General features: G+C 39.7%; 1 protein-coding gene, 1 long non-coding RNA gene and 1 pseudogene across 2 annotated transcripts; 2 read left to right on the top strand and 1 right to left on the bottom strand.

The window, feature by feature from the left end:
• Positions 1-27,488: 27,488 nt before the first annotated feature.
• Positions 27,489-217,210, bottom strand: LOC134225220 (5-hydroxytryptamine receptor-like). Its single transcript, XM_062705098.1, has 6 exons — positions 216,758-217,210; positions 206,378-207,261; positions 152,049-152,292; positions 96,726-97,023; positions 87,381-87,416; positions 27,489-28,256 (listed from the first exon to the last, which is right to left on the bottom strand). Exons 2-6 carry the CDS (start codon positions 207,135-207,137, stop codon positions 27,561-27,563), a joined length of 2,034 nt encoding a protein of 677 aa, XP_062561082.1. The 5' UTR covers positions 207,138-207,261; positions 216,758-217,210; the 3' UTR covers positions 27,489-27,560.
• LOC134220716 (uncharacterized) lies at positions 180,648-182,739 on the top strand. The gene is made up of 4 exons (XR_009982020.1): positions 180,648-180,796; positions 182,129-182,263; positions 182,349-182,451; positions 182,536-182,739. It is a non-coding gene; the product is annotated as an uncharacterized LOC134220716 (long non-coding RNA).
• Positions 217,211-218,804: 1,594 nt separating the features above from the next.
• LOC134220717 (uncharacterized) lies at positions 218,805-226,180 on the top strand (annotated as a pseudogene).
• The last annotated feature ends 62,178 nt before the right edge of the window (positions 226,181-288,358 follow it).

Below are 288,358 nucleotides of genomic sequence, written 5' to 3' on the forward strand. Positions count from 1 at the left end.
AGGACTCCTGAAGGAACTCCCGCAGAAATTCCTGGAGAAACTTCCGCATGAATTCCTGCAGGAACTTCCACAGGAATTCCTGAAAAAACTTCCGCAGAAATTGCCGGAAGTACTTCCGGAGGAATTCTTGGAAGAACTATCGGAGGAATCACAGGAAACCCTCAAGGAACTTCCGCAAGGATTCCTGGAGAAAATTCCGCATAAATTACTAGAAGAACTTCTTGAGGAATTCTTGGAAGATCTACCGGAGGATTTCCTGGAGGAACGTCCAGAGAAACTTCTGGACCAATTCCTGGAGGAACTTCGGGAGGAATTCCTTGACGAATTTTCGCAGGAATTTATGGAGGAACTTCCGCAGATATTCCTGGAAAAAAATCCGAAGGAATTCATGGAGGACCTCCCGTAGCAATTCCTGGAGGAACTTCCTGAAGAATTCGTGAGAGAACTTCCTCAAAAAACCTGGAGGAACTTCCGGAGCAATTCCTGGAGGAAATTCTGGAGTAATTCCTGAAGGACTTTCTGGAGCAATTTCTGGAGGAACTTCTGGTGCAATTCCTAGTGGAACTTCGGAGGAAATCCTGGAGATACTTAGGGAGTAATTCCTCGAGGAACTTCCGAAGGAATTTCTGGAGGAAGCAGAAATTCTCGGAGGAACTTCTGCAGGAATTCCTTGAGGAACTTTCACGAGATTTCATCGAGGAACTTCCTCTGGAATTCCTGGAGGATCTCACGAAGGAACTTCTGAAGGAACTTCTGGAGGAACTTCTGGAGGAACTTCTGGAGAAATTCCTAGAGGAACATCCTGAAAAGTTCCCGAGCGATCTTCCCGAGCAATCCCTGGAAGAAGTTCAGCAGGAATTCCTGAAGAAACTTCCGCAGAAATTTTTGGATGAACTTTCTGACGAATTCTTTGAGGACCTACCGGAGAAATTCCTGGAGGATCTTCCACTGGAACTCCTGGAGGATATTCCACAGGATTTCCTTGAGGAACTTCTGGAAGAACAGACTGAAGAATTCCTAGAGGAGCTTCCTGGAAAATTCCTGAGCGAACTTCCGGAGAAATTCCTGGAGGAACTTCGAAAGAAGTTTTTGAGAGCCTGGAGGATCTTCCGTAGGAATTCTTGGAGTAACTTCCGCACGAACTCCTGGAGGATCTTTTGTAGGAACTTCCAAAGAAACTTCTGCAGGAACACACGGAGTAATTCCATGAGGAACTTCCTGAAAAATTCCTAAGCGAATTTCCGTAGCAACTCCTGCAAGAACTTCCACAGGAATCGCTGGAGGAAATTCCACAGGAATTCTTCAAGGAACTTCCGCAGGAATTTCTGGAGGACTTGCCACAGGAATTTCTGGAGGAACTTCTTTGAGGATCTACCGGAGAAATTCCTGGAGGAACTTCCGGAGGAATTCCTGGAGGAACTTCCGGAGGAATTCCTGGAGGAACTTCCGGAGGAATTCCTGGAGGAACTTCCGGAGGAATTCCTGGAGGAACTTTCGGAGGAATTCCTGGAGGAACTTCCGGAGGAATTCCTGGAGGAACTTACGGAGGAATTCCTGGAGGAACTTCTGGAGGAATTCCTGGAGGAACTTTCGGAGGAATTCCTGGAGGAACTTTCGGAGGAATTCCTGGAGGAACTTCCGGAGGAATTCCTGGAGGAACTTCCGGAGGAATTCCTGGAGGAACTTCCGGAGGAATTCCTGGAGGAACTTCTGGAGGAATTCCTGGAGGAACTTTCGGAGGAATTCCTGGAGGAACTTTCGGAGGAATTCCTGGAGGAACTTCCGGAGGAATTCCTGGAGGAACTTCCGAAGGAATTCCTGGAGGAACTTCCGGAGGGATTCCTGGAGGAACTTCCGACGGAATTCCTGGAGGAACTTCCGACGGAATTCCTGGAGGAACTTCCGACGGAATTCCTGGAGGAACTTCCGGAGGAATTCCTGGAGGAACTTCCGAAGGAATTCCTGGGGGAACTTCCGAAGGAATTCCTGGGGGAACTTCCGAAGGAATTCCTGGAGGAACTTCCGAAGGAATTCCTGGAGGAACTTCCGAAGGAATTCCTGGGGGAACTTCCGAAGGAATTCCTGGTGGAAGGAAGGAATTTCCGGAGGAATCCGAAGGAATTTCCGGAGGAATTCCTGCAGAAACTGACGTAGGAACTTTCGGAAGAATTCCAGAAGTAAGGTTTCGAAGGTTTCCCTGGATTGCTGGAGGAACTTCCGGAGGAATTTCTGGAGGAACTTCCGCAGGAATTTCTGGAGGGACTTCTGGAGGAATTCCTGGAAGAACTTCCGAAGGAATTCCTGGAGATGTTCCTGAGAAATTCCTGAAGGAGTTCCTGAGGAATTCCTGGAGGGAATTTCTGAGGAATTCCTGGAGGAAATTCCTGGGGAATTCCTGGAGGAACTTCCTGAGGAATTCCTGGAGGAACTTCCTGAGGAATTCCTGGACTAACTTCCTTAAGAATTACTGCAGGAATTGCTGGAGGAACACCCGAAGAAATTCTTGGAGGAACTCCTGATATTTGCAAAGAAGTATCTGGAGGAATTCCAAGACAATTTCCAAACGATTTCCTAGAGAAACTTCCTGAAGTTTGTTGGAAACTTCCTGAGCTTCTGGAGCAACTCCTGGAGGAACTCTTGATATTTGCAAAGAAGTATCTGGAGGAATTTCAAGACAATTTCCAAACGATTTCCTAGAGAAACTTCCTGAAATTTGTTTGGAAAATCTTCTAAAGAAATTTTTGGAGGAACTTTCTAAGCAATTTCCGTAGGACTTCCTGAAAAAACTTTCAAATGAATTCCCCCGCCTCTATTGCCGATAACCAACAGCGTGACGCCGCCACGTCAACGACGATAAAATATAATGCATAAATAATAATAAAATATATAGTGAATTAAATGAATTGAATAAAATATCTTCTTCTTATTGGCATTACATCCCCACACTGGGACAGAGCCGCCTCGCAGCTTAGTGTTCATCAAGCTTCGACATTTATTGACTACGGGTTTCTAAGCCAGGTTACCATTTTTGCATGAGGCTAGCATGATGATAATTTAATACCCAGGGAAGTCGAGACTATTTCCAATCCGAAAATTGCCTAGACCGGCACCGGGAATCGATCCCAGCCACCCTCAGCATGGTCTTTCTTTGTAGCCGCACGTCTTACCGCACGGCTAAGGAGGGCTCCCAATAAATAAGGTTGTCAATCCACTAATATAATATATATACTTATAAAAAAAATAGAAATTTAACTTTAAAATTGAATATTAATAATTAAAAATTAAAAATGATTAATTAAAAATTTAAAAAAAAGTATGTAAAATTTTAAGTTAAAAGTTCAAGTTTTTGTGGATACAATAAAATACGTTTTGAATAAATAAAATTCGAAATTGTTGCACCTGAAAATGTATTTTCGAACATGAGAGAAAAATATCCGAATACCCCTAACCCCGCTGCCGAAAGCGGGATTCATCCTGACCTCTTTTTACGTCGTTTTTCAGTTACATCGCAAATATTACGTCGCAAATGAATTACACGGCTTTAATTTGAAAACGAATTATCAAGTACGTCAACTTTTGGTTACGTCAACCTAATGTAATATAACATTATATTTACGACGGCGATGATGTGCATCAAATCTGATGTGATATTACTTTTTATTTTTTACTGTGTAAAGTGTATTGTGTGATGGTTATTAGAGTGGGGCATCGTGGTCATTTTTTTCAAATCAATGGTTTTTCGAAACCATTCGGGGTCTCAAACAACTGTGCAGAATTTGGTCCCGATTGATTGCTTCCTCGCTTTCTTGCTTTTTCGCATTGCGTTTGAAAATTGTATGGAAATCACAATCGACTCTCTACATCTCGATGTTTTGTATCTCGATATCTCTTTCTCTGTCCCTTCAATCTACATATATTTCGGCACTAATATTTCAAAAGGGCGTAACTACTTTTGTAAACAAAAACTTCTCACGTCGCTGGTGGGGTAATTTGATCCCACCCACGCAATCCAATGCCACTGATGGAAGCATCGAATCCTCTTCCTTCATTTCATGGTGCTGGATTGCATGGGTGAGCATACATTAGACTACTAGAGACGTGAGAAGCTCTTGTATACAAAAGCAGTTTCGCACTTTTGAAATGTTGTGCCGACTTGTGCTTTCAACATCTTGATAACCTCCCTATCTCAATATCTCATTGTCTCGATGTGTTCTGGTCATATTTTGTTCAGGATTCTCTCTTCCTTTGTCGAAATATTAAAATTTTTAGGCTACTAGACCATGTTTGGGTAATAAAAAAGCCATAAAAAAATGACATTTATTTTGTTGTCGTTTTTCATAGCAATGAGCATTTTTCAACCTAGTCATTTCAATGCTTCTGCCATTCCTCGATCTCTCTTTTTATCGAATCAATATCAAGATGTGGAGAGCCGACTATAGTATGGGAAAACGTACATTTTTTCATTCTTCCTCCTAGAGATTTCAATATGCAAAAAAATCGTTTATTCTGCCAGCACTGTCGAACTATGTGGACCACTAATTCAACTGAGTGTTATTTTTTAAATTTTGATCCAATAGGAAAACAAAAATCCGGACAAGAAGAAAAAAAAAGGTTTTGCCCTCTAACTACCATAGGCTCGGTATTGTTGGCAGAAACATTGATTTCTTGCACATGGTTTAAACCATTCATCTTAGAAGTGTTATAACATGTTTTGTAGACGTGCCAGCAACGTACCTTCTTCAGCAAAGTCTTTCGGTATCCTAAATGTTGAAAAGTACCTACGATTTCTATCACTAAACATCATATAATTATAAAACGCGATGCGAAAAGCGGGGACGCAACCATTCAAGCCCATCTTTTGCATAGTTGATTGGGGTCCCAAAACGGGTAAGAAAAACCTTGATTGGATGAAGTTTGCGTTTTTCCATACAACTGCCCTCATTCTAATAGTTAACAAAAATACTAAATATTGCTTAGAATGTATAGTGTTACAACTGTTTTCCAAGATTATCATATAATGGGTCTCCAGTTAGCCTTGCGAGCAATAGCATCCAATTGTCAATCCGGAGCTGGCGAGCTCGATCCTCGAACCGGTCTAGGATGTTTTCGGGTGGGAAACTGATAACTGAGGGAATGCTTATAGAATTTGGAATTTGACTATCGAAGAATTATAAAAACGGTCGTCAAATTGGATTTGTGTGAAATTCTAAAATACGTCAAAATCTAAACTGCCGTACAAATCTCTTCTATTGTTTTGGTGTATGCAAGGATTGCATCGTCGTACGAGAGGGATGAACCTCTCACAATCATAGCAAACCATGAAAAATGTTTATCGCAACCTGATTCAAGTGCAAAAAACTGAATATAAGAAACTGCCCCAACCAACTAGCTGTAATAAAACGCTTCGTTTTCGCCCAATTTCTATTAGGGGCTGGCAATAAACTACGTAGATTCAAATTTTACATTTCTAGCTCCCCTCCCCCCTGGTAGACTTTTCCGAAATAGCTCCTCCCCCCATGAAGTCGACGTAGACTTTTACAAATTTTGCAAAATATCACGTTACGTTAATAATATGGATATCAATCATTAGTTAAATAAATCAGTAATTAACATCCATTGCTGTAGGGAAACATTGTGTGTGTGTGTCTTCAATCTAACCCCCACTGTCCGGCAGTGGTATTATGGCACCCTACTGTCATCGTCTATCTATCCAATGGGAAAAAATGGTGGCTATCATCTCTGGGGTTAGCGCGCGGTGGGCCCCACTGACAATTCAAAATTAGTAAACAAAAACATCATTTCAGGACTAATTTTCTGTGATGGAATAATTATTGTTAAGGGATTTGAATGATTTTATTACTATTATCGTTATATACCACCTATTCCGTGCCGTGAAAAATGTGTTCGATTTTCAATTTAATTGTAATAAGACCGTCATTCAACACAACACGGTTAGTACGGTGCAAAACAAATTTGAATATTTGGTAACAATATTGTATCAGAAAATAACGCCCACAGCAAAAAAATAACGTGAATTTTATGCTGGAGCCAGAAGTATAGATGGTGTCATCCGGCTGTATTATGGAAGAAAGCTGTATTTAATAAAGTCAGCTTTAGCCCGGGAGTTAGAAGTGTCAACTAGTGTCCACGAAAAAATCACTACTCTTCCAGCGCTATTCCGAGCAATTCTTTATTGATCCATATTTTCCTGGTATTATCATACATTCATACATATTTTCACCAAATACATCTCCGTATGCAAACTACACAAACGATTTCGCACGCTCAAATAAGAATACACTTTAGTAACAGTCACCAACTCGTAAATCATACACTTCTGATAATTTAAACTTTTTCCTTCTAGTACAGCCGAATCTATTTCTTGCGAAACCGAACAAAAACCGTGACAGCAAATTTAAAAGCAACCGTCCGCGCGCATGGCTTGCTGCGATCTACCATTGCTGTATGGAAACATTGCATCAATAATAAAAATTCAAACAGAGCAATATCCAGCAGAACGAAAGTCAATTTAAAACAAAATCAAATTGAGTCCACGAATGCTGAAACCAGATCTCTAAGTCAACCAATGGAATATCCGGTTGAATCGATTCCAGTGGAAATTTAGATGAACTTCTCATAAAAATTTCGGATAATTTTTCACGAAAGCTGCAAATTATGTTTTGTAGAAATTCTTAACTGTTATCTTTGTAAATTCCAAACTCCATTGATAATTCCAAAGAATTTACATTTGCAATATAGCCAAAAAATTTTGATGAAATTACAAAAATATTCGTGCGGAAATTTTGAAAAGTTTCTCAAAGAAATTCCGAACAATTTTCTATGAAGATTCAAAAGAGTTTCCATTGGAAACTCCAAAGATTTTTTTTAAGTTCCAAAAGCTTCAAAATAATTTCCGGTGAAAATTATAAAAAAAATCTTATGCAATTTCCAAAGAAGTACCTGTGAAAAGTCCATAGAGTTCACCATGGAATCTTTAGAGAATTTTGCCGGTTTCGTTGCTGTATTGCGTGGGGCTTTTAAAGTCTTGCAAACATTTAGGAAAAAAACATAAAAATGAACACAACAAAAATTCTGACGTCAATCCACGCCATCATTGCTGGCTACAATGGCTTTCGGTGTGAAGCCTAAAATGCAGTCACCTCCATTACTTTTTATCTCTCCAAAAAAAATTAATTAAAAGTCTACGTAGGCCCATGGCATACCACCCCCTCTTTTCGTAGACAAACGTTGACTTTTATAAAACCCCTCCCCCACTTACGAGTCTACGTTGTTTATGGACAGCCCGCTAGTTGACACAACTCGCCAGCGAGGCACCAATATCTCGGCATGAGTCGCCAAGGGCGCGACGCTTTACCCGCGTTATCTGTGAAGCTCCATTATTGCAGGAGATCAAAGCAGCCGTTCGAAGCATGAAATCCAACAAGGCTCCTGGGGTCGATCGCATTTCAGCAGAGATCCTCAAAGCTGATCCCATGCTATCTGCGCAAATGTTGCATCAACTATTCTGCAATATCTGAGAAACTGCAACTTTTCCTACTGGCTGGATGCAGGGCGTCTAAGTGAAGGTCCTAAAAAAAGACGATTTAATGGTGTCCGACAATTGGCGTGGCATCATGAACTTTGTTCTCGAAGTTCTGTACAAAGTTATCCGAGATCGGATACATGAGAAAATAGGCATAACGAACGAATTTCACGAATTGCTCTATTGATATTCATTGACTACAAAACGCTTTCGATTGTCTTAAACATGAAAATATGTGTGGCGCCCTCAGATGCAAGGGAGTACCGGACAAAAGATCGTCGACCTTATCGAAGCGCAGTACACCCGATTCTGTTTTTACACGGATTTTATTTTACAAGGTCGTGTAAAAAAAAAATCCCATACAAATTTTTTGCAATGATTCGGCTACATTTTGCATGATTCGTCGAGAAATCATAAAACTTTTACGTGCAAAGTGCTGTATAACGGAGCTTTGTCTGTCACCCACCCGGGTGGTGGCTGGAGTGAGGCAAGGATGTATTCTATCTCCGTTAAGGTTCCTCATCGTAGTCGACGAGATCATAGTGGGTGCGATTGATCGTGTTCCGTGGGCAGCTCTGGCAGCCTATTGCTATGGAGCACACAAATGACTTTGATTTGGCTGATGATATTGATCTACTAGCACAACGGCGAACGACTTGCGACTGAACGACCTTGCCGAATGCTCCTTTACCGGGTCTCACCATCAATGTCAAACAGTTCAAATCGTTCCTCCTGCCCAGTTCGATCGTCAAATCAGATCTCGATTCACTAAATCCAATCCTATATAGCAAAAATCTTTCAAATTGTTACTCCAATTCGACCAGAGGGGCCCTCCTTAGTCGTGCGGTAAGACGCGCGGCTACAAAGCAAGACCATGCTGAGGGTGGCTGGGTTCGATTCCCGGTGCCAGTCTAGGCAATTTTCGGATTGGAAATTGTCTCGACTTCCCTGGGCATAAAAGTATCATCGTGTTAACCTCATGATATACGAAAGCAAAAATGGCAACTTGGCTTGGAAACCTCGCAGTTATTTAATAACTGTGAAAGTGCTTAATGAACACTAAGCTGCGAGGTGGCTCTGTCCCAGTGTGGGGATGTAATGGCAATAAGAAGAAGAATTCGACCAGGTTGTGGGGACATCACGGCCAAACGGTGCTATAGAAAGCCGAAATTTATCTAATTAGAGCCACAACCGAAATCGTCTTTCGTCGCGATTATCAGCTCCGAAAAGAACTGATTTTCGTCGATTGTGAAAAATGATGTTCAACTGTTCAGTCATGGAGCGGGAATCCACGATCGCATTTGCATTTTCCTGAGACACAATTTTCCTCATTTTTTACTGATGTTCCACTCCAAATTCAACGACTCCCATTTATCGATTTTTACATTATCTTGTGTTACCATTGATTCATTCTTCAAATTTTATTCGAATTTGATTCGCATGCATGGATTGGCGTTGATTGAATCAATAATCAGTCAATATGAGTAGATGGTTGAGTTCAGTGTAGGAATCGTACATAGAAGTGACGTTACGTGAAGTTTCAAAATAGTTTAAACATATTTTATATGAAAATTTAACAAATTTGCAGTGAAAATTGAGAAGAGTTTCCCAAACTTTATGGAAAGAATTTTCCGTGTATGCATAAAAGAATTTTCCATGGAAATATAAATGATCTAATTGTGGTAAATAGAACCACGTCTTAAGAAAATAAAAAAGTCGAGATAAATGTGAAGAAATGGATGAATATCCCATTTTTAATGGATAATGTTATGATGGCGATTGTAAACAGTTAGTCTAGGAGAAGACTACGGAACAGACAAAATTCGGAGGAAAAAGCGCCAACGAATACATCGAGACCGTGAAGAGACGAACAGGGGCCTGTAGCATAATCGAAATTTTACTAACAATATTAGTAGAGTAGCTTGTAACTTGTAGTTTTCTGTTGCATAACAATTCTACAAGTATTAATTTACAAGTCTAATATTACAAGTAAAGCGCACTAATAATATTAGCAGAATTTACAAGTAACTGTTGCATAAAGAAAATACAAGTACAAATTATTAGCGTTGGCTTGTAGTTTCTTTTACAAGTATGAATGGTTCTGTAATTTAATTTACAAGTAGCTTTTATTTTAATATTTCAGCTGTGCAAATTAAATATACATCGTTTTATTGTTTTTAACGACTTAACAAAGAAAGAAACTTTTAATCAAAGCGGTTCACATTACCATACGGTGAAATACTATGCACTAAGAATAAATTTCTCGTTCCAATACAAAACTGAGAATTATGAATTTTTTTTGGATAACTCTGATGGAGGAACCACAAATGCTGACATCAAGTATTCAAATGGTGCGGCATCAACTACTCAAAAGTGGGTTGTTTTCGCTTAAAACCGTACTTTGGCCCAATAAAACAAATTTGTGTAAAAGGACTCTTCTAACACGTAATTTACCAATCCACGTAAAAACATATTACCCAAAGCAGTTTAGTAACTTTAGTTTACCTTAAGTTGATTTTATTTAACTCGAATGTGGGTTGTTGTACTTAACAATCTTGGGATTTGCCATGCATGTCCTATCATGGAAGTAGACATGTGCGCCGAAGTATTTGTGAACGGCGGCGGCGTAAGGCCATTTTTACACCGGCGGCGGCGTGAATCGGCGTGAAGAATTTCGAGCTGAGAAAAAAAGTTTCACGCAGCAAGGCATATGATGCTTTTTATTATTTTTTTTGTACCTACAATTATACTAGCTACAGTCATACTGATGGGGTGAACATCCTAAAAGGTGTAGCTTGTATGCCCACAGCAAAAGTGTACATTACATCTTCCACTAGGTCATTGCCGCATCACAGCACATAAGTTCATTGGAAAGTAATTTGGATACAAATCCAGAAATTCGTTTGGAAATTCCTCAAGATATTCCTCAGAAAATTCGAAAAAGGAATTCTAAGCCTAATTAAGATGTTCCCTAATGAATTCCTTCAGAACTTCTTCTAAGAAGGGAATGAAAATTTATTTGGGTATTTCTTCGTAAATTCGTTCCGAAATTTCTTCAAAAGTTCCTTCAGGAATTTCCTTGGAAATTACTTTAGGGATTGCTTCGGAAATTCGGAAAAAGACTCCGTACTTTAGGGAATTTCTTTAGAAATTCATTGGTATTTTTTTAGTAGTTCCTTTGAAAATTCCTTTAAGAATTCCTACAATCGGAAATCCCTTTTGGAAAAAAAACCTTTGAAATCAGACTTAGGATTTTTTTCTTAGAAATTCCTTCAGGAATTTGTTTTTGGAATTTCTTATAAAAATTCTTCCAGTAATTCCTCAACAATTTCTTTTGAAACTCTAGGAAGATATTTTTGGTATTCTCTCGAAATTTCCCTCAGGAATTTATTTAGAACTTTCTCTAGGATTTTTTTCTCCAAATTTCCTTTATGAATTCCTTCGGATATTCCTCCTGAAATTCCTTTAGCAACTTTTCCAAAAATTCCTGTAGATCTCCGACAATTTCTTTTAAAATTCCTCTAAGAACTCTTTCGGGAATCTCTTCTGAAATTCTTTTGGAAAATCTTCGGTAATTTTGTTTGTAAATTCATTCATTTTTTAAAAATATTTGTTAACGTGCTATTTTTTTAAATTTAAAATAAGTTTAACACTCAAATTCCCTCAGGAGTTTCGTCGAAAGTTCCTTTAAAATTCCTCCATATTATGATTCGTTCCGGAGATATTCCTGCAGAAATTTTGTATAGTTTACTGAAGGAATTTTCTAAGGACTTTCTGGAGGATGTTCCAAAGGAGTTTCTGAAAAACTAATAAAAGGCCTTTCCGGAAGGTTTTCTGACGGAATCCCTGGATGCATATAAATTCCTGTGGTTTTTCAAAAGAGATTCAATTCTTGAAGGAATAACTAAGAGATTTTCGAACAGAATTTTAAATGAAGGATTTTTTAGTGAATGTTGCAAACAAATAGCTATTGAAATTTAAATAGAAATTCCTATATTTCTCTAAGAATTTCTTCGAAAATCTGGACAGTAGTGAAACAAACTCAGTTTTGACTCTATAATCAAGACTACATGCCAAGAAAAACTCCCAAAATATCGAGAATGTGGATATTCAGATATGCTCAAGAATTTCTTGGGAATTTACTGCAGGAGTTCCATCGAAAATTTCTACAGATTTTCTCGAAAATACCTTAAATAATTCCCTAGAAAATATATTCAGGAATTATTTCGGTAAGACATCAAGAAACTTATTCTAATATACCTTCAAAAATTCTGTCAGGAATTTCATCGGGAATTTCTTCAAAAAACGTCCACACATGAAACCAGCTTTTTCTTTGAAATTTCCCTTAGGAATTGCTTCGGAACTTCTTAGGACCTTATCTTAAGGAATTCTTCTGGAAATTCTTATAAAAATTCTTCTAAGATTGATTTTGACAATTCCATCAGGAATTCCTTCAAAAATTCTTTTTGGAATTGGAAATAAAAATGTCTACCCATGTAGATGGGTACACTCCCCACAGTTGTAATGGATTTGACGCGCCCTTCCTCAAAGAAGCTACCCCTCGAAAAGCTCAAAAAGGATTGCGAATTTATTTATTAGTCTGTTGGATTACACTGTTGAAAGGAGATCCCGCGGGCTTCGCGTCAGTGTCTCTGCTTATGGGTCTGCCGCCTCCGTTTTTTACCCTTCATACATACTGGAAGCAGAATGGTCTTTAAATTCGAGTGTAATATTGGGTGGAGCCGTATGCAGAGCAAGACTCAAGCCAGAATGATGGATAACTGTACATACACACATACTTTTCATTAATAAAGTTAAAAAAACACAATTCCTCTGAAACTTTTCCAGGTATTCCATAAGACATTCCATTCCCCCGGAAATTCATCTAGTAATTCTTTCGGAATTTCCTCCGCCATTTCCTTCCAAAATTCTAGGACGAATTTTTAGATATCAGATATAATTTCCAAAGGAATTACCGACATTCTTAAATTCCTTCAAGTTTTTTTTTTGACATTCCTCCAAGAATTCCTTCTGAATTTTCTCTAGGGATTCTTTCAGAAAATCATCCAAAAATTAAAAATTAATAAATTACTACTAAAAGATAGATCCAGAAATTCCTCAAGACTCTAAGTAATTTCTTCAGGTTCATTCCTTCAGAACTTTCTTCAGGACTTCCTTCGGAAAAGATTTCAAGGAAACCCAGAAATTTATTTGGGTATTGTTTATCAAATAAAGTATTGCGTATTTATTTATTAGTCTGTTGTATTACACTGTTGAAAGGAGATTCTCTCTATCTTCGCGTAAGTGTCTCTACTCTGCCTAGGATATTCGTCTAGTATTTCTTTCGGAATTTTCTCCGCTATTTGCTTCCATTCTAGGACGAAATTTCGGATATCTCCGTACGAATTCCAAGAGAACTCCTAAAGAAATTGCCGACATTCTTAAATTCTTTAAGAATTTTGTTGGACATTCCTCCAATAATTCCTTCAAAATTTCCTCCAGACAATCATCCACGGGGATAAATCCAAAAATTCCTCAAAATTTTAAGAATTTTCTTCAATTATTCCTTCAGAACTTCCTCCAGGATGTCCTTCGGACATTATTTCGGGAAAACCAAGTAATTTCTTTGGGATTTTTTTATAAAAATAAATTAAACCCGTTTTTTAGAACAATTCTGGCAATTTAAGTAAAAGGAGGAGTGAAGGATCTTAAGGTAGAGGTAGGAAGTGAAAATCCTACCAGACTGGGAATCCAAATTCAACTTTCAACACTATGACTTGTAGCCGCAAATATAAGCACTAGACCAATTAAAATATGTAACATTCAAATCTTTAAAAAGATGATGAACCACCCAAAGCGACCAGAATGAGGTTATTCCACGTGAAGTTACATATGAGATTAGAAGTTCATCGCTACGCTCGTTGATTTGTAGGTCTGTTGCCAAGAAGTTCTTGGATGACCTAGTATTTAACACGCCAATGCCGGTAAAAGTGACAGAGATAAAAACAAATCTGCTAAAGGTATAACAGGGCTATTTAATCAATGCCTGATAGGTTACCTGCCTTGGCCCGGTAGATGCAAACGCACTACATACTGTGATTTTTGTGTTGGCCAATCATCGGCGTCAAATACGAAATTCGGCGGCGTGGAGCCAATCGGCGTATGGCGCGCCGCCGACACCTTGACCGGCGTCGGCGTATGTCAATAAGTGTCGGCGGCGGCGGCGCACAGGTCTACATGGAAGGAAAAACTACTTAAATTTTAAATAAAATTGGAAGCGAATTTATCATCAGTAAGTATTTTGAACTTAAATTTTGAGATGATTTATCTGTTAAGAAATCGCCTGTATTCCATAATAATTTCAATTATTGGACTAAAGTCCAGCAAAACACGTAAATTGAGATCCGCTTCAGGAACACGCGTCTAACTAGTATAGCGAAAATAGATTTTTCATGGAAGATACGTTCGAGTAAAGTTTGTACTTTATATCAAGCACTTTTTTATGACAGAAATTTAAATCATTAATTTTTAGACATAGATTTAATTCGACTCACATTAAAACCCATGTCAATCCCAAAATCCCCTTATAAAAACCACGTAAAAATCACTCCAGTGTGCTAAGGGGCGATTCAAATATGACGTCCACTACTTTTTTAGATTTCTAGACCCCCTCCCCCCTCTGTCACGCTTTTTTTGTATACCTAGTACATGTAGTGTCACAAAATCTTAGACCCCCTCCCCACCTAAAACCTGTGACATCATTGTTGACCCCCAATACTTTTTCTTTGTAAAAACTGCCAATACCACGAAACCGGATTGAGCCACGGAATCAATAAATTAAAGAGAAAAGGATAATAAATTCGTGTTCCGTGTATACCTATCCCACACCGAAAAAATTCTTTATATTGAATATATTTGTCGCACACATAATTTTTTGCAATTTGGCGACCCAAATATATGCAATTTGTACCCACACATAAATTCAATAACTGCATATTAGAGACCACACATACATTTTATTTGATTATAGATTGTATTTGTACTTCGCGTGGAGAGTGGTTATGTGTGCACTAATTAGAATCATGAATTAAATTAATGGATTTTTGCCAATAAAAATGTGTGGAATTTTTGTAGTGCAGTATTCTATGCCCAAACTTGCAAAAAAACATAAACAAATCATTTATCGCCGCATTGACAGTGAACTGTCGGATGAATTTTGACAGGTAAATGAACCTGACAGACTTGTAATTTCCAGCCCCCTGAAACGGCTGTCATCTGCATACAATATGATTGAAGCCGAAAATTTGGTGCTAAACTTGGTGCTAGCTGTCAAGGTGTGGCTTTAAGCACGGAACACAGTGACGCATGCGACAATATCGCTCGAGAAGAAATTTAATTCGAATAAAAAAAACCCTGATTAATCCACCTAGCGGTAATGGTGCCTTTCTCGTGCATTATAAAAATAATATTTTGGCCATTACTCTTGAGCCCATAGTCCGATCTGCCCAATTTTCAATAGGAAGCAATGGTAGAGTATCTTGCGTCGAATGCAATTTGTTGCGAGTAAATCGACTAAGGATCTGTGCCTGAAAAATGAGTGACATTTTTTTACTCAATTTTTCTATAAAAAAGTGGTATTTTGGCCATAACTTCCGAGCCCATAGTCCGATCTGACCAATTTTCAATAGGAAACAATGGCAGAGTGTCCTGCGTCGAATGCAACTTGTTGCGAGTAAATCGGTTAAAGATAAGTGCCTGAAAAATGAGTGACATTTTTTTAGGTGGGTGCGCACAGACACACATACACACACACACACACACACATACACACAGACATCACCTCAATTCGTCGAGCTGAGTCGATCGGTATATAACACTATGGGTCTCCGGGCCTTCTATAAAAAGTTTGTTTTTGGAGCGATCATATAGCCTTTACGTATACTTAGTATACGAGAAAGGCAAAAAAGAAACAGTTGTTTAAAAACCGCTAAAATATGTTTTATTAATGTATTGCAATTATCTCTATAGCTGATTCGTTAATTTCAGATACATATATTTCGTTATAGTGCAAAAGTTATCAGCACTGTATTTGTCACAATAACAAATACCAAATTATTAATAATAACAAATGTGTCAAGTCTGCCTGATACCCATGTCGATATCTTAACGGTTTGATAGATGTCTGAAGGAATTTGACAAATATTTGGCATTGTGATAGAGAGTGGGCCTTTAATTTCTAATGCATCGTTCTGTTAAAAAAAAAACAAATTTTTGCAAGTAGAAAAAATAAGACTGCAAACCAATTAACTGATTGATCAGCAGTGATTTATTTTTTCTCCATATTTAAGAACACTATTCTCGTTGGAATCTGAAGCAAAATTAAAAAAAAACACTGGTATCTCCAGCAGTTTTCTGTTCATGTTTAAATTTTGTTTAAATAAATAAAATAATTATTTATTTTGTTGCTCAGATATGCGGCGTAATTGCAAAGTGCATAGATCCAAATTCCGTAGTTAAAATAACGCGTTCAATCGCCAAAACATACAAATCTGCAGAAAATAGAACAAAGCTGTGCAATTTGAATCTGAACTTAAATTAATCTAAGGCAGCTGCTGGGAGAATGCATGTTTCAGATTCATATTAAAATTTAATGCAGCAGAACAATTTGAATCACTACTAATCTGATTTAATTCTTAGCTTACTTAGGATTCTTAAGATTAACTCATGATCGACAAAAATTCAAATGTTACACATTTGCGACATGAGCAGCATGGTTAGGCTTCTCGTCAGCTAAAAGAACTTTTTTCCGGTGCATGATCATTGGCAGCTCGATAGTTATTATTTTTAGTCTCTTGACTTTTACGCTAAGTCCATTATGCTTCAAAAAACTATTATTCTGTCAACACACAAATGGTCCAGTTTAAAGCAAAATTTTATCCACAATGCGGCATCCACTTCCAGTTGGATCAGATCAAACGTAAAGAAAAAAGGTTCCAATAGTGTTTCATAAAACACCTGTCGGTGACACGTACAATGACTAAGTAGAATAATTTATCTTAGTTTCGACGCCTACATTGTAGTGAGCTCAAGTTTGTAACCAAAGAGTTAATGCGTCAAGATCAAATAGATGAATTAAGTTCGTCAACTGAAAAGTAGTTGCTGTCTCATATCTCATAGAGGCAGTTCAATAATTATCGTATAACCCTGCTTGCAGGGCAAGATTACTTTTGATAGATTTACGTTTTAATGGTTTTGGGAGGTGCACCAGCCTTTTTTTAAGACTGGGTATTTTTTAAATCTTCGAACTGGCACTTTCAAGTTTAGGGTAAATGTTGCATTTTGGATCCCTAGAGGAAGTGCTATATCCGCTTATATCTTTCAAATGAGACGTGTGATACAGGCTAAAATCACATAATTTCATAGATGAAAGTCTTATTTATGAAAAGGAAGTTTGAAATGGGCATCGGATGTTTCCCAGTAAACCACATATCGTATAATAAACAGCAAATAAAGTCGTATTTACGTCCATCAAAAATCTGAATCGCATTGTATATCGAACACTGTCAGATTATTGTCGAAGGATGTTGTATTGAATGCATCTTATACGATAATGTTTACCGTAGTGAAAATCATTTGTAATTGTGTGAATAAAAACTCGTAATGACTCGTACTCCTTGCACTATCCTATATCAGTGCGAATGAATGTCTATGTGATTCGTAATACAGTCGAAACCAATTCAGTCCAAATGGCTTGTAGAAGTTTCAAGCAGTTGTGATGATATAAATTGTGTAGCTTATGTTGGACAAAAATCCGAAGTACTTCAAGATGTGCAGTATGGTGCAGTGGTATAGTATCCGCCTGCAAATCCTAAGATCGCATATTCGAGAGTTGGTGTTGGTAAGATTTTTTTTTCATATTTTTATGTATAATCGTAATACTGTTCTTATGATGTCGGAAAAAATCGTATAATAGAACTCGTATGTAGCTATATCGCCTCCACTTTGGTATGTATATAGCCAATCTGTGCATTATATACGATTAAGTTGGTTCTTATATAATAAGCTATATCAAGAGATATAGGTACCAAAATGTTGACTGGGTTATAAATCGCTGAGATTTTTAACTATCTGAAATGAAAATATTCTTCGTTTTGGAAAGTGCAACACATTTTGGACACCTCCCTTTTAGTCTGTTCAAAAATGAATTTTCAATTTTCACAGGTCATTTGAGCTAAAGCAAAGTCTTATCTTTCGATTGACATGCATCAATGAGAAGATTGCAGCGATTTAAATTTGCAATTTCAGCATGAACTGATTGTGTTCGTTCTGAGATATTCAATGATGTATGCTTTGAAGCGTAATGCATTGTAACGCTTGCCTTTTTGAAAAAATAGATTTCATCAACATTTCATCCGAATATCGTTTTTTTTCGCACATGAAACTAGTTAAACACATTCGCAGCAATCTCATTTGCATAAATACCATGTGGGTTTCAGCAGCGGCATTGAATTTAGTTCAGATATCAATAAAATGTCAACAGGAGGGTCAAAAATATGTAGGGGTCCAAATCAAGTTGGTTACCCTAATTTTTCGTTAAATAAGACGGACCTCAATGTTTGTTTTCATTCTGATTCTGATAAACTTATTTCTCGAAGGACCTTAGCCGGCAGTGTAAACTACTGTGAAACAATATTAAATTTCCGGTTCAGGCATCCCTAAATTGTCAAAATCGAATGATAATTGTGGTCATCTACAGCATCTTACGAGCGCTAACGGCCGCTTATTTTAAGCTCTGTCTGGAATGTCTAGAAGTAGTTTGATTTAAAACGGAAAGCAGTACGGGGGTCGACTTTTCGCATACTGTGTATCAAGTGTGATATCATAAAATAAAATTTGAATTCGAAAAATAGCGTTTATTATGCAGTAGAAGGAGTCCAGCCCGTACTGCTAACCGTTTTTAATCAAATTGCTCCTAAAATTTTTGAGAAGAGTTTTAAAAAACTTCCCGTATGTTTCCTCGTGCAATTTTTTCAAATATTATCCTTAGACTTCTTCTTCTTCATGCAACCTTTATTCGCCAATAATGATAAATTCCTGAGGATGATGATGATCGCTACGATGGCAAACGACACAAGATAAACTTCAAATAGATTGCACCTTACCAGAACATGTTAAATGGTGGCGGCTATCGAAATTAATTTATTGTTTTTTTTCGGCTTATTTTGACGATAATTATATTGTGCCAGCTATTACCGCACGTAAAATGCTGGATAAATGACGAAAAAAGAAAAATATAACTTGAAATTTAAATTTTCACGATCGAAAATCGTTTTGCGATACATAATTAAATACCCGCGCGAAATGTACGGTACAATATGAACGGAGCTTTAAACTTCAAGAACAGCACTAGCGCCACACCAACAAACGGTGGCTTCAAGAACTAGTGCTTGTTTCACGGGGTTGGTAATTTCAACCTCACTAATAATACAAGTACTAATATTATTAGTTGGCGAATCACTTTTATGCAACACAAATTACAAGTACTTGTAATTTTTCGACTTGTAACTTGTAACTTGTAACTAATATTATTAGTCTGATTATGCTACAGGGCCCAGACTGTACCGAAAATTTATGAGAAATGAAATCGTTCAAGCAAGTGCCACGTGCCACAGCATGGCACGTATGGGGACATAAGCGGGAGCCTTCTTATGGACAAGCGTGAAGTGTTCAAGAGGTGGCGTCATCATTACGAAGAGCATCTGAATGGCATACATTTTTAGCACGTGCGCATGACATACATTTTTTAGCCCCGGATCTTATCAGCAAATGCAGGAAGAGATTGGCTGGCTGAAAAACAGCAAAGCCACTGGGGTTGATCAACTATCTATCGAAAAAGCTGGCTGGGTTCGATTTCCGTGCCGGTCTAGGCAATTTTCGGATTGGAATTTGTCTCGACCTCCCATGCTCAGGGTGGCTGGGTTCGATTCCCGGTGCCAGTCTAGGCAATTTTCGGATTGGAAGTTGTCTCGACTTCCCTGGGCATAAAAGTATCATCGTGTTAGCCGCATGATATGCGAATGCAGAAATGGTAACATGGATTAGAAACCTCGCAGTTAATAACTTGCGGCAATGTCATAGTGGGAGATGTAATGCCAGTAAGAAGAAGAAGAACAAGAATCAGTCATGGAAATTGTGAAGAAATTACTCTGAGAATTGGAGTTATGTTTTGTTGATAGTTCGGAAGATTTGTTTCCTGCAATCGAAAAGAGTTTCCCATGGACATTTACACAAATTTAATGTTTTAAGAATTGGGTCTTGCCCAGGCATGAGAAACAAGTTCACGCCACGTGCTTTCACAGTTGAAAAGACGTTACGTGGGCATAGAGCCTTAATCGGCAGGTAACTATTAATGTGAAAAGTCGTTGGTTCTAGAATAAAATCTTTTCGTTTAACCACGTGGTGAAGTTAAAATACCTTAAATTGTGTTTCAAAGGAAGGTTAAAAATTGATAAACCGGGAGACAAAACTTAGTCGATAAAAAGAAAAGTAGGAAGAAAAGGTAGAGAGTTGTCTCCGGTTGTAGGTCGGCCTCGGCTGTGGATCACCCTGCATAACTTTTAATATTTGTCAGATACGGCAAATCAGCACAGCAAATCGGTTTGCCAGCATATGTACACGTAATAAGAGCCAATACCGTAGGGTGCATACGTAGACGAAACGTGAAAATTGGCTTACTTTTCAAAGTTTTATCATTTTCCATGTACGATCAATCGAACCAAAACATTGAAGAGAGGTGAGTGTAATTCTGTGTCATTTCGTATTATAAATAATGGGATTCGACTTTATAGTCTATGTTGTTCAAACTGTTCAACAACTGTACTGTATTTCTTACCTCTGTCGTTTCCATGCCATCTTACTTGAGCACTCTGTCTTGTCAATTGAGAATTTCTATTCAGATTATTGATATCCGGATCATCCGGTCTGTATTGAACTCAACATTGGTATACACCCCAACCAGCACAATAACCACTTCTTCTTCTCTCATTCAAACCGGAACTTGGCCTGCTTTTCAATGTTTTATTAGCATTTCCACAGTTATTAATTGAATGCTTTCTATGCCCCCCGCCGTATGTATCTTGTGTGGCATTTACAATGGATATACTATGCCCACGAAGTCAAGAATGTTTCCCACTCGAAAACATCCTGTACCAAACCGAGAATCGAACTCGCCATCTCCGGATTGACAATTCTACTCCTTTGCACTCAAGGCTAACTGGAAACCCAATAACACACATGATGCTAATTACCATAAACATGAGATGTCCGAGGTCCTCCAAAATGATCTTGAGATATGATCAAGATATCTACCATTGTGCAAAGACCAAGTCGTGTCGGACAAAGTTTTTTTTTGTATCTTTATTAAGGAGACTTTCAGCCCTAGGCTGGCTCGTCTTCACCGGACAAAGTTTGTTTTAATGCAGAGGCGGGATTTTTTTTTTGGTTGTGGCGTAGAACCACCGCGTTCACGGACCTGGATGTAGACGCTTGTGAAAGTAATGAGTTGAAATTCTCTCGTCTCGAAGAACCTGCTGGGATGTTTAGCACTGAATCGTTCAAGACTTGGTTGATCGGGAAGATCGCATCTTCTGAACTTCAGGCCGTTTTAAAGACCCTGAAATAGTTCACGTGAATTCTGAACACGATAACTTTATGCCGATAACTTATCACATTGTTATTATTGGATACACATCTCAACCAAGGACATTCTATTTCTTAACGTATTTTATAATACATTCGAGGATGGGTCTGGGTTATTTGACACAAAGTCATTTGGCATAACGCCATTTAACATAAGTTTATTTGGCAGAAAGGTCATTTGCTAAATTAATGATTTCGTGTGTGTTACTTCTACGTGAAGTTAAACGATTTACAATGATATGGAAATGCTAATATCATCTTCCAAACTTGGACGTACATGTTCATGATAGCATTAGAGGCGAAAGTATAGAATTGATAGTTCCGTTAGGATACGGCAGGCATGAAGAATGTTTTTATAGAAGTCGATTTGAAAGCGAGCGGAGGGCAATATTTGTGATGGCATATATCGCACGACCTTCCTTCTGCCAAGCTCCCGTATGAAGGGGGAGGGAAGAATATCAGTGTGGAAGCTGATATATCTCCACTGGCAAAAGGAAGGTGGTTTGACTTGCTCATATGCCATCGCGTGCGGAAGGATTTGCTATCGACGAGTACTGTCTCCAAATTTCTAATATGACATCAGCATTTAGTCGAATAGGATTTTTATTGCACAGTTCAGTTCTGTTTCTATACTTTCGCCTCTAATGCTATCATGAACATGTACGTCCAAGTTTGGAAGATGATATTAGCATTTCCATATCATTGTAAAAGGTCATTTGGCTTAACGGATATTTGGCATAATGGCATATTTGGCGGAGAGAAGAGAAGAAGAAGAACTCTGTTTTTTAAAAGAGGGAATTAAATTCTTCACGCCTACATCCAAAGGACGAATCACAGACGCCATTGTTTTATTGAGCATGATGACCGTGCATTTCGTAGTTGGATCTCCGTTATTAAAGAAAACACTCACAATTGCACAGGAAACCAAAGTTTGGAGCATGGTATTTGCTTTCCAACCTCAATGTGCACAGTTTGAGAGATCTAGTATTTTGAATGATCAATAACGGCGCTGGCCACGTTCTCATGGTCTATCAGGGATGGGAAGGAATTGATTATGCAGTCGTTTACCCGCTGCAAGCCGAGAAAACATTTGAATTGCCATACGATTTCATGCGGAATTTTTATATAACTCTTTGGTTCTTCGGCAGATTTTCGTCTTGGTTAACGGGTTGCTAATAGGAATGTAAGTATAGTGTATTTAAATTGGATGCCAAAACAAGCTTTAGTTTATTTCAAATTCTAACAGTTTACTGCTAGAATTAGTAAAGTTGTAGCTGTCCAGATGGAAGCGGTATGAAGTCCATTTCCAGTTTTAGCGATTGCTAGCACTTGAGAAACATGGAAAGATACATAGTAGAAGAACGGCACGGGCCTGAAATTGAAACCATGACCTCCTGCATATGAAGCAGAAGCGGCAGCCATATGACATACCTTATTCTGGGAGCACAATTTTTGAAAACGGAACCAAATCTACCTTTGCATTATTCTGGGTAAACGCCTTCTTTTAAAGAAGGAATCACATCCGCCATTGCCTTAATCCGAGCAGCACCTACTTTTGAAGAGGGAACTTCATCCATCATTGCGTTAATCCGGGTAAGCGCCTACTTTTAAAGAAAGAATCAAATCTACCATGCTCTTAATCCGAGTGCCTACTTTGAAGAAGTCAGGGCAAGCGCCTACTTTTAAAGGCGGTATCCCACCCACCAACGCCTTAATCAGGGCAAGCGCCTACTTTTAAAGAATTGATTACATAAGCCATTGCCTTAATCCAAGCAGCGCCTACTTTTAAAGAAGTGACTTCATCCATCATTGCCTTAATCAGGGAAAGTGCCTACTTTTAAAGAAGGGATCACATTCACTATTGTCTTAATCCGGGCAAACGCTCACTTTCAAAAGATGGAATCATGTGCACCATTGCCATACTCCGAGTAAACGCCTATCTTAAAAGAAGGAATCACACTCACCATTGCCTTAATCCGACCAAACGCCTACTGCTATAAAAGTGATCACATCCTTCTTCTTTTTTTCTTCTTCATCGATGGCTCTACATTCCAACTGGAACTTGGCCTGGTTTTCAACTTAGTATTCTATTAGCATTTCCTCAGTTATTAATTGAAAGCCTCTCTATGCCCGCCATTGCATGAGTATGTATCTTGTTTGGCAAGTACAATGGATACAATATCCCCAGGGTGTCGAGAATGTTTCCAACCCGAAAACATCCTAGACCGGACGAAGAATCGAACTCGCCATTTCCGGATTGGCAATCCTACGGCTTTGCTCGCAAGGCTACTGGAGACACCATCCACCATTGGATTAATCCGGAAAAGCGTTTACTTTACAAGAAGGAATTACACCCTTCATTATCTTAATCGCAGTTAACAACTGTGGAAGTGCCTAATGAACACTAAGCTGCAAGGCGGCAATTGTGCTATACGCAATTAACTATTTCTTACACATCATTAGATTTTCATAGAAAACTTTTACATTCAATATGACACACTAGACCCAAGTAACAAATGACGATTTCCAGACCATCTCACTCAGTAACATTTCAAAACCTTTCAAGTGTAAACATCATTACCAGAAGAGTGCATAATTTATTGCAATGACTCTATTCCAAACCATTTCCCACAGCAAAGCAATGAATACGTAACCCGTGTCTTTCAACACCACTTAAACCGTACCAACTCAGTTTCCCGTGTTGACATTACTCAACGATTTTACTTTCCGTTCTAGTTCTCACATAGCGAGCAATGCTATACCCAATGACCCACAATACACACATTCTTTGATTCTCACGTTCTGATTGACTTAACCCAAAACATATGGTAACTCACCATATCCGCTCTCACATTCTATACTTTCTCTTACTATCACACCCGCTCTCACATTCTATAACTTGTCTCACTCTCACATACTGATCGAACTTAACCGACACTAACGAACCAATTAGGAGACTGCATAATTAATGGTTGCAAAAGTAACGCCCCGACGCCTAGCCAACAGAATTAGTCTTTAGAAATTAAGCATTGATAAAAACTACAGACAGAGATCGAAATAGAGGGATTCATTCGTCAGACTTCAGACAGTTATCATTATTGTCATCCGAAATCCCCCTTGGAAAAAGGATCCCCGAGGAAGGATCTTTTACAATGTTCCAGTGCGAATGAAATACCAATTAAAAAGAAGATTGCTTAATAGGCTCTTGACTGTTTCAATCTTTTCAATAAATTTTCGGCTTTCAGTCTTTACCGGCAATTAAAACGACATGTTTCTTGTACGCCCTTTGAAACGTCGGGCCTCCGCCCGCCATGCCATTCTAATTGGCAGTAAAGACTGAAAACCGAAAATTTATTAGGAAGAAGATTGTCTTAATATGGTCAAGCGCCTACTTTTAAATAAAGGATCACATCTGCCATTGCCTTATTCCGGGCAAGCGCCTACTATTGAAGAAGCAATCACATCCACTATTGAATTGACTCGAGCATCGGTATCCCTTTTATAGATGAGTTATTTTAAAGAAGAAAATACAATAAAAATTCTTTTCATTGGAAAAACCATGAATCCGATGGAGGGATAACACTGATGATTATTTCATATTCGGGTAATGTATGCTTTCTATGAAGGAATCTGGCGCCTCATTGCGCATCTCCTTCGACAGCTCTTTCGTATGACTTGTTGCATGGTTTGCTCGTTTCGAGTCGAGGTGCGCAATGTCACCCCTGTCTTTTTAATATTATTATCGACCGGTGTTATATTCACCATTCTGGATTCTCCAGTATTACTTAGTCAAGCAACTCATTTAGTGAACTAAAAATGATGACCGTTTTGCCAAATGTCCTCTGTGTTAAATGACATTATGCCAAATGACCCACTCTATTCAAGGATAACGGATCGTCACTAAAAAACGGGAATTTCAATACTTCAATACTTTTCGATGAGAACATCAATGCTTATGTAAATAAATGCTTATAATATTCGGAAAACTGTCGCCAACAAATTTCTACTCCAACATGTTTAGTTGTTTCAAAACAGGAAGGACGTGCGCCGCATTGTACAATTTTTACAAGAGAACAAAGTTCGTGGAAAAGTACACGGTGACCAATTTTTAACGTAAAAATGTTTCGAAAACTGTTGAAGGAGTTTTAGTAGACCGAGCTCCATTAGATTCAAAGGTAATTGGAAGGTCAAAGACACGCAGCAACTCATCAATAGGATCAGAAGCATCATCCGGAAATGGCCACCGTCCAACGATCATCTGATACCTGTAAGATTAAACTACGCCGCACGGCCAACTCTTTACATAACGTAGGGGAGAACGGTCCAAAATGCACCCCTAGGATAAAATGGCCTCACTCATAAAATCACTCATATAATCTATTGTAGTACATTTATGAACGAATATTACTATTAAAATTCATAATTCAAGACAAAATTTTCAAAACGACTTATCTGCTTTTGTAAACAAAGATTCAAACGACGATTTGACGAATCTGATAGCTCTCCCATGCAAACCAACACCATCAATAGGTAGGTGAAGGTTTCCGCTACCTGTTGATGGTGTTGGTTTGCGTGGGCGAGCTATCAGATTCGTCAAATCGTCGTTTGAATCTTTGTTTACAAAAGCAGATAAGTCGTTTTGAAAATTTTGTCTTGAATTAGTTATCCATCATTGAGCTCCATTGGAAAAATTTTGCAAAATCCCTTCATATTCACTCAAATTCACCGATTTGCTATTCTTCCACCATATCCGTAAGATTGTAGTTCAATCCATTACGAAATAACAAACAACCATGCGTTCACCATCATTTTACATGCAATTGAGTCATTTTAGACCACCATTCGGGCGTTTTGCCCCAGGCCTATTTTTAAAACATTTTTTAAATGCGTTAGAAAGTCATGAAAACGTTATTGTTTTGAATGAAGATCATTGTGATATGTAGCTGGGTTTGTAAATTTTGCACCTATACGTTGAAATGGTTGGGTATTTTTGTTTATATGGGCGAAATCATCGAAAAAGCTTAAGGGGTGCATTTTGGACCGTTCTCCCCTATATCAGATTGAACTGTACTTCTTTGTAGTTTTCTTCCAGAGCCATTCTTTTCATTCCCGCTATCTAGTGGCCACCCGTTATATACTCAAGAACAGTTTAGGTGGCTTAGGACATCCGAAAAAATATTTAAACACCTTTTTCTTTCTATACTAATTTTGGCAAAATCCAGCGAAAAAACCCAAATCCGTACGTTGAATCTACGTAAAAAAATCGTCCTGAAATAATTAAACAGAGAAACATGAATACTGCACTCATGTTTCAGCTATCAAGACACTGAAGGTCAAATGTTTATAATGACTGTACCTCAGAAGAAATCATCACCTAACTGACTTGCCGTTTCTAAAGTTTTTAATTTTTTTAATTGTTGATCATTATCGAAGAAAAATAATAGGAAGACCCATTGAAAAGTAACTACATGAAGCATCCGAAACGTCAGTAGCAATTATAAAGTAGGCTTTCATAGGAACCTGTACTTTTGTAAAGGAAAATCATCTGTAGCTTTTTTCTGGAGTGATTGGTCACTCACTATAGAATTTATAAAAGCTTTAATCAGCAAAATTCTTCAATAAGTTTTCAAAATAGATTAATTTCAACCTGTGTCTGTGTCTGTCGAAACCATATCCATGTTTAATTGAATTCATCAGAAGCTGTGGTTAACAAGTGCATGGCAAGTTCCACAAAAAACCTTGCCAAATCTTAATAAAATTTAGGTTTATACAAATTTGGAAGATTTGTCTATTATGTTTCCAATACAGTATCTGTATAAAAAGCTTACATTTGTTGTAATAAAACCTATGCCCAGGTTTTATACAGAATTACATTTTTTTCGTGTATCCTTTGAGAGATTAAATAAATTTTATCCTTGAGCGGCAATAGATTTTCTTTTTTATGATTTTGCCAAAAACTGGAGAGAAGCTCTAGAATAGCAAACGAATTATATATGCAATAACGATGAAAAATAGGAAGGCTGTAAACTACATCCAGCCACGATAGTCGTTGATTTGTTGATAGCTAAAAGGTACAACTGATTCAAAACAGAGTTCAAATTCTGAAACGAAAGTAATTTTATTTGATTCTAATCGCTCCGAAACACATTTCTGCCACGTTTTCTTCCACAACATTCGGATATCTACCGCTAGTTTCGACTATTCGGGGTTCATCTACTCTCCTATCGCTCGTCCTATTTAAGCTACATTATGTTTATTTTTTACCCTAGAGAAAAATTTACATCACAAGTCAGACTTTGCCCTCGTCCCGCCCCGTTCCTTACCTCATGTGCCGCACGCCCATGTGCCGTGTCCGCCTCAGGCTGTGCCGCCGGCCGCACAGTATCCGCTTGAACGCGTGCCGGAACTCCGGGCTGAAGATCGTGTAGATGATCGGATTGAGCGTCGAGTTGAAGTAGCCCAACCACAGGCACACGCTCATCGTCAGCGGGCTGATGTTGCACTCGGTGCACGTTGGCAGTAGGATGGCAATGATGAAGAACGGCAACCAGCAGCACACGAACGCCCCCGTAATGATGGCCAGCGTTTTGGCCGCCTTGCGCTCCCGCTTGGAGTCCGTCGCCGATTGGGACTTTTTCTTCATGATTGACGGCTTGGCGGACGAACTGGACGCCCCGTACGGACCCGAGGGGTACGCGGTGGAGAAGTCCGCCGTCGGTGGGTCCATCTCGATGCGGTCCCGCTCGACGCCGTTCCCGAGGCTGCCCTTCTCCGGGCTGGTGTTCGCCGACGACACGTTCGTGAAGGCCGTCGTCGTTTCGCTGATCGTGGGCAGGGGTCGCCCGATGACGGCCACCACGGCGGCCGCGATGCCTCCGGAGCCGCCGACCACGTTCGCCGTCGGGCCACCGATGGCGTTGTTCGGCTGCGATGCAGTTACCTTCCAGCGGAAACCAATCGATGTTAGTGCCATACATGAAGCTTTTGCCAAGGGTTCAGGATGGGTCTGAGCAGCCTAATGGGGCACGTATACAATATATACGCACTGATAAAGTGGGATGTTCACAGGTGGAGGCATGTATTTGTTGCATTTGTGTTGGTTGGTGCGGTTATGTCAGTGTTGGTGCGACAGAGGAAGCGAACGGGTGAAGGTGAAGCGAGGTGGGACTACAGACTCATGCAAAAAACGTGGCAAGAATTCTTATAAAAACACGGGCAAAGCTTTGTGTATTTGTGTTTAGGAGAGGGAAATTTTAGGAATTTGTTTAGAACATGGGAAAGCTTTTAAACATTTATGGAAATTACGGAAGCCACATGCAAACTCAAGCGATTATATCTACGTCATGCAAAGTTTTTATACCTTGTTTGTCAATATTAGTATTGTGAATGTTGTATTATTTGCGCCGTATCGACTAAAGCTGTAATAGAAGCGTTAAAAATATCGTTGCCTATGAATGCCGTTCGAATGTCGAATTTTTTTTATGCTTTTAAGTTTCTCTTGCCGAGTATTACCCTCGCTCCAATTAAAACATAGAGTTCTACGAAGAAGCCGAGAGCTTCGAAAGGAAGCTTGGTTCTGGTTGATCAATGATGCTGTGCAGCAGAAGCTGGAGAGGAAAACGCTGTAGAAGTACTTTGACAAGATGAACATTGTTGTGTGATAGTGTCAATGGGAGATGGCCGTGTCTGAGCAGGATGTAATCAACTAGAACAGTGGTGCTCAGCACTTTGGGTGTTTTTTTCCTCAATTTGCTTCTCACACAATAAAAATGAGCTTTGACCATACAAACTACCACTTGGTCGTAAGCTTTCAAATATATTTATCTGCTGAGAGTAATAAAACGGATATTGGTCTTAAATTCACTCCGTACGAAACGATCAAAGCAAAACAAAGGTGCGGCCCGCGGGCCGCAGTGTAATTTTACTTTGATCAATTCGTATGGAGTGATTTCAACACCAATATTCTTTTTTATACCATCAGCTGACAGATATATTTGAAAGCTTTCGTCTAAGTACTAACTTGATAGAAGAAAACTCTTTTTCATTTAGTGACAAGCGAATTAAAAGTAAAAACGCCCAAAACGCTAAGCACCACTGAACTAGAAGAAGCAGCTGAAGATGTCGGACAAAACGACTGGAAACAGCCAAAAATAAACAGAAGTTTTCTAACACCCAACGTCCAAAGCAAGCTTATTATTTCTCACGCCTATTATAATTTGTAGATATCTATATTATTTAATATCGTATTGTTCTATTCCGCATAATTTTTTTTTGCAACTGCAATAATCTCGACATTTGAAATTTCTATTAGAATAAGCAAAACCGACACTTAAAAATATCAAATTACCTACATGAGAAGATTAAATTGAATCCAGTGTTGTTTTTCAGGCAGTTCAGTTCTATCACACTTAGATTAAATCGCAGAATTCGGTAAAATTTTACCGAAATCTCAACAGCAGAACTGTTCGGTAAATAATTTTACTGATTTTCGGTTATTTTGACAGTTGAACAATGGAAAAAATTACAAAAAAACTGTAAAATAATTACCGAACAGATCTGCTGTTGAGATTTCGGTAAAATTTACCGAATACTGTAAAATGAGTTAAGTGTGATTGTTTACGCATAAGACACACGAATGGATCGTGTAAACAGCGCAATCGATCGAGTTTCATGTGGAACGGCGGAACATTTTCGAGATCTTAGTGTTTTTGATTTGTTTTGTACGACCGGTGAGCAAATTAATTAGTTTCGTATGGAAGAATATTTCCCATTCCATTGATCGCTTCTTTACCGAAGTGAACGTATATAAAATATCTTTTGTGACTAACACAAAACCTCTTCCGAAGATGAAAGTTGATATGCAGAGGTATACTCGGTCTCTAGTAGCCACGATAGTTCTTTCTTCCTATATTCCCTTCCTTTATGATCGTGAGAACGTAACCGGCACCGTTATTGACTGAACATATATGAGCCTCCGAAACGTGTACATAAACAATGGATAGCTAACCCCAAGCCCATAGCCCCCAAGCAAGCTCTTGTCAGTCACGAAGTAATAACTACGGACATAATGCTCCTGCTCATGATTAGTTGAACCACGAATGGATCGTGTTATATATACGTTTTGCAATAGTATCAGTATTGGAGAAGCAGAAAGCCGCTGCCTGAGAAAAAAAATTAAAAAATCCTGCAGAAAAAAAATTCTTTTGAAAATTTCGAAGAATCTTGAAGAAATTGAAAAAAAAAACGTTGGAAGTTGGAATGTCTCCTGGAAATTAAAAAGTAAAATTCAACGAATCTTGTTGAATCCAAGTTCCTAAATAGAAATTAACCGCAATTCAAACGAGTACTCAAATTAAATCCCAAACGGATTCCAATTGAATTGTAATTCGAAATTGATCTCCTTCGAAAAGAATTACAAACTTTCGGAATCCAGATTGGATTCAATTCGGAATCCAGATTGGATTCCATTCGGAATCCAGATTGGATTCCATTCGGAATACAGATTGGATTCCATTCGGAAACCATTTTGTATTCCATTCTATATCCAATTTGGATTCCATTCGGAATCCAGTTTGGATTCGATTCGGAATCCAGTTTGGATTTCATTCTTCATTCAGAATCCAGTTTGGATTCGATACGGAATCCAGTTTTGATTCGATTCGGAATCCAGTTTGTATTCCATTCGAAAACATTTTGTATTCCATCCGGAATCCAATTTGGATTCCACTCAGAATCCAGTTTGGATTTGATTCGGAATCCAGTTTGGATTCCATTCAGAATCCAATTTATATTCCATTCGGAATCCAGTTTGAATTTCGGAATCAAATTTGGATTCCATTCTAAATCCAATTTGGATTTCATTTGGAATTTGGAGTGTTTGGATTCCATTCGGAATCCAGTTTGGAATCCATTCGGAATCCAGATGGGATTCCATTCGGAATCCAGATGGGATTCCATTCGGAATCCAGTTTGGATTTCATTCGGAATCCAGTTTGGATTCGATTTGGAATCTAGTTTATATTCCATTCGGAAACCATTTTGTATTCCATTCTAAATCCAATTTGGGTTCCATTCGGAATCCAGTTTGGATTCCATTCGGAATTCAGTTTGGATTTCATTCGGAATCCAGTTTGAGTTTTATTCAGAATCTAATTTGGATGCAATCGGATTCCAGTTTGGATTTCATCCGGAATCCAGTTTAGATTCCATTCGGAATTCAGTTTGATTTCGATTCGGAATCCAGTTTGGATTCGATTCGGAATCCAGTTTATATTCCATTCGGAAACAATTTTGTATTCCGTTCGGAAGCCAATTTGGATTCCATTCGGAATCCAATTTGGATTCCATTTGGAATTTGGTTTGGATTTCATTCGAAATCCAGTTTGGATTTCGGAATCAAATTTGGATTCTATTCGGAATCCAGTTTGGATTTCATTCGGAATCCAGTTTGAATTCCATTCGGAATCCAGTTTGGATTCGATTCGGAATCCAGTTCGGATTCGACTCGGAATCCAGTTTGGATTCGATTCGGAATCCAGTTTGGATTGCATTTGAAATCCAGTTTGGATTTCTGAATCGATTTTGTATTCCATTCGGCAATCCAGTTTGGATTCCATTCGGCAATCCAGCTTGGATACCATTCGGAATCCCGTTTGGATTCCATTTGGAATCCGGTTTGGATTCCATTCGGAATCCAGTTTGGATTCCATTCGGAATCCAGATTAGATTCCATTCTAATTCCAGTTAGGATTCTATTCGGAATCCAGTTTGGATTTTATTCGTAATCCAGTTTGGATTCCATTCGGAATTCAGTTTGGATTCCATTCGGAAACCAGTTTGAATTCCATTCGGCAATACAGCTTGGATTCCATTCGGAATCCCTTTTGTATTCCATTCGGAATTCAGTTTGGATTCCATTCGGAATTCAGTGTGGATTCCATTCGGAATTCAGTTTGGATTCCATTCGGCAATCCAGCTTGGATACCATTCGGAATCCCGTTTGGATTCCATTTGGAATCTGGTTTGGATTCCATTCGGGATCCGGTTTGGATTTCATTCGGAATCCAGTTTGGATTCCATTCGGCAATCAAGCTTGAATTCCATTCGGAATCAAGTTTGGATTCCATTCGGAATCCAGTTTGGATTCCATTCGGAATCCAGTTTGGATTCCATTCGGAATCCAGTTTGGATTCCATTCGGAATCCAGTTTGGATTCCATTCGGAATTCAATTTGGATTCCATTCGGAATCCAGTTTGGATTCCATTCGGAATCCAGTTTGGATTCCATTCGGAATCCAGTTTGGATTCCATTCGGAATCCAGTTTGGATTCCATTCGGAATCCAGTTTGGATTCCATTCGGAATCCAGTTTGGATTCCATTCGGAATTCATTTTGGATTTCATTCGGAATTCAGTTTGGATTCCATTCGGAATCCAGTTTGGATTCCATTCGGAATCCAGTTTGGATTCCATTCGGAATCCAGTTTGGATTCCATTCGGAATACAGTTTGGATTCCATTTGGAATCCAGTTTGGATTCCATTCGGAATCCAGTTTGGATTCCATTCGGAATCCAGTTTGGATTCCACTCGGAATCCAGTTTGGATTCCACTCGGAATCCAGTTTGGATTCTATTCGGAATCCAGTTTGGATTCCATTCGGAATCCAGTTTGGATTCCATTCGGAATCCAGTTTGGATTCCATTCATAATTCAGTTTGAATTCCATTCGGAATTCAGTTTGGATTCCGTTCGGAATCCAGTTTGGATTCCATTCGGAATCCAGTTTGGATTCCATTCGGAATCCAGTTTGGATTCCATTCGGAATCCAGTTTGGATTCCATTCGGAATCCAATTTGGATTCCATTCGAAATTTAGTTCGGATTCCATTCGGAATCCAGTTTGGGTTCCATTCGGATTCCGGTTCGGATTCCATTCGGAATCCAGTTTGGATTCCATTCGCAATCCAGTTTGGATTCCATTCGGAATTCAGTTTGGGTTCCATTCGGATTCCGGTTTGGAATCAATTCGGATTCCGGTTTGGATTCCATTTGGGTTCCGGTTTGGATTCTATTCGGAATCCAGTTTGGATTCCATTCGGAATCCAGTTTGGATTCCATTCGGAATCCAGTTTGGATCCCATTCGGAACCCAGTCTGGACTTTCGAAACCAGTTTGGATTCCTTTTGGAATCCAGTTTGGATTCCTTTTGGAATCCAGTTTGGATTCCTTTTGGAGTCCAGTTTGGATTCCTTTTGGATTCCAGTTTGGATTCCATTCGGAATTTAGTTCGGATTCCATTCGGAATCCAGTTTGGATTCCATTCGAAATCCAGATTTGATTTCATTCGGAATCCAGATTGGATTCCATTCGGTTTTCTGAAGAAATTTTAAAGAATATTTTTTAGAAACATTCAATTTAATAAAAAAAAATCAGCATGAAGATTCACGTCGCTACCATACCCTGCTGAAATGGCTCTCGTCGTGACGCCAAAAACGCCACCGAGCAAATTAACAAGTGCTACTGTCGAAGATTCTTCGAAGATTCCGGTTTGGATTCCATTCGGATTCCAGATTGGATTCCATTCGGAAGTCCAGTTTGGATTCCTTTTGGATTCCAGTTTGGATTCCATTCGAAATCTAGTTTGGATTTCATTCGGAATTTAGTTCGGGTTCCATTCGGAATCCATTTTGGATTCCATTCGGAATCTAGTTTGGATTGCATGTGGAATCTTCTTGAGATGCCATTCGGAATCCAGTTTGGATTCCATTCGGAATTCAGTTTGGGTTCCATTCGGATTCCGGTTTGGATTCCATTCGGGTTCCGGTTTGGATTCTATTCGGAATCCAGTTTGGATTCCATTCGGAATCCAGTTTGGATTCCATTCGGAATCCAGTTTGGATTCCATTCGGAATCCAGTTTGGATTCCATTCGGAATCCAGTTTGGATTCCATTCGGAATCCAGTTTGGATTCCTTTTGAAATCCAGTTTGGATTCCATTCGGAATCCAGTTTGGATTCCATCCGGAATCCAGTTTGGATTCCATTCGGAATCCAGTTTGGATTCCATTCGGAATCCAGTTTGGATTCCATTCGGAATCCAGTTTGGATTCCAGTCGGAATCCAGTTTGGATTCCATTCGGAATCCAGTTTGGATTCCATTCGGAATTCAGTTTGGATTCCATTCGGAATCCAGTTTGGATTCCATTCGGAACCAGTTTGTATTCCATTTGGAATCCAGTTTGGATTCCTTTTGGAATCCAGTTTGGATTCCTTTTGGAGTCCAGTTTGGATTCCTTTTGGATTCCAGTTTGGATTCCATTCGAAATCTAGTTTGGATTCCATTCGGAATTTAGTTCGGATTCCATTCGGAATCCAGTTTGGATTCCATTCGAAATCCAGTTTGGATTCCATTCGGAATCCAGATTGGATTCCATTCGGAATCCAGATTTGATTTCATTCGGAATCCAGATTGGATTCCATTCGGTTTTCTGAAGAAATTTTAAAGAATATTTTTTAGAAACGAAATTTTTAATAAAAAAAAATCAGCATGAAGATTCACGTCGCTATCATACCCTGCTGAAATGGCTCTCGTCGTGACGCCAAAAACGCCGCCACCGAGCAAATTAACAAGTGGTACTGTCGAAGATTCTTCGAAAGATTCCGGTTTGGATTTCATTCGGAATCCAGTTTGGATTCCATTCGGAATCCAGTTTGGATTTCATTCGGAATCCAGTTCCATTCGGAATCCAGTTTGGATTTCATTCGGAGTTTGGATTCCATTCGGAATCCAGTTTGGATTCCATTCGGAATCCAGCTTGGATTCCATTCAGAATCCAGTTTGGATTCCATTCGGAATCCAGTTTGGATTCCATTCGGAATCCAGTTGGGATTCCATTCGGAATCCAGTTTGGATTCCATTGGGAATCCAGTTTGGATTCCATTCGGAATCCAGTTTGGAGTCCATTCGAATCCAGTTTGATTCCATTCGGAATCCAGTTTTGATTCCATTCGGAATCCAGTTTGGATTCCATTCGGAATCCAGTTTGGATTCCATTCGGAATCCGGTTTGGATTCCATTCGGAATCCAGTTTGGATTCCATTCGGAATCCAGTTTGGATTCCATTCGGAATCCAGTTTGGATTCCATTCGGAATCCAGTTTGGATTCCATTCGGAATCCAGTTTGGATTCCATTCGGAATCCAGTTTGGATTCCATTCGGAATCCAGTTTGGATTCCATTCGAAATCCAGTTTGGATTCCATTCGGAATCCAGTTTGGATTCCATTCGGAATCCAGTTTGGATTCCATTCGGAACCCAGTTTGGACTTTCGAAACCAGTTTGTATTCCATTTGGAATCCAGTTTGGTTTCCTTTTGGACTTCTTTTGGAGTCCAGTTTGGATTCCTTTTGGATTCCAGTTTGGATTCCATTCGGAATTTAGTTCGGATTCCATTCGGAATCCAGTTTGGATTCCATTCGGAATCCAGTTTGGATTCCATTCGGAATCCAGTTTGGATTCCATTCGGAATCCAGTTTGGATTGCATGTGGAATCTTCTTAGGATGCCATTCGGAATCCAGTTTGGATTCCATTCGGAATCCAGTTTGGATTCCATTCGGAATCCAGTTTGGATTCCACTCGGAATCCAGTTTGGATTCCACTCGGATTTCAGATTGGATTCTATTCGGATTCCAGATTGGATTCCACTCGGAATCCAGTTTGGATGCCACTCGGAATCCAGTTTGGATTCCACTCGGAATCCAGTTTGGATTCCACTCGGAATCCAGTTTGGATTCCACTCGGAATCCAGTTTGGATTCCACTCGGAATTCAGTTTGGATTCCATTCGGATTCCAGATTGGATTCCATTCGGAATCCAGTTTGGATTCCATCCGGAATCCAGTTTGGATTCCATTCGGAATCCAGTTTGGATTCCATTCGGAATCCAGTTTGGATTCCATTCGAAATCCAGTTTGGATTCCATTCGGAATCCAGTTTGGATTCCATTCGGAATTTAGTTTGGATTCCATTCGGAACCCAGTTTGGACTTTCGAAACCAGTTTGTATTCCATTTGGAATCCAGTTTGGTTCCTTTTGGACTTCTTTTGGAGTCCAGTTTGGATTGCTTTTGGATTCCAGTTTGGATTCCATTCGGAATTTAGTTCGGATTCCTTTCGGAATCCAGTTTGGATTCCATTCGGAATCCAGTTTGGATTCCATTCGGAATCCAGTTTGGATTGCATGTGGAATCTTTTTGAGATGCCATTCGGAATCCAGTTTGGATTCCATTCGGAATTCAGTTTGGATTCCTTCCTTCCAGTTTGGATTCCATTCGGAATCCAGTTTGGATTCCATTCGGAATTCAGTTTGGATTCCTTCCTTCCAGTTTGGATTGCATTCGGAATCCAGTTTGGATTCCATCCGGAATCCAGTTTGGATTCCATTCGGAATCCAGTTTGGATTCCATTCGGAATCCAGTTTGGATTCCAGTCGAAATCCAGTTTGGATTCCATTCGGAATCCAGTTTGGATTCCATTCGGAACCCAGTTTGGACTTTCGAAACCAGTTTGTATTCCATTTGGAATCCAGTTTGGATTCCTTTTGGAATCCAGTTTGGATTCCTTTTGGAGTCCAGTTTGGATTCCTTTTGGATTCCAGTTTGGATTCCATTCGAAAACTAGTTTGGATTTCATTCGGAATTTAGTTTGGATTCCATTCGGAATCCAGTTCGGATTCCATTCGAAACCAGTTTGTATTCCATTTGGAATCCAGTTTGGATTCCATTTGGAATCCAGATTGGATTCCATTCGGTTTTCTGAAGAAATTTTAAAAAATATTTTTTAAAAACATTAAATTTAATAAAAAAAATCAGCATGAAGATTCACGTCGCTACCATACCCTGCTGAAATGGCCCTCGTCGTGACGCCAAAAACGCCGCCACCGAGCAAATTAACAAGTGCTACTGTCGAAGATTCTTCGAACGGCGTGTTCATTTGCCCCCAACTGTGACCGATAGAATTGTTTGTTGGATTAACCTAATACGGAGGAACCACTCCAATTATTTCTTGGCCAAACCTCTGGCTGAGGTCGCGAAAAAGCTGAAGGACATGCTGACATCCATATTTTCGACCATGGTTTAATAAACATAGAATTAAAAAAAATATGTCCGATTGAACTTTCTTTGGTACTTTTCAATAAGTCCTTTTTATAAATGCAATGATTATTCATATTATGAAGAATGGATTTATTTATGTGCATCACAAATCTTGTAGTCTTGAGTTGAGGATAAGAATTCTCTGAATTTCGTCATCAATTCGGTAGGAATAATATCGCACCGGAGTACGAGCCACTTGCAACAACATTCTCCATTCGCAGCCGCTACCAAAGACCCAGAAAACGGAACGTCCAGAAAAAGTTTCAAGTAAACATAACACGAAAGTCAATTGGGTAGGTATGTGGTTGGGAAAATAAACATCAGCTATGGGCCACGTGAGCTTTGGTTCCCCCCATTCCAAAGGTGAGCCAAGCGAAAACCGATGTCATGTTGTGGTTTATTTGAACTTTCGGATGAATGTTTTTCTCGAAAATTTGTTGTTTTGATCCCGATGAAATTGGTTTGTATATGTTTTTTTTTTCTCTCTCTCGGTAGAGGGCTCTTCTACGTAGGTTGGCGCGATGTGTTTTCGAGAAATGTTTGATCGATTAACTTCAATGGAGCAGTTTGCTTTTAATAGAAATGGACACGATTCCAAAGTTCTGTTGTGTTTGCGTTTTCAGAGCATCCTTTAGCCAGGCGAAATGGCGTTACTTATAATTTAATTTAAATTTAATAAAGACATTTTCAGCCATCTGAAGCATTATAAGCAAGCAAAAATGAAATAACATTAGATAAAATGATAACGTGCTAACGCTTTCATGGATGCTGAAATAGCTTTCCAACCCCGCCTTCCGTTGATGTGGCCCATTTTCCGTTCCTGCATCTTGATTCCCATCAACAACAAGGAAAGAAAACACTGAACGGGCAAGAACTTTTAAAGCTACATCATCGCATCACAGTCAGAATAACAAACATTTTCGACTCATCCCCATTAATTTGCCCCGCGCGCTTAGCGATTTTGTAAGTGGGGGGAAAATGAACTGACGAAAGTATCTAGCTTCGGGCGGTGGCATTCCCGCATCTACTTCCCGAGGGTGGATGCGAAACGCTGGGCCGCCTAGAAACTGGGAAACGGTAGTGGGTGCCATTTTCCGGACGATTTAGGTTGAATTTCGGGCCGTTCGGTACCGAGAGATGATGACGGTTCCTTGCCAACTTCAAACTGACCAAACCATGATGATGGGACATAAAAATTCATTAGAAATTAACTCCGGTCCTGTGGGGCACTTGATGGGACCATTTCTGGAATTGAGGAGATATTGAAATTGTTTTCCTCCGCACTTCCAGGATGGCCATGGCAGACTGTCCGAGGAAGAGGCACATGTGGCTTAACCCGTTACGACTCAGCAAATAAAATTTCACAACCTGAAGCATTACTGGGGATTACGACTGCGATCAAGTCAGTTGTTCCTTCATTATAGCTTCAAGATTTTGCCATAATCGTTTATGTGGATTATGTGTGGTGGGAAAGTCGTTCAATTTCAGCATCTTTTCGAGAAACCTAAGTTTCATATTAATATTCTTCCTCGAAGGAGTTATCCTATTCTGATTTTATTGCAATTTATTGGAGATTGACCGTGAAATAAACATCAAATGGAACACCGTTTATGTAATTCAGAAAAGATTTGCGGAGATTTTCATAACAATTATCAGAAACTCTTACTCGTAAATCGGAGACAAAGGAAAGTCAATTTCACCACACTGACCCACGGGCTATAAATCTATCTACTCATGACAACTTGTCTAAACAGCAGCGAGTCCTCGACGGTAAAATGAAGTTATCAAATCAAGATGATCGCCTCCAGCAGCGAAGTGTATTCAAGCTTACTAAATTTCAGAGAAATTTTCGCGATTACGACGGCACAAAAGCTATTTACATTGAGTCGACGACATTTTCAGCATCATCAACCGAAAGGATCTACCCAGGATTTTGGAAGCGATAAACAACGTGCATAAGGACATCAAATTTACCTTCGAAGAGGAAAAAGAAGGTAAACTACCTTTCTTGGATCTACTAGTCATCAGGGAAGCAAATACAACATTGAGCCTCGAAATCTACAGGAAGCCCACGAACACCATGAGAGTCATCCCATATACATCGAACCATTCGTACCAACATAAAATGGCAGCATTTCATCACATGATCCACAGGATGCAGACGATACCCCTGAGCGAAGAAGGAAAAACAGAAGGAACTACAATACATCTTGGAAACAGCGAAGATCAACGGATACCAGGAGAGGACTATACGAGCGATCATCAACAAGAAGGAAAGGACCCTACGACGAAATGGACATACAACGCTGACACCGATAGAGGAGCCGCTGAAAAGAGTTTCGGTCCCATATGATAAACACATCACCAACCAGCTACGCCCTCGACTAAGGAAATTCGGCATCGATCTAGTATTCTCCAGTAGAAGCAACCAACTCAAGTCTCTATTGGGTTCAACGAAGGATAAAGTAGAAATGTTGAATAAGGCAGGCGTTTATAAGATAAGTTGTTCCCAATGTGAAAAAATCTATGTAGGCCAAACAAAAGATCATTAGATATAAGGTTCAAGGAACATATGGCGGAAGTAAGTAAAGGCGAAGAGAAAACGATAAGGGATTACATTACGAATTTAGATCTAAGGTAGCAGAGCATGTGTATAAGGAAAATCACCCAATTACGGCATCAAATATTAAAATCTTAAGAAATGTCTCTTCCCATGGAAACTCGATGTAGCTGAGAGTTTGGAAATCCACCGACAGGTACAAACAGCGCTGTTGAATAAGGATCAAGGAAATGGCAGCTCTTGGCTCTTCAAGTTTCTACCTAAACAATAAAGTAATTTACTGTATAGGTAAATAAAGTAGGCAAATAAGATTAGATTAGGTACCTAGCGTAGTATAAATAGTGTAAGTTGCGATTGTTTTCTTCAAGTCGAGTCAAGTACAAGACACTGAAGACGACCACACAGTTGTGGTCGAAATACGTATCTGCAAAGATAACGAAAATTAACTGGTGGAATTAAATGGACAGTACTTAATTCGTCTTAGACGGTTTAATACATTCCACTAAAAGAGCTTAATATATTTTTCTACATTGAGTCGCCAAATTACATTCCAGTCGCTCCGGCCAGGGCCGAGCAGCTTATCCAGTCATCCGCGGTTGTCGGTCAGCGAAGTATCAAAAACATTTTTGCAATGGCAGAGCGGTCTCTCGGCCTATAATAACGGAGATATTTCATCAAAATTCCTCGCTGCTGTTTATTGTTTAAGGATTTCTTTGGGTTGTAAATGAAATATTTTCTCCGCTTTGCAGTGCGATGGTTTTGACCCGCGGGATGAATAAACATCGCAAATTAAAATATCTTCTTCCAAAAGAGCAGTGCTTTGCTGTGGGCACCATTTCAAACGTTTACTAGTCGAAGCTGTAGTACTGCAATGGGAAGCCCTCCTTTTACAAACTTTTGTTTTTATTTATTTAGTCAACTGACGTTATCGAAAATATGTTTCCTCCATGGTCCATCTTTGTATACAAGAGCGGACATTCGGGGGTTCAAGTAATGCTCTTTCTATTTATTGTTTGTTGAATGGAAGAAGGTTAAAAAATTGTTGAAGCTGCTTAAGTTGCCCAAGATCATACCAAGGTTATTTGGTACTTATTTCTCAAGCTAAAGATAAAAGTCCACGTGTTCACTAAAAGCACTTGAAAAATACGATTATCTATGTGAGATTTGGCTAAACCTAGGTAAAATGGTGTCTCAAAAATCCTTTTTGACATTGGAAAACGTCTTACCCGAAGGTACTGCGTGTCAGATCAGAATCTAAAATTGGGGTTCGTCACGAAATCATATAAGATTTTGAATGTTACTAGTCTTTATTTTCCAATGGATTTCAGAGATTTGTATATCAATCGAGTCGGAAACTCTTCAGCAATATGTTAATTTCATAAAAAAATGATTATTTACGATAAACTATTGAAAATTTCAATTCTTGTCCTACCCTTGAACCAACCAATCACGTTCATGCATTCCCAACCCGGACATTTCTGTTCTAGGATCCACGGTGAGGGGTCACGGAAGCAGGTTCGGAGAGCGGACAGAACGATGGCTTGGTAGCGGTCTCAGCATCGATAACGGTGGTTTCTGCATCTGTAGCGGTCCAGCGACAAACTACATGCTAAGCCTCAGCTACTCAAAATTGAGTCGAATTCGACTCATTTTTGTAAAAAACGGGACAACACAAAATTTTGTAAACACTATTTTACTCAATTTTGAGTAAAGCGTTATGAAAGGCATAATAAGTAAATGATGATCAAGGAAATGTGGAATCGATTGGCTTACATTTGACCCAGTGGTTGAGCTAATTTTACTAATTACGTTCTGCAAAAATATTTTTGCATTATTTACGGTGATTTATTTCTTGATCTTGATGATCTTAAAACACGGTTTCCTAGCTTCTTGAAAAAAGGCTTCCTTTCGAGCATTTTGAAAGAAGGCTTCCAAGCCTCTTGAAAGGAGGCTTCCAAGCCACTCAAATGATAAATACCGAGAATCTTGAAGGAAGGTTTCTGAATTTCTTGTAAGAATAATTCCGAGCCTCTTGGAAAAAGGTTTCCACGCCTCTTGAAAGGAGACTTCCGAGGATCTTAAAGGAGGCTTCCGAACCTCTTGAAAGAATAATTATGAACCTCTTGGAAGGAGGCTTCCAGGCTCTGGAAAGAATGATTCCGAGCCTCTTGAAAGAAGGTTTTCATGTCTCTTGAAAGGAGGCTTCCGAACCTCTCGAAAGAATAATTCCGCGCCTCTTTGAAAGAAGGGTTTCACGCCTCTTAAAAGGTGGCTTCCGAACATCTCAAATAAGGCTTCCGAGCCTCTTGAAAGAATAATTCCGATCCTCTTGAAAGAAGGTTTCCACTCCTCTTGAAAGGAGGCTTCCGAGTCTTTTGGAAGGAGGCTTCTGAGCCTCTTGAAAAAAGGCTTCCGAGCCTCTTGAAAGGAGGCTTCCGAGCCTCTTGAAAGGAGGCTTCCAAACCTCTTGAAAAGAGGCTTCCGAGCCTCTTGAAAGGAGGCTTCCGAGCCTCTTGAAAGGAGGCTTCCGAGCCTCTTGAAAGAAGGCTTCCGAGCCTCTTGAAAGGAGGCTTGAGCCTCTTGAAGGAGGCTTCCAGGCCTCTTGAAAGAGGCTTCCAGGCCTCTTGAAAGGAGGCTTCCAGGCCTCTTGAAAGGAGGCTTCGAGCCTCTTGAAGGAGGCTTCCAGGCCTCTTGAAAGGAGGCTTCCGGTGCCTCTTGAAAGGAGGCTTCCGAGCCTCTTGAAAGGAGGCTTCCGAGCCTCTTGAAAGGAGGCTTCCGAGCCTCTTGAAAGGAGGCTTCCAAGCCTCTTGAAAGGAGGCTTCCGAGCCTCTTGAAAGGAGGTTTCCGAGTATTTTGGAAGGAGGCTTCTGAGCCTCTTGGAAAAAGGCTTCCGAGCCTCTTGAAAGGAGGCTTCCAAGCCTCTTGAAAGAATAATTCCGAGCCTCTTGAAAGAAGGTTTTCATGTCTCTTGAAAGGAGGCTTCCGAGCCTCTCGAAAGAATAATTCCGCGCCTCTTTGAAAGAAGGTTTTCACGCCTCTTGAAAGGTGGCTTCCGAGTCTTTTGAAAGGAGGCTTCTGAGCCTCTTGAAAAAAGGCTTCCGAGCCTCTTGAAAGGAGGCTTCCAAACCTCTCGAAAAGAGGCTTCCGAGCCTCTTGAAAGGAGGCTTCCGAGCCTCTTGAAAGGAGGCTTCCGAGCCTCTTGAAAGGAAGCTTCTGAACCTCTTGAAAGGAGGCTTCCGAACCTCTTGAAAGGAGGCTTCCGAACCTCTTGAAAGGAGGCTTCCAAGCCTCTTGAAAGGAGGCTTCCGAGCCTCTTGAAAGGAGGTTTCCGAGTATTTTGGAAAGAGGCTTCCGAGCCTCTTGAAAGGAGGCTTCTGAACCTCTTGAAAGGAGGCTTCCGAACCTCTTGAAAGGAGGCTTCCGAACCTCTTGAAAGGAGGCTTCCGAGCCTCTTGAAAGGAGGCTTCCAAGCCTCTTGAAAGAATAATTCCGAGCCTCTTGAAAGAAGGTTTTCATGTCTCTTGAAAGGAGGCTTCCAAGCCTATTGAAAGAATGATTCCGCGCCTCTTGAAAGAACGTTTTCACGCCTCTTGAAAGGTGGCTTCCGAACATATCAAATAAGGCTTCCGAGCCTCTTAAAAGAATAATTCCGAACCTCTTGAAAGAAGGCTTCCACTTCTCTTCAAAGGAGGCTTCCGAGTCTTTTGGAAGGAGGCTTCTGAGCCTGTAGAAAAAAGGCTTCCGAGCCTCTTGAAAGGAGGCTTCCGAACCTCTTGAAAGGAGGCTTCCGAGCCTCATGAAAGGAGGCTTCCGAGCCTCTTGAAAGGAGGCTTCCGATCCTCTTGAAAGGAGGCTTCTGAACCTCTTGAAAGGAGGCTTCCAAGCCTCTTGAAAGTAGGCTTTCGACCCTCTTGAAAGGAGGTTTCCGAGTATTTTGGAAGGAGGCTTCTGAGCCTCTTGGAAAAAGGCTTCCAAGCCTCTTGAAAGGAGGCTTCCAAGCCTCTTGAAAGAATAATTCCGAGCCTCTTGAAAGAAGGTTTTTATGTCTCTTGAAAGGAGGCTTCCGAGCCTCTTGAAAGGAGGCTTCCAAACCTCTTGAAAAGAGGCTTCCGAGCCTCTTGAAAGGAGGCTTCCGAGCCTCTTGAAAGGAGGCTTCCGAGCCTCTTGAAAGGAGGCTTCCGAGCCTCTTGAAAGGAGGCTTCTGAACCTCTTGAAAGGAGGCTTCCGAGCCTCTTGAAAGGAGGCTTCCAAGCCTCTTGAAAGGAGGCTTCCGAGCCTCTTGAAAGGAGGTTTCCGAGTATTTTGGAAGGAGGCTTCTGAGCCTCTTGGAAAAAGGCTTCCGAGCCTCTTGAAAGGAGGCTTCCAAGCCTCTTGAAAGAATAATTCCGAGCCTCTTGAAAGAAGGTTTTCATGTCTCTTGAAAGGAGGCTTCCGAGCCTCTCGAAAGAATAATTCCGCGCCTCTTTGAAAGAAGGTTTTCACGCCTCTTGAAAGGTGGCTTCCGAACATCTCAAATAAGGCTTCCGAGCCTCTGAAAGAATAATTCCGATCCTCTTGAAAGAAGGTTTCCACTTCTCTTCAAAGGAGGCTTCCGAGTCTTTTGGAAGGAGGCTTCTGAGCCTGTAGAAAAAAGGCTTCCGAGCCTCTTGAAAGGAGGCTTCCGAACCTCTTGAAAGGAGGCTTCCGAGCCTAATGAAAGGAGGCTTCCGAGCCTCTTGAAAGGAGGCTTCCGATCCTCTTGAAAGGAGGCTTCTGAACCTCTTGAAAGGAGGCTTCCAAGCCTCTTGAAAGGAGGCTTTCGACCCTCTTGAAAGGATGCTTCCGAGCCTCTTGAAAGGAGGCTTCCGAGCCTCTTGAAAGGAGGCTTCCGAGCCTCTTGAAAGGAGGCTTCCGAGCCTCTTGAAAGGAGGCTTCCGAGCCTCTTGAAAGGAGGCTTCCGAGCCTCTTGAAAGGAGGCTTTCGAGCCTCTTGAAAGGAGGCTTCCGAGCCTCTTGTCTCTTGAAAGGAGGCTTCCAAACCTCTTGAAAAGAGGCTTCCGAGCCTCTTGCAAGGAGGCTTCCGAGCCTCTTGAAAGGAGGCTTCCGAGCCTCTTGAAAGGAGGCTTCCGAGCCTCTTGAAAGGAGGCTTCCGAGCCTCTTGAAAGGAGGCTTCCAAGCCTCTTGAAAGGAGGCTTCCGAGCCTCTTGAAAGGAGGTTTCCGAGTATTTTGGAAGGAGGCTTCTGAGCCTCTTGGAAAAAGGCTTCCGAGCCTCTTGAAAGGAGGCTTCCAAGCCTCTTGAAAGAATAATTCCGAGCCTCTTGAAAGAAGGTTTCCACGCCTCTTGAAAGGTTGCTTCCGAGTCTTTTGAAAGGAGGCTTCTGAGCCTTTTGAAAAAAGGCTTCCGAGCCTCTTGAAAGGAGGCTTCCAAACCTCTTGAAAAGAGGCTTCCGAGCCTCTTGAAAGGAGGCTTCCGAGCCTCTTGAAAGGAGGCTTCCGAGCCTCTTGAAAGGAGGCTTCCGAGCCTCTTGAAAGGAGGCTTCCGAGCCTCTTGAAAGGAGGCTTCCGAGCCTCTTGAAAGGAGGCTTCCGAGCCTCTTGAAAGGAGGCTTCTGAACCTCTTGAAAGGAGGCTTCCGAGCCTCTTGAAAGGAGGCTTCCAAGCCTCTTGAAAGGAGGCTTCCGAGCCTCTTGAAAGGAGGTTTCCGAGTATTTTGGAAGGAGGCTTCTGAGCCTCTTGGAAAAAGGCTTCCGAGCCTCTTGAAAGGAGGCTTCAAGCCTCTTGAAAGAATAATTCCAGGCCTCTTGAAAGAAGGTTTTCATGTCTCTTGAAAGGAGGCTTCCAATCCTCTTGAAAGAATAATTCGGAGCCTCTTGAAAGAAGGTTTTCACGCCTCTTGAAAGGTGGCTTCCGAACATCTCAAATAAGGCTTCCGAGCCTCGTGAAAGAATAATTCCGAGCCTTTTGAAAGAAGGTTTCCACTTCTCTTCAAAGGAGGCTTCCGAGTCTTTTGGAAGGAGGCTTCTGAGCCTTTAGAAAAAAGGCTTCCGAGCCTCTTGAAAGGAGGCTTCCGAACCTCTTGAAAGGAGGCTTCCGAACCTCTTGAAAGGAGGCTTCCGAGCCTCATGAAAGGAGGCTTCCGAGCCTCTTGAAAGGAGGCTTCCGATCCTCTTGAAAGGAGGCTTCTGAACCTCTTGAAAGGAGGCTTCCAAGCCTCTTGAAAGGAGGCTTTCGACCCTCTTGAAAGGATGCTTCCGAGCCTCTTGAAAGGAGGCTTCCGAGCCTCTTGAAAGGAGGCTTCCGAGCCTCTTGAAAGGAGGCTTCCGAGCCTCTTGAAAGGAGGCTTCCGAGCCTCTTGAAAGGAGGCTTTTGAAAGGAGGCTTCCAGGCCTCTTGAAAGGAGGCTTTCGAGCCTCTTGAAAGGAGGCTTCCGAGCCTCTTGAAAGGAGGCTTCCGAGCCTCTTGAAAGGAGGCTTCCGAGCCTCTTGAAAGGAGGCTTCCAAGCCTCTTGAAAGGAGGCTTCCGAGCCTCTTGAAAGGAGGTTTCCGAGTATTTTGGAAGGAGGCTTCTGGGCCTCTTGGAAAAGGCTTCCTGAGCCTCTTGAAGGAGGCTTCCAAGCCTCTTGAAAGAAGAATTCCGAGCCTCTTGAAAGAAGGCTTTCAAATCTCTTGAAAGCAGGCTTCCTGAGCCTCTCGCAAGAATAATTCCGCGCCTCTTTGAAAGAAGGTTTTCACGCCTCTTGAAAGGTGGCTTCCGAACATCTCAAATAAGGCTTCCGAGCCTCTGAAAGAATAATTCCGATCCTCTTGAAAGAAGGTTTCCACTTCTCTTCAAAGGAGGCTTCCGAGTCTTTTGGAAGGAGGCTTCTGAGCCTGTAGAAAAAAGGCTTCCGAGCCTCTTGAAAGGAGGCTTCCGAACCTCTTGAAAGGAGGCTTCCGAACCTCTTGAAAGGAGGCTTCCGAGCCTCTTGAAAGAAGGCTTCCGAGCCTCTTGAAAGAAGGCTTCCGAGCCTCTTGGAAGGAGGCTTCAGAGCCTCTTGAAAAGAGACTTTCGCGCCTCTTGAAAGGAGGCTTTCGAGCCTCTTAAAAGGATGCTTCCAAGCCTCTTGAAAGGAGGCTTCCGAGCCTCTTGAAAGGAGGCTTCCGAGCCTCTTGAAAGGAGGCTTCCGAGCCTCTTGAAAGGAGGCTTCCGAGCCTCTTGAAAGGAGGCTTTCGAGCCTCTTGAAAGGAGGCTTCCGAGCCTCTTGAAAAGAGGCTTCCGGCCTCTTGAAAGGAGGCTCTGAGGCCTCTTGAAAGGAGGCTTCCGAGCCTCTTGAAAGGAGGCTACCGGGCCTCTTAAAAAAAGGCCTCCAGGCCTCTGAAAAGGCCTATTAAAAGAAGGCTTCAGAGGCCTCTTGAAAGGATGCTTCCGGGCCTCTTGAAAGGAGGCTTCATAGCCTGTTGAAAGTAGGCTTCCGAGCCTCTTGAAAGGATGCTTCCGAGCCTCTTGAAAGGATGCTTCCGAGCCTCTTGAAAGGTTGCTTCCGAGCCACTTGAAAGGGGGGATTTTGAGCCTCTTGAAAGGAGGCTTCCGAGCCTCTTGAAAGGAGGCTTCCGAGCCTCTTGAAAGGAGGCTTCCGAGCCTCTTGAAAGGAGGCTTCCAGGCCTCTTGAAAGGAGGCTTCCGAGCCTCTTGAAAGGAGGCTTCCAAGCCTCTTGAAAGGAGGCTTCCGAGCCTCTTGAAAGGAGGCTTCCGAGCCTCTTGAAAGGAGGCTTCTGAACCTCTTGAAAGGAGGCTTCTGAACCTCTTGAAAGGAGGCTTCCGAGCCTCTTGAAAGGAGGCTTCCAAGCCTCTTGAAAGGAGGCTTCCAAGCCTCTTGAAAGGAGGCTTCCGAGCCTCTTGAAAGGAGGTTTCCGAGTATTTTGGAAGGAGGCTTCTGAGCCTCTTGGAAAAAGGCTTCCGAGCCTCTTGAAAGGAGGCTTCCAAGCCTCTTGAAAGAATAATTCCGAGCCTCTTGTAAGAAGGTTTTCATGTCTCTTGAAAGGAGGCTTCCGAGCCTCTCGAAAGAATAATTCCGCGCCTCTTTGAAAGAAGGTTTTCACGCCTCTTGAAAGGTGGCTTCCGAACATCTCAAATAAGGCTTCCGAGCCTCTGAAAGAATAATTCCGATCCTCCTGAAAGGAGGTTTCCACTTCTCTTGAAAGGAGGCTTCCGAGTCTTTTGGAAGGAGGCTTCTGAGCCTCTTGAAAAAAGGCTTCCGACCCTCTTGAAAGGAGGCTTCCGAGCCTCATGAAACGAGGCTTCCGAGCCTCTTGAAAGGAGGCTTCCGAACCTCTTGAAAGGAGGCTTCTGAACCTCTTGAAAGGAGGCTTCCGAGCCTCTTGAAAGGATGCTTCCGAGCCTCTTGAAAGGAGGCTTCCAAGCCTCTTGAAAGGAGGCTTCCGAGCCTCTTGAAAGGATGCTTCCGAGCCTCTTGAAAGGATGCTTCGAGCCTTTTGAAAGAATCCTTCGAGCCTCTTGAAAGGAGGCTTCCGAGCCTCTTGAAAGGAGGCTTCCGAGCCTCTTGAAAGGAGGCTCCGAGCCCCTCAAAAGGAGGCTTCCTGAGCCTCTTGAGAGGAGGCTTCCGGGCCTCTTGAAAGGAGGCTTCCGAGCCTCTTGAAAGGAGGCTTCCGAGCCTCTTGAAAGGAGGCTTCCGAGCCTCTTGAAAGGAGGCTTCCGAGCCTCTTGAAATGATGCTTCGAGCCTCTTGAAAAAAGGCTTCCAAGTCTCTTGAAAGGAGGCTTCCGAGCCTCTTGAAAGGAGGCTTCCGAGCCTCTTGAAAGGAGGCTTCCGAGCCTCTTGAAAGGAGGCTTCCGAGCCTCTTGAAAGGAGGCTTCCGAGTATTTTGGAAGGAGGCTTCTGAGCCTCTTGAAAAAAGGCTTCCAAGCCTTTTGGAAGGAGGCTTCCGAGCCTCTTGACATGAGGCTTCTGAGCCTCTTGAAAGGAGGCTTCCAAGCCTCTTGAAAGAATAATTCCGAGCCTCTTGTAAGAAGGTTTTCATGTCTCTTGAAAGGAGGCTTCCGAGCCTCTCGAAAGAATAATTCTGCACCACTTTGAAAGAAGGTTTTCACGCCTCTTGAAAGGTGGCTTCCGAACATCTCAAATAAGGCTTCCGAGCCTCTGAAAGAATAATTCCGATCCTCCTGAAATGAGGTTTCCACTTCTCTTGAAAGGAGGCTTCCGAGTCTTTTGGAAGGAGGCTTCTGAGCCTCTTGAAAAAAGGCTTCCCACCCTCTTGAAAGGAGGCTTCCGAGCCTCTTGAAAGGAGGCTTCCTATCCTCTTCAAAGGAGGCTTCTGATCCTCTTGAAAGGAGTCTTCCAAGCCTCTTGAAAGGAGGCTTCCGAGCCTCTTGAAAGGATGCTTCCGAGCCTCTTGAAAGGAGGCTTCTGAGCCTCTTGAAAGGAGGGTTCCGAGATTCTTGAAAGGATGCTTCCGAGCCTCTTGAAAGGATGCTTCCGAGCCTCTTGAAGGAGGCTTCCAGGCCTCTTGAAACGAGGCTTTCGAGCCTCTTGAAGGAGGCTTCCGAGCGTCTTAAAAGGAGGCTTCCGAGCCTCTTGAAAGGAGGCTTCCAAGCCTTTTGAAAGGAGGCTTTCAAGTCTCTTGAAAGGAGGCTTCCGAGCCTCTTGAACGAAGGCTTCCGAGCCTCTTGAAAGGAGGCTTCCGAGCCTCTTGAAAGGAGGCTTCCGAGCCTCTTGAAAGGAGGCTTCCGAGCCTCTTGAAAGGAGGCTTCCGAACATCTCAAATAAGGCTTCCGAGCCTCTGAAAGAATAATTCCGATCCTCCTGAAATGAGGTTTCCACTTCTCTTGAAAGGAGGCTTCCGAGTCTCTTGGAAGGAGGCTTCTGAGCCTCTTGAAAAAAGGCTTCCGACCCTCTTGAAAGGAGGCTTCCGAGCCTCTTGAAAGGAGGCTTCCGATCCTCTTGAAAGGAGGCTTCTGAACCTCTTGAAAGGAGTCTTCCAAGCCTCTTGAAAGGAGGCTTCCGAGCCTCTTGAAAGGATGCTTCCGAGCCTCTTGAAAGGAGGCTTCTGAGCCTCTTGAAAGGAGGGTTCCGAGATTCTTGAAAGGAGGCTTCCGAGCCTCTTGAAAGGAGGCTTCCGAGCCTCTTGAAAGGAGGCTTCCGAGCCTCTTGAAAGGAGGCTTTCGAGCCTCTTGAAAGGAGGCTTTCGAGCCTCTTGAAAGGAGGCTTCCGAGCCTCTTGACAGGAGGCTTCCAAGCCTCTTGAAAGGAGGCTTCCGAGCCTCTTGAAAGGAGGCTTCCGAGCCTCTTGAAAGGAGGCTTCCGAGCCTCTTGAAAGGAGGCTTCCTGGAGCCTCTTGAAGGAGGCTTCCGAGCCTCTTGAAGGAGGCTTCCGAGGCCTCTTGAAGGAGGCTTCCGGGCCTCTTGAAAGGAGGCTTGAGCCTCTTGAAAGGAGGCTTCCAGCCTCTTGAAAGGAGGCTTCCAGGCCTCTTGAAAGGAGGCTCTGAGCCTCTTGAAAGGAGGCTTCGGAGCCTCTTGAAAGAAGGCTTCCAGAACCTCTTGAAAGGGGGCTTCCAGCCTCTTGAAGGAGGCTTCTGAGCCTCTTGAAAGGAGGCTTCCGAGCCTCTTGAAAGGAGGCTTCAGGCCTCTTGAAAGGAGGCTTCTGAGCCTCTTGAAAGGAGGCTTCTGAGCCTCTTGAAAGGAGGCATCCAAGCCTCTTGAAAGGAGCCTTCCAGGCCTCTTGCAAGGAGGCTGCCGGGCCGCTTCCGAGCCTCTTGAAAGGAGGCTTCCGAGCCTCTTGAAAGAAGGCTTCCGAGCCTCTTGAAAGAAGGCTTCCGAGCCTCTTGAAAGGAGGCTTCTGAGCCTCTTGAAAGGAAGCTTCCAAGCCTCTTGAAAAGAAGCTTCCGAGCCTCTTGAAAGGAAGCTTCCGAGCCTCTTGAAAGGAGGCTTCCGAGCCTCTTGAAAGGAGGCTTCCGAGCCTCTTGAAAGGAGGCTTTCAAGCCTCTTGAACGGAGGCTTCCAAGCCTCTTGAAAGGAGGCTTCCGAGCCTCTTGAAAGGAGGCTTCCGAGCCTCTTGAAAGGAGGCTTCCGAGCCTCTTGAAAGGAGGCTTCCGAGCCTCTTGAAAGGAGGCTTCCGAGCCACAAAGGAAGGAGGCTTGGCTTCCGAGCCTCTTGAACGGAGTCTTCCGGGCCTCTTGGAAGGAGGCTTCCAAGTTTCTCTTCTGAGGCTTCTGAGTTTCTTTGAATAATACCGAGCCTTTTGAAAAGAAGTCTCTGAGTTTCTTGAAAGAATAATTCCGAACCTCTTGAAAGAATATTCAAGCCTCTTGAAAGGGGATTTCCACGCCTCTTGAATAGAGGCTTCCGAGCATTCGAAAAGGAGGCTTCCACGAGACGAGCCAGCTTCGGGCTGAAAGTCTCGATAATAAAGACAAAAAAAAAGGTGGCTTGCGAGCCTCTTGAATAGGGTGGCTCAAATTAGTATGGGAAAAACTTTTTTCATTTTTTTGATGGGCCGCCCTCTTATTCGGTTCTTTTTGATGCCCTGATGCTCTAGACGCGGGCAGCAGGGACTATGTTCAAGGGCTTGACGATCCCTCCCCAGGCCATCTGCGAGTTGTGGGGCTTGCCTAGGATGTGGTGGGGTTTGACAGTGGGCCCTGTTAAACCTCTATAAAAAGCTGCATGTATCCGCAAGTAGGCTCCACCAAAGCGACCGTGTGCCGCTCAAAGCGCACAAGCCCAAGTCCTGGTGTTAGGTGGGACGCTAAACAGCCCTGACACGACGGCCTTCCGACGAGACAGGAGGTTTGCGCAGGCCCAATAAGCCGCCTAGAAAACCAATCATTACGAACAATATAAGAGATAATGCGACTCGATATAATCGGCAAAGACCTAGGCGACATGGAATTGCAAGTCGCTAGGTTTCGCAGGTTGCGACAGGATGATCTACGATGAATTACATCCCCGCAACTTCGACGTCGTGGCGCTGCAGGAGATTTGCTGGACAGGACAGAAAGTGTGGAAAAGCGGGCATCGAGCGGCTACCTTCTACCAAAGCTGTGGCACCACCAACGAGCTGGGAACCGGCTTCATAGTGCTGGGTAAGATGCGCCAACGCGTGATTGGGTGGCAGCCAATCAACGCAAGGATGTGCAAGCTGAGGATTAAAGGCCGTTTCTTCAACTATAGCATCATCAACGTGCACTGCCCACACGAAGGGAGACCCGACGACGAGAAAGAAGCGTTCTACGCACAGCTGGAGCAGACATACGATGGATGCCCACTGCGGGACGTTAAAATCGTCATCGGTGACATGAACGCACAGGTAGGAAGGGAGGAAATGTATAGACCGGTCATCGGACCGGATAGTCTGCACACCGTATCGAATGACAACGGCCAACGATGCATAAACTTCGCAGCCTACCGCGGAATGGTAGTCCGAAGCACCTTCTTTCCCCGCAAAAATATCCACAAGGCCACATGGAGATCACCTAACCAAGAAACGGAAAACCAAATCGACCACGTTCTAATTGACGGTAAATTCTTCTCCGACATCACGAACGTCCGCACTTACCGCAGTGCGAATATTGAATCCGACCACTACCTCGTTGCAGTATGCCTGCGCTCAAAACTCTCGACGGTGTACAACACGCGTCGAAGTCGGACGCCGCGGCTTAACATTGGGCGGCTACAAGATGGTAGACTAGCCCAAGAATACGCGCAGCAGCTGGAAGTGGCACTTCCAACGGAAGAGCAGCTAGGCGCAGCGTCTCTTGAAGATGGCTGGAGAGATATTCGATCCGCCATTGGTAGCACCGCAACCGCTGCACTTGGCACGGTGCCCCGGATCAGAGAAACGACTGGTATGACGGCGAATGTGAGCAGTTAGTGGAAGAGAAGAATGCAGCATGGGCGAGATTGCTGCAACACCGCACGAGGGCGAACGAGGCACGATATAAACAGGCGCGGAACAGACAAAACTCGATTTTCCGGAGGAAAAGCGCCAGCAGGAAGATCGAGACCGTGAAGAAACGGAGCAACTGTACCGCGCTAATAACACACGAAAGTTCTATGAGAAGTTAAACCGTTCACGTAAGGGCCACGTGCCACAGCCTGATATGTGTAAGGACATAAACGGGAACCTTCTTACGAACGAGCGGTATGGTGATGGACCTGGGAGAACGCGCGCAGGACATAATTCTACCGGCTCCGGATCTCCAGGAAATCCAGGAGGAGATTGGCCGGCTGAAGAACAACAAAGCCCCTGGGGTTGACCAACTACCAGGAGAGCTATTTAAACACGGTGGTGAGGCACTAGCTAGAGCGCTGCACTGAGTAATTACCAAGATTTGGGAGGAGGAAGTTTTGCCGCAGGAGTGGATGGAAGGTGTCGTGTGTCCCATCTACAAAAAGGGCGATAAGCTGGATTGTAGCAACTACCGCGCAATCACATTGCTGAACGCCGCCTACAAGGTACTCTCTTAAATTTTATGCCGTCGACTGGCACCAACTGCAAGGGAGTTCGTGGGGCAGTACCAGGCGGGTTTTATGGGCGAACGCTCCACCACGGACCAGGTGTTCGCCATTCGCCAAGTACTGCAGAAATGCCGCGAATACAACGTGCCCACACATCATCTATTCATCGACTTCAAAGCCGCATATGATACAATCGATCGGGACCAGCTATGGCAGCTAATGCACGAACACGGTTTTCCGGATAAACTGACACGGTTGATCAAAGCGACGATGGATCGGGTGATGTGCGTAGTTCGAGTTTCAGGGGCATTCTCGAGTCCCTTCGAAACCCGCAGAGGGTTACGGCAAGGTGATGGTCTTTCGTGTTTGCTATTCAACATCGCTTTGGAAGGGGTAATACGAAGAGCAAGGATTAACACGAGTGGTACAATTTTCAATAAGTCCGTCCAGCTATTTGGTTTCGCCGACGACATAGATATTATGGCACGTAACTTTGAGAAGATGGAGGAAGCCTACATCAGACTGAAGAGGGAAGCTAAGCGGATCGGACTAGTCATCAACACGTCGAAGACGAAGTACATGATAGGAAGAGGTTCAAGAGAAGACAATGTGAGCCACCCACCGCGAGTTTGCATCGGTGGTGACGAAATCGAGGTGGTAGAAGAATTTGTGTACTTGGGCTCACTGGTGACTGCCGAAAATGACACCAGCAGAGAAATTCGGAGACGCATAGTGGCTGGAAATCGTACGTACTTTGGACTCCGATCGAATAGAGTTCGCCGCCGTACCAAACTGACAATCTACAAAACGCTAATTAGACCGGTAGTCCTCTACGGACACGAGACCTGGACGATGCTCGTGGAGGACCAACGCGCACTTGGAGTTTTTGAAAGGAAAGTGCTGCGTACCATCTATGGTGGGGTGCAGATGGCGGACGGTACGTGGAGGAAGCGAATGAACCACGAGTTGCATCAGCTGTTGGGAGAACCATCCATCGTTCACACCGCGAAAATCGGAAGACTGCGGTGGGCGGGGCACGTAGCCAGAATGTCGGACAGTAACCCGGTGAAAATGGTTCTCGACAACGATCCGACGGGCACAAGAAGGCGAGGTGCGCAGCGGGCAAGGTGGATCGATCAGGTGGAAGATGACTTGCGAACCCTCCGTAGACTGCGTGGTTGGCGAAGTGTAGCCATGGACCGAGCCGAATGGAGAAGACTCTTATATTTCGTTTCTTTTACCTTTGAAAAGAAATAAATTCACCCCTACAACACTCCAGTAAAATACTAATATCTTTGCCTAATAAACTCGAATCTTCTCGCGGTTTTCAGCATAATATTCTGTATTTAATTCTACAAGAACTGAATGAGTATCATTGTTCTTGATCGTAAATTGTGCCGTCCAACTGCAAATCACTGTTTTTGGATGTTTCTGCATACATTTTTCCATATAAACTTCCAACGAGTTTAGCACCGCCCAAACGTTGACCGATTTGGCTGAAATTTTGTCCAGAGCATCAGGGCAACATTTAGAACCGAATAAGAGGGCGGCCCATCAAAAATTTTAAAAAACTGTTTTTTGAGCCACCCTACTGCAGATGCTTTGAGATACCATCAATTTGTGGGCAATCTTGCTTGCATAGACATATTTGAATTTTCCTGGGGCATTATTCTTCCGTTTGGCAAGGTAAAATTTGTGTCCCGCGAATTGAAAGTCCATTTTAATATTACAGTCGACTCTCCACATCTCGATGTTCTATATCTCGATATCTCTCTCTATGTCGATGGTTTCCTCAGTCCCTTCAATCTACATACATTTGGGCTTTCTACATCTCGATAACCTCCCTGTCTCGATATCTCTCTATCTCGATGGGTTCTGATCATATTTCGTTCAGGATTCACTCTCCTTATGTCGATATGGTCAGATTTTTAGGCTACTAGACCATCTTTGGACAATAACAAACACATCAACAACAGGAAACGACATTTGTTTTGTTGTCGTTTTTCATAGCAACGAACTTTTTTGGATCTAGTACCCATTTCAATTTTCCTTCCATTCCTCGATCTCTCCCTATCTCGATGGTCCCTTCAATATCGAGATGTGGAGAGGTGACTGTAATTTCATCGCCCATCAAAATACATCAATTGTATTTCGTCAGAACTTGCTCGACCAGCATTCTTGCGCGATGTTTGGCAATCAGGTTCTGTTTCAGGGTCCTATTGGGATACTTACTGACATCATACGACTTGAAACCTTCGCGCCGACAGATTATTTGAGCTGTGCTGTACGCCGCTTTTCGCGAAATCACGCAAGGAAATCCCAGAATTGTTCCGAACTACTCCGCAGATTTTCACTTGTAGTTTCTGGACGTATGTTCCACTTCTTCGGTTGTTTTGTTCTACTCGATCCAACAATATTGCTTCCCGATAACCTTTGACAGTTTTTGCAGTCAATTTCGGTAATTTTAGATACTTTGAAATCATTCATCCTGACCATGTTGGATTTCCGACGAGAGTGTGCAAAATTTGTTCCCATCTCTTGCGTTCCATTTTCAATAACTTTGGAAAGTGAGCATCAATACTGATGAAACTTTCACCATAAATTAAACAAACCTTCCGCAACGACGTGATGTATTTTACTTCACGGTACGGCCACCAGAGGCGCTGCAATAATTGGAAAGAAACGGCCAAATACTAAGTGGATCAAGCTTTATTCCTTAATTCCTTAATTCCAATTCCTTAATTGACCTGCATCCGGACACGGCCGGCGCTGGTACTGGTTAATTTTTGGTCACCAGTTCTTACACATTAAAGATGATGTTAGTCCCACATCTTCTATTGGTTCTCGGTGTAATTACAGCTGACCTGGAAATAACGGAGGAGCAACCGTGGGCGGTAAATCATGCTCATTTCTACTTTTTTTGCGTGTTCTAGAAAGTTTTAGATAAAATTAAAATACGCCGTTTGGTGACTATTCCGAAAAGTTGTAACAGTTTTATTGGATTTTTTAGTCATATTTGATTTAAATGCAACTTGACAAAGGGCGAATTTTGACAGTCAATCTCATACGCATTTCAAAGTACAAGTAATGAACTTTAAATTAATATTTGAACTGTAAAGTTGTAAGCGAATCGGAATGTTACATCAAAAACCGTTTCCTACTATGCAAAGCAGAAATCAATCTCCCATCACAAGAAATTGATGAATCAATGCACCATGCGTCTCCATATGCTTGTATGTACATACGTCGAACAAGCACCATATTTGACGCACAAACTTAGCGCACTTTCATATCATATGATTTATAAATTTTAATACTTATTTTCTCTAAAATGCTAAATTGCTAGATCTTCTTTGCATATATGACATAAAAAGCATAATATTGACGAAGAATCAACGTACCCGAATAAAATATATGGATGTCATACTCATAATGCGTCAGTTTTATGCTTTCTTAGCCACAATGCTAAGGATCGAATGATCATTTTTTTGCGCAAAATGACTTTTGTTAGAATCTACCCACAAACAGCTGACCATTATGAGTAAGCTTTCCCTTTTAAGCTTAACATTGAAGCATTCGAACACATTTTTCGTCAAATTAGGCTCACAATGCATCGTAATGTTTCTAATTAATTATATCAGACAAATAGACAGGGCAGTGCTTAGAAACCGTAATAATACTTTTATAAAAAGCAACATGTATTTACTTTTTTTTTTTAAACAAACTCTCTACTTCTTAGAATATTAGTCAACTAAACGTCCAGCCCTTGGTAGTATGCCTCATGCTGCCTTCGATTTTGATGCGTTTTTATTTTCACGTGTTTCTTACACAGTGTTTGGTAATCTTGCAGTTTTTGTATGCTAGTTTTGAGATTCGTGCGAAAATACAGCCCAATTTATTTTCTTTATACGAAATTTCAAAAAGCCAAAAAAAAAACGAACACATTTTCAACGAAGAAGTTTCTAGAAATTGTGAGCCGGTGATTTGCAAAGAATGCGCGCAATGTATTCATACCGATTTGGGGTTGTATGCTATATGTGCTGGACCGTGCGGCAGTGTGTTCCATCTCGCATGTGCTGGTGTTAGTAGGGGAGAACTTCGAGCTCTATCCCGTAGCCTGATGTGGATGTGTAGTCAATGTCTGCTATCATTCAATGACTGGAAAACTGCTTTGAAGAAATCATCTTCATCACCTACACCCGACGATACACGCCTTATGCAGTCCGAAATAGCAGATTTGAGATTGCAAGTATCTTTGATTGCGGACGCTCTACAACGGATCACTCCAATTGATTCACCTGCATCTATTGTGAATTCCCTTCACTCAACTCCAACCGCATATTCCGAGCCAACAAGTGTAACGAACGACAGCTGCGAGAATGATGGAATACAAACTCAACCGCAACAACAGATTCAATCGTCGAGTGACTGTTATTTTTCAATGTTTCTTACACACATAGATAATGCGACAACTGAGAGTGATATAAAGGCTATGGTTAATCGTTGCCTGGGTGTCTGTGAGAGCGATCGCGTTAGAATTGTTAAACTTGTGCCGAAAAATTTAGATTGTAGTTACTTGGATTATATCTCATTCAAAGTAATTTTGAATTGCAAATGGAAAGAAAAAGCTATGAGCGCAGCCACCTGGCCCAGAGATCTCAAATTCCGTGAATTTGTTAGTCGCCGTAACATTATATGGAAACCTTGAAATGTGATCAGTAGTCTGCTGTGATCCGTGTTTCATTGTAATTTAGTTTTGCTGGAATCAATATTTGAGTTGTGTCTGCGTTTGTGAATGGTGTTAATTACTATTAGGCAGTGTTTTTAGGTTTGATTTGGTATTGATGTAGATTTTTTGCCTTTCTTGTAATGTAATTTGGCTGTTTGTTTGTAAAAATGTTATTTGATTCTGATGTGTATGAGATTTGGTCAATAGTTTTAAGATATTCATTAAGACAGAAGATGTCAGATGGATTTAAAAAAATAATAAATAAATAATAAATAAATGTGTTACTTTGTCGATATTCAAGCTACTAGTCGGGCAACCCTAAATAGGAAATCAAACAAAAATATAATAGTTTTGTATAATCTTTATTGAAAAAATGCATATAGACGGGCAGCTCATACTTCTGAGATACATCTGCAGGTCATGTAGCATTTGCATATTGGTAGCTTCATCGTTGTTTCACAAGTTTCATATGTAGGTTGCGTTCTTTCTATTATCCTCAGTTTATAGATTTAAAATTGCACAATTTCCAAAGAAAGTTATGTTTTTATTACGTGAATATATGTTTTGACATGATTCTCATACCTAATTGAGAAGGATTTTGATTGATACGTTGGACAAATAAAAATCTTGTTTTAATCTTTTAAGACTGCGTAGCCAGTTTAAGTTGAAATAACAATAAACAGTCGATCCTTCAATAGTTTTCACTAATATTATCCAATGTGTGGCAACGCGGGCTTTCGAGCTATAAAACCATCCTCAATGATTGGCACTATTAATCAATGTTTTCCAGTAATCTGCAACAGAAGAAACCATTTATGGAGTTTCCGTAATCAGCCACATCAAAACGATTCAACCAGCATCTCAATCCATTGATTGTGCGGTCAAAACTTTGAGAGACTATGGACCATAAAATCGACAAAAAAGAGTCCACAAAAGTTTTATGACACTAACTCGATTCGATTCGATTGTGGAACTGCATTTTACTTTTATGGCTGACCACATTTCCCGCAACGCTAACGAAGGAGGAATAAACGGGACACCATTTTTTTGTTTTCGTTAATTGTGTATAGAAGAGCCATGTTAAACAAATGACAGTTGCCTTAACTGCTTTTTCGAGTTCTTTTTTTTAAAGAAATTATTAGTATTTGGCTTTTTATCGGAGATTGATTAAATTATGATGTGAAGACAGTACTGTCTAGGGCAGTATTGTTTTTGGGAAGATTTTTTGAATAATTCTAATTTTGAACCATCTTGCCATGTTGCAGAATAAAAGCAAATCAGCTTACTCATCAGCAAGTGTTTTACGTGGCACGGTTCGTTTCCCTTGTTCCCTCGTATCAAGCCCAATTAAAGCCATTCAGAAAAAAAGTCTAACCATTTTATTATCGCCGCAGCAGAGCCTTTTTAATTATCCCACCCACCCGGCTATCTGGCCAACAGGGCAAACAAATGCAGCCAAACGAAGTCAACCGGCGAGGCGTAAAACTTGCGACTGTAGCGAATGAATGGTTCCCTGACCCTCGCACCGTATTCCGTCTTGCGAGTTTTTCCCCAGTAGCCCACTTTAGTATACTATGAATAGATACGTTCTCGTCGACCATGGCCCGTCCTCACAGTTGATACTGTGGGGTGGGTGGTGCGCTGAATGTAACCTGGATGAGTGACGTCCAACGGACGCACCACGGCGGAAGAACAGAATGAAAGAACGGTTTTTGCAAAGGTGCTCATGGCGAGGTCGCTATCTCAGAGCCGACGCAAGTGATGGTCGAACGGAAGAGCCGCACCGAACAGGATGTTTCAGTTTCGCAGTACGCTGGCAGCTGGCTGCCGTTCAACAAGACACCGGGTCCTGGCTTTTCTTCTAATGACTATGTAATTAAAGACGTTTCGCAGCCATGCTGGTACGCGCGCTGCCCGCTTGATTGCAGTGAAGCATTAATGTTCATTATTTAGGACGATTCTAGCGGAAAGAATTGGATTCGTAATTCAAATGTGAGACATAATTTTATATAGGTTTAGCTAAATCTCAAATGGATAATCTTTCTCAATGTGCTTTTAGTGAGTTTTAAACATTCATGCTTCATGGCCGTACAGGGCGACTGTACGAATCAACGATGTGTACAAAGCTAGTTTTGTCCGTGTCTGAAAGCTGCAAGACTTTAGCTGGCTTCGATAACTGTAGCAATTCCTTCTTGCAGCAACTTTCCCCCCTCGCGGCTAACGTCATTGTCACACGTAACGAGTGTTTCAAGATATATGAATTTGTCGACAACCTATTGGACCGACCAGCACCGTTTGGACTGCCACGTTCTCTGCCAGCCACCAGGTATTTAGTTTTGACAGAGATTATGATCAGTTCTATTCTTTCAGTCTCCAGTTCAAAAAGCAAGAAAGCCTATTCCATTGCTCTGCGACCTACACCAATGATATCAATGTTATCCGCAAAACCATGGCTCCTTGCAAGGAGCATGAAAGACTTGTTGATGAAAGTTCCATTTCTTCGCACACCAGATCTTCGTTTTGCACCTTCCAGCGCTACGTTGAAAAGCACGTTAGAGAGCGCATCGCCCTGCTTTAATCCATCTAACGTCACGAACGAATCGAATGTTTCACCCGATATTCTGACGCTTGATTTGGACCCATCCAGCGTCGCACGAATCAGCCTAATAAGCTTTGCCGGAAGCCATGTTATAACATTTTATGAGAGATCGTTCGTACGCTGCCTCAAAATCCCTAAACAGATTATGAGTCCGCAAGTTGTATTCCTGCAATTTAACAAGGATTTGTCCCAGACTAAACATCTGGTCCGATATTGATCATCCTTCTCGAAAACCGTTTTGATATTCGCCGACAAAGGTATCCGCAAACGGACGTAGTCTGGTAAACAAAATTCGGGAGATTACTTGTTATATCTCGATAATTAGCACAATCTGTAGTAGAAGAACTTGCCCATAATTCTCAACACGCAGATGCCATCACTTACCGGCCTCCATTTAATGATTCGACGCTGCTGCTTACCAAGCACTACGAAATCAACTCCATGCTCCGCCTTCTCGCCGCCACTGTAGTAGATGTGATACTTGAATGAGCTACCCGAAATTGCAGGGCTGTTACAACAATCGAGGATTTCGTGATTTTCGCGAATTTCGCAGAATTGTCGCAAATTTACCTCCAGTCGCGAAAATCGCGGTTCCGTCAAACATTCTCGCGAAAATCGCGATCTCCCTCAATTTAATTTTAGGATTAATTCAACATTCAACGTCAAGATCCAAACACATGGTATTTGAATAACCTTTCAATAGTCATATGGATGTTGGTTTAAGTGGACACATAGAAAGTCTGTCGAATTGTTAGATCGATCATATTGCATTTCTGGATTACCGAAATGCCGAGTACTATTTATTTTATTGCTTAGAACTTTTGTGCCGCTAATTGCGGAATTACAATTATGATTACTTGCGCTGCATAGAGGGTCGACGATAAAGTCGGATCAAACGCAGTAATATTCACACCTGCAACTGCCGGGACGGAACTGATAGATGATCGAAGCTGTCTTTATTTAGGTGTTTTTAAATTTATAATATTAGGTTCAACACCAATGAGGAAAGGAATTAGAAAGATTAAGCAATTTAAATTAAGAGGAAGGTCGGACCAGAAGGGCCGCCTTGCGAGTCAACCAAGGGCTTCGCCAGTTATTTTGAGTTAAAATTACCACATTGAAATGATTGTTAGGATAACATTTGGTAGAGAAAAAAACACAAAAACACTAATAAAATAGACAAAAATTGCGATGATAGGGTCCCGATGGTCCCGGCTTCTCCCTAAGTATGACTCCTTTTCTAAGGGCGGTAGAAATATAGTTCATCTGCCTCCTCTAGTGTCTCGCAGTAATCTTTTCTTTGCACGCTGTTCTCCGGTGGAATATTAACTTGCCACTGAAGGATTGAGGTCTAGTTTGGGAATGCCACATTTTGACCATCCTGCCAAACAGAAAATCCCTGTGGTTTGTTCGACCTTACTTTTTGTGAGAAAGGATCAGATCACCTTTCAATGCTTGATGCTGCATAGAAATCCAAATATCACCTTTCAATGGTTGGGGCATTCAGAAATCCAAATATCGTTGGCTGAGCGATAGAGAGGTTTATTTTTTGTCGGACCCTCAGTTGCGTCCAGTTTTGTACCATGCTTCTTCTTCTTCTTCTTCTTATTGGCATAACATCCCCACACTGGGACAGAGCCGCCTCGCAGCTTAGTGTTTATTAAGCACTTCCACAGTTATTAACTGCGAGGTTTCTAAGCCAAGTTACCATTTTTGCATTCGTATATCATGAGGCTAACACGATGATACTTTTATGCCCAGGGAAGACGAGACAATTTCCAATCCGAAAATTGCCTAGACCGGCACCGGGAATCGAACCCAGCCACCCTCAGCATGGTCTTGCTTTGTGGCCGCGCGTCTTACCGCACGGCTAAGGAGGGCCCCTGTACCATGGAGGTACCATGCTTAATGACTCCCACTATTGGAGGCATTGTAGGATATACAATGAGCATGAACAATATATTCAAATTCTGAAAAATGATTAATTTTTAAAAACGCAATGTTTGCTTATTCCAAATAACAGTATGAAACGCAAAGTCTGAGCGAATAAGGGTATCTGACGATTATCATCTTTCTCTTGCACGCGCACAGACGGGATAGGGTTTGTTTTCATACGGAAACGCTTCCAAAGCGTTTGATGAAATACTTCTTAAACTCGTTTTGTAACTATAAAAGCTACTTTCAGCTTTACAACAGATCAATTGGCATTTGTGCTTGCTACATTAAGAGTCTTATAAAATACAAACTTTGCAGCTCTGAAAAAAAAAATCAAAACCAAAAAAGTGGGAAAGTGAAGACGAGTAGTAAGAGCTGAATCTTTCATTATTTCAAAAGAAATAGCTCTGAAACATCACCACGCTGCTTGCTTACTCATAATATGCATGTAGACAAATTTTCAGCTTTATTAATCACCTTGATATAGAAATTTTCATTTCCGAAATCGCGAGGTGACAATTTTTTAAGAATGAAAGATAGAAGAAAAAACACGGTGCGTAGACCCGCTCCAGTCACTATAAAAAATACACTTTTCCATTAACAGTGGCACGGAAACATTTATTTATGTGTCCGACTGATAAAGCGCCGTCACCACTAGTGGAGTACTTCATGTTTTACTTACGTGCATCGATGATCAATTTGAATCAAGGATGTTATCGATCACTTAGTAATCCGCCTTCGATCATTTAGTAGTTTGTCAATAACTCATTCCAGGAGCCAAATTTCAAAATGTGTTGTATGGTGGACTTCTAGTGCAAAGGTTTATCTACAACTCTGCCTAACAGTTCGTTGTTTGAATTTCACTAATAACGAAGCTATAGCGCTAGTAGCAGTAACTTGGACTAAATGATTGCATATTTTGTTATCATTTAGTATAAGTATAGTAACTAGCATCGTAACTCCTATAGCAGTGGAATTCGAACATTGACCTGTTCAGGAGAGTTGTAGAAAAACCTTTGCACTAAAAGTCCACCATACAACACATTTTGAAATTTAGCCTCTGGAATGAATTATTGACAAACTACTAAGTGATCGAACGCAGATTACTAAATGATCGATAGCATCCTTGCCCGTAACTTCTATCCATGCCCTCTGTTTTTTTTGTTTGGTAAACTTGAACTATCAAATTTACTCTAGTTATGATCACCATATATGTCGAAAAATGACCATTCAGCATTTGTAACAGTCATTCGAACCTTCATACGTGCCCTATCTAAACATTATGATTTTATGGTTAATTTCATCGAAGCAAAACAATGTGAATAAATAGATGGCGAACAATCATCTCGGATGCCACCGCCATATTTTTTTCACTACAGATTAGGAGAGAATTTGAAATGAAATATCTCTTAGTACTGCATTACATTTATGATTTTATATGACATTTTATAAAAAATCAGCTGCAAATAATAAAACAAATTAATAATATGCAATTAACAGATAAGTGCAAATTTAACATAAATTTATTTTTCGAAAAATATTTTTTAAAACGGGGTTTACTGAGAGCGCATCAGTTATATCGGAGTTTCGCACCATATGACGCAATAAATCTCATTTGGCACCAAAAATTGAAGCACCGCACATCAAATCTGCTTTGAATATTTTTCTCGATGATTATAAATATTTCATTTCAATATTTGATTATGGCATTTCATGGATTCATGTAAAATAAACTTTAATTTATTTTGTTGGGGCTGAACGTATTTCATCATTTCATGTGAATGTTTGCATAAAGCTAGATCTAGAGATCTCCGCAGGCATCAAGATTAAATGGCTTGAAAAGGGTTTTAAATGGTGCCAACTGTCTTTTATAATGGTTTACAAATATATTACGAAAGGTTTTTGGTGCCTGATTCGTATTCATGTTCAGTCATATTCCGATCTTGAAACCCGTCTTGCATTTACCCTTCAAAATCATTTCAAGAGTGGGCCAACTAGGCAGATACTACTCTTCAAGAGGTTGCGGAGTAAGCGATGAAGAATAAAATATCTATGGTTTTATTGTTGTAGGATTTAAATACTCTTGCAGTAAATCATAAATCTAAAAATGTTACTTGGGATAGCATCATTTTCATCCGTTACCACAGATATTGATTTGGGACTAATCACTATCTCATAGATGGAAGCAATGCACTCTCCAATAGTCGAGATCTGTCCTGGCCACGTCCTTGCGAATGCTGAGGAAGAGGAAGGATGGTTAGTTGGACACCTACTTAAGAAAGATGCAGAGAGCTCTACGACCTCTCATAGGTGCCACGGGAGGTATTGGGATTGTGTGGAATGTTATAACAGTAGGAATTGTTTTGGTAGAACGTGAAACACAGAAAGAAATAAGATAGAAATACAAAGTAGGAAAGGGACGAGCCTGGAATTGAACCCACGACCTCCTGCTTATAAGGCAGAAGCAGTAGCCACTAGACCACCGAGCTCGTCCCATTTATTGCAGGATTCATAATTTTGAAGCGCTGCAACATCCACCTTCACCTTCACCAGCTCTCAAGCAAGGAGGGCAACTCGTGCAGGTTCCAACAGGGTCCTAACGTTCCAAGTACCGAGTTTCCAATCAGTTTCCGTTAAACACTGCCGTTTCCAGAAAAAATATTTAAGGCTCTTTTTAGTGGAATGTATTCAACCGTCTAAGATGAGTTAAGTAACTCCATTTAATTCCACCAATTATTTCGATATCTTTGCAGATACGTATTTCGACCACAACTTGACTCGACTTGCCGTTTGTTTTGCCGATTGTTCGCTCCTGTATTTCCGAATACATTTTTCGGGGTTGATTGTTGGTTTTTCGGTATGCCGGCTTACCAGGGCTGCGATACCTTGCCACGTGATGAGGAGGAATAGTTGACATGACATCACATTTCTCGTTTAGCCGCTCGGTACGGGTCAGACGCCCCCCATGAGGAACAGACTCTCATGCAGGTTTGATTGAAGCAGCCTCACATCATCCCTCCCCTCACACCCCGAACTAGGCTAGTGCGCTTTGAGCGGCACACGATCGCTTTAATAGGGTTGCTTTTGCGGGTACATGCAGCTTTTTATAGAAGTTCAAGAGAGTGTACTGTCAAACCCCACCATATCTTGGGCAGACCTCACAGGACGTCTCCTCTCATTCAAGCTGATGTCAGGAGGCCAACAGTGTCCAGGACACACTATCAGCTAAGTACGCAACCCGTAACTGGCGGTTTATTTTCATCGACAGCGTGATAATTGGAACTTGTGAGGACCACGGCTATGTCTGTCGCCCCTTCCCAGATGTCAACTCATCATTTCGCAGCCACAAAGTTTGATAATATTTCAAACAACTACATGGCTGTAGATACATGTCGTATTTATGAATTAATTCAATAAGTCGTGTTTTCTTGGACAGAATTGACTTTTTCAAGCGTGTTCTGCTTCGACCATCAGGACCATCAATGTTGAATTTTTCGATTAAAGGAAGTACAATTCTCCCTATGATCGCTGCCTATGACCGCATATCAGTACCTTTCTTTGCTGGATTTCCTATTCATATGGGACAAACATGCGATTGTGGGTAGTGTACGTTTCAGCAGAATTGAACCGATTCAATTTGTGCCATTTTGTCAAGTTAAATTTATCATTTCTTGATTGAGTTTGCTGTTCATATATAGTTGTCAATGGAAATTGAAATTTTGCAAAAAAAATGGTTTTGGTTTATTGCTTTTTTTAAGGTTTTTTTTTCGCTCATCTTTCAACGTAAGCTTGATGTTTCTTCCTTATGGGTCTGTATTGTCCCTACTATCGGCATTTCCAAAATCGGTCGACTACGGTCTGTAGTTGGAAATTATTACGATCAATTTCTCTTTACAAGGCATGCAATATTGTAAGTTTTCTTGTTTACCTTTATTTTTTGAAGGTTAGAAGCTGCGTTCGATCCATTACTATTAAACTTCTGAAAACAAAGCTCTGTATCGTCAGCTTTTGTATAAAACTTCATCTGTCGTGGTAACTGACAACAACGGGGAAGGACCGTTTGGACGAAAGCCATTCGACCCAGTTCTAGGCCCCAGATGTTTTGGCTGAATATGCCATTTGGCCTAACAAATCATTCGGCCAAAAGTCATTTGGCCAATCGGGTCATTTTACCGAATATAGTCAAACCTTCATGAGTCGATCGAGTTATGGAAATATCGAGTGGAAGAGAAAATCTTTGGAAAGCTGTTTGAAGGGACCATCACAGCGGCTGAGATTTTTTTTTTTAATATGGCCTAATTTGTTTCTATGAGTCGATATCGAGTCATAGAACATTGATTAATGGAGGTTTAACTGTAGGCCATTATGCGGAAAAGTTCATTCCACCGAATGGGTCATTTGGCTAAACTAAGTCATATGGCTGAAAATGTGGTTTGGTCGAATAGGTCATTTGGTCGTTTGGCAGCATAGGCCACTGTAAAAAGTGAGAAGTTTGAAATAGGGCTTTCATTCTGGGAAACGATTTCACGAGAAATCAAATTTCGAGAGAATCCCGTTTACCGGGATTTATGTATTAGTTTCCCGAATATCCCGGGAAATCAATATGCCGAAATACTTTGTAACAATTTGGTAATTTAACTTTCAAAGTAGATTTCGACCCATATTATTAGCTGTTGAAATTATAACTGAAGATACTATAGAGAAATTTTACGATGCAATCTCAATACATGTTGAAGAGAGGCGTTTAATTGGTAGGTCCAAGCGCCAGTAGGTGTTACGAAGTTGAATGAAAAATAAAGCTTCTGTGATGAAATAGCAAGAACTAAATTACTTATTTGTGCAGAGCTACCAATTTTCGCTAAATCGCAGAACTTCAGGCAAAAGTAGTGACCACTTTGCGACGTAGGATTTCATAGTTGACCTAACAACCATTTGCAATTTCTGCGAATTTGACTTACTACGCATTTGCTTGGGTATTTCAATCGCTGGAACATCGACACGTTGCATGTTTCAAGCCTCATTTAAGTGTTTATGGGTTGAAATGTATTAAATTTTCAATGTTTGTGCTCAAATCATCTCGCATACATGCGAAAGTGCAATGGTTGTTACGTCAACTATGTAATCATGGGCAGTTTTGTAGAATGGTCCTATTATTGTCGAAGCCCTTCAATCCGTTTTGATCCAATTCCCGAACAGATTCACATTCCGAAGACTCGTTTATATTTTGAGATCTGTCTGAAATATTTGCTTTGAATATTTCGTAGGAGTTGTCTTGGGAGTGAGCTCTTGATACTACACATCAAATAAAATAAATACTGTCGTCAGACAACAAACAAATTTTCAACAAGAAAAAACAATCAACGTAGGCGCCATCTGAAAAGGCCATCCTTTTTGTTCTGCGTGTTATTGTTGTTATATATATTGCCTTATAAAATTGTCTTGTCGATAGTTTGGCTTTTGGCTTGCTCTGACATTGCATTTTGTAATTATTTAAAAATCGTCGTTTTTTTTTCCAAGAGACTGTTGTTTAAAATGAGTATAAAAATATCTTTGGACAATTGTTTAGGAATCTAACCTCGACCAAACCGCGAGTCTTTCGGTTCCCCAAAAACTAACACTATATAAGGGAACTGTTCCGATCCCAATCTCACTGTACATATATCCATCTCATCGCTAAACAAAGAAATACGGCACCAAATTTGTCGCTTCTTTTTGTCAACATGCGTGCTCACTGCTGAAAAAATCACAAAAATAATAAACAAACCAAATTCCTTTCCATTTCTTTGTTTTTGATGGGATGGAAATAGGAGCTATGAGATGAAGTGGCGAACCGTTCCCCTATAAGAAATTAGAAATGAATTGTTAAACTTGATTTCGGCTCCGTAACGCTTCACGACAATTGAGCCTCCAAAATAAACAAAAGATTGAAAAAAAATTTTTAGGAAGTTACCCAGAAGTAGATTGAATATTTTCTCTACAGCTTGTGTCCTAAATTATCCATCGGTGGATTGATTAAGTTTAGGAATTCTCCATGAGACGTATAGAACATCCGATAAAAATTGTCAGAAAAGTGATGTGAGGAATACTGAATAGATAATATCTAATATTTCTTATGAAATTTATCTTCTTTTGGAAATTTTTAATGATCTCCTCATAGATTTCTTACAGAAACCCCTTAGGAGTATTTGATTTGAACGGAAATATATGGGCCTTGATTATTTAAGGAGTTCTTCCAAAAAAAAAATCTTTCGAGAATTATTTCTTAATGCATTCTTTCAAGATTACCTTCGGGAATCCTGTCAGAAATTCTTTCAATAATTCTTTTTCGAATTCTTGTATGCATTCCTTGGCGATATCTTCCAGAAATTCCTCAGTGACATCTTTCAGGCATATTTCTTTCAAGGAGTTTATTCGTGATGAATTCTTTTGGTAATTTTATTTAGAAATATTTTGGGCATTTTCAAGTTGATCCAGGAGTTAGTATTGAAATTCCTGCAAGAAATCCTCCAGACAACCCCTCTGGAGTACTTTCAGAAGCTCCTTCAGGAATTCCTCCTTAATTTCTTCCAAGCATTCCTCTGGAAGATCCATCAGAAATCCCACCGGAAGATCCTTTAGGAATTCCTCCAGATGATCTTTCAAAAGGAATCGCTCCGGAAGATCCTTCAGGAATTCCTCCGCAAGTTCCTCCGGAAGTTCCTCCAGGAATTCTTCCGGATCTTCCTCCAAAAATTCCTCCGGAAGTGCCTTCAGGAATTCTTCCAAAAGTTCTTTCAGGATTTCCTCCAAAAGTTCCCTCAGGAATTCATTCGGAAGTTTCTCCAGGATTTCCTCCGAGGAATTTTCGATGAAATTTGTGGAGGAACTTCTGGAAGAATTCCTGAAGGAACTTCCGGAGATATTCCTGGAGAAAATTCTGGAGGGATTCTTGGAGTAACTTCCGGAGGAATTCCTCGAGTAACTTCCAATGGAAAATCGGAAGGATTTCTAACGGAGTTTCCTGGGAATTGTAATTTCTGTAGAATTTTTTGAACGAATTCTATGTAGAACCAAAGAAACTTCATTTGGAACTCCTGGGGAATTTCCAAGGTAAATTTTTAGAGGATTTTTTTTGGTGAATTAAGATTTTGGAATTTATTAAAGCTTTCCTTGTTGGACTCTTCAATGACTAGGAAAGAACTCCTAGAGAACTTCCATAATCAATTTTCAGGAGGACTTTTATGACGGCAAATGAGCCTTCCAAATAAACGAAAGATTAAAAAAAAGGACTTTTATGAATGAATTTACGGACGATCTTCAAGGGAAACTGTTTTTGGATCATTATGAGAAGGGGTTGCGAAGATTTTTCAAAAAAAAAACGAAAGGGTCTTTTGGCCGAAAGCCATTTGGCCAAATGCCACTGGGCTGAACAAACCATTTGGCCGAAACCCGTGTGGCCGAAGGTCATTTAGCCGAAAGGGTCATTTGGCCGAAAGGGTCATTTGGCCTAACGGGTCGTTTGGAGGGAAAGGTCATTTGACCGAAAGGGTCATTTGGCCGATAGGGTCAATTTTCCGAAAGGGTTATCCGGCCGAAAGGTTAATTTGGTCGGAAGGGTCGTTTGGCCGAAAGAGTCATTTGGTCGAAAAGGGAATTCTGCCGATTAAAAAGAAAGTGAGAAATTAGGAGTGAGAGAAGAAACGTTTTAATTATTACTCCTCATTTCTCACTTCTCACTGCAAAAAATGAGGAGCACCAAGTGAGTAGTGAGACATCTCACTACTCACTTCGCGCTTCTCACTTTTTGCAGTGAGAAGTGATAAATGAGGAGCGAGAAGTGAGACGTCTCACTTCGCACTTCTCACTGTAAAAAATGAAGAGCGCGAAGTGAGTAGTGAGACGTTTCACTACTCACTTCACACTCCTCATGTTTTGCAGTGAGAAGTGAGAAATAATGAGTGAGTAAAAAGTGAGAATCGCGAAGTGAGTAGTGAGATGTCTCACTATTCACAGTGAGAAGTGAGAAATGAGGAATGAGAATTGAGACGACTCTCTTCTCACTTCTAATTTCTCGCTTTCCAAATGACCTATTCGGCCAAATGTCCTATTCGGCCAAATGACCCTTTCGGCCAAATTACCTTTTCGGTCAAATGACCCTTTCGGCCAAACGACCCTTTCGGTTAAATGACTTTCGGCCTAATGGTCTCTTCGTAAAACAACTTTCGGCCTAATGGTCTACTCGGTAAAACAACTTTCGGTCTATTGGCATTCGGCCAAATTACATTGTTACTCAGGATAGTCACGTAATTAGCATACATCGCACATGGGGCAATGAGGTTGACCTTTTTTCTTACATCTGAAAACATTAGCAAAAACGGCTAGGAATAAGAATATGGAAAATAGCTGGCGAAAATAGAGGCGTAAAAGGCGAGTCTTAGATTACAATAAGGGAAGGATACCACCCCACAGTCGTTTATTTCTGCAATTCACGTGCGTAATTTTTGTTTTTAGAATGAAACCGTTATTGACACCGTGCGAAAACAACATTAACTTTCTTTGCTAAGGCGTTTTGCAAAAATATTTCTATATTCATCAAATAGACAACCTAAAATAGAAAAATGGTTAGTAATATTAATGAAAATGATAAAACATGATTTCTCCTTTGTTGATTTTTTTAATTGAATTTTCTTTTGTTGGTTAAAAATAAACAACTTAATAAATCTCGATGGAAACGAAGAAGATCAAAACTCTACTTTATGGCTTCTTCTTCTTCTTATAGGCATTACATCCCCACACTGGTACAGAGCCGCCTCGCAGCTTAGTGTTCATTAAGCACTTCCACAGTTATTAACTGCGAGGTTTCTAAGCCAGGTTACCATTTTTGCATTCGTATATCATGAGGCTAGCACGATGATACTTTTATGCCCAGGGAAGTCGAGACAATTTCCAATCCGAAAATTGCCTAGACCGGGACCGGGAATCGAACCCAGCCACCCTCAGCATGGTCTTGCTTTGTAGCCGCGCTTCTTACCGCACGGCTAAGGAGGGCCCAACTTTATGGCTACCAAGACATTATTATAAATTGAGTTCACAACAGATGTCAAATTCGGCTCACCCCTTGTTAATTTATAGCTAGCGTAAAAAGCTGGATAGTTTTCACAGTTTTTAACAATTAAATAACGTTTATCCAGTGAGCAACTAATAGATGGATGTTTGAGTTTTCTAAATGTCACTTCGATTTGTCAAAATGGTGCACGTCGGAGCAACCCGGGCGCACACACAACAAGTACACCGGCTTATTTGCTGTGCGCGTATTAGAAAGAGATAAATGAGAAGTAAGAAGTGAGTAGTAAGTCGTCTCACTTCTCACTCATCATTTTTCTCAATTCTTACTTACTTCTCAAATCTCATTGCGAAAAGCGAGAAGTGCGAAGTGAGAAGTGAGGAATGAGGAATGAGAAGTGAGACGTTTTACTTGTAAAAAGTTTAAAAAGTGAGCACAGCGAAAAGTGAGAAGAGCAAAATGAGAAATGAGAGACGAGAAATGATGTGTGAGAAGTGAGAAATAAGACTTCTCCTTCTCACATACAATTCCTCACCTGAAGTGAGAAACGATGAGTGAGAAAGAGACGTCTACTTTCTCACTTTTCATTTCTCCCTTCTCATTTTTCACAGTGCCTCTTTCTGACAAACGACCATTTAGGCCAAACGAATTTTTTGACCATATGACCGGTTCGGCTAAACGACACATTCAGCAATATGACCATTTAGGCCTAATGATTTATTCGTTCAAATGACCTACTCGCTCAAATGACTTTCGGTCAGACGGGTTTCGACCTAATGGTTTATTCTGCCAAATGGCTTTTGGCCAAACGATTTTCCCCCAACTGAAATCTTAAACAAATATCTAATAGATATAGGCTGCTTTTTCTCTAGATACTATTCTTATTTAAACCTTTTTGCCTTTCTCGTATACTAAGTATACGATAAAGGCTATATGATCGCTCCAAAAACAAACTTTTTATAGAAGGCCCGGAGACCCATAGTGTTATATACCGATCGACTCAGCTCGACGAATTGAGGTGATGTCTGTGTGTGTGTGTGTGTGTGTGTGTGTATGTGTGTGTGTCTGTGCGCACCCCACCCAAAAAAAAATGTCACTCATTTTTCAGGTACTTATCCTTAACCGATTTACTCGCAACAAGTTGCATTCGACGCAGGATACTCTACCATTGTTTCCTATTGAAAATTGGTCAGATCGAGCTATGGGCTCGGAAGTTATGGCCAAAATACCACTTTTTTTTATAAAAAAAAGAAGTAAAAAAATGTCACTCATTTTTCAGGCACTTATTCTTAACCGATTTACTCGCAACATGTTGCACTCGACGCAGGATACTCTACCATTGTTTCCTATTGAAAATTGGTCAGATCGGACTATGGGATCGGAAGTTATGGCCAAAATACCACTTTTTTATTGAAAAAATGAGAAAAAAAAATGTCACTCATTTTTCAGGTACTTATCCTTAACCGATTTACTCGCAACATGTTGCACTCGACGCAGAATACTCTCTAATTGTTTCCTATTGAAAATTGGCCAGATCGGACTATGGGCTCAAAAGTAATGGCCAAAATACTATTTTTATAATGCACGAGAAAGGCACCATCACCGCTAGGTGGATTAATCAGGGGTTTTTTTAATATTTTTACGAAATTTTAGGCTTAAATGTAAACAGTCTGCAAAAATATCGCTGTAATAGTAAAAAAGTTGTGATGTAGATTGTGTTACCATTTTAAACTGAAATTTGCGCATACCTTTTGTCCACAACGTGCACTAGCACCGGATTGAGAAATGCCGAAATGTTGTTGCTGTATCCAAATCATACTACTCTACCCACAGGCTCACTGTTTCGTGTTTTTCCTTGCTGGCTACTGCTGTTTCTTCATTACAACCTCTAATCGCTGAAAAATCAACAAGTTCGGCAGTCTGCCAATCTTCCTAATCCTCAAACAAGTGAAGCCACTGAAGTGTGGGTCTTACTCTTCATTATCCAATCAAAAGCCACCAATTCCAAGTCTAGATGTTTACCTTTCGAGTGTGAAATCTCCTGTTAACGACTGGCACCGAACGATGATGATGATGGTGCCAAATTGGTGAGCAAACACGTCGTAATGGTACCTACGTTGATTTTCCAATTTTGATACCACTTTTGTCGCTCCCGTCTTGCATCTCACCTACAGAATTGGTGAGATTCGCTTCCGAAGCAAAGATGTTTTAGAAATGCCGAGCATATTTTGCTTGGGATCTGGTTTCATGCTATTGCGGAACATTGAAAACGATTACTGGCTTTCAACGCATACCTGTGCCAAAATTAGAGAATTTGAATTGAAGTGAACATGATACAGCTATGCATATAGGGGCAGAATAATTGTGTACCGTTCCCAAATAATAGTTCTCCAACAGTGGAAACAACTTGACTGTGCATCCGTGCCTATTTTCGTCGGATATTGATACCCATTAAGATAAACATCCGTTCTATTTACGAGACCGGATGACCCCCGAAAGCCGTGGCTATATGTCGTCGGTTTGGCATCATCGACTGCTGCACAACAAAACAGCAACACATGACATTACTCACATAGTAGTTCATATACCGAAGCCCGACATGCGCAACAGTTTGGTATCGATAGCCCTAACTCCGAACTATCAGTCGGTTCCATCCCAGTTAACATTTTGATACGTATAGCTTTTGATATAAGTTGTCATATACAAGCAAAGAACTTGTATATAATGCACTGAATCACTATATACCTACTAAAGTGGAGGCCATATACGTACTAAACAACAACTTTCTTGAGTTTTCATAAGCATTATTACGATCTAGTAAACATTAAAAAAAAATGTGAACAACTATGTATCGAACATCTGACCTTTGAATCTAGAGGCTAATGCTCTATCGATGTGCTATACAGCAACTCTTGAAAAGCAGCAACTTTTTGACAATCATAATCTAGATGAAACTCTAATGTTGACTACGATATTGCAGTATACGATGTTTATTACATTTATACGATTCGAGAATCATGTTGTTGTACGTACAAATGTAGCTTGAGTCTTATATGGAAACTGTTTGTAATTGTTCCGATAATGTCCATACATAAAACGATTACGCAGCATTCCAAACGATTCTACCGACATATAAACGATGATGAAATGTCAACATCAGTGAAATTTTATTTCGAAGTGTTTACCTCTGAGTTATTTTAATTTGGTTAAAGTTTAGTTGTTTTGATCGATGCTTGGCAGTGGTGCGGAGTGCAAATCGATAGGATTAATGTAATGGAATTAAATAACAGCATCAATTGAATGGAATTCAATCACATCGGATGGAATGAAGTAAGTAGAAATGAAATTTATAATATCGCTGAGATACAGTGGGTTTTGACCAACGCGCTGAAGTGAAAACTATATACGTGCAAAGCACATCCGTATACGATTTTCCTGGCACCACGTATGTGGATATACGATATTTGCGATTCAATCAGATTAATCGGATATTGTTTATATCGTTTTAGGACTTTTTTGAACACAATCGTAAATATTCCATACGCAGGTGTTACATACGATAGTAATCATATTTGGGTTATCTTTATAAGTAAACATATACGAGTGCGATAAAAAACTACAGTATATGCGATCAAATATCTATTAAAATATACGATCAGTGGTTGACTGGGATGGCACCATACACCTCTATACCACTGTCTGAGCTGGCTTCAACAGCAGATATAATAGCTCTATTTACTGCCTCTCCCATCCATATCTATACGGCTGAAAAGAGTTCTCAGAACGGAAATGCTCGATTAGTGTGCCTACCCTACGGGGTGGTACGACACCATTGGACAACAACAACAACAACACCATCAACACCGACTTGATGTATCGAGTTTTGATAAATATAGCCCTCGCAAAGTGGCCATTTATCAACGAATATGCCACTCGGAATAATCCGTCGTCGGGTCTCCGGGCAAAGCAACAGGCGATAAACCGGTCCGCTTTGGTTCCGGGTTTGTCTACAGTGAATGGAAGGATACTTTCTAGGGGGTGGGCGGTAAGGGGGCGTTTGGGGAAGAACGGTATTCTGCAGTGCCATAAATTATGTCCAAATGACAAGGAGTGGCTCGCCTCCATTCAACACAGATGACAAATGCATTTGCCATCCATTATCATGCCCAGGCGGACGGTTACTGCGTTGCGTTCACCGGAAGGGCTAAGGACTTAATTTAATTCGTCGCCCTGGAGAAGCGACAAAAAATAGTTCAGGTAGATATAATCCCAGCTTTTTTCATTAATTTATTATTAGTCTATCGCTGCCAGGCAAGCGGTTGTATGTGAAAGTAATTTCAACAAAACGTGTGCCACCACACAGGGTGGGTGGGAACAGCATTGACGCCCTCCTGCTGTTGATCGAGGAGTCGTTATTATGCCAGTTAGTTCCTTCGACGGCTAGACGTCGATGGTCATTCGTAGCAATGAACTGGCTATGGGATGCTTCTGCCTGCGAATGGGTATATGTTCGAGAGCTCGGAGCTTCTCACCATCCACATAGACACCTGGATACCCGCTGGTACCCCGTGGTGCTAGCCGGGATACGAGCAACCTTAAGGGAAGATCGGGTATCCAAACCCCGGTGGGAACTATTATCGTATGCTGACAGGGAAGAGGGGGTTTGCTTCTCTCCGGAGGTGCAAATCTTATTGAGCGTCTGTTCTCCATGTCAGGATCGGCTCACAACAGCGTCTGTTCTCCATGTTAGGGGCGACTGATCATCGTCCGAGTGCCAGCGAGGGACTCTAAGTGAAACTGTGCACCATGGTCCACCGGGAATAAGGAGGAATGGTCCTCCGGAAATTACACCCGCCTGAAACGTGAAGCAACAAAAGTTGGACTGGTGGTGAATGCGTCAAAGACAAAGTACATGCTTGTGGGCGGAACCGAGCGCGACAGGGCCCGCCTGGGAAGCAGTGCTACGATAGACGGGGATACCTTCGAGGTGGTCGAGGAATTCATCTACCTCGGATCCTTGCTAACGGCTGACAACAACGTTAGTCGTGAAATACGAAGGCGCATCATCTGTGGAAGTCGGGCCTACTACGGGCTCCAGAAGAAACTGCGGTCGAAAAAGATTCGCCACCGCACCAAATGTGTCATGTACAAGACGCTAATAAGACCGGTTGTCCTCTACGGACATGAAACATGGACAATGCTCGAGGAGGACTTGCAAGCACTCGGAGTATTCGAGAGACGGGTGCTTAGGACCATCTTTGGCGGTGTGCAAGAAGACGGTGTGTGGCGGCGAAGAATGAACCATGAGCTCGCCCAACTCTACGGTGAACCCAGTATCCAGAAGGTAGTTAGCCGGAAGGGTACGATGGGCAGGACATGTTGCAAGAATGCCGGACAGCAACCCTGCAAAGATGGTGTTCACTTCCGAACCGGTAGGTACAAAACGGCGTGGAGCGCAGCGTGATGGGCAGACCAGGTGCAAAACGACTTGGCGAGCGTGGGGCGTATCCGAGGTTGGAGAGATGCGGCCTCGAACCGTGCATTGTGGCGTCAAATTGTTGATTCAGTGTTATCTGTTTAGATGTTAACTAAATAAATGAAAAATAAGGTAGCGAACCATTTGGGCAGCAGCCCCTATTCCCGTCAGCAACGTTCATTACTCGAGCGCATTACAACAGAATTACTTGTTGTTTAGTACATGGTTAGTTTCTGTCGGTATCTAGTGACGTACAAACAATCAAACCATTTGGTTGGAACGCGGTCGAGTTATTAACGTTGTGGACGGGAATAGGGGTGCTGCCCAAATGGTCCCGCTCCCTAACTGATATGCTATGTTCATTCACATTCGATTAAAATGGATTGACAGGGCTCGGTGATTTTTCAATGAGTTGAAAAAGTTATTGACGCCCTGTGAGGTGTCTCCGTAGACGGAAATGAACAACCTTACAAAGTCGTAAATTTTATCCATTATTTTTTTGACCAGACGACTGAACCCAGAGCTAAGGGCCAGATTTCAGAATACTGAGTCATTTTTATAGATCCATTTATTGTGCCAGAGGTCGGAATCCAGAGCCAAAGAGCCAGAGGTCCGAGCCCAAAGCAAAAGTTCAAGTGGTTAGAGCCCACAGCACATTTTTGGATCATTTTTTATGCAAATATACACAATGAATATGACACATCAGATCGCGTATTAAAATTATTTTATTTTCCTTCCTCCAAAAAGTTTTTATTATAAAAAAAAAAAAAGTAAAATGAAAACTTTTACTTTGAGGGAAGTAATTTGGTGAGCTGGAAGGACTAGTTTGAGCATAACCACATGTCTGTCTGTCTGAAAAGATTATTTCCATGTTGCTTTTCAAGAGGGTGTAATATGCTTTTATTACATCTTAAGCAGTATCGCGCCGACGGCAGGCAGTTGGTCCTGCGTGTGAATAAACATGGAAATGAGAAAGCAAAGAGAAAGATTGCTACCTACTTGAGGGTAAGCAATCGTACTCTTGGGTTTAGGTTAAGTCATTTTTATAATACTAAAGATCAGACTTATTTAGAAGAATCATAAAAGAGTTCAGATTAATTTATATCAGAGCCACCGCGAACTGGCATCCTTTTTGGGTGTTAGTCCGGCCGCATTTACCACAATTCTTACTTATCACATCTTTTTGTTCACTTCTATGAAATGAGCTAACGAGGAAAGAAGAAGAAAGAAGGAAGAAAGCGGAAGTATATGTAAGTAGATGAAGGAGGGCAGAAAGAAGAAAGAATAAGGGAAAAAGTAGAGGAAAATGAAAAAGACAGAGAGATGAAGGAAGAAGAAAGCTTACTTAGAACTTCTCACGTCTCAATTCTCACTTCTTACTGCTCACTTCTTTGTTTCTCACTCCTTCTACTTACTTCTCCCTTCTCACTATCTTCTTCCCATTTTTCATTTATTGTTTCGAATTTCTCATTTATCACTTTTCGCGTATCACTTCTTACATCTCCCATATCCCTACTCACTACTCACTTGTCACTTAGTACTTTTCACTTCTCGATTCCCACTTCTCATTTCTTATTTTTCGCTCCTCATTTCTTACTTAATTCTTCTAGGGAACATAGTATGCTAGATTCAAGGGACTTTGAATTCCATGGAGTAAGGGAAAATATCGAGTTACAGAACATCGAGATAGGGAGAGTTCACTGTATTTGTGTTTTGTGTTTCAAAACTGATTCCATTTTTCCGTTGTTTTGATTAATCTATTATTTGGCAAGTACACTGAGCCAAAGATTCATCTCTTCAGTGTCTGAGCACTGATTTGCACACGAAAATCATACAGTTTTCGGATGACTCGCTTATGGTTGATTCGTCGTCAAATGACTTGCACCCGTATGAGTGTCATCCGAAAACGAGATGACTAGTTTTTCAGAACCGTATGCAATGCGTTTTAAATCAAGCAGGTTTTCTTTCGAAAAAAAGGTTGCATTCATATACATATAATATCATAATAGAATGAAATTTGGTAGATAATGGAATGGCAATAAAATGATTGTTTCTTTAAAAAAATGAATAAATACTTATTTTGCTTCATTTTATGTTATAGTTTTAATTTCAATTCATATTGACATACTGTAATTATTATTTTGATTTAAAACATCCTTGTCGATATTGCTCTGCGAATTTTCCATCGGAATGTTTCTGACGGATTAATACCGGCACACCCACGGACCTTTCTCGTACTTATGCAGAAGTTTATGGCACAATTCTCGGGCGTGCATTTTGCTAATTTTAACTACTGTTATTCCTATGCAGCTCAAAATTCAGCATCCGAATGATTTATGAAAAACTGTAAAAAACAGACAAAAGAAAGAACTTTAGTATTCTGTTCAATATCCGACTATGTCGATATGGCCTATATATTCAATTTATAGGAAATAAATCATATACTCACCACAATGACGGAAGTAAACGAATTTACATAAACTAAAAACCTTCCACTGTGTACCTTAAAACATTCGTATTAAATTAATACCGCAGAAGAAAACAGATCTGAAGTACGTGGCACGATGAAACTAATAGGAACAACAGAAAATAAAAATGTTCCAGAAAATAACACGAGAACGGCGACAATCTAGTCAATCAGTAGTAGTACGAAAGTGCAAATCAAAATCGAATGATTATCGTTAACGGGTAGAATCATATTAAAAATCATCCGCTTATCGGATGATGTACTGCTGCTATTGAGCAATCCAAATATGAAGTGTATAACAAGTTAATGATGGTACGAAAATCATCTGATATTTAGATGATAGGGGAAGGGGGGGGCAATATGCCCTAGCTAAGCAAACACTGCTCTATTGTCTTATTTGTAACGCTATTCATGGGTATTTTTACATTATGCATCAGTTAAACAAGATAGCTAGTTGATGCTATTCAAAAATTGTCAAAAATCTCAATCATATTGATAATATTCACATTTCAAAAAAGTGGTGATATTCTGTTGCCGGAAAACTCATGAGGCAAAACGCCTTTTAGCTGGCAGCATTCTAGCACAGACAAACAGACATAACACATTGAGCATTTACTCATCAAATTAATCGTCGTTCAAACACTAACGACATCTGTTGATTTCAGTTAGTTGAGCAAATCACGAACCAGATGGCGGTAGTGAGCAAACGTCAAACTCGAGCAAGAACGATGCGGGCACTACGAGTGATCGATTGGCCAACTAATGATTATTTGAATTGATCAGTAAATCAGTGAACGATGGAAATTTGTCGAGTGTTATGTCTGTTTGTCTGTGATTCTAGTATGGATAGTCCGTGGAGACGCAAGTACTTTGTAGGTTATTGCCACTAGGGCGTTTTGCCTCGCCAAAATGTTAGATGTTTCTTCAAAATGTGGAAATTTTCGGTTTTTCCGACCTTCCCATGCACTTTTTTGAAACTTTCTTCGCCTATCCTACATAATTTTAGATCTAGTTTTGTTACGGACATCTTAATGACGGTAAATATGAGGGAATCCACAAAAGGCGTTTTGCATCGGGAGGGCGTTTTGGGGCCTCTTCCTCTACTTTATTCAATCATTCATAGACGTAGCAGTCACTCTTTTCTTTCATATCAAAAGGGGGATATGTTTTATCGTTCGCGATATATTTCGCGATATGTTTCGCGATATATTTCGCGTTTTATTCAGTCGATATAAGGATGGGATTTGGGTTCAGTGTAGTAACGCCGTAGCAACACATAAAGTGGTACCAGTTACTAAAAGACGTACCGTCGTCGGGGGTGACAATGGGTCAAGTGGGGGTGAGAATGGGTCACTGTTTCATCTACTTAGAATGCGTGTAGAATAGATCGAATGTATCTGAGGGCAAGAAAACAAAATTATAAGACACCTTTTTGGACAATTTTGTTATCCGACCTCCAGATTTTCGGTGTGCTCGATGACCCATTCTCACCCCCTTGACCCATTGTCTCCCCCGATGACGATACATACTTAAATAAATCGCCGATATCATAAATCGCCGATATTATAAATCGCCGAATTATTTTGACAGTTGAACAATGGAAAAAATTACAAAAAATCTGTAAAATAATTACCGAACAGATCTGCTGTTGAGATTTCGGTAAAATTTAGCGAATACTGTGAAATAAGTTAAGTGTGATACTAGCATCATGGTGATATAGCAAAAAATGTGGAATATGTACGCAGTTATAGTTTCTGGAATTACACGCTATGGAAATATTATAACCCATATCGGGGAAGGGTCGTTTGGTCGCAATCCCTTTGGCCGAAAGCCATTCGGACGAAAGGCCGAACAAACCATTAGATTGAAACCCATCTGGTCGATTAGGTCATTTGGCCGAATAGGTTGTTTAACCGAATATGTCATTTGGTCGAGTAGATCGTTCGGTAGAAAAGGTCATTTGACCGGATAAGGCAAGTCATGACGAAAATGTTATTTGGCCAAATAGGTCATTTAACGTCTCACTTTTCACTACTCAATCATCGTTTCCACAACTCACGATAAAAGTATAAAACAACGAGATAGAAATGAAGAGTGAGAAGAGATGCTTCTCCCGTTTTACTTCGCTCTTCTTTTCACAGTGAGAAGTGAGAAATGATTATTGAGAAGTGAGAAGTGTTAAAGTTGAGTAAACGTTGGATGTTTCACTTCTCTCTTCGCACTACTGAATTTTCACAGTGAGAAGTGAGAACTGAGAAACGATCAAATACTAATCATTTCCCACTTCGCATTGTGATTAAAAAATTATTAGTAGGAAGCGAAAAGTGAGTCGTGATTAAAAAATGATTAGTAAGAAGTGAGAAGTGAGACGTCCCACTTCTCACTTCGGACTACTCATTTCTCACTTTTTACTGTAAAAAGTGAGAGGTGCGAAGTGAAAAGTGAGACATCTCATTACTCACTCCGCACTTTTTACTTTTCACAGTGAGGAGTGAGAAATGTTTAGTGTGAAGTTAGAAAAAGATGCCTATCTTCTAAAACTCATTTCTCACTTCTCACTGTGAAAAGTGAGGAGTGTGAAGTGAGTAGTGAGACGTCTCATTTCTTATTCCGCTTTTCTTATTAATCACTTTCCGCAGTGAAGAGTGAGAAGTGGAAAGTGAGACGTCTCCCTTCTCACTTCTCGCTCCTCATTTCTTAGTTATTACTTTTTACTGTGAAAAGTGGGAAGAGCGAGGGAAGAATAGAGTTGTCCCTTTTCGCAGTGAGAAATGAGAAATGATGATTGAGAAGTTAGACGTCAAATGACCTATTCGGCCAAACGCCCCTTTCGGCCAAAAGTGGCACTGCCCAAGGGGCACGTAATTCTGAGCTTCCCGCAGTATTCCAAAATGCTTATCGGTTAAGTTTTCTGAAGGATTTTAGTTAAAATTTGATAATAATTCCACACCTGATTCAAACACCATTATAACGAATTTTTTTCAGCAATCCACTTAGGAACTCCCTTAGAAGCTTTCACGTCTTCCTTCCCAGATTTTCCACCAGAAAATCATTTGCCATATACTCCTCCTGATTTTCTCTCTGGAGTTACCCCAGAAATTACACCAAGATGTCCTCATTAATGACATCTAAGTCTTTTCAGAAATTCCCTTGAAATTTCTACAAAGACTAACGCTGAAGCCCTCGATAGCAGCCCTTACACTAACGCCCCGAGAATTCATTCGAAAATTCCTCCAAGAGTTCTCCCGGAAAATTGTTCAGGGATATTTCTCTTCGGGAATTCATTGAGAAATTCGTCTGCAAATTCATCTGGCTTTTTTCTCCAAAAAAATTCTACCGAAATTTTCTTGAAAACCCTTTCGGAATTACCTACGAAAATTCCCCTTGAAATTCCTCTGGAAAATATGTAAGGAATTCTTCCGGAAGATCCTGCCGGAATTCTCAAAATTTTTGTGGGTACTTCCTTTAAATTTTTTTTCAAAAAATCATATAAAAAAAAGACCTTCAGGATTTTCCGAAATAAAATTCCAGGAATTCACAGCAATATCTTAATAACAACCCCGGAAATCAATGAACTGTTCCGGGAAGTTCCTTTTCCAAGTAAGAAGGACTTCTTGTGGGAGTATCCAAGGAGTTCCCAAAGGATCTCCTGGAGAATTTCCTAAAGTAACTCCTCAAGAAATTCGCGATGGAGTTCCTGGTTTTAGACCCAGGATGTTTTTTGGATAAATTTTTGATGGATTTTCCGATGGATTTCCTGGAGAAATTCTCGGAGGAATTCCTAGAAGAGTATCTAAAACAAATTTAGGAGAAAGAGGTAAATAAGATTTTTTTTTCAAATTGATTTCATAAGGAATTTCCAAACAAATTTCAAATAAAGTTACAAAAATTTTCAGACTGAAATATCAAAGAAATTCCCGGCATTCCCGGCACCGGCAATCGAACCTAGCCACCCTCAGCATGATCTTCCTTTGTAGCCGCGCGTCTTACCGCACGGCTAAGGAGGGTCCCTGGAGGGTCCCTAGAGGGCCGATGGGTGGTTACTTTAGATATTTTCCACTGGGTTGGCGTCTTCATCGATTGGGCTGTCGTCGGCAGAAAGTAAACTTTTATGGCAAGATTCTTTGATATTGTTCCTATTAGTAATTGTGAATGAAATCGATACTTTCCGGTCCATCATTTAATATAAAATAATGTTGATCCGAGTTGAATTTTCTTCGAAGTGCAAAACTATATCATTTGGCGACGACTAAAAGTTGCGTTCGGGAACAGAATTACAAGGCCGCGTTGGAGGGAGATGATGCAATAAGTTTGATCGAATAGATGGCATCAATATCAGATCCGAAAATTTTTAAAGTGCAAAGTTAATCATTTGGCGACGACAGAAAGTTGTTCTTCGATAGCAGAATCACAAGTGCGCGTAAAAGGGTGATACTGCAATGAATTTTTATGGATGGAATCACCTAACAGCAACCAAGCTAAATACCACGCCAAACGCCGATGCCACCGAAACAGTCCATTTTGCAATTCCTTTGTTTCTAGAAAATGCTGATCCTGAGAAGAACCAATTGTCTTTCCCTAATGCACCTTTCCAATGACTAACTGCAACCGGGTTTCAGAGCAAACCCGCAAGTTGTTTGAATTTTATGTCTGTGCTTGCGATGCATGTACGTGATTGGTTGGTTTCTTTTCCTGTTCGGGTGTGCCACTGCGACCAGTTATAAGATCTATTGTAGCATTCCCCGTATCCTTAGTGTTTAAGTGCATGTCGAATTACTCCAATATTGAGCAATGGCAATTGGTGGTTTACCTATTTCTAAACTTTTTATCAATTATCGATAATAAATAGTCAAGAATCAGTACTGTCAGATAAATACAAAGAAGCGCTGACTTATCCTTGATCGAATGGTCAACTGGAATTAGAAATCCATCGAGAATCGGTTGAGCAGTGGCGTTGCCAGAAAATTGGTGTGGGGGGGGGGGGTGTCTTGAACAATTTTTCTTTCGAAAAAAAAATTCTTCTAAAAATGTTGTCTCTGGGAAGAGGGGTTATGCCCAAAACCACCCCCGTGGCTACGCCACTGGATTGAGATATTCAAGTTTAGAGTCTATCATATGTTTGTGACGGTCTCCGATTTACGCAATCACAAAGTGAACCCAATATAGAGAAGACAGACGTAGTCCTACGTCAAAAAACAAATTCATTGCCATTCCATTCAGAAAACTCTTCTTAAAGAAAATCCTTCTGAAATCATGCTCAGTTGAAGAGAACATCTTTTTGTAATCTCTTCGCCGATACGCAAATGGGCGCAATCTGCCGCTCCGTCATTAGAACATTTTCCACCGAAGTAGGACCAACTTAGTAGGGGGCGGGGGCAATTGCCGTAGAAAGTCAGATGACTGACCTTCGCTACAGTGTCATCATCGTCGACACGGTGGAAAAAAAAAACAAGCGGCAAACTTTCTGCCGTAAAATCGAGCATCGTACTGCTCGTGCCCCTTCTTGAGATTCCGACCGTGAATCAGACGCAATTATAACTTTATCTTTCTCGGTTGAGAACTTTTCCACTGGGCAACGACTTTGATTGAGCCGCTTGGTTCGGCGTGGAGGGAGAGCAACGGAAGTAATAAAAAATAATTGCACGTCCGTTCAATCAACGGGGGGATAGTTGTCAGCGAAAACGCTCGAACGGAAATGCACGCTGCAGATGGGACTAAGAGGATTAGTCCCGCTGAGAAAGAAGTTAGATTATATGTTCACCAGATACAGTTACATGTCTGCTATGCCCTTGATTAATGTTATGGATATCGGCGAAGACGAAATTGCACATTTTTAATTACTTAACCTAAGAACAATTGCCGTAAATATGCAACCCCGAAACCAAATTGAATCTAAAAAGCGTACTAACCAAAGGAAATTACTTTCCCAGCATTCGCAAATGCAATGAAAGCCACCGAACGAACAAAAGCACAAACAGATGCATCGCTGGTATCATGGCAGCGCAGTCTATGAGGGTGCAAATGCAAAACCGCTAATTTGACCTATTGTCCTACGAAACACTGACTCTGCTTTGGGGCAAGTGAGCAAAACTTTGCGGTCCTACTTCCTATGACCTATTGGATGCGGATCGTGTGAGTTGCAAAAAACAGCCCCACGGGGGGTGCTACACACTCACAAAATGTGTACGTTTCTCATTGCGTTCCCATGCGCTTTGGTGCAGTCCCCGTTGGTGTCTCGGGTGGACTTGATGTGGTGAGGCTTCGGACCGTATCCAAATGGTTCAGACTAGAATTGGTTATGGGGTAGTGCATGCGCGTGACCGTTAGACTGACTCCTGGTTTCCACTTAGTATCCGCTAGTGAAAATTTCTGTATTCAATTAGCTATTTTTAAAATATTAAATATGAAATTGCGAAATGGTCTATGACGAAAATTGTACATGATTCTTAAGAATTTCCATTAAAATGTTTAAAACAAATTCCAAACCTCATTCTTGAAAAGCTTATCAAAAGGTCATATGGAATAGGCGCCATGGAACGAAATGTAATAGAAAAAATATCCAGAGTTTCTAAATAAATTCCATTAGTTACTAATATAATCAATAAGGGCACTATAAGAAATCACGAAGGAAGCAACGAAAATAAAAATCCGAAAACAATTTGAAGGAAATTGAGATTGGAATTTCAAATTGCGAAAACCATTACAAAAATAAATTAAAAATTCTTAGAGAATTCTAGAATATATTTCAAAAAATCTAAGGTAGTCTAAAGCAAGCTCCAGAAGAATTTCACAGATGTTTCAAAGAAAACTCTTTACTGGATTTGAAAACGAAATCGGTTGAAATTTAAAATTGAATTCTTTCGAAAATAACATATTTTTGTGGAGCCAGTCTAGGGTAATGCGCATCCGATGCAACAGTCCCACATTCCGAAGCTTTGACCACGGGTTTGCGGTCGGTGTGACTGCTCGGTGAGACACTCCAGGCTGGTTTGTCAGCAGGGACTGTTGCTGTTGTTGGGTTAGCGGTTGATTGTGAGGTACACAGTGGCTTGTACGCGGACTACCACACAAACGGCTCAGTTGGTTGGGGTGAAATTGCTACGGCCAGGAACTACGCAAGCAAGTGTCGGGTTGCTACATCATTGTGTGGGGGTTTCGGTACGATTGATTGGTTCAGGGTTACACTATCGAACGGAGTCACGGAAACCTCGTTCTGACACAGTTGTCTTTGGGTTATTAAATTAATAAGATATTGAAGTTTCTGAACCAGTCTAACGTAAATCTTCTCCGGTTGATGAACACAATGGTATTTGGTTTATGTGGGTGCGTATATATTGTCAACTTGATAAAGCACAAATGGATTCGTTAATGATATCCGTTGGCTGCCCCCAAATCAAATATAAGAGTGGGATTTGTCTTTTGTGTCCACATGATTCTATTTTCATCAACAATCAACAAAAATGTGGTACACTGAATTGTATAAGCAGTTATTGGGTAATAAAACATAAGCAGGTTTTAATAAAACTGAAAAAAAGGAAATTTAAAAAAGAGCATCTGTGAGATAATTTGGGTCCCAATTGAAAGCAATTGTAACAAAACATAAAAACAGCAACATTCAGAGTAACACAGAACATAAACTGGGAAATCAGGAATTAGAACAGATGTTGAATGTTGGAAAACGAACAGAACTGGACGAGAGTTAGTTAAAATATAACTTGAAAGGAAGCGGGAAATTAATCACCAACTAAAATACTTACTAAAGGTTTTGGTATCAATTGCACTATGGTTTTACCCTGTTTGTTGAACGAAATAATGAAGAAAATTAGAAGAAAAGAAAATGTATAGCATTGTATTATGAGAGTTTCTTAAAATAGCAAGAAGAACGAGAAAACCAGCAAATAGAACGACAATATGATCGTGGTCATATATGTTGGTGCACAACAAGAGGAAGTTCCTTAAGCTAAAGGCGGTTGTCATCAATATTTGTTTTACTATGACGGTGAGACCTGTTCTATCCATTTAGTAAAAAACGTTTTCAACAATAAACGTGCAACAAAAACGAAGGCAACATGTATTGATACTGATTGAGAAGGAAAAATGTGCTGATGGGAAATCGGAAAAATCGAAACATGCATGAAAAGAGAAAAGGGGGATGGACATTTGTTTTATGAGAAATGAGATGAGATGATCGATGTTCCTCGCAAATCTTTACTGTAAAAACTGAGTCAATTTCAACTTTCGATATACTTATATCTGAATAAAATTTATTTTTGTCTAACCTGTGATTCAGTGATTGATTGCATTTAGTCTTTGCAAAGATGTTAATATCTTGAAAGAAACATCCAACTTTATAGTGGAGTCCTTATCTAAATGCCTTCTCGTGTTGAACGACGTCAAATAACGGCGAGATTTAGATAGAATGCATAGCTGGTAGGAACGAAAAATGTTGACTTTGCATTGCCAAGTGCAGTGTTTGTTGTCCGGTACTTCGAATTGAGTTCTTCATGATTATATTCCGCGATACCACGATGGAGTGCGAATTGAGAAGTGAAACGCCTTATTTCTCATTGCTTATTTCACACTGCCCATTACTGACTCATCGCTTTTCGCAGTAAGAGCTGGGAAGAGAGAAATGATGAGTGAGCGTCTCACTTCTTATTTCTCACTTCTCACTGCTCAACAATTGTAATCTTTTCACACATTTTATATTCATTATTGTTCGACCATTCAAGGCCGTATGATCCGTTCGGCTAAATGACATTTTCGGCCTTATGACCTGCTCGGTCAACCGACAACTGTCCCTTTCGGCTTAACGATCATTAGGCCAAAGGGATTTTTCGGCCATTTCACCTGTTCGGCCAAACGATATTTTCGGACATATGACTTGTTTGGCCAACCGATAAATAACCTTATCTGCCAAAGGACCATTTGGCCCAAACTGCTATTTGGCCTAACGACATTTCCGGTCAGCGGGTTCAGCCATACCGTAGAATAGACATGTGCGCTGATTGAATTTTTGCCGGCAGCAGCGTGATAGATCATTTTCAGCCAGCAGCGGCGGCGTGAACTAGTTTCAAGCACCAAAATTTCTCCGGAATATCTTAAGAAGTTCCTCTACGAATTCTTCAGGAAGTTCCTCCACAAGTTCGTTGGCAAGTTCATCAAAAAATTCCTCTGAACATTCGTCAAAATGTTCCTCCGTAAATACCTCTGGGAAGTTCCTCCAGGGATTCTTCTGATAGATACTCCAGTATTTCGTCTAGCAATCCCTCCAGGGATTCCTCCAAAGTTCTGCCAGGAATTCCTCCAAAGTTCCTTCAGTATTTCCTCAGGAAGTTCCTCCACGAATTCCTGCGGAAGATCCTCCAAAAATACATCCAGAAGCTCCTTTAAGAATTCCTGCGGATGTTACTCTAGGAATTCCTACGGAAGTTCCTCTAGCAATTTTTCCGGAAGTTCCTCCAAGAATTGCTCAGGAAATTCCTACAGAATTTCCTTTAGGAATTCCTCCGGAAGTTCCCCAGGGAATTTCTCCAGAAGTTCTTCCACGATTTTTTTCCGGGAGTTCCTCCAGATATTCCTCCGTAAACTCCTCTAGGAAGTCCTCCGGAAGTTCCTCCGGAAGTTCATCCAGGAATTTTTTCCGAAGTTCCTCCAGGAATTTTTCCCGAAGTTCCTCCAGGAATTGTTCCGGAAAGTCCTCCAGGAATTGTTCCGGAAAGTCCTCCAGGAATTGTTCCGGAAGTTCATCCAAGAATTGCTCTGGAAGTTCCTCCAGGAATTCCTCCGGAAGTTCCTCCAGGAATTCCTCCGGAAGTTCCTCAAGGAATTCCTCCGGAAGTTCCTCCAGGAATTCCTCCGGAAGTTCCTCCAGGAATTCCTCCGGAAGCTCCTCCAGGAATTCCTCCGGAAGTTCCTCCAGGAATTCCTCCGGAAGTTCCTCCAGGAATTCCTCCGGAAGTTCCTCCAGGAATTCCTCCGGAAGTTCCTCCAGGAATTCCTCCGGAAGTTCCTCCAGGAATTCCTCCGGAAGTTCCTCCAGGAATTCCTCCGGAAGTTCCTCCAGGAATTCCTCTGGAAGTTCCTCCAGGAATTCCTCCGGAAGTTCCTCCAGTAATTCCTCACGAAGTTCCTCCAGGAATTCCTCCGGAAGTTCCTCCAGGAATTCCTCCGGAAGTTCCTCCAGGAATTCCTCCGGAAGTTCCTCCAGGAATTCCTCCGGAAGTTCCTCCAGGAATTCCTCCGGAAGTTCCTCCAGGAATTCCTCCGGAAGTTCCTCCAGGAATTCCTCCAGAAGTTCCTCCAGGAATTCCTCCGGAAGTTCCTCCAGGAATTCCTCCGGAAGTTCCTCCAGGAATTCCTCCGGAAGTTCCTCCAGGAATTCCTCCGGAAGTTCCTCCAGGAATTCCTCCGGAAGTTCCTCCAGGAATTCCTCCGGAAGTTCCTCCAGGAATTCCTCGGAAGTTCCTCCAGGAATTCCTCCGGAAGTTCCTCCAGGAATTCCTCCGGAAGTTCCTCCAGGAATTCCTCCGGAAGTTCCTCCAGGAATTCCTCCGGAAGTTCCTCCAGGAATTCCTCCGGAAGTTCCTCCAGGAGTTCGTCCGGAAGTTCCTCCGGAAATTCCACCGGAAGTTCCTCCGGAAATTCCACCGGAAGTTCCACCAGGAATTCCTCCGGAAGTTCCTCCAGGAATTCCTCCGGAAGTTCCTCCAGGAATTCCTCCGGAAGTTCCTCCAGGAATTCCACCGGAAGTTCCTCCAGGAATTCCTCCGGAAGTTCCTCCAGGAATTCCTCCGGAAGTTCCTCCAGGAATTCCTCCGGAAGTTCCTCCAGGAATTCCTCCGGAAGTTCCTCCAGGAATTCCTCCGGAAGTTCCTCCAGGAATTCCTCCGGAAGTTCCTCCAGGAATTCCTCCGGAAGTTCCTCCAGGAATTCCTCCGGAAGTTCCTCCAGGAATTCCTCCGGAAGTTCCTCCAGGAATTCCTCCGGAAGTTCCTCCAGGAATTCCTCCGGAAGTTCCTCCAGGAATTCCTCCGGAAGTTCCTCCAGGAATTCCTCCGAAGTTCCTCCAGGAATTCCTCCGGAAGTTCCTCCAGGAATTCCTCCGAAGTTCCTCCAGGAATTCCTCCGGAAGTTCCTCCAGGAATTCCTCCGGAAGTTCCTCCAAGAATTCCTCCGGAAGTTCCTCCAGGAATTCCTCCGGAAGTTCCTCCAGGAATTCCTCCGGAAGTTCCTCCAGGAATTCCTCCGGAAGTTCCTCCAGGAATTCCTCCGGAAGTTCCTCCAGGAATTCCTCCGGAAGTTCCTCCAGGAATTCCTCCGGAAGTTCCTCCAGGAATTCCTCCGGAAGTTCCTCCAGGAATTCCTCCGGAAGTTCCTCCAGGAATTCCTCCGGAAGTTCCTCCAGGAATTCCTCCGGAAGTTCCTCCAGGAATTCCTCCGGAAGTTCCTCCAGGAATTCCTCCGGAAGTTCCTCCAGGAATTCCTCCGGAAGTTTCTCCAGGAATTCCTCCGGAAGTTCCTCCAGGAATTCCTCCGGAAGTTCCTCCAGGAATTCCTCCGGAAGTTCCTCCAGGAATTCCTCCGGAAGTTCCTCCAGGAATTCCTCCGGAAGTTCCTCCAGGAATTCCTCCGGAAGTTCCTCCAGGAATTCCTCCGGAAGTTCCTCCAGGAATTCCTCCGGAAGTTCCTCCAGGAATTCCTCCGGAAGTTCCTCCAGGAATTCCTCCGGAAGTTCCTCCAGGAATTCCTCCGGAAGTTCCTCCAGGAATTCCTCCGGAAGTTCCTCCAGGAATTCCTCCGGAAGTTCCTCCAGGAATTCCTCCGGAAGTTCCTCCAGAAATTCCTCCGGAAGTTCCTCCAGGAATTCCTCCGGAAGTTCCTCCAGAATATTCCTCCAGAAGTTCCTCCAGGAATTGCTCCGGAAGTTCCTCCAGGAATTGCTCCGGAAGTTCCTCCAGGAATTCCTCCGGAAGTTCCTCCAGGAATTCCTCCGGAAGTTCCTCCAGGAATTCCTCCGGAAGTTCCTCCAGGAATTCCTCCGAGATTTCCTCCAGGAATTCCTCCGGAAGTTCCTCCAGGAATTCCTCCGGAAGTTCCTCCAGGAATTCCTCCGGAAGTTCCTCCAGGAATTCCTCCGGAAGTTCCTCCAGGAATTCCTCCGGAAGTTCCTCCAGGAATTCCTCCGGAAGTTCCTCCAGGAATTCCTCCGGAAGTTCCTCCAGGAATTCCTCCGGAAGTTCCTCCAGGAATTCCTCCGGAACTTCCTCCAGGAGTTCCTCCGGAAGTTCCTCCAGGAATTCCTCCGGAAGTTCCTCCAGGAATTCCTCCGGAAGTTCCTCCAGGAATTCCTCCGGAAGTTCCTCCAGGAATTCCTCCGGAAGTTCCTCCAGGAATTCCTCCGGAAGTTCCTCCAGGAATTCCTCCCGAAGTTCCTCCAGGAATTCCTCCGGAAGTTCCTCCAGGAATTCCTCCGAAGTTCCTCCAGGAATTCCTCCGGAAGTTCCTCCAGGAATTCCTCCGGAAGTTCCTCCAGGAATTCCTCCGGAAGTTCCTCCAGGAATTCCTCCGGAAGTTCCTCCAGGAATTCCTCCGGAAGTTCCTCCAGGAATTCCTCTGGAAGTTCCTCCAGGAATTCCTCCGGAAGTTCCTCCAGGAATTCCTCCGGAAGTTCCTCCAGGAATTCCTCCGAAAGTTCCTCCAGGAATTCCTCCGGAAGTTCCTCCAGGAATTCCTCCGGAAGTTCCTCCAGGAATTCCTCCGGAAGTTCCTCCAGGAATTCCTCCGGAAGTTCCTCCAGGAATTCCTCCGGAAGTTCCTCCAGGAATTCCTCCGGAAGTTCCTCCAGGAATTCCTCCGGAAGTTCCTCCAGCAATTCCTCCGGAAGTTCCTCCAGGAATTCCTCCGGAAGTTCCTCCGGAAATTTCTCCTGGAATTCCTCCGGAAGTTCTTCCAGGAATTTCTCCGGAAGTTCCTCCAGGAATTCCTCCGGAAGTTTCTCCGGAAGTTCCTCTGGAAGTTCCTCCGGAAGTTCCTCCGGAAGTTCCTCCAGGAATGCCTCCGGAAGTTCCTTTAGGAATTTCTGCGGAACTTCCTTTAGGAATTCCTCAAGAAGTTTCTTTAGGAATTCCTCCGGAAATTTCTCCACGAATTCTTCCTGAATTTTCTGTAGCAATTCCTCCGAAAGTTCCTCTAGGAATTCCTCCGGTAGTTTCTCCAAGAATTCCTCCGGGAATTCCTAAAAAAATCATCTAAATTCCTGCAGCAATTTCTCAGGAAATTACCTCAAGAATTACTTTTGAAGATCCTCCAGGAATTCTTCAGGAAGTTTCTCCAAGAATTCCTCTAGAAGGTCTTCCGGGAATTCCTTCCGAAGGTCTTCAAGGCATTCCTTCCCCATGTCCTCCAGGAACTCCCCCGGAAAGTTCTCCAGGAATTAGTTTGAAATTTTCATTCAAGAATTCTTCGGCGAGCTTCTCCTAGAATTCCTCGGAAAGTTTTTCCATGAATTCGTCCTGAAATCAAAATTTCTCAGGATTTCCTCCGGGAATTCCTCTGGTGGTTTTTCCAAAAATACTTCAGGAAGGTCTTCAAGGAATTCTTTCTGAAAGCCATCAAGGGATTCATTTTAAAGGTTCTCTAGGGATTCCTTCTAAAGTTCCTCTGTATAGGAAATCCTTCGTAAGTTTCTCCAGGAATAAGTTTGGAATTTTCTCCAGGAATCAGTTTGGAATATTCTCATTCAAATTCCTCCAGGAATTTTTACTTGGATCAGAATCGGATTGAATTTGATGTGGATTGCATTGGATTTGGATTGGATTCGTATTGAGTTGGATATGCATTGAACATGGATTGGATTTGAATTGGATATGGATTTGATTAGGATTCCACATAGATTGGATTTGGATTGAACTTGGATTGGATTAAGATTGAATTTGGATTGGATTCAAATTTGACTCCGGTCCGATTTAGATTGGATTTGAAGTGGATTTTCATTGGGTTGGATTTGAATAAATTTTGGATTTCAAACTAGATTGGGTTTGGATTGTATTTGAATTCTATTTGGATTCGGTTTGAATTGAATTTGGATTGGATTCAAATTGGATGTAATTTTGATTTGGATTGGATTTTAATTGGATTTCACCAAGGTTTCGATTGGATTTTAATTGGATTTGACTTGGATTTGGATTGAATTTGAACTTTGATCAGATTCGGATTTTTTTTAAATTGATTTGGATCAGATTTTGATTTGGTTTGGATAAGATTTGGATTGGATTTGTATAAAATTTGGATTGGATTTCAAATGGATTGGATTTGGATTGAATTTGGATTGGATTTGAATTGTATTTGGATTAGATTTGGATTGAATTTGGATTGAATTTGATTCGAATTTGGATTGGGTTTGGATTGTATTTGGATTGCATTCAGATTGGATTTGAGTTCGATATGAGTTGGAATTCATTTGGATTTGACTTGGACTTGGGTTGAATTGGATTTGAATTGGACTTGGATCAGAATCGGATTGGATTTTATGTGGATTTGCATTGGATTTGGATTGGATTTGTCTTGAATTTAGATTTAGATTGAATTTGGAATGGCTTTGGATTGGATTTGAAATGGATTTGGGTTGGTTTTGGATTGGATTTGGATTGGATTTGGATTGGATTTGGATTGGATTTGGATTGGATTTGGATTGGATTTGGATTGGATTTGGATTGGATTTGGATTGAATTTGGATTGGATTTGGATTGGTTTGGATTTGGATTGGATTTGGATTGGATTTGGATTGGATTTGGATTGGATTTGGATTGGATTTGGATTGGATTTGGATTGGATTTGGATTGGCTTTGGCTTGGATTTTGATTGGATTTGGATTGGATTTGGATTGGATTTGGATTGGATTTGGATTGGATTTGGATTGGATTTGGATTGGATTTGGATTGGATTTGGATTGGATTGGATTTCGATTAGATTTGAATTCAATTTAGAATGGATTTGGATTGTATTCGAATTCGATTTGTATGGGATTTGGATTCGATTAGATTTAGATTGGAATTCGGTTGCATTTGAATTAGATTTTGATTGTATTCCGATTGAATTTAAGTTTGACGTGGATTTGGATTTGGACCAGATTTGGATTGGATTTGAAGTGGATTTGGATTGGATTTGAAACGCACTTGCATTGGATTTAGATTGAATTCGGATTTGATTGGATTTGTATTGAACTTAGATTGGATTTGATTTGAATGTCAAATTAGATTGGATTTGGATTGTCTTTGAATTCGATTGGCATTGGATTCAAATTGGATTTGAGTTGGATTTGGATTTAGATTGGATTTGATTTTGGTTGGATTTGAAATAGGTGAAGATCATATTTGGATTGGATTTGATTGTTTTTATTTAAATTTGGATTGATTTTGCATCGGCTAAGACTTGGATTCAGATTGGATATTGATTGAATATTGATTGAATTTGGATTGATTTTGATTTGGATATAAATTGGCCTGGGTTTGGGATTGTATATGGTTTGAAAACGGATTAGGTTGGATATGGATTTAGATTAGGATTGATGTTGGATTGGATGTGTATCAGATTTCTATTGGATTTGGTCTGGTGATCTAACTTTTTCATGGTTTAAATTGGTTTTTCATAAACTGAGGTTCAAATATTTTTTCATAAACTGAGTCGTATCGTTTTTTTTAATTTAATTTCAATTTAATAAATTTCATAGCTTGAAAATTATTAAACGCTGTTTACAGGAGAGTAGAGGAGAAGAAGAATGTGTTGGATAAGATCAGGTCTATAAAGTATTGGGAAAAATAGTCATTTTACTATTCATTGTGTTACTGTCATTAAGTTAATATCCAATTAGAATATATTCTGTATTAGTGCATCTTCCCCAAGCGATAAAGATTTCGAGATAATCGCATAAGAGCGAAATGAGAATCAGTTTGCTGAGTATTGTTGCGACGAACGGTCTAGACTAGAAATCTCGATCGATTTTTCTATTAACAGGTCTTTTGAAGAGTCCATTCCTTTTGCTAAAAACCGGAAAAAAGCTCTCATAGACTAAAATAATCATTATTGCTCATGATCTGACGCCCAGTATTATTCTGCTGAGGCATTGATTTGTTGCTGTTTTGCTGCGTAGAAGTGAACTATGTAAAAAAAATGACATAAATTGTTTAAGGATTGATTGATTGTCTTCATGAAAAAGACTTGCAGCCCTAGGCTGGCTGATCTTTGGCTGTTTAAGGACATTAGAATTCTTTTAAATTACTGTTCACTAAATGTTTAAGATTCCGAATCAAAATGGCAATTATGCAAATACTTTGCAATTAATGGTGATTATCAAATGTGCGGATTTAAATACAATAATATTTAAGGTTCATCGAAAGAATTTCAGTTTTCCTGCATTTTCATTGCCTGTTGCTACTACCCTATCCTAAACTTTGTTTAGTGAAAATTGAAACAGTAGAAAAAATCATACTCTGTAAGCTTGTACAAAACAAAGTTTGTCACTAAATCATGGTGTAGTTAAGCAACTTTGCTTTCGCCAAGAGTTAAATAAATTTGTCCGATTCGGTGGCAAAAAAGATGACGCAAACTTTTCGATGGGTTATGAATGTGAAGATGAAGGTTATGAGCTCAATATTCGATGAAAAGGCATGCCAGATAGAAAAAGCGGGTCGAAATGGGGATGAGAAAGTAAAGTGGTGTTAAAAGTTTCGCTTGTTGAAGCCGGGTTCCAGTGTGGGATGTGGGATGATGAACCATGACGGGGGCGGTGTGATGGGTGGGTTGGGGCAGAGTAAGGGCTGGTTGTAATCCTGTGAAAACTCTAAAATGAGCATGATGACAAACTCACACACGCACACAGGGGAGGACAAGGGATGTGAACTTCCAAAAGTGAGTTTTACTAAACGAAAACAGCGTTTTATGTCACCGATCCAATTCGATAAGAAAACAGATACAAAAATCGACAACGAGAATTACGAAGAAAACGAACAGACAATTTTGCGTTTTTTTTTTGTTTTTGTTTCTGCGAAAAGACGAAAAAACGGGACTTTGACAGCGATGGATTGGATCGAGGGGGAAATTACCTGCTGCCTTCGCCGTATCCGTTTCCTGGCGGCGAGGAATATTCGCCAGTAGAGGAACAGTATTACCAACAGTGGAACGTAAAAACTGGAAGCCGTTGCAAATATCTGGTAGCCGACGTCCTGGGAGACGATGCACTGCAGGTCCTGGTAGACGCGGGCCTCCCACTCGGGGTCCTTCCAGCCGAGGAGCGGCGCTATCGAAACCAGCACCGACAGCGTCCAGATGACGATGATCATGTAGCCTATCCGTCGGGCTGTCCGCTGGTGGGCGTAGTCGATGTCCGTCACCGCCCAGTACCTGTGGAGGAACGAAAACAAATGTCGAAATAAGTATTACAGATTCCTCTTGGCTAAGAATTTTACTTGGCGATTTAAAACATGTTTTTTGCACATGTTTCAATAATTCATTAAAAAATAACTAGAGTAAACTCTCAAATTGATACAACCCGTAGTTGACAGCACAAGTTTTAATGCCCATCATCTTCCATCAAAAATCAATTTTCAACTTGGAAACTCCTAGCATCAGCATCTGGTCCCTTGCAGGTGGCGGAAAAGCATACTTCGGTAGGTGTGTGTGTGGAAGTTTCTTGTTTCTATCCGGTTGAGCTCAACCCCGTAGAAAGAAGCAGTACCTGGCACGAAAAATTGAATTACTCTCCACCTGACACAAAAAGCTTTTAGAAGAGTGATTAATTTCATTTTGTGTTGCAAGATTTTTAAGCTCTCCAGCCAGACTACCCATATGACAGGGAAAGGGGGAGTTTTGTCGTTTTCTCGACTTCCAGAAACTACGCCAAGTGGAACGCAATGATCTGTAATGGATTATGTCGTCACTTTGGCGTGGGAAAACCGGTAGAGTGGTTGTCAGGATGTAGCGTTTTATTTTATATTTTCTCGCCATTCGCGTGCAATCAAGTTGCACTTTCCATTTGCGACCAGATCAAATAAATGTTCAACAAAATAATGAGCACAGCAAAAATATAACTGCATGAGAACAAGTCAGTTCTTTGGAATAAAGAAAAATAGTGCAATCCAAGTGTTGACGCACATGTTAGCGTTCGAGAAATAATCACTGTCGTGTTCGAGCTTCGCATTATGATTATATTTTGTGATAAATTCCTTATATTGATCATTGTTGGAAGAATGTTCATTGAAAACTTGATAATATGGTACCGTTAAAACTGTAGAAGAATTCTTCTATCGAGAAAGCCTTGAACTTTCAGCGGAAAGTAAAAAAAAAACGGAGTTGTTCAAACAATTTGGGGGGTTAGAAGCAGAGGGGTGTAAATGACAGACACAAAATTAAGTTGATAACAGCAAAAAATACTTTATATCTAGACTTATTTACAATAAATGTGAAAATTCACAGAAAATTAATAATTCTTTGAGCTTTCATGCAATTTGTATGAACGAAAAAATATTGAAAAACTTTGCACCAATTTTACGCAAAACTAAGTCGCTTACACCTTTGTGTTTGATTTCCTCAATTGAAAAAATGCCTTGGTTTTTTTGATTGTTTGTGAAATTTCTTAAGAAATTTCCAAGGGAAGCTTCTGATTTCTATTTTTTTCAGTGCATCCAATGCATCCTACTGAAGATTTAACTAAACATTATTTTCAAACTTTCACAAGAAATCCTTTAGCACAGAAAATACTCTCAAATTTCACATAGGAAAATCTTCTCGTATGGGAATGGAAATTATTTTTATATTTCCATTGGATTTTTTTCATAATTTTCTTTGAAAAAACCTTTTTAATTCCTATTTAAAATTATTTAATCCAAAATTGTCACTTGAGATTTTTCGAAAATTTCTATGGCATTTTTTTATGAGTTAACTCTTAATTTTTGTTGGTAAAAATAAACATAACACATTATGTTATAATCATGTTATGACGATCATGAAATTTTCTTTCCTCGATTTTGACAGAGAATTTATAACAAAATTAGTGCATGTATTGTTATTTGTAACACATATTGGTGTAATTGTGATAAAATTTTGTTTCGACTAATTGGTCTGGTTTTTTTTCGAACATTTTTCTAAGATTCTCAATAGAAGTTTTCAATTCCAAATTTAATATGGAAATATTTTTCAAACATTTTGACATCTGAACTGAACATTTATCCAAAAATGTCGTCTAGTTTGAAGAAGTCATTTAGTCAAGTAAGTCATTCGTCCGAGTAAGCCATATTTAATTTAGGCGAGTATTTTGTGGACAAATTGAATCATTTAGCGAACTGTGCGGATTGCATTATGATAAATAGTAGAAAACGAGAAGTGGATAGTCAGAGAAGACATTCTTTCGAATATAATAAAATAATGCAATAAAGAAAAAAAGGCGAGAGTAAAATTTCTCACGCTTTACTTCTCACCTTAAAACTTTTCACTTTTACAGTGAGAAGTGGAAAGTTAGGTAAATATTAGAAGCGAGAAGTGAGAACTAAGCAGTAAGCAGTAAGTAGTGAATGTAAGTTATCACCGAACCAGGCCACACACCGCAGCAACAGCTGCGCCGGTGCACCAGGGCACCAACGCGCATATTTTCTGCTGACGCCAGGGGTCAGCGCACCGCCGAGTAGACTATGACCGTACTTGACGACAACGACAGCTGACGAGACATATAGCATGTAAGCATTTGTTGTAATATAGGAAATCAATGAAATAGAATCAGTTTAAGTTTGAACTCCATCGGGAGTAGTCGCGTCTTTTTGCCTTTCTCGTATACAAAGTATACGTAAAGGCTATATGATCGCTCCAAAAACAAACTTTTTATAGGAGGCCCTGAGACCCATAGTGACTCAGCTCGACGAATTGAGGTGATGTCTGTGTGTGTGTATGTCTGTGGACAAATAAATCTCACTCATTTTTAAGGTACTTATCCTTAACCGATTTGCTCGCAACAGGTTGCATTCGACGCAGGATTCTGCGTCCCATTGTTTCCTATTGGAAATTGGGCGGTTCGGACTATGGGCTTAGGAGTTGTGGTCAAAATACACTTTCTTACATGAAAATTTCTCACTCAGTTTTTGGCACTTATCCTAAGCCGATTTGCTCTCAACAAATTGCATTCGACGCAGAATCCTGTCTTATTGTTTCCTATTGAAAATCGGACTATGGGCTCAGAAGTTATGGCCAAAATACTTTTTTTTCATATCAAAAATTGCGTAGAAATTACTCACTCGAAAGAAACGAGAAAGGCACCATCACCGCTAGGTGGATTAATCTGTTTTTTTTTTAAAGCATACCGAACGACTTCAGATGTAACTGGCGCCCGAACGCAGAACCCGTCTTCAGCAATAGATAAGGTTTTAGCACCGTAGCCGCCTTGAGCTTCCACCAGAACCTCCATCGACCCATCGACCGACCGATCATCAGGGATCTGCAAGAATTTAACGGTAATCCACGCGACCTTAGTCAGTAAATTCTCGACGTTGAAGATGTTTTAGAACTTTTCGATAATTTGAAGAACTCCTTCCAATACCATCTTTCGATAAAACTCATTAGAAGAAAGATAAAGGGCGAGGCTAACGACGCCCTCATTACAAGCAACACTCCCACGCAATGGGATAGCATCAAGGACGTTTTGAAGTTATACTACGCCAATAAAAGAGATCTCATGACGCTGGACAACCAGTTGAAATCTTTTAGGCGCAACAAGATCAATGGAGAGGTTTCGAAACCGTTCTAATGCGACTGTACAATCAAATCGCATTAGACACTTTCATTCGAGGTCTTGGAGATCCACTCTCCAGATTCTGTAAAAATTTCAGGCCACAAAGCTTGGCGCAAGCATATAGCTATTGTGTAGACTACCTGAATCTTGATGCGCGCAACGCTCCAGTGCCGGTACCTTCTTGGCACCCACTTCCAAGTGCTACTCCCCCACAACCTAAGGCAAATTTCTCAGAAAGACCCCCAGTACCGCCACGCCAACATACAGCGCATAATAACCTTCAAAGAACAGCCCCAACCGCTCCAACTAGAAATTTCACTCAGCAAAACTATACTCCGCGACCTCAACCGAATGTGTTTACCCCAAAAAGAACATTTGTCCCAGCTCAACCTCGCGCCGAGCCAATGGATACGAGTTCCCTTCGCACCCAGTTAGTTAACTACGGAAACCGACCGACAGCACAACGTAGAGGTGCTAGTGACTCTATGAAGGCACATGATCCCCATGCTTAACGTTCCGCACATACTTTGGTAGAATGTCTGAGCCCAGCAGAATACGAAAAATGGTACGACGAGCAACTCGAACTGAGTAAAGAATATTTTAATTATGAAGAGTGCTTAGAGGCATTTGAAAACATTAACCTTAACGATGAACAGGCTGATCCAAATCAAGCTGATCAGCCAATTTTTTTAGAGTACACCGAATGGGTCTCGAAATGGTTCGAGTAAAACCTAAAATTAAATTTCTACCATACATTGAAGTACCCACCTCGAAAGAAACAATTAAATTGCTCATTGACTGCGGTGCGAATGTGAACGTTATTTCTAAAAAATGGGCCCTTGCGTCAGGCAAACCAATCAAAACGAAACATGAACAAAACATAAGAGGAGTTACAGGAAACGGAAAAGTTAAAGAAAGCATTTCGCTTAAAATATTTCATCCACTTTTGCAAGAGGAATTTAAATTTCTGGTCCTTGATTTTCACCCCTTCTTTGATGGTATTATCGGTACGGAAATCCTTTTCGGAGAAAAATTCAATTTAATTACTGCTGAAAGAATACTTAAAGTCAAATGCGATTCTGGAAAAATCAAAATTATACCTTTAGAACTTTACACACCTACGCCTTCAGTAAGACGATCAATCCATCAAATGGAAAATTTGAACATTTTTGAAAAAAATTAGAATTTCTCAGAATGAGATTGAAAAGAACTCATTGATCCCAATTTAAAAAACAACACACAAAGAAGTTTTCCATAAACCTGATATGAAAATGTCTTGCACGACGAATGTTGAATGTGGAATTAGAACCACAGACGACATTCCAGTTTATCAAAAAACTTACCCCTACCCGATTACTTACAAATCGGAAGTCGAGAAACAAATAGAAAAACTTCTTATCGACGGTATTATCAGACCATCCAGATCAGCCTGGAATTCACCCGTTTGGAACGTCCCCAAAAAAATGGACGCTTCAGGCGAGAAAAAATTTCGTCTTGTCATTGACTATCGTAAGTTGAATGACAAAACAATTTCAGACACGTACCCCATGCCAGAAATTGGGAACACAATTGGCTAATTAAGAGGTAATAAATATTTCACTACTCTCGACCTTGCATCTGGATTCCACCAGATCAAGATAAAAGAGGACGATATTGAGAAGACACCTTTCGCAGTGAATTATGGTAAATACGAATTGCTTCGTATGCCATTTGGTTTGAAGAATGCACCAGCTATTTTTCAAAGATCGATCGATGATGTGTAGAGGCATCATATTGGCAAACGATGCTTTGTCGATGTTATCGTTGTTGGACGAACACACCTTGAGAACTTGGAGATTGTATCAAACACTTTATTTGAAGCTAACTTAAAAGTTCAGCTAGACAAATCGGAATTTCTACACCACTCTGTGGATCATAACCGATGAGGGCTTGATGCCAAACGAGAAGAAAATTGAAGTGATCAAGAAGTACCCCGAACCCCAAAATTTAAAACAACTTCGAGGATTCTTGGGTATGATGGGGTATTATGAAAGGTTTATTAAGGACTTTGCGAAAATAGCCAAGCACTTGACTAAACTCTAAGAGTGTTAAAAAATCAACCTTAATTCTGAAGAAAAAATATGCTTCAAACCCCTGAAGAATATTTTGGCTTCAAGCGATGTTTTGGCATACCCAGATTTTTTAAAACCTTTTAACTTAACTACCAATGCTTCTAATTTCGCTCTTGGTGCTGTTTTGAGTCAAGATACAGGACGTAACAGACCGATTCATTACGTGTCTATGACCCTGAATAAAACCGAAGAAGCATACAGTGCCACAGAAAAAAAAACTTCTAGCAATAGTCTGGGCATTGAAATCATTTCGAAGCTACCTTTACGGACAGAAAGTCAAAATCTTTACCGATCACCAACCCCTCACGTATAACCATTCACCAAAAACATCCAACAGAAAACTTATGAATTGGAGAAATTTTATTGAAGAACATGATTACAAAATCATTTAGGGTATCTGTCCCTATATCCATCTCATTAAGCGAGCGTGATTGTTTCAAACATCAATAACTCAAAGGAAATGCATTCGATCCTGAAATAAATATAAAAATCCTGCTTGTTCATATTTATAAATTATCCTAATCGCATTAAATATCGCATTTCATTTCAATAACTAACCATATCAATTGATTAAGATTCCACCGAATGGTACCGATATCCATCTCATAGTAAAATTTTCATCTTATTGCATGTCCCGATATCCAGCTCATTTTTACTCACTCAAAATTGCATCTCACACCACCGCAAGTATGCCCGCCCAGCATAGATTTCTTTATAGCTACGACACAGATATGCTCGTTGCATTGGAGATGACAGCTCCGATGTAGATGTTTTTCTTTTGTTTAATGAATAATCGATATCAACACGCTTTGTAACGTAATGTAAATTTTTTGTCTATTCGTCAAAATGTACAGCATCTTTGCAAGCTAGCGCATGCGCATCGTGGTGCTATGGAAACGATGGAAACATGCGTGCTGTGATGCCAAATTCGTGGAATAGACCAGTGCATGATGACGTAGGTTGACAGTTCACAGAGCTTTTTCACCGGGACTTAGCCTCTGGCGATGCTTCCGATAAAATTGTTTCGTCATTTTATTCGCATGTAGATGTCCTTTGCGATTGATTTCATGCTGAATGCAAAGAATATCATTGAAATATTCGGATCGCAGCAATTTTAAACTAAAAATATGAATTTTAATTTTCTCCTCATCGGTTTTTCTTCTAACACCTTGTAAACAAGCTCTGTGAACTGTCAAATAAGTGAGGTTAGATCAAGATCTTGCATTGGTCTATTTGGAGCAGCGCAGTAGAATAGATCGGGACTGCTTTGCGATTTGGGCGTAATTTATTTTATAAACAAACATTGCTTCATAGATTCCGGAGAATGCAAGCATTTTCATCCCAAACTAATTCCCTTATCTGGTAGAGGAAAGCTTCAGGTTTCATCATGAAATGCATGTTTTAGCAAGAATTTGCCTTCCAATGTTTGTTTACAAAATAAGTTACGCCCAAATCGTAAATCGGTCCCGAGATGATTTTTGATCTTCCTCAAATTCATTATTAGAACATAAATTTGAAGCCGAATTCTAAATCTTTTATTGTTTCCACTATTATGTGATGTAGCAGAAATATATTCATTGTCGTTTGGCTTTCAGAAGTAGCGAATTACTAAGTATAATTTATGAACATCATCCTAACAATTTCATGCTATCTGGCATTCCTGTATTTTTACGACAGTGATAAATTGCGATTGAAATATGTTCAAGTATGTTTCTGTAGTAAGAAAAATTCACTATTATTTTCTGGCTTTCTGAAGCTAATTCTTTAACAATAATCATTGGATAATTTAATCCTTAGTTCTAAGAATGTGTTGTGTAGTGATTTATTATGTTATTTATAGTGTATGTTCTCCAATTCAAATGGAAAAAATAGTGCCGGTGGGTGATGAACGATTTGTACGGATGAGCAAATGAAGCGTATGAAGTAAAAATTCCATCTTATTCAAGTAAGTGCTCTGTGTTTCATTGAAATTTAACTTTATTTCATATTTATTGCTGTAACTTTTGGAAACATTACTTAAATTAGTTCCAAAAGAATGTGCTTCAATAATTTCTGATTTGAATTAGTGCGCATATCGTGTGTTTCATTCCAATGAAGTTTACAGTACGCAGCATGAGATGAATATAGGAGCTGAGATGGAGATGGGAGCATATACCCCACAAACCCGGAAAATCAAACGTGGTTGCGGTTGCCTTGAGTCGCATCCAAATCAATTCTTTATAACTCTTATAACTCCAACAATAACAACTCCAAGTTATAACTCCAACCCAACACTCCGCCGAAGATGACGACTCTCATTATATCATTTCAACGGAAGCTTCTTTGAACAGCTTTCGCTCGCAAATAATTATCGAAAGTACAGAAACCAATCCCGAAACAAAAGTAACAAACCCATTTTCCGGATATCGTAGAATTTTAATCAGAAGAACCAAATTCTGACGGCTATCCTAAAAGAATTTTGTGATTAAACGAAAAGCAATGGTTCACATACTTCTGAAGAAATTCTAGGACAAATCAAAAAGGTGTTTAATTTTTTTTTAGTAAACCTGGTCTTTTAAAAATTCGATTTATTCAAATCATATTGCGAGATGTTACAGATTTAGAGGAGCAAGAAAAAATTATTCGTGATAATCACGATCGAGCTCACCGCAGTATTTATGGAAATAGACATCAAATTTTGCGTGAATTTTGTTTCCCGAAAATCATGCAATATCTGAAGAAGCATATACGCGTTTGTGATACCTGTAACACTTCTAAATATGACCGTCGTCCACTTATTTCATATTTCGACTTAAAGAGACTCAACGAAAACACCTCGAGAAGGCTAACAAGGACATACAACCCGCACCCGTATTACAAACAGGACAGACAGTTTATGCTAAGGATGAAATGATCGCCCAAACACAAAAGAGTAGTGTGCCATGCATCAAAACGGACGTGTTGAAATTTTCGTCCTGTGTTTTCACTCGCTGTCAAATTGTGGAATTTTAAATTTCAGTTCATAGGCGATGCCTCAGAATATGTCAGGAAAGAAAAATTATAAGGACATTAGTGTGGTTTTCCTTTAATGACGTGTGTGCTGTGAACAAAAATAGTTATTGCAAAATTCAACATAATTCAATGCTGTGCAAAAATCTAGCTGAGTGAACCTTAACTTCTACGACTGTACGTTTTCATCCGGAAAAAAGATAACTATGATGTGAAAGGATGTGATGCGGAAGATTTAAAAACATCAATTTGGTGAGATCCATGCAATTTATATTACATTAAGGTATTTCCATTTCATGTAATTTCTCGACATTGTGGTTGAACTATTGTTCCGTGGTCCTGGGATTCATTCGTTTTTTATGGAGGGGGCTGGTGCAGGGTGTCCATCCTTTCGGAGGGAGTGGTAATTGTTGTTAGAGGTGTGGCCAGTATGGGTCGCTTGCACTTGTTTTTTCGGCTACTCAGTTGCAGTGGTGGGGTGTGATTGTTGAGATTGGTGCTGCCTTGGTCGGAGGAGGGATTGGTTTAATTCCGAAATATTTAGGAATTAAACTAATCTTTCTTCCGATTCGACTGGGGTGGTATTGGTTTCGATAGTCATATTTTATCATTGTGGCTGATTGGTTGATGGAGCAGGTGTGAATTACTTGAATTGGCTGCATTTCGAACAATAGTTGCCACTTTTTCTGGAGGGATGGACGCCCTGCACTGGCCTCTCCATGAAGGGTGGATGAGTCTCGGGATCGCGGAGCGGTGGTTTGACCACAATGTCGAAATTTATTAAAATTGCGCTGTTCTAAACCAAATCAATCTGTTTTCTTTATTCTGAGATGTGTTTCGATAGTTCTCAAAAGCCTTAGCCATGACATATACACAAGTGTATCACACCATCTCAGTATTCTAAAGTAAGCAATTCGTGGTTACCTGGGCACCCGGGGGGTGTTCTGACTTGACTTGTGATCTATGGCGATATCCAACCGACTTACCAACAGGTTAAGTCATATTTTCACCATATAATAATAAAATTTTCTTTTGTGCAATTAACAACAAATCTTCCATGAAGAATTGCTGATTAAAAAACCTCGTGGAATTTCTTGAGCAATTAGATTCTTAATGAAACTTATTGGAAAATATCATAATGAACTACTACAAAAGTTTACAACAAACTCCTTAAACGGCAATCAGTTTCACTTAAGAATTAGAAGAATTTGTGAGCAGACTGCTACTGTGGAGTAAATCAGTTTTTTTAAAATAAATCAATTAACAAATCAATTTGTTGAGAAAAAAAGAACGGTACTTGTTTTGGAATAAATCACTTAGAAATGTTGTAAAGGTATTATTTTGAAATCCAATTCATTTAGAATATTATGTGGAACTTTTGGTAGAATTATCTGGAGAACCTTTGGGATATTCTGAAGGTGGGTGTGGGTTAGATCTAGGAATAACCGTTGCAATACAAAATGTAGAAATCGTGTTGAAGTGCGCGTCGGTTTGTGAGATTTTTTCTTCGTCGCAAGATAATCCACGGAATAAATATAAGTTGATAAATCGTGCTTCATTAGTGTGCGTCGATTCGGTTGGAGTAACACAATTCAGTATGCAGAAGCGACCGAGCCTGCATTGTATTAGTTTTTCTTTTCTCTTCGTCGCAGAACCATGAAGGTAAAGAGTGCAAGTTTGTTCGTGTTTTGTGTTGGACGCAGTACGGTCGCGCGGTTATCAAAATGTCTGATTCTGCTGAGTGGGCGAGTAAATTGGATAGTGAAAAAATCAGTTCAGTGCAGATTTGTTCGTGTTTTGTATTGGACGTAGAACGATCGAAGATCGCGTCCAGAAGTGTTTTTTTTTCAGTAAGCAGAACGATCGGCCGGTCATCGAAATTTTGTTCTACTTTGTGCGGTATGCAGAACGATCGGCCGGTAACCGAAATTTTGTTCTGCTTCGTGCGTGTGAGTAAATTAATTGGAACGTGAAAGTTTAAATCGCGTCCACACATGTTTTCTTCAGTAAGCAGAACGATCGGCCGGTCATCAAAGTTTTGTTCTGCTTTGTGCGGTAAGCAGAACGATCAGCCGATCACCGAAATTTTGTTCTGCTTTGTGCGGCCTTCAATAATGTTTTTTATAGTTTTTTATTTGTTTTCATCGATCAAACTACACGCTATACACGGCACACCGTTTACCAAAACGAACCCTGCCACACTCCCTACCTCATATATCCAACATCCCAGTGATTTCTCGTGGATGTGCAGATGACTCGTCGGCTTCTATCAAAGCGAGTATCACGTCAACAATTTCCTACCTATTCCCTAATTGACCTGCATTCGGACACGGCCGGCGCTGGTATTGCTTATATTTGGGTCACCAGTTCTTACACATTGAAGATGATGTTAGTCCCAAACTTTATCTGTTGGTTCTCTGTGTAATTACAGCTGACCTGGCAATAACGGAGTAGCAACCGTGGGCGGTCAATCATGCTCATGCTCATGCTCAGGATGAAATGATCGCCCAAACACAAACGAATTTTCAAAAAAGCTTTTGTTCAGTAATAAGTAATGAGTAATGATGTCACTTTTAGGAATGAAGAAAATTCAAAATTGCACAAATCTAATGTCAAAAACATCAATCTATTTCCAGAATCCTGGCAGTCCTAGGAAGCCTGAGGATACAGAATCTAAATTAAGAGCACATTGCAATAGCGCAACTTTCCAATTGACGAATTTCGCGCCAACTCGACCAGCGGTTAGCAGCACCATCTCAGAATCGAATGAAACTTGTTGGGCATAAAGATATGGTATTTCTAAGCCACTCTGCATACTTAGTTTTTCAAAAATTGTCAAGAGTAACATTTGATGAGGGCCTAATTTTTTTTCATGGATTTTTTATAAATCGATGTAACTCTAAAATGACAAGACCTACAAAAAAGTGTTGTATGGCGGACTGTCGTGAAATTCACAGAAGTTTTTTGGAAAAATATCCAAAAAATAAAATACCGATTACAACACTGAAAAAAATTAGTTTTAAAAATTAAAATCGATATTACAAAAAACCTCATCTCAGAAATCGATGAAATTTTTTCTGCAGATAGGTATTTTAATTATCTAACTTTTCTGGGAATAATGTTCCTGTGACATATTTAAGGAAAAAAAGTTTTTCTAACAAAAACTTTTTTCATGTCCATATTGAGTGAAAGTTTATCAGCGTGTTTTATGCCTACAGCGCCAATTATAGGTTTAGCAGCCTATCATCAACCAACGACACATTTTGGACGTATAAAAATTTGTTTAGGAAGCGGTTTAGCATAATCTAACATTAATGTGGAACAACATTTGAAAAGGGCGTATATTTTCCTAGATTGCTTATATCAATGTTACACACAAATGACCAAATTTACAAAATTGTGATGTTAGATGGACTATTGCAAATTTGTCTGAACTATGAAGTCTGAAACATAAAAGAGCGTTTCGTTCACCGAGAAAATAAATTAATGAATGTAAAGATTAAAATTGGTTTAGCAAACAAAAAATTGGAGGTCGATTTTTTTATCAGATAAACATTTTGATTCCAAACGATGAAGCTCGGTAGGTAATTTCATTAGAGGGATTTCCGATAAACGCACATTTAAAGATTAATAAATTTTCCGCATTTTTTAAATTTTTTCTTCAATTTTATTTGTTACTACATTTAATTCTTATTTCTACTTGAATACTCATTAATTTGTAAACTTAGTCGAACAATTCAAAGACTTTTGGGTCTTCATCTGAGTTGGAATATTTTTAGCCAGGATTTTATTATGAGCGATTGGTATAAAAGAATAAAGCTTTTGTGTGCCAATTATAGTTTTTGCTTTTTTGAAAAGTTCATCAAACTCTTGTTGAGTACCGTCGTCGGGGTGAGAATGGGTCACTGTTTCAACTACTAAGAATGCTTGTAGAATGGACGTATCTGAGGACTAGAAGACAAAAACATAAGAGACCTTTTTGAACGATTTTGCTCTACGCCCTCCATGCTCGCGGTGAGAGCGATGACCAATTCTTACCCCCAGACCCATTGCCACCCCCGATGGCGGTATTGCTCTTTCGTGATATAATAGAAATGCAATATAGTGATATTTTTGTTTGATTGAAAACGTGCCCATTCGCCCATTCGTAAATCCCCCAGGAGTCTTAATAGTATTTCGATAATCTTTGGCAAGAGTTGCTCGTTTTGCCATTCGTTTGAGAGTGCCACCAATAGCTTTCTAAGCCATGTTTTGAATTTAAATTACACAGACTTGCAAAGTTCCTTTTATTTTTATAATGTGCTGCAGCTCACCCAGACACAAAAGTAATTTTTGTAAAATCGATCGACTGTTTCAAAAACTCAATTAAATTTGAAATGAATAAGTAAACAGCTTTTATGTCATAGGTCATTACTTCTGATTAATAAAGCTAACGTTTTCTAATTACCCGTTTCTTTTAAAGTGAACTTCGAATGGATGCATTGTTGCCTGGGAATTATTCCAACCTTGAGCAGCATTTTGGATAATGAATGAATAATTTTCGGAGAAATCTAACAGTACAAGTGTATCGCTGTTTGCAAATAATGTCATAAGTTATAAGTTTATCAATTTTTTCAATAAAATACGATACAAAATCATCTACAGGCTTTATAACGGTTTCTAAATTACACCGTTCAGTGGTTGGCCTTTCCTTAAAAACAACATCTTCTTTTCCACTATTACAATTAAATATCACTACAGTTTTCAAAGTAATTATTTTTTGTAATTGTTTTTAAGTTACTTCGATACAAAAAGCCAAATTAAACATAAGCCCTTTTCAAATGTTGGTCCATAATTATGTTAGATTATGCTAAATTGCTTCCCAAACAAATTTGTATACGTCCAAAATGTGTCGTTGGTTGATGATAGGTTGCTGAACCTATAATTGAGGCGCTGCAGGCATAAAACACGCTGATAAATTTTTACTCAATATGGACATGAAAAAAGTTTTTGTTAGAAAAACTTTTTTTCCTTAAATATGTCACAGGAACATTATTCCCAGAAATATTAGATAATTAAAATACCTATCTGCAGAAAAAATTTCATCGATTTCTGAGATGAGGTTTTTTTGTAATATCGATTTTAATTTTTAAAACTAATTTTTTTCAGTGTAGAAATCGGTATTTTATTTTTTGGATATTTTTCCAAAAAAACTTCTGGGAATTTCACGACAGTCCGCCATACAACACTTTTTGTAGGTCTTGTCATTTTAGAGTTACATCGATTTATAAAAAATCCATGAAAAAAAATTAGGCCCTCATCAAATGTTACTCTTGACAATTTTTGAAAAACTAAGTATGCAGAGTGGCTTAGAAATACCATATCTTTATGCCCACCAAGTTTCATTCGATTCTGAGATGGTGCTGCCAACCCCATAGAAGGGTTGGCGCGAAATTCGTCAATTGTAAAATTGTAACAGGCCAATCGAAGGTTATAAGTCAAATAAACACCACTACACTGGAAAGGGCAGTAGAAGACATCAAGACAAAAATACTTACACAAACTCACGACGATCCCGAAACAGTTGACCTACTTAAATGGAAATAAGACAAATTGGAACAAAACCTTCGACAAATCACACCCAAATATCGACGACAAAAACGATGGGACTTACTCGGTAGAGCCTGGAAGTGGATGTAAGGTTCAACCGACGCAGACGACTTAAATATGATTAATTCTGGACTTACCAGAAAAACTGATAACACTAATGAGCAAGTTCAAATCAATAACGAAATTTACGATGGACTAAATAACGCGACAGACTCCATTAACTATTTAATTACAGTAGAAGATATAACACACGAGCTTATTCCATCACTTTTTCAAAGTTAGGACTAGTTAGCAATAGGATACTTAGACAAAAGGAGACAAGACTAATCGATCAGATTCTGAACGATCAGGGAACACCGACTGACCTCTTAAACAAAATACTCGGATTCACCACCGTCACCATAGGCACCGACGGGAAAACCATACTCTACATCATTAATATCCCAACACTACATATCAGCACCTGAAAATCATACTAGTCATAAGTAACGCACTACACATTAAGTTAGACGGCAACGAATATCTTCACGGCAACGGCGAATTGTATTTGTAAACGGACGTTTGTTCAAAGCTAGGCAATTGAAGCCTTTGCAATCTCAACAACTTGAAAGATGTGTCTACAGACGAATATTTATGAAAATTTTTGAGTAATAGCTGAAAACATGTTGTGCAAAATCCTCATAACAATGGGAAGTAAAAATTCATCAAACATCATAAATATTCGAAACATTCTCGAATACTCGATGTTATATAAAAGTAAACAAAATTTTGGGCCATATGTAACCATAAAATAGTAGACTACTTGAAAAAAATCGAAATTATTCAATAAACAAAGTGTATTTATCATTATCGGAACGGTCTATATGAAGGTTTTGCCTAAGCTTTCTCGATTATCAAGAAACCTAGCGTCTTTGTTGAAAATTCAAAATTTGCAGAAAATGGCTGCATTACGCAATATTTAAAACATTTTTCCAGACAAACCTGCAGAAAGAAAAGCATTCGAAATGTCTGGATTCGTTACTTGCATACGATACTTTGCATAGTTGTATCAAATTTTTAAAAGAATTCCTTTGATAATCATGCGTATTTTAGGATTATGATAAAAAGCTTTGTTTGGTTTATTAAAAATTAATCACAAACTGTGAAAAGAAATGTAAAAATAATAGATTGATCATTTGCTAAGAAACTCCACAGACAAAATAAGGATTTATTGAAAATTCTTTGGTTTTTACTTAACGATTCAGGCGTAAAATTTTTTTTTAAACTAACATCATTATTTTGATTTTTCGTTTATATGTCAGGATAATTTGCCATAAAGCATTATGGAGCCAAAATGATGTTTTACATTACAGTGTTCCATCATTCTTATAAAATTGTAAACGGACAGTGCGTGTGTTATTCATCGCGAGCGGAAGATAAAAATCTCTATTGGAAGATCGGTTGATCATACGCTTGTATTGCGCTTTGCTCCGGTCGAGACAAGAGTGATCTTCTATAGATTGCAGTAACCATTGGGAAAGCAAGAATAGAATGCACGTCGAACGATCTGGTATCGTTGTACTTTGTGCGGTCGAGAAGTAAATCAACTGATATGCGTTTGATCGTGTTCCTGTTCGGTGTGCAATTAGCTAGATTGTTCTGCTTTGTGCAGCCGAATCATAGTTAAAATTGTGTTAAAAAAGACATGGTCGCATCGCTTATCAGAGTGAATCTGGATCCAACGATGCCTATCACCTAACTGATAATCCTTCCTGTGGTTTTTGTGGAGACGCAGAGATAAACACGGTCTTCAAATCGCAAAAACTACCTACTAACATTCCTTCCCTCTTTCTAACTGACTAAAAGGACGTGGCCGGCGTCTCTGAAACTTGCACACTGAGAATGCTTGAGCAATTCCAGTCAATCATTCAGTTGATTCTTTGTGCAATTTCACTGATTCTGGTCAATCGCGGAGTAGCAACCATGTGTCAGTCAAAGCTACGCTAAAAAAATCTTGTGAAATTGTAAACGTATATCTACAAAACTAGTTCCCATATCTGGGAACTTATTTTGTCGGATACATATCGTGGTTTTCGCAAAAAAAAATTGTTCTAGCAGGAATTTCTAAATATTAAAGTCCTGAATTATCCGAAACTCGAAAACTTAGTAAAATAGATTCACCTTGCTGTAGTCTTTCAGAGAGAGAGACAGAGAGAGAGAGAGAGATGATGGAAAGCATTTATTATCTTCAGCTACTCCCATGATCAAAGAGTTAAATATGTGCAACGGCGGTTCTCATCCTTTTTCTTTAGAGGTGCTCCTTCAAACGTATGCTTTCATTGAGGTACCCCCATGTTTTCGAGATAAATGAAAACATTTGTATCTCATAAGATATAATAAAAGCGGACCTGAGAACTAACGGGATATACGGCTCTCCGCAAGTTTGTCTGATTTTTTTGTTATTCGTCTTGAAAGAGAAAGTAAAAGTTTGTTTCTTGTCCGGTCGTGTTTCTCGAGTCAGCGGATCGACCGGTCGTCATCGTCAAAGTTTAGTTTTGCTTTGTGCGGGTGAGTAAATGAATCAGAAAGTGAAAGTTTGTTTCTTGTCCGGTCGTGTTTCTCCAGTAAGCGAATCGGCCGGTCGTCGAAGTTTAGTTTTGCTTTGTGCGGAAGGCAAAACGATCGGCCGGTCGTCGTAATTTTGTTCTGCTTTGCGCGGGTGAGTGAATAAATCAGAAAGTGAAAGTTTCAGACAGCGAGAGTGTTATTTCCCATCCCATAGATCGCATCACTTACCGAAGTGAATCCAGATAAATTATCCTTTGTAACTAAAACGATATCCTATCCCAAGACAATCGTGGAGATGCAGAGGTGTTCTCGGTCTCTAACAGCAACGAGAGTCGGACTAACAATCCTTCCCTTCCTATATGACCGTAAGGACGTGGCTGGCGCCGTTATTGACTTTAGATATTTGAGCTACCGAAACGTGTATATTGAGAATGGGTAGCTAGTCCCAAGCCCAAGTCTCTGTACAATTTCGCAAGTTCTAGTCAATCACGGAGTAGCAACTACGAATTGTGCGGTCATAATGCTCATGCTCAATTTTCGTTATTCGTCTTGAAAGGAGGCTTCCGAGTTTCTTGAAGGAGGCTTAAGAGGAAAGAGGCCTTAAAGCCTCTTGAAAGAATTCCAAGCCTCTTCAAAAAAGGCTTCCGATCCACAGATTTCTGAGCACCTTCAAAGGAGGCTTCGGAACTACTTGAAAGGAGGCTTCGGACCCTCTTGGCTTTCAAGGCTTTAAAAGGCTTCTCTTGAAAGGAGGCTCCCGAGCCTCTTGAAAAGAGGCTTCCAAACATTTTGAAAAAAAAGCTTCCGAGCCTCTTGAAAGGAGGTGTTGAAACTAAATCCAACCTTGATTTCCGAGCTGTGTTTTTATTCTAACAGCTTTTGAAACTAAATTGTTTTTATAAGACATTAATCTTAACTTAATTAATAAAACTTACATAATAAAGTTCTTGAGTTACTTCTCAGTTAAACTCGATGCGGGTACCTGCGTGCCTCGGTGAGATCTACAATTCACTGTTTAGATAATCTGTTTCGCATTCAATTTATTTCTACTAACATTTTTATAACTAAAATTTAACTAATAAATATTGATAGCTCTAAACAATTCCCTCAGCTCCACTGTACGCAATATCTATTGTCGAATTCGTTTTTAAAAAGTTCCAACCTAGGTTGGAACCAGTTCCAACCTAAGTGCTGTCAAAGTGTTTTTTTATTCGCTCAGGTTGGAACTAGGTTCGCACTAGTTCCAACCCCAAAGCTGCCGGGTTCGCACTGTGTTGTTTCACGGTTTCGCACCGGGTTCACCAATACATCTGTACATCAACTGTCAAAACCACGTGGGTGGGTGGGACTGGGCGGAATAAACAAGCAGAAGGGAGAAACGAAAGTGTCTGTTTATTAAAATAAAATGCGCGCAGAAAATCTTTTTTTCCGGGAGTTTTGTGATATTTGTCATTGTAGTTTTAAATGAAATTAATCCGGTACTGTTGTCTAGATTCAATTTTTAAAAAAATTGTTAGGGAAGTTATGTATTCATAAGTTCATTCAGGTTTTCCTGACAGATGGTGTCCTAAATTAGGTCGGTGGATAGAATTATGTAGTTTGGGAATTCCCCTTGAAACCCGTTCACAAAATCCGCTAAGAATTATCAGAAAAATATATTTGAGGAATACCGAATAGAATTATTTCTTATGCAGAATTTCTTTTGAAATTCTTCCAAAAACTCTTTCGTGGGTTTCAGAATTTTCTTCGAGAATTCTGCCAGAAATTACTTCAGAAACTCGTTCAGTAATTCTTTCTTGAATTTTTGGCGATATCTTTCTGGCATTCCTCCATTTTTTTTCCAAGGGATCCTTTCGGGATGAATTCCTTTGGAAATTCTTCTAGGAATATCTTTGACTACTATTCCAGGATTTTATCTGGAATGTGCTCCAGGAATTAATTTGGAAATTCCTACAATATAATTCCTTCAGGAAATCCTTCTGGAATACAGGACTTTACTCGAAGTTTCCTTCAGGAATTGCTCCGCAAGTTTCGTACATAAATTTCCCCGGAAGTACCTTGAGCAATTCCTCCGGGAGATTCTTGAAAATTGAAAATGCACGGGGCCCAAAATCCGGCGGAAAATTTTCCCGAGGTGTGAGGGCTACCTTTATCAGGAGAGGTAGCGAGGAAAAAAATTAGCGAATCCTGGAGAATTTTTATTACATGCTTCTGAGTGTTCTCCGAAAAAAACACTTTTGCAGAAATAGATGAATTTTTGTAAAATTGAAAATCTCTTTTACATGAATTCTATACGGAATTCTTGGTATAAAAATATGCACGGGATTATTGTAATAATTAAATAGGGGATCTCCATCTCACTGAACATATATTCATCGCATCGGAAAACAAAGAAATGCAGCACCAATTTCGTCGCCTCTTTTTGTCAACATGCGTGCTTACTGCTGAGAAAAATCACAAAAATAATTAACAATCCAAATTCCTTTCCATTGCTTTGTTTTCGATGGGATGAATATCCGAGCTATGAAATGAATTACAGGAGCAGTTTCCCTATTTTATCCACCCAAAAGTAAATTTCACTATCCGCAAAAATCAGTACACGCACTTAAACATATTTATTTATCATGATCTGATTAGTCAAGGCAACGCACTGCCAGTGCACTGGATGTCCTGGATCATATGTTTCGAATCAAAACAAACACGATGCTACGCACACCAACATATCCAATGACAGATGGAACTGAAAATGTTTTTTTATTCAGGGTTCGGGTTGGCACTGACCTAGGTTTAAAAACGAATTCGACATATGTATGTATGTTTACATTTACGATTCCTACTCTGATGGATGATATTCGCCTACCAAAAAATTAAACCACTTTCACACCTGATCAATTTACCTACCAAAAAGGCTTTTCGAGTCTTTCTGCATTTTTATTACGGTGGTGTTAACAGGAGGCTTCCGAGCCTCTTGAAAGAAGGCTTCCGAACTTTTTGACTGAAGGCTTTCAGAACCTCTTGAAGTGAGGTTTACGAGCTGCTTACGAAAGGGCCTTTGAAATGGCTTCTTGCAACGAAGCTACTGAGCTTTTCGGAAAAAGGCCTTCATGTCCCGCAAATGAGATCCTTTAGATGCTAGATTGTAGTTCAGAAGCATTTTATTCAATATTTTGTCTCGATCAAGTAGATTATATTGAAAATTTTTAAAACTTGGTCATTTAATTTCGTTCTTTTGAATCTTTGACCCACATCCCTTCATACACCATACTTATTGGGTTGTCTTTAATTTACTTATCGCCATGCATGTTATGTACATACAACTCGACGACACGCCACTTTGTCTTTGACGCCTAATGTTCGGATGAGCAGCCGAAATTTCCTGATCCTGAATCCTTAAATCCGTCTTTTCTTAAATATTGTAAATCTTACCCCGAGTCACCACGAGTACGTTGGCCTACTCCCTATATTACTACCGTAATAATAGGATGATATCGATTGTACATATCACAATGAACCGTGGTTTCGGAAAGTCTTATATACGACTGATCCTACCAAATAAACGAAATTAGTTTTTATTGGAATTTGAATACATCCGCCATTACGCATTTTTGTTCGAGGTACCCCCAGGTGTACATGTATCCAAGGTTGAGAACCGCTGGTGTACAATAACTATGCAAAAAAGCAAAAAAGTTGGGGGAGCTAGATTAGTCCGCCAATGAAGATTTTCGAAAATTCATTGTGACAATCCTGAATCAATCTCCAAAAGAATTCGTGAAGTTATGCTCAAATGAACTCCCGGGTAATTTCCTGAATCTCATTTCTATCCATTATTTTGGGAAATGCTACAAAGAAATCTATTCTATCTAGGGGAACTGTTCTGTTCTCCATCTCACTGAACCAGGGTTGGGAAAAATCAAATTTTCAAAAAATCGAGGATGATCAAACTCACCCGCGATCTTACTTTTAAATTATCAGATGATAAAAACTCCCCAGCGATTAAGAATCGTTTGAAAATCGTATCTTGATTTGAAGCACTTACCGTTACATTTTGAACACTTTTTCCTTACTACCATGAAACCATAACGTCAAATAGAAGATATAAGGTACACCGGGGCAAGTTGAAATGCGGGGTAAGTTGAAACGGAAGCTGTAATTTGGATCGGCAATGACCCAATGCCCTGATTATTTTTTACAACAAACTACTACCCTGAACGCACCTTCTGACTGCCATTCTCGGAAGATTGCAGCTACAAAAACGCAATCCCTGCCTATGTTTAGTTTTCGCCCTTTGCAAAATATTAACCAACTTTTTGACGTACCAATAAAACAGGTCTCAAAATGATGTTTGGAAGAGTGCTTTCCTCAAATTTTCACGGTAGGTAATCATTCAATGTTGAACAAACATAATGATTATGAAAAATCGATGGGAGATCCGTTTTAATTTTTGTATTTCGGTCGTTTGAAATTGCTCCGCAATTTAAACCCATCGGGGCAAATAGAAATGTGTGGTGCGGGGCAAGTTGAAACAACGATTCAAAACGTCTCCCTCGCATTTTTTTTTCTAAAATTCAGATATACTTGATAGTAAGCTTTTAGGGCACTGAAATGGAAAGAAGGCTTTGAAATTCGCCAGTCGCCACCCACCAAACGCGGAGTTTCTGCCGCCATTGTTCTACGGGTAGAGCATAATTGCACCAGAGGTAACTGTTTTTTAATTGCTAATTGCGAATCATTACATAAGATAAGTGGACTACAAATCGATGGGATCGCTTTTCAAGGTGCGTATTGAACTATTTACAATGGTAGTTTGTTTAATCAGTCTGCTTCAATTTAAATATTTAGTTTAAAAATAGCTGTACGGATTATGATCCTTTGATTCAAAATCCGTGCGCGGTGGACGGATTTCGATTCAGGAGTGGTTGATTTCATTCATAATATTCTCATGTTTTTCGTAGTTTTTATGTGTAAATGTGAAACACTTTAAAAGTAGAAGCCTTCACGTTCCCTTGTCAATGACAAACGTTTCATTTGCATTCGATTTCTATAAACTAGTCTAGAGTACGGATTCCGATGTCCACGGTATATATTGATAAGACAATTGAATGGATCATATTTAAGTTTATTTTTTGAATAAAAGAATATCAATATCTGGAATGTGACTTTTATGCGAGTAAATATCAAGATGAGGCGACACAATTTGGGATTTGGTTTTAAAATTTTTAGAACAAAGCCTACTATGTTATCAGTTTTTTTAAACAGGAGACAATTTTAGGCTAGTTTCTAGAAAGAAAATCAAAATCATCAAAAAATTACATGGGACTCTTATGCGAATTTAGTCACCTTTACAACCTCGTGCATCTTGAGTCTCACTGAGTGCATATATTGTGATTTTAATACGGAGAAAATAGCTTATCTCTGTATGTAGCGCAGTGTTTCAACTTGCCCCGATACGCGGGGCAAGTTGAAACGATGCACATAAAAATGTAATTTAAATATACAAAATATTTATAAAAAAGTTTGGTGAGGTTGCTTATTTTTTATGTATAATCTTTGGCCCGAACTAGCAAACACCGCAAACGGATTCAAAATTTATTAAAAAGCGATTTTTTTATAGCACTTCAAAGTTCAACTTTGAAAAAACCGTTTCAACTTGCCCCGGTGTACCTTAACGTGACTGTTGACAATTAGCTGATCATAGTAAAGATTAATGTTTGAATGAAAATTCTGTGCTTATTATCGTTTGAGTACATTATTTGAGAAGTTGTCGCCGGCGACAACTCGCCTACTGTTTTCACGTGAAAAGTTTTCACATAAAAATTGCAATCATTATCGCCTGATTATGATTCAGCACAACACTGCACTGAACATATATTCATCTTATCGCAAAACAGAGAAATACAGCACCAATCTCGTCGTTTCTTTCTGTTAACATGCGTGCTTCCACTTTGCACCGTTAAATGTGCAAAAACGATCCATTAAAGGATGTAAAACGATCCGTAAATTACTTCTTAATATTCCGTAAAACATTACCATAAATCCATGAAAAAGTTCGGGAGTACCCGTAAAGAATAATTTTTAAATCCACAACTACGCTAAAATTTAGCGATTGATAGGAAAAGATGTTCCTTTTAACATGGTCAATAAAAATGAACGTTTGACAAATGATCCATATGTCTTTGGAAAATGATCCACAAAAAACAAAATTTGGTCCATAAAACTTCAAATTAGCGCAATTTTTATCGTTGTTTTTTAAAAATTGTTCAAAAATTGTAAATATGAAGTTTTATGGATCAAAATATAGTTTTTTATGGATCATTTTCCAAAGAATTGTGGATCATTTGTCATACGTTCTTGGAAAACTAGCAAGAATTTTATTGATTTTCTTGACCATATTTTCCTATCAATTGCTAAATTTAAGCGTAGTTATGTATCTTAAAATTATTCTTTATGAGTACTCCCGAACTATTTTATGGATTTATGGTAGCGTTTTATGGAGCATTCAGAAGTTATTTACCGAGCGTTTTTCATTTTTTGATTAATCGTTCTTTATTGTTCATATGCAAAAGTATGTTTTGCCAAAAAAAATCACAAACATAAAAAAAACAATCAAATTCCTGATAAGAAAATTATTTTGAGCTTTTTAGTGGAATGTTTTCACCTGTCATAAGACGAGTTTATACAATCCCATTGAATTCCACCACTTAATTGTATCTTGACAGATACGTATTTCGACCTCAACAGTAAGGCCGTCTTCAGTGTCTCGTACTTGACTCGACTAAGTCTAAGTCGATTAAGACTAAGTCGAGTCAAGTACTGTTGAGGTCGAAATACGTATCTGTCAAGATACAATTAAGTGGTGGAATTCAATGGGATTGTATAAACTCGTCTTATGACAGGTGAATCAAATTCCTTCTTATTGCTTTGTTTTTGATGGGATGGAAACGCTATGAGACGAAGTGACGAACAGTTCCCCTGTATGGTCTGTGTTCGTATCCGCATAACTCGAAAACGGCTGGATGGATTTTCTTCATTTCTTCAGCAGATATTTTCGTTATCCTTTCCGACGGGTTTATGTGATAATTCCTCATGCGAAAACCACTAGTACCTAAGGTTGACTAAATCGATAATATAGCTAAAATTAAGATTCTTATGGAAATTTCGCATGGGCGGTTCACAACGCGCATTCTTGCCTACTATGCAGGACAACGTTCGCTGGATCAAATAGTACGAGATAAAGGCGAGTTTCTCAATACAGTGTTTACCGAAGTAATACAGTGACTACCGAAAAGAAATTCGGAGATGTGTCGTGTTGCAAGGAAACGTACTTACTTATTCTCCGTCTGAGTCTATCAATTCGGCGAAAACAGATTGAAACAAGAATACAGTTCGCCTCTGGCAATATGAATCAATTAGATGAAAGAAGCTTTGCTCTTTACGAGAATAGCGGAATGAAGACATCTTCAAAGTATTGCACAGATCACTTTAGATTTTTTTTATATCTTATGTTTGTTTATGCATCGATTCCCCGCTTCAGTACGACTAAGAATTGTTGGAAATAAGTTGTGTTACTCTGAATTAGTTTCTTGTTGGGATTTTGAATACTTTCAAGGCAAGCACCATTCCGAGCTGCAAGTTAATCCTATAACACAGCACAAAAGATAGTTCCGAAGTAGTTCCCGGTGCCGTTACACCCAACTGTAAACGTCTCCACTACTGGGTAACTAAGATCTAAAATAGTACTTACTTGCAAATCGCCAAAGTTTGCTTGCAATCAAGCTAAACTATGCAATTCAGCGCAAAAGGACAAGCAAAGTTTTCCACTTCCTTGAAACGTTGGCGGATGTGATTTCAAAACGGTGCGCTGATCATCCGGAAAAGTACCTACAGCACAAATCCCTAAACGAAGCCCATTGTCACTCGGTGGCACCCGCAGCTAGTCGGAGTTGCATTTCTTGCCCTTGAACGGAGCGGGTGTAGTGTCCTACGTGTGAGGCAATGCCAGCGAAAGCCATCGAACCAGGATAGAAGTAATATGGCTTTTGGCTTCCTGGAGGAAAAGTTTCTGCATTCTTCCATCGATAGGTTTGAAACTACTTCTACACTGGGTAGCGCTGAATACTGAGTTGCAAATGAAGGGAAAGTTTTGTTCTGGGATTTGCGTTTGTTACGACAAAGACATCTACTTGGAGGAAACACAAAGCTTTCTGCTGAAGAGTAAAAACAGTTGCCTAATTTAATTAAACATCGATTCAACTTTGTCTTGTCATCGTGGTAGTCACGTCGTAAGTTTGTCGGATGAGTTAGATGCGATGGCTTTTAAATGTGGGCAGCCCTTTCACCGAGAATGCTTTTGATTAGGAGAGAGGTTTAGCATAAATTTGGTAATCTATTCTATTTGATGGGGGAACTATGTGAGAAAATCATATTTGCATGATGGTATAGTAGAAGCTAAATGCTACCCAGATGATATTCAAATGGTATGACATAAATCACTTCAGAGGAACAAACACGAAACTCCACTCCAATCAACAGTACATTCATCAATCACAACATTCTCCCTGTGCTGGCTGCAACAGATAGCCGGGAGCTTCGAAATCACCGCCGTTCATCAACACAGATTTCACCGCACAAAACCTCTCACTATGGGGCATATTTTGGTTGTTGTATTCCATTGTGCTTCGCCAACTTCTCCAATCTGAATTTAATACAAATGTCCCGTTCAAAATCGCGTTTGACCAACGGAATTTATGCATCGAAACAAGCTGTCGACGGCAGCGTATCAGAGCGGATTCCTCCACCATACCAGCTGACTTCCACATTGCATATCAATGCAATCACACTTCCATATCCCGGCATGTGTCTATGCACCGTAACGGCAAGCTCAGATTATGCAAACAGCAAAACACATTGCCGTGCCAGATTCACCGGATCCGACCGGGAGGATGGCACAGTAGGGCATAATGTGACGATACGATGGATGGCTTGAATCATATCAACACGGGAGCAGAACGTTTCCCAGGCAAGCTCAAATCCCTGTTCCAATAGAAAATTCCGTTCAAGTGCTCTGTTTGGAACTTCTGATATGGCTATGCACCCGGTTTGCAATTGCGATGCACAAAAAATCGGATACCGTTGTGCGAGGGGAAATTGAACGACTTTGTTGAACAGTAATGTTCAAATCGATTGAATATCCAAATTTAAATAAGATCTTCATATTCACAACAAAAGAAAGATTATATGAACATCAATTTTATTGTTATTTCCATACACAAATAATCCAAAATGCAAAAACGTAGTCGTAGTTGATAGTGAAGATAAATTATTGGCTTTCTGAAAGCGCTTCAACACTACACTACACACTACGGTACCTAAACTTCGAGTGCAGAAAACTGTGTGCATACTTGAGCAAAACTCGGGATGCCAAACGATTCGAGCTGTACTCGAAGGGGAAATAATCATAAAATAATTTATCACATCCATATTTATATTCCACTCAGCTTTTATAGGAGAATAACAAGGTCTTTGCTTTGTTGTCAAAACAAGATCCTGAGCATGTCGATGGTTAGTTAAAAGACTGTAAAATAGTGAGATCATTTATTTATTTGTTAGTTTCCTTATATACAGATAACAACGATTTACAACTGGCTCCTAGAATGAAGAATCAATTTTCGATTCATTCCTGGAAACGATAAAGGTAGTCATCCTTTACTCGTCATATTTTTTTCCGACTTAGTACTTAGTAGTCAAAATAAACATTGTATAATTCAATATTTGAAAATAAATAGAAATTGCTTCTTCCACCTTCTCGGTCTTGTTGTCAAACGCATTCGCAAAACATCGTAAGGCACTTCACTCCGCAGGGCCCTTGCTTCTGACTGCCGATACCGTGGGGCATCCAAATCCGTACACTTAAGCACCTCAGTATATGAAAAAGTCTCTAGAAAGTTGGAATCGAATGCAAATGAAACGTTTATTGTTGGTACGCGAGCAAGAAGACCTCTACTTTTGAAGTGTACAGCATTTACTCATTAGAAACTTCGAGAAAAATTATAAAATAAGAAAATAAGTGAACACCTCCTGAACAGAAATCCATCTACCGTGAAGGGATTTCGAATCAAAGGATCAAAATCCGTACAGCTATTTTTTGAAACTGAATATTTGATTGTTTGACTAAACTACCACTGTAAATAGTAAAATGCGTACCTTGAAAAACGATCCCTTTGATTTCTATTCCACTTAGCTTAGTTTATAAGTTGCAATTTGCAATCAAAACACACTTATTTTTTACACTTATTTTGTGTATTACACGCATACAAATAGCGCCAGAAACTCCACGTTTGGTGGGTGGCGATTTGTTTTTGATTTGTGTTGTTTTAATTTCAAGGCCTACTTTCCATTTCAATGGCCCGAAACCTTACTGTCAAGTATATGAACAGGATAAGGTAAATTATTTGTAAATTAATTCCTTCAATCCCTAATAATTTATTGACATCTTTTGAGGTGGAAGGATTCCGGTCCCCCACGGTATATCCATCTGTTTTTTGGCCAATGATTCAATCATTCTGCAATGTTATCGTATAAGAATCAATGGAATTTCCGGAAATTTCGAACGAAAACAATAATCATAAAACATCCCCTATAGACTCCAAAGATTTTTTGATGAAATTTCAACACATTTTTTTTCTGAAAATTTTAAACGCTTTCATCAAAAACTAAGATGAATTTCCGAAGGATTTTCCGTTGCAATCCGAAAAAATTTCTTCGAAATTCCAAAAGTAGTTTCCGTTGAAATTTTTAGTAAATTTCCTTGAAAATTTGGAAGAAATTTCAGCAAATTTCTAACAAAGCAAATTTCTAACAACATCTTGCGCAAACTCAGAAAAATTTCTGATGGAAATTTGGAAGACCTTTCCGTGGAAAATCTCGTTGGTATCAAATTTTCGAACGGGGAGGGCTGTTTGGCTGAAAGTCATTTGGACGAAGGCCACCAGGCTGAAAGTTGTTTGGCCGAATATGACATTTGGTCGAACATTTTCGCCAAAATGGACATTCGACAAAAAATGTCTTTCTACCGAACAGGTCATTTAACCGAGAAAGGTCATTTGACTAGCTGCATAGATTATTTGGGCAAAAATGCTGTTTGGCAAAAAGGGCCATTTGGCCGAAATGGACATACGACCAATAGCGTAATTTGACCGAATTGGTCAATTGGAGATAGGGGTTCCATTTTTCCCGGGAATTAACTACCCGGGAAACGGGAAATAACATGTAAACTTCCCGGGAATTCCCGGGATCCCGGGAAATAAAACATCTTTGCGAAACTCAAAATCGTAACGTGAAATAATAACTAGGATAATAAGGATAAAAAAATACTCTCGACCTCAAGGGATTGACACTTGATACATTGTGCAAAAATGATTAAAGAGTTGTTGAAAAGTCTGAAAAATTGTCTCTGTTTAGTTCGATAAGCGTTATCTAGGTCTATGTCTATGTCTGCAAAACGCTCGCTATATCATGAGCATCAGATGGCGAAGTTTCAGCATCTACTCTCCTTAGAGAGTAAGATCTGCTGTGTCCAGATGATTCCTTGATTCTTCCTTGATATGGAGGAGAAGACGGGTTTGACAGGATTTGTTCTGTTATTGCCGAAAGATTTCTAACATCTACCATTCTGGTACTCGTCCGTATATTTTATTAATGCAAACAATATTCTGGTCAAATTTAATTTATAATACGAACCTTGATACGAACACTTGAGCACATTTCGCCTTTGCATTTGAAGTATGTAAGCAATAAATGTTTTTTTTCAAAAGCGAAAAAATACGTTTAGACTTGCGTTTTATGGTCGTACCTTACAAATCATAACTATCAATATTAAATGAATCTTTCTGTCAAATTTTGCTTTAGATTCCGAGCAGCACCAGAAACGCATAAAATTGCATAAGTTTGGCGAGTTTTTGTTATTAGGCTGTTGTAATGACCTTATAGTAAAGACCTAAAATATGTTAACTTTTGTACTCTGACATATATGACATTTCTAAATGTCTTTTCGACCAAATGTCCATTTCACTAAATGTCTTTCGACTAAACGTCATTCGACGAACTGTCCCAAAGCTGTCAAATGGACATTTAGTCGAATAAACATTTGGTCGGATGGACATTCAGTCGAAAGGACATGTTGAAAACGAATTTCAGTCGGTAATAGGTAATTAGTAAAATGAATAATACGTCAATAAATTTTTGGTTAAATTAAAATAAATAAATAATCCACAAGATGGATAAGCTGATTAGAGGAATTCTGTGGACGTGAGGAAGTTCAATCAGCAGTGAAAGAAGCGAATACGAAAGCTAATGAGGAGTTTTCAACTGATCTAACGCAGCCTTCTGGAGACCCTGGTAGATTATAGAAATATTGAAAACCAGCAAATATAGTAAAATATTAGATAAGTACTTCCAAATACCCTCTATTATATTTTTCGACCCAAGATCAAAAACCAATTATATCAATGTTATTTTGACAATACTTAATCGTAGTCGGCTTTGGAACATTGCGTTGATTGACATTTAGTCGAAGGGACATTTGGTCGATTGGAAATGGTTTTCTTATTCTTTTCATGCATAAGCAGTACTGCAATTTCTCATTTTCAATGAGAGATGTCACGCGATGTTTACATCAAGATAAATACACTACTAGGTGTTCCAATATGCTAAATTTATGGAAGAGAAGAAGGCGGGGTGAAAAATTCGTTTTCAGTACAAAACGTAAACAAACTCGCTGGCTCTCCTATATTAAAATCCAAGATGGCTGAATCGTAAATTTGGAAAATTGAAACACCTAGTGGCGTATCCATCTTAGTTTTCATCTGCCTCTTTCAATATCTATAGAGACGCGAAGGGTCAAAGGCATGCTACAAAAATAACAAAAAATATTTATTCCGTGGCAGGGCATAAAAGTGTGCAATATCAGCTTTATTTTTGTGATTATTACCACTTTCAACTCGATGAATACAAGGAATATGCTTTATTTTGTCGACTAGTCATTATTCTTTGCATATATCTTCTTTCAAAATAATTTGTAAATTTTAATTTCGAAACAAAGCACAACTTCCTTTCATGACTGCCTTTTGTTGAGATAGAAAAAGGCGCTTTGCTATCTGTCATATGAAGATCACGACCTTTTGCAGTATGTGCATAAGTATCCATTACACCTTTTCATGTTTTCAAAAAGTATCAACAATTCAACCGGTCAGCTTCTTTGTTCGAGCAACTTGTTTGAAGAAATCCTAATGTGTAAATTAATGACAAATGTTCAGCTTCTGATTTATATTACTCAAATGTCCAGGGAAAACAGAGAAATGAAAATATAATAAATTAGCTATGATTTGTAATAAATTTAAGGATTTTGTAGAACAACAACTTTAAGGGGAAGCAGTATTTTTATGCACTTAAAAACTTGAAAATCACTTTAACATGGTCAAAACGTGAAAGGAACGAATTGCAAAACAAGACTTAGAGCATGCCAAAAGCTTCCGTGTAGAGGTTGTTGCGATAATTTTTGGCGTTTATATCTCTTGTAATATTTTTTTCAACATTGAAAATAGTCCAAAAACACTAAATTGACTTGAGCCACCTCGAAGTTTTATCCGAATTAGATGAAAATTTTACAGGAGGCTTATTTTAGCGTAAAAATTGTGATTCTGGACTGGCCGGTTGAATTTTTAATACTTTTTGGAAATATTAAGACGTCTAGTATCCATGGATGCTTTCAGTAAAACATTCATTTAACAGTCTCTTTCAAATATTTATTTGACGGTACGTCATTCGTCTAAATGTAGCAAGATTTTTCATTCTTAAATCCGATTTCAACCGGACGTCATTCGACCAAATGTATGAAGATTCTTCATTCTAAAATCTGCTTTCGACTAAATGTCCATTCGTACAAATGTCCATTCGACGAAGTGCCCTTTGGACCAAATGTCATTCGATTAAATGTCATTTGACGAAATCTCTTTCGACGAAATGGTATCGATGCCATATTTCACACAACAGAACAAAACAATAGTCGTGATCCATCTGTCGATGCGTTTCCTGTCTATCAGGGTAATGTAGGTAGGTAGGGTAGTTTCGTACCAGAAATTTGGCCTAAGGTTCTCTACAGCCATGACAGGGCTGCATGTCATAAGCATCCGCTGCAAGCAATCACTATTTGAGCCGCTCCTCCTTGCTGATCAGACGCTCGATTGGGGTTGAACTTCGGGAAGATAAAGCAAATATTATTTGAGATTGTCATTTATTCGAACAGTTCCTTTGGCTGAAACAATCGTGAATATGTCCTTGGATTTACCAAGGAAAATTGTTCGGGATTTACATGAGAATCTCTTCAGAGTTTTTACGGGAAGTTGTTCCAAATTTCTGAGATGCTTTAACGTTGAATCCCCCAATCTAGATCAATTAAGACGGTAAGTTTTTTATCTTTTATTAGAGTGATTTTTTTTTTCGCAGGGAGAAGATCATCATTAAACGGCTAGTTTGGCATAGCTAACTTTAAAACATCGGAACAGTGCAAAGCTAAGCCAACTGCTCGGAATTTTTGATGGTTGTTTTTGGATTTCTTCAGAAAATTCTTTCTATTTTCTATTAGAAATTCTTGCCAAATTCCATTGGGTGCGATTCAAATATGACGTCCACTACTTTTGGGATAGACCCCCCTCCCCCCTCTGTCGAGCTTTTTTGTATACCTAGTATATGCACTGTCCCAACATCTTAGATCCCCTGCCCCCCCTAAAATCTGTGACATCATTTTTGAACGACCCCTTGACGGAAAGTAACAGACAGCCGAACTGGTTGTTTGGCCGAAAAATCTATCTGCCCTAACAGGTTGTCAGGCCGAAACGATCGTTGGCCAAAAATGCCATTTAGTAGAATTTTTTTTGACAGAATGGGCCATTTGGCTAAAAATGTCATTTGGCCCTCTCTATTTTTAAGTCGATACTGGACTTTAGGTTAAAAGACATCTAGGGTGTCGTACACTTATTACGTAATCAATTTTTCTGGGTTTTTCGACCCCCCTCACCAAATGTAAATTTTTTCCCATGCAAATATTTTTTTATTTATATGGCGCGTAAGAAAACAACAGACCTCCCTCCCCCCAAAAGTGCTATCGTAATATGTGTACGGCCCCTAGCCAGGTACCATTTAGCAAAACGCTTCACGATTCAAAATCAGTTCAAAACTGGTTTGACCGAAATGTAGTTTGGCCGAAAGCGATGTACATCCAAAAGTAAATATTGTACGGACTTTAAAAAGCTGTTCACCCTAACAGGTCATTTGGGTGAAAATGCCGTTCGGAAGAAAAAGTCGTTTGACCAAAAATGCCGTTTGGTAAAAAATGTCATTTGGCAGAAAGAGCCATTTGGCCCAAAAATGTCCTTTCTGCAACCTTCTTTGAAAAGTGTCTTTCGGCTGAATCATATTGCCAAAAAGGGGCCCTCCTTAGCCGTGCGGTAAGATGCGCGGCTACAAAGCAAGACCATGCTGAGGGTGGCTGGGTTCGATTCCCGGTGCCGGTCTAGGCAATTTTCGGATTGGAAATTGTCTCGACTTCCCTGGGCATAAAAGTATCATCGTGTTAGCCTTATGATATACGAATGCAAAAATGGTAACCTGGCTTAGAAACCTCGCAGTTAATAACTGTGGAAGTGCTTAATGAACACTAAGCTGCGAGGCGGCTTTGTCCCAGTGTGGGGATGTAATGTCAATAAGAAGAAGAAGATATTGCCAAAAAAAGACGTTTAGTCGAATAGGCCATTTGACGAAAAATGCCGTTCGTACAGAAGGGTTGTTTTGCAGAAAGGATATTTTCGGCCCAAATTACCATTCCTAGCAAACCGCATTTTCGGTCAAATGATCTATTTGGTTAAACGATTTTTTTCGGCCAAATTACCAGTTCGGCCAAATGTTTTCGGTCAAACTACATTTTTAGTCGAACCTTTTTTGACCTGATAACAGTTTCGAATAAACGTTCAATTCGGCTTAATGGGATTTGGTTAGATAGCTTTTGGCTTAAATGCCAGTATCGACTTAAAAGTAGAGAGGTCACGAAATTTCGTTCTACGGTAGTTTGACAAAAGGCCTTTTCAACATAAATGTCATTAGGACAAACGGATGCATATTTTGGACTAAATTACCCATTCAGTTATTGACATTTGGCCGTATGACCTGTTGGCTCAAACGATATTTTCGGACAAATGACCCATTCTGTCAAACGATCAACGAACAATGCTTTTATTGCAATTAAATAACTTTCAGTTATCGAACGTCTACTTTACAAAGAATTTCTGGTAGAAATCGAATAATTTCGAATAATTTTTCGTGGAAACATTTTGAACAATCCTCCGCGGAAATTCTAAAGAAGTTTCAATTAAACTTACGGCAAATTTCTCCTGAACATTCCAGGAGTCTTCTGCGGAAACTCTTAATAATTGACTGTTTCATCGTTGGCCATGCCAAACTAGTCGTCTTTATTATTCTAGATTGAGAAAGCCAGCGGTAAAACACCCATTCTACCAGCCGCACTCTTCTACAAATATCAATAATGTTCTGTGCAAATTTGGAAGAATACTCAACAGAAACTCAACAGGAACTTTTCATAAATTTCTGATTTTTTTCCTGAAGAAGGAAAGAACATTTTTTTGTGAAAATTCTGAAGTTTCTCGTGTAAATTGCGACAAATTTTCTGCTGGAATTCCAAACAATTTTATTTGGGAATTCAAAAGAACTTCTCTTTGTAATTCCAAAGATTTCTCGAAACTTCAAACAATCCGAAAATATTCTCCAAATTTCGGAAAAATTATTGATTCACGCCGCGCGCCGCCGGCTAAAATGGCTTTCGGCGTGACGCCAAAAACGCCGCCGCCGACCAAAATTCTGATAAACGCCGCCGCCGACGAATATCGGACCGGCGCACACCTCTACCTATTTGGCCAAATGACCGATTTGGGCAAATCACCTACTTAGACCAAATGACCTATTCGGCCAAACGGCCTTTTCGGCCAAATGACCTTTTCGACCTTTTGGCCATATTACCAATTCGGCCATATTACCAATTTAGCCAAATTACCTATTCGCACAAATTACCTATTCGGCCAAATGACCTATTCTGTCAAATGACCTATTCGGCCAAATTTATTTATTTGTTTATATATTAAAATCCAACTGACAATAAAATGTCTAAATGAATAAAAACTTAAGCTAGTTGGTTACGGCCAACGGTACGGAAAGAGTCGAGTATCCGATGACGAAACACGTCGACTGGTACGTTGAAGTGAAACAGGTCAAAAAACTCGTTGAAGCGCCGGCTGATTGACCGAGTTGGCTCGTGTAGTGCATAATTGCAAGTCTGTGGTTCTAAATACAAAAAAGAACGTTGACGAAGAGGTCTTTCAGATGCATACAGATTGAGTTTCGACAATAATTTTGGACAATCGATATTTTTGGTGAGCAGCTTCCCAGCAAACATGGCTTCAGCGGCTATTCGTCTTACCTCCAGTGGTTCGATGCCAATCAAACGACAACGTTCCTCGTACAGTGGCAAGCTCGTCGGGTCGCGCCATCTAAGAAAGTGGAGAGGGTATCTCACAAACTTTTGTTGAACGGCTTCAATTCTTGCGATCCATGTGACTTGGAAAGGGCACCAAACAACAGCAGATGATTCAAGTATTGATAGCACGAGGGAGCAGTAAAGTGCTCTAAAGCAAAACGGATCACGGAACTCGTCGGTGATTTTGAAGATGAAGCCCAATTGACGATTCGCTCGGGCGACAATATCATCGTAGTGAACTATACAGGATAATGCCAAGATCCCTGATGTGCTGTATAGTTCACTAGTGATGAGCGATTGTCTGGACGTCTGGATTGGACGTAGTCAAAAATGATTGGTGAATTTTTTTCGATTATATGAAATGATGTTGCATTTTTCGATACTTAAGCCCATCAGATTTCTCGAGCACCAGTCTTCAAAAGTACACAGCATGTTTTGTAGGTCGGTGCAACCTTCCATACTTTTTATAATGTAATACATTTTAGAATCGTCTGCGTAGAATAGGCGGCAGCCTGGTGATAATAGCAGAATAACATCATTTATGGCGATCGAGAACAGCAGAGGGCCCAGGTTACTACCTTGAGGTACTCCCGAATGGCTTACAAAGGCTTCAGTTTCCGATATGCCAATATTAACCCGTACCAGACGGTCCACCAGGTATGACCTGAACCAATACCCAGCCGTTGATGAGACGCCGAGTATCGACAATTTAGCAAGCAAAATTTCGTTGTCTACAGCAGAGCTTCCCAAACTTTTGGGTATGCGACCCACCGAGCAAAATTGTATATGTCTCGCGACCCACTTATGAAAAAAATGCATTTTACCAAGTAGTATTAGGCATTAATTGAATCAGAATGTCATCTGTTTCGGCTTCTTCCTTCTAAAAAATATTCACGTTAGCTTACATGCACACATGCAAAAAATGACGAACATGATATTGTTTGTCAAAATGTTAGTGTATTTATTTTACTTCATTAAGGGGACATCTACTAGGCATAAATGTTTTCTAAAATAGCGTGGTGATGACTATTTAAAATAAAATGTGAAATTAAGTTCCTGAAAAAAAATGATCAAAAGGTTCGGCATCCGAGCTGCAATTAATATTTGTTCTACGCGACCCACCAACAATCTGCTCGCGACCCCCCTGGGGGTCGGGACCCACAGTTTGGGAAACCATGGTCTACAGTATCGAATGCGGCTTTCAGATGCATATTCGCTGCGTCAACTTGCCATCCAGAATTCATTCAACGAAGGCAGCTAGACGTGAATTTTACCAAGTTCGAAATGGTCAAAATCGATGTAGTTTTTAAAAAAGGCAACAAGGAGTCATTCATAATAATCTCGAACAACTTTGAACAAGCACATAGAGAGGTAATTCCACGGTAATGATGACCAAATGACCTATTCGGCCAAATGGTATATTCGGCCAAACATCTTTTGGCCTAGTGGCCTTCTGCCAAATGGCATTCGACCGAACGGGCCCTTACACCATATAAAAATATCTACAATAATATTGGTATTAATTCTCTGTCCCGGAATAACAGAATATGATATGATCGGCTTAACATGATAACACAATGTGATATAATAATTATGTATAGTAGTACTTGTAACATAACCAGTAATAACTTTGTTCTTTTCAATAACACAATTTGTAATAATTTCAGTTATATTCATCACTTTTAAAGTGACACATCAAGGTATATTTTTGTTCAATTGAAAACATTTTTTTGTTAAAACTAGAAGAAATTTCGTTGCAAATTTTGTTATTTTAACTACTACTGGTTTATAACAACCTCTGTTTAAAAAAAAAAACCCTGCAACAAAATAACAAGTTCTGAAATAAATCTGTCGGGATGTTCCTTTTGGTCATATGTCGCTTTCAGCCAAATGACATTTTCGGCCAAACCATTTTTGATCTCAAAATATTTCGGCCAAACTTTACGGTGAAATGAAAATCGGGCAGATGACTTTCGCCGTCACAAGTCACAATGCCGAAATTGATTGGACCGAATGTGTCATTTGGCCAAACAAACCATTAGGCCGAAATCCATCTGGCCGAAAATGTTATGGACAACATGGATACATTTCTTCCTTCATGGCCTTCTTGGAAATCGATTTGCGGACCCTCCGCTGACTGTGTGGTTAGTGACGTGCAGCCATGGACCGAGCTGAATGAAGAAGACTTTTATGCACTGCACAGGCCACTCCAGCCTTAGTCTGATAATAAATAAATAAATTGTCTTAACCCGAGCAAGCGTCTTCTTTTGAAGATAAGATCATATTTACCATTGCTTTAATTCTGGAAAACGCCTACTTTTAAAGAAGGGATTACATCCACCATTGCCTTAATCCGGGCAAACACCTACTTTTAATGAAGGAATTAAGTTGGTACTCGGATTCTGATGACGTTTACGCAAACGTGATCTTCGAGTGGTCTAGTTGTGTAGTGGTTGTCACGCCTATCTAGAGAGTAGGGGGTTCAGGGTTCGAGTCCCTCCAAGAAACGTGGATTCTTTTTCACAAAATTTCAAAGCATGTGCTGTGCATATGTGCAGTCAAGATATTTAATCAAAACCCAGAATAATCCACCTAGCGGTGATGAAGCCTTTCTCGTGTGTTATAAAAATAGTATTTTGGCTATAACTTTTGAGCCCATAGTCCGATATGGCCAGTTTTCAATAAGAAACAATTGAAAAGGATTCCACGTCGAATGCAATCTGTTACGAGCAAATCGGTTAAGAATAAATGTCAAAAAAAGTAGTGAGAAAATTTGTGTCGTTGATGGTTGTTCGTTCGGTGGTTCATTGTGGCTACGTCGATGGGGTGGAGTTGCGAAATCCTGACACAATGCACGGAGCTTTAAAATCGTCATACTTGCTTGTGAATCAGTGCGTCATAGGTTGTTGAGGAAACTGCAATGGAAGCGCTAGTGGCTGTACGAATATAGCGGTCCTTCTATGACACTCTCAATGCTAGGCTGACCATACGTACCGTATTTAACGGGACAGTCCCGTTTTTTAGACCTTTTTGTGCTGTCCCGTCGTAATCTAAAAAATCCTCAATTTGTCCCGTTTTTTCATTGATTCTTCTAAAATATCATTCAAAAAAATTCATTATTTCAGGCAGGAATCTAACATCAAATACATGCAAATTGTTTTTTTTTTGGTTTCTTTTAGAGAGATTTGCAGCCCTCGACTGGCTCATCTCTCAACAAAGAAAGGGGACGGAACCCATCAACAAAGTGTGGGATGTTATATTATTTAGTGTTACTTTTAAAAGAATGCTATCTATGCCGTTTTGCATTTTCCATTGATCGACTTTTCTTAAGGTTTTTAAAGCTTAATAACAACATTTCTCCGGAACACTTTTTCATACAGTTTCATTTCAATGATTTTTTTTATTCTGCTTATCCCAGAGGCATTAAAATTTAGCCAATTTTATCAGTGGATTGAAAGAAATTAGTAACTTGGTAAGCAAGTATTTCCTGAAATTCAGGTCACGCCTAAACGTAAATTAAATGAAACGCAGGGACAGACATTCCAATTTTCAGATAAAGTTCATTTCCGATTATTCTTTTTGAATCTTCTGAAGTAGGAAATCCATTTTTTTAAATCTGCTTTACCGTGGGGCATCGAAATCCGTACACTTAAGCAGCTTATTATGTGAAAAAGGGACTAGAAAATAGAAATACTAAAAACATGATAAAATAATAAAAAAATTCAACTACTCCTGAATCTCACCGTGGACGCGTTTCGAATCAAAGAATCAAAATCCGTACAGATATTTTTTAACAAAATAATTAATTTGAAACAGACTGATTGACTAAACTACCTCTGTAAATAGTTCAATACGCTAAGGGTATGCGATAATACAATTTTTCCTGACGAAACGAAACGAAACGAAATTAGAAATGCAACTGTTGGATCGGAACGAAACGAAACGAAATTCAAATTTTCTTCCGGAACTTCGAAACGAAACGAAATCCGGGTCCAATTGATTCGAAATTTTACGGAACGAAACGAAATTTAATTTTTTTTACGCGGAATTTTTATTAAATAGTTTTTTTAGCATTATATAAATAATACAAAAAACGAATAAAAAAAAATCCGCGGAGAAAATAATTTTGTTTAATATTTTTAGAGTCAAGGTCGTAGATTTTTTGTCTCTAAAATAAAATTTTGATGCGACAACATTAAAAAATTCGGAAAATTATTAGGATTTTCAAAACATTCTTCAACAAATCCGAGGAGGTTTGTTTTTTCATTTTAATATTTATCTTTTATTACCCCCTCCCCTTTGACCTTTCCGGCATCAGTAGGACATAATTTTTATTAAATGTAACGGCCTTAGAGTAAAATCAGCAGTGATTCAAATCGTTCGGGGCTGTCAGTTGAAATATGAATCTAACATTAATTTTCCCAGCAGCTGTTCTAGATTCATTTTTTATATGAGTCAACTGTCAAAAAAATAAAAGTGGTATAACGCTTAGTTCTATTTTCTGTAAATTTGAACCACGAATGAATCACGAGATTCAAACATTTTTCAATTGTTTTGGTGTATGAATACGTCATTTTATCCACGGATCAATCCATTTTGCAATTACGGAGCCTTTCTGGGCCGCAACATAATTATTTCATTAAATTGAAAATTTTAAAAACATGAATGGAACACTGCTGGGGAAACGAGCAAGTCTGTTCTATTGTGCTCCAGATTCAAACTAGAATAGTGGTCGAAAATTTGGAATGAAACTGAATCACTACTGATTTCACTCTAGGGCAATGCAGCAATGTGAGAAAATTATAGATTTCCATAATGTACGGAATCAAAAATATCTGAAGGTAGAAGTTTAGGTCATGACAATGATCTCAATCGGAAAAATATGAATTAGTTCCAGAATCCGAAATAAATGAGATATCAGAGAATGCCTCAAATCAGGAGCATTCTAATTTCTGCAAATATCTAACAATCTACTAAATCAGGAAAACTTCTGAAACGTCACCATCTCCATTTCATTGCTTTCAAACAATGATTGTTTAAACTGAATACTTTTAAAAGCCAACTGAAAACGGAAGTCCAGTGAGGATTATTTCGCTTATCGAAGAATTTCCACAACTAGAAGAGCACAAATCGAACAAACGCCTCACAATACATTACATATTTCATACACAAATCAGTTAATTTAAATAAAAAGATAGCATACAAAAACGATGAGATCTACAAATTATTATACTTCACTGAACAATATTATTTAAATTAACAAATTGAAAGCTAAATGCGTTTCTGTTGAAGATACAGAACTGTATTACGTAGTGAGATTTAGTGAAAGAATTTATATGTATAAAATATTGAGTAGAATTTGAATGGCTCTATTCAGCGGCGCAGCCAAATTTTTTTTATTATATGGAAATTGGAATTATGAAAAATTAATTTCGAAATTCCGCGAAATTCCGTTTAAAGAACGATTTCTCAGTCGAAATTTTTGAAATTTAACGATACGAAACGAAATCAGAAAAACAGATTTCGCCATACTCAAATTCCGCGAAATTCCGCGGAATTTCGTTTCGAATGCCCTAAAACGAAATTTTTCGAAATACCGCATATGCTTACAATACGCACCTTGAGAAGGGATCCCTTCGATTTGTATTCCGCTTATCTTATGTAATGATTCGCAATTAGCAGTTAAACACAGTTACTTCTGGTGCAATTACACTCTACCCGCAAAAAATGGTGGGTGGAAATATGCGTTCGGAAAGAAATATGCGTTCCGCTTTTGGTGGGTGGAAATATGTTTTTGATTTTTGTTGTTTTAGTTTCAAAGCCTACTTTCCATTTCAATGCCCTAAAAGCTTACCACTGCAGACACTTTGGCATCGGCGCGCCACTGCTTAAGGGTGGTATGCTCTTCTAAAGTACTGTGCAAAAAGATAGGACAAGTAAAGATCAAGGAGCGATTACGCTACTGAAGTTTCTTGAACAGTACGGAGCTGACAAGGAAATCGAATGATTAGGCAATAGCAGGCGTGTTTCAGTGAAGAAAACACAGGCTAACGTCTTCCTCTACGGAATAATGCACTGATGCATTATTCCGCAAGTAAAGTGACGTTTTGATAAGTTTTTTCCATTCTGTTTTTTTTTCGATTCATTTCAGGTCTTCTTTTTTCGACTGGTGGTCTTCAAATGTAGCGATACGGAGGCCATGTTGGAAGTAGGTGCTAGGAATGGCCTTGCTCTTTGAAGCGGCGAAGTCAATAAGGCTTTTTCATTCGTCAAGCAAAGATTGCTGAACTCTCCAATCGTCGGTTTAAACTGCTTCTGGCCAACCTGAACGTTCGAAGATCCTATGCAGGTTGAATGCGGAGCTTGAGCGGCTGTCATACTCACGTTTGAGCTGCGTGTATGATGAATTTTCACTTATAGAAGCTGTTCCTAGCCCAGCTCGTGTGTGTTGTCGCAGCTCTGGTAAATGGTGTGATTACTTGCAAACGTGCGCACCATTGATCTTCTCCAAAATACTTCCTGCAGCGGTACGATATCGAAACTGCATTCCTTCAGTACATCGCACTCAATGAAGTTGAGCTTTTAATCACTAATCGTCGATGTAGTTTTCTATGATTGTTCCGGGCCGAATTCTCTCATTGATTATTCGTTGCTTGGTTTTTAAATGCTGGTTAGTAAAACATTACACCAACCCGCTTGAACCCGCTGAGTTTCCGAAGAATTACACGGGTAAAAATCTGTTGCCAGATTCATGACCAAAAAGTCATGAAATCATAAAACTGGTTGCTTCATGATATCATGACTACAATTCACTATATCATGACCTAAACAACAATTATTATAAATATTATTAGCCTTTTTCATGGACTAAGGTCATGATCACCAAGGCGTTATCACAAAACTGATTGCATTTTCATAAATAAAATCTTATATCACTGAGTTGTAGAAACATAAATCTGTTCATGAAAACATGACTCAGAGTCATGAAAACATGACTTAGAGTCATGAAAACATGACTTAAAGTTATGAAAACGCGAGTAAAATATCTGAGCGTTACGCCAACTTGACAGCCGTATATTTGTTTTCTTTTCTGTCAAGGCGTTCCTTGCAGATGTCTACGACGGTGTTTTCCAAGTTAATTTTTCAAAATGTTTTAGCTTTTGATATAATCACATCGGAATCGCGAGTGTTAAGTGTAATTTTGATAAGTTTCTTTTTCTTGTGTTGCTATATTTTGGCTAAGAAGAAAACAAAATGAAGTCCGTAATTTAGCACTAATTCATCGACGCTTTGCCAATTGCGCTTAGCTGGCGGCTCATTATTACAACCGTACTCCGGGACCGTGGTAGCTCTCGATTCCGTGCTACGGGGTCCATTTCTGAATAATGCTTTTGCCGAAATAACCCTTGTACTGTAAGTAGATAATTCTTTTGTAAAGCCTACTTGCTGTAGGAGGAAAAAAGGTTTCATATAAATAATTTACATATTTCATACAAAGTGCTAACGAAAAATAGGGAGGATGGTGTATGATTAAGATGTTTTAAGTATTTGTCGTCAGACATTATTATGCAAGAGAAAAAAATAAGAATCCAAAAAAATCCAATAATCCCAGATGGTTTACTGGTTACCATGCCAGGAAGGTTATATGCTGGACCTGTTGAATGTTCTTATTGCGGACACAACACGATACACGGACAGTATAGACTGAATGGAATCTGAAATTCGGGACGGATTTCGATGTTGTTTTTTCTGTTTATTTTTTTTCACCCTGGAACCATAAATGACAGCTACCAGATTCATGAATTATGATTCTGTTTACATGACTAAAGTTCATGGTTTCAGCATGCATGCGTCATGATTTCATGACTCAATTTTCCACTTTTTGTCAACAAATATCGAAAACGTAACGCCATGCTTGTGATACGCCAAAATAAGTCATGATTTCATGACCTTTTTTCATGGTGTATTTTCATAACATAAAAACACACACTTTTCCTAAAATCATGACTCATTTTGTCACTTTTGGGCTCCGGATTTTTTCCCGTGTATAGTTCACAGTTTTTGCAGGCATTCAGACAATAATGTTCAGCCACCGGGGAACAAACACTCGATCAGATGTGCACCTTCAAAGAGAAGTAAACACCATTTCCCTGTCAGCAAACGACCAAAGTTCCCAAAAGTGTATTACCCATTTGATCTTGAGGATGTAGGGGATAAAAGGGCTTGGCAGCGTGTTAAATACCTCTCAATGGGATCTATTTTTATCGTTAAATTCGAAGTGTACGTTATGCTCTGAATTCAACTGGTAAAATATGCAATTTGTTTTTAAATGTTTGCTAGTGCTTTTTGGGAAGTCAAGGGGTGGAATATACAATACATAATAAACCAAATAAAATGGAAAAAAATTTCGGATACCGTTTTGGAAATTCATGAAGTTTTCGTCAAAGGAAGAGGCTTTGCATTCGTTAGAAATCCAAAAGCGTGATATTGCCCGAATGTAGAGTATGTTGCCATATGCTTGAATAATTGGTATATGGCCTTTAAGTTCTTGCTGGTTACTTAAGTATGTTACAAGTACAAACGCTGATTTGTGTTTATGGGATTGCGGTTCATCGGCAAAGAGATGTAGGGTAGATGTTTTAGTTCTTTATCGATTTCAACTGCCGCAATATATATATAGTTTAACTGTTTAGTTTAACTGTTTATATTATTAAGGTCTGAGGGAGGCTCTCTCGCGGTAGAGCGCTATTTTCGTACTAAAATGTCTATAACTCGGAATTGGGAACCAATTTCGCTTATCCCAAGTGACAATCTCTTTGAAATTTATCCACAACGTGGACATACTATTTCCCAAATTTAAATTAAGCTCTAGAATACTGAACTATTGTACAACTGAAATTTTCGTTTCTCAGAACCTCTCTCCGATGATTTGAAGCATAAAGGAACCGAATTTTGCAAAACCCAACTGACAATAGTTTTGAAATTTTCGAACGATGTAATAAAAAGTAGCTATATGTGACTGCATTAAATTTTGAAGGAAAGTCTTTTTACTTCAACAAAGTTTTCCAAATTCCATACAAAAATTACCATTTCGGGAGAGCAGTTAACATCATATTTTCTCGTGGCGCACGGCAGGAAAAGAGCGATGAGTCCGTCTTCTTTGCATCTAGCGTGGCACTAGAAAAAAGCGTATTCAAATTTGTAAGCACGAAGATACCATGAAATAAAATATAGGAATTAGATGAAATAAACAATTGATTATAAATAAGACACATAAGACAAATGAAACAGATTAGCAAAATAAAACAAATAAGGCAAATAAGACATAAAAGACAAATATGACAAATAATACAAATGACACAAATAAGTCAAATAAGATAAATAAGAAACATAAAAAAAATTAGACAAATAATACAAATAAGAGAAATAAAACAAATAAGACAAATAAGACAAAAAATACAAATAAGACAAAAAAGACAAGTAAGACAAATAAGTTAAAAACACAAATAAGACAAAGGAGACAAATAAGATAAATAAGACAAATATGACAAAAAAGGCAAATTAGATAAAAACGGAAAATAAGACGAATAAGAAAAATAAGATAAGTTCCAGGATTTTTTCTGGAACTTCCTCAAGGAATTCTTCCAGAAGTTCCTCCAGAAGTTCATCCAGGAATTCCTCCGGAAGTTCCTCAAGGAATTCCTCGGGAGTTCCTCCAGGAATTCATCGGAAGTTCCTCGAGGAATTCCTCCGGAAATTCCTCCAAGAATTCTTCCGGAAGTTTCTCCAGAAATTCCTCCGGAAGTTCCTCCAAGAATTCCTCCATGAATTCCTCCAGAAGTTTTTCCGGAAGTTCCTCCAGGAATTCCTCCGGAAGTTCCTCCAGGAATTCCTCCGGAAGTTCCTCCAGGAATTCCTCCGGAAGTTCCTCCAGGAATTCCTTCAGGAATTCCTCCGGAAGTTCCTCCGGGAAATCATCCAAAAGCTCCTCCAGGAATTCCTCCGAAAGTTCCTCCAGGAATTCCTCCGGAAGTTCCTCCAGGCATTCCTCCGAGTTTTTGGTGGGAAATTCAAATAATTTTTCATAGAAAATTTCAACAGTTTCTCTAGAAATTTCTTAAATTTTTCATCGATTATTCCAAAGAATTCGCATCAGTACTCCCCGAAAAAATTGCCGTAAAATTTCCTATGGACATTTCGAAAAAAATGACTTATATATCCAAAGAATCACTCTCGAAAATTCCGAAGAAATTCCGAAATCAAATCAATTCCGGGACAGAAAATCTCCAGTGAAGGGTTTCAGAATATGTGTTGAACTTCTTGAACGCTTCACCCACATCCATTTTGAACTCCAGGAAGCAGACGAGGATCCCTCGACTGACATCAACGAGAAAAATGGGACTAAATATTTGATATTCGATGTTCGTTCGAAGTTGCCGAACGATCGCCAAGATTTGACATCGAATGAGCTCAATACATGGACTCTCTTGTTCATGGTAAAATTATATTCAGCCTAGCAGAAATGCTCGGATACTGGAAAGAATTATTTCAGCAACTTTCCATGATGAGTCAAATTTGAATCCTCTGGTGCAATTTTCCCGAATACAATACGAAAAGCTTAGAAATTTTCGCGTGTTCGTGGATACTAGTGAATCGTTCTTTGCCTTGCCGTTTGTAATTTACAGTGGGTTGTATAAAGCCCCATATAAATGTGGTGGCTTCATAATCGTTTTCATATAAAACATGCCTCTCCAGCCAGCATGCGTATAAAAACATTCATTGCTAGGAGGTAAAATATGTCCACATTCTAATAGATAGGATTCGAGATTTTGAATATCAAACATAATTTATTTGAATGAAAATCAGCGCTGGCGTTATAATTATTTCCCGGGGTGCCTAACACCTCTGTATTCCAATTCATTCTTCACAGAACGATAAAGAAACCACCAAAATATATCACTATCGCGTGATTGCAATCCGTTCGAACTTTACCCAGCAATGCACGTCGATTTGCAGTCCCAGAAGCTATTATGCTCCCTTTTCCATAACTTACATTTGCGCTCAATTCCCTTTTGTCAATACTGAATCCAGCGGGAACGATCCAGATTCCAGATCCGGGGCAATCAGGCACCGAAATTCAATTTGCACACAATACAAACAGCTTGGATTTCTATTATTGATTGCGACGAGCTGCAGGCTCGGAAGTCGATGATGACGACGAAGACGTCGTCGGTCGGTTGTTTGCACGAAAAATAACGACAGGGAACTCGAAATTGCCCTCCGGCAGCTGCACCAGTAACGGTCACTGCCGCGCTGCACTGCACCCGTGTGTAGTGTAACGGCAAGCTACTAACAGCATCCATATTGGACTTGGATTGAGTGAGTACAAATGTTGTTGGGCTATAAGTTGGGGTGTTCCAAAAAGGGCTGTGCGAGGAAAAGCATAGTGATGAATTATTAAACCGTAAATGTGTCTCATCTGTTGGCTATTCATGACTAAGCTAAACTGAAATACTTTTTTGATATGTATTCGCAAAATAATTCAAAATATTCCTTTACAAATCGCTTTCTTTAATAATTTGAGTTGATCTTCTTATAGAAAATCAATAAGAGAAGCAAAAGGATTTCAACTATGCACTTTTTTTGCTTCTGGGGCACCCTACTTCAGTTAGTTAAGTATTCCCATTTTTTATAGCCATGGTGTCTGAAAGGATGTGTAGAGCAAATGCACTTTTATTGGTGCTGACTTTGACGCTTGCGAACAACTGTGCATATTTGCATTTAAATCGACTATTCCATATGATATTTTATTTACGTTTGCTTCCGAAGATGTTCTATCCCACATCTTGGGAGTGGATTTATTTTAAGGATTTGATCTACACGAAGGAAGCTTTCATGATATCCCTATCACTGCTTTCGAATTGAATTACTTAAATTGGAACAAAATTCATCAAACAAGTACGAGCTATTACACGTATTTTTTTTGCATCTTTAAACACGCCGAATACCGTGATCAGAAAATCATGGGAACTAAATTTTCAAACAGCTGGTTCTCAGCCGTCTTTTGACCGATTTTCACAGTTCTTTGAAGGATGTCTTACTCATCTCATCTAGTTTCACCATACTGGTGAGTTATGTTTCTAGGGATGCTCATTTTTTCCCTAGAAGGGTTTGAGTAAGGATGTTTTTTTCCAAAAAATAGTAAAATTTATTTTACATGACATATATGTGTGAATAACACTTAAAGGTTCCAAAAATGTTTTATAACACTAATCAACCATTGGCTATACTATGTGTGAACAATACGATTCTTCTGGACATCCCTAGCGACTCCAAAATGACCTCTATAACTGATGAAAAATGATATGCAAATTTTGCCGAAGAAAACTACGAAAACCCGTGCCAATGGAAACCCATCATGTCCATGCCAGTTCGTAAAAGCCATATGTAGGATATTCCACTCAGTTTTGCCTAAACCAGATGTTCTAGGCTCTCCAATGTGTTCCGGAGTTTGGATCAATTGGTCTACCAGGCCAACTGCGCTCGCTAGCTATTTGAAATCGGCCAGTCATGTCCATACAAGTCCGTAGAGTCCACGATTGCGGACATGACTGATCATTCAAAATGACATGGGTTATTCTGAAACAACAGATCAGTTATGATGAAGTCGCTGTCAGAACTCAACTGTGAAAAATAAAGGATGGGTAAATCATGATCACGTTAAGTAATTTATCACGGTATTCGTAGTGTTATTACGGTATTCGGTGTTATCACGGTATTTTATTTTCGGCGTTATCACGGTATTCGTACTTTCAGCCCTAGGCTAGCTCGTCTCCGTAGTGTGTATAATTACTTTCTGCTCTTAAGAATCACGTACGATTTTAATATTTTAAAAGAGCGATGGATTCCAGATGTTAATGATTTTGTTATGGATTGAGTAAATTACGAGAATCATTTTGAATGTCGAGAATTAGTTTTGAATTTCATTAGCTCGCACGGTCTGCTAGAATCTCTTCGCTGTTTACTAAACATTTATGCCGACATTCTTAGAGACATCTTGATTTAAATTTTTTGGTTTGAGCAGAGTTATTCAATAATAAATTAATATAATATAATCAGGGTTTCAACTTTTTGTTTCAATGAGACCAAAGCAAGCGTTTTTCGGGCCAAGGGAGAATCTGTTTTCGTTGTTTAAATTGAGGATCATGTTTCACCCATCAATCTTTTCTCTAGAATCAGCCTTGGAAGATAAACGATAATCTTGCTTATTAGATGAAAATCCTTTTTCGTTTGATCATTTTTACCGCTCACTCACTTTTCGCGAGAATTATAGCAGAACAATTATAAAATTGTATGGCCACGCTGGGATTCGAACCCAGAATAGTAACAATAATAGCTATGGGGATGCGCTTACTCTAGCCACACCACCACGCTATCTGTATGGAAGTGATGAGTTATTTGTTCCACATAAGCTACTATCATTTGCATTTTTGATGCCATGAAAAGACTCGAATATGAAAGAAAAAGAGCAAACCAACGTTTGGCGGCAATCGAAGTGAGCGAAAAATGGTTATCACTCTCCAGGCAGTTTTTCTTTCCCAAAAAGCGATTTCTCCTGTGCTCCTGAGATTGAGTGAGCATTACGAACCCTGAATATAATTAATAAGAATATGCGGTGTTTCGAAAAATATCTTTTGAGGTGATCCGAAACTAAATATTGCGAAATTCTGCGGATTTTGAGCATTGCGAAATTATATTTTTTTTATTTCGTTTCGTAAAATTAAAAAAAAAAAAAACGAATCAATAACTAGGTTTTAACTAAATGAAACGGAATTTCAAAACTTATTTTAACCAATATTTCAAGTAATCAAAACATTTCGGCTGGGCAGCTGAAAAAAAAACATAAAACTGTAGGGGGAGATCCCCCAGCGCCGGACACTTCTGAAAACGGCACTTGCAGAGATCCCTCCCTAATACAAAAGAAAGCTATTGAAAAGTCCTTTACTTGCATGGAATATCAGATCCTCAGGTTGTGAACTTTGTACAAAATTTGAAACTGAACAAAAATGTCAAATATTTTCAAGTTTCGCCTTATTTTAGAAGGGTTGAATCAACCATATTAAAATCAATTATTAGATCGAGATGATCAATATTAGTCATATTTCAAATAGCGATCATGATGTGTTAGATATATTATGATGCAAAATCAATTTCTGTATCCGGTTACTGTCCCCCGGGTCCGGACATTGAGTTTTTTCATGTGATCAAATAGCCATTCTTTGTACCTATTTTGCTAAACTTCCTTCAATTCAACTGTTTTTGCTTGCTGAGGTATCAGAAAGTCACAAAAATAAGCAGAAACAAAAATTGAAGATGTCATTGAATATGGAGGGAATTTTGAGTAGAATATAAGAAATTTAGCTGGAGAGTCAAATAAGCTCAACTAACACGTGTTAACATCTGCAACTTGAAACAAGTGAAACACATTACTATTCTAAATGATGGCTTTCCTCATGTAATAGGAACTTGGTCATTTTTGAACATGATGAATCATCAAAAAACTTTGTCCTAAAACGAGTTCAAATGATCAAATATAGTTTGTATGAATCTTTAATGATCATATTTTGTGTATAAGGTGTACAAATACACATAACCCGGATAATTAGAGAGTTTTTCGTTGAATGGATTATGTGTCCGGCACTGAGGGATCTCCCCCTATTCATGATTATAAAATTTGCAAGTTCTAATGTTTACCACACAGCGCACTTCCATTATTAATCAATAATATCTTATTTGTTAGTAATGCTGGTAATGCTCAAGCAGAAAAGAAATACTCATTTGTGAAAAGTTTTTGAGAATACCTATCTCAGAATATTTTTAGAATATTAGTTGGGATCTCTGGGAGAATTCAGGGAGGAGTTAAGAAAAAAAAATCCAAAGAAATTGCTGAACTAGTTTTGGAGGAATTTCGACAAAACATAGGTACCGAAGTGAATTTCAAGAAGAACTCTACGAACTTTTTTCAAATAGACGTAACGACCAATACTCTCTCAATTCTGCATATTTCGTACAGTTATTGTGACTACCAGATATATCGTAATCTATCCTTTCTGTTGGGCACATAAGTTCACCAAAATAGTTTGAATGAACGCACAATCGCTGATCCCAAAATCAAGGACAGAATCAATAACGTTTTAAGAACCTACAAGCTCCTTTCGAAAATTCAGCTTAAATTTCTGTAAACATTCAAGAAACAGAAACATTGTGAGGAGCTCTCGGAATAATAGTGGAGTTATTTCAAGACAAATTCCAAGGAATTCCAACAAGATCTCCTGATTTTCTTCCGGCAACAATTTATGGAGAAATACCGGTAAGAATTCCAGAAATTGTGGGAAGAATCGATGCACGAATTCTATAAACAATAATTTTATTTATTTCTTGTGGAGTTAGGTAAAAACACAAGTATGGCAAAAATTCCTGGTGAAATTACAGTAAAAAAAATCCCCGAGGGATTTGCCAGAACCTTCTAAAGAAATAAAAAAAACTCCGTAAATTCCGTAAAATATACCTATGAAAACTTATAAAGAATTGCTTAAGGAATTGCTTCGGAAATTCTTGTACGATTTCTTCCAGGAATAATTTAGAAATTTTTTCGTGAATTCCTTCGGAAAACCTTTCAAGAACTCCTTGGGAATTCTCTTTCCTCTGGAAAGGTCCCTTTAGAAATTGCTTCAGAATTTTCCAAAACAAATCATTCGGAAAAACTTTTAAAGAATGTGGCCACAAAATTCCTTGAGAATTCCTTACGAAATTCTGTCCGAAATTTTTCTGTTAATTCCGTCAAGAATTTTTATGAGAATTGCTTCAGGAATTCTTCTTTGATTTTCTGTAAGAATTCCTTTCGGATGCCACAGAGAAATACTTTGAAGATTCCGCTGGAAATTGCCAACAGAATATCTCTTGGAGTTCCTTCACGCATTCTTCCGGAAATTAATTCGAGAATGCCTCCTGCAACTTCTATGGGAATTCTTCGGACAATCCTCCAAAGGTTCCATCTACGGGACTTTAGTAGAAAATACCTTCAGATGAGACTCCCGATGAGGTTCCCGGAGGAACTCCCAAAGGGATTCCTGGAGGAACTCCCAAAGGGATTCCTGGAGGAACTCCCAAAGGGATTCCTGGAGGAACTCCCGAAGGGATTCCTGGAGGAACTCCCGAAGGGATTCCTGGAGGAACTCCCGAAGGGATTCCTGGAGGAACTCCCGAAGGGATTCCTGGAGGAACTCCCGAAGGGATTCCTGGAGGAACTCCCGAAGGGATTCCTGGAGGAACTCCCGAAGGGATTCCCGGAGGAACTCCCGAAGGGATTCCCGGAGGAACTCCCGAAGGGATTCCCGGAGGAACTCCCGAAGGGATTCCCGGAGGAACTCCCGAAGGGATTCCCGGAGGAACTCCCGAAGGGATTCCCGGAGGAACTCCCGAAAGGAATTCCCGGAGGGACTCCCGAAGGAATTCCAGGAGGAACTCCCGAGGGGATGTTAGATATGATACCCTAGTGAAACCATTTAGCTTATATGACTTCAATCATCACTAGCTAGAACCATTGCACTGCCCATGATTTCATAGTTGACGTAACAACCATTGCACTTCCGCACGCATTTCGAATAATTTAGGGACAAATATCGCACATTTAAAACATTTCAACCCGTAAGCACTTAAATGAGGTCTGGAACAAGCAACGTATCGATGTTGCAGCGGTCGATTTACTTTAGTAAACGCGTAATAAATCAAATTCGCTGAAATTTCGAATGGTTGATACGTCAACTATGAAATCATGGGCAGTGCAGGCCTTTACGGTTGGCTAAAATATTCTGGAAGTCGTATTGTTTTATGTAATCATCCAAATCCGTTAAACGCCTCAACAAAAAAGTTCGCAGCTAAATTGCTCGATACAAACACCTCCTTAGTTATTGTGCATCTAATGGATATCTTGATCTTAACTCAAGATCATTTTGGAGAACCTTGGACATCTTCTTCTTTTGCTATGGCTCTACATTCCAACTGGAACTTGGTCGGCTTTTCAACTTAGTACAGTGAACGTTCGCTAATTGTTTTTTTTTTCTAGTTGAGGCGCTTTTTAGTTGGGGGTTCGCTAATTGGAACGAAACCCAATTAAAAAGCAGCTAAACGTCAGAATGTAATGTCAAAAACCCGTTGACGTTTTGTTTCCGTGTTTGGCGGGATCGATATTTTCTGGCGCGTAAAATTTTCCTTTGTTCAATGCAAAAATGAAAAAAATAATTACGCTTGTCAAAACGCCCCAATTAGCGAACGGCATTCGCTAGTTGGGTGAGGTCGTGCCCCAATTAGTGAACGATCACTGTATTCTATTAGAATTTCTTCAGTTATTAATTGAAAGCTTTCCTATGGCCATTGCATGGGTATGTATCTTGTGAGCCTTGGAGTATCTTGAACATCTTAAATTCAAGAGAATTGAGTTTGCATGGTGCGCACATGCTTATTGAACCATGTTGGGTACATATCGATGTTGAGGACATTGCATGAAGCCTTGGTTGTCCGGTAGATACTTTGGGTTGAACTTGGGAACGTTTTGGAATACCTTGACCATCAACTGGATTTAAATGATGCGCATGTGCCTATTGGACTGGATTGGGTATATGACGATGATGATGACTTTGCATAAGCCTTTGGTAGATACCGTGCGCTGAATTCGAAAACGTTTTGGAGAACCTTGAGCATCTCGTATTTCAGAAAACTGATCACTGTCTCAACGATCAAGATGACTAAACTTGATTGAGTGTTCAGATTTATTAATCAATGTGGTATAGGATCCAAATATTTCAGATTCATCTGCAAGCTGTCAGAAGCAAAATCTTCCCAAGGTTTTGGATATCTAGGTCTTCAGGGTTTAGTCAAACTTGACCTCCAATATTTTTCCTGGGTAGCCGACATCCTGATGAACATTTTTGCTGAAGAAACTGGTGACCTTGCTATCTTCGGTAGTTTTTCACAGCCAATCTCAAACGCTGGGCATATATGACCCATCCGTCCCGAAGGGTTAAGGAGGTCAAATATTTTCAAATTTATTGTTATGTTGTCAACGGATGCCAGCTTATCTTAGGGAACGTTCATAAATTACGTCACGCGGAGGAGAGGAAGGGAGAGGGTTTCTAAAAGTGTGACTACTCATATCAATTTATATGAAATTTCATACAAAAAGTGGGGCAATGAATGGAGGAGGGATTTTCAATAGTTAATTATCCGTAAAATTATTTATGGACGTTCCATTGATGCACTCCTTACTTGTCAGGAACCTCAACCGGTCACCATTGATGATAAATACATATTTCTTATGTCTTTTCACTAACTCTTGCCTCCCATGTTCACGTGGTTTATGGACAGTCTTTTAGCATTTAAAAATGTTAGAACCTGGAAATCTCAAATTTTACCAGCAATAAATCATTTTTACTAAAATATTAGCTTAAAAAACCGTCTAAGAAAATTATTCCGATTTTGTCACTGTTCCGATTTTATCAACTGAAACTCTCGGACCGTGTTGATAAAAACGGAACATACCTGTACTCAGAAGCCTCCTTTCAAGTGGCTCGGAAGCCCTCCATAAAATGGATCGTAAGATCTATCAAAAGGCTCGAAAGCCTACTTCCAAGAGGTTCGGAAGCCTCCCTTGGAGAGGTTTAGAAGCTTTCTTTCAAGAGACTTGGAACCCTCTCTCCAAGGGGCTCGGAATTCTTTTTCCAAGAGGCTTGAAAGCATACTTTCTAGCAGCTCAGAGGCGTCCTTTCAAGATGCTTGGAAGCTTCCTTTTAAGTGGCTCGAAACCCGCTTTTCACGAAACTCGGAGGCCTTGCTTCAAGAGGCTCGGAAGGTTCTTTCAGAAGAGGTGCGGAATCAAGAGACTCGGAAGCCTCCCTTCAATACGCTCGGAGGACTCCAGACAACAGTCAAAAATAAATTGTAGTAAGCTAGATGTATGAACATAGTAGTACTACATAGTAGTAAGTACATGATAGGAAGAGGTTCAAGAGAAGACAATGTGAGCAACCCACCGCGAGTTGGGTGGTAGAAGAATTTGTGTACTTGGGCTCACTGGTGACTGCCAAAAATAATACCAGCAGAGAAATTCGAAGACGCATAGTGGCTTGAAATCGTACATACTTTGGACTGCGCAAGACGCTCCGATCGAATAGAGTTAGCCGCCGTATCAAACTGACAATCTACAAAACGCTCATTAGACCGGTAGTCCTCTACGGACACGAGACCTGGACGATGCTCGTGGAGGACCAACGCGCACTCGGAGTTTTCGAAAGGAAAGTGCTGCGTACCATCTATGATGGGGTGCAGATGGCGGACGGTACGTGGAGGAGGCGAATGAACTACGAGTTACACCAGCTGTTGGGAGAACCATCCATCGTTCACACCGCGAGAATCGGACGACTGCGGTGGGCTGGGCACGTAGCCAGAATGTCGGACATAATCCGGTGAAAATGGTTCTCGACAACGATCCGACGGGCACAAGAAGGCGAGGTGCGCAGCGGGCAAGGTGGATCGATCAGGTGGAAGATGACTTGCGGACCCTCCGTAGGCTGCGTGGTTGGCGACGTGTAGTCATGGACCGAGCCGAACGGAGAAGACTCTTGTGTACCGCACAGGCCATTTCAGCCTTAGTCTGAATAAATAATAATAATAGATGTATGAACCTAATTTGAATTGGAAAGTTTCAAAGAAAATGAAAATTTTAGAAAAGTTTTTCATTTAAGCAAAAAAACATAGGAGGTATCTCAATTAATGCAAAAGCTCGAAGGGGTACCTCCCAAGAAAAAGCTTGAGAACCGCTGCATTGCAATAATAAGGATCGCTATTTTGCATATAATTTATAAAAATAAATCTATTTTCCCCCAAATACAGACCATACAGATTTTTACGCATGCCAATACAGATTTACGAAAAAATCATCTGACACCCTGCACATCATGAGTGTATACAGAGATGATAAATGAGAGATTTTTCATTTTTCTCTGGATGGCACAGTCATTGTTTTAAATAGTTGTTAAAATAAATTTTGAAATTGGTCCCTGCTGAGGAAATTGATCACTCTCTATCAACTTGCTGGATAAAAGTAGAAAGCCGTCAATTTCCCCAATTAATAATTAATTTTGCTATACATTTTCTGTCAGATCCATGACAAAATGTACCCCACAATTTGCGTGATAACCAATATTAAATATGCATGTTCGCTTTCGAATGCAATTGTACGTCGAAATGGGTTGTCATTACTCACACTTTCTGCGTTTCTCAAATTCAATTCGAAATGAAAATATTTTAAATTCGATAATGGTAGAATGATCATCGTTCTCTGATAAATGGCAATAGCATCATTGAACGTTATTATGTTATTCATTTTTGTTTACTGCTATTGCTTTAATTCACATGAGCTCATGAGTAATTGCTGCTCCAATAAGTGTGGCCGCGTGCAAAAATTTAAATTCCGATTCCGTCTGTAAGCGTTAATTATTTCGCGATTCCAATGAATTCATGCATATGATAATGATTGAAATGGTAATTTGATTGTTGCGTTTGGTAGAGCACAACGAGAACCTGTCGAAATAACGAGCCGAACTTGAATCATTTTGAAATGGCACCGCATACATAATTGGCACGGTCGTTCGGCAGCAGCAACGGCAGCTGTTCAATCAATTTCCGAACAGATACAGTTCATCATTGTTTGAAGCGCGCCTACGCTCTACGCTCCCACACACAAGCGCCCCCGGGCATGACTCACCTGTCGAGGGCGATTGCCACCAGATGCAGAATGGAAGCCGTGCAGCACAGGACGTCGCTGGAAGTCCACATGTCGCAGAGATCCGCCCCGAGTCGCCACTCGTTCGACACCTCGTACACCGCACCGAGGGGCATCACCAAGCACGCCACGAGCAGATCCGCCACCGCCAGCGATAATATCAGGTGGTTGGCCACACTCTGGAGGTTCCGTTCCAGCAGGATGGCCGCTATTACGAATACGTTTCCTGAAATTGGAAGAGGAAGATTGATGTTAGTATGGCTCAATTTCGTCGCAAGACAACACAGATGAGTAAACTTCCATCACGCCCAAAATCCGCTCAAGCGGTGACAAAGCTATCAACGAAATTGTCTTCCTGACGAGAAAGTAAATTTATTTAGTCTAGTCAATCATTCGGGGAGTTCTGTCGTCGATGGTAGCGCGCTGACGATTACACGAAACTTCGATCACTCTCGGTGCGTGATGAATCGTTTTTGGAAGTTTTGATTAATTTAGTCCTGGGTGTCACCATCGTTCCGCTTCCAAATTGATTGAAGCGAACCGAAATCTGTTGAAAGATTTCAGTGGGCTTTTGAACGGTTCAATAAATCTTTGCGTAATTTATAAAGATTGGCAGACTGAACCCATTAGGAGCGGCTAATTTATCTATAAATGCAAAAAAAAATCGTTCCTAATAAATGTTGATTAGCTTAAACATGGCATAGAACTAAGTTTTCAAATGTGTTAATTTTTCATTCAATACACATGAGTTGAACGAAGGTTGTTGAACATTCCTTCCCAGTTGAAGGCATGTGACTTGCTTTCTCATTACTACGTGTAGTGATTGATTGAATATTAAAATTTCTAATTCTTTTGTAGGATTGTGATAAAGACTTAATAATAATTCATAAACAAAAGAATTTATTTTTATTCTGATGACTTCCGCATATTGAATTCGATATTGACACCAACAAAGAATCTTCATACGCAATCAATTTAATCATTACTTAAGAACGGTTTCTCCATGATACTGCTCATTACTTAATTCTTATTACTCTTATGTGTTTTCTTGTTTTATAATACACAATAATACACCGCTAGATGGATTATTCTGGGTTTTTTATTGTTCTTTATAGACCTGTGCGCCGAAGTATTTGTGAACGGCAGCGGCGTAAGGCCATTTTTACACCGGCGTCGGCCTCGGCGGCGGCGTGAATCGGCGTGAATAATTTTAGGCTGAAAAAAAATCACGCAGCAAGGCCTATCATGCTTTTATTGAAGTTTAGGGTTTTTGTACAATTGCTAGCTACAGACAGACTGGTAGGGTGAACATGCTAATAGCTATAGCTTGTATCTCCACAGAAAAAGTTTACATATCATACTCCACTTGGATATTGCCGCATCACAGCACATAAGTTCACTGGAAAGATATAAATCCAGAAATTCGTTTGGAAATTCTTCAGGATATTCCTCAGAAAATGAAAATTTATTTGGGTATTGCTTCGGAAATTCTTTCCAAAAGTTCCTTCAGGAATTTCCTTGGAAATTACTGTAGGGATTGCTTCGGAAATTCCTTTACGGAGTCTTTTAAGAATTTCTTCGGAAATTCATTTGAAAACTTTTTTAACAATTCCTTTGGGAGTTCCTTTAAGAATTCTTTAGAAAATACCCATAGGAAATCCTTCATGAATTTCCATCGGAATACCTACGGACACTGTTTTAGGAATACATCCGGAAATCCCTTTAGGAGAAATCCTTCGGAATTTGAATTAGTTTTTTCTAATTCCTTCAAAAATTTCTTTTAGGAGTTTCTAATTGAAATTCTTCCAGTAATTCCTTAAAGAAATCAAATACCTTTGGGAATTTCTTCGAAAATTCCTCCAAATTAGAATTCTTTCCGGAATTATTCCTGTATGAATTTTGTATGGTTTATTGAAGGAATTTTCTAAGGACCTCCTGGAGGAATTTCTGGAAAAAAATACCTCCTGGGGGAATTTTCGACTCAATTCTTGATAGTAATTCAATTCGAAAATTACTCCCCCTTATCTCCCCAAATTAAACCAGGCTTTTCTTTGAAATTCCCCTCAGGAATTGCTTCGGAACTTCTTAGGACCTTATGAAATTTCTTAAGGAATTCTGGAAATTCCTTCAAAAATTCTTATAAGATTCATTCTGACCATTCCATCAGGAATTCCTTCAGAAATTCTTTTTTGGAATACTTTTAATAATTTCTACTCATGTACACACTGTACACTCATGTACTACACTTCCCCACAGTTGTAATGGATTCGACGTGTCCCTCGAAGAAGCCATCCTTCGGGAAGCTCAAAAAGGATTGCGATCTATTTATTAGTCTGTTTGATTACAATGCTAAAAGGATATTCTTTCTATCCCGTGGGCTTCGTGTAAGTGTCTCTGCTTACGGGTCCGCCACCTTCGTTTTTTGCCCTTACACAGAAGTGCATTGAAAGCAGAATGGTAATTAAATTCGATTGTCTATTGGGTGGAGCCGCAAGCAGAGTAAGACTCAAGCCAGAGTGATGGATAACAACATACATACTTTTAAAAATTTCTACAAAATTCCTTTGGAAATTATTTTAACAATTCCTCTGGAATGCTTCCAGGTATTCCATAAGACATTCCATTCCCTCGGAAATTAATCTAGTAATTCCTTCGGAATTTCCAACGCCATTTCCTTCCAAAACTCGAGGACGAATTTTCAGTAACCTCCTAAAGGAGTTACCGATATTCTTAAATCAGGGTGCCCAGTGAATATTGGATTTCGAATTCCTGGTTTTCCCGGTTTCCCCCCGATATTTTGATAAATTTCCCGATACAAAAGAGAAAAAAACGAATTCGTAAATCGGTACCAACATGTCAACAGGACGAAACTGATTTTGTAAACAAAAGTTTCTCACGTAACCACGCAATCCAATACCATTGATGGAAGCAGCAAATCCTTTTCTTTCATTAAATGGCCCTGGATTGCGTGGATGGGCACAGTCAGATGCCTTCCGGTTCTGAATACTCAGTAGTTTATTCATATTGAAATCTCATTCATCCATTCCTCATCGTTTTACTCATTCGTCAAAAAAAATCATTTAAAAGGCGTTTAAAATCAATAAAGCCGCAATTTATCGTTCAGATATGGAATATTCTTACATGTTATATAACAAAACTGTCGGAAATAATTGTTTAATTGCCTAAATAGTTGTTGAAAAAAATCTTTAATTGATCTCGGTCTGTATCCGATAGAATAGGCTTTTCTCTTGCAGGTAAGGGAATTAGTTTTGGAGAAAAATGCTTGCATTCTACGGAATACACAAAACAATGTTTGTTTACAAAATAAGTTTCGCCCAAATCGCAAATTGGTCCCAAATTTTAATAAATCTCAGAGAAAACTTCCAAGTTGGATGAGTTTTTTTAATGAATTCATGGAGAAAATCCTTAAGTAATTACCGAAGAAATACTTAGAGAAACCTAGGCATTTGTTTGGAAATGTATTTGAGAATTATTTCGGATATTCCTTATGTAATGCTCACAAAAGTTCTTGTCGAAAACTCGTTCGCGTTCTCCATAGGGAATTCCTACAATAATTCATTCAAAGACTCGCAAAGATTCTCCCAGAAAAACTTCTGGAAATACTTTTGGATATTTCTCCAGGACTTTCCACCAGAAATAATTCAGAATATTTCGAAAATAATTCCTCTTTTTCCATTCTCCCAGGGATTCCAACGAAAAATCCTCCGGAAATGCCTTTGCATTTCTTTTTCAGAAATTCCTTCGGAAGTTTCTCAAGCAACAGGTTTAAAAAACCTTCGAACGAAGTCTAGAAAACCATGCAAAATTTCTTCAGGCATTATTTCCAAAATTCCAATAGAATTTATTCAGGAAATTTACTTGGAAGATTCTTACGGATTTTTTTTTATAGAATAAAATAGTTTACAATGGAAATCCCAGAAGAATGTTCAAAGAAATTTCTAAGGGTATTCTCGAAGGAATTCCTTATCGAATTTCCATAGGAACCCTTAAACCACCTTCCTAAGACATTCGCGTAAGAAATTTTCTATGTCCTCTCATGATGTTTGAGATTTTTACAGTATTTTCCCGGTGCTTATTCAAATTCCCGCATATTTCCCGATATTTTCCCGGTGATTTTCAATTCCCGACTTTTTCCCGGTTCTCCCGGTTTTCCCGGTTCGCTGGTCACCCCGTTAAAGAATTTCTTTGGACCTTCCTCCAAGAATTCCTTCAGAATTTTCCCCAGAGATTCCTTCAGAAAATCCTCCAGAAATTACAACAGAGATAAATCCAGAAATTCCTCAAGGCTCTATAAATTTTCTTCAGATATTCCTTCAGAACTTCCTCCAGGACTTCCTGAAAATTATTTCAAGAAAAGCAAGAAATTTATTTGGAAATTGTTTATCGAAATAAATCGAAACATTGTTTTTTTTTTCAGAACATTTCTAGCAATTACAAGGAAGAGTGAAGGAAATGTTCAATTTGGTGGGTCACGTGCCCCATCGTGCTCCAGAAGCCAAAAGATCAGTTTTGCATTCGCATATCATGAGGTTAACACAATGATACTCCATGCCAGGGAAGCTAAAAAAAATCCTACGAGACTGGGAATCCAAATCCAACATTCATTATGGTGTTGATTTGTAGCCGTAAGTGTAAGTGACATTTTTGTCAAAATTGAGCTGACTATAGCAAAAAATTCCTTGGTTCTAGAGCTTTGCAATATACTGATATAGTTTGTACGATGTTCGTAATAAATGTGAAAATTTACAGAAAATTAGTAATTTTTTGAACGTCCATACAATTAGTATGAAACGGAAAAATATTGAAAATCTTTGCACCCATTTTTCTCAAAACTAAGTTTTTGTCACTTACACCCCTTTGCATTTGACCCCCTCAATTAGGATATGTAACATTCAAACATTTAAAAAGATGATGAACCACCCAATGCGACCAGAATGAGGTTATTCCACATAAAGTTACATATGAGTTTGATTTATAGATCTGTAGCCAACAAGTTTTTGGATGACCTAACATTTAACACGCCAAAGCGGGTAAAAGTGACAGGGATAAAAGTAAACAAATCTGCTAAAGGTAAAATAGCTATTTAATAAATGCTTGATAGGTTGCCTTGGTTCGGCAGATGCGAACGCACTGCATAATGTGATTTTTGTGTTGGCCAAACATCGGCGTGAAGTACGAAATTCGGCGGCGTGGAGCCAACCGGCGTATGGCGCACCGCCGACACCTTGACCGGCGTCGGCGTACGCCAAAAGTGTCGGCGGCGGCGCACAGGTCTAGTTCTTTATTGATTATTTTGTGGAAAACTTTAAATTTTCTATGAAAAAACAAATGCTTTGTGGAAAATTCGGTAATCGTTTATTGCTAAAATTGATTTATTTATGGAAATTTTGTTTTTTTTTCGTAGAACATTTTGACTGCTTTATGGAAATTTCTTCTTTTAAAAGTGTTAATTTATTTTTGTTTTGTGGAAAAATTTTAATTGTTTATGGAAAATTTGCATTCATTACACAAGTGGAAATTTTATACATATTTGTTTATTGCTTATACCCTGATTTTTTATGGAAAATTTCTATTTCTTCGTGAAAACTTTATATTGCTGTCGGAATTGGTTCGCATTGAAAATCTCAGTCAATAACTGTGAAAGTTCAACTAATTTAAGAGTCGGTCATAAATTAATTGCCATGAGCAATAAATGACAAAAAAAAAGCTCGAAAACAAACAAGCTGCTAATAACTTGAGGAAATAAATTTTAATCGCAGCTCTTTGTATTGCTCCCCATACCAAACAACACTAATACAAATCTTCAATTTATTTATCAATCACCTTTCCAGCAAGATAAAAACACCAACTTCCATCAATCAAGCCCACCCCCGTATTTAGGTTTGCTGGACAAAAGGTGAAAACAGCTTCCCCCACCCTCCATTGGGGCAGGGTCAACAAAACGCACAAACACGCCAGCCCATTTGTAATCAATCTAGTTGATGGGCACTATCTGTTTAGTGCCACAAACGGAAAGGCATCATCCAATTGGAAGTGTGCTGACACAGGTCAGGTGTGAGCAGGTTGATGGCTATCAGATGGACAGTTTGGCTGACCACCCCCTGACAGTTTGGGAACACTCAGCAAATAGATTAACGCCCGAGAAAAATATGTTTTTTTTTTGGGGAAGGGCGTTGATCTATTTGAAGAAGGTCGCACTCGTAGGGCTACGCAAGGATAGTTAGTATCGGTTTCAGCTACGTGGTAGTTTGGGATATCATAATGAGAACATGTGTTGGTTTGGCAGCCAGAGTAAAGTTTTGCTCATAATGAGAACAAATAGAAAACATCTTCTTTTTCCTCTTTACCCAAAGATTTCTTTGGGATTTTTTGAGATATTATCGGAAGAATCTTTTTATTTTTGCCGGAAAATCGAAAACGAAAACTGTTTCCAACGGAATATCAACTGAATTTTTGTTTCTGAGTTTTAAAGGATTTTTTTTATTTTTACGGGGATTTTTTTTTTTAAAGACGAAGGGTCGTTTCGGTGGGACACCATGTGGCACTTGGCCGAATAACACGTTAAGCCGAAAGCCATCTAGCCGAGCTCCATTTGGCCGAATCAGTTACTATCAGTCGGAAATGTAATTTGATCCAAAAATGGTCGTTTGGCCGAATACAGCTTGTGGTCGAACATTTCATTTGACCGAAATGTTTGTAAGGTCGAAAATGGTTTGGCCGAAAATGTCATTTGGCTGAAAGCGACATACTGGCAAAGTGGTCATACTGATAATTCGGCCGGAAAATTTGTTTGCCCCAACAACTCATTTCTGCCGAACGAGCATTTCGGCCAAGCGGCATTTTTGGCCAAATGACCTTTTCGGCCAAACGAATTTTTCGGCAATAGTCCGGCCAAACGACACACTCAGCCGTGTAACCATTCGGCCAAATGGCCCTTTCTGACCAATGACCTGTTCGGCCGAACGGGATCGAAGTGTGCTTCGGTTGACTTTCGACAATTGTTTTTCCCCGCGCCTGATATTTTTTGTCAAGTTTATTAAAATTTAAAGCCATTTGGGATCTTGCTAGATTTGTAATATTAACGCATACTATCTGGCTCGACCACCAGAACGGCCACAAAGAGAGTGAACACACCTGCTAGCCATCGGAGCATGGCTGGCTAAAATAACTGTCCCAACTAGTTCAGCGATACTGCCGAGTGCAATGTCCCTGAAGGATGTCCTGAAGAATTGTCCAATCAATAGAGCTTCAGCATGCACCGCTCCAGCAATGTAAACTGGCATTTAATTTGATAACGGAGCAGCTTTTCAAGCCGAAGAGAGTAGGTCGTTCTTTTTCAAATGGAAATTGGTGAGATGCTTTTTAGCAGTTCGAGACCCAGAAGGTAAGTTGCGATATATTTAGGGACCAGCAGTTTTATCATAAAATTTGCCCAGATTCCTTAGTCATTGTGTCTCATAATCCAAAGTTTACCTCTAGAGTCTGAAAAGAATTTTTACGCCAAATGAGCGTTGACCAAAAATGAATCTGTGTGCACCATCTCCGTGTAAGGAACGGCTAGGGGCTATTTAACTACCAAGCGAACGATCGAGCATGTAAGCATAATAAGGATAATATGTCTTGATGCTTGATGTCTGATGACGGAAAGAAAACAGGATGTAATAACCGATTTGTATTACAGAATCAAAGCATTTGTGTTATTCCTACACTCCTACTCGCTAAGGACACTGAATCCTTCACGTTTCTTGCAATCCCGAGACTCAAAGTTGATAACAAACTCGTTGATCTTTGTTAGTAACGACTTAGTAGGGTAGCAATTTTTACCAATGTTAGTTGTTAATTCCGAACATTCTAGAGAATATTGGTCGGGTTTGGGTCACCGTAAACTTTTATATCTAAGTTTAAAATAAAGATATATTCTAGAAAATGAATAGACATACTTTTTTGTTTCGCTAAACATTCCGTTATCTATGGCTGTTTAGCTCAATGGGGCCCCTCTTGAGGACTGCTGGAATACAGTCAAAGCAGCCATTAACGACGCAGCGGAGAACAACGTCGGGTATATGGGTCGAAGTCGACGGAATGATTGGTTCGACGAAGAGTGCAGACAGATTCTGGAGGAGAAGGACGTAGCGCGGGCGGTCGCGCTGCAGCAAGGTACCCGGCAGAACGTGGAACGTTATAGACGGAAGCGGAGACAGCAGACCCACCTTTTTCAGGAGAAGAAACGCCGCCTGGAAGAAGCGGAGTGCGAGGAGATGGAACAGCTGTGCCGTTCTCAAGATACACGCAAGTTCTATCAGAAGCTCAACGCATCCCGCAAAGGCTTCGTGCCACAAGCCGAAATGTGCCGGGATAAGGATGGGAGCATCTTGACGGACGAACGTGTGGTGATCGAAAGGTGGAAGCAGTACTACGAGGAACATCTGAATGGTGCTGAGAGTACAGGCAGTGAAAGTCAAGGCAGCGGAGGAGATAACTACGTCAGTTCAGCGGACGATGGAAGCCAACCAGCCCCCACCTTGAGGGAAGTTAAGGATGCCATTCAACAGCTAAAGACCAATAGAGCAGCTGGTAAGGATGGTATTGGAGCTGAGCTCATCAAGATGGCCCCGGAAAAGCTGGCCGCTTGCCTGCACAAACTGATAGTCAGAATCTGGGAAACCGAACAGCTACCGGAGGAGTGGAAGGAAGGGGTTATATGCCCCATCTACAAGAAAGGCGACAAACTGGAGTGTGAGAACTTTCGAGCGATCACCATCCTTAATGCCGCCTACAAAGTGATATCCCAAATCATCTTCCGTCGTCTGTCACCATTAGTGAACGAGTTCATGGGAAGATATCAAGCCGGCTTCGTTGACGGTCGCTCGACAACGGACCAGATCTTTACTGTACGGCAAATCCTTAAAAAATGCCGTGAATACCAGGTCCCAACGCACCATCTGTTCGTTGATTTCAAGGCGACATACGACAGTATAGACCGCGTAGAGCTATGGAAAATTATGGACGAGAACAGCTTCCCTGGGAAGCTTACCAGACTGATCAAAGCAACGGTGGATGGTGTGCAAAACTGTGTGAAGATGTCGGGCGAACACTCCAGTTCGTTCGAATCGCGCCGGGGACTAAGACAAGGTGATGGACTTTCGTGCCTGCTGTTCAACATTGCGCTAGAAGGTGTCATGCGGAGAGCCGGGTGTAACAGCCGGGGTACGATTTTCAACAGATCCAGTCAATTTATTTGTTTCGCGGATGGCATGGACATTGTCGGCCGAATATTTGCAAAGGTGGCAGAACTGTACACCCGCCTGAAACGTGAAGCAACAAAAGTTGGACTGGTGGTGAATGCGTCAAAGACAAAGTACATGCTTGTGGGCGGAACCGAGCGCGACAGGGCCCGCCTGGGAAGCAGTGTTACGATAGACGGGGATACCTTCGAGGTGGTCGAGGAATTCGTCTACCTCGGATCCTTGCTAACGGCTGACAACAACGTTAGTCGTGAAATACGAAGGCGCAAGAATGCCGGACAGCAACCCTGCAAAGATGGTGTTCGCTTCCGATCCGGCAGGTACGAGACGGCGTGGAGCGCAGCGAGCGAGATGGGCAGACCAGGTGCAAAACGACTTGGCGAGCGTGGGGCGTATCCGAGGATGGAGAGATGCGGCCTCGAACCGTGTATTGTGGCGTCAAATTGTTGATTCAGTGTTATCTGTTTAGATGTAAACTAAATAAATGAATGGTTACCTGGGTAGGGAAGAATTTACCTTTTATAGAGGAGTTGAGCAACATATCGTACTAATCCGATTTTTTTCCAAACAACAATACTCAATCCACCATCATATATTGTACGGCGCGAATAAAATAAAACTCTTCTTGCGCTTATTTTGAGTCGCAACCAAAAATAAGCGCCAGTTAGTGGCCTGAGAAAAACATACCATCAAAAAAAAAAGCTACTTTGATATTTTTGAAAATTATAATTTGGCACGCACCTAGTGGGTTGTGGCAGTGAATGCTTTGATAGCACGTGCGACTTGTACTGCGGATAAATTTTGCACATCTTTGAGACCTTTGGAAGATGATAACGATAGTTGTAATTTTGTTGGCATAATGAATTAATAAAATTGTGTTTAAAACCAAATCGTAAAATCGTAAGAACTGAAGCTGAAGTGCCAGTTGGCCAAACTCTTATTATGTAAATAAATGGCCTACAAATCTTAATGCATTCTACAACATGAAAAATTGTCTTTCGTGTTTCAAGCATCATGTATTTTGATATGTGTGCTCCCGAAAGCGTGGGGTAGATTTGAAGTTGGATTCTAACGGGTTTCACCTTAAAGTACGTAAGCTTTCAATTGCTGCTATGCATAGTCTGAGCATAAAGAAATCATGAGTAAAGAATTTTCGGCAATTTTAAGGATCTTTCAGGCCCATGGCTCTGAAATGTTCCTTACATATTGTGCAAAACGTCAAAGAATATCATGAAATTTAAGGCCTGTATATTTTGATAATTAGCCGAATATTGATTGTTGTGTGTAATAGCTGCAATCCTCTGAACTTTTAATTCTTACTTCTACGTGATATTTGAATTGTTGTTTGAAAGTGAAATATTGCATTTTGTTTTCGTTAGAGCCTTCTTAACTCTTAAGCGGTGCTTACTTATGCATTTGCACCTGGTTTGGGGCCTAAGCGGAAGTGAAAAATCGGCCTTTGAAAGGAAAGAGGCGCTCAAAAAAGACTCTGATTACATTTCCACTCTAAGCCTGACGTCTCAAATATTAAGTCGGATCACTTTTGTTACAAATGGGATATCCCAAATATTGACTTAAAGATACTTTTTGTTTTCTGTTCAACATTTTTAACAAAACACTGAAGACGTTTTATATGTAGAAAAAAACTAAATACGTATTTGTCGACTCAGAATGGGGTTATGGAGTAGGCATTAATAGAAAAATGTGTACAACATAAAGTTTTGAAAGCAGCATTTTTTCTGTTCAGCGGCGCACCTGAAAATTTTGATAATATAAAGTATGGTATTAGTTTAAATTTGCTTCGGAATTCCGCGAAATTCCGTTGAATTTCGTTAGAAGCTAGTTTTTTCTAGTTTAACGAAACGAAACGAAATCAAGAAATCAGATTTCGCCATGCTTAAATTCCGCGAAATTCCGCGGAATTTCGTTTCGAACCACCTAAAACGAATTTTTTCGAAATACCGCATATGCTTACTATTGATTATGTGTGACAACGCAAAAAACTTTGTTGGTGCGAAAAGAGAGGTAAACGAGCTAGCGAAACTGTTCAAAAACCAACATTTCCAAGAGACCGTAACAAGAGATGCTGTAAAGGAGAATATAGAATTCAGGTTCATACCTGCCAGATCTCCTAATTTTGGAGGACTCTGGGAGGCAAGCGTAAAGTCATTTAAGACCCACTTCAAACGGACGATTGGTGCCCGAGTCATCACTCATGATGAATTTATAACTGTGATCGCTCAAATTGAAGCTTGTTTGAATTCTCGCCCATTAACGCCGTTAAGTAGTGATCCCAACGACCTGGATGTATTAACTCCCGGTCATTTTTTAGTGCAACGACCACTCATTAGCTTAGCGGAACCTAGTTACCAAGATATTCCAATGAACAGATTGTCTATGTGGCAACGAGCACAAGAGTTCGTACGGCAAATTTGGAAAAAATGGTCAACCCAATACCTTTCGACGCTGCACAGTCGTACAAAATGGACCCGCCAACGAAACAACCTCCAAGTCGGGACTATGGTCCTATTACGAGAAGAAAATTTACCACCGTTGAAATGGCAGCTTGGCAGAGTTACTGACGTATATTATGGAAGCGATGGAAATGTTCGCGTTGCCATTGTGCGCACGAAGGATGGCATCTACGAACGTGGAATCTCCAAATTATGCATCCTTCCAATCCAAGACAACCAATGCATCACCAATGAGGAGGATTGATCTCTCCTCCACCGAGGTGCTCCCAGCACCTGCGGGGACCTTGGATTAAGTGTTTGTATTTTAATGTTTAAGTAAAAAGAAATGCGATTTCTTTTATGCCAGCTTCGATGCCCATTACCCATCTCGGTTCAACGTCACTCTTGCTACTGTTCTAAGGTCCGTATTGCATGCCATAAATGTTCGTCAGCGTCAGGATTAACACAACGTCTGGGTGGTCTAACTCATTGGTCTAGAAAAGCATGATGCCAGGTTCTAGACTCGGCATCTTGGATGCCATGGAGACAACGGGTCTCCATAAGTCGATAAGAAAGTAACGCTCTCTAAATTTGATTGCCAGGACAAAAGATTGTTGTCCTGAGGGGCAAAGTAATCATTAACACTAGACAAGCCGATGTCTGCAGCAACTCGGCTCCAAAATGCACCATTCATCGATCGTCAGATAGTTTGGCCAACTGTTGTAGCGGTCAGTGAGGAGCATCAATGAAGTATCAGCATAGCATCGTAGAAGAGAAAATCATCAATAGCATCACTTCGTAAGTCCATCGTACAGCAACAAACGATGGAGCAGCATCAACGGTGCCGGCGGCGCCAACGGAGGCCTATGGAGGCCTCCGTTCCAGGAAAGTCCCTTCGCATTACATAAATTCACCTTAGAAAGCACCCTCTCATATTTTTCAGAGATCATTGTCCACATCCATGAAGCGTGTCAACTTTGTGAGAGGAGATCATCATGTCGACGTATGTCAAGATATCGCAGAAGTTTCCAAATCGGATATCGGAATCGATGCACCTGTGCTAGCAGTAGCAGTCTAACTCGAAGGAAATAATGACCATGGTCTAAGCCTGTAAGCAGCAGAGTCGTGAACACCCAAACACTATTGAGGAGAATGGAGAAGAAACAATTTATACAGTCCATCGATGGCTAAGAGGTCAATGTCCGCAGTAGTAAACAACGTTGTCCAATCTGGTGTGATGCGTACTGTCGTTCTTTCGCCTCTGAGGCCAAAATCAGTTTGTTTATCAAAAACCAGTAGCAGACAAAGTATTAGTAATGATAATAGATGGAATAGGTAGAAGTTGTAGTAGTTAAGTAAATTTGTAGTATTGAAACACGTTTCAAGGCGGCCGGGATGTTTATAATCATACGAAAAAGTACACCGGTCTGAACAGTGGCTTGTGCTAACGGACAATGTATTTGCTTCCAACGACACCACTATCAACGATAGCAGTATGATATACAACTACACATGATAATACGTAGCCCACACTGTACTCTTAGAATACCATCTAGTATCGCAATAAACGTTCAATCGAGTAGATCGCGTATACGTTCGCCTCGCCTTCCTTAGTCGTAAAAAGTGTTGTGTTTTGCACTCGGTTTTACTAAAGCTAAGTGACTGCAGATTTCACCGAAATTGCCAGCAATAATAGACCACAGTTCTCCGTATTCAACAGATGCTACCAAAATATATACTGAAATTTTCTAACAATTCTGTTAACAATGTTTGAAATGCTCAGAGAATCGATTGGATTCAGAATCGGACTTGTTGTTATCAATGACAATATCAACGCCCTTGCATCTCAGACTTTTCGTTATATCATCAATCAAATTAATCTTGGATCATATAGAGCAGTAGCAACAACAGCTACGTTTTCCGTATAGCATGTTATTTTCCAGCAGATCAACACGTGAAACGTGTTTGTAAAAGGAGCAATGTGATCCAGGAAAATTCTCTAATCTTCGAAGTGCGAGATGCGAATAATAACGTCGCAATAAGGTTCCCTTCTTTTACAAACAAGCAAACTGATAACATTAGGAAGTCAGGCGCCATATCCAGAATAAATCAGCAAATTGCCCAAACCGGGAGTGAACTCTACAGTCTGCACCGCTTTGCCAGACAATATAGGCGCGAAGCCGGCAGAATTCATGATGCCACCACAATCCCGGCGTAGCGTGACTGAAGTGGGAAAACGATTTTTTCCACCTTCGCATCGCCATGCGAAGATGAGCATAAACGATGGCAAATTTGATTAAAAAATGAAAAGAAGAGCTCTCGACCTGTAGCTATTTTTATCAAGTTAATCCCCGGAGAGAGTCTCCGACTTGCCGACTTGGGAAACGTGGCAAATTTGAGTTTTTGTTCTTTTTTATACGATCACGATATGATTATCAGAAGGATGCGAAACACCTTTTCGCAAACAAAATTACCGAATGAAAACATATTTTATCATATTGAGGGGAGAGATACTCTTGTAAAACTAATCGTTTCGTTTGAATGTTGAAACAGGAGTAAATTTTACTGTTTATTAAGGATTAGGTATTTGTTGAAAAATAACTACCGAAGGAATTTATTCAACAGCTCGAGGAAAATCTTCTACACCCAACCCGTGAATGGCAGATTTATTATTTCATGCAGAAACTGTCTTAAAAGCTTACAATTCTTGTATTGAAACCTTGCAGAATTATATGCCAGGTTTTTATACAAAAATTGTTAGATTTGTTTTTTTTTGGGTGTAATTTTAAATAAGACAATTTTAAAATAATTCCTAAAAATAATCGTAATAATAACTCAGTCCAGACAAGCGAATACGAACCAAACGAATGTTATCAGTACAGACTTCTCTAAAATAAAACTCTGGTATCCCTGATGTTAGTTTAGTTATCTTGGGAACCCCGCATTCCTGCTAAGTTGGTTCAGCTTCACTTTCTCCGAAAAAGAAACATAATATTCCAACGGTTTATTATCAAAACATCAAACCAAACACAATCGACACGTACTATTCCCCGCAAAAGTCGTAACAGCTTGCAGCCTCCCAGAACCAATATTGATTGTATTTCTGCAGAGCCCCAGCGAGGATTGCCTTTCTTTAGTACCGCATAAAAAGCGACAAGGAGAATTTTCTCCGTTTGGTTGAGCGATTTTTCCACCTCACCACCGTTGACCGACTCTGCCAGCCGTACCCGCCCGCCATCAGTCAGTCATTGAATGACAAAAGTACTTGCTCTGAATGGAATCACGTGGCGTTGTTGGTGAAAGGGCGGTTGATTCGGGAAAATTGCTCCAACTTGTGCACGGCTCACTGGGCACGAACCAGCACGGAACGAATGGTTCTGAATATTGTCGGATTGGTCCTGGAGGAGTGCTCTTCTAGTAGCGTTCTAGCATTTCATCAACTGGGAATTGTTCTAGTCGCTACCTGTGTGTCGGGAATCCACTTGAAATTTGAATTGTTGAAAGCGTTTCGAGATCGCATGAGGGGTCTGAGGTACATTCAGATTTCCAGTAATCCCAATACGACGACGCGAGCTCTGCCTATTATTGCTTCCCACCTCCGGCAGAGATTATTATGAAACTGGGCCAAACAGCAGACACGCATGGCTTAACCTCCATGATGGATGGGGGACACTCCTTCCAAAAAAGAAAAAAAAACTTCTCCGTGCCATCGCACCGTTGTTGTTTAGCTTTTCGTCCCAAATATATCGGGATCTGTCATCTCCACATTTTACTTTTCAACTTTTCCCACTGCCAGTAGGTATAACCGGCACGAAACCGGTTTCTAAGTTTCCGCCCCGGGATTGAATTTTCGGATGGGGAAAAGCTCCGTGACATAAAAAAATGATTGAACGCGAAAGGCGAGCAGACACGATGATTTTGCTTCCTACGGTTAAATTTCCTTCTCAACTTTCTGAAAGTTGAAGTTTGTGTATCACAGAAAAAGGACCTTCCGAGTCAGCTAGAGTTGAGGTCCTCATTTTTGTTGGCTGTGCGATTTATTTGGTCCAAAAACTTAAATAAAGTTTTTTTTTTAATTTCTTCTTCGGTTTAATTCAACATTCGATGTTTTCACAAGTAAAAAAGAAGTCAAATACAGTTAACGCGTCCCAATTGCATAAAAAAATCTTTCGAGTAACAGCATGTTCAAAGATTTTTTTATTTAAAGATTTTGTGGATATAATTTTGAAGTAAACTGATTGACGTTGAGTATCAAACAATAGTTTCTCAAATAGTACTCCATCAAAATAGTACTTAAAAATACTTCTTTCTTAATAATCTAATTAGCCATAGATTCAAAGCAAACCAAAAAAGGGAGAATCGTGAGATACGGAAGGTTAATGTATCTGCAATGTTTTGCCTGCTTCAAGCAAATAGAAGACTTGAGAAAACGCCACTTGAATCTAATGGCTCTCTGGAATTCTTCTCGCACCAGTGCACAGTGTTTTCGAACCCAGGAATTCGTGATCGAAAATGTTTTGGCCATGAAAAGTTGATTTTAGAGGCTCAGTGATGTCGGAGAAAAGTTTCAGTATGTTAAGCTCCACATGCTGGAAAACAATTTGTTTTGACTAATCCCCCTAAAAGTGAGATGGAAATTCTCTTTCCTCCAATTATGAAGATACATCATTGGTGTCTTCGAGAAAGTTGCAGAAAAAGTTTCTACGAAAAATGTTGCAATATAAATTTTATTTCTATCTGCTATAGAAGTCGTGATATGGGTCATTATTTATGAACGACCACCAAAAACAGGGTTTTCACGATACTTTCGTCAATATATTTTTTAGATTTTTCAAATGTTCTACAAAGATTTCCGTCACGATGAAAAACATGAACCTTCCGAAGACAGTTTCTTCTTATTTTCAATATTGACGAAGTTATTGACGATTTTCGGTTCAAAAATGAGCATTTTGACATTAACTGCATACATGTAGGGGCAAAATGGGGCAGAATTTTAATTAGGAGATTGAATGTATAACTCATGCACTAATGGTTACATTGCAACATATATGTGACTTAGCTTTCCGTAAGTACCGTATGGATATGTTTTCTTCTTCTTCTTGTTATATATAAAAAATGAATTGGTGTGTATTCCGCATAACAGTTAATATAAAAATGCTCATTTTTGAACAAAAAATCGTCAATAACTTCGTCAATATTGAAAATAAGAAGAAACTGTTTTCGAAAGGTTCATGTTTTTTTATCGCGACGGAGATCTTTGTAGAACATTTGAAAAATCTAAAAAATGCATTGACGAAAGTATTGTGAAAAACCTGTTTTTTGGTGGTCGTTCATAAATAATGACCCATATCTCGACTTCTATAGCAGATAGAAATAAAGTTTATATAGCAAAATTTTTCCTAGAAACTTTTTCTACAACTTTTTCGAAAATACCAATGATGTATCTTCATAACTGGAGGAAAGAGAATTTCCATCTCACTTTTAGGGGGATCAGTCAAAAAAAAATTTTCCGAAGTATGGAGCTTAACATACTGAAACTTTTCTCCAAAGTCACTGAGCCTCTAAAATCAACTTTTCATGGCCAAAACATTTTCGATCACGAATTCCTGGGTTAGAAAACACTGTGCAGTGAGATCATTATTCTCGTTAAATGTTTCTAAACCGTTTGTGATGTTGCAATAGCATATAAGGTTAGATGGTTCCGTTTCCTGTCGCTAAGCTGGATACACGAAAATTGACCATCACTCCTATGACAAAAAGTGTATTAACTGTTGCTTTGAGATCTCGGAATTTTTTTTTCGAAAAAATCCCGAACATTTTGTTGGGAAGATTCCGAAGAATTTACCGAGGAAACCACCGAGAAAATTCTAAAGAACTTTTTGATGAAATTTTTACGTATTTGTCGAAAAAAAAATCAAAAAATTTGGAAATCTCAAACGGTTTGACGAGGATGTTCCAAAGAATTTTCCAAGAAAGTGCTAAAGAATTGGCCAAAGAAATTTTGAAGATCTTCCCAAAAAAAAATTCGAAATGGCTTCCAGTCATGAATAATAGCGTTGGCATTTCCATTTCATCCTCGAAATTTTGATCTAAGGATGGGATCTTCTTCAGGGCTCGATGACTCGAAGAAGATCCCATCCCTGAATCGAGACATCGACGATGAAATTAAAATGTCAACGCTATAATTCATAACTGAAAGTCATTCCGAGGATCGAACTAAAAAATTCACATTCGAAATCCATCCAATGACGAGAAAATTTAAAAGAAGTTGCCGAAGACATTCCAAAGAGTTAGCCGAGGAAATTGCAATGATTTTACCAAGGAACTTCTAGATACACTGCTCTGGAAACATGATTATGTGGAATTTCCGAATAGCCGATCGATGGCGGAGCGGCGATTCAGGTGCCTTGAAAGGCGATTAACACAAAACCCATTGCTTTACGACTGCGTTCGTCAGCAAATAGATGACTTTAAAAACAAGGGCTATATCCATGAGGCAACGGCGGAGGAAATCGAAGGATTCGATCTACGTCGCACTTGGTACTTGCCGATTGGAGTAGTCGTCAATGAGAAGAAACCTGGAAAATTTTGAGTTATTTGGGATGCGGCGGCGAAGGTTGATGGAGTATCACTGAATACTATGTTGCTCAAGGGCCCGGATCTCTTGACACCGTTATTGTCTGTTATGTTTCCGTACCGGGAGCGTCAAGTGGCAGTGTCAGCAGATGTCAAAGAGATGTTCTTGCAGATCTTTATCCGAGAGGCGGATCGCAGCGCTTTGCTGTTCCCATACAGAAATTCCCCAGATTTGCCCATGAGTATCATGGTATCTGATGTTGCGATATTCGGAGCAGCCTGCTCACCCGCACATTCACAGTACATAAAAAACTTGAACGCGTCAGAACAAGAAGCGGAGCTACCACGTGGTGCAGCAGCAGTGAAGAAGAAGCATTACGTAGATGATTACGTCGATAGCTTTAATACCGCGGCGGAAGCATTCGAGGTGGCGAAGGAAGTAATCGAGGTACACAAGCGAGCGGGATTCCATATCCACAATTGGATGTCAAGTGACAGGAGCGTTCTAGAGAAGTTAGGAGAAGCAAAGCAAAATTCATCGAAAACTATGCTACCTGAAAAAAAAACTAGATTCGAACGAGTGTTGGGAATGGCGTGGGTACAAGCAGAAGATGTCTTCGCATTTTCGCTACAACTTTGTGAGAAGGTGCATACGCTGCTGAAAGTGACCACGATCCCAACAAAACGAGAGTTACTACGACTCGTCATGAGCATCTACGATCCTTTGGGATTAGTGGCATCATTCGTTATCCAAGGAAAAATTCTCGTCCAGGAAGTTTGGCGAAGCGATACAGACAGGGACAGCAAAATTCCAGCAGAGATTGCTACACGTTGGAAGGAATGGATCGCGTTGCTTAAGAAGATGGATGGTATGCGTATTCCTCGGTGTTATTTTCCAGGATACGATCCAAAGAGCTTCAAATCGCTTGAGCTACATGTTTTCGTGGACGCAAGTGCCCAGGCTTTCGCAGCGGTTGCGTATTTCCGAATCATAGATCAAGGGCAGATCAGGGTCGCACTTGTCTCATCCAAAACAAAGGTCGCACCACTTCGAGCAATTTCGATTCCTCGGTTGGAATTGATGGCAGCGTTGCTGGGAGCTCGTTTGCGTCGAACTATTGTAGACAACCACACACTAGATATAAAGAAGACCTACTTTTGGAGTGATTCATCGACGGTTTGCTCCTGGATCAAATCAGATACGCGTCGGTATCGCCAGTTCGTCGCCTTCAGGGTCGATGAGATTTTGAGCCTATCACGGATTGATGAATGGCAGTGGATTTCGACTAGGGTTAATGTTGCAGACGAAGCCACCAAATGGGGAAAAGGTCCTTCATGTGATATAGATAGCCGATGGTTTCAAGGACCCGAGTTTCTCTATGACAATGAAGCAAACTGGTCGATGACCCTTGAAGAAGGTACGGATGAAAGCGACAAGGAGTTACGGGAGGCGTACATATGCAGCCATATGGTAAAGCAATCGGTGCTAGATTCGGCGAGATTTTCTAAGTTCGAAAGAATGTTACGCACAGTGGCGTACGTTCACCATTTCATAGATCGCTTGCGTGCTTCGAAAAGTAATGGATCGACGGATACAGTTGGAGTAACTAGTAAGGAAATTCAGAAAGCCGAAAGAACATTGTCAACACATCCAAAGCAAATAGGAGCATCCAGTAGTATCCTGAAGCAATCACCTTTCGCAGACGAGTACGGAGTGCTCCGGGTTGGCGGTAGAGCTGTCAATGCGCAGATACTAACCTATGACGCGAAGTTTCCAATTATACTGGCGAGAAGCCATCGCATTACGGAGCTGTTGCTGGATTACTATCATAGAAAGTACGGCCATGCAAATGATGAAACTGTTGTCAACGAGGTGCGTCAGAAATTCCACGTTCCACGACTGCGAGTAGAAGTTCGTTTGACTAGAAAACGCTGCATGTGGTGCCGCGTGTACAAGGCAACTCCGGTGGCTCCGAAAATGGGCCCGCTTCCGGTGGTACGGTTACAATCACATGTACGTCCCTTCACCTACGTTGGGGTAGACATTTTTGGGCCGTACCTGGTGAAGGTTGGCCGAAGCGTTGCGAAGCGATGGGTTTGCCTTTTCACATGCCTTACAATCAGAGCCATTCATCTTGAAGTGGTTACCAGTTTGTCCATGTAAGAAGGCAATCAGAAGGTTTATAGCTCGAAGAGGCTCCCCTCTGGAAATATACTCGGACAATGGTACAAATTTTGTTGGAGCGAGTCGGGAGCTGTGGCGGTTCAATCCTCCCGCTGCTCCCCACATGGGAGGCTACTGGGAGAGAATGGTTCGGGCAGTAAAAGCGGCCCTCGGGAGCGTTCCAATTGCACTGAAACTGGATGACGAATTATTCGCTACGGTACTGGCAGAAGCTGAAAGCATGGTCAATTCCAGGCCATTAACGTTCATCCCTTTGGAAAGTGCTGAACAAGAATCGTTAACACCTAACCACTTCCTGCTACTCAATTCGCATGGCGTACGAGAACCGGAGAAACGTCCAACAGCTGCAGGGAAGGCGCTGAGGAATAGCTGGAATATGGTGAAACATACGCTAGATAACTTCTGGCACCGTTAGGTGGTTGAATACCTACCAACTATCATTCGACGGACGAAGTGGTTCCGGGACATACAGCCTATCAAGGTTGGAGATCTGGTGCTCGTGGTTGACGAGAATGTGAGGAACCGATGGTTACGTGGACGAGTTATCCAAACTACTCCGGGAAAAGATGGAGTAACGCGGCGAGCTGATGTGAAGACGTTGCGGCCAAACGACATTTTGAACCAAATGTCTTTTGGGCCAGATAGGACTCAGCCTAATGGTTATGTTCGTCTAAATGGTTATCGATCAAACGGCCTTTCTCCTATTTTGGGCCTATACCCATCCATGTTAGGTATAAGTGCGTTAGGTATAACTTTTTTATTTTGCACTTTAATGTGAAATTCTTCGAACGAATTACCCGCTTTGAGCGTGCTTGCAGCGACACACTAGGAGGTCTCTCTCTGAGAAAAAGTTTCAACTTTCCAGAAAATCCGCGTTAGATGTTTTTCGCCATACAAATTTCTAGCGATTAACTTCATGCTGTTGTTTATGCATATACGTTAGCGCCTGGATGCTGGCAGCAACAGATAGCAACGTTGGTAATTGATTCTTTATCAAGGGAAACTCTGCAATATCTGAACGGAAGGTTCTCAGGAATTATATAAAAAAGACTCCATATGATCAAAGAATATTTTTTCGACTTTTTTTTAGGTTTTATAAAGTTTCCGTTAGAGCTGCACCGAACTTCATTGCTCTAGCATTCAATTTCTAACCAATTTGTTCACAATTAACCGAACATTACATTTGGCCGAACGAGTTATTATAAGGTTATAAATGTCATTTGGCTGAAATATCCATTACCCGAACGGGTGATTTGTTCAAAAAACTCGTTTGGCTGATCAAGCTGTATGATCTAAACCAAACATTGAACCAAAAATGTTTGAATATGCCATTTCGGATTAAGCCAAACACGTTGTTTGGTTGAAAAATAAATTTGCCGTTTCGCTGAATTGTTGGAAAAATCCCTCACATTGTGAGAAGTTGTAAATCAGGAATGAGAAGTGAGAAATGTGAAAAGTGCGAGATGAGGTAGATGCGAACAATGAGAAGTGAAAAATGAGACGTTCATTTCTCGCAATGAGTAATGAAAAATAAAAAGTGTGCAATGATCAGTGAGACATGAGCCATCCCAACAAACAACGACAAGCCACGAATAAGTATCTAAGTTGAATTATTGTTTATTTCTGATTTTCATAGCTGAATAAAATGGACATTATTTTTTACATATGTGCGATGGTTTCGACTTGCTGAACAATGGTTGAAATAAAAATCTTGTACAGTTATTAACAAACTGTAGTTTGACAGATTGACTTGTTGAATAAGAGTTCAAATATGATTAATATTCAGCAATAATATTGCGAAGATCGAATCCGACAACTCGAACCATGAGCGCATTATGGGACGCTATGGTCTCGGAGAAATGAGCGAAAACGGAGAGCTGTTCGCAGAATTTTGTGGTAATAACGACATGGCGATCGGGGGATTGCTCTTCCCTCATCGACCGGTTCACAAGGTCACGTGGGTCTCCCGTGACGGGCTTACAGAAAATCAAATCGACAACATCTGCATCAGCCGAAAATGAAAACGGAGCCTTCTTGATGTACGGAATAAACGTAGTGCCGATATCGCGTCTGATCATCACCTCCTCATCGGCGAAATACGCCTGCGCATTGCGCGGATTCGTCGGCAGGCGGAAAGAGTTGGACGACGATTCAACACACGCCGACTGGAAGATGCCACGGTGAAACGGTCCTTCGTTGAAGAACTGGAGACGCGTGCTGCAGATATTCCGGAAGGTGGCAGCGTGGAAGACCAATGGACCGCCATCAAGAATGCCTTCATCGCCACCAGCGAGAACAATCTGGGCGAACTGCGCACCCAGAGAAAACAATGGATCACCGATGAGACCTGGAGGAAGATAGAGGAGCGAAGAGAAACCAAAGCCGCGATAGAGCGATCGATAACCAGAGGAGCCAAAGCCCGTCAACGATACACGGGTCTTGAGAAGGAAGTAAAACGCTCATGTCGACGGGACAAGCGAGCGTAGGCAGACTCTCTGGCCGACGAAGGAGAGAGAGCCGCAGCAGCCGGGGACATTCGCCTCCTCTACGATATCTCACGACGCTTAAGCGGGGCGAAGATGAATGTAACGATGCCTGTGAAAGACGCGAATGATCAGTTATTGACCGACCCAACTGACCAGCTGAAACGCTGGTTCGAGCACATCGAACAACTTTTTCAAGTGCCAGCCAGGCCATCACCACCTCGGCATGATCTGCCTAGGATCCGACGTATAACACGCGTCAATACCGAAGCTCCATCACTGCTAGAGATTCAAACAGCCAACCAAAGCATGAAATCGAATAAAGCCCCAGGGGTCGATCGCATATCAGCCGAGATGCTCAAAGCTGACCCCGTGACATCCGCTCAACTACTGCATCGTTTATTTCGTAATATCTGGGACACCGCAACTTTCCCGGTCGACTGGATGCAAGGTATCTTAGTGAAGGTGCCCAAAAAGGGTGACCTAACTGTATGCGATAACTGGCGAGGCATTATGTTGCTGTGTACCGTTCTAAAAGTTCTTTGCAAAGTAATCCTAGCCCGGATTCAGGAGAAGATCGATGCGACTCTCCGACGGCAGCAGGCTGGATTCCGTGCCGGAAGATCGTGTGTGGACCATATTGTCACGCTTCTTATTATTCTGGAGCAGGTCAACGAATTCCAAGAGTCCCTTTACTTGGTATTCATTGACTACGAAAAAGCTTTCGACCGTCTCAATCACGAGAATATGTAGGGCGCCCTTAGATGCAAGGGGGTTCCTGAGAACATCATCGGCCTCATCGAGGCACAGTACGAGGCCTTTTCGTGTAGAGTGCTGCAAAATGGGGTCATGTCCGACCCTATCCGGGTCGTAGCTGGTGTGAGGCAAGGATGTATTCTATCACCGTTACTGTTCCTCATCGTAATCGACCAGATTCTGGTAGATGCGATTGACCGTGAACCAAACCGGGGTCTGTTATGGCAGCCTATAATCACGGAGCACCCAAACGACTTTGAATTGGTTGACGACGTTGCACTCTTCGCGCTACGGCGCACTGATATGCAGAGTAAGCTCAACGACCTTGCCGAGCGCTCCTCTTCGGCAGGCTTAGTCTCCTTCTTCTTCTTCTTCTTCTTCTTAGGCTTAGGCAGGCTCAGTCATCAACGTCAACAAAACCAAATCGTTGGATGTAAACACGGTGACTCCTTCAAGTTTCACAGTAGCCGGGCAACCAGTGGAGAATGTTGAAAGCTTCCAATATCTTGGTAGCCAAATGGCGTCAGACGGCGGTACCAATATCGACAAGGCGCACGGATCAAAAACGCAAGGGCTGCCTTTGCGAGTTTAAGAAATATCTGGAAAAACAGACACATAAGTGAACGCACCAAAATACGAATTTTCAACTCTAACGTGAAATCTGTGCTGTTGTACGCTAGCGAAACATGGTGTGTATCAGTGGAGAACACTCAACGGCTGCAGGTGTTCATCAACAGATGCCTGCGGTATATAATTCGGGCCTGGTGGCATCACAACTGGATCTCAAACAACGAGCTCCATCGTCGTTGTCACCAGAGGCCGATAGCAACAGAAATTTTGGATCGGAAGTGGGGCTGGGTCAGGGTAAGGCGGAAACGAAATCTGTAAACAAGCATTAGACTGGAACCCAGCGGGACGCCGCAGCAGAGGCAGACCCAGAGGCTCATGGCGGCGAAGCTTCACTAAAGAAAAGAAGTCGACCGAAATCTAACCTGGCAACAGGTTAAAGCGATAGCCGGGCAACGCTCAGGATGGAAATCTTTCAAGTCGGCCCTTTGCACCACCGGAGGTGTATAGGATCCATAAGTAAGTACAATCTAGTTAGAAAAATTATAGTGTACAACAGTAATGTCAAAAGGAGTGATTCAAAATTTGTAGCATTCCCTGCTTTTAAATCTGGATAGCGCAGTGTTTCAACTTGCCCCGATATGCGAGGCAAGTTGGAACGATATACACAAAAAAGTAATTCCAGTATGCAAAATATTTATGAAAAAGTTTGGAAAAGCTGTTTATTTTTCATGTGTAATCTTTGGTCCGAACTAGCGTACACCGCAAACGGGATCAAATTTTATCAAAGAGTGATTTTTGTACAGTACTTCAAATATAACTTTGGAAAAAGCCGTTTCAACTTGCCCCGGTTTTCCCCTGACGCAAAACATGTAAAATTACTTAACAGTGGTAAATATTTTGAGCACCGGCGCGTCGATGTAAAATTATTTAGTATTTAGTATCCCGATTTCTCCTCTCTCTTGTTGACATTTTCCGATTTTCGGTTGTTTTCCACGCAAGCAGTTTCTCGCTGGGAGTAGAATAAGCAATGATTCAGTTCAATTACGAATTTTCGAACACTATTCTAGTTTGAATCTGTGTCTGTACAAACTAACCCCCACTGGCTTACAGTGATCTTATGGAAGAAGCTGTCTGTTTTACACATTTTACTGTCAGATCTAAATTTTATCGGGAGTTAGAAAGTGCTAGCTCTACTGCACCTCGAGTGATCTACTTCAGACTGCCTGGTAGTCCATAATAAGTCCAGCATTCTTTCGCTTACAATAAGCTCCTCCTGTTTATGCTACTATTATCAATTGGATAATGGATCCATAAACAAACTTCTGGATTTTACAATCCAACACGTACAGTGAGTCCAAAAAGTATTCGTCTAGCTGTGTGTTTTCTAGAAAATGTCAAAGATAGAATCTAGTAAACTCAAAAAAATAAAACTATCGATTACATTGTGTAGTAAATTAATCAATTCATCTTCATTGTTAAAAACCAAACAGAAAAATAAAACAATAACAAAAACACAGATAACAAAACATAACAATTCATTAAATACGGGCTCAAAAAGTATTCGTCTAGTCAGGTTTAGCGCGCTTTTGAAACGAAAACAGGAGTTGTAGAACGGAATTCAATATTTCGTTGGATTCCCCTGTGTATCTATGACGGGCTGTAGTTCTTGTGGCATGGAACTGACCAAATTAGCCGTGATGGGGGACGGAATATTCTTCCATTTTTCTTTCAACACTAATTTCAATTCGTTGTTGTTGGAAATATGACTTTCACGAATTTCACGAAAAGTTTGTCGTCCAGAACCTTCCAATGGAGTTAAATTGGATTCATATCTGGGATTTGAGGAGACGTTTTGAGTTGATTGGGGTATTATAGAGTAGCTACAGCTTAGTACTTTGGGCTGTGTACTTGAGGTAATTATCACCCTGTAAGATGTATGTTCCCTGTAAGCCCAATTTCCCAGCACTGGCGTTCAAAATTTTCTTTCAAAATGCGGATGAACATTTTGTGATACATAATTCCTTCAATAACGCGAGATTTTCCCGCACCGGTTGCACTCAAGCACCTCAAAGACCATGACGGAGCCCCCACCATGCTTTACTGCTCAAAAGAGATTCTGCGGCTGTATCTCAATATTCATTTTTCGCCATACCATACATCGGCCATTGGATCCACATATGCTGTACTTGCTTTCGACAGATAACATGACTTGATTCCGAACGTCATCCTTCTTCCAGCGATATTTTTAGCTGAAATCGAGCTGCTTTTAATAATTTGATGGCTCACTTGAATTTTCTTCCGTGATACTCGCCCATTATACCCATACTTTTCACAGGTATTTCGCTTCGTATTGGTTCATATCTGAGCACTTCTTCTCTCCAACTCACTTGCCTATTTGGGTGAACTCGTTTTTAAGGATTTTTTTAATTTTCCGCGCAATAAATCGCTCGTCGTTATCAATTTACCTTCGCTGACGACCACTCTGTTATTTGTTTTGATAGATTTTTGTGGCGCTGATGCGATCAATCACCAATTAAATGGTTGAATTCTTGCTACCCTTGGCCTACGCACATTTCTTGCAAAGTCATAAGTCAACTTGCACTAATTATGCAGGCGTAGAATAAGTTTTTTTTTATTTTGACTCATCTTTTTACTTTTCCCACCCATGGTGCTTCTATTTTCCGCGCCAAGTTCAAACAAAACAAAAACATTATTTGATCTGTCATTGAGTATTGACAAAAATGTTGCTAGACATCATTAGAGTGTGTTAGTGTAACTACATGCGAATAAAACAATTATATTCGTGTTTCACTCGATTATTTTCTGAATAGACGAATACTTTTTGAGCGAGCGAAATTGACGAAATTTAGATATTCTCTACATACCAGAAAAAGTAATTGAAATTTTTATTTGTTTTTGAATAATAATTATGTGTTGATAAGTTTTCTACCAAATTTAGAAGAAAGTTTTTTGATTTCACTTCTATCACGCCCAAGTTTTACATTTTACTAAAGAATATGCAGCTAGACGAATTTTTTTTGGACCCACTGTAGGTATTTAGTGTGATTCATAATGAAAACAAATTGAAACAATCGCACCAAATTAATCCATTTCTGATCCGGCTTGACTTTTAATCCTTTTTTGCCATTTGAATGTTGTGTGGCCGGAAATGTTCTCTCGCTGATCTCCGGAAGGCCACCTCTCAACGAAGACGGCGATGATCCTGCATTGGGCAGTTTCGTTCGTCATCTCTTCACATTTCCACCACCAAAAGTTTTCATCTCAAAAACCAATCAAAATTATCACAATAATTACAATACGTTTGCACTACTCGGGGCCTATAAGGGAATACAAATCCGCGATTTAAACTAGAGCGGATAGAGTAAAATTATTTCGTACTACAAGAGTTCATCAAATATGAGGCCATCATTAATTTAGGTCTTAGGAAATAGCGACGGAAGAAAAAATGTCACTCGCGAGCGCGGCATACTTCGATCACCACTATTCTAGTTTGAATCAGGGTTCACTCACTTCGACAGTACACAGAAAAAAATTATGAAAAGTAAACAGCGCGTAAAACTTGCCATGCGGAAATTTACGCTATTCTTCGCTGAAATGGCCCTCTTCCTAACAAGATTGCTTACAACTTGCATGCAATATAGACGATTCACGTCAAATATTGTATACATTTAGGCTATATCCGTTGTGGAATCACGCTAATAATGACGTTCCATTTATGTGCATGATTTTTGGCGTAAATTTCAGTGGATTTTTCTATCTGTGTAGATGGGAGAGACCCGGGATGCCAGATGATATTTTCATATGTCTTCACAGTCGTTTAAAAATGTCTTCAAATGTCTTCAATAATACAATTATGATTATCAGGGAGAAATTCAATCATGTCCTTGTTTTATTGATGTGCAATAAATTTTTGTTTTTTAAACATTCAAATTGTTAGAATTCAAGAAAATATTCTATGAATTTTTCACGAGATAGTGTATAACGGCTTTTTTACTGAGTCTGGTTAAAATTCCTCCGAATTTTTCAGCTGAATTTCCATGTAGAATTCATAAAAATTTTCTTTTTAAGAACACCCTGTACACACAAAAAACAAATATTATTTTTATAAATATTTTGAACTTTATGTTTGAAAAGTGCTCTATTTTCTTTAAAATGAAAGTATTTTTTTTACTGTGAAAGTTATCTTTTTATTTTAAAAGTGTTTTTATTCGGATCAAACTGTAAATTTAAAACGCGTTTTTTTCAGTGTAGCAATTATTGAAATTGTCAAAACCGCAAAGACAAACTCGTGGCATTGATCGCATCAGGTGTTAAAATATCAGTTTTTTTTCTTTTTTTGCTGGTCGCAAAATTAGTTGGATTGAATAAATTTCCCTGCGCTTCCCTTGTTCCCGACATCGCTATTATTGGAAGGTGGAAGGTACGTTTAGTTTTACAAAACTTTAAGTTGAGGCTCCCAAATGAGTAAACCCAGGCAATAAAAATAACGTTTTTCTGTTTACCTTTTCGCTTTCTGAATGAGTTCAGTGCGAGATTTCTCTTGTTTCGGACAGCAGAACGATGGCACGATCGGACGAAGACGAAATATTGTGTTCTGCTTTGCGCGGCCGGTAATAAAAATCAGTTCAGTGCGAGATTTCTCTTGTTTCGGACAGCAGAACGATGGCGCGATCGGCCGAAATATTGTGTTCTGCTTTGCGCGGCCGGTAATAAAAATCAGTTCAGTGCGAGATTTCTCTTGTTTCGGACAGCAGAACGATGGCGCGATCGGACCTAATAATGTGTTCTGCATTGCGCGGCCGGTAATAAAAATCAGTTCAGTGCGAGATTTCTCTTGTTTCGGACAGCAGAACGATGGCGCGATCGGCCGAAATATTGTGTTCTGCTTTGCGCGGCCGGTAATAAAAATCAGTTCAGTGCGAGATTTCTCTTGTTTCGGACAGCAGAACGATGGCACGATCGGACGAAGACGAAATATTGTGTTCTGCTTTGCGCGGCCGGTAATAAAAATCAGTTCAGTGCGAGATTTCTCTTGTTTCGGACAGCAGAACGATGGCGCGATCGGCCGAAATATTGTGTTCTGCATTGCGCGGCCGGTAATAAAAATCAGTTCAGTGCGAGATTTCTCTTGTTTCGTATAGCAGAACGATGGCGCGTGGCACGATCGGACGAAGACGAAATATTGTGTTCTGCTTTGCGCGGCCGGTAATAAAAATCAGTTCAGTGCGAGATTTCTCTTGTTTCTGACAGCAGAACGATGGCGCGATCGGACGAAATATTGTGTTCTGCATTGCGCGCCCGGTAGGCCGGTAGTTAGTTTGTACTACTTTTCGCGCCCGATTCATGGCTAGGTAAAATCACTGTGCATAAAGAATGACACGGTCGTATCGCTTATCAGAGTGAATCCAGATCCAACGATGCCTACCAATTAACTGATAATCCTTCCTGTGGTTTTTGTGGAGACGCAGAGGTAAACACGGTCTTCAAATAGCAAAAACCACCTACTAATATTCCTTCCTTCTTCCTAACTGACTACAAGGACGTGGCCGGCGCCGTTATTGATCATTTGAATTTTAGAGTCACTGAAACTTGCACACTGAGAATGCTTGAACAATCCCAGTCAATCATTCAGTTGATTCTTTGTGCAATTTCACTGATTCTGGTCAATCACGGAGTAGCAACCATAGATATGTGTAGTCAGTCAAAGCTAAGCTAAAGCTAAGCTAAGCTTACCTTTTCGCTTTCTGATTAGATCTCATTTCACCGAGTGACGTGATGGCGTCTTAACGGAGCTTATTCCCGTTGCTACGTTGCAAAGTCAAAACCTTCCGGAGACGAGAGACGACCAATCGATTTAAAAAAGGTGACTCAAAATATCCATGACAAGGTAAGTCGAAGACTAAAAACTTGATCCAAGCAGTGAAAAGGCAAAATGTAATATAGAAACACTATGCTTGTTTTTATTTTTACAGAGTGGAACGATCAATGGTGGATGAGAAGCGAAAGTCAGTTGGTCAGCAGTGTGCCGAACAAAATCATGAAAGGCGCACTAACTGATAAGCTTAAAAACTCATGGTAGGTACCGAATATTTCAAAGCCAATTTTGACTATGAGCACTATAGTGCTTTTTATTTATTTATTCCTTTATGCCTTGGACAGATGAAATGAGCGAAAAAAGAATGCCTGCTGCCTGGAACAGCAGAGGCCAACAGCGTCACCGGTTCCAACGATGAAACGACCTCGGCATCGATGTATTTTTATTTAACAGTGAATAAATAAATGAAATAATTTCGATAACAAATAAAAAATGTTTTGAAAAAGAATTGATTTGATTAAATGGAATGAAAAATTTGAAAGTGAAATAAATTGTCTAATTTTAGTTTCAGGAGGGAAAACAACTTTTATTTTTAACAGTGGAACAATTTCGGTTTGACAGTTCCACAGTTTCGATTCTAAAGGTTAAACTTTTGATTTTGGGACGGTTTGGAATGGGTGATAAACTTTGAAAACAAAAGTTGACTGACTTTTGCACTGAACATATGAGACTCTCTACGAAAAAGAACCAACGCAACTTTTTAAATTTACCAATGGTTTTTTTAATTTTATTAGTGTTTTTTCTTTCTGTGTAGGGATGCAAAATTTACCGTGAAATACTTGAAAATATCCAGAGAATTTTTTGAAGGAACTTCCGAATAAATTCTTGATGGAGCTTCTTATTACTTATGCTAACTTCTTCTGGATGGAGCTTCTAATTACTTGTAAGACTCCTGAAGAAATTTCCCGAGGAATTCCTACTGGAGTATCCAAAGGATTTACTGAAGCAACTTCCGAAGAAATTTCTGAAGGAACTTCCGGAGAAATTCCAGGAGGATTTTCAGGAGAAATTCTAGGAGAAACTTAAGAATGAATTAACCTTTCCCGTCAAAAATTGTATCTCGTTTTATTGTCTCAGTCGAATCTTTGCCTTATTTAGGGTCATCTTTCCCAAAGAACCTGTAGTGGCATGCATCACTCGGTGATATAGCCGAACCCTCTGGAAGGGCTCTCAGTGTAGACTGAGTACATTGCGTAGGATATGGTCCAATGATGTACTGAGTGCTTAAATAAAGAGAGTTGATTTCTGACTCTGAACTAAAACAGTCGTTTTTATAATGTTGTTGAAAAGCCGGTTATTACAGTGCCGACGAGCATGAAATAGGAGTTTTGTCGTGCGTGCACTGCGCGTAATTGTTTTTTCTATCATTTATTAGTTTTTACCATTTTTTTGCTCCTGGTACAATATAATTTGTAAGACCATTCTGTCATACGGATAATCGTGATGCAGGAAAATATGAACGACCTTTTGCCAGTTGATGACCCATTCGCGTTGATGGAAACCATTTGCTGTTGCTGTTTACGTTTGGCTTTTGATCGTGCCTTTGGGAGGTTTTTGAGTGAATTTGTGCTGCAGTTTTTCGGACCGAAGTGGCTTATTTCGGCGGATAAACATCGATCGCCGCCTGCCTGCTAGTTGTTTTGTTTGAAAGGACACGGCATTTAACAGAACCATACAAAACCAAGAAACGATAGAGCAGATGAGTGCATGTCTAAGAAATCCGTTGAAAGACTTTTCCGGTTTATTTTACTTTGTGGAAAATTCCTGGTTTGATAGGTCATTGTTTCAGAATGTTGCATCTAAGAATTAAAAATAATGTTCGATTAACATTGAGTGCTTCAGTAAATAGGCATTTTAACAAAAAAAGGGAACCGATGATTACGTGTTATTGTTTAGATCAAAAAAAACTGTTTACGTTTGTTAAGGTTTGAATTGTAAAAATGTTCTGTGTATTTTGATTATGAAATTTTGATTTTGTAAATTCGGAAATAATGATATGCTTTCTGAAAATTATAAGTAGCAAATATGAATGAATATTAAGGTATGTATTTATGAAACTGTTGTAGAATGTTCACTAAGGGTGAAGGAGTTGTAGTGGCATGTACCACTCGGTGATATAGCCGAACCCTCTGGAGGGCTCTCAGTGTAGACTGAGTACATTGCTTAGGATAGGGTCCAATGATGGACTGAGTGCTTAAATAAAGAGAGTTGATTTCTGACTCTGAACTAGAACAGTCGTTTTTATAATGTTGTTGAAAAGCTGGTTATTACAGAACCCATATTTTTGAAGCCTCTAACTATTTTTAAAATCAAAAACAAAAACCGAAAAAGTGCTGCACGAGTGAACCGGTCTGAAAATTTCACCCAATGTTCATTTAAAATCGGGCTAACCTAAAAAAAAACAGCACTTTTTTGGTTTTTGTTTTAAATTTTAAAAATACTTAGAGGCGTCAAAAAATATGGGTTCTTTGGGAAAGTTGACCTTAAATAAGCCAAAGAATCGATTGAGCGAATAAAAATGTTGACGGGAAAGATCAATTCCTGTAGGAACTTCAGGATGAATTCCGGAGGGATTTTATGGAGAAGTTTTCGAGGGATTTTCCTGATGAATTCCTGCAAGAACTGTTGGTGGAATCTCGGGTGGAATTCGTGAAGAAACTACCGGAGGTGTTCTGGAGGATCTTCCGAAGGAATTCTTGGATGTACTTTCGCTGGAATTCTTGGACGATCTTACGGAGGAGCTTCTTCAGGAAATTCTAAAGGAATTCCCGGGAGATTTTTCGGATAAATTCCTGAAACTTCTGGACAATTTTGTAGAGGAAATTCAGGAGCAATTTCAGGAAGAATACCACAACGATATTTTGATGGAATTCATAGAAGAATTCTCAGAGAAAAAACTGGAAGAATGTTCAAAGATATTTCTAGAAGAATTATCACAGGAATTCAAGAAAGAATTAAACGAAAGTCTGTAATAAGTTTCCTCTGGATTTCTTTTAAGAACATTTTCCTGTAGTAATTTACCATGGAAGTTCTGAGAAATATCCATTTAACATCAAAACAATTTCAATTTTCTATGGAAATTAATTGAGACAAATTTCTTATGGAAATTAAAAGGGATTTTTGTGGGAGTTCAGTAGAACTTGTGGAAATTAAGAAGAATTTCCTGTTTAATATTTGGAAGATTTCCTTTATTTCTTCTTTGGGTCTGTTCACAAATTACGTAAAAAATCCGGGTTTTTTACCCCCTCCCTCCCCTTTGTAACAAAAAGTAACATTTTTGGTACCCCCTCCCTCCCCCATGTAACGCGTAACTGTTAAAATGTTTAAGTCAGATTTTTTTTCCTTCTCTGAAGCATTTGGGTTTTAGTATTTTTTTAACACTGTTAGAATAGGGACGGCATATGATCAAAAATCAAGGATATCAAGAATGCAGCTAGTAGAAAGGAAAATAGAATTTGCGATCATAACCATTTACATAGCTTTGCGGAACTGTGGTGTCGAGAAATACAATTTTCGCTTGGTATTTTAATCATATCAGTCCCGCTATGTCAGAATGCTTGATTTCGATAATGACTAATATACGATAACGATAAACAGCAATTACTTCAATCAGTGATTAAAAAAGACATTGAAATAAATTTTTATTCGCGTAATGCGTAACATTTGGTAGTGCCCACCCCCTCCTCCACCTTTTAGTGTAACAAAGTATAACGCAAGTTGGACCTCTCCCCTCCCCCCAAAAGCGTTACGAAATTTGTGAACAGACCCTTTACGGAAATTATTATAAACTAGTCGACCCGGCAGACGTTGTCCTGCATAGTAGGCGAAAATGCGCATTCTGAACTGCCCATGCAAAGTTCGCATAGAAATCACAATTTTAGTTTTTCACGATTTGGTCAACTTTACTCGTAATTTTCGCATTAGGAAATATCATATAAACCCGTCGGAAACTATAACGAATGTTTCTGCTGAAGAAATGAAAAAAATCCATCCAGCCGTTTTCGAGTTATGCGGATACGAACACAGACCATTTCATTTTTATATATAAGATTTCCACGGGAAAAATCAAACGGGATAAATCCACGGAAAATTAAAAAAAAATTCCCGACGTGTATTTAGAGGAATGTGGAATGATGGAATGGAAATGCCGAAAAGATCAGATGAATCCAGAAGAAATTTAGAAAAAAAAATCTGGTTCAACGGATGAATAGATTAAATCTAGTTATAGAAGAATTCAGTCTATTTTTGCCACAAATTAAATTGGTCATTGCGTTCCGATGTAATGATCGAAATACCTTTTTTTTTGTGGTTTAAAATTCAGTTTATTTTGTCAAGTTTTGATACAGAGTTCACGGTTTTACGAAGTATTTACAATTTAAAAATCTAGATCAAGGTGGAATTCTAATGCATTCACATCGATCCTGTCGTTACACTGGTTAACGAAGTTGATGTAATTTATAAAAATCCTAAGAATTTCCACTCGCATAGGTTTTCCTATACCAGCCAGTACAGGTTTAGAAAGTTCTTCGAAGGAAAATCGTCTCCACCCATTCGTTGTTCTTGTTAGCCTTCGTTGCAAAGCTGTCCATGCCTGGACGACACGAGCGCAGGAACAAAATTTGTGATGAAGCGTTTCGACCGTTTGGTTTCCACAGTGTGTGCAGTTCTCATCTACCACCCGTTGCATCACAAACAACAGTTTTCGATGCTCAATTTTACCGTTGACTAGTAAGTACAACTTGGATCGTTGCGCGGATGTGAGCTGCTTTACCGAAATATTTCGCCACGCGCGTGGCCAGTTGATCGCAGGACTGTTTATTTCGACCTTCGGCAGGTCCGTTTGATTGATGAAGTGCTGGTGGATTAGATCGGCGGAGGGGTTTTGTTGGATCTGGTGTGGAATTTGGGATAAGCATGAGAGGATAATTTTGATGTCGGGATAATCTATTGAAATTGGTGGGCGAGGATTTGCATGGAAAAGAAGGGATCTGTAAAAAGGATGGGAATCGATCTCATTGAGGGCTCTGTTGGTGGCTAAGCTTTTGCTTTTCAGAGCCGGAATTTGCAGGCCCAGGCCTCCATGCTCCTTACTCCGTGCCAGCTGAAATATCGGTACGCGGGCAGCTACTCCTCTCCACAAAAACGTACCCATTGTTGATGTGATCTTCGCCGTGTGAATACCGAGGGGTGGCAACACAGACGAAAGATACCATAGCTTGGATGTGCCGAACGTATTTAGCATGATGACTTTCTGGTGTATGGTCAGCGTGCGCAACGATTGGAGCCACATTTGCTGCGCGAACTTCCCAACCAGTGAATTCCAATTTAGGGTTGTCATCAGACGAATGGAGTTGGTGAAGGATATACCCAGGATTTTGACTACATGGGTAGTTTGTAGCCACTGGGTATCAAGAATATTCCCTTCGCAGTACCCCACATTCACCGCAACGGTTTTGCGCAAATTCAATTGCGCGCCGGCGGCAAGACCAAACGACGGAGTGGCTTGGAAAATGGTACGCTCTGAGTTCGAACATTTCTGTCCGTCGCTCAAAACACGATGGGCTTGCATGACGCTCTCTAGCCGGTTTTTCAGTATGCGGGAAAGAAGTTTATAATCGCTGTTGAGCAGCGATATGGGCCGGTACGCGCGTGCCGTGTTGTCAACACCTTTCTTCTTCACCAGCACGATGATGCCCTCAACGAAGGCATGGGGAAGGTTGCCGTTGAGTGCTTCATTGAGAAGTTCAACTCTCGGTGGATGACGTTGAACATGCGGAGGTAGAACTCCCGTGGGATCCCATCGGCGCCGGGTGATCTTTTTGGCGCACTCGCTCTGATAGCAGATAATATTTCTGCCGTCGTTATCTCTTCGATGCATTGCTCGTTCAGAGGGTCGTCTGGTGGGATGACTCGTTCGCATACAAACCCGTCCTCGTTGTGATCTGCTGCTTCTTCCGAGTAGAGGCTGGAAAAAAAGCAAGCAGATTTGCTGCGATTGCTTGTGGGTTATTTTCAATCTCGTTTTCAGCCGTTTGTAGCTGCGTAATGTGTGTTTTTTTCCGTCGTCTTTCCCCCAGCTGAAATATAGACATGGGCTCTCCCGCCAGGTGCGTTTCATTTATACGCATAAACGCATGGGAAAAGTTTCTTTGCAGCGCCAGCATTTCACCTTTAAGACGGTTTATGGTAATCAACATTTCGGGATGTTGAAAGTATCCGTCGTACGCTAGCCGTAGTTGCGCATAGAGACGCTGGTGCGCATCGTGAAATTCCTCGAAAACGGCTCGAGATTTCCACTTGAAAAATGATTTGATTTTTGGCTTAGCGTACGACAGCCACCATTCCATCCACGACCCATAGTTTCTGCGCTGCCGAGTCCAATATTGCCACTTATAATGGAACTCGGCAACGTTGTCTTCCGTCAGAAGATGGGGCCGTAGGGCCCAAAATCCGCGCCCGGGCTCATGTCCCAGTGGGGGGAGACAGAGTCTTATCGTTAGCGCCTTGTGGTCCGTGAAGCAACAGACGTGCGTGTATGCGGATTGTAGGTTGTTTCGCAGGCCGGCGCTTACGTAGATACGATCAAGTCGAGATTGTGCGTTTCGATTGACGTATGTGAAACCGGGATCACGCGGACACAGCTTTTCCCACGCGGGCTTGTATTCGAGCTGGACGAGTCGCATGCACGCAGTACACAGTTGAAATCGCCAGCGAGAATGACGTTTGCGGTGTTGTGGCGAAGGTAGTACGCCAGCGTGCTATTGAAAAAATCTTCTCTGACCGCTCGATGCGCAGTACCGGAGGGAGCGTAGACGTTGCAGATGGTCGTGTCGTACACCCGCAGCGCGATTAACCGGCTATCCAGACTCTTTTCCACGTGAGTGACCTGGATGTGCTCCTTCACCGCCACAGCTGTGCCTCTCCTCGTGTGGTCTACATTAGCGAAAACGACAAAGCCAGGCAACACGATGTCGAGGCTTTGGCTACTGATGAAGGTACGGAGCGCATTGAGTTTCGTGGGGTTCGTGATGGTTCCGATATTTATCGAGGCGAGATTGTACGAGGTGAGAGCCATTTATGGAAGAAAAAAAAACACGTCCTGTTTTTCGTCACCATCGTCGCATCGCTGCTTCTTGCCGGGCGGGCGCCCTCGGCTTCGTCCGCTTCTCGTGGACGTTGTTGAGTCATCCGTCTCGAAGCCGGTGGTTCGGCTTTGCGAACGAGTCGCAATCGCAGGCTTTTGAAAAGGTCTACCAAAGTTACCTCGGCTTGCCTTGGTTGTGTGCGTAACAACGACGACGATGAGCAGGGGCGTTTTGCTTTTGCAGCGGGATGGGAGACACCGTCCGTGCGATGCTTGCAGGTTCGGTCTGACTCACACTTACCGACTTCGGTAGCTCGGGAAAGGCCTCTAGCGATGCTGGAGGTGGAGCATGAGAGCCCTGACCAACTGGTTTTGCGATCGGGGGTTTCGCTCCGCTCGTCTTCTTCGGCGCTTGTCGGTGCTCAGTTTGCTTCGTCACGTTGGCGTAGCTTTTTTGGACCAGCAGTTTCTTGTTTTGTACACAAGAAATGCCAGTGTGTGCCTGCTCTTTGCAGTGTTTGCAGGAGGCAATCTGACCCTTGTAGTGGATGTACGCTTGCTGGCCATCAATCGCGACCCACGAATCGATATTTCGTTTGATCAGCATACGAGCCGACCAAATACCGAGCGGAATTCCTCCGAACTCGAAACCATCACCCCACGTCAATTCACGCAGCGAGATCACTTCCCCAAACGCACTGAGGAACTCGACGATTTTTTCTTCGGAAACGTTCTCTGGCAAATCGTGCACCTTCACTTCAACACTTCCATCTTCCATCGTTATTCGCAACTTGTGCTTCTTCCCCGCAATATCCACTTCATGTTTTTCATCGTGTTCGTCCACGATTTTTTGTGCGAGCGTCAGATCGTTGACCTTGACGAACGCACATTGTTCACCGCGGTGGCACTGGAGTCTCACAACATCTTCTTTTTTCAGTCCTAGAACTGTGCGGCAAAAGCCATGCACCTTCTCGAAAGACGGCTTCACCGGGAAACGCGAGTAATCTATACGAAAAGTATTTTCTCGCCTCATCGCGATACACTAAAAGCGCGCGATGCGGCACGGACGGATGAAAAATAAACCACCGGATTTAATATGCTTGACTTTCGGAGAGCGCAATCGAAAACACGTCTGCTTGTCTCAGAAGCTGAGCGAATATGTTTTTACAGACACGTCAGACAAATTCAGAAATGTTGCCTTCGGGATTTTTTTTGCAGTTATCAACCGACTAGTATGAATGTATTTTTATGTTTGAGATTCTAAGCCCGAAAAAAAGATTATAAATTTTGTAATATTTATATAGTTTATATATAAACGTCGCAACATTTATAAGTACACAGATAGAAAAATCAACTGAAATTTTACGCTAAAAATCATGCACATAAAAGGAACGTCATTACAAGCGTACTTCCACACGAGATGTAGCCTAAATGTATACAATATTTGACGTGAATCGTTAATATTGCATACAAGTTGTAAGCAATCTTGTTAGGAAGATGGCCATTTCAGCGTAGAAAAGCGTAAATTTCCGCATGTCAAGTTTTACGCGCTGTTTATTTTTCATAATTTTTTTTCTGTGTAGGCAAGTAAGTAATAAAATTGTATTTTCTATTCGCTGGCTTATTGATTGTCTTCAAGTATATTCAAATAAGTAGATAAGTCTTCAAATATTTTGAAAAGTCTTTGAAATGTCTTCACGAAATAAATGTCTTCACAGAGATTCAAATGTCTTCAAATTGAAGACATGTCTTCAAATCTGGCATCTCTGGGAGAGACTAGCGGGGGGCGCGGTGGCAGCCCCATAGAAAAATCCAAGATGGCTGAATCATGAAATTGGCATACTGCTACACCTGTTTGTATTCACCTTGGTTTGAATCTTGAGCAAAATAAAACAAACTAGCTGATTTCTCCAGCAGTGATCCATGTTTGAATTTTTTTTTCCAATTTGATTGAATAATCAGGCTGTTAGAAATCTTCTATACACATAAAAATGAATTTCTGTCTGTCTGAACCTTATGGACTCCGAAACTACTGAACCGATCGGCGTGAAAATTTGTATGCAGAGGTTTTGGGGCCTCCCTCTTTTGGAAAGGGGGGCTCCCGTACAAATGAAGCAGACATTTTTACGTATCTCGAGAACTAAGCAGAGAATAAATCAATTTTAGACGAAACGAAGTTCGTCGGGTCTGCTAGTATTTAATAAAAAATATGTCCTACTGGTCTTCGAAAGGTCAAGTAGCCCACCTTTAATAAAAAATAAATGTAAAAAGAACTCAAAAAAAACTCAATGGATTTGTTAAAGAATGCTTAAAAAATCGTCAAAATTCTCCCATTTTTTGTTGTTGCTCCCTTAAAATATTATTTTTGAGCAAAAAAATCCGTTGGAGAGGGAGACATAGGGGTAATGACGGCTTTGGCAGGCATATCAAAGAATATTGTGGCCAAATTTCATAAAATTCGGTCGACAAAAACCCCCTGCCAATAATAGAACAAAACCTGCCAAAGCCGTCTGTTCCCCTAATTGTTTTTTTTTTAATATTTTTATCGGTCTTATGTTGCTGCTAAAAAGGCGCCATATGGCAAAGAGGATTGATCCGTAAATAAAATGACGCATCCATACACCAACACAATTGAGAAATATATAAATCTCGTGATTCATTCGTGGTTTAAATCCGCAGAAAATAGAACTGAGCGGTATAAAAAAATAAATCTAGAACAGCTAACTGGGAAAAATGGTTGTTGCAAATTCGTTTTCAAAATGACAACCCAGAACAATTTGAATCGTTGCTGAATTTGATCTAACCACTACGATTTACTTTCTTTCCTACACTTGCTGTCGCTCACTGCATCCACGGCTAGTTTCATTTGGATGAAATTTTTTTTAACGCTCATTGTAGTCACTTAGTCAATAAAGCACTGTTGAAAAGCGTTAATATTTGTCAAGCAACTTAATGTGTTCAAAAAAAAAAAAAAAAATTCTCATTCAAATCGAAAATTCATTTTGTCAACTGATGAACTAAAATCCTAGCTCTTTGTTGATTACCCTATGTCTTCTTGTATAATGAGAGGGGACTCAAGGCATTCACCATATATGACAAACCAACTAACATTGTCAATCACGATGCCCCAAGATGTTGCAGCATGAAATGATAGAGGATACGAGTTAAACAAAGGATGTTGTAAATAAATTCCCATTCACTATAAAGCACGATTTATGTCAATAGAAACCCAAACTTTGTAATTTATGGCGGGCACGACATTTCGCTTTTATGATTATGAGCTTCATTCATCATGTACCTCGCCTTGTCCCAACTATGTAAATGTATTGTAATTCTTTATTGTCACATTTCCTCTGGAACAGAGAAAACGTGCTTTTATCAAACAGCGCTCAAGAAGCTGCCTATATGAGATGATAACATTGTCATGATTGCCATCATTTTACGGTTTTCATCGTTTCACGTTGAATCATTCCCTCGACGAATCTGCTGAATGTTCTACGTTGGACCCTCTTTTTTTACCGGTGCCATGAAAGTCATATTAGGTTAGAAATAAATCCAGCCTGTTTGGGGTACTTTTATTTCTTTGATTACCCTGCCATTTTTTTTGTTCCATCAGATAATTTCGAGCTAAACTATCAAAAGAGGGTATAAAGTGCATTGGACATCAACGGTTAACGGTTAGGTTGATGATCCTAAATTTATCTTTCAAGTAGAATTTCTTCATAGTTAAGCTAACTTAGACTTCCAGAACCATCATTTTTGGTTATTCGGCAACTCAAATTCAAAATTTGCCAACTTCCCATTACGAATCTGTTCTCCCCGAGAAAACCTAGTTAATAAAAACTAATCTCGGTTTCCTGGACTCTAGTTCGGCGGTCAGGCAAAACTGCACGCCAATAAAATGGTTCAGCAATTTCCTGGAAGGTGCTTCGCCATTCTCCAAAGCGGTGACCATCCGGATTTCCTTCCGCGAAGCCGCGCCAGCGGCCGACCAAAATCGTTCTCTCATGGGGACGATCTTCCGGGAAGTAACAGAACATTATTCTAAGGCAACGATGGTGACGACGACGACGACACGCACAATAGGAGATCCTTTCCATCATCACTTCGGCTACTATCTGGATTGCAGCGACCTTTGTGGAAATTTATTTGTGAATTGTGTTTTCACGGAAAAATAGGACGTTCTTCCTATCATCCGGAAAATGATGAAAATTCGAGCGGCAAGTTTTTTTTTGCTCTGTTTGTCGGCTTTTGTCCGAAATTGATGTGCTCGTTTTGCTGTGCGTCCTCGAGTAGGTTTTGCTGATGGGTCGACAGGAGAAGATGGTACGGAATGCATCTATTCGGATTGTTTGCATACTAACAAACCATAAAGTGGAAGAGACTATCCGATCTTTTTAAATTTTGAAGTGGAATTTTGTAATTTTGTTGTCGAGTAAAACTGCCAGTTCCATCTTGTCAATCAATCTCGTCCAAACAACGAAACATTTACCTCATCTTCCCATCTTCATAACGATTTCGTAGTCAGTTTTGTGATTCAAATGAGGCGAATAAGTGATTGCCTATCGCGCTGCCTTGAGCCGTGAGTTACGGCGAAGATGGAGGAACAGCAACCTCGTTACGAGAGGCAATTGTTTGATGATGTTCCATTGTTGGTGGTTCTCGACGATGAAACAGCAGTCAATAGAGTTGAAATTTGTGATTCAATAGGATGGATTTCGAGCATGTTGAAGCCGTTTCCGAGAACCTTTTGTGGCTTCGTGGCCTTTGATAAGGCAACCGAGGAGTTTTTGCGCTTCAGTTAAGCTCTTGATCCGTGCAGCAAGCCAACCCAACAACCTGCATATAAATGTAGCTTTTCCAGCAGCTAATGTCCTACATGACTGCTTATCTCTTCAGCGGTAGCTCTATTTGCATGACAATGGCAAATCATCTACTTGGGTTACATCTAGTTAGGTTACGTACTGAACAAATCTGTGAGGAACATATTTGTACCGCAAGTAATTTGCAAATGTTACCGTTTGGAAGCGGAAATTCTTTTCCGCATGTTTTCAGTATGTTGAAACTCGGATTCACTGCGCTTGAATATGAAGAAAAAGCACCATGGATTCTATGTGTCTATGTCAGCAGGCAGTTTTAATGCAAATTAAATCCTTTGAGCGCCAAATACATGGGGAAGCTTACATAATATTGTGTCAGTTTTTTAATTCCATTTCGAGATATTTTCTGCCTCTATTTAGCACGACTCAAATTTACCTATTCTCAACACTTCTCACTGGAAATACTCCTGAATTTCCACCAGAGAGTGTGTACAAGCCAACTGGGGAAGTATGTCGGGTTTCTTACTCCATTCCCGGCATAACATGCGTATAGCAGAAATGTTTTACCGATATTACTCGCAGCAAGCGGCTTTATCTGAATGTTTTAGGCCATGAAATATTTCAATGGGCTTATCATTTGTTTGAAAATAAGTAATCCTTACTCAGCATAGTTTTAAAACGCCATTTAATGATTTAAAGTATTGAGGGCCAGCACTTATTCCAGTCACTGTGATTGATTTTCCGGCATACATCAAGTCTTTTAGACAGGCCAATTTTTTTTGTCTCCTAATTCTTTCGAAACGGTAAAATATGAAACGGTTAAATATGAAGAAAACAAACGTATCACGGCGTGTTTGAAGACTTTTATGAGACAAAAAATTAGTATTGTAAGATTTTTTTATATTTTTACTTTACCTTTATATAGTCCCTAACTCAACATTGAAGGAACCATCGAGTTAGTGATGTATCGAGATAGAGAACACATTGACATATATTTTTTCCTGTACCGGTTTTGGCCATGTTCCTAATTTGGCCAATTTTGCGAATAACTCCAAAAATAAAGCAATTCGCAAGGGTTTTATTAGTTCCAACAAGAGATATATCCTTCACGCTTCAACGCTGCTTTCAACTGATCGCATATTTTGGAAAAATATGTATTTTTCAGGGTTGGCCAAATCAGACACTAAGTTGGCCAAAACCGGTGCACTTTCCCTATCAAACATTTTTCATAACATGTAGAAATATGGTTTAGGGTCATTTAGCCGAATGACATTTGAACAAAAGGGTCATTTGGCTGAAAGCCATTTGGTTAAATGCCGTATTATAGTCGAATAACAAAACATTATTTTCTTATTAAGTGAAGTGAGAAGTGATATGTTTGAAGTGAATAGTGAAAACTGAGAATTGAGAAGTGAGAAATGAGATGTTCAAAATGAGTACTGAGTCGTGAGATGTGTGCAGTAATAAGTGAGAAGTGAGTAGTGAGAAATAAGAAATAAGAAGTGGTATGTGAATGGTGAGAATCAAAATGTCGAGTCGAAGTCGAAGTCGAGTCAAGTACAAGACACGGTTGCATACTATTTCGCCGAAAAACATTTGGCGGAATTTTTTTTCGCGGTACGACATTTCGCGGAATGTATCAACTCTCCGAATCACATTTCGCGGAATGTACCTTTTTTCCGAAAGACATTTCGCGGAATGTACCTTTTCACCGAAAATCATACCGCGGAATGCCATTTGGCGGAATTCAGTTAGAATAATTATCATTCAAATATTGAACGATTTCTGCTTAATTACATGAAATCTGGGCTAATTTTTTTGGATTTAATGCAAACCCGACCCGCACCCGAGAATTTTTGCATTCGTAAACCCGTACTCGACCCGAACCCAACATATTTTAATTATTTAAGCCCGCACAAAAGTTTTCCCCGGAAAATTCAAACTAGATATTTTCTGATTCTCTTTAAATTGAAAAAAAATGTAAGCCCAACAAACGAACTAGCCTCACAATTAACAAAACTGAATAAAATAATTTTCAGAATGTTATTTTTTAAACCCGTACCCGACCCGAACCCGATATTGTACTAACTTTCAAACCCGAACCCCTCAAAAAAACCCATCGTGTTCGGGTTCGATTCGGGTTGCGAGTTTCAAAAACTGAAACCCCACCATATCTACTGTCCGGTATAAGGCGAAAGGAGTTGCTAATGTCTTCTTTCAAAGAACACGTCTTCCCGGTATAAGGTGAAGGGATGGGTAACGCCTTCTTTAAATGGATGCATCTGCCTGGTATAAGGCGAAGGGAGGGGTAACGCCTTCTTTAAATGGATGCATCTGCTCGGTATAAGGCGAAAGGAGCTGATAATGCCTTCTTCAAAAGAATGTATCTGCCCGGTATAAAGCGAAAGGAGGGGTAACACCTTCTTTAAATTGATGCATCTGCCCGGTATAAGGCGAAAGGAGTTGAAAATGACTTCTTTAAAAAGACGCGTCTTCCCGGTATAAAGCGAAGGCAGAGGTAACGCCTTCTTTTAATGGATGCATCTGCCCGGTATCTACCACAGACCATGTGTTCGCCATACGTCAGGTATTGCAGAAATGCCGCGAATACAACGTGCCCACACATCATCTATTCATCGACTTCAAAGCCGCATATGATACAATCGATCGGGACCAGCTATGGCAGCTAATGCACGAAAACGGATTTCCGGATAAACTGATACGGTTGATCAAGGCCACGATGAATCGGGTGATTTGCGTAGTTCGAGTTTCAGAGACATTCTCGAGTCCCTTCGAAACGCGCAGAGGGTTACGGCAAGGTGATGGTCTTTCGTGTCTGCTATTCAACATCGCTTTGGGGGAGTAATACGAAGGGCAGGGATTGACACGAGTGGTACGATTTTCACGAAGTCCGTCCAGTTATTTGGTTTCGCCGACGACATTGATATCATGGCACGTAACTTTGAGAGGATGGAGGAAGCCTACATCAGACTGAAAAGCGAAGCTAAACGGATTGGACTAGTCATCAACACGTCGAAGACGAAGTACATGATAGGAAGAGGCTCAAGAGAGGTCAATGTGAGCCACCCACCACGAGTTTCTATCGGTGGTGACAAAATCGAGGTGGTTGAAGAATTCGTGTACTTGGGCTTACTGGTGACCGCCGATAACGATACCAGCAGAGAAATTCGGAGACGCATAGTGGCTGGAAATCGTACGTACTTTGGACTCCGCAAGACGCTCCGATCGAATAGAGTTCGCCGCCGTACCAAACTGACTATCTACAAAACGCTTATAAGACCGGTAGTCCTCTACGGACACGAGACCTGGACGATGCTCGTGGAGGACCAACGCGCACTGGGAGTTTTTGAAAGGAAAGTGTTGCGTACCATCTATGGTGGGCTGCAGATGGCGAACGGTACGTGGAGGAGGCGAATGTACCACGAGTTGCATCAGCTGTTGGGAGAACCATCCATCGTTCACACCGCGAAAATCGGAAGACTGCGGTGGGCCGGGCACGTAGCCAGAATGTCGGACAGTAATCCGGTGAAAATGGTTCTCGACAACGATCCGACGGGAACAAGAAGGCGAGGTGCACAGCGGGCAAGGTGGATCGATCAGGTGGAGGACGACTTGCGGACCCTCCGCAGACTGCGTGGTTGGCGAAGTGCAGCCATGGACCGAGCTGAATGGAGAAGTCTTTTATGTGCAGGACAGGCCACTCCGGCCTTAGGTGCCTGCCAGAGTAAACGCGACGAGCGATGCGACGCGACGCGACTCACGTAAAAGAATAACAATCATTATCAACAGGCTGTCAAATTGCACTGTCGCGTCGCGTCGCATCGCACGTCGCGTTTACTCTGGCTTGCCCCTAAGTCTGATGATAAATAAATAAAATCTGCCCGGTAGTAACGCCTTATTTAAATGAACGCGTCTGCCCGGTATAAGGTGAAAGGAGGGGTAACGTCTACTTTAAATGAATGTATCTGCCCGGTATAGGGGGCAATTGAAATTTTGAAAACTACTTCTAAATATTCTGGGAGGCCTTCCATAGCCGTGCGGGAAGATGCGTGGCTGCCAAGCAAGACTATGCTGAAGGAGGCTGGGTTAAACTTCTGGCCCGGTCTAGGAAATTTATCGAAAAAAAATGTTTCGTCTTTTTAGGTATAAAAGGATTGTATAACATTTCACCGAAAACTATTTCGCGGAATTCATTTTCGCGTTTGAACATTTCGCGGAATGGCATTTGGCGGTTTGAAACTTTTCACGGTATGACATTTGGCGGATTGTACTTTTCACCGAATGACTTTTGGCGGAATGTACCATTTCGCGGAATGCACCATTTCGCAGAATATTAATAATAATAGCCTTTGTTCATTCAGCATTCCCTCATTATTACCTGCGAGGTCTGTAACCCAAGTTACCATTTTGTTTTGCATTCGTTTAACACGAGATTAACGAGACTATCCTTCAGCATAGGCTTGCTTGGCAGTCACGCATCTTCCCGCACGGCTAAGGAACGCCTCCCAGAATATTTAGAAGTAGTTTTCAAAATTTCAATTGCCCCTTATACCGGGCAGATACATCCATTCAAAGAAGACGTTACCCCTCCTTTCGCCTTATACCGGGCAGACGCGTTCATCTAAAGAAGGCATTATCAACTCCTTTCGCCTTATACCGGGCAGATGCATCCATTTAAAGAAGGCGTTACCCCTCCCTTCGCCTTATACCGGGCAGACGCGTTCTTTTAAAGAAGGCATTATCAACTCCTTTCGCCTTACACCGGGCAGACGCATTCTTTTAAAGAAGGCATTATCAACTCCTTTCGCCTTATACCGGGCAGATGCATTCATTTAAAGAAGGCGTTACCCCTCCCTTCGCCTTATACCGGGCAGACACGTTCTTTTATAGAAGGCATTATCAACTCCTTTCGCCTTACACCGGGCAGAAGCATCCATTTAAAGAAGGCTTTACTCCTCCCTTCGCCTTATACCGGGCAGACGCGTTCTTTTAAAGAAGGCATTATCAACTTCTTTCGCCTTACACCGGGCAGACGCATTCTTTGAAAGAAGGCATTACCAACTCCTTTCGCCTTATACCGGGCAGATGCATCCATTTAAAGAAGGCGTTACCCTTGTCTTCGCTTTATACAGGGCAGACGCCTTCTTTTAAGGAAGGCATTATCAGCTCCTTTTGCCTTATACCGAACAAATGCATCCATTTAAAGAAGGCGTAACCCCTTCCCTTCGCCTTATATGAAAGAAAACATTAGCAACTCCTTTCGCCTTATAACGGGCGGTAGATACGGTGGGGTTTCAGGCAAGGATGTTATAGATCATTCAGTAATCTGCGTTTGATCTTTTAGTATTTTGTCAATAACTCATTCCAGAGGCCTAATTTCAAAATGTATTGTATGGTGGACTTTTAGTGCGAAGGTTTTTCTACAAATCTCCTTAACAGGTCGATGTTCGAATTCCATTATTAAAGGAGTTACGGTGCTAGTTGCTATACATATACTAAATGATAACAAAATATGCCATCATTTAATCTAAGTTACTGTTACTAGCGATATAGCTCCGTTATTAGTGGAATTCAAACAACGAACTGTTAGCCAGAGTTGTAGATAAACCTTTGCACTAGAAGTCCACCATACAACACATTTTGAAATTTAGCCTCTGGAATGAGTTATTGACAAACTACTAAATGATCGAAGGCATTTACTAAATGATCGATAACATCCTTGGTTTCAGGTTTTGAACTCGCACCCGAGTCGAACCCGTACCCGATGGGTTCGGGTTTGAAAAATTAGTACAATATCGGGTTTGGGTCGGGTACGGGTTTGAGAAATAAAATACTGCAAATTATTTTATTCAGTTTTGTTAATTGTGAGGCTAGTTTGTTGTTTGGGCTTACTTTTTTTCAATTTAAAGAGAACCAGTTTGAATTTTTCGGGGAAAAATTTTGTGCGGGCTAAAATAATTAAATTATGTCGGGTTCGGGTCCAGTACGAGTTTACGAATGCAAAAATTCTCGGGAACGGGTCGAGTTCGGGTTTGCATTGATTAAAAAAAAAGCCCGGATTTCATGTAATTAAGCAGAAATCGGAATTCCGCCAAATGGCATTCCGCGGAATGATTTTCGGTGAAAAGGTACATTCCGCGAAATGGCTTTCGGAAAAAAGGTGCATTCCGCGAAATGTGTTTCGGAGAGTTGATACATTCCGCGAAATGTCGTACCGCGAAAAAAAAATCCGCGGTATGGTTTTCGGCGAAATAGTATACAACCGTATAAAAGTTGTAACGTGTAAATCTCGTGTTTAACGCAATGCAAAAAAATGGTAACCTGGCTTAGAAACCTCGCAGGTGATAATTGTAGGAATGCTGAATGAACAAAAGCTATTATTATTAATATTCCGCGAAATGGTGCATTCCCCAAAATGGTACATTCCGCCAAAAGTCATTCGGCGAAAAGGTACAAACCGCCAAATGTCGTACCGCGAAAAGTTACAAACCGCCAAATGTTATTCAGCGAAATGTTCAACCGCGAAAATGAATTCCTCGAAATAGTTTTCGGTGAAATGTTATACAATCACAAGACACTGAAGACGGCCTTACTGTTGATGTCGAAATACGTATCTGTCAAGATACAATTAAGTGGTGGAATTCAATGGGATTGTATAAACTCGTCTTATGACAAGTGAAGACATTCCACTAAAAAGCTCAAAATAATTTTCTAATCAAAATGTGATAATTGGGAAGTGAGAAATGAATGGTGAGATATAAGACAGGTTAAGAAAGACAGAAGTAGGAAGGCAGAAGAGAAATGAAAGAAGGGAAGAGAAAGCATGAGGAGAAAGGTAAAAGAAAGAATAATAAGGATGTAACCAAGAGGAAGATGGAAGAAGGAATATGGAAGAAGAATGAAGTAGAAAGAAGGAAGAAGCAAGAAGAAAGTAGACCTGTGGACCAATTAAAAATTTATCGGGGGTGGCGTGACAGATCATTTTCCAACCATCAGCGGCGGTGTGGCGGCGTCATACCGTTCGTAATCGACTGCGTGGATCGCCGTGGGCTTATTCCATGAATTAGAAATTCCCCGAAATTCTTTCAAAAATTCCTCCGTAAATATCATCAGGATATCATCAGGCTCCAAAAGCTTCTCGAAAGTTGTCAAGGATTTGCTCCGGGAAATCCTCCAGGAATTCCTCGGAATTCTTCCGGAAGTTCCTCCAGGAATTCTTCCGGAAGTTCCTCCAGGAATTCATCCGGAAGTTCCTCCAGGTATTCCTCCGGAAATTCCTCCAGGAATTCCTCCGTAAGTTCCTCCTGGAATTCCTCCGTAAGTTCCTCCTGGCATTCCTCCGGAAGTTCCTCCTGGAAGTTCCTCCGAAATTCCTCAGGAAGTTCCTCCAGGAATTCTTCAGAAAGTTCCTCCAGGAATTCCTCCGGAAGTTCCTCCAGGAATTCTTCAGAAAGTTCCTCCAGGAATTCCTCCGGAAGTTCCTCCAGGAATTCCTCCGGAAGTTCCTCCAGGAATTCCTCCGAAAGTTCCTCCAGGACTTCCTCCGGAAGTTCCTCCAGGAATTCCTCCGGAAGTTCCTCCAGGAATTCCTCCGGAAGTTCCTCCAGGAATTCCTCCGGAAGTTCCTCCAGGAATTCCTCCGGAAGTTCCTCCAGGAATTCCTCCGGAAGTTCCTCCAGGAATTCCTCCGAAGTTCCTCTAGGAATTCCTCCGGAAGTTCCTCCAGGAATTCCTCCGGAAGTTCCTCCAGGAATTCCTCCGAAGTTCCTCCAGGAATTCCTCCGGAAGTTCCTCCAGGAATTCCTCCGGAAGTTCCTCCAGGAATTCCTCCGGAAGTTCCTCCAGGAATTCCTCCGAAGTTCCTCCAGGAATTCCTCCGGAAGTTCCTCCAGGAATTCCTCCGAAGTTCCTCCAGGAATTCCTCCGGAAGTTCCTCCAGGAATTCCTCCGAAGTTCCTCCAGGAATTCCTCCGGAAGTTCCTCCAGGAATTCCTCCGAAGTTCCTCCAGGAATTCCTCCGGAAGTTCCTCCAGGAATTCCTCCGGAAGTTCCTCCAGGAATTCCTCCGGAAGTTCCTCCAGGAATTCCTCCGAAGTTCCTCCAGGAATTCCTCCGGAAGTTCCTCCAGGAATTCCTCCGGAAGTTCCTCCAGGAATTCCTCCGAAGTTCCTCCAGGAATTCCTCCGGAAGTTCCTCCAGGAATTCCTCCGAAGTTCCTCCAGGAATTCCTCCGAAGTTCCTCCAGGAATTCCTCCGAAGTTCCTCCAGGAATTCCTCCGGAAGTTCCTCCAGGAATTCCTGCGGAAGTTCCTCCAGGAATTCCTGCGGAAGTTCCTCCAGGAATTCCTGGAAGTTCCTCCAGGAATTCCTGCGGAAGTTCCTCCAGGAATTCCTGCGGAAGTTCCTCCAGGAATTCCTGGAAGTTCCTCCAGGAATTCCTGCGGAAGTTCCTCCAGGAATTCCTGCGGAAGTTCCTCCAGGAATTCCTGCGGAAGTTCCTCCAGGAATTCCTGCGGAAGTTCCTCCAGGAATTCCTGCGGAAGTTCCTCCAGGAATTCCTGCGGAAGTTCCTCCAGGAATTCCTGCGGAAGTTCCTCCAGGAATTCCTGCGGAAGTTCCTCCAGGAATTCCTGCGGAAGTTCCTCCAGGAATTCCTGCGGAAGTTCCTCCAGGAATTCCTGCGGAAGTTCCTCCAGGAATTCCTGCGGAAGTTCCTCCAGGAATTCCTGCGGAAGTTCCTCCAGGAATTCCTGCGGAAGTTCCTCCAGGAATTCCTGCGGAAGTTCCTCCAGGAATTCCTGCGGAAGTTCCTCCAGGAATTCCTCCGGAAGTTCCTCCAGAAATTCCTCCGGAAGTTCCTCCAGAAATTCCTCCGAAAGTTCCTCCAGGAATTCCTCCGGAAGTTCCTCCAGGAATTCCTCCGGAAGTTCCTCCAGGAATTCCTCCGGAAGTTCCTCCAGGAATTCCTCCGGAAGTTCCTCCAGGAATTCCTCCGAAAGTTCCTCCAGGAATTCCTCCGGAAGTTCCTCCAGGAATTCCTCCGGAAGTTCCTCCAGGAATTCCTCCGGAAGTTCCTCCAGGAATTCCTCCGGAAGTTCCTCCAGGAATTCCTCCGGAAGTTCCTCCAGGAATTCCTCCGAAGTTCCTCCAGGAATTCCTCCGGAAGTTCCTCCAGGAATTCCTCCGGAAGTTCCTCCAGGAATTCCTCCGGAAGTTCCTCCAGGAATTCCTCCGGAAGTTCCTCCAGGAATTCCTCCGGAAGTTCCTCCAGGAATTCCTCCGGAAGTTCCTCCAGGAATTCCTCCGGAAGTTCCTCCAGGAATTCCTCCGGAAGTTCCTCCAGGAATTCCTCCGAAGTTCCTCCAGGAATTCCTCCGGAAGTTCCTCCAGGAATTCCTCCGGAAGTTCCTCCAGGAATTCCTCCGGAAGTTCCTCCAGGAATTCCTCCGGAAGTTCCTCCAGGAATTCCTCCGGAAGTTCCTCCAGGAATTCCTCCGAAGTTCCTCCAGGAATTCCTCCGAAGTTCCTCCAGGAATTCCTCCGGAAATTCCTCCAGGAATTCCTCCGGAAATTCCTCCAGGAATTCCTCCGGAAGTTCCTCCAGGAATTCCTCCGGAAGTTCCTCCAGGAATTCCTCCGGAAGTTCCTCCAGGAATTCCTCCGGAAGTTCCTCCAGGAATTCCTGCGGAAGTTCCTCCAGGAATTACTCCGGAAGTTCCTCCAGGGATTCCTCCGGAAGTTCCTCCAGGAATTCCTGCGGAAGTTCCTCCAGGGATTCCTCCGGAAGTTCCTCCAGGAATTCCTCCGGAAGTTCCTCCAGGAATTCCTCCGGAAGTTCCTCCAGGAATTTCTCCGGAAGTTCCTCCAGGAATTCCTGCGGAAGTTCCTCCAGGTATTCCTCCGGAAGTTCCTCCAGGAATTCCTCCGGAAGTTCCTTCAGCATTCATCTTGAATTTCCTCCAGGAATTTATTCGGAAGCTCCTCAAGGAATTCCTCTGAAGTTTTCCGACGTTTTCAAGGAATTTCTCCGTTATATCCTCCAGCAATTTATCAGGAAGTTTCTCCAGGAATTTCTCCGAAAGCACCTCCAAGAAATCCTAAGGAAGTTTCTCAAAAATTCTTCCTAAAGTTCCTCAACGAATTCCTCCTGAAATTTCTTCAGTTATTTTTTCGGAAGTTTCTCCAGAAATGTTTCCGGAAGTTCCTCCGGGAATTCGGAATTTTTTAGGGCATGTCCGAGGGAGATCATAAAAAATTTTAATGTGCAATGTATGAAGTATTTCTTAAAGAATTTCGCAACGGAATTCCTGGTTTGAATTTAATAAGTACTTTTTGTATAAATTGAATGAATTTTGTGTGGATTTCCCGATGGACGCGAAGATTTTTTTCCCACAATAGAAGAAAGAAGATAGAAAGGAAGGGAAGGAAAAAAAGAGGGAGATAGAGAAATAATAAAAATATAGAAAAGTTGAAATAAATAACAAGGATGAAGGAAGAAGAAAAGAGAAAGAATAAGGATTACGGAAGTAAGAAGAAGAAAGATGGAAGAAAGAAGAAAAAAATCAGGAAGAACGGGAAAATTGGGAGAACAAAATTGTTAGGAAGAAGGATCATTTTAATAAATTAAAATTCTCATAAATGTACTCTCACTCTCTCAAACCTCACTTCTCATTTCTCACTTCTCACTCTTCAATCCTCACTTCTTACTTCTCCTTTATCACTTCTCACTAAACAATTTTCACTTCTCACTTTTCAATTTTCACTTCTCACTATTCAATTCACACTTCTCACTACTTACTTTTCACTTTTTACTTTTCCCTTCTCATTTCTTACGTTTTATTTCTCATTTCTTACTTTTCACTCTTCACACCTCTCTTTTCATTTCCCACTTCCCAGTTCGCTTTTCTCAATTCTCACTTTTCTCTTCTAACTTTTTACTTTTCACTTCATTATTCTAATTTCTCACTTCTCTTTCCTTACTCCTCTCTTCGTACTTCTCACTCTCACTTTTCACTTCTAACTGTACACTTCAAACTTTTCAATTCAATTCAATTCAATTCTCAATTTTAACTTTTCAATATTCACTTTTAATTTTTCACTTAGTACTTCTTACTTCAAATTTCTCATATATAAATTCTCGCCTATTACTTTACACTTCACACACTTCACACCCTTCACTTCTCATTTCTCAATTCATTTCCTACTCATCACGTCTTATTTCTTATGAGATGTATGAAATGTCTCACTTCTCTCTTCTCATTACTCACTTTTCACTACTCGTAATCTACTCGTTCTCGTTTCAACCATTCAGTCAAATGACCCATTCGGTCAAACGGCATTCTACCGTACGGAATTCGGCAAACTGGCCCGACATCGTTTATATTGTGCATGTGAAATGATTCTGACAACATCGAGTTCGCGATAGGTGAAAATGCATTGGTAAATTACTTCGTCTTAGAGAATGTCGAGCAAGAAAGGTCTTCACTTACGGAGGGAACGCAGACTTCTAGAAACGCGTTAGGGTTTGTTTTGGATGGATCCTGGAGTGATTTTTTTTTATTCTATAGTTTCCGCATATTCTTTGAAATCACAAAATACTCTTTAGATTTTCATGGCTGCACGTTTCTCCTGCTCCATATAATTTTGCATATAAGCAGTGTAGTACGACTTGCATGCAACATGCTGGATGGCCACAGAATGCAAAAACGTGGAACGGAGCTATCAGACTGGTTCTCAGTTACCGTTACATGATAATGTAATCTACCTTCAGTAGCCGATTATTGACATCCCACAGATTGTTCTGTGAAAAAATCAAGAGATTTGAATGAAAAACGGCTGAGATGTGGATGCCCAAAGTTTCCATTCCACGTTTTTTGCGACCTGGTACCTTACGTTACAAATCTTGGCTCGGTACTTGTAGTATTAAACCAGGTTTCATTGTATGAGTGAACACTACTTAAGAGTTGAGCGAGGGTGAAGAAATCGGCCTTACATCACCAAGCTAGATCAACAAGTTTTTGGAACTTGAAAACCCAAACCAATAATACTTCAATGAACTACTACATCATTATGCAATCATACTCTCATCAGAGCATGTACCAGACCTATCTTTGCGCATTCTCAATGCTCAACAGGAAAAGCGCAAAACGTCGAAGCACTTTATTTAAATCACCATATCATAAATCCAAGAGGCACACTCACCTATCACCGTCGCCAGTATAACGATCCCGAGCACCACGGCCGTCACTATCATCCGGATCAGAAATATGGTGCTCTCGGGGTCGTCCAGCCCGCCCAGCCCGTACCCGCTGCCGTCGTCGGGCCTCAGCAGCAGCAGGTCCCGGTCCGTTCCGTTGCCGAATCTGGTGCTGATGGTGCCGTTGATCAGCCCCAGGTTACTGCTACTGCTGCTGCTGCTACTGCCGCTATAATTGAGCAAAATGCAATTCGTACACAGGGCCATCAGCTCGTCCTCCTGCAGCAGATCCGGAATGTGGGCGAACGACAGCCGCGAGTTGGCAGCCGCCATCCCACTGTCCGAGACGTTAACATTGATGCTGAACTCGGTCGAGTAATTGCCGCCGGAGAACAGTGCTGTCGCCGTTGATTCAAGTGGAGAGCCACTAAAATTGGACAAAGCACCAGTGAGCAAAGTGCTGCTATTGCTGCCATTGACATCGTTTGCAAATTCATCCAGGAAGCTACTACCGCCATAATCCAACACATCCCCACCACTTTCACTGACCGCCCAATCCCCGGTAACATCTTCGCCCGTGAACGGGCTCCAGGAGCTCACAGTTGCACTCGTTGTCGTCACCGTGGACGTCGTCCTAGCAGCCGCCGTCGTCACAATTCGGTGCACTTTTTCCGTCACTGCCGTCCGGATCGGCGTCGTCCAAGGCCACGAGGGCCATGAAATAGAAGATTCTTCACCGGCGGCACGGCCCCTTGCCGTGGCCATTATTTTTCTCCCCACTGGATAGGTTTTCTTCGGTGTCGTCTGCTTTGGCTGTTACTTTAGACACTTTTTTTTCTCTTCACGCCCCGTTCATTTCTTCAACACCTCATGCGGCACCAGATGGATACTGTGGAAATAAAACACTTTGAAAAATGTCGTCGTCGGTTTCGGTGCTGGGAAGTTTCAGCCGACAAAACAAATAACAAAGTATCGCAGTCAGGTCCGATTTTCTTTCGTTTTTTGACTAGATTGGGTCGCCAATGATGAGTGAAATATGAATAAGAACAAAAGTTCGAAGAGCGAAAATTAAACGTAGTTAGAATAGAATGTGTAATTTAATAGTCGACTAACTATGACTCAATATTAGAATGCCATTAATTCTTCAATTCAAAAAAGGTTACTTATGTGATGTTTTTCTCTAACAGCTTTCAGAACAATTGACCCTTTCAATATCTGCTCTGTCCTTTGAATTTAACATTTTCGAATATTGGCTGTTCTAAATTTCAATTCGTCCGAAGTATGCAATTAGCTCCATGAAAAGCAATTTGAGGGTAACCTTAGTACCTAGTACAAGTGAGTTTTGATTTTGGTTATTACTTCATTCACGTGATTATTAACCTATAAAAAGTCCAATGAGTTGATTAGCTTCATTACGCAAGATTCAGAATTTTTACAGTATTATTTAGTTCGCACAGATGAGCAGAGAAATTAAAGATGTATCCATTGAAACAACAATTTATGAAATGGGTTCAACCTCTTTTCATTAGAAGAAAACCGGTTTATCTATAAGGAAATACTCCTTATTTAACCATTTGGGAATTACATGATCCTAGTTCATTTTCACAGTTACGCTCCTGTCGTGTGCGATAAGCACGCTCTTCTCTTTTAGTTTAACTGTACTTCATTTTCAATGGAAATTGGCAAGGAGTTCGTAAAGAAATGCGGAAGAAAATCTTTTTAACATTGGACAGATACTCACGAAGAATTTTGGAATGGTAAAACATGAAAATCGAGTCAAGTACGAGACAATGAGGACGGACTTACTGTTGAGGTCGAAATACGTTTTTGTCAAAGGTACAATAAAGTGGTGGAATTAAACGAAATTGTACAAACTCGTCTTATGACAAATTTAAATTTAGAAACGCTTTTTGTGGAAATTACTTGAAAATTTTGCCCAGAAAATTCTAGAAAAAAACGTGAAGGTACAAAAGAAAAAAGAAGGTTCGAATGAATTTCCGTTCGAAGTTCGAATGAATTTCCGTTGGAAGTACGAATGAATTTCCGTTGGAAGTTCGAATGAATTTCCGTTGGAAGTTCGAATGAATTTTCTTTGGAAGTTCGGATGAATTTCCGTTGGAAGTTCGAATGAATTTTCTTTGGAAGTTCGGATGAATTTCCGTTGGAAGTTCGAATGAATTTCCTTTGGAAGTTCGAATGAATTTCCGTTGGAAGTTCGAATGAATTTCCGTTGGAAGTTCAAATGAATTTCCGTTAGAAGTTCGAATGAATTTCCGTTGGAAGTTCGAATGAATTTGCGTTGGAAATTCGAATGAATTTCCGTTGGAAATTCGAATGAATTTCCGTTGGAAGTTCGAATGAATTTCCGTTGGAAGTTCGAATGAATTTCCGTTGGAAGTTCGAATGAATTTCCGTTGGAAGTTCGAATGAATTTCCGTTGGAAGTTCGAATGAATTTCCGTTGGAAGTTCGAATGAATTTCCGTTGGAAGTTCGAATGAATTTCCGTTGGAAGTTCGAATGAATTTCCGTTGGCAGTTCGAATGAATTTCCGTTGGAAATTCGAATGAATTTCAGTTGGAAATTCGAAGGAATTTCCGTTGGAAGTTCGAATGAGTTTCCGTTGGAAGTTCGAATGAATTTCCGTTGGAAGTACAAATGAATTTCCGATGGAAATTCAAATGAATTTCCGTTGGAAGTTCGAATGAATTTCCGTTGGAAGTTCGAATGAATTTCCGTTGGAAGTTCGAATGAATTTCCGTTGGAAGTTCGAATGAATTTCCGTTGAAAATTCGAATGAATTTCCTTTGGAAATTTAAATGAATTTCCATTGGAAATTTGAATGAATTTCCGTTGGATATTCGGATGAATTTCCGTTGGAAATTCGAAAGAATATCCGTTGGAAATTCGAATGAATTTCCGTTGGAAATTCGAATGAATTTCCGTTGGAAATTCGAATGAATTTCCGTTGGAAATTCGAATGAATTTCCGTTGGAAATTCGAATGAATTTCCGTTGGAAATTTAAATGAATTTCCGTTTCAAATTCGAATGAATATCCATTGCAAATTCGAATGAATTTCCGTTGGAAGCTCGAATGACTTTACTTTCGAAATTTTAATGAATTTCCGTAAAATATCGGAATGAATTTCCCTTGGAAATTGAAATAAATTTCAATTGGAAATTGGAACGAATTTTCGCTGCAAATTGGAATAAATTCCCATTGGATATTCAAATGAATTTCCGTTGGAAATTCGAATGATTTTCCGTTGGAAATTCGAATGAATTTCCGTTGGAAATTCGAATGAATTTCCGTTGGAAATTCGAATGAATTTCCGTTGGAAATTCGAATGAATTCCCGTTGGAAGTTCGAATGAATTTCCGTTGGAAACTCGAATGTATTTCCGTTGAAAATTCGAATGAATTTCCGCTGGAAAATTCGAATGAATTTCCGTTGGAAATTTAAATTAATCCGTTGGAATTTCAAATAAATTCTTTGGAAATTCGAATGAATTTCCGTTGGAAATTCGAATGAATTTCCGTTGGAAATTCGAATGAATTTCCGTTGGAAGTTCGAATGAATTTCCGTTGGAAATTCGAATGAATTTCCGTTGGAAATTCGAATGAATTTCCGTTGGAAATTCGAATGAATTTCCGTTGCAAATTTGAATGGATTTCCGTTGGTACTTCGAATAAATTTCCGTTGGAAATTGAATGAATTTCCGTTGAAATTGAAATGAATTTCCGTTGAAATTGAATGAATTTCCGATGGAAATTGAATGAATTTCCGTTGAAATTGAATGAATTTCCGTTGGAAATTCGAATGAATTTCCGTTGGAAATTCGAATGAATTTCCGTTGGAAATTCGAATGAATTTCCGTTGGAAATTTGAAATTCAAATGAATTTCCGCTGGAAATTCGAATGAATTTCCGCTGGAAATTCGAATGAATTTCCGCTGGAAATTCGAATGAATTTCCGCTGGAAATTCGAATGAATTTCCGCTGGAAATTCGAATGAATTTCCGCTGGAAATTCGAATGAATTTCCGCTGGAAATTCGAATGAATTTCCGCTGGAAATTCGAACGGATTTCCGCTGGAGATTCGAATGAATTTCCGCTGGAAATTCGAACGGATTTCCGCTGGAAATTCGAATGAATTTCCGCTGGAAATTCGAATAAATTTCCGCTGGAAATTCGAATGAATTTCCGCTAGAAATTCGAATGAATTTCCGCTAGAAATTCGAATGAATTTCCGCTAGAAATTCTAATGCATTTTGCAAATTCGAATGAATTTCCGCTGGTAATTCAAATGAATTTCCGCTGGAAATTTGAATGAATTTTCGCTGGAAATTCGAGTGAATTTCCGCTGGAAATTCAAATGAATTTCCTTTGGAAATTCGAATGAATTTTCGTTGGAAATTCGAATGAATTTCCGTTGGAAATTCGAATGAATTTCCGTTGGAAATTCGAATGAATTTCCGTTGGAAATTCGAATGAATTTCCGTTGGAAATTCGAATGAATTTCCGTTGGAAATTCGAATGAATTTCCGTTGGAAATTGAATGAATTTCCGTTGGAAATTGAATGAATTTCCGTTGGAAATTCGAATGAATTTCCGTTGGAAACTCGTATGAATTTTCGTAGGAAATTTGAATGAATTTCCGTTGGAAATTGAATGAATTTCCGTTGGAAATTCGAATGAATTTCTGTTGGATATTCGAATGAATTTTCGTTGGAAATTCGAATGAATTTCCGTTGGAAATTCGAATGAATTTCCGTTGGAAATTCGAATGAATTTCCGTTGGAAATAAGAATGAATTTCCGTTGGAAATTCGAATGAATTTCCGTTGGAAATTTGAATGAATTTCCGTTGGAAATTCGAATGAATTTCTGTTGGATATTCGAATGAATTTCCGTTGGATATTCGAATGAATCTCAGTTGGATATTCGAATGAATTTCCGCTTGAAATTCGAATGAATTTCCGCTTGAAATTCGAATGAATTTCCGTTGGAAATTCGAATGAATTTCCGTTGGAATTTCGAATGAATTTCCGTTGCGAATTCGAATGAATTTCCGTTGGAAATTCGAATGAATTTCCGTTGGAAATTCGAATGAATTTCCGTTGGAAATTCGAATGAATTTCCGTTGGAAATTCGAATGAATTTCCGTTGGAAGTTCGAAAGAATTTCCGTTGGAAATTCGAATGAATTTCCGTTGGAAATTCGAATGAATTTCCGTTGGAAATTCGAATGAATTTCCGTTGGAAATTCGAATGAATTTCCGTTGGAAATTCGAATGAATTTCCGTTGGAAATGCGAATGAATTTCCGTTGGAAATTCGAAAGAATTTCCGTTGGAAATTCGAAAGAATTTCCGTTGGAAATTCGAAAGAATTTCCGTTGGAAATTCGAATGAATTTTCGTTGGAAATTCGAATAAATTTCCATTGGAAATTCGAATGAATTTCCGTGGAAAATTCGAATGAATTTCCGTTGGAAATTCGAATGAATTTCCGTTGGAATTTCGAATGAATTTCCGTTGGGAACTCGAATGAATTTCTGTTCGAAACTCGAATGATTTTCCGTTTGAAATTTGAATGAATTTCCTTTGGAAATTCGAATGAATTTCCGTTGGAAATTCGAATGAATTTCCGTTGGAAATTCGAATGAATTTCCGTTGGAAACTCGAAAGAATTTCCGTTGGAAAATCGAAAGAATTTCCGTTGGAAATTCGAATGATTTTCCGTTGGAAATTCGAATGAATTTCCGTTGGAAATTCGAATGATTTTCCGTTGGAAATTCAAATGAATGAAATTTCCGTTGGAAATTCGATTGAATCCATTGGAAATTCAAATGAATGAAGTTTCCGTTGGAAATTCGAATGAATTTCCGTTGCAAACTCGAATGAATTTCCGTTGGAAAATCGAACGAATTTCCGTTGGAAATTCGAATGATTTTCCGTTGGAAATTCGAATGAATTTCCGTTGGAAATTTGAAGGAACTTCCGTTGGAAATTCGAATGAATTTCCTTTGGAAATTTGAATGAATTTCCGTTGGAAATTCGAATGAATTTCCGTTGGAAATTCCAATGAATTTCCGTTGGAAATTCCAATGAATTTCCGTTGGAAATTCGAATGAGTTTCCATTGGAAATTCGAATGAATTCCCGTTGGAAATTCGAATGAATTTCCTAATGAAATGAATGAAAAATTCATTCAAATGAAATTCTAATGAAAAATTCATTCAAATTTTCAACGGCAATTCATTAGAATTTCCAACGGCAATTCATTTGAACTTCCAACGGATATTCATTCGAATTTCCAACAGAAATTCATTCGAATTTCCAACGGAAATTCATTAGAATTTCCAACGGAAATTCATTCGGATTTCAAACAGAAATTCATTCAATGTTCCAATAGAAATTCTTTCAAATTTTCATAGGAAATTCTTTCGAATTTCCAACGGAAATGCATTCCAATATCCAACGGAAATTCATTCGAATTTCCAACGGAAATTTCATTCATTTGAATTTCCAACTGAAGTTCATCCGAATTTCCAACGGAAATCCATTTGAATTTACAACGGAAATTCATTCGAATTTCCAGAGGAAAATCATTCGAATTTCCAGAGAAAATTCATTCTATCATCCAGAGGAAATTCGTTCAAATTTTCAGAGGAAATTCATTCGAATTTCCAACAAAAATTCATTTGAATTTCCAACGGCAATTCATTTGAACTTCCAACGGAAATTCATTCGAATTTCCAACGAAAACTCATTCGAATTTCCAACGGAAATTCATTTGAATTTCCAACGGAAATTCATTCGAATTTCCAACGGAAATTCATTCGAATTTCCAACGGAAATTTCATTCATTTGAGTTTCCAACGGAAGTTCATCCGAATTTCCAACGGAAATTTCATTCATCCGAATTTCCAACGGAAATTTCATTCATTTGAGTTTCCAACGGAAATTCATTCGAATTTCCAACGGAAATTTATTCGGATTTCCAACAGAAATTCATTCGAATTTCCAATGGAAATTCATTCAAATTTCCAACGGAAATTCATTCGAATTTCCAACGGAAATGCATTCCAATATCCAACGGAAATTCATTCGAATTTCCAACGGAAATTTCATTCATTTGAAATTCCAACTGATGTTTATCCGAATTTCCAACGGAAATTCATTTGAATTAACAACGGAAATTCATTCGAATTTCCAACGGAAATTCATTCGAATTTCCAACAGAAATTTCATTCATTTGAGTTTCCAACGGAAGTTCATCCGAATTTCCAACGGAAATTCATTCGAATTTCCAACGGAAATTCATTCGGATTTCCAACAGAAATTCATTCGAATTTCCAATGAAAATTCATTCAAACTTTCAACGGAAATTCATTCGAATTTCCAACGGAAATTTCATCCATTTGAATAACCAACGGAAATACATCCGAATTTCCAACGGAAATGCATTCCAATATCAAACGGAAATTAATTCGGATTTCCAACAGAAATTGATTCGAATTTTCAACGGAAATTCATTCTAATTCTCAACGGAAATTCATTCGAATTTCCAACGGAAATGCATTCCAATATCCAACGGAAATTCATTCGTATTTCCAACAGAAATTTCATTCATTTGAATTTCCAACTGAAGTTCATCCGAATTTCCAACGGAAATTCATTTGAATTTACATCGGAAATTTATTCGAATTTCCAGAGGAAAATCATTCGAATTTCCAGAGGAAAATCATTCGAATTTCCAGAGAAAATGCATTCTATCTTCCAGAGGAAATTCGTTCAAATTTTCAGAGGAAATTCATTCGAATTTCCAACAAAAATTCTTTCGAATTTCCAACGGCAATTCATTTGAACTTCCAATGGAAATTCATTCGAATTTCCAACGGCAATTCATTTGAACTTCCAACGGAAATTCATTCGAATTTCCAACGAAAATTCATTCGAATTTCCAACGGAAATTCATTTGAATTTCCAACGGAAATTTTTTTCTTTTGGATTTCCAACGGAAGTTCATCCGAATTTCCTTTGGAAATTCGAGTGAATTTCCGTTGGAAATTCGAATGAATTTCCGTTGGAAATTCGAATGAATTTCCGTTGGAAATTCGAATGAATTTCCGTTGGAAATTCGAATGAATTTCCGTTGGAAATTCGAATAAATTTCCGTTGGAAATTCGAATGAATTTCCGTTGGACATTCGAATGAATTTCCGTTGGAAATTCGAATGAATTTCTGTTGGAAATTCGAATGAATTTCCGTTGGAAATTCGAATGAATTTCCGTCGGAAATTCGAATGAATTTCCCGATGGAAATTCGAATGAATTGCCGTTGGAAATTTGAATGAATTTCCGTTGGGATTTCGAATGAATTTCTGTTGGAAATCCGAATGAATTTCCTTCGGAAATTTGAATGAATGGCCGTTGGAAATTCGAATGAATTTCGGGTGGAAATTCGAATGAACTTCCTTTGGAAATTCAAATGAATTTTTGTTGGAAATTCGAATGAATTTCCGTTAGAATTTACAATAAATTTCCGTTGGAAATTCGAATAAATTAAATAAAATAAAAAATAAAATAAACTATTTTAGATTTAGAAACCAGTTCGTGTCAGAAAACACTTCTCTTGCAGCACAATTCAGATCGATTTGGTTGCTTCTCAAGTCTCTTTGATTTATGCAGAGAAATCTCTCACCTATTAAGAAAACCATAATAAAGATGCTTCCTAACGTGAGCAACAACAGAAACCCCATGTTATCCTGGAATTTAATTTTTTTATGACTTATGAAAAACACTTTAGGATTCCAAATTTGTGTTCATCGGTACTTAACTATTTCAACACATTTTTGAATGTTATTCTCAGGATTTCCATACATTTTGGAATTGCATGAATACGTATATTGATTATGAGGAAATTTCATGGAATTTATTCCACATCTAAAGAGTTTCAAAAAATTTCAAGTTTCAAAAAAAATCGAGGTCTTTATGCATTAAGCAATCATGGAAATTCTCGAAATCTTTCAGAAATATACTCATATCGAATTTCATTCATAGATAATGCGAAAAAAAATCTTGAATCTTAGATTAAACACATATCTACATTTAGTAATATGGAGAAGGAGAAGACAAGTTGACACAGACACATCGTTTTGAAGCAATCACAGCATCACTGGAAATTAATTGCATTTTTCGCGATTTTTTTAATGTTAGTTCTAGGACGAATGAGCGATAAACTTAGTCAAACAATTTCTATTGCAATCCATGCGCGCAGTGTTTTAAATCGCCTTAGAAAAATACATCCCACCAGCTGGCTAGACCGAGACTCTAGTTACGCCTATGTTCAATTCTGATCCAATTCATATTTATTGCCCATTCATTTCTTATTCAAACTGCCTTAATTCATGATGAATTGCGGGTCTCAACCGTCTCAACGCTGAATCCAGTCGGATTTAGAAAAGCGGACGCATGGTGCGTTTCTTCTTCAAAATGGCTGCTTGCGAGCGTTTTAAGGTTCCCCCAAACATACGCGACGCGACAGTAGTGACGCGATTCTATCGCTTGGCGACAGCGATTCTGTCGCCGTAGGTATGGAAGCGTAAATAGGATATTGCCTGCAGCGACCCAACGATAGAATCGCGGCGGCTGCTTGTCGCCGTTGCGGCGATGGAATCGCTTAGGTCTGGGGGAGCCTTTAAGGTGGGAGAAAAACTAAAAGAGGAGAGGGGTCTTCGATCAAACCAACATCGACAATGTATCGTTTGTCTCTTTTCGGCTTGTGGTAGTGCAACACCGAGCGGCAGAACTAACACTCACTTAAAACACGTGGTAATTTGTTGTCAAAATTACTTCCGTCCTGAGGTTCCCCCAAACACAAGCGATGCTACTAACGCGCGCCGTCGCTTGACGACTGCTATTTTGTCGCCTTTGGTATGCAAGCGTAAATGGAACATTGCATGCAGGGACCCAGCGATAGACGCGCGTGTTTTTGGGAAAACCTTTATTTCAAAAAGTTCTGTACGAAATGTGAATATTGTTATTATTAGGATCTGTTAACATTGGGCACCAGTTAGCTATGCTTGATAGCTGTTGGCTGATAATGTCCATGAAAATAATAACAATTTAAATTATTGAACAGACATCCGTAAGGGAAATACGCGTTTAACTACAATTCTAAACTTCAGTTCATTCTTCAGTCCAAATTTAGTGTTTGTTGCAATAAATGTGAGATTAATTTCTGTTGTGATCGTGCTGTTGTGAGGGTCCGCGTTAAGCTAATGGTTCAGCATCAATATTCAGGGATTGTAAGATTGGGAAATGCTTTTAATTTCCCACGTTATATTCGGACCTGACGGGCGATACTCTCGAATTATTAAGCCACCACGTTTCACATTCAGTCCCGCCGTATTACCCCCGCAGGTTCAACGGGTAGCGAGCCATTTGCATGTGTCAACCGTTTTCCATGCTGCCGCCGATGATGGTCATAAAACTCGACCACGTCCGTTTCAGTTATCGTTGTCTTCCGGATGATCCGCACTGATGCTTGTTGTTGCTGCTGTCGTAGTTGTTGTTGTTTTGCACCCATCACACAGAGTTTGTTTTTCTACCCGTCATGACACACTACAAAATTCATCGTTATTTTGCACTAATTGATTCCGGAACGCCCGCGTTGCCGTGTGATTTTTAGTTGTATATTTTTTCTACGTCCCTTATTTTATATCGTCGTTCCGGAGACCGACATGTGCAAAGTTCGGCACCGCGCGCGGATTCGGCGAGACGGCGATGGGGGTAATGAAATTTCCATTGCGGCTCATATCGGTTCCCGGCCAGCAGTTTCCAGGCACGTACGGACGATCATCATCTCGTGGTGGTGCGATTGATCTGGAAGTAAACAGAGAGATGGAAATTTGTTTTTGAAAGTGTCACAGACAGATGGGGCGGATTAAACGAGGTTTTTTACGCATGAATGAAGCGAATTGATTCAGGTGGCGGAGCGCGATATACGTTTTTATGATTATTATTTTTTGCCACTCTCGTAAATCAAAATGGATTGAGAGCAGGGAAATCTAGATTCTCTTGGAAAAACAATTTTGTTTTTCACATGAAGCTCTCAGCTCAGCCCTGTAGACTTTGCCTTTCTCGCACGCACCAAGTGTGGGATCAATCCGGAAATGAACGTTTTATAGGCGGTCCGAGGGACCGTAGATATTACTTTAATTACACAAATCGACTTTGCTCGACGAACTGAAATAATGTCTGGGCGTGTGTAGGTGCTTATGCAAAAACCTCACTCATTTTTTGCCACTCAACCGAATTGCTTACATAGGGTCACGGGAGGAAATGTTAACCTAGCATGACTCATTACGCAAATTAATCAAAGATTCAGCGATAATAACCAAAAGTCAGCAAGCCGTGGCATAATCTTAGTTAGAGTTTCACTACATGAAGATTTACTATGGTAAATGTGCTCAACCACAGCATATTAGACTACACAATGGGCTATAAAGTTATGGTCGGAATACATTTTTGTTTTAATTCTTGAGGAAGGCACCACTACCACTAGATGGATTAATAATAATTTCTCAAATATTTGAATGCATCGGTGGCATACAGTCGATAGAGGCAATTTTCTCGCGTGAAGAGAACCCTTTTCTATCCCAGTTAACCCCTGATATTGGGTCGTATGAATAAAAAGTAGTAAGTTCAACTTTACTACATTTTCAGTAGTAAACGTCACTTGTGGAACATGTTCGTATGAATAAAAGAAACTTTACTACACTACACATTTCGAACATACTACAAACAACTGATTCGGTATGAATAAAACAAGAGTTTACTACTGATTTCTTGTAGTCTGCTCAAGACGTTGCTACTCATGTTTCAAATGCAGATTATTCATCAGAATCGAAGCGAATCGGCTTTGTTCTCGAAAATAGAAGTCTAATTTAGGGAAAAGAAACAAAACAGACATGTCTTTTGTTGATTAGCCGCAAAAAAATGATGAAATCATCATCGTCATCATGGGGTCTATTTTGTTTTGACGTTTCTCCGTGTAGTAAATGGTAGTAAACTGTAGTAAAGGCTAAGTTCGAATGTAGCATATGCCATAAGTTCGAAAATGTTTTTATTCATATCAAACATGTAGTTTTCTCTGTGGACTTTATTTTTGAGTAGTTACTACAAGCGTTGAGTTTTGCTACTTTTTATTCATACGACCCATTGACTCGCCACCACTAAATCGAAGTTCTCCACTCCGACTCGCGACCCGAAGTTAACTTCCGACGTTACTGAGAAGATATTTTATACAAACAAACTTTTTATTGTTTTAGCTTTATCTTTCGGACGTTCGTATTAAAATTGTGATTCATATGTAAGAAAATTTCTGCAATCCCGATTTTGTTGTTGAATTTTTATATCTCCCATAGATAATGGTCAACATCATTACGCAAAACGTTCATCGGCAGCATGCCAGCGTTAATACAGTGTATCACGCACTGTATGGATATTATTTCCTAGGAATATCTAAGGCACAGCTTGCCATCATTTACGGAAAATCTCTGTCCACGATTTGTACCTGGTTCGCTAGATATGAAAAAAATGGATTGTTCCATCGTAAGCAACGCATTCTTATTTATAAAAAGTTTACTATAGATATGCGGAGCCAGTTGATACAGTTGTACATGAAGGAACCAATGTTGTTTCTCGATGAAGCGAAACTACGATTCCAACAGAGGTTCCACATCTCTATAAGCGTATCTTCTATCTGTGCAATACTGCACGAGTTTGGCCTAACTCGTAAAACTATTGAACGAAGAGCAATTCAAATCCGCGATGAAGAAATTCTTCGATTTGTCAAGGAAATGTTGTCCATTAAATGGGACATTTATAATCTTGTTTTCCTTGATGAAGCAAGTTTCGACAATCGTGATATGTTACGCCGGAAAGGTTATGGAATCATTGGCCAAAAAGTCGTGTACCGTGGGGAGTTCTGTCGGAAGCCTCGCGTATCCCTTTTGTGTTTTCTGGGCATGAGTGGAATAATAGATAGCTTTTATACTCAAGGAACCTTTACTAGGGCAAAATTCTTTGAATGTTGCAAAAGCTTTGCAATGCACAATAAGCATGTTCAGCGCTATCCTGGGTTTCATTCCATATGGATTATGGACGGAGCAAGAATCCACTGTGATCCAGCGTATTGCCCTTTCTTTAACCCTATAGAAATTGTTTTTGGACTGATGAAGAAAGACCTCATAAGAAACAGAGCAGAGCACACTTCAGCCATTTATAGATTTAAAACCTACCCACGTACGAAGCGAAGAATGTTCATCAGGGTACTTTGCTGGAGGAACTTTTCTTCCGGAAAAGGGACTTTACCAAGATATAAAAATATGGATTTTATTGTCGAAAATTAAAAGCTGAACCATGTCCGATTTATAAAAAGTGATCAAATACAGAGCCGAGTACATAGCATTATTTCATTTCTGCCTTTTTATTGATGATCCACATCCGTACAATCCACAATCTTCGCTGAAAGTTGACGACTAATCTCAGTTTTCTCGGGCTGAGTTATAGATGGCATTGCTGAAAATATTTTAGCATCACTCTCTGCACGCAACTCCTATACCTCCAGTCTACTCATTACCCCTGGCGCACAGTAATAGCGTGATCAAGATCTTTCTTGATGGTGCTGATATCTCTTGACCATACCTCATTAACTGTTTGAGCTACGACAACTTACGTTACGACTGTAACCTAGCCGCTTCTGACACAGCTGTCCAACGGAAATATTTGGCTAACTCTAGCGGTGGTGCCTTAGATGCTTTCAGCTGATCTCGTTCATGTACTGGCGATGAATTAATAAAATTTGCCCACAGCAACCATGAGCTGTGATGCCCCTCGATATCTGGATGCTTGTCGCGAAGCTCGTTTGCCAATGTTAGTTCTTCAAAAGCGCTGTTAGCGCCAGATCGGTATGGGTTTTGTGGCACAATCAGTTTTCTTTGAACTAGCTGATACTGTGCATAATTTTCAACGGCCGACGAATAGACATACACAAAAATTCTTACAGTCTTATCTCGCCAATTCCGAAACGGCCTGGCAGTGAGTGATGACACATGGTAGAGATTCTTTTTTGACGTAAACTACGTCTAAGGGGAAGACTCTGATACAGGGTGTCAAACGGAAATTTCCAAATTCGAGACCGTCACGAAATTAGGATAGATTTCAAACGCTACTAGCTCCTTTATCTTTCAATGGATTTTCGAGATTTTATTATTAATCGAATCGGTAACTCTCCAGCAATTTTTTGTGCCCATTGGAACGATTGATTATCAACGTAAAAACATTAAAAATTCCAAATCTTTAAAAACCCAGTAAAATTTCACAGTTTCGTTACGACCGCCGTCTGCAGTTGGTTCTTGCGCTCTACTTTTGTGCGGTGATTCGCACAAAAAGTACAACAATAGAACCAGAGCAATGACCGCGGTCGGAGCAAAAATTAGTGTTTATGAAAAAGTGCTACAGATGCTGGACTTGTTCGTGTAAGCAAGAGGTGAATATTAAAATTGATTATCAACTTAAACAAGGTTACACTCTAACTTTTTTGACGGATATTGAGTAATATTCCTGTGGGATAGAAAGAGAGAGCAATGCAATTTTACTCAGTTACAGAGTAGGTGAAAGTTAGCGTGTACCCTACTATTTAGGCAGCATCCCTTTAAAATAGCACTTCAAAAACATTTAATCGCCATTTAATAGGCAATTAACTATGAGATGCATTGATCACTCTAAGTCGATTAACAATCGGAGAGAGGCATCATCACCACTGCGGAATAATAAATTTGGGGTTTTTAAATGAAAATTTTAAATTGTCATATTCAACCATTTTCATATAGGGTAGAATACGGCATTGGCAGGGTGCGACGGTTGTTGGCACCCTCAACAATATTTGCGTTTTCCAGCAAACATACACTATTTATGAACATAATTATGATTCAATCACACAATTTCATGTCTAAGCTTTCATTTGAATAAGTTGTTTGTGTAAAAGTAGCAAGATTTGATGTGTTTATCACCGAAACAAATTTGCACGTACGAAATCCTTGCTATTATTGCATTGCCAAAGAAAGCAGCGCACGAAAAGCAAACTGTTACTTACTTTTTTGGATCGCCTGTTTCTCCTCTTTATTGCGTATGACACGACAAATTAAGTACGTAAACTACTTTTTACACTTTATCAACACTTAATTATCACCACAAAGAGCAAATTTATGCAATATTTGCTCTATGTTTCACTAAATAAAATCGGGACTGTTCGTTTTCTTTGACAGCAGCACACTTCGGAATAGAGCGAGAGAATGTGTTTGTGAGCATATCAAACACACGCCAAAAAGATACCACGCACAATTCTATGTGATTTTATTTTAGCAAAAATACGAACAAAATATCCGGCGATGGCATTTATTTTAAAAAAAATGTTAAAATACAAATGCTTCTATTCAGATTTGTACGCAGACCATGAATTATATCAAAAGTGATAGCCACACCATAGTATTTTAACCCTTATGTGGCTGACAGGACCGTTTTCCATTTGCAACTTCAATACTTTCCAAGCTCTTAAAAACAATCATAACCATTCCCGTTCCTACATAGCGCATTTCAACCATAAATAATTGCCTACTTTTAGGGTATTATCTATTATTCAACTGTGAAACGCAGTGGCGTCGCGTGGAATAATTGGGAACCTGTTCAAAAATGTTCAACAATCAAATATCATTCTTAATAACCCTTCAGCGCGTGCGCGGTGTGGCGCCACTCGTCTCTAGCACGCTTTGTTGCCAAAGGCAACGTTCTTGCAACAAATGGTGTTCTACTAAATAACTATGACTGGCGTCACCAGTGACCATCGGAAAAATATCTTTATAAAGCTCACTTTTCGTTGTTGGCCGTTAGCAAGGGAAAAGCATCATGCAACCATTTGATAACCAATAAGTTTTCATTGAAAGAGTAAGATTATGCACATCATTACAGCTTTATTTGAGCCACATATGAGACATCCACATGCAGAGACATCTCGCTTAACTTTTCAAAAGGACCTAAGTAACATTTTTTTCATGAATTAATTTGAATAGCGCAATCAATAGCTTTCATGTTGTTCTATTGATTGCGCTATTCAAATTAATTCATGAAAAAAATGTTACTTAGGTCCTTTTGAAAAGTTAAGCGAGACATCCTCGAAATATATTAACTTGAACAAACAATATTGAAATAGAAGAGAACTACGTTTAAATAATAATTATTTAAACGTAGTTCTCTTCTATTTATTATGCTGAACCAAGCTGCTCCCCACGAACTAAGTCAAATATGTAACTGTTGAACGACAGGAAAATATGTCTTTGCTCGTTCAAATTTGAAGTTGAACGAGTTGCAACGAAATGTGAGAAGGCGTCGATATTATGCAACGTACACACCAGTCAAGCAGTTTGACGAACATTGACTCCGCCCCCACGAAAACCCTTCGGTTGCTGCTTTGTTTGAACGTGTGTGAAGTTGTTCGATCAACCATTTGACAGTTGGCGGCTCGGTTGGAAAAAAATTAAAACGGTTTGATTTTGGTTTGAGTTGTCGGGGGTGGAGTCAAGGTTCGCCGAACATGTTTGAGCATTTGTAGTGAAGTTGCACAAACCCCCATATATTTTTTGATGGTTGGTGCTCAAGTTGGCGCTTCGGTCGTTCGTGTGTGATATTGTTGGTCGAATAAATTGATTGTTTGTGGCGCTGTTGGTAAAACTTGATGGATGTTTGAATAAACGAGAGGTGGAGTCAATGTTAGTCAAACTGCTTGACCGTGTGTACGTTCCATTATGCTCGCAGTGTGTTGCAGCACTTCGTTCCCAAACAGACGAATAGAGAGAAAATTTTCCTCACAATTCTCTCTCATATTTTTTCTTCGTTCACGTTGTAAACTTGAACGAACTGCAACGCCGTTTCGTTGCAAGGTTTGTTGCATCGCTTCGTGTTCTACGCGTAGGCGGGAAGAGACAAAAAACACGTGTTTTGATGCAGGAGTGTCTTTTAGTGCATTGGTAGGATACAAACAACCAAACGCCTGAATACAAAAAGGAAAGCTACATGTTTGCCTATGTTTCAAATGTGTTGACTGGTTCAGAAACAAAATTGAACGTAACTGTTGCAACAGTATTCTGCCAACCGGTGCAACTATGTTTTTGAACACAAGATCAAACAATAATCTTTATTAGTTGACCTACCTGTGCAATGAACAGGTTGAACAGGCCGACCAGACGCCACTGGTGAAACGTAGTGTAAGAATGGGGTGGCTCCAGCGGCTGAATAGGACAGTGCTGCCCATTATTCATATATGAAGACTCACGAGGTGGAATATATTGTTAATATACTATACTACCAGAACCGACGAGCTTCGTTTCACCTAACATTGATTAATTATATATTTTTTACATTATTTAAAAGACGATTAAGTATTCGAAATTAGCAAATTTTGATTCCATTTTTTGGATTAATTTTCGATTAAAGCAGAAATTTGTATTTCATTTGTATGGGAGCCCCCCTTCCAGAAGAGGAGGGGATAAATACCATCATAAGAACATTCATCGTTCCCAAAAACCTCTACATACAAATGTTCATGCCGTTTTCTAGTCTATAAGGGCAGACAGACAAAAATTCATTCTTATGTGTATAGATTTGGTTTTACGTAGTTTACGTCGAGCGGTCGTGTCTTGTACACAACCACCATGATTTTTTTCGTATCCTGCAGCGTTACAAGCTGCTGAATGTTATCCACATTTGGATCGTCATTTGCCCATCGAGGAACCTCATTGGTGAAGATGACCGCACGGTGCACTTGCGTCTTGGCCACTTTCCAAATCGACTTCAAAACATCCGCCAAAGTATTTCCACTTACATTCCGTTTTTCGAATTCCCGTGGACGTAGCTGAGAGCAGTATAGCTTTCGACAGAACACACATGATTGTCATCATCTGTCTCGGGATCGTTTGCGGCTTGTTGATGGTTTTTTATCGTGCAGTAGAGCCTCATCATTAAATGCACCCGACCAGCACAAAATAGGCAAAAATGGTTGTAGCAACTTGAGTGCAACTGAATCTGGTCACACATGAGTTGCTGTAACCTATGGAGAACATGTGTGCTACTAGGGCACCATCATCCAGAAAATCTTGTTCGAGATTCGCCGCTTCCGTCTCATCCATAGGATATTCAGCGATATGATTGTTGTCCTCCCAGGTCAAATACTCGACATGTTCGAATCGTTCGGCAAAATTCCACGAGTTAATTGATAGCGTAGAAGATTTTTTATTTATGCTACTCACGTATTCTTCCGCAACGGGATCTGTCTGAAAAACATCCTCCTCATTTCCTCCGTCACCCTCTTCGTTGATTGTTTGCTCCATCCTTTACCCTTCCGGAAATTCGGTCACTTGTTTATAGCACCAGAGAAACTAAATATTCCGTTTTGTAAAGACGGCAATGTTTATTTACCTCGACTGTTTGCGGTTTATCAATAAGGTCAGTGCTGCCAAATCATTTTTTCAAAAACTACTGTCGGAAATGTACCGTGTTGCCAAATCATTTGCGCTCTTACTTTGATTTTTATCTGCAGAGACAATATGTAGTGCTTTCCAGGCATAATGCACTGGTCGGTGCCAGGATCTTCAGTTGGAAAGTGATTTGCGGCGTTTAAAGAATGGCAGTTCTTTATCCAATATTAAGTTTTGTAGATATTTTGGTTACAACGCTTACACTTAGAATAGTATTTTATAATTTTACTAGCTGTATGTACCCGGCCTTGCTCGGAGTTGCCAGTTTAATTCGCAGTTTTTTTCACCATCGGAATTGGAATAGGTCAAAAGGATAATTGTGTTTTCTTATTGATATTTCATCATTTGATTAAAAGAAGGTAGATTACATTTGAAAACATTGACTGATTTTGAAAATGGGATCAAACCCAAAATCGCTTTATTCCGGGCAAACGTCTATTTCTAAAGAAGGAAAAACATACACCGATGCCTTATTCCGGAAAAACGTCTATTTTTAAAGAAATGATCACATTTACCGTCCAGAAGAAACACTTTAATCATTGCTTTTCTCTGGGCAAACCATGATTTCGATGAAGTGTTGAGTTGATCGATCCCTGTCATCTTCGCCTTCTTAAGAAAAAGTATGTGTGGTCCAAATTTGGTTGAAATCGGGCAAAGGGGTCAGAAGTTATGCTGGAACATTGGATCATTGCATACCTTGCTTTTATTTATTAATCTTGAATCATTATCATATAATTATCATACCTTTTAAAATTTGGAATAAAGGTTACTCGATTATGGATCACTATGCAATTTGATCATTCATAATCATCAATCATTAATCATATCGATCGTTAATCATTAACCATACACATAGTGTGTCAACATTTAATCACGATCGGTAATCGTTAATCATAATCCAACGGTTTTTCTCATTATTCATAATCGTTAATTATTGTCAAAAATGAATTTAATCATTAATCATATATAGATGAGGAGCCGATCGTACGGGAGGGAAATTTGGATAAGGGGGGTAGGGGTCTGAAGGGAGGGGTATTGTTCAGAAAACGGGCAATTTAGTGTAACTTCTGAACCCCTGTACCGATTTCAACCAAATTTGGTACACACATTTTCTATCCCTAGGAGAAGATAACAAAGGGGGTGAAATGGCCGTTGAGAAAAGAGGAAGGGTAAAGGGAAAGCGGTTGTCTTTAGAAAACGGGCAATTCAGTGTAACTCCTGTACCCCAGGACCAATTCTAAGCAGATTAAATGATTAAATCATTCAACTCTATGATTAAAGATTATGATTAATGATTTATTAATTTTTGACAATGATGAATGATAATGATTAACGATTAAATTCATTTTTGACAATAATTAACGATTATGAATAATTAAGAAAACCGTTGGATTATGATTAACGATTACCGATCGTGATTAAATGTTGACACACTATGTGTATGGTTAATGATTAACGATCGATATGATTAATGATTGATGATTATGAATGATCAAATTGCATAGTGATCCATAATCGAGTAACCTTTATTCCAAATTTTAAAAGGTATGATAATTATATGATAATGATTCAAGATTAATAAATAAAAGCAAGGTATGCAATGATCCAATGTTCCAGCATAACTTCTGTACCCTTGCCCGATTTCAACCAAATTTGGAACAAACATTCTTTTCTTAAGAAGGCGAAGATGACAGGGATCGATCAACTCAACACTTCATCGAAATCATGGTTTGCCCAGAGAAAAGCAATGATTAAAGTGTTTCCTTCTGGACGGTAAATGTGATCATTTCTTTAAAATAGACGTTTTTCCGGAATAAGGCATCGGTGTATGTTTTTCCTTCTTTAGAAATAGACGTTTGCCCGGAATAAAGCGATTTTGGGTTTGATCCCATTTTCAAAATCAGTCAATGTTTTCAAATGTAATCTACCTTCTTTTAATCAAATGATGAAATATCAATAAGAAAACACAATTATCCTTTTGACCTATTCCAATTCCGATGGTGAAAAAAACTGCGAATTAAACTGGCAACTCCGAGCAAGGCCGGGTACATACAGCTAGTACTTATATAAACTTTTAATCTCTGATTCGTACTTAAAAAATGACGTTCCTTTCATTTTAACGACAAACTGATACCATTCATCGGGATCACGAAATCCGTTCACCCAAAAAAACACCAAAAGCTTGATTCGTTCTGAATAGTTGAAAGCTGGTGGCACTATAATTTTTGTGATATAGTTTGGCCACTTATATGCTAGACCACATACGTCTTGGAAACTAAACAGTAGACTGGCCCAGGAAACAAAAGGTTGTCGAATTCTACGGGGCACCCCCCAGGATTGTGTCTTTGGGAAGGAAATCATTCTCTGAAAATTTCAGCACATTCGCATGTTGCATAAGCTGGCGCATTTGATTTGAAGTTTGTATGGTGGTTTCAGCCAAAATGCATAGGAAAATACACCTCCATCACTCTTTTGTTCAGGAAATTGGTTCGGTATGTCCGATTGACCTCAGAATTGCAACGAAGGCAGTTGATATGTTTAAGATTAATTCCACAGAACATTATACGATAATTAAATGAAATTACTATAGTTTTCGGCCGATCTATTAGGGGTTAGGATGTGCACTTTGGAATTCATTGATTGCCATGAAAAACATACGCATGCCATCAAAGATGCCTGCGTTGTGTGGTTTCGCGCGCGCTCAAACATATGCAGAGGAACAAAAGAGTGATGGAGGTGTATTTTCCTATGCATTTTGGCTGAAACCACCATACAAACTTCAAATCAAATGCGCCAGCTTATGCAACATGCAATTGAGCTGAAATTTTCAGAGAATGATTTTCTTACCCAAAGGCACAATCCTGATGGGTGCCCCGTAGAATTCGACAACTTTTTTTTCTCCCCATACAAGGCTGAGCCACTCTAGTAAACAGTATATCGGAGGAATATGTATGCTCATAATAGATTTTGTATAATACGTTCATCATATTCTTCATATCCACCTGAAAATTATGTTAACATGAACCTTGACATGAACAAGATTCTTATCAGGTTCGTTTAATTACTTCAGAAATTCCACTAATAAATGTTTAAATACTACCTTGGAAATTGAAATTAATGGTCCAATGAACCTCGATCTGATAATAAATTTTCTAGAAGAATAATAAAGTCCCATGTCCATGGAAACAGTCCATTAGTTCAAAGCGGTAGGAATGGAGAGGAAGTTTTTTTTAGTAGTAGGCTGAGTTTCTAGAAACAAAGTTTTGTTATAACGGTATCCATGGAAGCAAACAAACATTTCAAAACGGAAGCTATGGGAAGGGAAACGAATTTTTCGTAGTAGGCTGGTGAAATAAACAAAAAGTGTCATCATATCGCAATGGATTTTCATCACATCCAGATCGCTGGTCAGGACAGTTGGGAGGAAGCAAGAATGTTTTCGATCATTTAGGAATAAAATTTAGCGTTCGATCATTTAGTAGTCAGTCAATGACTCATTTCAGAAGCTGAACTTCAAAATGTGTTATATGGCGGACATCTAGTGGGAAGGCTTTTATACAACTCTGCCTAATGGTTCTTTTCCAGAATTCAACAAATAACGGAGTTATAGCGCTAGTTGCAGTAACTTTAACTAAATGATTGGAATTTCATTATCATTTAGTTTAAGTTACTTTAACTATAGTTATAACTTCGTTACTAGTGGAATTCAAACAACGAACTATAAGGCAGAGTTGCAGAAAAACCTTCGCACTAGAGGTCCGCCGTACAACTCATTTTGAAATTCATCTCCTGGAATGAGCTATTGATAAACTACTAAATGATCGAAGCCAGATTACTAAATGATCGATAACATCCTTTGGAGGAAGATACGACAGAACTCATACACGAAGACGCTTCAAGATCAGATGGACGTGTTCCTAAAGCAGCGACAAAAGAAGTAATTTCGGAGATGAAAATTGTGCACACCAACAAAGGAAAACCCATGCTAAAGGAAAGGGGATACTGTTGCCTTTTGAATAAGAAGGTATAACTAAAAAGCAACAAGAGAATCGTTTCCTACATGGTTCAATTAAACCAGAGGAAAAATCCTAACTGCCAGAGGCAATGGAAATGTATTAATAATAATTAAAAATGTTATAGGGGGGGTCCCGTAGCGTAGTTGGCTACACGTTCGCCTTATAAGCGAATGGGCATGGGTTCGATTCCCAGCCCCTCCACCAAACCCTCGTCAGTCACCGGATGCGCAGCCCATGCGGTAGCGTTTTGGGAGACGCGCCTATCGTCATGGCTGCCTGATGACGACTGACACTTGTTCTTCTCAACGTACTCGGATAAAATGGCAATCGAACAATGCAACGATCATTGGATACACGACATGAACAAACGGACACAATGGACTAACGATGAGATGGACTGGCAACGACAACAATAATGACAATGGAAATCTAAAAATAGATTCTGTGTGGATTCTGCAAAGCAGAATACCACAGTAGATCTTGGCACAGTAGCAGTTAAGCAACACAGAGTGCCTAAACAAATAAATAAAGGAATAGAAAAATAGACAAATTCCCAGGCACAGACTATATTTATAATTAAAAATGTAACATTCCCAGCCCCTCCACCAAACCCTCGTCAGTCACCGGATCCGCAGCCCATACGGTGGCGTTTTGGGGTACGCGCCTTACCGTCACGGCTGCTTGATGGCGACTGACAAGTGACAACTTGTTCTTCTGGGAGGCACTCCTCCAATGCTACCCGGATAAATGGCAACCGAACAATGAAACGATCATTGGATACACGACACGGACAAATGGACACAATGGACTCACGGTGAGATGGACCAGCAACAACAACAACAATAAATAATAGAAACATATAAAAATAGATTCTGTGTGGATTCCTGCAGCAGAATACCACAGTAGATATCGGCACAGTAGCGGTTAAGTAACACAGAGTGCCTACCAAATAAATAAAGAAATATAAAAAAATTAAAAATGTAACATATCAAATAAGGATGATAGTGTTAAGAAAACACGGAACACCTAGTCTAAGAGATGAATGCACGTATTAGGTAATCAGCAAATAAAATTAGTAAAAAAAACAAGCAACGATCCAAACACGGTTTGAAAACGCAGCTCATGTTCTTGGACATGCATCAAATCATAAACACCCTCCAAATCCTTTACATATACAGTGCCGAAAACTTAGAAGTGAATAGAAGCGTCGATTGGTATCACACTGTGAACCTTCCATCACTACTAACCGAGAGTGCGCAAAGGATGTACCCAACGAGGTATGTGGTCAAAACCTTAAGAATTCTCATAAAATATAGATGACAATTCTCCATAGGTGCAAACTATGATTTTACAACCTGCCCAACGAAAAATATGTCAGTGAACACGGTAACCAGCTAATACCTTGCAGAACCACCCGGATAAGTATGATGATATTCCGGAACAGTACAGAAAAACCTTGGACGGTGCCGATTTTTTGTCGACTACTTCGGATTCTGTTCTGCTATTCATCACGATTGATAATCTTCGCCGTCTTTCGACCGCCAAAATTTGGATGCTCGATGGAACGTTCGCTACCGCACCACCAGGATTCAAACAAATTTATAAGAAGCATTAATACTTGCCTTTTGTATTAATGATTCATCGCCGAGACATTTGAAGTGGAATTGGATCCAGAATTGGCCTTGACAGATTTTGAACTAGCGGCCATCAATCATCAATGCTATAGGCAGTGCTTTTCCGGACTGCAAGCGTCAGGAATGCTTTTTCCATCTCACTCAATTTTTTTTAAAAAGGATTCAGAGTTGTGGGTTCTCAGGAGTATATACCAAAAATGATAGCATTTTGCTCGCATTCGTGCCACTAGAGAACGTCGAGAAAGCGTTTGAAATGGTTGCTGCTAGTGCAACACCCGAGCTAGAACAGTTTATTACATAGTATTACGTATTACGTAGAAGAAAAAGGGAGCGGGCCATTTGGCATAACGGTCATTTGGCATAACGGACATTTGGCATAATTGTTACCAGCGTCAAAAGTAAGGGTCTTTTGGCATAACGATCATTTGGCATAACTTTTCTTTGTGTTCGCTGAATGATGACTAAGTGGGGGAAATACCCCGGAATAGTAAATATAACACCCGTCGATAACAATATTAAAAAGACATTGTCCCCTCGTGGAAAGAATGCATTTGTAATGCAATGTAAAAGTAGGCGCATGCCCGGATTAGAGCAATGGTGGATATGATACCTTCTTTAAAAGTAGGCGTTTGGCCGTATTATGGCAATGAAGGATGTGATCCCTTCTTTAAAAGTAGGCGCTTGCCCGGATTAAGGTCATGGTCGATGCGATCCTTTCTTTAAAAGAAAGCGCTTGCATGGATTGTGGCAATTGAGGATGTGATCCCTTTTTTCAAAGTAGGCGCTTGCCCGGATTATGACAATGGTGGATGTGATTCCTTCTTTAAAAGAAGGCGCTTGCCCAGATTGAGACAATGGTGGATGTGATCCCTTCTTTAAAAGAAGGCGTATGCTCGGATTAAGGCCATGATAGATGCGATCCCTTCTTTAAAAGTAAACGCTAGCATGGATTATGGCAATGGAGGATGTGATCCCTTCTTTAAAAGTAGACGCTTGCCTGGCTGGATTATGACAATGGTGGATGTGATTCTTTATTTAAAAGAAGGCGCTTGCCCGGATTGAGGCAATGGTGGATGTGATCCCTTCTTTAGAAATAGGCGCTTGCACGGATTATGGTAAAAATACCCGTGAAAATCGTTACAGCTAAGACATTAAAGCAGTTTTTGCTTAGCTAGGGCATATTGCCCTTCTTTCCCCTACAAGGTTTCATTAAGGTTTTGGTTCACCAGTTAAATCCCGAAAAAGTATTTATTTTTGCTTTTTTTTTTATTCCTTTCTTTATTTGGTAGGCACTCTGTGTTACTTAACCGCTACTGTGCCAAGATCTACTGTGGCATTCTGCTGTCAGAATCCACACAGAATCTATTTTTAGATTTTCCATTATCATTTTTGTTGTCGTTGCTTGTCCATCTCATCGTGAGTCAATACGCTACCGTATGGGCTGCGCATCCGACGACTGACGAGGGTTTGGTGAAGGGGCTGGGAATCGAACCCATGACCATTCGCTTGTAAGGCGAACGTGTAGCCAACTACGCTACGGGACCCCCCATTTATTTTTGCTTATTGCAATATTTATTTACAGCAGTTACCCAGCTTTGTTCATTGCATAATTTGTGTGGGGTTTGAGTAAATTGCCTTCAACGTGTATTTATAGAATAACACCTCAGCGTGTCAATCGGCGAGCAGCAAGCCATGACTCTGCATCTTCTAGTTAGATCTCAGTGGCCTGCACACGCATCCACGGAGAGTTGCTGTCACAGAATTTCATTCCGACCATTTAACGCCACACAATTTTGTTTAGCGTTCCTATCTTTTTTAGGCATCTCGAAAAAATTAGAGCCATTTAGCATCAGTAAATCCATGTCTTTATATGGAGTCCTTTACTAACTTACAGGCCTTCATTCCAGACACAGAACATTCATACATTTGTCACAATTGGTAAAGTTTTTTACTCGATCTTTCACAACCGTACTATCGTAAAAATGAACCGTAACCAGGGTTCGTGCTTTTCGTTTTGGTGAGACGAAAACACGCGATTTTCGGCCCGAAGGAGAATCTTTTTTCGAAGTTTGTGGCGTGAAGTGAAACATCTTTCACTCGCTACTTTCCCCTCTAGAGCAAGCCTGAAAGATAAACAAAAACCAGTGCCTACTTGATGCAATTATTTTCTCATTTCATTATTCTTACGCCTCACTCTCTTCTCGCGAAAATCTTCGGTGAACATTTATAAAAAATTTATGACCAAAACGGGATTGGAACCCAGAACACCAAAATGGCACTGGCCTACGCTCACTTTTGCCACACCCCCACCACGACTGCTTATAATGCTAAATGACTTTAATGTCATGACATTGCTTTGCGAGCAAAGGCTTAGGATTACTAATCCGGAGATGGCAAGTTACATTTTCGGTTCGGTCTAGGATGTTTTTGAGTGGGAAACTGTTTCCATCGAATTCTCATATGCTCATCGATCATCATCGGTGGCGTACAGTCGATAGAAGCAATTTTCTCGCGTGAGGAGAATCCTTTTCTATCCCAGTTAATCCTTGATAGTGCTTTGATCTTCGGTTGGAAAGTGATTTGCAGCGTTAAAAGAATTTCAGAAGCATGATTTGATTGTGTAAAAGCGGATTGGAACAGAAGGTCGAAAGACAAAAGGTCGAGGGACAAATGGTCGAAGTACCAGAGGTCGTAGAGACATAAGATCGAAGGGACAAAATGTCTGATGAACAAAATGTTATGATATTCAATTGCATACACATTTTTTTCCCTTGTTGAGTATTTTAATCACTGCGACCATTTGTTAGATCTATTGTGATATATGCCCATTTGATCTAGCTTTGTCAAGTTGACGCATCATTACTATTTAGAGCAATTGCATTACCTTGACTACCAGCGTTATCCCAATGCGGTATTATGGTTCTGATGAATCGTATTACCATATTGGGACTTGTTCTCCAAACTACTGAGGGTTCTATCAGCCCCTTGTTGAAGAACTGTAATCTCTTTCTAAAAATTGCCGGACAATGGCATAACAGATGTTCCGAGTCTTCTACATGTATGCCGCAGAAACGACATACATCATATTGAAGTTTTCCTAACAGCTTCATGTGATATCGGCTCGGGCAATGGCCTGTTGTAAGGCCTGTGTATGTGTTAAAATCTTTTTTTGAAAGATCTAAAATTTTGCGCGTGATAGATACGTTTGGTGTGATTAAACGTTTAGACTGCCTCGCAATCAATGTCTTTTTCCAAATGTCCTCTATTTTAGAATGTTCCCAAGATTTGAGTTCCATTCGAAGAGAACACGCAGATACGCCACAAAATGGTTCGGGAGCAATGAATTGTCAAGATGAACCAAGTCTGGCCAGCATATCAGCTTGTTCATTGCCTTCAATGCCACAATGACCAGGAACCCAATACAGGTTCACTTTGTTACGACTACCCAAGGTTTGGAGTGACTGAACACATTCCCAAACGAGTTTAGATCTACATATTGCTGATTTCAAAGCATTCAACTGATTTCCGCTAAGAGGAGTTTTATGAGATGAGATGAAGTTAAATGGAGCTAATAGCATATTCCAGAGATTACTCCTTCTTCATTTCATGGGCAGTTCTTTACCCAAAATTAAGTTTTAGAGATATTTTGGTTACAACGCTTACGCTAAGAATAGTATTTCATAATTTTATTTCAATAACATAATTATTACTATCATATTTATGCTTATATGGCTACGATTTATACGTTTTCGATCCATCCAAGTTATGAATAACACAATATGAAAAATATTTAAGTTTCATATCATCTCGTTGTATATAGGGGAACGGTTCGACACTTCATCTCATAGCTCCCATTTCCATCCCATCAAAAACAAAGCTATGAAAAGGTATTTGATTTGTTATTAATTTTTGTGATTTTCGAAGCGACAAGATTGATGCTGTATTTCTCTGTTTTGCGATGAGATGTACAGTGAGATGGAAAACGGAACAGTTCCCCTACTTATATAAATTTTTAATCTCTGATTCGTTCTTAAAAAATGACGTTCCTTTCTTTTTGACGATAAACTGATACCATCCATCGTGATCACGAAATCCGTTCACCCAAAAAAACGTCAAAAGCTTGATTCGTTCCGAATAGTTGAAAGTTGGTGACACTATAATTTTTGTGATATAGTTTGGCCACTTATATGCTGGACCACATACATCTTGGATAGTAAACAGTATATCGGAGGAATATGTATGCTCATAATAGATTTGGTATAATACGTTCATCATATTCTTTATATCCACCTGAAAATTATGTTAACATGAACCTTGACATGAACAAGATTCTCGTCAGGTTCGTTTAATTACTTCAGACATTCCACAAATAAATGTTTAAATATTACCTTGGAAATTTAAATTGATGCTCCAATAAACCTCGATCTGATAATAAATTTTCAAGAAGAATAACAAAGTCACGTGTCCATGAAAACAGTCCATTAGTTCAAAGCGGTAGGAATGGAGAGGAAGTTTTTTTTAGTAATAGGCTGAGTTTCTAGAAACAATGTTTTGTGATAACGGTTTCCATGGAAGCACACAAACATTTCAAAACGGAAGCCACGGTATACAGAATCAAGGTAGGCTCGTAAAGAAAATGACAGTTCAAAAGTGACGTGATTGCTATCGCAGTATGGACGAGTGCAAAAGAAGGCCATACTAAATCGTAGAGCGTTGGCTTGCTTAGTCTCGAACAGCGATAGCAGTGACGTCAATTGTTTACAATGAAAATTGATGTTTACACACGTGTCGATAGTGCCTTGTTTTTGTATGCCGTGACTATGGGAAGGGAAACGAATTTTTCTTAGTAGGCTGGTGAAATAAACAAAAAGTGTCATCATATCGCAATGGATTTTCATCACATCCAGATCGCTGGTCAGGACAGTTGGGAGGAAGCAAGGATGTTATCGATCATTTAGGAATAAAATTTAGCGTTCGATCGTTTAGTAGTCAGTCAATGACTCATTTCAGAAGCTGAACTTCAAAATGTGTTGTATGGCGGACATCTAGTGGGAAGGCTTTTATACAACTCTGCCTAATGGTTCTTTGCCAGAATTCAACAGATAACGGAGTTATAGCGCTAGTTGCAGTAACTTTAACTAAATGATTGGAATTTCATTATCATTTAGTTTAAGTTACTTTAACTATAGTTATAACTTCGTTACTAATGGAATTCAAACAACGAACTATAAGGCAGAGTTGCAGAAAAACCTTCGCACTAGAGGTCCGCCATACAACACATTTTGAAATTCATCTCCTCGAATGAGCTATTGATAAACTACTAAATGATCGAAGCCAGATTACTAAATGATCGATAACATCTTTGGGAGGAAGATACGACAGAACTCATACACGAAGACGCTTCAAGATCAGATGGACGTGTTCCTAAAGCAGCGACAAGAGAAGTAATTTCGGAGATGAAAATTGTGCACACCAACAAAGAAAAACCCATGCCAAAGGAAAATGGATACTGTTGCCATTTGAATAAGAAGGTATAACTAAGAAGCAACAAGAGAATCGTTTCCTACATGGTAGAGGAAAAACTGCCAGAGGCAATGGGAATGTATTAATAATAATTAAAAATGTAACATTCCCAGGGTTTGGGGTACGCGCCTTACCGTCACGGCTGCTTGATGACGACTGACAACTTGTTCTTCTCGGAAGCACTCCTCCAATGCTACCCGGATAAATGGCAACCGAACAATGCAACGATCATTGGATATACGACAAGGACAAATGGACAGAGTGCCTACCAAATAAATAAAGAAACACAAAAAATTCAAAATGTAACATATCAAATAAGGATGATAGTGTTAAGTAAATACGGAACACCTAGTCTAAGAGATGAATGCACGTATTAGGTAATTAGCAAATAAAATTAGAGGGAAAAAAACAAGCAACGATCCAAACACGGTTTGAAAACGCAGCTCCAAATCCTTTACATATACAGTGCCGAAAACTTAGAAGTGAATAGAAGCGTCGATTGGTATCACACTGTGAACCTTCCATCACTACTAACCGAGAGCGCGCAAAGGATGTACCCAACGATGTATGTGGTCAAAACCTTAAGAATTCTCATAAAATATAGATGACAACTCTCCATAGATGCAAACTATGATTTTAAAACCTGCCCAACGAAAAATATGTCAGTGAACACGGCAACCAGCTAATACCTTGCAGAACCACCCGGATAAGTATGATGATATTCCGGAACAGTACAGAAAAACCTTGGACGGTGCCGATTTTTTTCGGATTCTGTTCTGCTATTTATCACGATTGATGATCTTCGCCGTCTTTCGACCGCCAAAATTTGGATGCTCGTTGGAACGTTCGCTACCGCACCACCAGGATTCAAACAAATTTATAAGAAGCATTAATACTTGCCTTTTGTATTAATGCTTTTTCGCCGAGACATTTGAAGTGGAATTGGATCCAGAATTGGCCTTGACAGATTTTGAACTAGCGGCTATCAATCATCAATGCTATAGGCAGTGCTTTTCCGGGCTGCAAGCGTCAGGAATGCTTTTTCCATCTCACTCAATTTTTTTAAAAAAGGATTCAGAGTTGTGGGTTCTCAGGAGTATATACCAAAAATGATAGCATTTTGCTCGCATTCGTGCCACTAGAGAACGTCGAGAAAGCGTTTGAAATGGTTGCTGCTAGTGCAACACCCGAGCTAGAACAGTTTATTACATAATATTACGTATTACGTAGAAGAAAAAGGGAGCGGGTCATTTGGCATAAAGTCATTTGGCATAACGTCATTTGGCATAACGTCATTTGGCATAAGGTCATTTGGCATAAAGGCCATTTGGCATAACGGTCATTTGGCATAACGGTCATTTGGCATAACGGACATTTGGCATAATTGTTACCAGCGTCAAAAGTAAGGGTCTTTTGGCATAACGAACATTTGGCATAACTTTTCTTTGCGTTCGCTGAATGATGACTAAGTGGGGGAAATACCCCGGAATAGTAAATATAACACCCGTCGATAACAATATTAAAAAGACATTATCCCCTCGTGGAAAGAATGCATTTGCAATGCAATGTAAAAGTAGGCGCATGCCCGGATTAGAGCAATGGTGGATATGATACCTTCTTTAAAAGTAGGCGTTTGGCCGTATTATGGCAATGAAGGATGTGATCCCTTCTTTAAAAGTAGGCGCTTGCCCGGATTAAGGTCATGGTCGATGCGATCCTTTCTTTAAAAGAAAGCGCTTGCATGGATGGTGGCAATTGAGGATGTGATCCCTTTTTTCAAAGTAGGCGCTTGCCCGGATTATGACAATGGTGGATGTGATTCCTTCTTTAAAAGAAGGCGCTTGCCCAGATTGAGACAATGGTGGATGTGATTCCTTCTTTAAAAGAAGGCGCATGCTCGGATTAAGGCCATGGTAGATGCGATCCCTTCTTTAAAAGTAAACGCTAGCATGGATTATGGCAATGGAGGATGTGATCCCTTCTTTAAAAGTAGGCGCTTGCCTGGCTGGATTATGACAATGGTGGATGTGATTCTTTCTTTAAAAGAAGGCGCTTGCCCGGATTGAGGCAATGGTGGATGTGATCCCTTCTTTAAAAATAGGCGCTTGCACGGATTATGGCAATGGAGGGTTTGATTCGTTCTTTGAAAGTAGGCGCTTGCCCGGATTGAAGCAATGGTAGATGTAATCCCTTCTTTAAAAGTAGGTGTGTGGCCTGAATTGTGGCAATGGTAAATGTGATCCCTTCTTTAAAAGTAGGCCCTGCCTGGATTATGACAAATGGTGAATGTGACTCCTTCTTTATAAGTAGGCGCTTGCCGGGAATAAATCAATGGTAGATGTGATCTCTTACCCGAGTAGCACAATTCAGATTGATTTGGTTGCAGTAACTCATATGTGACTTGATTGGTTTTAGTAACTCGTCAACGACAAGTGTATTGCTTGAGTTTTTATAGTTAGGCGCTTGTCCGGATTAAGGCAATGGTGGATTTGATCCGGTCTTAAGGCGCATGCCCGGATTGAGGCAATGGTGGATGTAATCCCTACTTTAAAAGTAGGCATGTGGCCGGAATAAGTCAATGATGGATGTGATCCCTCCCTTGGAAGCAATTCTGCCGTTTTGTTATTTCATTCTTCCGGAAAATGTCTACCATCAGTCTAAATTTATCAGAAAACAGCCTCGACCTTCTTTATCTACGATAAACATTACATGAAATATCCCTACCGCTTTCACAGTTCAAAATTATGCCAAATGTCCGTTATGCCAAATGACCCACTCTTTTCTTGCAGTTCTAAATTATGCCAAATGTCCTTTATGCCAAATGACCATTATGCCAAATGGCCTTTATGCCAAATGACATTATGCCAAATGGCGTTATGCCAAATGACTTTATGCCAAATGACTTTATGCCAAATGACCCAGACCCGAAGAAAAATATGTGCTAGGACGTGTTCGTACCTGTGGAACGTAAGCCAATGCGTGATGAACAACCAACCTCGTACTACCAACAGGATGGCATAACAAATGTTGCGAAAGATTCTGGGAAAAGGGATTCTGTCAAACTATTGATTGTTTCCAAAAGGAACAGAGAAGTATTAAATGTACTGCAAGGTTTTCCTGCCTCTAAAACAAAATTGAGAAAGACAGACGGATTTATGCCATGATTGAAAACTTTTCGGTAAACACATGGAATGATTTCGTAACAAGTATCTCTCTAATATTAAAAAAATACCCAAAGCTAAGCTAAAGCTAAGCTAAAGCTAAGCTAAAGCTAAGCTAAAGCTAAGCTAAAGCTAAGCTAAAGCTAAGCTAAAGCTAAGCTAAAGCTAAGCTAAAGCTAAGCTAAAGCTAAGCTAAAGCTAAGCTAAAGCTAAGCTAAAGCTGAGCAGGGCTGAAAGCTGGAGAGCTAAGTAAAGGTTGGAGCTAAGGGGCTGGGGCTAAAGGCTAGTGAGTCAGGTCAGGAACTAACAGGCTGGGGTGAGGAACAGGTGAGGCTGAGCTGAACAGGGCTGGGAGCTGGGAGAACTGAGGTGAACAGGGAACAGTTGAGACAGGAGCTGAGGCTAGGAGGCTGAGTGGAGCTGAGACAGGCAGAACAGGACAGGAACAGGGTGAGGTGCTGGAACAGGAACAGGAACAGGAACGAGTGGACAGAGACAGAACAGGTGGAACAGGGTGGGAACAGTTGGGTGAACAGGGAACAGATGGGTGGGGGCTGGTGGGAACAGGAACGCTTTTAAGCTGAGGCAGTTTGGAAGCCATGAGTGGGAGTGGAACAGGCCTGGTGAGGAACAGGGAGCTGAGGCTGAAGGTGGAACAGTGGCTGAGGTGAGGGTGAGGTGGGCTTGCGTGAGTTGCTGGAGCTGGGAGTTGCTTCAAAGCTGGGCTAAGGGAGCTGGGTTGGGGGCAGAAGGAGTTGGGGTGGAACAGGGAGTGAACAGGAACAGGAACAGGAGTTTGAGACAGTTGGGAGGTGGAACAGAACAGGTGGGTGGAAGGGAACAGCCAGGGTGGGCTGAGACAGGGGTGAGCAGGGTGCAGAACTGGGGTGGAGTGGAACAGGCCCCTGGTGAACAGGAACAGAACAGGGTGCAGCCCCGAACAGGGGGAACAGCCCTGGAGTGGGAACAGGAACAGGTGGGGGTGGGAACAGGTGGGGTGGGAGCCCCAGGGGTGGGGCTCAGGGTGGGGAACAGCCTGAACAGGAACAGGGTGGGGAACAGACAGAACAGCTGGAACAGACTGGGGTGGTGGAGCCTGGAACAGGTGGTGAACAGCCAGCCCCAGGGTGGGCAGGTGGGGCTGGAGTGGTGCCCTGGGTGGGGCTGGGCTGGGGGCTCAGCCTGGGAGGCTGCAGTGGGCCTGGGGTGGGAACAGGGAGCCTGGGAACAGGAGACTGGGAACAGTGAGCAGGGAGCCAGAACAGGGGCTGGGCCTGCAGGAACAGGGAACAGGGAGCTCAGCCTGGGGAACAGACAGGGTGGGAACAGGGAACAGATGGTCAGACAGAGTGGAACAGTGGGGTGGGGGAATGGGGTGCCAGTGGAACAGCCTGGGGGGTGGGAACAGGGTGGGGAACAGGTGGAACAGACAGACAGGAACAGTGGGGACAGATGGGGCAGCCTGAACAGGAACAGGACAGGTCAGCCTGGCTCCAGGGTGGAACAGGAACACAGGAACAGGGCTGGGTGCCTGCTGGGAACAGGGCTGGTGGGGTGGTGGGTGGGCTGGTCAGCCTGGGGTCAGCCTGGCTCAGCCTGGCTCAGCTGCTCAGCCTGGTCAGCTACTGCTCGCCGCTAAGCTAAAGCTAAGCCAGCTAAACTGCTAAGCTAAGCTAAAAGCTAACAGCTTAAAGCTAGCTAAGCTAAGCTAAACTAGCTAAAGCTAAGCTAAAAGCAAGCTTAAAAGCTAGCTAAGGGCTTAAGCTAAAGCTAAAGTTGTTTAAAAGCTAAGCTAAAGCTAAGCTAAAGCTAAGCTAAAGCTAAGCTAAAGCTAAGCTAAAGCTAAGCTAAAGCTAAGCTAAAGCTAAGCTAAAGCTAAGCTAAAGCTAAGCTAAAGCTAAGCTAAACAATAAGCAAAAGCAAGCTTCATTTTCGATATGAGGATGTTTTGAACAATCAGTATGCTAATAGTTGTCAAAAGACATCTAGTGGAAAATAAGTGAACTAATATTTTTCATCGCAAGAAATTTTGGTTTTTTATATCTTTCCAAATTATCGGAATACGGTATGGAGAGAAAACATTCATGGAAAGAGAAAGAGAATTCATAAATCACTATTTATGAAGAATTTTTTTTCTTGAAACTTCGGAATTCAGCTGCATATCTTTATATATCCGTAAGACGATGGTCCCTTCATTATTGACTCATGGAAGTTGACTGTATTGAGAAGAATAGCCAGAGAAAGTTGATCTGAGACGAACTTTCTTCAAAACATAATGGCGTTGCATTCTTTTAGAGCCGAAAACCTCGCAAAAAAGACAATAATTATAATCGCTTGGCATCAGTAGCGGAATGGTATCAGTGTCGGTTCGAGCAGTGCCCCTCGGCGGTAAGTAAGAAATGGGAAAAAAGAAGGTGGCAAATGAGAACGAAGAAAAAAATAAGAAGAAGGAAAAGGAAAAAAAGAAGACAGGATGAAGAATGAAGAAGACAGAAGGAAGAAGGAATAACGAGGAAGAAGACAGAAGGACAGAGAAAGAGCAAAGGAAGAATGCAGAAAAATTGTAAGAAGGAACAAGGATAAAGAAGAAGCAGAAAGAAATAAAATAAAGGAAAGAAGAATAATGAAGGATGAAGGAAGAAGGAGAACTGAAGAAAGAAAAGGCAGAAGGAAGAATAAATATGAAGAAAGAAGAAGGAGGAGGATGGAGGAAAAAGGAAGAAAGAAAATGTAAGGAGCAAGAAGGGAACGAAGAACGAAAAACGAATAAAGAAGATGGAGGAAGAAAAAAATAAGAAGGGAAAATAAATAATGAAGAAGGGAGAAGGAAGAAGAAAAATATGAAAAAAGAAGCAAGAAGGAATGGAAGAATGAGTAAAGAAGAAGGACGAAAGACGAATTAAAAATTACAGAGGGATCACTTTCTGAAATTGGCACAAAATGCTGTCTCGTATTCTATTTAACCTTTCCGTCCCCAACGTCTGTTTTTGAGGGCTTTCAAAAATCTAAACTGCTGTAAAAATCGCATTTCTTGACCGATTCTTTCGCAACAAGTTGCATTCCATCCGGATGGATCCCAAGTTTTGATTTATACTAGTTTCGAGGCTATCCACAGTACGGTTCCAGAATTATTCCAGATTCCGTTGGGGTCAGTTGTCCCCGGAATAAGTGGCCATTTTCAATTTTAAGTCAAAACAGGTCGTGCGACACCTCAAACTTCATGATTTCACAAAGCAATGATGGGAATCATATTTTTGGGGTTCCTGGCCCACTCGGACTCAATCTGGCCACATCGGTCACAATCCGGGGACCTACAGAAAGGCCATTTTTTAAATTGATTCAAAATAGGTCGTGCGACACCTCAAACTTCATGATTTTACAAAGCAATGCTGAGAATGATATTTCTAGAGTTCCTGGCCCACTCGGAATCAATCTGGCCACATCGGTCACAATCCGAAATGGCCATTTTCTAAATTGATTCAAAATAGGTCGTGCGACACCTCAAACTTCATGATTTTACAAAGCAATGATGGGAATGATATTTTTAGTGTTCCTGGCCCACTCGGATCCATTCCGGCCACAATCCGGAGAACCTACGGAATGGCCATTTTCTAAATTTATTCAAAATAGGTCGTGCGACACCTCAAACTTAATGATTTCACAAAGCAATGATGGGAATGATATTTTTAGGGTTCCTGGCCCACTCAGATTCAATCCGGATACATCGGTCACAATCCGGAAGCGAACTGAATGGCCATTTTCTAAATTTATTCAATATAGGTCGTGCGACACCTCAAACTTCATGATTTTACAAAGCAATGATGAGAATGATATGTTTAGGGTTCCTGGCCCACTCGAATCCACTCCGGCCACAATTCGGAGGACCTACGGAATGGCCATTTTCTAAATTGATTCAAAATAGGTCGTGCGACACATCAAACTTCATGATTTTACAAAGCAATGATGGGAATGATACAAGGGCGTAGCCAGAGGGGGTAGGTTGGGGCGAAACAACTCGAAAAACTTCGGGCTCAAGAATTCTCCTTGAAATTCTTCTAGAAGCTCCCCTAGGAACTTCTAAATTCCCCTGGAAAGTTATCCACAAATTCCTCTGAAAACAGTTCGAAAGTTTTTCTCATGTAGTTCTCCTTATCTGGAAACCCCTCACTAAATTTATTTTTTAGGAAATTCATGAGGGAATTCCTTGAAGATTTCTTTTCTTCTCCAATTTTTCCTTCTAGATATTTCTTTGGCTATTCTTCCAGAAAAATCTCCGGCATTTCCTTCAGGAATGCATTCGAGAGTTTTTCAACAATACATACGGAATTCCCAAAATTCCATCAGAAGTTTTTTAAGAAATTGATGACGGAAATCCTCCGATTTCGCTCCATAATTTTACTTGTGAGTCTATCAGAAATTCCTTCGGAAATTCTTCCGTTAATTCCCCCAGGATAACTTTCAAGAGTTTTTTCCGGGAATACCTCCATAAATTTAATTGCGAAATCCTCTAGGATTTCATTCTGGAATTCTTTCCGCTATTACTTCAGAACATCCTTCAAGAATTCATCTAAAAATTTCTTTAGAAATTTCTTCAGGAATTCGTCCATGTATTTCCTCGGAAATTCTTTCCGGTATTTTCCCTGGAATTTCTTCAGGTACTTCTCCAGGAATTACTCTCGGAATTTTTCCGCGAAATTGTCCTAGAATGCTTTCCGGATTTCACTAGAAATTTACTCCAGAATTTCATTCGGATATTAATTTGAGAGTTCCTCCAAGATATCTTCCAAGAGTTCTTCCAGGAATTTCTTCAGAACTAACCTCCGGGAATTCATCCGGTAATTTCTTCAGCATTTCATCTGGGAATTTCTGCATTAATTCCTCCTGGCATTTTTCCGGGAGTTCCTTCAGATATTTATCCAGAAATTCCTTCATGAGAGAATTAGTTCAGGACTTCCTTGTGAGAATTCTTCCGGAAGAGCTTGTGAGAGTTCCTCCGGAGGTCCTCCAGGAGTTTTTCCAAGAGTTCATCCGGAAATCCCTTCAACAACTTCACAGGGAATTCCTGGAGGATATATGGCACTATGGCAGGAATTTCACGGGAAATGGAATTTCGGAAGTTCCTCTTGAAATTTAACTCCGTGTATTCCAACGGCTGTTCCTCTGAAAATTCTTCCGGGACTTCCACCAGTAGCTCCTCCGGGAATTCATTCAGGCTTATGGTGTGAGTTTATCTACAAAATCCTCCACAAGTTCCTCGGAGAATTTCTCCTGGAGTTCCTCCGGGAGATCCTTTGAGAATTCTTCCAGGAGTTCCTTCTGGAACTCTTACGGAAGTTCATCCAGGAGTTCTTACGAGAGTTACTCTTGAAATTCTTCCTGTAGTTCTTTAAGAAATTCCTCCAGAAGTTCCATCGGAAGTTCCTCCGAAAATTCCTCTGATAATTTCTCCAGAAATTCCTCCGGGAGCTCCTCCAGAAATTACTCCAGGAGTTCCTTCTTAGAGAAACACTCGGAGGAACTGCCGTAGAAACTTCCGAAGGAATGCTCATAGAAACTGCCGGTGGACCTCCCGGAGGAATTCCCTTAGGAACTGCCGGAAGGATTCCCGTAAGAACTCCCGGAGGAATTTCAGGAGGAACTCTTAGAAGAATTCCTAGAATAACTCCCAGAGAAACTAATGGAAGAACTTTGGGATCCCCGTGGGATCTGCCGATAGAACTACCGGGATAATTCTCGGAGAAAATCCTGCAGGAACTCTTTGAGGAACTGCACGTGGAATTCCTGGAGGAACTCAAGAAGGAATTTTCGGAAAAACTCCTGAAGGATCTCCCAGTAGAAATCTTGAAGTTTCCACCGGAATTCTTTCAGGATTTTTTTTGGGAATTAATCTAGGAATTCTTCCGAAAATTCCATTATTGATTTCATTTACGGTATAATTTCTGTATAAATTTTTTCGTTGGAACTCCTGGGTCCTTGGAATGTGACCAATGTGATCGGATTGAATCCGAGTGGGTCAGGGACCCTAAAAATATCATTCTCATCATTGCTTTGTAAAATCATGAAGTTTGAGGTGTCGCACCAGGTGGCCAGATTGAGTCCGAGTGGGCCAGGAGCCCTAAAAATATCATTCCCTTCATTGCTTTGTGAAATCATGAAGTTTGAGGTGTCGCATGACCTATTTTGAATCAATTTAGAAAATGGCTGTTCCGTAGGTCCTGCGGATTGTGGCAGGAATGGATCCGAGTGGGCCAGGATTCCTAAAAATATAATTCTCATTATAGCTTTGTAAAATAATGAAGTTTGAGGTGACGCACGACCTATTTTGAATCAATTTAGAAAATAGCCGTTCCGTAGGTCCTCCGGCTTGTGACCGATATGGCCGAATTGAATCCGAGTGGGCCAGGAACCCTAAAAATATCATTCCCATCATTGCTTTGTAAAATCATGAAGTTTGAGGTGTCGCACGACTTATTTTGAATCAATTTAGAAAATGGCCATCCTGTAGGTCCCCGGATTGTGACCTATGTGACCAGATTGAGTCCGAGTAGGCCAGGAGCCCTAAAAATATCTTTCCCTTCATTGCTTTGTGAAATCATGAAGTTTGAGGTGTCGCACCAGGTGGCCAGATTGAGTCCGAGTGGGCCAGGAGCCCTAAAAATATCATTCCCTTCATTGCTTTGTGAAATCATGAAGTTTGAGGTGTCGCACGACCTATTTTGAATCAATTTAGAAAATGGCCATTACGTAGGTCCCCGGATTGTGACCGATGTGGCCAGATTGAGTCCGAGTGGGCCAGGAGCCCTAAAAATATCATTCCCATCATTGCTTTGTGAAATCATGAAGTTTGAGGTGTCGCACGACCTATTTTGAATCAATTTAGAAAATTGCCATTACGTAGGTCCCCGGATTGTGACCGATGTGGCCAGATTGAGTCCGAGTGGGCCAGGAGCCCTAAAAATATCATTCCCTTCATTGCTTTGTGAAATCATGAAGTTTGAGGTGTCGCACGACCTATTTTGAATCAATTTAGAAAATGGCCATTCCGTAGGTCCCCGGATTGTGGCCGGAATGGATCCGAGTGGGCCAGGAACCCTAAAAATATCATTCCCATCATTGCTTTGTGAAATCATGAAGTTTGAGGTGTCGCACGACCTATTTTGAATCAATTTAGAAAATGGCCATTACGTAGGTCCCCGGATTGTGACCGATGTGGCCAGATTGAGTCCGAGTGGGCCAGGAGCCCTAAAAATATCATTCCCATCATTGCTTTGTAAAATCATGAAGTTTGAGGTATCGCACGACCTATTTTGAATCAATTTAGAAAATGGCCATTCCGTAGGTCCCCGGATTGTGACTGATGTGGCCAGATTGAGTCTGAGTGGGCCAGGAGCCCTAAAAATATCATTCCCTTCATTGCTTTGTGAAATCATGAAATTTTAGGTGTCGCACGACCTATTTTGAATCAATTTAGAAAATGGCCATTCCGTAGGTCCTCCGGATTGTGGCCGGAATGGATCCGAGTGGGCCAGGAACCCTAAAAATATCATTCCCTTCATTGCTTTGTGAAATCATGAAGTTTGAGGTGTCGCATGACCTATTTTGAATCAATTTAGAAAATGGCTGTTCCGTAGGTCCTGCGGATTGTGGCAGGAATGGATCCGAGTGGGCCAGGATTCCTAAAAATATAATTCTCATTATAGCTTTGTAAAATAATGAAGTTTGAGGTGACGCACGACCTATTTTGAATCAATTTAGAAAATAGCCGTTCCGTAGGTCCTCCGGCTTGTGACCGATATGGCCGAATTGAATCCGAGTGGGCCAGGAACCCTAAAAATATCATTCCCATCATTGCTTTGTAAAATCATGAAGTTTGAGGTGTCGCACGACTTATTTTGAATCAATTTAGAAAATGGCCATTCTGTAGGTCCCCGGATTGTGACCTATGTGACCAGATTGAGTCCGAGTAGGCCAGGAGCCCTAAAAATATCATTCCCATCATTGCTTTGTGAAATCATGAAGTTTGAGGTGTCGCACCAGGTGGCCAGATTGAGTCCGAGTGGGCCAGGAGCCCTAAAAATATCATTCCCTTCATTGCTTTGTGAAATCATGAAGTTTGAGGTGTCGCACGACCTATTTTGAATCAATTTAGAAAATGGCCATTACGTAGGTCCCCGGATTGTGACCGATGTGGCCAGATTGAGTCCGAGTGGGCCAGGAGCCCTAAAAATATCATTCCCATCATTGCTTTGTGAAATCATGAAGTTTGAGGTGTCGCACGACCTATTTTGAATCAATTTAGAAAATTGCCATTACGTAGGTCCCCGGATTGTGACCGATGTGGCCAGATTGAGTCCGAGTGGGCCAGGAGCCCTAAAAATATCATTCCCATCATTGCTTTGTAAAATCATGAAGTTTGAGGTGTCGCACGACCTATTTTGAATCAATTTAGAAAATGGCCATTCCGTAGGTCCCCGGATTGTAACCGATGTGGCCAGATTGAGTCCGAGTGGGCCAGGAGCCCTAAAAATATCATTCCCATCATTGCTTTGTAAAATCATGCAGTTTGAGGTGTCGCACGACCTATTTTGAATCAATTTAGAAAATGGCCATTCCGTAGGTCCCCGGATTGTAACCGATGTGGCCAGATTGAGTCCGAGTGGGCCAGGAACCCCAAAAATATGATTCCCATCATTGCTTTGTGAAATCATGAAGTTTGAGGTGTCGCACGACCTGTTTTGACTTAAAATTGTAAATGGCCACTTATTCCGGGGACAACTGACCCCAACGGAATCTGGAATAATTCTGGAACCGTACTGTGGATAGCCTCGAAACTAGTATAAATCAAAACTTGGGATCCATCCGGATGGAATGCAACTTGTTGCGAAAGAATCGGTCAAGAAATGCGATTTTAACATCAGTTTAGATTTTTGAAAGCCCTTAAAAACAGACGTTGGGGACGGAAAGGTTACAGACAGAGTCCACTTGAGGAGTCCTTCGTAGGCAAGTGACATGCTCCGTTGTGTGAAATTCGTATTAGATGCTATAATAACGTCGCTCCAAATTTATGAATTTTTGATCTTAATGGACAAATAGCTTTCAAAAACCATGCGAGTTTCGTCTGGATGATTGATGTTCTTATCAATAAATTGTTAAATTTCACTGGCACGAAAGCGTAGGGACAATTTGATAGATGTGAGAAATTTTGGCAGGAAAACGACCAATACATTACAGATTTAAGTGAACGCGATTTTGTCTTTATCTTCTGCCGGTAGGATGAGAACGCTATCCTTTACCTTCCGTTGCTTCTTATTTATGGCATTTTTCAGCGACAATTACACTCTTTATTACTGATGGCTTCAACACTTAGTTATGATATTGCCACTGAACATCCATCCACTCGGAAAAAAAACCTTGGGCGACCAGGCCTTCGTCTCACCGAAGCGTCGAGTAAATATAATCAGTGAATTTTTGTTTGCCTTCGCACTCAATCAATCACGTTTATCTACGCCATCAAGCATCAACCAAACGGGTTAAGGCCGTTTGAGCACGGGGGAGTGACTCAGGGAAAAGTACGTTCACTTTCCCCAATCACGTTCTACGGCGCGGCGGAGTTCGTTGGCATGCTTGGTGGATGTGAGGTCGCTATCTCTTCGCACATCCCGTGGGTATCTCACCACACTCCACGATCATTAGATTCATTGGGGCGAATCATCGACTTTCGGTCGAGTTGGAGAATAGCAGATAGGAGGGGAAAAAACGACAGTCAGCTCGAAATTTGCATTTTTGGATGTACGCGATTGGCAAGCAAAATTTCCCGTAGTGAAAGGGATTTATTAGATAATTGGATGGAGTAGAGTCGGCAATCTCTTTTCAAGCGGATAATTTGGATTCCGAACTGCTTCATAGTCATTATGATGGCGGTATTCACCTCTAACTAATGAACAAGGATATTTTTTTTCCAGTGGCGCAACGAGTTTTCAATCAAAAAATGTTCTCATACGTCTCGATTAATTTTACTTTGATAGAATTTTCTGCAATTTTTCCAAGAAATATCGTTATCTCTGAACTTGAGTGGAAATAGATTGATGAAACGAGAACGATGCTTTAATATGGATGAAACGTGTTCTTGTTTCTTCAATCCCATTTCCCATTGATGGCGAAGACGAATGAACATCGGATGGGATTAGTTCTCGATTGAAGTGATGAGTTTTTTCCGGGAAACTTTGGTAGGGATTAGTTTTTGCTGATATTTTCCTGTTAGTCCACGTGCTCGTGTTGGCCTCCTCGAGAGCGTAGTAGCGCATGATGACCGGAACAAACAACTACGAAAGCATCACTGGATGAAGCTACATAGTTGAGAAATTAATTTCAGATTAATTACGATTGGTGGGAGGAGAATCCTTTCATTCTAATTTGCAGTTTTTCCACTACGTCGAAATTTGATATGGAAGTCTTTTTACATGTACCCGTTGGGGGTATAATTAAGCCAACTTTAGAGACAAATAGCCGGTTCAATTTTGGGGGTGTGCAAGAGTCTGCTTTATCACTGTCGCATGATAATGCATATAAGTAACTACTGTTCCGAATTCATCAAGAAAGAGAGAATCATCCGCCGCAGCTATCAAATTCTTCTCTTCAGAGTGTAAATCTTTATTCCCGAACGAAAGGCAACATTTTTATGACATTTTCGGGAGGAAAACGGCTTTCCAATGTGCATAGCCGGGTGGCTTGGAGATATTGATTTTATTCCCAGTACAAATGCGTTAAATGGACGTGAACGCTAGGCCATAAAACCCAGAGCAGTAAAAAGAGAGTTTTATTTATTTCAAATTTGATGAAGTTCACAGACGGTTCCTCACTGTTTTCACCATCATCTGTAATCCATCAAATGCCTTAGAAATTAGCGTTTTTGATTAGCTACTGATGATTTAGTAATTTTATTGAACGGTTTTTGAAGAAGACAGAAGCCGGAAGCTCGAGACGAGCCAGCCTCGGGCTGAAAGTCTCGATAATAAAGACAAAAACAAAAGAAGCCGGAAGACAGAAAACAGAATAAGACAGTTTGAAGTTTTGCAATCAAAAATCGAGTTATTACTCGAAAAACTCTTCTTCTGCATTGTAAGGATCTTGACAAAGAAAGTTGGTTGTTTTTCTCTGGGGATTAAGTTCATTCACCTGCTTCTGTTATTTAAAAGATATGCCTTCATACAAACAGCACCAAAAATCAACAGACGCTCCAGGATCGTAGATATGTTCATTGTGTATACGATGTCTGGCAATCAGTCCACCCAGCTGTTGCACAAACCATATTTTGCGGTTTAATCTAACTTGGAGCTCGGGTGTGGTTGCTAAAATACCCATGAATGCTATCAGGAAAAGTCCGGAAGGCTCGTGCTGCAATTTCGCTGAACTTCGGAACGGTCAGCCAAACGACCCCAACATCGATGTGCACGCTGCGGAGCTCATGAAGCAGAGCGCTAACAAAGGCTGATGCGGTTACCGGAGGAAAACACCCCCACTCGCAAATACACCCCCGTACCAACTGCCTTTTCGTGACTCTTCTGACTACAACTTGCTTATGCACACACGAGCGTGCACTTGTTTGCCGAAATTGAATTCTCTGTTTGACGGAAAACTTCGATGGAAGTGTGGTGAGCAAGCCTCGTCAAACATCCGGTCGCCCGAAAACTTAAAATTGCTTGCGCAAATGAAGCGGAAAATTGTTTCTGATGGTCGGCGGCAGTGTGCTTTATTTGATTGGCAGGGAAAGGGAAAGTGCATCCGGGTCAGTTGAGGTCTATGTGCGACAGACCCAGTGGCTGTCGAACTGAACGATTCACAAATCATAGTCCTTCCGGATAACTGCACAACGCTTCAGAATACCAGACCTCAGTCGTTCATTGCTACTGTCGTAGCCAAGCGATTTGTCTTCCTTCTCCGTGGAAACAGGCTTTGGGCACCGATAGAGAATCAGCGTCCTTCCGCCTCAAGAAACGAACAGTGAATGATCTTAATTTATATTCTGCCACCCTTCTAACAATCAAGAATTTTCTGTCAGACTACTTCGATTGAATTTCAAATTTCTTTTCATTAGCTTCTTAGTATAGATAGTAGAATCTATAGATGAGCGAAAGCATGGCTGAGTCGATTTTTTTGCCCGTGCACACGCTCATATGACGTCACAGCCCTTAACGTTTCCATTGAAATCGTGTCGTCATGCTCGTTTGGAGACACGTTTGACAGTTCGTTTGGAGACAGAGGATTTATCTTCGCTCATCTATATATTCCACTATCTATACTTCTTAGTATGCTGGCATTTCAAATACCTACTACGATTGAATTTCAAATTTGTTATCTTTTTTTACTATTGTCATTTGAAAATATTTTAATTTATTTATTTATTTTTATTATGAAATAAGAAATACATTTTACTTCATCTATCAATTTAATCAAAAAATGCGAATGATTTATTCAGGCTCACATTATTCCCCACAATATTCACCGTCTCTACTCTTTCACTGTTTATTCTGATAAGCTTATTTTTGGAGTTGTTTATACTAAACATGAATTTAATTGTATTCTTTTTTATACCGGCTCATTTGTTTAAATATCAATAACAGCTGGGAATTTATTATTTGTAGCTATAAAGCATTGACACTGTCCTAAAACTGCTCAGTTACCTCTGTTGAAAAATATTAATTTACTAAACCATTAACTAAACCAATCTAATCCAAATCTCATCCACATCCAATACAAACCAAATTAAAAAAAAAAACAAATCCAATACAAATTCAATCCAATTCTAATCCAAATCAAACCAAAATCCAATACATATTCAATCCAAATCCAATCCAAATCCAATCCAAATCCAATCCAAATCCAATCCAAATCCAATCCAAATCCAATCCAAATCCAATCCAAATCCAATCCAATCCAAATCCAATCCAAATCCAAACCAAATCCAAACCAAATCCAATCCAAATCCAATCCAAATCCAATCCAAATCCAATCCAAATCCAATCCAAATCCAATCCAAATCCAATCCAAATCCAATCCAAATCCAATCCAAATCCAATCCAAATCCAATCCAAATCCAATCCAAATCCAATCCAAATCCAATCCAAATCCAATAGAAATCCAATCCAAATCCAATCCAAATTCAATCCAAATCCAATCCAAATCCAATCTAAATACAATCCAAATCCAATACAAATCCAATCCAAATCCAATCCAAATTCAATCCAAATCCAATACAAATCCAATCCAAATCCAAATCTGATCCAAATCCAATCCAAATCCAATACAAATCCAATCCAAATTCAATCCGATTCCAAGTCAAATTCAATCAAAATCAAATCCAAATCCAATTAAAAATACAAATCCCATCAAAATCCAATTCAAATTCAATCCAAATCCAATTCAAATCCAATCCAAATCCAATCCAAATCTAATCCAAATCCAATCCCAATCCAATCCAAATCCAATCCAATCCAAATCCAATCTAAATACAATCCAAATCCAATCCAAATCCAAACCAAATCCAAATCCAATCCAAATACAATCCAAATCCAATACAAATCGAATCCAAATTCAATCTAAATCCAAGTCAAATTCAATCAAAATCCAATACAGAACCAATAAAAAAATTCAAATCCCATCAAAATCCAACCCAAATCCAATTCAAATCCAATCCATATCCAATCCAAATCCAACACAAATCTAATCCAAATCCAATCCAAATCCAATCCAAATCCAACTCAAATCCAATCCAAATAAAATCCAAATCCAATCCAAATCCAATCCAAATACAATCCAAATCCAATCCAAATCCAATCCAAATCCAATCCAAACCAACCTAATCCAATCCAAACCAATCCAAACCAATCCAAACCAATCCAAACCAACCAAATCCAATCCAAATCCAATCCAAACCAATCCAAACCAACCAAACCAACCAAACCAATCCAAACCAATCCAAACCAATCCAAACCAATCCAAACCAATCCAAACCAATCCAAACCAATCCAAACCAATCCAAACCAATCCAAACCAATCCAAACCAACCAAACCAATCCAAACCAATCCAAACCAATCCAAACCAATCCAAACCAACCAAACCAATCCAAACCAATCCAAACCAATCCAAACCAATCCAAACCAATCCAAACCAATCCAAACCAACCAAACCAATCCAAACCAATCCAAACCAATCCAAACCAATCCAAACCAATCCAAACCAACCAAACCAATCCAAACCAATCCAAACCAATCCAAACCAATCCAAACCAACCAAACCAATCCAAACCAACACAACCAAACCAATCCAAACCAATCCAAACCAATCCAAACCAATCCAAACCAATCCAAACCAATCCAAACCAATCCAAACCAATCCAAACCAATCCAAACCAATCCAAACCAATCCAAACCAATCCAAACCAATCCAAACCAATCCAAACCAACCAAACCAATCCAAACCAATCCAAACCAATCCAAACCAATCCAAACCAATCCAAACCAATCCAAACCAATCCAAACCAATCCAAACCAATCCAAACCAATCCAAACCAATCCAAACCAATCCAAACCAATCCAAATCCAATCCAAATCAACACAACCAATCCAAACCAATCTAAATTCAATCCGAATCCAAGTCAAATTCAATTAAAACCAATCCAAATCTTACAAAAACCAAATCCCATCAAAATCCAACCCAAACCAATCCAAACAATTTGCAAACCAATCCAAACCAATCCATATCCAATGCAAACCAATCCAAATCCAATCCAAACCAATCCAAATCTAATCCAAATCCAATCCAAACCAATCCAAACCAATCCAAACCAATCCAAACCAATCCAAACCAATCCAAACCAATCCAAACCAACCAAACCAATCCAAACCAATACAATCAAAACCAATCCAAACCAATCCAAACCAATCCAAACCAACCAAACCAATCCAAACCAATCCAAACCAATCCAAACCAATCCAAACCAATCCAAACCAACCAAACCAATCCAAACCAATCCAAACCAATCCAAACCAATCCAACCAATCCAAACCAATCCAAACCAATCCAATCCCAATCCAAATCCAATCCAAATCCAATCCAAATCCAATCCAAATCCAATCCAAATCCAATCCAAATCCAATCCAAATCCAATCCAAATCCAATCCAAATTCAATACAAATCCAATCCAAATTCAATCTAAATTCAATCCGAATCCAAGTCAAATTCAATTAAAATCCAATCCAAATCTTATAAAAAAATCCAAATCCCATCAAAATCCAACCCAAATCCAATCCAAATAATTTGCAAATCCAATTCAAATCCAATCCATATCCAATGCAAATCCAATCCAAATCCAATCCAAATCCAATCCAAATCTAATCCAAATCTAATCCAAATCCAATCCAAATCCAATACAAATCCAATCCAAATCCAATCCAAATCCATTCCAAATCAAATCCAGATCCAATCCAAATCCAATCCAAATCCAACCCAGATCCAATCCAAATCCAATCCAAATTCAATCCATTCCAAATCCAATCCAAATTCAATCCAAATCCAATCCAAATCCAATCCAAATCCAATCCAAATCCAATCCAAATCCAATCCAAATCCAATCCAAATCCAATTCAAATCCACATCCAAATCCAATCCAAATCCAATCTAAATCTTATCCAAATCCAATCCAAATCCAATCCAAATCCAATCTAAATCTTATCCAAATCCAATCCAAATCCAATCCAAATCCAATCCAAATCCAATCCAAATCCAATCCGAATCCAAGTCAAAATCAATCAAAATCCAATACAAATCCAATAAAAAATCCAAATCCAAATCCATATCCAATCCAAATTCAATCCAAATCCAATCCAAATTCAACCCAAATCCAATCCAAATTCAATCCAAATCCAATCCAAATCCAATCCAAATCCAATCCAAATCCAATCCAAATCCAATCCAAATCCAATACAAATCCAATCCAAATTCAATCCCAATGCAATCCGAATTCAAGTCAAATCCAATCCAAATCCAATACAAATCCAATCCAATCCGAATCCAAGTTAAATTCAATCCAAATCCAATAAAAAAATCCAAATCCCATCATAATCATCAATCCAAATCCAATCCGAATCCAATCCAAATCTAATCCAAATCCCATAATAATCATCAATCCAAATCCAATCCAAACCCAATCTAAATCCAATCCAAATCCAATCCAAATCAAATCCAAATCCGAATCCAAGTCAAATCCAATTCAAATCCAATCCAAATCCAATCTAAATCCAATCCAAATCCAATCCAAATCCAATCCAAATCCAATCCAAATCCATTCCAAATCCAATCCAAATCTAATCCAAATTCAATCTATATCCAATTCCAATGAAGGGGTATGAAGCCATTTTTTATGATTTGTTCAATTCAACGCAAACTCATTTTAATCTAATCTCGCGGAGGTGAACTAGCCTTGGGCTAAAAACCTCTTTAATAAAGATTATAATAATAATAATTTTAATCTAAATTCTAAAGATCAATTCATTTAGTACCTGGTGGATCGCAAGGAATATGGGGTTCTGTCAGGTGGGTCGCTTATCCAAAAAGGGAACTTCTGATCTAAACAACATTATAGGAAATGGCAACTCACTGAATCTCACATCTCTGGGGGTCGAGCTCACGATCTTTAGATCAATAGCCCTTAACTCTTTATACGTCCAGTTGGATTTCACCTTTCAACTTTCAAATAGTGGACAAACTTCAAAATCAAATCCACGATGTTTCAATTGTGCATTTCTCAATGAAGCTTTTTTCATAAAATTTACTTCATGGCTTACCATTATTTTTTGCCTTTTACACTTATCATATGAATGGCTTACCATTTTCTTTTGCCATATATTCTATGGCTTACCTTGATTTTTTGCCATTCTGTTTGTTGTCTGCAGTTTACCTTTTTTTTACTACTGACATACTTTGGCTTATCATTATTTTTTTGCCATTTTGTTTATAGGTACATAGGCTTATCATTCTTTTTTTGCCTTATTTCGCTTTTTTCCAATCGCCTTAAAAAATATTACCTTGTAGGGGAGCAACAACTACACCATTGTCGTAGCCAAACGATTTGTCTTCCTTCTCCGTGGAAAACAGGCTTTGGGCACCGATAGAGAATCAGCGTCCTTCCGCCTCAAGAAACAAACACTGAATGATCTTCATTTATATTCTGTCACCCTTCGAACAATCAAGAATTTCCTGTCAGACTACTTCGATTGAATTTCAAATTTCTTTTCATTAGCTTCTTAGTATGCTGGCATTTCAAATACCTACTACGATTGAATTTCAAATTTGTTATCTTTTTGCCTTTCTCGTATACTAAGTATACGGTAAAGGCTATATGATCGCTCCAAAAACAAACTTTTTATAGAAGGCCCGGAGACCCATAGTGTTATATACCAATCGACTCAGTTCGACGAATTGAGGTGATGTCTGTGTGTGTGTGTGTGTGTGTGTGTGTGTGTGTGTGTGTGTGTGTGTGTGTGTGTGTGTGTGTGTGTGTGTGTGCGCAAAACTACTCAAAAAATGTCACTCATTTTTCGGGCACTTATCCTCAACCGATTTGCTCGCAACAAGTTGCATTCGACGCAGAATCCTGTCCCATTGTTTTCTATTTGAAATTGGCCAGATCGGACTATGGGATCGAGAGTTATGGCCAAAATACAAATTCATACAAAAAAATCGCGTAAAAAATGCCACTCATTTTTCGGGCACTTATCCTCAACCGATTCGCTCGCAACAAGTTGCATTCGACGCAGAATCCTGTCCCATTGTTTCCTATTTGAAATTAGCCAGATCGAACTATGGGATCGAAAGTTATGGTCAAAATACAAATTCATACGAAAAAATCGCGTAAAAAATGTCACTCATTTTCCGGCCACTTATCCTCAACCGATTTGCTCGCAACAAGTTGCATTCAACGCAGAATCCTGTCCCATTACTTCCTATTTGAAATTGGGCAGATCGGACTATGGGATCAAAGTTATGGCCAAAATACAAATTCATACGAAAAAATCGCGTAAAAAATGTCATTCATTTTTCGGGCACTTATCCTCAACCGATTTGCTCGCAACAAGTTGCATTCAACGCAGAATCCTGTCCCATTGTTTCCTATTTGAAATTAGCCAGATCGAACTATGGGATCGAAAGTTATGGTCAAAATACAAATTCATACGAAAAAATCGCGTAAAAAATGTCATTCATTTTTCGGGCACATATCCTTAACCGATTTGCTCACAACAAGTTGCATTTGACGTAGAATCCTGTCCCGTTGTTTTCAATTGAAAATATGAAAAATAAGACCAATCCACATATTGGTGTTATTTGAGATTTTTCCAAACCTTTTGAACGAGCGAGAAAGGCACCATCACCGCTAGGTGGATTAATCTGGGTTTTTACTATTGTCATTTGAAAATATTTTAATTTATTTATTTATTTTTTATTACGAAATAAGAAATACATTTTACTTCATTTATCAATTTAATAAAAAAAATGCGAATGATTTATTCAGGCTCACTTTATTCCCCACAGCTACAAATTTCATCAAAATCGTATTTCAATCAGTGTTGGGGAATATTCTTTCGGTGCCATAGAGAAATTTGCTATTAACTTGTTTCAATTAATTAATGTTAAAATTATGTAGGTTAGGCGAAAAGAAGTGTCAAAATAAAAGATAAGAAGGTTGGAAAAACCGAAATTATCCACATTTTGATGAAACATCTAACATTTCGGCGAAGCAAAACGCCCAGTGGGACTAACCTACAATGCACTACGCGTCTCCACGCACTGTCCATACCAGTATGCTGATTCGCCGACGCGTGCTGCGGTGGTCCAAAAGAGCTATCAGCTAGAAAGCATTTTGCCTCATGAGTTTTCCGACAACGAAATATCACCACTTTTTTGAAATGTTAATATTATCTATATGATTGAGATTTTCTACAATTTTAAAATGCCATCAGCTAGCTATATTGTTTGACTATTGCATGAGGTAAAAATACCCATAAAAATCATTACAGCTAAGACATTAAAGCAGTCTTTGCTTAGCTATGGCATATTGCCCTTCCTTCTCCTACGAGGTTTCATTTAGGTTTTGGTACACCAGTCAAATCCAATATTTATCTACAGCAGTTACCCAGCTTTGTTCATTGTATAATTTTTGTGGGGTTTGAGTAAATTGCCTTCAACGTGTATCTATAGATTCACACCTCAGCGTGTCAATCGACAAGCAGCAAGCCATGACTCTGCCCCTTCTAGTCAGATCTCCGTGGCGTGCACACGCATCCACGGAGAGTCGCTGTCACAGAATTTCGTTCCAACCATTTAGCGCCATACAATTTTGTTTAGCGTTCCTATCTTTTTTAGGCATCTCGAAAAAATTAGAACCATTTGGCACCAGTAAATCGATATCTGTGTATGGAGCCCTTTACTAACTTACAGGCTTTCATTCCGACACGGAACATTCATACATTTGTCACAATTGGTAAAGTTTTTTCATTTCATTATTCTTACGCCTCACTCTCTTCTCGCGAAAATCTTCGGTGAACATTTATAAAAAAATTATGACCAAAACGGGATTGGAACCCAGAACACCAACAAAAATGGCACTGGCCTACGCTCACTTTTGCCACACCCCCACCTCGACTGCTTATAATGCTAAATAACTTTAATGTCATGACATTGCCTTGCGAGCAAAGGCTTAGGATTACTAATCCGGAGATGGCAAGTTACATTTTCGGTTCGGACTAGGATGTTTTTGAGTGGGAAACATTTTCGACTCCCAGGGCATAGTGTATCCATTGCACTAGCTACACAAGATACTTACTCATGATGTAACGTTGGATGGATTATTGAGATTAATTTGAGTAAAAATCAAAAGCTTTAGACGTTGTTATCTTCTAAAGCAGCGGTTCTCAACCTGGGGTACATATACCCCTGGGGTTACCTTCGCTGGTCCCAGGGGGTACCTCGGACAAGAGTGCGTAATGGCGGATGTATTACAATTATTATTCAATCTCAAATAAAGTTTTGACAATTGGATATTTTATTTATTTTAAAACTTGTCTTGTATATAATAACTAGTTTATTTGTGGACGCAGTAGCGCCCGTAGCAAGTGTTTAGATTCTTTTCTGCATTTGAAAAATAAACAAAATTTTCAACGTCTGTTGTCTGCGATTTTTTTCATCAAATTCTGTGTCTGGTTGTCTAAGGTTGTCACTGGTTTTGTTTTCTGCATCTGATAGTAAAACAGAATTAAAGCGTCAAATGTTTTATTTTTTGTGAGAATTTCCCCGCGTGCTGCGTCTGGTTGGCTAGTCACCGGACAGACAAACAGGGCTATTATATTTATGATAAGTATGGCGTTCAGTAAATTAAAACCAATTGAATCCTGCCCTTCACAATCAGCACAGTGTATAAAGGGCTGCGGGACGAAAGATCAACAGGATAAAACGTCGAATGTAATGTTAAGAATATGCTTCTGAATCTAAAATCTAGTGTCTAAAGGTTCTGAAAGCTCCAATTTGAGAGGCATGACGGCTTTTTTTTCGATAAAGTCAGTTGCTTTATTGCACGATGATTGTTAGTCTCTTTCTACGCTTTTCAGATGCCTCCTTGCAAGCTGCTTGGAAGCCTCTTTTTGAAAGACCTCCTTTCAAAAGACTCGGAACCCACCTTTTCAGAGGCTTGGAAGCCTTTTTATCAAGTGGCTCGAAACCCTCCTTTCGAGAGGTTCGGAGGACTCCATTCAAAAGGTTCTGAACAGAAGCCTCCATTCAAGAGGCCTGGAAGCCTCCTTTCAAGAGGCCTGGAAGCCTCCTTTCCAGAGGCCTGGAAGCCTCCTTTCCAGAGGCCTGGAAGCCTCCTTTCAAGAGGCCTGGAAGCCTCCTTTCAAGAGGCCTGGAAGCCTCCTTTCAAGAGGCCTGGAAGCCTCCTTTCAAGAGGCCTGGAAGCCTCCTTTCAAGAGGCCTGGAAGCCTCCTTTCAAGAGGCCTGGAAGCCTCCTTTCAAGAGGCCTGGAAGCCTCCTTCAAGAGGTCTGGAAGCCTCCTTTCAAGAGGCCTGGAAACCTCCTTCAAGAGGCCTGGAAGCCTTCTTTCAAGTGGCCTGGAAGCCTCCTTTCAAGAGGCCTGGAAGCCTCCTTTCAAGAGGCCTGGAAGCCTCCTTTCAAGAGGCCTGGAAGCCTCCTTTCAAGAGGCCTGGAAGCCTCCTTTCAAGAGGCCTGGAAGCCTCCTTTCAAGAGGCCTGGAAGCCTCCTTTCAAGAGGCCTGGAAGCCTCCTTTCAAGAGGCCTGGAAGCCTCCTTTCAAGAGGCCTGGAAGCCTCCTTTGAAGAGGCCTGGAAGCCTCCTTTCAAGAGGCCTGGAAGCCTCCTTTCAAGAGGCCTAAACGTAATATTTATCTGGTTTTCAGTCTAATCTGTACATAATTTCTAATCCAACCAATTTTTAAATTTTATCTAGTGATCGCCTCAAGACTTTCTTGGTGTTCCCAAAGAAATTCAAAACCCCTAATTACAATTACTTTTGGGAATGTATCAGGGAAATCCTTGAAGATTTCTTTCCGGCAATGAAATAAAATTTACATAAGAATTAGATTTTTTCCGTAAAAAATAGGAAATTGCCAATAAAGAAATCAGAGTATAAGCAACAAATAAATATAAAGTTTCCATGAGACAAAAATTAGTAAGCACTCTTAAAAGCAGAATTGCAATTATAAAAGAAGAATTTTCCATAAAGAAATCAAAATGTTCCATTGAGAAAAAAACAAAATTTTCATAAATGAATCAATATTAGCAATAATCAATAGCAAAATTTAAAAAAAAAAGTTTATGTAGCGAAAACTGATCAAAACCTGTCCACGTGGTATATCGACAGCCACTTTCCAAGTAGTCTCCGTTTCAGCGTTTCTATTTTTTTTTTGTAAAACGTTCATTTAGTCCTTGAAAATGGCATTGTATGGCACATTTGATAAAATCTACATAGAGGATGAAGGTTTTCAAAATCTTGATTTTGTCAGGAGGTGGAAATCTTAAATATTCAAAAGTAAAATTTCTATTCGATACTACTTTTCTCAGTTTTGTTTGAAGAACGCTCCATGCCATGGTCACCCTTCGACAAGTTGATAGCTTGTGCTTTATGTCTTCATGGATGTTGCAGACCTCACATCCAGACGATCCTGCACGTTGCATCCTGTGTAGCAATGCTTGATGGGGTATCTTGTAGTTGACTAGCATATCGCACAAAGCTCGATCTTTGCTATTTAGCTGATTGTTCCCGATGTATTGCCGGATAAGTTTCCAGTCCCTAGTTGGATTTTCTTGCATTATTTTTGCACGTTCTGCTTTCAACACAAACTCCAGCTGTGCTCCACAGGAAGTTGGGTTGATCCTTATTGATACGGGAAGATATGGCAGTTCTAAAGCAATCGTTCTCAAGCAAGGGCAATTACTTGGGATCAACTGAAGATTTGGTGACTTTTGTATCTGGTCGACAAAGCTTTTGTAGAATGGCATGCATTCCATCTCACGAATATGTCGAGTGATAAGAAGAGCTTTGCATTTCGGTCCTGGGAGCTGGAGCTTTAGTCCTCCTAATTCTATTGGCAAAGCAAGCTACAACAGCATAGGAACACGAATTATTTTACCAATCCACAGAAAGCTACCCATTAAGGATGTGAGTTTCGCAACATGCATATTATTGATTGCTACTACTGAAGACAAATACCAACCAGTTGGATAAATATTTTAGAGTGTAACATTTACCACTATAACCTTCTATTGAATAAGGTTTGTTTTAGAAAAATACTAAACTACAAATATTTCACTCTTCAAAGGTGTACGAGCAAAAACATGGACAAAATATTACTCAATTTTCAATATTTTATATAGATGTGAAGAATTTTTAAAATTGAATTAAACCACATTCAAACATGCATTGATGTTTATATTATTGATCAACATCAAAAACTTTTCAAAATTTGATCAATTGGAAATTACAAAAAAATATTCAAAATACCCCGTCTAAAGAAGGTCGTGAGCATTAGAGGGTTAACTGTTTTTAAATATGTTATTATCATGTTATATTTATTCTTTATTCTTATTCTTTATTTATTCTTATTCTTCTTTATTCTTCAAATTCCTCCAGGAACTCTTCCTGAAATTTTTCTGAGAATTCCTTCATAAATTCAAAAGCGAATGCCTGCAGGATATCATTCTCTATTTTCTTTTGCAATTCCTCCAATCCTTCAAGTAATCCTTCAAGATTTTTTCCAAAGAGTTCATTCAAGTATTACACCGGCAATTTTTCCGGGAATTCCTTTTGAAATTCCTTCAAAAATTTCACCAGGAACTACTTCAAGAATTTCTCTGGGAATTCTTTCAGATATTTTTCCGTGAAATCTTTCCGGAATTTCTTCCGGACTTCACTTGGAGTTCCTACAGAATTTCATTGGAAATCAATTTGGAAGTTCTTCCAGGATATCCTCCAGGAGTTCTTCCCGGAATTTCTTCAGAATGAACCCCTAGGGATCAATTGGAAAATTCCCCCAGAAAATCATCTGGAAATACTTACAGGATTTCATCTGAGAGTTTCCCCAATAATTTATTAGTATTTCCAGGAGTATCTCCAGGTATTTATCTGAGAATTCTCTCAAGAAATCCTTCCGTATATTACTCCACGTATTTTCCCTGTTCCTCGGTGACCTCATTGAAGAATTCATGCAGCATTTCATTCGGGAATTAATTTACAAAATCCACCATCACATCTTCCGGGCAATTCCTCCAAGAATAGGCCCGGGAACCCTCAACAAATATGTCCTGTCCTCCATTCCTCCTGGACTTCCTCCGATATTTCTACTGGGAGTTCCTTCCTTGGGCATTATTTCCTGGAAATCGTCCGGGAATTCCTCCAAGACTTCCTCCGAGAATTCTCTGTTGAGTTCCTCCGAGAATTCCTCCAGGAAAACTCCAGGAATTGCTCCGGGAGTTCGTTCGGGAATTCCTTAGGATTTCTTTCACGCTTTCGTTGGATGTTTATCTAGGACTTCTTTCAACAAATTCTCCAAGAATTCCTCCAGAAAATCCTTCGGCAGCTCTTTCGGGGATTACCTCCGTGAGTTCCTACACGGATTCCTCCGGTTCTTTCGGGAGTTTCTGTGAGAATTCCTCTGGGAGTTCCTCCGGGAGTGTCTCCATGAATTCCTCCTGAAGTACCTTCTAGAAATCTTCCGGGAGTCCCACCAATGCACAGTGGGCCACGTCGTGGAATTAGGAGGAAAAAAATATTTTCACCATAATGATAATTTTTTAGGATCAAAGTGTCTTCAGCAAAGTCGAAGCTTATTATTTAAGCTTTATTTTGAAGTTTGTTGCAATAGGGTGGCCCCACTACATTTTGAGATAAAAATTTTAACTTCTATATTTCTAATTTTAGCATTGTACAATGTTCTAGAAAGTTGTTCCTTATTTAATTTTGAGGCACTTTGCTGAAGAAACCATTTTTGTACGTCGTTTGTATCATTTGTTAGGATAATTTTAAATAATTATGTTAGGGTGACCCAAAAAAATCAATATTTTGATTGTAACTTTTTAGTTTTAATTTTTATCGAGTTGACGTCTTCTACAAAGTTTTAGAGCATAAAAAAATGCACGTTTAGGTTACATAACCAAGTAAATTCATTGGTGGATTGCAGAGATATCACTGTTTTTCTTGAAAAAATCCGTTGTTTTCATATGCTTGTATTTTTGAATGGGGGAAAAAGGGGGATCCATTTTTTCCTGGGTTAGACAGAGGAAGGGCTAAGGATTGCTCTGCATATTTTGATATTAGGGAATTTGAGGGAATTTGAGGTTTTTCCATCATTTAAAAAAATGGCTTTATGTACGAGGAAATCAAAATCATCAGTTCTAGAAGTGTTATAAAACCGAAAATTCCGCCCAATTCGTCAAAAACAAAATGTTTATAGTAACCATAACTTCCTTATATATTTCCAGCGCATCTTCACTCAATATACCGATTGGTAGGATAACATGTTCAATAATATCAACGTTTATCAACGTGACAACTTCACTGAACAGACCGTAATCGTAGATTGTTTACATCACTCGTTCAATCGACTTTACTTTTAAATCGCTAGGGTGGTACGGAAAATTAGGTTTTTTTAGTGTATTTTTTATTTAATTTTTATCTAGATATATATTAGGGTGGTTCAAAAATTCTATTTTTCTCCACACCGATCACTCAATTCTGTCCCATGTTCTGAGTGTCCTCCGCGAATTGATTTAGCACGAGCCGTTTAAATTTGCTTGGGAATTAGTATGGGGAAGTGAACTTTTCATCATACTGATTATGGCACTTTCCAATTAGGCGCTGGCGAAAACAGAACCAACATAGCCAAAAGGAGCCCAAAAGAATTATCACTTGGATAATCGTTCGAATATTTAGTAATCGATTTTAATTTATGTTGTAGTTCTTTGGCGATTATCGCGAAACTACTTCACAGGCAACATTGCTGCTCTTGGCGCGAAAGATAGCACTGACAAAAGAAGAAGTTTAATAATCATAACCAAAGATTCGCAAGCTGGATTAAAACCGATAACTAATTATTGGAACGATTAATCAACATGCGATTTTGGCCATGTGGGTTCTTTTTTCGCTGTATGGGGAAGCGCCATAAGCAGTAGGATGAAAAATCCACTTCCCCATACTAATTCCCATGCAAACTTGAAACGGCTCGTGCTAAATCAGTTGCTATCAAATTTCGCTCAAATTCGCGGAGGACACTAAGAACATGGGACAGAATTGAGTGATCGGTGGAGAAAATCGAATTTTGAACCACCCTAATAATAGATAAAAGTAAAATAAAAAACTAAGCTCGAAAACCTAATTTTCCATACCTAACGATTTTAAAGTAAAATCGATTGAACAAGTGATGTAAACAACCTACGATTACGGTCTGTACAGTGAAGTTGTCACGTTTATAAGCGTTGATATTATTGAACATGTTATTCTACCAATCGGTATATTGAGTGAAGATGCGCTGGAAATATATAAGGAAGCTATGATTACTATAAACATTTTGTTTTTGACGAATTGGGCGGAATTTTCGGTTTTATAACACTTCTAGAACTGATGATTTTGATTTCCTCGTACATAAAGCCATTTTTTCAAATGATGGAAAAACCTCAAATTCCCTCAAATTCCCCAGTTTCAAAATATGCAGAGCAATACTTAGCCCTTCCTCTGTCTAACCCAGGGAAAAATGGATACCCCTTTTTCCCCCATTCAAAAATACAAGCATTTGAAAACAACGGATTTTTTCAAGAAAAACAGTGATATCTCTGCAATCCACCAATGAATTTACTTGGTTATGTAACCTAAACGTGCATTTTTTTATGCTCTAAAACTTTGTAAAAGACGTCAATTCAATAAAAATTAAAACTAAAAAGTTACAATCAAAATATTGATTTTTTAGGGTCACCCTAACATAATTATTTAAAATTATCATAACAAATGATACCAACGACGTAAAAAAATGGTTTCTTCAGCAAAGTGCCTCAAAATTAAATAAGGAACAACTTTCTAGAACATCGTACAATGCTAAAATTAGAAATATAGAAGTTAAAAATTTTATCTCAAAATGTAGTGGGGCCACCCTATTGCAACAAACTTCAAAATAAAGCTTAAATAATAAGCTTTGACTTTGCTGAAGACACTTTGATCCTAAAATACTATCATTATGGTGAAAATAATTTTTTCCTCCTAATTTTACGACGTGGCCCAATGTGCAATGGATCCTATGCGAATTCATTCAGACTTTTTTTTAGGATTTCATTAAGGCTTTATTCATAAATGCTTTCTGGAATTCCTCCGGGAATTTCTCCGGAAGTTCCATTTCCTCCGAGAATTCCTTAGTGAATTGTACCGGGAATGCCTCCGGGATTTCTTCCAGGAATTCCTCCAGGAGTGTCATCCTGGAATTTATTCAGTAGCTCCTTTGGGTGTTCCACCAACAGTTTATCCAAAAAATCCTCAGGGAATTCCTCCTGGATTTCTTCCAGGAATCTCTCCTAAAGTGTCTCTGGTAATTCCTTCCATAGTTCCACCGGCAGTTCCTTCGAGAATTCTTTCAGGAGTTCCTCCAGGGAATCCTCGAGTAGTTCCCTCGAAAACTTCTCTGGAATATTAAGAAGAATTATTGCAAATAATTACCATTAGATATAGCTCAGACTGACATTCAATTATTTTGTCGCATTGAATAAACGTGGATTACTTCGAATTCGATGTTCGAATTTTGATTATCCACGGTACATCTTTAAGTCAGCCATTCGGAAAATGACATTGCTTACTGTATATGACGAAAATTGGCCAAATTAGATTCGAAAAATGGTCCAAATTAGATGCATTTTGAAAACCCGCTTTGGAAGGTTTCGTCTGTTGTTGAGAAACACTGCTCGGTCCCATTTCGTAGCAAAAGATCAACCAGCTACTCGGTAACATCAAATTTAACCCGGTCCAACAAACAAAGTGGTTTTCATTAGTGATTTTAAAGGAGCGAATATTCACATGTCCACACCACACAATGGGTCCCATTTCAGTCCCGATATTTTCCGAATCAGTTTAGATAATTTGATGTCTCTCGTCGTCCGATCTGGGTGTTATCTCCTTGTTCGGTGCGGCGACGATGGCGACCAATCAGGCCAAAATGTGTTCCATGCTTATGTAGCTCCGGTCGCCCGAAAAATGTTTAAAATCCAATTAAAACTAAATGTGAACATACAAGCGGTGTAGCTTGTCGAACGAAGCACAAGAGCGCAATCTGCAAAATCGCTGTCGTTAATGTTTCATCAATTCATTAGCTCGAGGGTGTACACTGTACATACATCCGTTTAATTATCAGTTGACCGCATAAGGCTGACATGGGATGTTGAACCGAAGTGAATGGGGTGCCGTCATTTTCTGTCAACAACCTCTGACTCTGCATCATGAGTTGGGCGTTTGTTATGCGACTCGGAATCATGTTCGACGATATGAAGCTGGACCGCGGCCAAATATCATGAGGGACCGGACCATTATTCCAGCTGCATAGGGGGTAACGTGAAGAAAAACAATATGAAAGTATCCCACAATATCAACAATAATCGGTTGAAAAGAAATTCTATCTGAGTTTGAGACACTTCAATTTATTCGTTTTAATTCATGCATACCATCGATAAACATATTTGCACAGTATTCTCTTTGTATAATTATAATGTTATATTATATTAATCTTTTTGAAATATGGATGTATAATAGTTGCTTCTTCTTCTATTTTGCGAAAAGTTGAACTAATATATCCTATGCTGTTTCCTAATTTTAATTTATCTTTTTCCTCATTTTTTATGATCTCTTTTTCAATTTTTCAAAGCTTGTTGTTTTATTTGCCTTATTAATCCTACTTACCATTTGTTCACTTTTCACAATTAAGCGATTTATTTCAATTAATACTGTATTTACCAAATTTGTTGAGCTTCAAATATTGTGAAACCCTCCCGCTTGGTATGATTTACATATAACTCGTATAATCGATTTTGTTCAATTTGTATGAAGTATGAATAAGTAGGTATTGATATGCATGATGCTCTTCTGGATTTATGCAGTGTCATTAAGACCTCGTACAAACTACATACATACACCGATAACACGGATGGCTGTCTCTGAAACAGAAGCGTTCTAGAAGTTCCAATCTCATATGAACATCAAACATACTATTCGATGCAATTGTGCAATATAAATACAAGGAGTTTAAATAAAACACATATAAGCCATATAATTCCGATCTTGTCTCATTGGGAGGACAACCACTCGCTCTGATGTTTCTTCTGAAAATTAAATATAGGTGGGTATTCAAATTAAAAGCAAACACCGAACTGCAGTTGAAAACTCATCACCGGCGTTCCATTTGTAGTTTTATGGTTGCATTGCATTGCAGGAAAATAGCAAAACTGGTTCTACGTTATGCTTGCTTGGGACCTGAACCCCCAGTCCAAAACTCGATGGGGTGGGGTGCATCAAAAGGTGAAAATTGACCAAAATTATTCATAATTCATTGCCATTCGCATACATTTCAATTAGCGAAGTGGATCCCGTGACGCCACACAGGAGGATATATCAATATTTCCCATTTTGTGGAAAAGAGGATTACAATGGATATTCAATTGCAACAAAGCAACAATAGTGGAAATTACGGTTTCATTATAATTTGTTGCATTCTCATATTTCGCTAAACATTCTTATGGTTTTATGGTTCAAAATTGTTCAAAATTAAAGAAAGGTCAATGTAAAATAAAACTGACAGCAAATTGGGAGTTCGAAAGAAGTAAAAACGAAATTATTCCCTGCAAACGAATAAACATTCGGTATTTGAATTGAATAATTTTTCAAACTAGCGTAGCTTGAATAAATCTGATATCACAGAAGGAATAAAAGGTGGTAAAACGAACACGTCAAGGACTTGTGGGGGCAGTAGAGGCTATGTCCAAGGGCTTTATGATTCCTCCCCAAAGCCATATGCGAGTAAGGGGATGTCCATATACCAAGTGGAAAGGTTTTATTCAATTTTAGATACCCCCTCCCCCCGCGTGGACATTTACTCATGCAAATTTTCAAAAAATTTGTATGGACTGTGGATTTGGCAGTGGGCTGGACGCAGCAGATCAGGGTGCAGAGGAGTCCGAAGGGCGTCAACCCGAGAAGGCGAAAGGAACCAACCAGACGCAAGTTGCCAGGCCGCAAGAGGGTACCAGCCGGCCGATGCCATCGGCACAAAGGACTGAAAATCCCTAGTAGCTGGTCAGTAGGGCAAAGCGGAAGTCAAGCGCATCTCGGCTTGCAGAGAAAACTAAAGACAGTGGCAAGGTCTTGCTGGTGAAAACTGACAAGGATACCCAGACAACCACACATCACATAATAATGCACGATTAAAATCGTTTACGGATACAAATTTCATATAAATCGCATTGCGGTGCGGAGCTTATCAATTTATTCATAAACTTTCTCGCACAGTAGGCTATTTTGCGAGTTCATTAAAGCTTCTTATGTTGACGACGCATATTATCTGTCAAACGGTATTTATTATCACAATCTAAATCGCTACACTACTGTGCAACGTCGGATAAGAAATACACATATATAACCTTTTGTACGTAAAAAGCGTTTTCGCGATTGATAAGTAATGAAATTTGCTATGCAAAAAAAAAACAATTTTATTATGCATGCATTCTGTGGGTAAGTACGCCGAAGTCCTTAAATCGATGCGGGCGAACGAAAAGCATTCGCACTAGGTCAGGTCGTGCCAAACGTCAGACGCACCGAAAACGGTGAAATGATCTTGACGCTGAAACGTGAAGTGCAAGCTAACGGGACGGCCTATAGGAAGCAAGCCCAAGAGGTCTTGGGTGACGGTGCCGTGGTGAGGTCATGAGGAGCGGAAGTGATCCTTCAGTGCAAGCAACTGAACGAGGTTACGAACGCGGACGACGTTGTATGTGCCGTCAGAGGCGGTCCCTTTGGCACACAGGTGCCTACCTTAGGCTACCGGTCGCGGAAGCCAAAAAGGTCATGCAGCGAGGGAAGTTGAAGATCGGTTGGTCAGTATGGCCAGCAAGCAAACTCCAGCCGCCTTCAGTGAACAGGTGCTATCGGTGCTTACAGTCGGAGCGCAAGTTGAGGATGATGAACAAGCAGTGGAGCCATCAATGCTAGACGATGTGAGAAGGACTGTTCGAGAGCTAATGAATAAAAAGGCCGGGAAAGGGAAGAACGGAATTCCGGTCGAGCTTCTAAAAGTTAAGGGGAACACATCGCATTTTTTCTATCATTTGGCATGTTTTTGCATTAATCAGTATGCATTGCTACATCCCTGATTTTTTTTATTAAAAATTAAAAATAGATATGTCCAAATACAAAGATCTAAGTTGACAAAATCATTCTGGAGTTTAACCAAATGAGTCCACCAGGTCAACTACGCTCGGTAAAAAATCTACCTATCTTTCTTTATGATCAATCAGGCCCCTCGATACGATGTGTATGATTTATGACTTAGAAATTGCCGAATACGACGTTCTAAATCTTCCAATTTTTTGCAGTTAAGACCAAACAGTCTACCAAGTCTATAACGCTAGATTCCAAACCGATAGCAAGCTATCATGTCCATTTAGATCCCTGAAGAGTATGATCAACATATTCTTTAGGGACCTAATGCGTATGTGATCCCTTATGCATATGATCAACAGTTTAGATAATGTTCTCATACGATTATCTAATTGGTTAGAGATCTCGAACGATTTGGAGAGCTCCGAACATCGTGTTTGACGTATACCGACTTGACTTTGCTGATTTGAAAAAAATAAATAATATTTTTGATATATCTATATCGCAAATCATGTGAAGATCTTCGAAGCGCCTGTATGGACACCCTGTGTTGCTATTGTTTTTTTTTTCAGCCCAGTTGAGTTAAAAGATATGATTTGTAGAACTTAGAACATCTGATTTAGACATATAAAAATCCTAAATCATGCACATGGTTTCTTAGAGTCTGTATGGACATAATGGGCTGCTGTTGGTTCTGTACCAAGCGTACTTGACCTCTGGTTCTAATATTCATAATGGTTGGCACTACATTCATTATTCGTCACCTCTGAAATGGTATTGAATACATTTTTGAGAAAAACGGTAATAAAATTGTTCATGGGTAGTGGTATTGTGCAGTTTTTGTCCATTTCAAAGTGGCCAATTGGCGATCCAACCTCCGACGATTACAGGATGTAGGGGTGGGAGACTCACAATCTAAGGTCAGTTTCGGAAATTTATGAGCTGACAATTATTTTGAGTATACAAACATGTAAATTCGCTTGAGAATGCCTGAGATATTGCTAAGTCAAATCCGGGTCAATATGACCCGAACACCTTTTTTCTGTAATTGGTTTATTTATAAGGGCTCAGACGTTTTCTAAAAACTTTACGGAGCCGAATACTATAGATACAAACATATCATTTATTGTTCAGAAGAGAGCTTTTCGCCGATAAACATGTTCGCTAGATCCTTTTGAAGCAAATTGGGCCCGACGCTGGCTTGGCTCTAGCTTTCGTGTCTTCTCACGGTGTCTCTGTGGAAAAATGTTATTTTCTAAAAACAAGCATCTCTTAAACACCCACTATGTAAAAGTATGAACTCTCCTCTTTCTTGTCATGGGTAAATTAAAATGTTATATCGGGGGATCCAGAACAATTATTATTTTTTAGTATGTTCAGTGCAAATTTCATATAAATCGTCAATGATACCCATTTTGAAAAAAAAAATCGGAAGCTCAGCAGGAAATTCTTTGGAATTCGCACGGGATTTTTATTTTATTTTCTATTTTTTTGGAATTAGATTACGAAAAATTATTTGTTTGGTCCTTAAAATCAACGGAAGTTCCACGGAAAATTGTTCGGCAAATTGAACGTAAGGTCGAAATGGTCGAAAACGGATTGTCTTTTGGCGAAAAGCGACATACAGCTTCAACAGGTCATTTGGTCGAATAGGTTATGTAGACGAAAAAACCGTTTGGCCGAAATGGTCATTTGGTCACAATAGAAAATGTTATCCGCCGAACGGGTAATATGGCCAAAAATGTTGACCCGTCTAGACAAATAATATTTTCAGTCAAATGGTCCTTTCTAATCAGTTATGACAGTGGCCCTTTCTGCCAAAGAACCAGTTTAGGCGAATAGCATTTCTGACATTTCTGCCAAATTTCCTATACGGTCAAAGGACTTTTTTTACCAAAAGGCTAGTTGTTTATTTCTCCCGTAACACCTTAACGTGGACACTTTAACGTGATGTGTTACGGAATAAGATTTACCATGGTCACATTGCCATCTTCAGATCCAACGGATCTTGGAGGTAAATGAAAATACAACCTGTTTGGTTGATGGTCCAAAAGTAACTAAAATTTATTTCAATTAATTCAATAAATTACAAAATCATGGCATGCTAATCATGCCACCAACATATCCTCCGTCAGACAATACTTAACCTTCAGGACTCCAGTTTTTGCCAAATCTCGAACAAAATTGTACTTCGTGTCAAAATGCTTTGTTAGTCTATTGTCGCCTTCGGTGCTCAGCATACTTATACAGCTCTGGTTATCTTCGTGGATGATCGCTGGTTGCTGGATGTTTTTGCCAAGTTTTCGCATCAGTTATAGAACCAGATTAACTCCTTGCTCGCTTCTGCCAGTGCAACGTATTCCGCGTCGGTGGACGATTATGTTACGCACTCTGGTTTTCTTGCCGTCCAGCTTATCGTACCGTCGCCAAGCATAAACAAAAATCCTGAATTAGACGTATATCCTTTGATGTCACCACAACGCCACAACCTCATAGCTTGGTGTTCATCATTTTCTCCTCCTTTCGCTCTGCGGTGACGTATCCAGGGTCCATCGGAATTGATGATGATTTGGCTTGCTCCATCCCAAATTTCAAAAATACACGGTTGTGTATCGAGAACAGTCGTCAGTGATTGTGAGATAGTATCGACATCCTCCTGATGTAACATTTTTCATCGGACCTCATACGTCAACGCTGATGGCAGAAATCGAACATGCAGCAGAATAAGATCGACACCGGGGATTCGGAGTGGACAGTGGAATAAATACAGAACACACGCGGAATGCACTAACTATGTCTTTTATTATACTGAACGATTAACAAACGTGTTTATAGCGCGAGAAGCGATCGGTAACTAACAATACAGAAAAACGTGTTTTACTCTTTCCCCTGCACGAAGTATACAGGGTTACCAGGAATGTGGCAATAGAGTACACAGTGAATAAAGAATGGGTAAATCGATGCATTCTCCACACTCCTCCTCAGCGATTGCCCGCTTCATCGTGGATTCAGTAGTTCTAACTGTTCGACAAAATATTTATGTTTCTGTGGCCCTAATGGCTTCGTCATTATATCCGCTATCATGTTCTCTGTACAACAGTACTCAAGCACTATCTCCTTCTTCTCACATAGTTCACGCACAAATCTTTCTCTAGTGTCGATGTGCTTGGACCGTCGGTTTGATCTCTCGGTGTTGACGAATGCAATACATCCCTGGTTATCCTCTCTTATTGTGGTTGGTTGTTGGAGTTCATCAAAATCAAGCAGAAGCTGTCTCAACCAGATGGTCTCTTGACAGGCTTCGGAGAGTGCGACATACTCCGTTTCCATGGAAGAGAGCGTTACGCAAGTTTGACGACGGCTTGACCAGGAAATTACACCACCCGCAAACAGAAATACATGCCCAGAAGTTGATCGACGACTAACCGGGTCTCCTGCCCAGTCTGCATCACAGTAGCCGAGTAATGGTTCTTTTTCTCCCCACCCAAACAAAGATAATGGCCACGAGTTGCTTTGAGGTACCGTAAGAGCCGTTTCGCAGCGGTCCAGTCCGCTCGAGTTGGTTCGCAAAACTATCTTCCTAAAATCGCCGTACTGGCAGCAATGTCTGGTCGGGCAACTACTGAAAGGTACAACATACCACCTACCAAGCTGCGATACAAGGACACATCTTCTAAAGGTTCACTTTTCTCATTCGCTTTCAAGTATCCAACATCCATCGGAGTCTTTGCTGTTTTAGCCTCCTCAATTCCGAATTTGCTGATCATTCTATCAATATACTGCTTAACTTGAATCTTGAACGTTCCTGCGCCTAGTTGCACTTCAAGTCCCAGAAAATGTTGAATTTCACCCAAGCATGTCAATTCGAATTCTTCGCTCAAGTTGTCGTAAACAAGCTTCAGAGTATCTTCCGCTGCTGCTGCGAGTAAGATGTCATCTACGTGGATTATCAGGAACACTTTGGCTATACCCGTAGCTTTAGTGTACAAACACTGGTCAGCCACAGAATGTTTAAATCCATATTTAGTCAGAACTTCGTCTAACTTTTTATGCCAACAGCGAGCAGACTGCCGAAGACCGTATATGCTCCTCCTGAGTCGGCAGACGAACCTCTCCTTGCCCTGAACTACGAAGCCAGGTGGTTGTCGCAACTTCTTCCTCAAGAATCCCATTGAGGTATGCCGTCTTAATATCAAGGTGTTGTACGACTAGGTTTCTTATAGCTGCAACAGAGAGAAGTGTTCGTATGGTAGTTTGTCGAGTAACAGGCGTAAACACTTCCTCGAAATCGATGCCTTCCTTCTGACTGTAGCCCTGAGCTACAACCCTAGCTTTAAACTTCACTACTTTGTCTTCTTGTTTTCGTTTTATCTTAAACACCCATCTTGACCCGATAGATTTTCGCCCTGGAGGTAACTCTACTAACTCCCAAGTACCGTTCCGCTGTAATGAATACATCTCATCTTCCATTCGATGACCCATTCTCCTGTGCCACACATGCTGACAATTTTCCGTATGATTCTGTGTTTCAACCTTCATTGCGTTATGAGCATTTTTGATACAATACAAACCACCAGACAAAAATGTCACAACTGCTACTTGTGTGCCCTTCATGATTTTGCAGCATTCAGAATCGAAAATCACTTTGGCTTCTTTAGCAACTATAGCTTGCGCACCTAGATTAGATAAAGTATCTGAAAGTGCAATAGTGCGTTTGTTACCTGTCAGATCCCAGCAGACTACTATGCATGTTCATTTGCCTTTTGCTGTTGTCATTGCTCCGTCGGCTAGTGTGATGTTTTCATCCAGCGCTAGTAGGATAATCCGGTCGACACACATGTGCGACGTAGCTCCAGAGTCCGCTCCAGCTTCCGGTTTTTCCGAGGGTTTCTCTACTTTCGTCAAATGCACAGTTTTCAGACTTCACTTCACTTACTGCTTCCGCTTTTGAAGGGATATTCCGATGTTTCTGGTCGCTCTTTGAGTCCAATCCATGATCGCTTGCTTGCTCTTTCTGCTTATGCCCTGGCTTTTTACAGTAGTGACAGATGATTGGCTTCTTTCCGCATCCAGCTTTCAGTACGGCTTCGTTGTTACTTTCCTGCTTTGTCGCTTCGTCGATCAGCTTGTTTTTTACGAGCTCCAACGTCAGTTGGTCAGTTCATCGGTTCTGTTGACCGGAGAAGGGAACCCCTTCACAAAGAATAACAACTAGAGTTCCCTCTCACTCCACGGCAGGCTACTGACTGATACTTCTGCCAGCAGCTGCAGTTCTCTTTATTCAACAATAGGTATATACAATACATCCATAACAATATTCCTTAATCTACCAAAGAGCAACTACAACCAACTGACGCCCGCTTCTTAACCATTTACGATCTACAGCGAAGCGTCGCACACTACCTGATATTCCAACAGGTTCATCATTCGCTCGGCTCTCCAACGCAGTTGTCAGACCTTTAAAAATTTTGGGAGACTGCTTAGAACCGAGGCAACCTGTAGCTTTTCGCCTAGTTTCAATCCTGCCACAAAAAGACAACCGAAAACTTCCTCCATCTCGTTCACGTGCTTCTCCATGTTCTCACCTTCACTGTACCGCTTGGCTATCAAATTCCGCAAAAATGATACCTTCGACCAGTGTTGTCCTACACTCAGGGCGAAAAATTCTGCTCTTTGATTTTACTCCATCTAAACGATTTTATGGCCTTAACTAAATAAGTTCAACTAATAGAAAGATATTCGAGTTTTCTAAACGTCATGTCAAACTGTCAAAAAATGCACACCAGAACCACAGGAGCGCGCGCGCTGAAAATACACTCCAGTCATATCAAAGAGCAGAATTTTTTGCTTTGAGTGTAGGACAACACTGCCTTCGACGTAACCGTTGGCTTCTCGAAATGGTCCTGCAATTTGTCCTCATTCTACCATTGAAAAAGTCAATTTCCAGCTTTGGAGCAGCTAGGCGCAATTCATCACACCATCGGAAAGTAGACAAAAACTAGATTTTGGTACATGATACCAGATCGTTCCGAATAATTTCCGAAAAAAAGATTAGCAAAATTTCTCTTTTTCATACATGGCTTTACAGCATCATCAATTAATGTGTGTGTAAAATTAAAAAAAAATACGAGGTTCTCGAAAAAACGAAAAAAAAAAATAAGGTCTTGTCAGGGTTTTCACCATTGTGCGGCGTGCCGCATGCGTCGTGTACGATTGATGCTGAGCAACTCAACCCCAACACCTTAAGTGTGATATTTTTTAGGTACTGTAGAAAAGTTAACTCTCTGCAAAAAAAAGCAGATTAATCCACTAAGCGGTGATGATGCCTTTCTCGCTCATCAAAAAATGTTTCGCGAAAAGTTAGAGAGGTCAAAACAGCTAATAATGGGGATAGATCTTATTATTTCCATCATATTTGTTAGCCTGCATTTATTTCACAAATATAAATCAATTAATTGCTTGGCGCTGAAAAATTAACCGACAGTAAAGTTTTTGATTAATATATGGTCGGGGTTCTGCCAAATCACACCAAGCGCCAATGAAAAATTTTCTATTTTTTGCCAAAGTTACACGAAACAGATTCAGTCAATCACAAACCGCATCGGACATCGTTCAACGCCATAACCGAGGATATCCTACAACAAATGTACGAATGAATTCCCATACAATGTTTTTAAATTTATTGAATCATTAAATTGTTGGTAGACGAAATCAAAGGCAGACCAAATAAGGGCGTAATAAAAATCAAGTCATCATTGTAACTTGTACATATCCATTTTTCATCATGTAAAAAATAAAATAATCTGATTTTAAGCAATTTTTGGACAAATAATCAATCAGAAGTTTCTCAATTTTGATAGGAGTCAGAAATAGAGCTTTATCATTTGTCAAGATATACCCGATTCTTTTTTTACACGGATTATTTTCACACGGATTTTTTTTTACACGGCACGCATCCCCCGTGTAAAAAAAGAATCGGGTGTACTGCTTTCTTGGTGTCAAAGTTCACATATTATATTATCGTTTTATATAATATTCCGTTATAAAGCTCGTAATCTGGATCATTATTACCATCCACACATTTTTGAAAACCAAGAATGCTTAAACGAAAAGAGACAAGAATAGAACATTTTCCACCAAAAGAATCTCGTTTAATAGCATCAGCGTTGCACGTAAAAGACATTTGTACGAAAACAACATCTGGTTCAAATTATCTTTTTTGCGTTCGGAAAAAAGTGTAGAAAATTTGGGTTAATTCATTTGACGATAATTCGAACTACGGACAAACTAGCTCAAGGAGCTAGTGGTAGATAGGAGTGGATTAAACAGGAACCTAATCGGGTGACTGGATACTTTCAATTACCCTGGTTGAAGCAGAACTCGTCACCTTAACCTCTCACCAAAATTTGTTTCTAGAAGGTTGAATAATAATCGCTTACACTCTAACTTTGAATTATTCAGTTACTGTGTCAAATTGTATTGCCGTCTCTTTTATTCCCACCGAAATCGTCAAAAGTGGGACTACTCATAGTTTATGATCTTTTTAAATTTTCTAATTTTTCAATTTTCAATTTTTTTAAATTTTAAAATTTTAAAATTTTAAAATGAAACTTAAAAATTTAAAAATTTTAAAATTTAAAAGTTTAAAAATTCAAAAATTCAAAAAAAATTTAAATATTTGAATTTTTGAAATTTTTAAATTTTGAAATTTTTAAATTTTTAAATCTTTAAATTTTAAAATTTTAAAATTTTTAAATTTTTAAATTTTCAAATTTTTAAACTTTTAAATTTTTAAATTTTCAAATTTTTAAATTTTTAAATTTTTAAATTTTTAAATTTTTAAATTTTTAAATTTTTAAATTTTTGAAACTTTAAATTTTTAAATTTTTAATTTTTTTAATTCTAAAATTTTTAAATTTTTAAATTTTTAAATTTTTAAATTTTAAAATTTTTAAATTTCAAAATTTTTAAATTTAAATTTTCAAATTTTTAAATTTTTTAATTTTTAAATTTTTAAATTTTTAAATTTTAAATTTTTTAAATTTCTAAATTTTTAAATTTTCAAATATTTAAATTTTAAAATTTTAAATTTTAAATTTTTAAATTTTAAATTTTAAATTTTAAATTTTAAATTTTTAAATTTTAAATTTTAAATTTTAAATTTTAAATTTTAAATTTTAAATTTTAAATTTTTAAATTTTAAATTTTAAATTTTTAAATTTTAACCTTTAAATCTTTAAATTTTTAAATTTTAAATTTTTAAATTTTTAAATTTTAAATTTTGAATTTTGAATTTTTATTTTAAATTTTAAATTTTGAAATTTTAAATTTTCAAATTTTTAAATTTTCAAATTTTAAATTTTAAATTTTAAATTTTAAATTTTAAATTTTTAAAATTTTAAATTTTAAATTTTAAATTTTAAATTTTCAATTTTAAATTTTAAGTTTTAAATTTTTAAGTTTTAAATTTTAAATTTTTAAATTTTGAATTTTTAAATTTTAAATTTTTAAATTTTTAAATTTTAAATTTTTAAATTTTAAATTTTTAAATTTTAAATTTTAAATTTTAAATTTTTAAATTTTAAATTTTAAATTTTAAATTTTTAAATTTTTAAATTTTAAATTTTTAAATTTGAAATTTTTAAATTTTTAAATTTTTAATTTTAAAATTTTTTAATTTTTAAATTTTAAATTTTTAAATTTTTAAATTTTTAAATTTTTAAATATAAAATTAAAATTTTTAAACTTCAAAATTTTTAAATTTTTAAATTTTTAAATTTTTAAATTTTTAAATTTTTAAATTTTTAAATTTTTAAATTTTTAAATCTTTGAATTTTTGAATTTTTTAATTTTAAAACTTTTAAATTTTTAAATTTTTAAATTCTTAAATTTTTAAATTTTTAAATTTTGGGTCAGCGGGCCTTCTATAAATAGTTTGAGAAAGAGAAAGGCAAACAAAAAACTCCAATTAATCCACCTAGCGTTGGTGGTGCCTTTCTCGCGCATTATAAAAATGAGAACGACATAAGAGAGGCCAAATATTCACTTTAGGGGTACAGGTTTTACTTTTTCCTTCAATTTATGTCCATTTGCGGTCATTTGAGTGCATTGCAGCGGTTTCCGTTAAAAACAAATTTTTTTCGACCTTGAATTTTTTTTCAACAATGTTTTTTTAATAACTCTGGAATGCAATAACCGATCGAAATATTTCAAATTTCAATAGGAAACAACTAGACCGCAATCCGCGTCGATTGCAACTTGTTGCGAGCAAATTGGATAATGCTAAATACATACCAAAAAGTGTGTCTCACATTTTTGTACACACACATACACACACACACATACATACACACATACAGACATCACCTCAATTCGTCGAGCTGAGTCGATCTGTATATAACACTATGGGTCTCCGAGCCTTCTACCAAAAGTTTTGGAGTGATCCTATAGCCTTTACGTATACTTTGTATACGAGAAAGGCAAAAATTGATGAGAAACAAGTGAAACAGCCCGACAGTGATAAAAATAGAGTTACTAAAGCCTAAAATTGATTCGAACTAATGGAATCTCATTTGAAGGTGAATTTCCAAAGATATTGACAGAAAAGGTAGCCGGAAAAACGGATTGCAAACGCTCGACGTTATCCTTCCGGTTTTATCTCATTGCCTGCCTTTATTCCTCCATAGTTGGAAATATTTATAAAGACGAATCTTCTTATCGTCTAACGATGTCCAAAGTACAATGATGGCGGAGACTGCTTCAGAGATGATGGACATTGATTGAGAAAAGCTATCTATTGTTGGAAGATCTGTAAAAAAAAAGTGAAAGTAAATCAGGTTCGGATGGATGACATTCATAGCTGTAGACAATAATGACGGTGCAATGGAGCAGAAAGGCGTACATTTTCAACAATGGAATTTTTTTTTCAATCAAATTGATACCAAATTGCACAAAGAAGGATTTAAATGAGACCAAAGCAGGTGGAACCTGAGAAGTGGCAAGGGAAAAAGATAGTTCATTGCACTCTAAAAAGGTACGATAGGTATTCCCAACGTATCGCCATTTTTGTTTTCAAGCTACTTTGATTTTTTTTAAAAGGGCCCAAACGCAATTTTGAGAAGTAAGTATTTATACTCAAACATTTTTATTTGTGCATGGACGCATAAAGCATTGCTATCCCTAAATATTCTTCTTACTGAATTCAAAACATCTTTTCTTTTATTTCATATTGCGTTTATACTGCCTGAAACACTGTAATCTACACAAATATAACTTGGGAAGTGGTGCTTTACAGTGCATCACTTACGAGCATAAACTTCGCTTGCCTTTGATTCCGGGTATCGTCTAAATTGAGTTTAATATAGAAAAGTTAACTTTTCCGATAATTTTCCAGAAAGATTTTGGCTTCAAAGGATTCCAAGTTTGTTCGGCATCGTAAATGTTTGCGCAAGGATTAACGAGAAATCTAACTTCGACGAAGTCAATCTTTTCACTTCCTAATAAAAGTTTAAAATCTCCAACGCACCACGGACCGAAACTTATCGCCACGCTGCTGTTCCCCATAATCTCCCGCGCGCTAGTACCGTCAGATTTCTGTCGCGGAACGTGCCTTCGGTGGCATTTCGGTGGATTTATCTTCCATTTTTATTTCCCAGTCACATCTTACGCCAGAAAAAACGTACGGCTGCAAACGGATCAGTGTTTCAGCCGTACGTTTTTTCGGCTTTGGCGCATTGTAGATGGCTCGATTTCGCAGATCGAAACCAGTTTCACGTGAGCTGTGTCTTCGCACCTACTACGGGTCGGACAAATCGCTTCAGGATTTACAGCCTTTGCGGATGGCACAGACAGAGGCTTGCTTGAAAATCGTCTGAAAAGAGTGATACAGCTGGGCGTGAATTTTGTGGCGTTATCCTTTCTGGCGGGAAGATTCTAAAATCTGTTTGCTCGGATAGAAATGCAAACAATCTTAATAGCGGTTTTGTTGTCATAAGCTTTGAAGCTGAAAGGCCCATTTGTTCCGTGAATTTAAAGATTTGGAATTTCAAACACAAAATTTGCTTCGAAATATTTTCATATTTGAATTTGATCACCCCAAGACATAAAACGGTAGCCATGCATTTCCCATCCTCGCTTTTTCCATGTTATCGACACTACAGACACGCATGTTACAAATGGAACAACCGCACGTGACTCTTTTTCATTTGCACCTCCAGCACTTGTAACAATTATCGGCTTCCGTGCACAACATTGTCGACATCGCTGACAGATTGTGAACATAATCAGTTCATCGGTTCGAACGATTCCAAACAGCTGCCTTGTGACAGCTTTTTCCCTTGTTGAACAAATCACACCTCCGATCCAAACACCCGCAAACCTCCATTATTTCAGTCGACATGCTGAGTAGTGATTTTCTGTTCTTAGGGAATGCTGGTGGTTAATTTGCTCAAAAACAAGTTTTTTTGTGCGCAGAACCGTTGACCTCAATTGAATGAATTTGAATTTTGTCAGATTCTTATTGTTTGCTATTTCATACTACCTTTAATTTATTGCATCTTACGATGCAAGCAAGATCTACACATAGAAACTTATTCTAAACGCCTTTTAGAATTTGTAATGTTGGAATAAATCTCATTTTTCCTCTGTCCAAATTTCTTCGTGTTCAGCCTTCATATGTTAGCTCCATCATATCGCAAGGTAAAAATAGATGCTCAGATAAACCGGAATCGACTCTATGCACCCGGACGGTCGGTGGCGATAGGACGCACGCAAGCCGTGTAAGTAAGTCGTAAATATTTATTGCTTACTCAACTAAATCACATTTTCATGTCGTGGAGAATAATGGTGGGGCGAGCTCTCGGTGCTAAATATGATTCGCATAATGGGTCGGTAGCTATCTCTACCATAGAGGTGTCGTGTTCATGATGCGAAGAATATGAGCATCATTTATTCATCGCTCCTGCTCCCGCGCCCCATCATTACGACATCCAACGCGAGGGATCACAGATGCTTTCATGATGTAATGAAGACACTGATTGTGTTTTTTTGCCTTTCTCGTACAACAAAGTTGTACCAGAAAGGCTTTCATTTCACTCCCAAAACGTACTTTTTATAGAGCGCTTGTAGACCCATAGTATTATATACCATTCGATTCAGCTCGACAAACTGAGCAAATGTCTGTCTGTCCGTGTGTGTGTGTGTGCGTATGTGTGTGCACATTGAAACATTAGCCAATTTTTCTAGTACTAAACCTGAATCGATTTTGCTACAACAAGTTGCATTCGATGGGGAATGTTTTCTTCTTGTTCACTATTGAGTTTCATAATGATGGCACTTCTCAAAAATAGTAAATATTCAAAGAGTTATGAGACATCATTATTTCGTAACAAATAAGCTATCGATTTTCTAGGTTATGTTCTCCCAAGACACAATTTATTCGAAACCGGCACACTGACAGCATAGAATACACAGCTTACACGGAAGAAAAAACTTCACAAAGAAACATAGAAACCCATTGATGAGTTAAAAAGTACCTATTTTAAGATTTCATGTATACACTGAAAATTCTCGTTTATTTTTTCAAAATGACCTAAGAAACATATTTTCATGAATGAATTTTAATATTGCGATCAACAGACCAATATGATAGCTTTTGATTGCATTACACAAATTAATTCATGAATAAAAGGTGACATATGTTCTTTTTAAAAGTTAAGCGTCATTTCTGCCATTTCTTTCCCCTATGAGCCGATGTGAGCAGTGAGAAGTGAAAAGTGAGACGTGAGAAGTGCGAAGTGAGGAGTGAAAAGTAAGAAGTAAGAAATGAAAAATGAGAAATGAAAAATCACCAGATGATCCGAAATGAAAACAAAAATGTTTGTCCAAATTTAATCTAGACTATCCTTTGAAAAGAGCTGAAATTGTTTTGCTAATATTTTCAAATGGATATAATAGAAAAACGACGCATCCCACAAAAAAGTGTTGTATGGGTGACCATCGCAAAATCAGTCAAACTTTCTAGTGAAAATATCGGAAACAATCCAAATTGAGCCCTACACTGAAAAAAATCAGTTTAAAATTTTTAAAGTCGATTTGCGAAAAAACGCCCTTTTTTATTTAAATGAAATTTTGTCTCAAGATAGGTGATTATGTTCCCTACCAACCGTCCATACATCGCAAGCTGGGCACTCTTAAGGAAAAAAAGTTTTTCTAACAAAAACTTTTTCTTGTCGGAATTATTTTCAGTGTATTTTCATCTGAAATTAAACCAATGAAAGTCATCGTTATAGAACCCCAAGCAAATCTATTTTATGATACATTGTCTAATTTAGTCACTAAATATAGTTTATTTTTAAATTAAGAGTAATATTAAGAAGGGGTTTATATCTTCAAAAAAAAAATTATATTCCATTATTAGCTTCTTTAGTTACGACCAAAACATTGTACTCTGCCTGACTGTACAGGAATACTTAATATGAGTATATTATGTACACATATGTTAAATCCACCCTTAAAGACACTGAAAAATCAATTCCGTCAAGAAAAAGTTTTTGTTAGAAAATTTTTTTCCCTTCAAAGTGCCCAGCTTGCGATGTATGGACGGTTGGTAGGGAACATAATCACCTATCTTGAGACTAAATTTCGTCCAAATCGAAAAGGGCGTTTTTTGCAAATCGACTTTTAATTTTTAAATCGATTTTTTTAGTGTAGGGTTCAATTTTGAGTTTTTCAAAAGTTTTATTAGAAAGTTTGACTGATTTTGCGATAGTCACCCATACAACACTTTTTGTAGGAAGGGTCGTTTTTCGATTATATCCATTTGAAAAAATCAGTAAAAACAAGTTTGACCCTTTTCAAAAGATAGTCTGAATCAAATTTGAATAAACTAAGTATGCACTTTTCTTTTAACTGCACTTCTTAAATATTGACCAATAAATTTACAAAAAGTCAACATAAACAATCAGAACACTTGCAAGTTCCCAAAAAGTTCTATTTTGGCTTTACGCATTTTATTACATTTCCCGCATAACTTTTCAAAAGGACCTAAGTAAAATTTTTTCGTGAATTCTCGCTTAACTTTTCAAAAGGACGCAAGTAACATTTTTTTTCATGAATTAATTTGAATACTGCAATCAATATTGTGATTCTCGAGATATTATAGCATTTTGCTCATTCACCTCTGCCTCGCTTAGTTGTGTGCCGCTAAGGTATTGTGTCATATTATGGTACTTTACTCAATTTAAGTGTAGAATATTACATCACAAATTAAACATAATTGCACTCTAAGACGAATTAAGTACTGTCCATTTAATTCCACCAGTTAATTGGACAGTACTTAATTCGTCTTAGACGGTTTAATACATTCCACTAAAAGAGCTTAATATATTTTTCTGATAATTGCACTACTAATATCCACTTAAACAATATCCCGAACGCAACACAGGCGAAAGAAAAGCAAAAAACTACTAAACCTCGAACAATTTCACTTAAAAATATCTTTTCGTAAAGGGACGACAATATGCTACATACCTTACAAGCGAATGTGGAAAAGCTTACCGAAAGCTCACATCTATTTGACATTGGTTTATTTACTTTTTGCATGGCGCACAACTCGGCGCATGGGACCCGGCGCGTAACTGGTGAGCCAGTATGCTAATTTTAGAAAAGAATCGCAATAGCTTTCATGTTGTTCTGTTGATTGCAGTACTCAAATTAATTCATGAAAAAAATGTTACTTAGGTCCTTTTGATAAATTATGCGAGATCTATAGTACAGCAGAAAGTCCATTGCTGATAAACGTTCATTTCGAACAATACACCGCAGATTGCTGGTTAATTTAATTTTGGCATATACTCTGTCTCGCTCAAACCAACAGCGAATAATCTAGCGACTACTTTAACGAACTATTTAAGGAACAGCTACTTTAACCGACCGTGTCCATTTAGCAAGTACGGTGTTGAACATAATCTGGAGATTAAAATAACACTTAATAAAGTTTAAAAAAAACTTAGCAAGTAACCGCACAATATTGAGTAAAACAAATTAAGGGTGTAGCATTTCTGCATGCGGTGAATAAATTTCGCACCGTGTATATAGAGATGTCGCAAATTAATCGATTACTTCGATTAATCGATTCATCGTTGTGATAATCGATTAATTTTGAATCGATTATTACCCAACGATTAATCGATTCAATAATCGAGATGAATCGTGAGTAATCGATTAGTTACTAATCGATTAATCGGGATTTTACGACATCTCTACGTGTATATAACTGACAGCATGAATGTTTGTGTTGCTTCTTTCGTGCTTTATTGATGATGCTAACCTCTCAAGCAAAGTTTTCCAAAGCTTCAAATGTGGAACACGAAAACTAATGGACGAACACACACGCGCTAGAGACCCGAAGCCGATGACTTCATCCGCTCGCCTCAACACAGCTGTAAAAGTTTCGTCGTTGGAAATAAAAATCGCATACCTACGTACATGCTTTCTCGTGCGCTCGTTACGTTTGCTGCCATTTTGTTTCATGCTTTGGAAGGAAAGAAGAGGCGTGTCATTAAGGCCAACTGCTTTTTGGTTTGGGTGGTTTGGTTGGTTTGGGTGGAATGATGGTGAAGTTTGGGCATATGGGTGATTTGAACATAACGTTCGTTTTCATACACCTCCTTATTTCCATATTATGCGGCTTTTTTTTTCATTTATATTTATGTGAATTGTTGGTTTCATTTTCACAAATGTACTTGTACAATTATTACACAAAGTGATGCAAAATCAATGTATGACATACAACTATGTAGTATTATTGAACTTTAATATTACATTGGTGAAAAAACAGTACGTGGGAATCAGGAAAGTTGGAAACATATCGAATTTTAATCCATATGTATTTTTCAAAACGCGCCGTTGCGCTAATCATTGTATTTACTATCGCTAATCATTGTACTACCGCACGATCGCATATTTGTAACATATGCATTTTTTCCTTTCTCGTACAACAAAGTTGTACCGAAAGGCTATATGATTGCTAAAAAAAACTTGATAGAAGGCCCGGAGACCCATAGTGTTATATACCGATCGACTCAGCTTGACAAACTGAGGTGACGTCTGTTTTTTTGTGTATGTGTGTGTGTATGTGTACAAATTTTGTAGGCACACTTTTTAGAACTTAGAATTATCCGATTTACTCGCAACAAGTTGCATTCGACGGGGAATTGTTTGCTACTGGAAATGGGCCCGATCACTGCTAGGTGGATTAATCTGGGTTTTTAATTTGGCCGCCACGTGGTACTTTCCGGCGGTGAATGCTTGGATGGCACGTGCTATTTGTACTGCGGAGAAATTTTCCACATCTTTGAGAGCCTTGGAAAATGATCACGAAAGTTGTCATTTTGTTGCAAGGCACAATACTAATGATCGAAAACATCCTTGCCACAATCCATAACAAATTACACGAAGACAAGCAACGATTTTCGATTTTCTGATAGTATATCAGGTATGTAATCATTACGATGTAAATTATTGCACAATATGAGCTCAAAAATTCTGATTTTGGTAACACTAGCTCTGTCACGCGTAATCTATCAGATTTTGTACTTGGATAGTTTACCTGTAGAGTGATCTGATAAATAGTTTTGGTTCAGTTTAGAAATCAAAATAATCAATTTTAACCATACATTCATAATTACTGCGAAATGCTTTCCATATAAAGAAAAGCATCCCCAGTAGAATTCTGATCAGATTTTTTTAAATCAGATCAAATTCATAAATCTTGTTGAAAAGTGCTTGAATGATAATGACAAAAACGGAACTACTCATTAGCAAAAATTGACCTTTCCCGTCAAAAAATTTTATTCGCTTAAGTATTTTTTAAATTTAAAACAAAAATCGAAAAAGTGCTATTTTTTAAGATTGGTCCGATTTTGAACGAACATCGAGTGATTTTTTTCAGGTCGGTTAACACGTGCACACGTTTTCGGTTTTTGTTTTCGATTTAATAGTTAGAGGCTTCAAAGAACCCATATTTTCTTTGGGAAAGTTGACCTTAAATAAGCCAAAGAATCGACTGAAACAATAAAACGAAATACAATTTTTGACGGGGATGGTCAACTGAATTTTTATCTATATGAAGAATCATATTATTCAAAACAGCTGGATTCTGGCTTGAAAACGGAATTTTCAGAAAAAGCGTGTGTATGTGCATGTGTGTGCGTGTGTGTGCAAAAAAAATCTAACACATTTTTCGAAATCTTATCCTGAACCGATTATTTAAACGGGGAATCCTGTCCCATTGTTTCACATTAAAAATCAGGCCGAACTGGGGAATGGGCTCAAAAGTTATGGCCAAAATACAAATTTTTATACTATGTCTGAAACTCGATTTGTGCAATTGCACAACCTCATCACATTTTCCGGGCACTTAACCTCATCCGATTTGCTTGCAACAAATTGCATTCGGCAGCAATTATTACAATGTGTATAAACAAATGTGAATTTTCAATTCAATCTATCTTTATTTACGAGATTTTCGACCCTAGGCCGGTTCATCTCGTATAAACAAATGTGAAAAATAAGTCTCATTCACCAATTGTTATTTTAGACTTTTCATATATGTTTATTAACCATTTTGAACGAGCGAGAAAGGCATCATCACCGCTAGGTGGATTAATCTGGGTTTTTTGTTTGAGAACCAAGGAAGGAGAATGATATTTGATGAAATTTAGTCTTACGTAGTGTGTGCATGGAAGTAAGCCCTTAAAAAAATAAAGAGTTCCTAGTTCCCTTCCAGTAGTCAAACTCATCGAATTTGATGCAGAATATCTTGCAAATTCATGAAATGTTTTAGCAATTGATTTATTGCTACTTTAAAATTGGCATGATTGATCCTTAAAAACGAGGACACGATTAATGGGCTTGGGGGTCATATGGCTACCGTTTCGTTTTATATACAAAAGGCCGTAGGTTTAATTACAAACTCTTCCAATTCTCCTAATTTGTATCTTTATCTTTACTTCTCATGTTCTAGTAATCGGTAGAACTCAAAATGGAGTCTTTCTATCTTCCACATAGTCAGAAATATTTTGTATATTTACGTTTATGTT

Source organism: Armigeres subalbatus, chromosome 3 (assembly GCF_024139115.2).
Source record: "Armigeres subalbatus isolate Guangzhou_Male chromosome 3, GZ_Asu_2, whole genome shotgun sequence".
Lineage (NCBI taxonomy): Eukaryota > Metazoa > Arthropoda > Insecta > Diptera > Culicidae > Armigeres > Armigeres subalbatus.

What these genes read in the sequence shown, in the direction of transcription:
- LOC134225220 (XM_062705098.1), bottom strand. Translation starts at nt 207,137, where the DNA reads ATGGCCACGGCAAGGGGCCGTGCCGCCGGTGAAGAATCTTCTATTTCA. An exon ending in GGATACGGCGAAGGCAGCAG is followed by an intron (nt 87,417 to 96,725) that starts GTAATTTCCCCC and finishes TTCAACAAACAG; the next exon opens with GGTAAAACCATAGTGCAATT. An exon ending in AATTGATACCAAAACCTTTA is followed by an intron (nt 28,257 to 87,380) that starts GTAAGTATTTTA and finishes GTGCCCCATTAG; the next exon opens with GCTGCTCAGACCCATCCTGA.